Here is a 288,358-nt window from a genome sequence, read left to right on the forward strand (position 1 = left end):
AATCTGATCACATAGGCAGTGTCAGCTCTTTCCTCAAACCACATATCCAGATAATTGGCTTGTGATTGTGAATCTTTCCTGCTATCCATAATAAACCAGGAAGAGATGAGCTATGTATTATCATTTTCCTTGTGAAAGTGGTTTTCCACTTTTTTCCTGATGACTTTGCCAGGCTTTCCCTCCCTGCTTAATTTTATGAAATCAGTTTTATGGGTGCAGTGACTCAATTTACAGTGGGAGAAGCTATTAAGTGGAAAAACTGTACAAAAATGTTAAATGTTAGACTATTTAAAAAATCACAAAAATATAAATAACGGGGCTGGGGATTTAGCTCAGCGGCATAAGCGCCTGCCTTGCAAGCCGGCAGTCGTGAGTTTGATCCCTGGTACCGATAAAAACGAAAAAGACCAATATATATATATATATATATATATATATATATATATATATATATATATATATTTGTACCCCTTCATATATCAATAATTTTCTAATTTCTGTGAAGAGGCTTGAAAAGTAATTTAGTCTTTATCATAATGTATCAAAGTAATTTCAGGCTTTTTTTTCCTTCAGTACTGAGTATTGAACTCAGGCCCTGTGCAATAGTCTCAACCTGTATTTTGAGACAGGGTCTTGATAGGTTGCCTAGGCTGAACTTGAACTTGCAGTCTACCTGTCCCAGCTTCCCAGAGGGCGGAGTTGCATGTGTAGGTCATGAAGCCCAGATGATTACACCATGCCCAGCTGCTTCAGCTTTCTTGATCCTCCATCACTGTTAATATTGTTTACTTTCCTCCTAGCCTGAGGGATTCATTAGAACTGTGTTAATAATTTATCCAGTATCTTAAGTATCTCGTTAACATTCTAGCTACATTGTCATTTGGGATGCTGGAAAGAGAACCCCCCTCTTAACTCTTGAAACATCTCCAACATGCCCTTGTCCCCATCCTTTGAATCTATCATGGTCAAAATTTCCTACCTTCATTTTATTCGGAAGCACAGCATTTACATGAGCACTTCGTACTGTCAGAAAAATTCTTCTCTTGAACTGAGACACCAGACATTCCTAGTCCATCATTTATTCTTATCTTTGTGAGTCTGCCTCTAAAATTAGGCCTATTTACATCATCTTACTAGTAAGCATGGTAGAGTGAATTCCTTCGACTACAAAGCCATGTTAGAGCTGATGGGTTTCCAAAGGTGTACCATTAGGGGACAATTCTAAACTCTAATTACAACTTGTTGCAATTTTTTTATTTTATAGAAAAAAGTAAAACTTGCATAACAAAATAATAATAGATATATTGAGCATTGTTATCTTAAAGTAATCAGAGTACTAGATATGGGCATAAAAAGTTCTCCAAGGGATATTAACACAAACCTTTCTTTTCAATAAACTGAGAGAAACTAGTATAACTAGAATGTATTTTTTCTTTTTCCCTTCCTTCCTTTTCCCTTTCCCCCATTCTAGTTCCTTTTTCCTTTTGAACAATTTCTTCCCATTTCACAATATCTATTGTGCACTTTGAACGTATTTACTCTTTCAGTTTCTCACACCAGGAAGACAAGGTGACTATTTATATGGGAGTCTGACTTCTTTCACTTATGAGTATGGTCTCTAGTTTCATTTGTTGCAAATTTACATGCACACAATTATGTGAAGTCACACAAATTTAGAAACAAGTCCAGAGGACTCCCAGATGTCCCTTTCTAATCATGTCTTCTCTTCCCACCCCCAAAGCAATGCCTTACCTGTGTGGCAGTCCTTGTCTTACCTTAGTTTTGAAATTACACATCCTCACCAACATTTTCTAGTAATAAGGCTGAAGTTTTGTCAGATCTATGCTTGGTGTAACCTCCTTATACTTTTGGTTGAGGCCTTTCCTGGCTTGCCAATCATTGGGGTATTTTTTCCGCAAGTGCTCTTCAAATTCATTTTTATTGGGTTGTCAGGCATTTTTGCAAAGATCTGTGTTTACATTAATTTAAATGTGCATTTTTTTTCACTTTGTGATTTTTTTCTTTATTCTTTACACTTCCTAATCTTGCCAGGATTTCTACAGTGTCATAGTTGCCAGTAGTTTGTATTTTAAGGCTTATGAACATGCCTCAATTATGCTAACCAGGAGGTCTATGAACTCTTCAATAACTAGACTATTCACTCTTTATAAAAACAAGGACACTTCAGAAAGAACGTCACAATGGTCTTATCCAAGTTTGCTATACAAAATTGTTATTAATGCAGTCATCTTGCACAATGCAAATATTTTCATCCATTACCCTGGCTTGTGTCACATTCTTCAGGGAATTTTTTTCTATGTGCTGAACTTATCAAAACTTTCCTTCATGTTTACTATTTTTGTGGAAAGAAATTGCTATTCCAAGATCTCAAAGATACTCCCATGTATCTTTACATGATATACAGATTTCTGTGACTTAATCATGGAACGGTTAGTGTCTCAGTAATTTCCCTGTCGTAAATAACCATACAGCTAGATGAAAGTATAGGATGCAACCCTTCTGGCCAACAGATAGTGCAAGACTATAATGCTTGAGAGTAAGGAAGCAAGGAAGGTTAGACTGCTTCTGGAAGACATTTTCAAAACATGGATAAGGGAACTGCAGTCCAAAAAGGAGTTGTCTTACAGGGTGAAATTTCCAGGCCACTGCAAGGAATATGATGCTCAAAATTTACACCAATTTTATCCTTAATGCTGTCTAAATTTCTAAAAATTTATTACTGTGAAAAACGATTTCAAAATTTTCAGTGATCAATACCTTAATCCTTCTAGTACAAATTCTGATTCTATGTGTTAAGCTGGCTGTGGACAGAATAACTTTTAAGTATTTGTAAGGAGTAGTGACAGTAGTAATTAGTATTTCACATCCTTACATGGACCAGCCTTGAATTTAAGCACACAATTCTCAAATAAGAAAAAGCCAGAGAAGCAATTTTTCCACTTAAAATATACTGTTTATGATAACATAAACAGTATGTTGACATATCATTTTTAGATTTAACATTTTAATCTCTTACAATAATGAAACATTAAATATCAAGATATAGCTTTCCAAACCATACAAGTCTTTGAGGTTCTTGGTAAGTTTGCACTGTAAAAAGCTTCTGAGATTAAAAATTTTTAGAGGAAATGTTTTTTTCCTAGTAGTGTTAGATCAAATCCAGAGCCCTACATATGCGAGGGAAGAGTTCAGAAAACTTATTCTTTTGTTTTGTTTTGTTTTTGTTTTGGTCAGTACCGGGGATCAAACTCATGACTACACACTTGCAAGGCAGCTGCTTATGCCGCTGAGCTAAATCCCCAGCTCTAGAAGACTTATTCTTTAAAGGGGGAAAATTGAGCTCAGTCTCAAATGCTGCAAAAACATTAAAACACATCATTAAGGTACCTAGATTTAACTAAAGAGAAATAAACATAATTTGGAAAATTGGACATAAGACTCTAACAGAAAAACAATATTGGGAAACATATTCAGCACCATAAAAGCATGTTTCTGTATATATTTCATTCCCTATCTCTACAGTCTATATAATTACAATTAGAATGGTAGCAGAGTTTTACTTGTAGGAAGGTTAAATTGTTCTGTTTATCTGTAACGTGATATAGAAATTCTGAAAGAAAATGAGTAACAGGCATGCATGCATGTGTCGGATAGTTACATCTGCACTTTAGATAAGAAAGCAAGCCAGTTATAAGATTTAAATCAGTGTTAAAACAATATTAAGAAATAATTATTAAATCAGTGATAGCTTAACATACAAAAAGAAATGGAAGTGAACAACACTTGTAAGTCTCAAATAAAAAAGCATTGTTACAGCATGTATTTTAGATCAGTGAGAAGGAGACTATTTTATCAATGGTACTACGACAGGATAACACTGGGAGAAAATGACCAATCTTCATCACACTCTTTAAACTGATAAAATGGTAAACTTCATTAAAGACTAGCAAGATGGTACATGCCTATAGTCTCAGTATTGAGATTAGGAGGATCAAAAGTTGGAGCTCTGACTGGGCAATTCAGTGACATAGCAAGACTGTTTCAAAATTATAAAATAAAAGGGTTTAGGATGGAACTCAGTGAAAAGGCCTTGAGTTCAATCCCCAATCCCAAGTTAAAAAAATAACATAAAAAATAAAATTATAAAACTACTAAATCAAATAGTTTTAATGTTCATTAGGGAAAATTCATTTTAAACATTAGACCAAAGGCAGAAATTATAAAGAAGGTCAACTGATTTGATTACATAAAAAATTTATAAGCTTAAAGTGAGTGACTATAAAAAATATTTGTAATATCTATAAAAATGACATTGCTAAAATGAACCACTGCAAACTTACAGACCTAAACACCTAAAGGAAAAAGTATAAATAGGTACTTAACTACACAAGAAATACAGCTGATTAACATATTGAAATACACTCATTAAAAATGTAATGAAAACAAACTACACTGTCATGAAATACTTAAGTTTGAGTGTATGAAGATTCTTGATACTACTGATGTGGCTGTATAATGGAATATGGTTGGTGGCAGCAGTATGACAATGTAATTCAAAATTTTAAACATGTGGTTGTCCAGATGAAAACTATACATATAGAAACTTAGTAAGAAAAAACCTCATAAACATGTGGTAGCTTCTGTGTCTGTAAACATGACAGCATAAGTTGGACAAACATCAATCACACAGTAGGAGCCTAAGATACACATTACCAATAGGTAAGTCTAGTGGAATTGAAAGACCAAATATTAGCCCAAAGGTGAAAATAACAAAATGAAAAAGCAAAACTCAGTCTCAAACATGTGGTTCATCAGGAGCAAGTAAAGGAGACATTGAAATAGAAGACTTCAAAAGTCACACACTGGAAATCTCTGAAAGGACAGCAAATAAAATAAAAAGACAAATCCATGAGGCTAAAAGAGGAAATCAAATTAGAAGTAATCTCCCATGTAAAGACAGAAATAAGCTTAGTAAAGTAGTTGCTCAGTGAAGCTAGAAAAGAAATACATAAAAAAGTACAAGAGCATAGGAAACTGATTGAAATCTTGAGTGAACAATGTAGAAAACAAGCAGAATCCATGAAACAAACTCAAAGAGATTTCCAGCAACAAAAATTCTTTCAAAAATTGGCAAAACTGTTTAAATGAAGCTGAGGATAGAATTTTGGACCTTGAGGACAGGATTGCAATTAGTGATCATGATAGGATAGAACTTTAAAAAAAAAAAAAGCAATATGAAATGACAATCTGGCAGCTTCAAGATGATGCCAACAGAAACAATATAAGACTAACAAGCATCAGTGAAGATGCAGGAGTCAACAAAAATGGCATAGACAAACTATTCACAGAAGTAATAGCAGAAAATTCCCCAAACATGGGGAAAAATCTGATATGCAGATAAGTGAGGCATACAGAAAGCCAAAAAATCACAACCAATATAAATCTACACTCAGATATATAATAATTAAGATCCCAGCCATACAACATAAAAACAGAATACCAAAAGCTGTTACAAAAAACATACAACTCACCTATCAAGGAAAACTCATTAGAATCATAGCAGACATTTTAGCATAAACCTCAACTCAAGACAAACATGGAATGAGGTGTTCTAAGCCCTGAAAGAAAACAACTTTCAACTCAGGTTGATATACTTAGGAAAACTTCCATTCAAATTTACTGCAGAAACAAGACACTTCCACAACAAAGAACAACTGAAGAAATTTATGTCCACCAAATCAACCTAAAAAGAGTATTGAAAGACACATTAGACAGAGATAAAAATGACCACAATCTTCAAAACAACAGAAAGAAACCATCAGGCAGGACAAACATTTAAACAAGGGGAAAATCGAAAACAAACAACTGGAACATAACATGGCAAAGTTGCACCAGTATGTATCAGTGATATCCACAAATGTAAATGGCCTAAATTCACCAATCAAAAGAAACAGGTTGACAGAATAGATCAAGAAACAGGATCCCACAATATGTTGTATGAAAGAAACTCATCTGACTCAAAACGAAACTCATAGATTAAAAGTCAAAGGATGGAAAACAATACTCCATGCAACAGGAATCCAGAACAAAACAGGGGTAACTATTCTGTTTGCAGACAATGTGAACTTCAAACCTAAAATGATTAAAAGGGATAAAGAAGGTCATTGCATACTCATTAGTGGAAAATTTAAGAGGAAGAACTAACAATTATAAATATATATGCACCAAATACAGGAGCACCCAATTATATAAGACAAATACTAATGGACATGAAAAACCAAATACACAAGAACACAATTATAAGAGGGGACCTTAGTACCCCACTGTCACAAAGAGACAGATCAACTAGACAAAACGTCAGCAAAGAAATAATAGAACATACCTACGAACAATTGGACTTAGTAGATGTTTACAGTGGTCCACCCAACCACATCAGAGTACACATTGTTCTCAACTGTGCATGGGACATTCTTCAAAATAGACCATATATTATCCCATAAAACATTCTTAAGTTACTTCAAAGGTACTGAAATTATCCCATGTGTAATATCTGACCATAGCACACTGAAATTGGAAATTGGCAAAAGAAATTGCAATACCTACATAAATACATGGAAACTAAATAACAACCTTGTGAAAAACCAGTAGTTTACAGATGAAATTAAAGAAATAATACTTACACCGGAACAAAAATTCAGAAACAACATACCATAATCTGTGGGTGCAATGAAAGTGGTCTTAAAAGGGAAATATATACCAATAAATTGTCACATCAAAAAAACAGAATGAGCACAAATAAACAATCTTCTGCTATATCTCAATCTTCTAGAAAAAGAGCAAGTTAAACCCAAAGCTCTTAGAAGAGAGGAAATTGTAAAGATCAGAGCAGAAATGAATGCAATTGAAACTAAAAATAATACAAAGAATTAATGAATTGAAAGGCTGCTTTTTGAGAAAAAACAAAATTGGTAAAACTTTGACTAATCTTACCAAGAAAAAGAGAAGAAATCCAAATTCATGCAATAAGGACAGAAAAGAAGGAAATTACCACAGATAACATGCAAATTCCAAAGATCATGAATACCTACTTTGAAAACCTCTACTCACATAGGATGGAAAACACAGAGGAAATGGACAGATTTCTAGAAACGTATGAACTACCAAAGCTCAATCAAGAAGATACAGCAACTTTGAACAATCCAATATATGAGGTATTGAAATTGAAAACATGATTAAAAACTTAACAACAAACAAAAGCCCAAGTCCTAAAATGGATTCACAGCTAAATTCTACAAGAAATATAGAGAAGATCTGATGCCAATACTCTTTAAACTCTTCAATGAAATTGAAAGGGAAGCAATCCTTCCTAAGTCATTCCTGGAGGCAAGTATTACTCTGATACAAAAACCAGTGGAAGACCCAACCAAAAAGGGGAACTATAGGCCAGTCTCACTACTGAACATTGATGCAAAGATTCTCAATAAAATACTGGGGAATAGAATGCAGCAAATCATCAAGAAGATTAGACATCATGGAATGCAGGGATGGTTTAACATACACAAATCAATAAATGTAATACACCACATCAACAGAGCCAAAAACAAAAACCACATGGTCATGTCAACAGAAATAGAAAAATAACACTTGTTCGTTATAAAAACCCTTCAGAAACTCAGAATACATGGTATCTACTTCAATCTCCTAAAGGCCATCTGTGACAAACCAACAGCCAACATTAGATTAAATGGACAAAAACCTGAAAGCTTTCACTCTAAAATCAGGAACAAGACAAGGATGTCAACCCCTTTTCAATATAGTTCTGGAAATATTAGCCAGAGCAATCAGACAAGAGAAATAAAAGGAATAAAGATAGGAAAAGAAGTTAAATTACCACTATTTGTAGATGACATGACACTATATATAGAAGACCCAAACAACTCCATTAAAAGACTACTAGAGGTAATAAATTCAGCAGTGTAACTGGATACAAAGTCAACACTCAAAAATCAATAGCATTCTCGTACACAAACAAGGAGTGGGGCTAGGGATTTGGCTCAATGGCATAAGCGCCTATCTTGCAAGGACAGGGTCATGAGTTTGATCCCCGGCACTAACAAAAAAGAAAAAAAAAAAAAAACTCAGAGAGAAATTATGGAAATATTACCTTTTACAATAGCATCTAAAAAATGAGATACTTAGGAATCAACCTAACCAAGAATATAAAAGACCTATACACTAAAAATTATACTATGCTAAAAAACGGAGATTGAAGAGGATATTAGCAAATGGAAGGATATTCCTTGGTCTTGGATAGGAAAAACCAATACTGTGAAAATGGCTGTAGTCCCAAAACTGTTTTATAGATTTAATGCAATCCCAATCAAAATACCATTAGCATACCTTATACATCTAGAGAAAACACTCCTAAAATTCTTTTGGAAACACAAGAAATCTAGAATAGCAAAGGTGATTCTGGGTAACAATGGCAAGACAGGAGGCATCTCAATTCCTGAGCTAAAAATATACTACAAAGCTACTGTAATAAAATCAGCATGGTACTGGCAAAGAAATAGACCCGAGGATCAATGGAACAGATTAGAATATGCAAACACAACTGCAAAAACATTCATTCACCTGATATTTGAAAAGGGGGCCAAACATGTTCACTGGAAGGATAGCCTCTTCAATAAATGGTGTTGGTTAAATTGGGTCTCCACATGCCGAAGACTAAAACTAGACCCATGCCTATTACCATGCACTAAACTAAAACCAAAATGGATCAAAGATCTAAATATTAAAACAGAAACACTAAATCTACTGGAAGACAAGGTAGGTAGAAGTCTTGGAGACACAGAGATAAGCAGAGAATTCATGAACAAAATGCAAACTGCATGGGAAATACTTCAAAGAACCAACAACTTGGACATCATATTATTAAAAAGTTTTTGCACTTCAAAAGAAATTACCAAAAGGATGAAAAGAAACCCCACGGAATGGGGAAAAAAATGTTAACCAGCAACCCCTCAGACAAAGGACTTATATCCAAAACATATAAAGAATTAAAAAACATCAGGCCCCTCAAATTCAAAGACCCTCTCCAAAAACGGGCATCTGAGATAAACACACATTTCTCAGATGAAGACATTCAAATTGCAAATACATACATGAAGAAATGTTTACCATCACTGGTGATTCAAGAAATGCAAATTAAAACAGCACTGAGATTTCATCTCACTCCAGAAAGAATGGCTGCCATCAAGAAATCAACTGATAACAAATGTTGGTGAGACTGCGGGGGGAAAAAGGAGCATTGTTCCACTGTTGGTGGGGTGTAGACTGGTGCAGCCACTATGGAAATCAGTATGGAAATTCCTCAGAAGACTAGATTGGAAGTTCCATTCAATCCAGCTGTTCCCTTCCTGGGTATTTTCCCAGAAAAACTGAAAAGATCATGTCACAGTGATGTATGTGTCCCCATGTTTACAGCAGCACACTTTGTAATAGCTAAATCTTGGAAACCAAAATGCCCATCAACCACAAAGTGGATGAAAAAGATGTGATATTTTTATACAATAGAATATTACTCAACTATTAAAAAAAGATGATCTGAGGCCTTCATAGGTAAATGGAGGCAACTGGAAAATATCCTCGTAAGTGAAATAAATAAGAATCACATTTGTAAATATTACATTATGTCTCTAGTGTAAAAAGTAATAAAAACTGTAGGAGCAGTAAGATCTGAAATGTATAATAACTACTGTAAAAAAGAAAGTGCTCTAAAAGATATAACTGCATGTATGTTTAAGTGTGTAAGACAGATAACAATTTACTAAGTTTTATTGGATCACTGAAAAGTTTGCACTCTCATTTGTCTACTTTAAAATTTTGAGACTTGAACGACTATTTCTAAGATGACACTATGTAATTTATCAACTAGTGATTTCTTAAGTTTTTTGAAGTTCTGTATTTATGTCTTTTTTCTCTTTAAATAAACATGACAGCATATTTTCCTTATAACCAAAATACTATAGAACATTGAAAGAGATGAATCTATATGCACATTTTCTTGAAATGTCTACACACACAAACACACACACACACACAGAATGATCCCTAAAAGCATCAACACAAAAACACTACTAAATACGTATTTCTGGAAACACAGGTGAATTTGGGTGATTATTTTTACCTCAATTCTATTGTGTTTTATACACTGACAGACCACAGCACATGGTAGGCATTCAGATAAATATATGAACAAGTGGATAGCATAATTCCTGATTAAATGTATATCCCATTCAGATGCTGGTATGCATACTTGTAATTGCAGCATTCAGCAAGGTGGAGGCAGGAAAATTTATTGCCCAGACTGGACAACTTAGTGAGACCATGCATGTTTCAAAACAAACCAACCACACCCACACACACACACACACACACACACACACACACCAACCCAGTGGTGAACACAGCTGCCCTTCCAATATTAAAAACAAAAATACAAAATACAAAAACAAAAACCAGAAAAACACTGGGGATATAGCTCAGAGCCAAACAAAGTCCTGAGTTCAATTCCCAGAACGATGAAAAAAACGGGCATATCTTTCCAAAGTCAATGTAAAAAAATAAAACATTAAAGAGCATTAGCAAATAATCCATTTCATACAGAAACACATCAATCAGAACCAGTATATAATTGTGAGGCTCTGCAGACACTCTCCACATTCCTAGATATCTAGAGGATTTAGAGGTTAGGGTCTTTAATAAAAAGAAATCTTTAAAGAGAGCCAATATGTCATGGATTCTTTGCCTAATGTCTCTTAATGCTGCCAACTTCCTGCTAACAGTAAGTACAAGTGGGAATCTGGAAGGTAAAAGCAAGTATGATCTATGCGGCTTTGTAAGTGCTGATATTATACTAGTAGTTGATTAATGTCTCTAGTGACTTTTTGAACTACTGGACAATCTGTAAAGTGCATCTTTCAGAATTACTGAGAACAGGTAAGTAGTGAACCTTGGAGGTCTGAGAGGTCTGGCTCAGACCCTTAGAGGTCTGAGCCAAAATCACCTTGCAGACATGTTTTTGAAGCTTCAAGGTTGTAGTAATATCAACTTTCCCTAGTTCCCACATCTTAATACTACATACAGTACCCTGCAATCATGATCTCTGGGTTGCATTTTAATGTCTCTGTACCCTTATCCATTATGGGATTTCCTAACTGGACATATGTTGCTAGACATGATATCTGAAGAATATACATACTGAAGTGTCTAATGGCAGAATCAATATAGAGGTGTAAATGCAGATGGCCTTTTTCCATTCAGCACTTCAGAGAATGTGTGAACATTAAAAGGATGTTAGTACATAAAGAGAACTGCAACAAAGGGCCTGGGGAGCTTCATCCAATGGACTTTCTCTGATGATGTGAATGTTCTAAGACATCATTGTCTGATATAGCAGTCAGCAGTCACATACAGGCACTAAGCATTTGAAATGTGGCATGCATGAGTGAGAAATAAAGTTCTAAATGCCATTTACTTTAAATTTAAGTAACTCAATTTAGGTAACTAGTGACTATGTTAGTCCAAGTCTATGGTGACTAGAGGACTGGAGAGGCTGGAGTGCTGACTAGATTGCTGGATAGTTTTATACTGGAGCCACAAAACAAAACAATCTCTCACTTCAAAGAGCTCAGTCAAGCAGCAGATCATAGTCATCTAAAACTTTGGAAGATTATTTCACCAACAGTGAAAGATGGATTACAGGGGCAACAGCAAACACAATGTGAGTACAGATGGTCAACTCTCATAGTAAGAGACGAAATCTCTTCAGCTTTTAACAGTAAAATAGTAAATTTTGAGTAATTCTTCGTTTTTGAACTATTGCATCATTCATCAAGGAAATCAGACCTGGATAAAAGTGATATATTTAGTTTGGATGAGCAGTTTAAAGTACCTCTAAAACATCCAGGTACACAGACTGAAAAACTGGAAATATGTATCAGCCTAGATAAAAGGAGTTTTGGTTACAAACCAGACTTGTGAATTATATAGATGAACTGGGAAGACAAACTAATAGGTATGCCCACCCAGAAAACTGGTGAGAAGGGGGCCAAGTACCATGTCTTGAACAATAGTAGTATTTATGAAATAGAAAAAAAAAAAAAAAAAACAAAAAACAACAACAATGCAGGGAAGGGTTAGAAAAACCCAAATAATTTTATGTATCAGTAAGTAAAAAATCCTGAAACCAGAACAATAATCAACAACGACCCATTGTAAAAACATCCAAGTATTTAATATGTGGCAGGTATTTTAAAAATGTTTTTCACACAGAAACACATTTAAAAGACTCTTCTCTAAAGCAGGTTGTACTATGATCTGCACTTTGTAGATTAAAAAAAAAAAAAACTGAAGCATGAAAAAGTTAACTCACTCAAATTCAAAACAGCCTGGATGTGATCTGGAGAGGGGTAAAAAGAGAGGTTGGGGGTGGAGGGCGACTCTTTTTAGGAGTCATCAGGGTGGGGCTAATCCAATATAACTGGTGTCCTTATACAAAAAGGAAATATACCAGGGAGGAGGAGGGACAAATAGGGAGACAGAAGAGGGAGGGGGGGTGTGGGGTTGGGGGCACAGAAAGCAAATGCATGCCCCCAACTCTAGCTAGGCTCAAACACAGACTCTTAGGTTGGGTTACATAAAATTCTTAGATACACTAAAACTGGGTAACAACTATTTAACCTCAATGTTCTACAACAAGTTTTTTTTATTTAAGAAGCCCTTAAGGAAAGCTCTTCCTAATATGATCTAAGCACTTAAGGAAAGCCTTTCCTAATATGACTTTGATGTACAATGTGGGTTAAAAATATTGGCCCAATTCTAGACTGTTGAAAAGAGAACCATTTGTTAAAGGAAAAACAGGTTTGGGGCCACTAAAGGATGGGGAAAAAAAGTAGATTACTTTTACAGAATAAGTGTATCCTCAAAATAATAAATGTATCTTCAGTTATATTGGTAAGTTCACTATGTACATTTCATTTATAATACCCTATTACATCCTGATTACCTTAATAATTAAGTATAAATTTACAGTTAGGGAGGTGCACATGGAAGGATTATATCTAATTTCACCATTTCTCTTGCTTAAAAAAGGAAAGGTAACTCAGTACTATTGGAGCTAAGAGGTTGAGGATGGTACCAAATGTTTGATAAACTAAAAACAAAAGTATATGAAATAAACAAGGACATTAAAACTATGGAATGTGTAGTTATCAAAATCATGACTCATTGTTTTTCCTTATTACCTATACCAAAGATAATTAAGGAAAAAGGAGATGGGGAGGGGAAGGAAAAGGGAACCAAATGTTAGCAAAAGGAGATTTATAAAATAGCTGGATACTTCGTTTTTCTAAAAATAATGATCGTCAACCTGCACTCAAGAAAAAAAAGAATAGCACCGTTCATACTAAGACCGTTTTCCCATCCTCATCGCAGTCTGGGAATTTTGTATTTGTAATCCCTTGGAAAAGCAGTTGGAATCCTGGTGAATTAATTCCAATGTACTACTTACAGTGCAAACCAAAGAGAATAAACACTAAGATGTATTTATAGTCATGGGCAGCCAAGGGGTCCTGAGTTCAGTCCAGATGAGGGTCTTCGGAACAAAGGTCTCCTCGATGCAGGGCCTAACCCGGAATTTAGTAATTTGTAAAGGGAGTGACTAAAGATGAGTGACTGTGAGATGGTGGGAATGACGTAACAAGCTAAGTTAGCGAGGAGGCCAGAAAGCACAGCCGTAACATACTGAGAAGATTTGTAGAAAGACCAATCTATGTAACGTAACTTGAGGTAGCATTCAGTGTTCAGGAGGCTATTGCTTCAGTTTATGATGTGTACACTTTTGTGCTCTGGAAAGTCGCAGCCTTTGGTCTGAAGGCTCAAATCCAGTTTGACATTCCAGGAGCTTTGGCTCTGTCATACTGCTAGGCTCAACCATTTAGAGGGAGCCACTCAGATGGGGAAAAAGGACTGAGGCTTGGCTTCAAAGATTATGCATTAGTACTTTAGCTAGTCCTATTTGCATTGCTTAGAGCCAATTGAAGAAAATAGTATAGCCAGCTCTGCACATATCAGTACATGGAGATAGGGTCAGGCTTAGCTAAAGTGGAGATAACTGCTCTGTATTCAAGGAGAGTAATCCATGTGGTCTCCTATAATTTATATGAAAATGCTGCATCTATGTTAGGTTGGGTATAAAAGGAGAAATGAAAGGGAAACAGGATAAAGACCATAGCAAAAAAATATATCTACGGTACAATATTTGGTAAAATGGATCAAATAAATAAACACAACTGTCAATAAGCACTATTTTTATTCATTTATCAAAAATGCATTCAATGAGAATATTGAACAGGTTATACTATAATACTGCATTGTGAGCAATTTCTACTTTGGATTGCTGTAATTTTACTAATTTGTAAAGTGAAAGTAAAAGAAAATGCCCCAGATGTAAGTATAAAACTACACTGGGGACAACAGCATTACATATTGATGCTAAGGAGACAATGCTAACAATTCCACTGACTGATAGAAAAAGTAAAAATGTGCTATTTTTTTGTCTTTTTCCTTTTTATCAGTACCAGGGATTGAACTCACGACTGCCTGCTCGCAAGGCAGGCGCTTATGCCGCTGAGCTAAATCTCCAGCCCCTAAAATGTGCTATAACTCAATTATGACTCTCCAGAATTGATATGGTCTAGCTCTAACTCCTACGGTTTGGCCATAAGGGCTTTTAAGATTCATAAGCATGCGGCCTAATGCAGGATGACTGGTGTCCTTAAAAGAAAGACAGGCAAGGACTGCGCATACATAGAGGGCATGCCAGAGCGAAGGGAGGGGATAAGGAGAAGGTGGCCATCAGTAAACAACAAGAGATGCCTCAGGAGAAACCAAACATGCCAACCTTGATGTTGCCAATCTTCACCTTCCACAGTTCCGAGAAAATAAGTTTCTCTTATTTAAGGCACCAAGTTGTACAGCAGTTTATTGTTGTATCTTAGCATACTAATAATATATATACTTTAAATAAAATTATCACGGCCACAACAAATTGTATTTTATTTAACAAATCAAAGTGAAAGTACACAACACTACTGTCCCTCATTACCCAGCAAGCATCCAAATTTTGTATTTTGGTGGGATCAGAGTAGGACCTAGAGGTAAATTCAAGAATGAGTAATATCCGATGTACCCACAGTCCCTCATGTGTTCAAAGTCAGAGCTTGTGGAAGGTAGCTGGATTATGGGGCTCTACTGCTGGCTTGCTGTGGTGACCTGAGCCTGGCTGTAGGACTTGGGTCACTGTGGGCATAATCTCTCAGGCCCCCCAGCCCGATCCCTGCTGCTTCCTGGCTGCCATAGGGTGAGCAGCTTTCCCCTGCCATACCCTTCCACCATGCCTCTTCTGCCTGGAGCCAGCTGACCATGCAAAATCTGAAACTTCTAAAATATAAGCCAAAGTGAAGTTCTCTTCCTTTAAACCGTGGGTGTCAGACACTTTCAGCGATCAATAAAGTAACTAAGACAGTTAACAAGGTCTGACTCACAAAACAAAGACACTGAACTTCTGGAAAACCAGATAGAGGAAGAGAAAAATGCACTTTATTTTCAATTATATCCATACAAACAAATAAACAATAAAATGAGTTTTTAGTCATTCCTTTAAACTGCAAGTGAGGAAAACGGAAAAAAGCTTCCAAAAAAAGATCACAAGTAAATATAAATGAATTAAAATAGATTTAAGGTGCACAAAAAAGCTACAAATATTTTCATCTGGTACAGGGGCTCTCAAACTGTAGCAGACATCAAAACTGTGAGAAGACTAAGTTAAAAGACATATGAAGAAATTTTAAATCCACAGTTCTGAGGCAGGCTTCAAGAATTTTCAGTTGTAACGTGTTCCCAGAAAGTGCTGAAGCAGCAGGTCTGGCAATTATACATTGAAAACTATTATTTCAGTGTATACTTATTATTGTATTTCAATGAGTCTTATGAAAGTATTAGGAAAATTGGCTTACTCATGGATGTCTCCCTAAAACATACATTCATAAGATATTCCTACAGGTCTTAATTCTGTCACTTTGAATACTACTCTGAAATACTCCAAAATACAATTCAAGGGGGAATGGGAAGGGAGTCCTGAAGTAATCCAAATGAGTCTTCTGAATTAAAGTCAAACTTGCTGCGGACAAGAGTCCTCTAAGGTTCTAATTCTTAAAAGTATTTACTGTGAGTTGTATTTAACCTAATAAATTAAATATAAAGAAATTTCACTAACCTAAATCTTATAAACACTAGATTTCAAGAGAGTACAAAGATGAGCTTTTGGAAAACATCATTTCCTTAAATAAATTTTTTAGATTCATTACTAGGAAAGGGTAATCTTATTTTTTTTAAGTACAAAATAAATACAATACTATTACTTACCTTCAGCAAAACAGCCACATGATTCTTTGGATATGCCTTTTGCAAGAGTAATTTCCATATAATATTTGAGCACTTTTGTATCACAGCAGTCAATTCCACATATAAATACAAACAACTTTACCATTATAGTAGGATATCATAAAATATCAAAGATATTTTGAAACACCTGTGATGATATTTATGAAGATTCTAAATTTTTAACAAGACCTAGAAACCAAACCAGACTTCTACTTGGCAGAAAACTTAAAATCTAATACCCAAATACATTTAGATAACTCCAATATGCAAAACTTAACTTTACAAGAAAAGAATAACTTCTCAATAATATTTTAACAATACAATGATACTTTTTAAAAGCACATTATATGATAAACATTTTTTCTTCTTCCTCCACCCAGTATCTTTTGTGAGTTACTAATAAAATGCACTACAGCGTCACTTGGCTGATGCTGTAACAAACATACACATAACATAATGATATATTTTACCCTGCTAACAAAGCATTATTTATAAAGAAATTTTATAAATTCAAAAATAGGTTGCTATAACATGAGTACTTCAAAGCACTGATTTTCATTCACAATATTACTTCATTAATCATAAACAGCAGTTCTATCTATAAAATTTTTAGTTCCCTTTTGAAAAATTAATGTAAATAAAATCAGTTAATATAACTTCTAGTTAAACATTATCAACTTCATTTCACAGCATTGATTAGTAGAGAACATTTTCAATTAAAATGGTATATACAATTTACAAAAATAGAATGATATATAATGTAAAACATTGTCCTCCATTATGAAGAACTTCTGTATGTACACATATTTTAAGTGTCACAAATAGCCCTTATTCAAGTACTTATTCAGGTTTCACTTGAAATAATCACCTTGCTATATTACTTGAAAATACACAAATAAAGAAAAGAAAAAAATACCAAAGGTTAATGTAGGAAAAAAGTTAAAAGCTTCCATGTAGTTTGAGCTAAAAATCAGTTACTCACTTCAATTAAAAGCTAACTGAATACACAACACGTTTAGATGCCATACTAAGTTGAACAACTCAGTAAAAAAATATATATTTAAATGCTAAAGACTTAGTAAACGTAGAATGTTACCATTATAGCAAAAATGAATGTATTTATCTATTTATTACCCAATCTTTATCCCAAAACAAAATTCATTTGCACATTATAACTAAAGATAATATTAATATACAATATACCTGCTTACAAACACGGGTAGCCATAAATAAAACTTTATTCTTTAATTTCATTTACAAGCTACCAAATATTATAATACACAGTGCTGAACACTTAAATGGCTATAGTCATGGAAGAGTCCAGACTGAATGGAAAGCTATTGTAAGGGAAAGATAAAAGCAATTAATACTGTAACAGAGAGGTGGCAAAAGCATAATTTTGCCATAATAAAATCAGATTTATAATCATACATCAGTTTGGTTAAAACAAAGTCTGAGTGCCATGCGATTCTCAGCTTTATTGTTTGAAGTCTAGCTAAAGTCTGTATAGTCATTGTCTTTTGCAGTTATTAAAATAAAAAAGTTAAAAATTATAGCAGCAACAAGCAAACCCTGTGACAGGAAGGCAAGGGTCAAGAACTAAAAAAGTTTATACAGTGTTTAGGGAAAGTGTGTGCAGTTTATCTTCCATCAGCAGGCGTTCGACTGAGAGACAACATGATTCGGGCAAATCGCTCACAGAGTTCATGAGTAGAGTATGAAGGTAACTTCGGCGGCTCATTGAAACCTTTAACCTCTGTAGAACAGTCAAGCAGTTTTGGCAGAAAATCTGTCAGCTTTTCTTGGAGGTTTGCTGCAAATACAAACAAGAAGATGAAGCTAAAGATAGAGATAAATTATGAGGTGATTATGGGTACTATGATTTATTAGCTTACAGTGGCTAGCTGGTATTTCATTTCTAAATATTATGTAAAATAACTGACACTCTGAGGGAAGAGGTAAAATATAAATGACAACATTAATGCATAAATCTTAGTTTATATAAGGAAAAGAAACGAACGATGTAAATATCAAAATATTATATAATATTTTAAAATGCCAATATAAAGCACTTTATTCTAATTGCTTCTAATCCCTACACATTAGGAACCTACTAGCAAATGCTGAAACTCACATTCCATCTCTTGTCCTAAGTAGGAGCACCATCGATTCCTCATGTCTTCTACAGCAAGTATATCTTTCTCTTCCATTTCATCCACCAGTAACAGAGGCAAAAATGGAACAATAAACTCATTCATAATCATCAAACCATTGTTTACGTCTCTATCTTCTCCAGATTCAAAGAGTTCTGCAGCTTGTTCATTCAATTTCTTTTTGCAATGAGAAAAAAAAGAACATACGTTGTTTCCTTTTCTATTAAGTAAAAATACCTGTAAATGTTAATACTGAAGACAAAATAATAACTATGATCATAAAGACTATTAAAAAAATAGGAAAAATAATCTCAGCCTATTTTACAACAACAAAGTCTCTTAGAAAAAGCCATTCATAGAACAGGAAAACAAAAACAGAAGCAAAACAGTGCAGAAGATTTATCCAGAAATTCTCTCAGTTTGAAAATTTTACAAGCACCCAAAATAAATTTTAAAATAAATTCAACTTTCATACTAATATTGAAAAACCCATTATCTTCCTCATAAATATCAAGTGGACACACATTATATTCCTTAATATAAAACTTAAGGTGATAAAAAATAATTCACTTTTTTCAACAACAAATTTTTACTGAATATACACCATATGTTACCAAGTATTCTACAGAGATACCCAAGCCAACAGAAAACTTTCATGGAGCTTATAATTTGGTGTAAGCAGCAGCAAATTTCAGCTGGGATTATTTTAGGGTTTTTGCTCTGGATACTCAATTTTGCCATTATTGTTCAAAGGCAGTCATTTATAACCCATAAATCAACAGTGATGCCATATTTCAATAAAACTTTGTAAAAACAATGGTAGACTGGCGTACAAGACATAGAGTGCTGACCACTGATTCAGAACAGAAAAACCTATGAAATAAGAAATGCAGATATAAAAAAACTGAGTAGTAATGTAAGGGTTTAAAATTGAAATCATAATGAATCACAATGAATTGTACAGCTGAATTTTTAAAAAATTATTTCTCTTTATATTATGTAATTTTATTTGACTGATTTTTATGGAGTCCAACTCAGTATTAATTATTCACTCTTAAATTTCTTAGCTTCAGTTATTTTATACAAAAAATTAGACACTATTATCTTCTTCATATACTGGTTAAAAAGATTAAATAAAGAAAACTATAAGTTTTCTCTTCATAAAAACAATTCAATAAATTTTAATTATTGTTCTGAAGGTTAATGTTAAGTTTTAGTTCACTGAAGCAAATAATGGCTTAGAATCTTAACTATATTCAAAGCCAATCTTATTCAGCCTCTTAAAATTCCCCATGATAACCTTTAAAGTGTGGCAGCTTTGATTTTTTCATTTCCTGCTTTTACTCACTCAACAGTTAGCATGTCCCTAAATTTCACTTTCTTCATCATCTTCTATATCCTCTTCACAGCCACAGTATGTTGCCTGAGTTCAGGCCCTCCTCTGTCTTCCCCTCCCAGCAATCCTGATGTCAATCTTTATTTCTCTGCAGTGAATCATGGCCAGAATTATTTTCTACTAGGGGGCTGATTATGCTGAGCATAACTGAATTTACACTGGTGTAATATAAACATGTTGTTATCAGACATCAGGTTTCTCTTCCCCCTAATCCCACTACTTTGTACCTTACCCACAATAAATTTATCTTTATTTTCTGTTGTATGTATTATACAGTCACTGGGATTAAACCTCTGGCACATGTGCCACAGCCAGCTGTTTGTTATCACTGAAAGTTTTAAAATGTTTACCATCAATGTATATGGTGTCCTTTTGACCAGAATGTTCTCTCTTTTCTACCATGTACAAAACTCCTAATTAACAATCAAGATACAGTTCAGTGCATATCTCTTAAGACTCTTTCAACAATTCTAGCCTATCATTTTGTGTATTTCTTATACTGGTACTCTAGAATATAAAAAAGATTTTGCATGCCTTTTACCAGATGAGTTCTTTGAGCATATGAAATATCTCTTACTTGCTGTATAGCCCTTAAAACCTGATAATCTAGAAATACATAATGTGGAGAAAGACTTCCACAAAAAAACACTAAAGTAATTTATATAAATTCCTACATAAAACTACTAAGTGGAACTGGATTATTATCAAAATCTATTTTTAATTGTTTCAGCATAGTCCTGGGGTTGGGATCTACCTCAGTGGCACAGTGTGTTTCTAGCATGGATGAGGCTATGGATTTGATCCCAGAACCACAAATAAACTCATAATAAGAATATACTAACACCATCTTCAATGGATATAAAATAGTAAACAATTTATGCTTTAAAATACACTGCAGTGAGGTAAAACCAGCAGAGAAAAAAACAGAAGATCCTAACATTTTACTATACCCAATCAAAAATGTAAAGAATTTGTTGTACACTGAAACTAGTGTAAAACTGGTAATCCCTGCTGAAAGTACACTTCACTAGTGGACCTACTTTTTAAAGTATACTTTATCCATATAATAAGTCCATATAAATTCAAAAAATATACACAGTATAGTATTATGAATATTTTTGTTATCTATTTTTAAATAGGAAATAAATGTCAACTTAGGAGTTCACAACATAGAACAGATGGTCGTAGTTAACTGAAAGTGAAATCTAATAAAAGTATCTTTAAATGGAGTCTGTGAGATTAGATATGAAGGCTGCTAACACAAGGAACATCAACAATGTACTCCAGACATATAGTTACATGAACTTGTGCAAACATAGTGTTTTTAAAGTAATTTTTAAATGTCTGTAGTATTAGCAACATTTCAACATACAGTGAATATTATATGGCTGAGCAAAAAACCACCAATCACTAGGTACAAAAAGAGGACACTGTCACAGTAGATCCTTTGACTTTATGCACATCAATAATACAACACTCATAAAACTACTTCTTTGTTTTCCAGAATAATAGTATTTACTCATGATCTATGTAGCCACTCCTTACCCACTGAAATGGGGACTGTGGTGTGATGATAAACTTTAACAAAACAGTATGATTTCAATTTAAGAACATTGTTGATTTATATCCTATATATTATTTAGAAGAAATAAGAACATGGAATTCAGTATATTTTGAATCGTAAGGGAAAAAATCCAGGTATAAATATCACTGTAATTCTTACCCTATCAAAGTTAACAATCTTTAGCATAAGTCTAAAAAGCTAGCCCAAAGATAAACACCTACTTGTACATTCCACTTACTAGTAAACATTCTCTTCTATAATGTGATATCAACTCTTCATCATGTCCTCTGTATGGGCCCTTGGACAAGAGTTCTTTGTTATTCTGGTAAGCACAGATAAGGAACAGCAAGGAATCTATATAACTTAAAATTAAAAACAAACATATGATATTAGCACTTCATTTTCATTAAAAAAACTAAACTATAATTATGAAACTTTTAAAATATAAACATAAATTTTTATTATCTAAAACACTGGGATAAAAATATATCACCCAATTTCCTGTGTCCACCTAAGAACTCTGATTTAGCAATACCAGCATCTGAAAGCAGAACACAGCTGTCTAAAAAGATGGATATGAAAGCTAACTATCTGTTTACTAATGCATCATTTTTACATAAGGATCAAATTCCATTGTCTTATAATCACAAATAACATTTGATTCATTTACTGCAATGGATTATGTAGTCAGGTTTCTTCTATGTGTACACACAGTTATAGTCATTTAGAAAATGTAAAAGACAGAGGACAGAATATCCGAAGGAGATGAAGGAAGTAAAAAAAAAAGTGAATTGTAAATCTGGGACACCTACTGAGCTAAAACAAAAATTAAAAAACCCATAACTAATGTAGAAGGATGACAGGGTCAGGCCTATGTGTCTTATATTAATATAAGTCTAGATGTCCTGAAGTTGAAACCAAGTTTTAAAAAGAGAGGAGGAAAACATGTAACAGCATATTGTGTTTTTATCTAAAATAATTATCCTTCTCTGTGTTAAGAGGAAAAAATATAGTAATCTTTATGTAGCTGAGATACAAAAAGTATCTTATCAAAGGTATCTTATTAAGGTATCACCTTTGTACCATTTTTCCAATCATTACTGTAACTTCTCATAGATTAATAAAGAAAAATATGGCATCTATTAAAAAGTGATTATATACTTTAAATTCTAGTTAATGCTATCAATCGGTGTTATTGTGCTTAGATATAAAATCAATCCATTTCACTTTTCAGCTATAAAACAATTTAGGAGGAAATTAACACACAAACGCAGGAAAATCAGATTATACATCTGAAATGTTTATGAGTTTGTTTTAAACATTTTTTGGAAAATGTACTTTCTCCAGGAATTTTATTTTAAGAAACTCAAATAAAATTTTATGTTGAAATATTTTAATGAACATGTCAATTTGAAATTTATGAAAAATAAAGGTTCAAATTTTAAATGCTACTTTATACCATGAAATTGTGATAGTTGTATAATATAAAACTGACACACTTTTCTTTTCTTTTCTTTTCTTTTCTAGGTATTAACTTTTTAATCAAGAAAGATATGCTCTGAATGGCATTCATAGATAGTTTGATAGACTCAAGTTAACTCACACAATAACTCTGAAACCGTTATACTGGTGCAAGTCTCTTGTAAAGTGCACAAAATTTCATGTTTATCAATCTTTAAAGTGCTTACAAATAAAAAAAAATCAAAATAAGATTTTTCAGTCCAGTTATTACATTATTATTTCAGATGAAATAAAAACATGTAGTCTGGTAAGCACTATTTTTATTTTCCATTTATACTACTGAAAAGTTATGGATCCTAAAATGCTTACTTCACCATACACAGAATGACAAGATGCCATCAGTAAATATTTCACTGAAGGCTTTCACTTGTTATGTTTGCATTAAAAATGGTACAGCTGTATCTAGATGATTCCCCAAAGCCTCAAGTGGCCTTAGGTGGGCCTTTTTCAGATGTGTCAGGATCCAGAGTGTGTCATGCCAGGATTGATCCTTGGTTCAATGCTAGACTCAAGGGACTAGAATTAAAGGTTGAGTGCTATCCACCCTAAGCAGTCTGGATAAGATAAATGGGCTAGAAAGAAGCGTGTTACTCTGCTACAGTCTGCCCACCATGAACTGTTTTCTGCCAAACCACCCTGCCTTGGAACCAGCTGATTATGGACTGAAATCTCTACAAACTGTGCACTAAATATAAACCCTTTCTCTCTTAACTTTGGGCATCAAGTATTGGGTCTCAGCAATAAGAAAAGTAAGACAAAAATATGTTTGGCAACATCTTTTGGTATATTTGATATATACTACCTAGTTTATCTAAAAGACTAAAATGTCTTTTTATTTCATTGGATTAGATTATAAGATCAAATTAGAATTTTCCTAAGTATAAACCACAGAAATTCTGAAAGTGAATTTGAATACTTCTATTTAAAAAATAAAATAATGGGCCAGGGATTTAGCTCAGTGTCATAAGCACTTGCCTGGCAAGCACAAGGTCGTGAGTTTGATCCCCAGTACCACCAAAATACACACACACACACACACACACACACACATATATATATAATAAAAAATAAAATAGTTATTATACAACTCATTAAATGGAGCTATTCATCAAAATACTCTTCAGTTTCAATGATCAAAATGAATCATCCCCACAATGACCAGGACTTTAATAATGTAAATCTAAGTATTTAAATACAATGTAAAGTAAAATGTTTTTTTTCTTTTTGTAATTCTTAAAATTTGAATTATAAAATTTAATTATAAAATGTCCACTAGCCGGGCAAGGTGGTACATGCCTGCAATCCCATCACTCAGGAGGCTGAGGAAGGAAAACTGTGTGAGTTCAAGGTCAGCTTGAATGGCATAGTAAAACTATCTCAGAAAGATAGCAACAACAAAAACATGTATGTGTGTATACTTATATATGAAACTTAAAAATAAAAATGTACAGTACTATCTAAATAGAACTTCTTGTGATGATGGAAACATTATCTGTGCTGGTTAATATAGTAGCCACTAGCTGCATGTGTCTGCTTAACAACAGAAATAAGACCAGTTTGACTAAAAAACTAAATTTCTACTGTAACAATTTTAATCATTAACTGAAATATAAATATAGTTAGTTGCCAGGCACCATGTTCAACAGCTGTAGAAAAAAATGTCCATCTTTGTCATTAAAAAATCATCACCTCAGGGTTGGATTATGACATTTTATTAGAAGAAAAAAAATCAGTATTCTTTTTATTTCATTTGGTTGCAATAAAACACTATACTGAAATAAAGTAATTTTTGAAAAAACCCAGCTAAGTACATTAATGTTAAGGATATAAATTTAGAAATATAGTATCTTAAGAAACAAGTAAATACAAACTAGTAAATAGCAAGTAAACCAAACTTTATCCTTTTCATTAAAATAATATTATAGTCATTAAGCACAAATTCCTTTCAGACTATCTATAATTTCAATGAAAATTAAAAGGAATCATTTTATGGTTTTTGTGGCAATGCAGACTGGTACGATGACTATGGAAATCAGGGTGGGAAGTCCTCCAAAAGTAGAGAAAAACATCATTGACCTACTACTCTCCTAGGTTTTTCTCAAGAGTTACAGACATGTACAAACACCACACAAGGAATGTAAACATTATATATTACAAACATGGACTAATAAAAACAAACTGATCAATCAATCAGTCAATCAATGTTTGTTGCATATAGAAGTTTCCTAGAGATAACCTTTTTCATGGTATTTGGGACTTCAAATTGCATGCCCTGTAACAGTTTTGGAGGGAAGGAGCAGTGAGATGCAGCCACCGAGATACTGGTTTGCTCTCAACTGGCTAAAGCCATTGAGATATTGGCTTAAACATTGTAAGTAAGTTAAGATGAAACACGCAATCAACACAAAAAGCTTGGTGAGTACATTCAGATATCACGGAGTGTAAAGAGTTCCATATATTTCACTACCAGCTCTGTTGGTACCCAGAAAACTCTCTACTGGAATATTTGGCTACTGGCTTCAATCTAATTCCATGACATCCTAAACATCTACTGTCATATTTGAGGTCTTACAGAAACAAAAACAGTAATGTCAACCTCACAAATTTAAAATGAAAAGCACATTTTATGTGGGATACATGGGAACTCTCTTAATGTGTAATTTTTTTGTACTCTAAAATTATTCCAAAATAAGAAACTTATTTAAAATGTGTACTGTGAATAAAACCTAGTAGATGAGGTTACTACCCAAGAGAAATACAAAAATTTGTCCACATTTTACCTTTCTCTCTGAAAATTTTCTAGTCCAATTATGAGATACATAGTTGTTTCTCTAAACTTCTTATAATCTTGATGCCATTCCTGTAGGAGAAAAATATGAAAAATTTAAGATTTAAAATTACAATGAAATTGTTCAACAAGTGACACATTATTCAAATAACTTCAAATTAAGGGAAATGAGTAATTCAAAATTAAGATTAAACAGGATTAAATTAGGTATAAAGAAGATTACTTATAATAAAAATCAGTGTTGATGAGATTAAAGATTAAATTAGGTATAAAGAAGATTACTTATAATAAAAATCAGTGTTGATGAGGACAATAAAAATCTCAGAAGATAAAAAATACAAATAGACAATAACCAATTATTTTCCTTTCAAGAGTTTTTCAGCATAAAATAACATTACTAAAAAATCAGTACAGTAACATTTACCCAAAATGACCAGGGTGAGATGTGTCTCCAATTTCAGGGTTTTGTGGTTTTGGAATATTTGCATTGATTTTACCAGCTGAGCATCCCTAGTCTAAAAATTCACATTCTGAAATGTTCAAAAATCCAAAACATTTTGCATATCATTTTGGCACTTGAAAAATGTCAACTTTCTGAATGTTGAAATGTGGAAACACTTCAGAAAATCTATCTTTAACACTGCAGATAGGGGGTACATGATTTACTAATTTTATATTTATTAAGGTTTGAACATATCACAAGTTATGTGATAACAGAGTTTAAGGGAACAAAATAAAAAATGCCAAATTTGTGGTAAATCTACCTGAAATGTTACAGTTATGAAGTCTCTTTACCTGGCACTCAATAAATGGATGGCTGCTGTTCACTGCCCCATCCCTCCAAAACAGTAACAGACCAGCTATTACTATAGATGACTGAGCTAATACCAAAAGTAGAATTATCTCAACTTGTTTAGTAAAATTCATTCAAGAAAACAAAAATTCAATATAGTATCAATATAAAAGGGAATTATCAAAAAAGTTCAAATTTCTAAACACATAATCACTGTAAACACACAGAACTAAGAAACATGTATACAAGGTATGAGCCAACTGCCTTCTCCTTGAATATAAACTTTTTAATCTTAATTTTTCAAGGCATAATTTTCATACTATTGAACCTTAGTAAACAAGACAAAGTTAATACTGAAAATATAAATTTATCCTTTAGAGGAAAGTTACTCAAAGGAACAACAGAATGTTGTCATTAGAATAGCTTGGGAAATTCAGATTCAACCAACTTTTTGTTGCAAAGGGATAGTAGTAAATGTTTTACACTCTGCAGATCATGTAGTCTCTGATGTAGTTAACAACTCTGTAACTATTACGAAGGGAGCCATGGACAATATGTAAGTAAGTGGCTGAGTTCCAAAAGATTTTATTTACAAAATCATGTGGTAAGCTGCATTTGGTGCGAGGGGCGAATCTGTTGATTCCTGAGCTTAGAGGAAGGAAAACATCTGAGAAATGAGAAATGTGTAAAAATGGAAAAATAAACAAAACATGTCATGTAAATACTTGTACAATACAATGGCTCATCAGATAAGATATGAGGTTTCAGAATAAAAATACTTTGACCACAATTTGTTGAAACAACCTAGCAAAGAAAACTGTAGAATGATGTTAAACTAAAAAGCCTCATAAATCTTAGGAACAGGGTTACACAAGCACAGATTCAGAACAATTATCAGTAAGAGATGACTCTGTATTTGCTTCTCATAGCCACAAAAAAAAAAAAAAAAAAAAAAAAAAGTATCTATGGATCCAGATAGCATATGTTGACCAAAAGTTTAATTATGTTTCCTTAATTAATAAACATTTGTTACTCTCTCCATGTTACTTTCTAGAGAGCTTTATATGAAAGCATTTTAAAACTGAAATGTATTTAACATATGAAGTGAACCTTAATTACTTTGACTTGATTGGCTTAGGAAGCACCTAGAGGATCAGTAGAGTACATTTCTGCGTGTGCCTTGGGGGGTCCTGCAACATTGGCTTTGGGTACTATGTGGGCCCTTACCGCTCTTTGCCTGGAGCTACTTCTTTGCTGTTTCTAGGCCATCATGAACTAAGCAACTTTGCTCCACCATACCCTTCAATAATGTTTATTTTGAAGCCTGCCAACAATGAAAATCAAAAGTCAAATAAACTATATTTGGCTTCTTTAAGCTGTGAAGCATTTGGGTCTAGCAAATAGAATGATTACTAACAGAGGAAAACTGGTGCCACAAGTGGTGACATTACTGTGACCATGAGAAGCCTTTAAAACTGGTTTGTGAGAAGATTTTAGAAATGTCTGGAGATGTAGTCTAAACAAGTCTTAGTAGGCTGCAAGAGCAGCTTGGTGGGTGACATTATTCAGACTTCAAAAGATCAGAAAGTTATCAGCAATGTAGACAGTAAAGGCCAAGCTCAGAAGCATTCAGTTGGGAATAAGGGTTCCACTGGCAATTGGAACAGGAGTCACATGTAATACATTCTAACGAAAACAGTCTACTTTTATTCAGGTCCTGAGACTTTGTGTAGACTGACATTAATAGCAGTGGACTGACTGATCTAGTGGAGAAAATTTTCAGGACAGCCCAAAATACAGGCTGTCAAGGGTACCTCTATCTGCATTTGGCCAGATTAATAGCAAAATCCAGGAGGGAAAAAAAAAGCACAGCAGAAAAATGTGACAAATTCAAATTTTGGCCCCAAGGAATAATATGTAAAGTTGGGGCCAAACAAGATGTGACTGCTGAGGACATTAGCATCATTAAAAAGAAGACATGTATTTTGTAAGGAGACATGAAGGAAGATGCACTACGGCCAACTCAGAAATCACACTTCTGGTATGTCTGGGAGGGTCAAGTAGGTGGGACGTTCAGTGTATGGTCTCTGGCCACATTCACTCTTGCCACTGTTCCCTGCTATGTTTCTAGGGTACCAAGAACTAAACAGCTATATTTTACTATGCCCTGAATCTATGATGTTCTAAGAGACCCAGTTTATCATGAACTGAATCTCTAGAAACTAAGAAGCAAATAAACCTTTCCTCCCTCAAGTAGTAGGTGTCAGGCAATGGTTCCAGCAATTGGAAAGCTGACTAACATAAAATACAAAGTACAGAAGAAACCTATTTTTTTTTTTTTAACCCCCAGAACCAAAAGTATTTCCACAGTTCACTGAATTGCATCTGTGGCACATTTATGTCTATGTATGGTGAATCTTAGATTCACTGTTCTGTTCTACTGTCTCAATTTACTTATTCCTATACTAATACAAAACTCTAAAAAGACAGTATATTTGATGTCTAGTAAAATAAGGCTTTCTACCCTGTTCTTAAAGTATATGTTGGGTAGATTAATATCCTTGCACTGTCATTGAACATTTTAGTGAGATTATCAAGCTTCAAAAAACAACTTGCTAGAGTTTTCACAGGGACCATATTGAATCAATAAACAATCTAGCAAAACTTGACATCTTTATAATTTCAAATTTTTCAAATTATTATATGCACAGGCATTTATTTATATGCTCTTTAATGTTATTCATTAATTTTTCTTATCTTCTAGACAGATGTAATACACGTATATTTTGTTAAGTTGGAGGTATTCCATAGTTTTAGATGCTACTGTACATAGGGTCATTATAAGTTTATTTTTCTAATTATTAGTTACTGGCCCCCCAAAATAAAATTAATATTTTACACAGATTTATAGGATAAAATGCTTTCTTAAATTTACAAGTTATCTGTAGGTTTTGTTTTTAACTTCTGGTTATAAAATTCTAAAACAATGACATTTTTTCCCTAATCTTTTACTTTTTAAAATTTTGTTGCCTTACTGTCTTTTTTCTTACCATGAAAGTAAAGTTTTTAGTGTTCATAATACCATATATATGCAGTACTTTTGTTGTTTTGTATTTCTGTTTTTAGATATGATTTTTGATGGACTAAAGTCCTTATTTTATATTCCAGATTAGTTAAGGGTTTTCAACCAAATTTTGCTGTATTCTCCCTCTAGCTTTGCTTGTTAATGTGAATTACAATCATTATTTAAAGAACTGGGTTTTTAAATGAGGTCAAACATTAATCAAAGGCACACGGAAAAGCAATTTAAAATTTACTGCATTTATAAATAAAAAAATGAACCATACAATGTTAAATTCAAAGGTTAAAGAAAATACTTATTGGGTCCATTAAAATAAAAAACACAGCTTGCTTTCAGAGTAGCACAGTAGTTATGAATGTTATCTACTAAAACTTTAGGCAGGTTCCATCACCGCTCTATATCTCATGTTCTTGTATGTAAAACAGGAGTAAGAACACCATCTATCTCATCCTGTTACTTATATTAGCAGAGCTAATTTTACATTGTTTTTAAACTAGCATAGCTAATATTACATTGTTTTTAAACTAGAAATGTTCAAAAAATAGGTGAGAAGTAGTGTTAGAAACCAAAATACTCCAATTTTCCTTTTGGTTTTGAACTTCTTTTGTATACATGACATTGTATCAAACTAATCCTGAAATTATTTATGAAAGTGTTACCTTCATCACTTACACAGAAATTCAGTTTTCTTTATCAACTATAACAAATCTGAGCTGAGCTGGGTTGAGGTAAAAGGAGTATCAGATATCTATAGGAGAGTTTAGTATTCAGCCTCTCAAACCACATTACCTCATATTCCTCTAAGTTTACTTCTTCAGGTTTAATCATTTCCAGTTTGGCTTGAGCAACTTTCATTATGTTGTGACACCTTCAAACAAGAAAGAATATAGACTAAATGAACTGCAAAATCCATCCAAAGCGAAAAATGTGTGTTACACAAAACTAAACAATTACACACATACAAAAATGAAGTTCACTGTCACTGAATATGCTTACAGAAATAACTTAATCTTACATGAAAAATGTGTTTCTGAACCAATATTGAACAGTTGCACACAGCTTAAATAACTTAAATTTACCACGTTACATTTATAATTGGATTTTAAATTAAATTCTATTAACACAGTGTACATACATAGGGAAAAATAAAATTTGTTTTTATAGCATTTACTGTATGCTGAATATCAAACCCAGGGCCTTCAGCATATAAGGCAGGTACATACTACTGAGCAACATCCCCAGCTTTTTGTTTTCTTTTATGGTGAGACAAGGTCTCACTAAATTGTCAATGCTGGCCTCAAATTTCAGATCCTCCTGTTTCAGCCTCATGAGTAAGATTACAAATGTGCACAAATGTGCACAAGGTATAATCTAAAAATACAGTAAATGTTTAAATGTTTAAACTTTAAAATTGTATTACAATTGCTATTAACTCTTCAAAATAATCTGCCTCAATTTACACTTAACAAAATTGTTCTTGGCACTTTCTGACATGGTTTTGGAACTTCTCTTTCATCTTTTCAGTTGTGCTATTATAACTGCCTTGATATCCTGAATCTACTCAAAATGCTGATATTTTATGGTCATTTTGACTTTGAGGAAAAGCAAGGTGCCAGACATGATGAGTAAGGTAGATAAGAACACACAGTCATTTTTTTTTGCAAGCCTGCTTTTTTGATGGATGGTATTCAGCAGCACTCCTCATAGTTTTGATCATGCCTTGTAAAAACACTGATGACAGACGACTTGCAGAACTGCCTCAGAAAGTGACACAAATGATGGCATATCGTACTATATGTTCAAAACTAGGACTTTTTTTTGAGGATGAATGGGGATAACTTTTATTGTTAATAAACCTTTTAAATTTAAGACAAGTGTAAATTGTGATTGCAATTATTATTGCAATTATTAAATCATCTATTAATCAAATTCAAAAGGCATTACAGTTTCTCTTTATCTCTGAACAGCAGTATTCTTATATAGGAAAAGGAATACACAATGTGTCTATCATTTCAGGTAAGAACAGAAACATTTTAATTGACTACATGATCAGAATCACTGCCAAAGAAATCTCCATGTTATATATTTCGCTCATTTCAAAGATAAGATTAAGTTATTAAAACCTACTTGTACTGAGACGTGATTAACTGAAAGAAATGAAAACTCAGCCCAGGATGGAGACACACACCTGTAACTCCAGCACTCTGGGAGGCCGAAGCAGGAAGATCACAAAGTCAAATCAAATCTGGCCATTTTAATAACTCAGTAAGACTGTTTTGTTTCCTTTCACAGTTTCTTGTTTTACACAGTTTTTATTCAGTATTTGATATTCATTAAAAGAGAATCATTTATTTCAGAATTAAGATATAATCAGAATGAACTCTAAAACAGAAGAAGGCTACTGTAACTAAAATTAACTTTTAATACTTTGGACTTTTACCTAGGGCTAAAGTTTTCTTAATGTCATTTGTTCCAATTACATGGAATTTTAAATAGGAGTTTCATATGAGTTTCTAAAAGAAAATGGTTTTAGGTTAAACGAGTTGACTTTTCTAAGTCTTCCACATCAAAAAATGCTAATTTATTTACCAGAATACATGACTAAAACCTTTTTCCAGTGATTCTCAAAGGCAACTTTGCGCTCCATGGAGCTATCTAAAAACACTGGGGAGATGTTTTATGTAGAGGCAACTTGGGATCCTATTGACACCAACCAGGTCAAGACCAAGGATGTTGCTCAACAGCCTAGAAATCATAGGATAGCCCAGACAATAAATTATCTCAACTATAACTTCCCTAGCATGGAAGTTGAGAAAGCACATTTTTCTCTAAAATACTCAATCCCTTAAGGAGTGATTTCTTGATTCACAATTAAAATAAGATTTAAAAAATTAATTGAACTTCAAACTTTTAAAAGACCACAGTTATAGGCTTCGGAGAAATTACAAATCAACTCTGCAAATTAATTAAGGTTAAATTTTGCATTATATTTGACAAAAAGTGCTCATGCATGTATAAAAGGTACAAACACTACTTTGGGGAGCTGTAAAAAATAAGGACAATATAGCATATATATCAGTTATTTACATTTTCATATTACCTTTCATCAAAACTCAAATTTCTGTCACCAAATTGTTCTAGTAATGTCTTCTCAATGATTTTCTTTGGGGCCTGGTTTTGGATAAAATAGACCACCACATGATGCAAACGATAATCTGTCTCTGGTGGGGTGTCTTCTTGGGCCAATTTGACCAACCTTGAATATTCCAATTTAATTGCCTAGAAATGCAATAAAAAGGACAATTTTGATCAACTATAATAAAGCATTAATTATTTTTGCACTCAAGTGTATTTACTTTTTAGTACATTAAATATTTATTTCCCTTTTAGTATATAAGTCACTGCATCTAAAAGTATCTCGCTATATTTACAGAATTTTCTAAATATATAGCTCATTCCTTAACTTATCTCTATATAAACTCTCTTTTAATTCCCATACCAAAAGAGATAAAATAATATATCTAAGCTTATGTGACAAATTTTGTGAAATTTAATAAAACTGTTCAATGTCTAACTGGAGGCATCATGAGATGGACAAGCTAAGTGTTGTTACATTATTTACCTCTCTAGCATCAGTTTGTTATACCCAAATTCTAGAACTGATACATAGCTCTCTATAATACCCTATCATAAGAAAATGGCTGGTTCACAAATGCACAGTAAAACTATTATAACTAACTTAGCTAACCAGTAAACAAGGGACAAATAAGGTCTAGTTACCACAAAGTAAATTCCTCACCATAACAGTAGTACTTGAATTTTATTTGAATCACTATTAACAATGATTATATACTATTATCTTCATGCTGGTTTTTTCCTTACAAATATAAGTATCTCAGAATTTACAACATAAAATAAATAATACATTTCTAAATGAGCAAAAGCTGAAAATACTTGACTATATATGGATATATACTTTATAACAAATAGCTGAATATATAAAGTTCATGTGATAAACGTAACATTTTAAATGTGCATTTATAGTAGCTTGTATCTAAATTTTAGCACCATTAGCCACAGAACACCTGGAGTTCCACACAAGACATGCAGTATTTCAAAAAAATCCACTGTATTACAGAGTTTTACTTTTTTTAAAACAGGCTGGGGATTAAACCAAGAGTTCCAGAGATAGTTTGTTTTTGGTTTTTTTTTTTTTTTTAAGTGTATGCCTTCCTTCCATAATTACTATGGTTGTGCTTCCTTGAAGGGAAAAAAGTAACAATAAATATGAAACAAAACATTGTAGCTAAAGAGTGTCATATTTCCTTAAAGGGAAAGCTATAATCCCTTCCTATTTAGCAAAGTATCATAAACAGAATGAAGTAAATAATTTTCATCTTTAAAACAAATTACTCTTACATGCTTTTCCTGGGGGAACAGGAGAAGACTGACATCCTCCCCAAGACATACACACATGCCACTACAAAATCTTACTGTTGTAGTTAAAAAACAGTCATGAAGAGCCAGTACTGGTGGTGCAGACCAATAATCACAGTACTCTGAAAGGTTGAGGCAGGCAGATCTCAAGTTCAAGTCCTGCTCAGACAACTTACACTTAGTGAGTCTGTGCCTCAAAATTAAAAATGAAGGGCAGGAGAGCTCAGAGCACAAACACAGACTTTTGCCAGCAAAGAAGCTTTTTTAACTACTTTCAACTCTTTATTAGTTTCTTTCCACAGAATTTTTGACTTTTAAAATATTTTGGAATCACGCCTATTCAAATGTTCAACAGATATTTCATGCTGTAACATTTAGCAGATTCTACACAATCTACCATTATTGATAACATTATGTTAAACTGCTTCATCCTACTCTTGGTATCCTGTTCTAAAAATAATTTTCTCATTTTTGTTTGCCTATGATAATTATCTTGTGATAATTACTGTGGATGCTGCATATATATAATATGAAATACTGATCACTAAATAATGGAACTGATTTTATTTTATTTTTAAGCTTTTTCAATAGACTTTAATCAAGCCAAATTTACCTATTAAATCTTTTTCATTTTTATCAGTACCGGGGATCAAGTTCACAACCGCCTGCTTGCAAGGCAGGTGCTTATGCCGCTGAGCTAAATCCCCAGCCCCTTACCTATTAAATCTGATTTCCTATTAATCTTCTACCTTTCAACTAGATCAGGCTTCCTACAAATGCACACAAGTCTGTTTCATGGGCTCTTTCTTTTCATTAGGACTACTTGAAATCACTTCTATGAAAACTTTAATCGGAAGATCTTAATTATGTCCTACATTTGTTTAGTTTTCTAAATTTTACTATAAATTGTGTTATGAATTTATTTCTTCTTACACAGTAGTACAACCATTGTTGTAGTGCAACCATACCTAAACATTAGAGAGTCTCAAATATATAAACAATACTGGGAGCAGTAATACCTAATAGATGATTAACTAGATTAAGATTCAGAAACCCAGGTATGCCATTTAATAATTAATAGTGGAATAAAACAAGGCATTTTTGCTCTAAGACTTCACACTGTTACTTCTAAAATATTTCAGCACACATATATTGTACCATATCACAGATTACTTTAAAAAATTTTATAATATACTAAGAGATGGAAAAAAATCTAACTCCAAATTCCAGAGAATTAAAGTCAGAGGCCATATTCTTTGAATACAATACAATATAAACAGAAATGTAAAAGAAATATTTAAGAGATTTTAAAACACTAAATTATTTTGTGTTAAATAAATAAAAATTATATTTATACTGGGAATATGTAATAGCAAATTTTATATGAGTCAAAGTAAAACTCCAACTTAAATAGACTAATTCCAAGAATTTATAAAAAGATAATAAAGCACAATAAAGGAGAAACAATGTGATAGTTTGATAGTCAAATTATTTTTCTTTCCAAAAAGTTGGATGAAAGATGGAAAAAGAAAATTCAACACTAGAAAGAAAGGCTGTAACATAAAAAAATTAAGAAAAAAAATTTGAATGTATTGAATAATGAACTGTAATTTTGTCTGTAAACTACAGTATCATGCTGAAAAAAGAACATCAAGGAATTCACAAATTGCTAAAATTGCTCTCAAGAGGTAGAAAAACTAAACATATATAGCAAAGCTGCAGAATAAAGTTTCCTCTAGATTTGTATCCAACAAAGAAACCAGGCCCACATTGTTTTTTAGTGCACTATAATTTCAAATTCCCAAGGACTAGGTATTTCCTATGATATCTAAACTACCCTTAAGAGTTGGAGGTCAGAGGAGAGAAGGCCTTTTTAATAAATATAATTATACTAATTTAATAAGAATACTAATTTAATAAGAATATTCAATGTTGATGAAATTTTTAAAATACAGATAAATTTTGTCTATGTAGCTAGACATAGATAATAAAACCTATTTTGGTTAAAGCGACTGCATTATGTTTTTAAAAAAAGAATACACAAGATCAATAATGTTTATAGTGATGAAAGAAGAAACGAGTAGAAAATATTTAGAAAGATTAAGTTCAGCAAGGCAATAGATGCAATATATGCTCTCTACCCTACCTTTTCTTCACTGTTGGAATATAAACACTGTAAAATGTGCAAAGCTCAATATTACTCATTTTAAAAGAAAAACAGATTGCAATAAGTCACTGAATATAACATAAATACAAAAAATTAGTTTTCTTATCACCTATCCTTCCAATACTTGTTAGTACAAGGAAGACAAATGACCTTATTTGTAAAGGTAAATGAATTTAATACTTCTAGTAATAAATTTAAAAAACAGTAAACTCATTATGAAGCAAAACTGTAAAACCTTACAATTGTAACCAAAGATGATAGAAGTGAAAAAGCTTGTCATGCTCCTTTTGGAGAATAATCAAAAATTAAACAATGTAATTTTTTACTTTGACCTAAACTAATGAATAAATATAATGCAAATACAATCAAATTCTGAGAGGATTTTGAGGAGAGTAGCAACTGACTTTAAAATTCACCAAAAAAGAAAAAAACTCATTGAAGTTTTTGTTTATAAAACAGTAAAAATTTATAAGGGCTTTCCCCACAAATGTAAAAATACTATTACAAATAGTCTATGATGTACTAGATATACTGTTCAAACCTTTAAAAAACAGTCCAGTGTAATGGAGACTTAAGTAAATTCATACATGATGATTTAGTGTATGATAAAGGTATCTGAAGACTGTGCGAAAGGAATGCTTAGTCAAAATTTATGCTTGTACTATTTGGAAATTTTCCCACATAGAGAAAACTAAAATCTAACATCTAGTCATCTAAACAAAAAAAAAAGAAATCAGAAAAACATAAGAATTAAAGATCTGTATAATTTTAGAAATGCTCACATAGCTTCAAATCTATAAAAATAACTGCTATATTTCATAAGATTAAAAATTTCATGCGAGCTAGATATAGTGGCACATCCCTATGATCCCAGCCTAAAACGTAGAAATTTAGCAGGACTCTAGAGCAAACCAAAATAGTAGGGACGTAGTTTGAAAATCCCTAGTATCACAATTTAACAAAATCTGTTAAATAAGGCATGAAAAAAATCTTAAAGGTAATTACAAATCACAAAATACACTTTTCAAATTATGGATGAATCTTAGCTCATTTAATATGGACAAATAGAATAAAACTTATAATATACAAAAGTACAAAGGATACTGTTAAATACTAAATGCCAAAATATTTATGAAAGGATAGCGACTCACAAATATCAAAAAATATAGAAGAGATTACATTTTTATGCCATTTGCTTTTAACCATTAATAGCAATAAAAACCAGTATAGGCATTTAAACATAATCTGACAGTCTAGTCTTTTCACTTAAAATCTGTAAGCATTTTGTCAATTTTACTCTGCTTTATTCACACAAATGTTAATATATATATATATATATATATATATATATATATATATATATGAATATTCAGGGTAATATTACAAATGACCCACATCCCAGCAACAAAGAGAAATGGCAAATGTGTAACAATAATTACCAAGTATTATTTATGTGATAGATACCACATACAGATACTAAAGACAGATACTAAAGAGCTCAAGATCTACAGACACTTAACTGATTGTGTCAATGTCCAACTAAACTCTCCCTATCAGTACCCATCTGGGTGTGGCTGAGGTGATTTACTGAAAATAGAAGAACAAACCTGACTGTAAGTGGAACAACCAAAAGACTAGTCACCAGAATGCTACAAAAGAAAAACAAAGAAGGCCTTGTTTCTTCCCCTTGACCTTGGACAGTCTCCGGGTTTCCAGCTCACCTAGTCAGCACTTTCAACCCTTCTGTCTTTCAGTGCAGACCCTTGACCTCCTGATACAGACCCACATGGGACACTAATCTGAGCTCTGGGCATTTGACAGGATCCTTCAAATCCTCAGTGGGCAGACAGCCCTTCTGTAGTCTTCTACATCTGACTTTCCTTACATATTTGTGTATCTTGCATTTAAAACTGTTTCTCTAGTAAGCAGTGACTGAAACAAATACCTTATTGAACCGCAAGATAACTTCTCCATAAATAAAACCTCTTATTGATAATAAATGTCACAGAATTATTAAAACAACCAATATAATAGAAGCATTCTATGGAAAAAGAATTAACAAGTAAGAAAAAATAATCTATATTTTGGTAAATGTGCTATTACTTTAAATGTCATTTTCTCTAAGAAGCCCTCTTGATACCATTGGTTTTCTCATTTTATAATCTCTTCCACATGAAACTGCTTCTTCAATCATAGTAATTACAATTCTATTTAATGCTGATTTTCCCATTAATAAATACATTTCACTAAGGCAGAAGCTCAATCCATAATTATATAGATGTAGCCACTAGATTTTGGACAATGCCTATATTGTAACTCTTTATATAATGGATTATAAAACCTATTATAGAATGTAAATGGGTTATAATATAGCCCTATCATAAAAAGACCATGAGAACACATTATAACTACATTGAAATGAAGCTCCAAACATTTCAAATAACAGAGATTTCATCTGTGTAATAGAACCTTCTGTTTACCTTCTTCTTTAGTTCAACCTCATGTAGCTCGCAGACACCACAACCCTGGTATCCTGTAACTCAATGTGCCATTTAGGCTTAAATTCTTTGGTACTTCCTTTGTGTCTTGTATTTTGTGTAGGATCTCCCTTTTTTCTGCATGTTAATAAATATGGATGTTTTTCCCTGTTAATTTGCTTATTGTCAGCCTATTTTGTAGACCAAGATTCTCCAATCTTTAGAATAAAAAAGGAAAATATACACACTTCCCTCTTAGACAAATGAAACTGCTGAATTTAGGTCTGAAACGGTACTGGCAATTTGTCAAAGAATGAGTAAAATATGGCATAGTAGAAAATAAAGATCTTTGGCATAGATATGGTACACTTATTTTCTACTTCTTACTGTACTATACTAGAAACGGACATATGAGGACAATAACACTAATACCAATAATGGCTAAGTTTAGCATCAACCAGATACTACTTTAGTTGTATTAATGTACTTAAAAAGGACAACCCAAGCTGGGGATTTAGCATAGCAGCATAAGCCCCTGCCTTGCAAGCTCACAGTCATGAGTTCAATCCCCGGTACCAAAAAAAAAAGGCCCAAAATGACAACCCAATAAAATAAAGTTACTATAATCATCTCCGTTTCACATAAAGAGATACTGAAGGACTGAGTAGTTGGCCCAACATCATAGCTACAAAGCTGTAGGCCAAGTTTCTGACCCAAAGCAGTTTGATTTCTCATATGAGCTTTAAGTTACTTCCTTTCCATGTTCCAACTGTACTTATAAGTAATGCCTCAAGGGAAAGAAAGTAGGCAAGGGGAATAACAGAGTAATAGGGGAGTGGTTAGTGAAATGATTAGGAGATATTGGAATAATGATTTTAATACTATAATTAAAGGGCAAAAGTTGCTAATGCCACAGCCACAAGTAAAACTTTGAACTCTATTGAAACCTTTGCAGAGCTACCTGAAAACTGTTTACCTCAAATTCACAAGGCTTATTAACTGTGGCATTTATCTTGGATTATTCCATTGAAAGTTGTAATACAGTGACAATCTGTTTAAAGAAATCTCTCTCTAGCTGGGGATTTAGCTCAGCAGCATGAGTGCCTGCCTGGTATGTGCTAGGTCGTGAGTTTTGATCTCTGGTACCAAAAAAAGAAAAAGAAAAAGAAAATTCCTCTCACCAGTTCCTATCTCACAAACTTGCTTATTTGTTCTCTTTGTAGACAGTGTATTTTTACTGCACCATTTAAAATCAGAAACTGAACAAGAACCTATATAATATAGAAACACACAATTGAAAAACTACAAAATAAATCGTCAGGATGATGGTGAAAGAATATCTTAAGTTAGAATGTCCCAGGAATAAAGGAAAGGCAACCCAGACTGGAGTCTGTCATACAACCCTGGAAAAGGATTTTCCCAAAATAGTAAAAATAGTAAAGGTAGAAAAAGAAGAAATTTAAGTTGGGTGTGATGGCACAGGCCTGTCATCCCAGCACTTGGAAAGCTGAGGCAGGAGGACTGCCCGGAGTTAAAAGCCAGTGTGGGCTACATAGTAAGACCCTGTCATCAAAACTGAACAGACAAAAGAGAGAGGAGTGGGGGGAGAGGGAGAGAGAGAGACAAGGAAGACATACGCAACTGTTGAAAAAATGTATAAATAATATACACAGAAAACTAAGCAAAGCAAAAATGAAACAGCAAGGGAAAAATAATGTTTATGACAACATAATCTCATAAAGCATATTTAGTAATAATTGCACAAATAGAATCCTTTCTTGCTTGTTTTCTTCCACTTTTGCTTTTCCTTTTTCTCTTTTTTTCAAATGAGTAGGTTTCTGGCCTTTCTAATGTGATTGCCAAGGGTGATCAACTTATCCTGTGGCCAGTTTGCCTAAAATTTTCACCAACTTATCATTCAAGTTCTATAAATCAGAAAACTCCTCAGTCATAGGCATGTTAGGAGATGATCACCCTAATTTTAAAAATTAAAAAAATTATTTATAGATTCAAAGCTGCTACACACAACTTTTGTTTTGCACTTTATGCTAAAGAAAGCAGAAAGGCAGGTAGCTTTTTGAAGACAAGGCTGGATGACAGGGAAGAACTAAAAATTAAAGGAAATTTTAATGTTAAAAAGGGTTTATATTAATTTACTATAGTGACTTACACTTCAAAAAACTTTTTAAACACTAAAAGGGAAAAGCGATATTTTTAAGATATTTGATGTATCTAAAATGACAATACATATATGGCATTTCATCCTTCAAATATATAAAAAATAACATTATAATCAAAATATTATAAAGTTCTGATTATCAGAGGAGACAAGATATGATCACACGATGCATTTGCTTGATGGTCATGTGTCTTGAATTGAGCAGGATATTAAAAATTTGTTACAGCAAAAAATAAGAAACAAGAAATATATGAATAAGTATCAAATGACAATAAAATTGAGGAAAAATATCGTAATACTGACCAATAGTATGAACAGTGGAGAAAATATAAAGTATTACAGATTCAATTAATCTTTTTCAGTTCACATTAAAACCCTTATTACCTTCAAAAATAAAATACAATTCAGATTTCTGAATCAGAGTGACATTATCCTTATAACTCAAGAAAAAATGTTTTAGTTTTCTTGAATTGTTTAGATTGAAAGAAAACGAATTTTGGATATGTATGTTTGTATAAGACAACATTATCAGGAGGCCATGACTAAAGTAGATAAAGTTAAATTATACATGAAACCAAATTTAATTCAAAGAAAACATTTTAAGAAATTTAATTTTAAAAGAAGAGAAGAAAATAAAAATGTGAATTGTACCTTAAAGAACCCTGCTTCAGGACCACACCTGTCATACACACTCCTGGATTTACCTATCGCAATGATAATACCTTGCATATTTGGTGTCATCATCATCTGCCACAGGGATTTAAAGTAAAAATTTTTCAAGAATTAACATTAAAAGAACAAAAACAAATTATTTCTTTACATGCAAATTAAATGTCTTTGTTTTCCACAATAAGTCAAACGCTGCATTTTTAAAATTGCAAATGTGCTCTGACGTGCATCTTTCAGAATCATCTGTACAGGGGCACAGCTGGCTCACAGGTGCCTTTGTGCAAACTGCAAAAAGGCATCCTCTAAACAGAGAATTTTTAAGAAGTCACCCTCTCCCGGATAAACCAATTAGAAAGGTATGCTGCCCTTTTAGCACACTCTTTACAAAAAAGCAATACTTTTTTTTCAACAATTAAAAAAGACGCTCTTCCCCAAGAATTGTGTGGAGTTCAGGAAGAGCTCAATTTTAATTTCATTTCTGGGCCCTGGCTAAGGAACCCTGCACAGCCCTGTACAATCTGTACATCTGTATGCAGCAGCCTTGTATCTATATGATTTATTTCTAAATTTCAAGGCACATGCACTGTTAAACTGTCACTTTAATAAACAAAAACAAAACACATAACTATGCCAGTAACATAAATACTTGAACAAAGACAGTGTTAAAGAATTAATCACAATTCTTCTTTAAATAGCAAGAGATTCACTCTTGATCAATAAATTAATATGCACACTAAAAAAACATGCCAGTTTCCAGAATCATAAACAAGCCAACATGGCTATAAAAGTTAATTAAAACAATATAATGCTGTTAAGTACTAAAGCATGTATTTGTTTTCAGAATAGCTTACGATTTTTAGCTGTTTACATTTAAAAGTATCTAAAAAAGGAAGTAAGACAAGACCTGTAACGTACCTAACATTATCTGCTTTAAGAAATCTGTTCCCAGTTCCTATTTCAATAATTTATTCATTAATTATATGCCATGTATTCTTATATTGGCATAGTGACATTAATGTTTTCACAACACCTCTGATTTTAGTGATGATTACATAATAGCAATTATAAACAAGTATGGAAAAAATATTCCATACACATACATTCAATTCTCATCTATTCCAACTAATGACAGAATACAAGATTCCTGTCCAATCATCTCATTTCCCTTAATAGGTATGGCCTTTTTTACTGGTACTACTCAGAAATAGCTTTACTGGGTTTCCTCCAAATATAGAAAAGAAAAATCTTAAGAGTATAAAAAGAAAAGTGGAAAAAGTGAAAATAATCTGATGGAGCAAGACACTAGAATATTTTCATCTGGATTCTGAAGAACACTTGCCATAAGACATAAAAATGCCTCTGTACCATTAGAAAAACTAAGAGACGGTAATAAATCAGTGAACAAATAAAGAATAAACAAAATGGAGGTGTCATAGTGTGTAAAAAACAGATAGACACTCAGTAATTTTGATGAATCATTCCCATTTACTGTCAAAGAAACTGTTGGAGCAAAAATATCAATTACTCATCTTACAATTATGTTGTAGGATTTCCTGGTAGCACACAGTGGGCAAAGTATAATAAATTACTCAAGAATACAAAAGAAACTAACACTTATTTTTAAATACAAAAAATTTCTGCTACATTAAAAAAATCTTATTGTAATGTATAAATGGATACTCTAGATATAATAACTTCCAAATATAAAATTATTCTTTTGACACTTATTAAGTTTTCTATATAAGCTTTCATTTAAATTCAAAGTTGTTAGTAAGTGGTAATTTCACATCACGAGTGGCAAACCTGTGTGTTATGCAATGACAGGGGTTAAGTGTGAGGGTGTAAGCATGCCAGAGTACTTGTATTAAACAGCAAAAAAATAAGGATGGTTCAGAGCACTGTTATAAAGGTACCTCGTCATCATATCCCCCCTCCTTTGATTCAATCATAAATTTCCCTACATGAGGAATCGCCACCTCTACAACTTGCTGGTTGAAAGGTGGTTGACTTACAGTATTTTCAGGTTTCTGCAGAAAAAAATCATTGGTATGAACATTAGGAGAGAGAACAAACAGGCACATAGACTAAAATCTCTTAAAAATACCTGCATTTGCTAGGTATAAAGTAAAACCTCTACAACTGAACAATAGATACAAAAGCATTAATCAAATAGTAATAAAAAATCTATAACCTTGGCTCTTCATATCCCAAACATTTTTATTAGTATATGTTTATAGAATATAGTGATTACTTTCATTGTGGTGAGACTATACACACACACACACACACACACACAAATTATGCATCTTAATTCTTTTTATTCCCCTTCCTCCATTTCAAGACATGCTTGCAAAGCTCTCTCTCCAATACCACTTGTGTTTCTTTTCTGCTCTTTAAATTATTTATACTCATGAGCTTCTCACATAAGAGAAGTTACATGGTATTTAAGCTTGTATATCTGATTTAACTTATAGTCTCAAGGTGGATCTATTTTCCTACAAACACTTTGAACTTATCCCTTACATCACCATAGTACTCCACTGTGTACAAATATCGTATTGTAAATCCCAAACACTTTAGTTTTTTACCAACTTTCCACAAAATATTCTGGACTTTACGTATTTAAAAATAATAAATAGTGAACTATGTTTCCTATTATAGATGGTATTGCTGAATGTATTAATTAAAAAGAATTCCAAGAAATTCAAAAGGCTTTTTTTGTTGCTATTGTCTTTTGTTTTCTGTTTTTTCAGACAAGATCTCAGTATGTATCGTAATTCCAGCTGGGGTTGAACTCACTGTGTAGCCCAAGCCAGCCTAGATTCATGGCAATCTTCCAAGGGCTTGGATATAAGCATGTGCCATCACACCAAGCTCCAGGAAGGCTTTCTTGATGTATCAATAAAAATAAGGTTATGACTTCCTCCAAACCCAGCAGAGTTTTAAGGTTTTCTCATTTTATCCTTCTTAGTAGTCAACTGTGTATTCAGTTAACATCCATACATTACTGTGTTTAACTCACTCTGTATGGCCTACAGAATTCTAGTACAGCATGTATATCTTTTACGTAACCAATGAACTCTTACTGAAAATACCTAAAAGCTGTTGGCAAGTGACACCCCTTATTAACAATTCAATTAGATTTATTCCTTTTTATTTATCATTGTTAACAAAGTCTACAAATTCCATTAATGCTTACTAATAAGAGTACAGATATGAATCCAGAAAAATCCATTCAAAAACACTAATATTTTTGAAAACCTGTTCAAATTTTAGTCATTATAAATAAATAGCATATCCACTATTTATTAATCAATGTCAAAATACTGAAGGTACTTGAAAGCAGCTTGTGTACTTTCAATTTACATACTTCCTCAAGGTTAAATTTTGATTTTGATATAAAAGATGGTAATTTTAATATAGCCATTTAAAAAATAAAAATAAAATTATTTTCATTTGAAATACAAGTAAATTTTAGTAATAAAAATATTTTCTAATTTTTCAGACATACATATTCTGAAAGTTTTATTAATACAACAGAACTATCAGCCAAGATTAGTATTGCCCTGTTTTTAAAATTTATTTATTTGTTTTTGTCTTTTTGAAAAAAGGTTTCACTATGGGGTTCAGGCTGGCCTTGAACTCACTTTTCAGCCCAGGTTGGCCTCAAACTTGCAGTGAACCTCCTTCTTAGGGTTCCTGAGTGCTGGAATTACAGATATGCAACACAGCACCCAGATTTTTTTTTCTTTTTTTTTTTTTTTTAAAGAAAGAGTCTCATTAGTACTCTAGAACGTTCCTGAACTCACTATATAGTCCAGACTGGTTTTGAACTAGTAATCATCCTGCTTTAGCCTCCAGAGAGCTAAGATTACAGACAGGCATTTGCAGTCTACTTAGATTTTCTGTCAAATGTTTTAAAAAAGATTTCCTTACTTCACCCAATTTTTAAACTAATAAATATTTCCTTGGAGTAAAGTGGATGATTAAAATTAGAGCAAATATTTATGAGCCTTTCCAGTTACTCTTGACGAGTTTCACCAACATAAAGCTGATTAATTGTAAGTATGTAAGCTGAAAAAGGGAAGACACTTTAGCTGCATTTAATAACAGCATCAATCCTCAAATTTAGATATACTATGTTAACAAATATTTTTTCACAAAGTAGTTAAAAGCTTGCTGAAATAAAATATATATTTATTTAAATTTGCATTGTTTCAGGCTTCAATGAATACATTAACAAAGGTTAAACTTGAAAAGTTGAAAAATACGTTCTTTGGTTAATATGGAAAAATAAAATTCTGTATGAAGAATTTTATGAACTGCCTGAAATCCATTAAGCATATTATTTTTTTTTTAAAGTGGTGACTTAAGGGTAGTTAGAAAGCTGCAGAGTGATAATCTCTCTGGCCACATTTAACAGGCTACCTCCTAATCTAGTAATTCAATTAAGCGGAGTCCATTCTAAGAAAACAGTCTGATATTTGGCAAAATTTTACCTTTAATAGCCTTATTTATAGCAATGTATAATGGATAAATAAGAATTTACTCAGTGGAATAATACTCATCCATTACATAAGTTTTTTAAGAGTTTACAGTATATAATGGAGGAATCAGCATAAGGTTAAGTAAATACAAGAAGGCAAGGCAAAACAAAAATTTCATATTCAGTAGTAACTCAATATAAAAATCTGAAAACTATGGTTTAAAATAATAGTGCCAAAACTCAAACCAACATATTGACAATGATTAACTTTGAGTATTAAGTGGGACTAGGCATGACTCTTTCTACAAGTGTGCTTTCCTATATTGTATTATGTAAATATCCTAATACATTCGATTTAAAGTTAGGCATTCTTTTAAAAAGCACACTGCCTAAACATCTGGAGACTGTCTATGGTTTCTGTGATGCTAGGTTTTCCAGGGAACTCTTACTGTAAGGTGGGAACTTAATTTACTATGTATTTGTAAAATGGCTAGGATGGAAGTAAAAAGATGGAGAGTAGCAGCTACTACATGCCATGACTGCCACTTTATAAAACAGTAATTTTCAATAAACCTACACAATCACATCTATCTTATGGAAAAGAGAAGTGACACTTAGGAAAATTAAACAATTTATTCAAAGCTGCACTACTAGTAAGAATTAAAACCAAAATTCAAAAATACAGAAATACCTGATCTTAAAGTCTGAAGAATCTCAATTTAGCTTTTAATATATACTAAGTTTAAATATCAAAACATAGTATGATGCAGTTACTAGGATCCTCTGCAACGGACCAGGAGACAAAGAATCACAGAACACTTTTTTTTTTTTTTTTTCAGAGATAGGGTCTCACTATATTGCCCAGGCTGGAGTGCAGTGGCTATTCACAGGCGCGATCCCACTACTGATCAGCACAGGAGTTTTGACCTGCTCCGTTTCCAACCTGGGCCGGTTCACCCCTCCTTAGGCAACCTGGTGGTCCCCCGCTCCTGGGAGGTCACCATATTGATGCCGAACTTAGTGCGGACATCCGATCGGCATAGCGCACTGCAGCCCAGAACTCCTGGACTCAAGCGATCCTCCCACCTCAGCCATCCGAGTAGCTGGGACTACAGGCGCGAGCCACCACGCCCGGCCACAGAACACTTTTGATGGCAAAGATTAACAAAATTTAGACATGCTGCAGATTGCACAGACGTGGGGCTAAATGTAGATGCCACTCCAGAAAACAAGTACAGTGGAAAAAATGTATGCTGTTTTTCTATCATCTTCTCTCTCTGCACCCTCTTTTTTCAAATAGAGATGAGGTACATTGCTAGTTTGTAAGATGATATCCACTGTAAGAACCCTAAGTAATCAAAATTATGTTTTGATTTCCATGAATTTCAATCACATATAACTAACCAAACTAAAAAATATCATGACTCTAGAGTAAGCTAAGTAATGCTTTTGGTTTTCTGACACCAGCTTGAAGGATTACATTTAATAACCTTGACATTCTACCAAGCAAAAGTACAAACTAAAGCAAAGGTCCTACAAACTAAATTTTATATGGAGAAAAAATATTTCATTTGCACCTAACTCCTCTGTCCTTTCTCCTTCCCTAGGTTTTCTTTTTCCCATCTCCCAAATAAAGCAGACTTTCCAATTCCATTAAGCAAAGTATTTTCCAGGAGTAGCTTTAGAATTAGCAGATGTTCACCTTCGAGTACATTCATAATGTCCTAAGGCATTTGAAAATTCTAGAATCATAAAAAAATCTATTAAAATTCATAAATATTTTTCAAATTGGAAATGAAGGTATAATTTTTGCTTGATATTTAGTTCATTAAAACATAACAGAATATCACACTTATTGGATATTCTGGTTTACTAAGGTCTTACATTAACTGCCTCATCAGCAATTAGATTACTGCTAAGACTAAGTTCAAGTATTGGGCAGAAATTATCTGTTGTAAATAGATTAAATTGGTTATTGAATAACCTGAGAGTTATGATATAACTGGCTGACTTTAGTTTTCTAAAGAGGAATCCTCAAATATTAAAGGACTTACCTTAAAGCCTGCATTGAGCTGTATAAGCTCACCAGTTAACAAAGTACTACAAAAAATGAATGATGTTTCAGTACCAAATTCTTTAAGTGGTATCCACATCCTGTTCTTTGAGCTAATACTCTGTAATCTAGAAGACCTAGCAGTCTTATTATTAAAAATATTTCACAGAAAAATGGCAATTGTATCCTAAATTCCTAACTTCTAATGTAATATTACAGATGGAAAGAGAGAGAGAGAGATGGGGAACAGGAGAAATAGTGTTAAACTTTGTACTTCTTTTAAATTCCGAGTCTAATGATCTATTCAGCCTATAGTCATTATTCTTCAAAATTCTCTGACAAGAAGATAGAAACCTTATAGAAAAGAATCTTTAAAATTAGAAGCTTAAGGTATTACAGTCCAGGTACAAGGCAACTTGCCCCTGTTCACCCATCATATTCATGGCAGAAATGTTACTGGACCTTGTCTTTCCTGACTCACACAGAGTAGCTCTCCATTAAACTGCAGGAAAAGTTGTGAGCACGGCTATGTTCAAAGAGCCAAAAGAAAAGTTCTTACCGACTGCAAAATTGTTTCAGGACTTTTATCTTCATGCTCATGTGATGCCTTGGTAATTATTCGAATAGTTTCTTCGTTCAAGTGCTTTGAAAAATCACTTCTTGATGGTTGCTCTAGATATTCTGGTTCTTCTGCTTGTGCTTCAGAAGAAAAGAATCAATTGCATAGCTAATATAAATCACAGTCTATATGAAGATGATGTTTTTCTAATTCTCAGGTTATTCAATAACCAATTTAAGCCTTCTATTTAAAGTATAACATATCCTTCAAGATATGGCCCCCAGAATTTATAAAACAAAATAAAAACCTAAAAACAAAGATGCTCAAGTAATTATCACATAAGTACTCATTATAGTTATGGTAAAGAATTCATAATAAATTTTTCTTGTGTGAAAACCAAAATCTCATTTTGGAAAATCATCAGGATTTTACTAAGAAAAGATTTGGTTTCTGTAACTATCATGGATGGGCTTCCACAAAGAGGACAGTAACCTTTTTGACCTGACAAGCCTTAACCTTTCTGAATCTGCTCTGATAACTAAGTATTGTTAGAGGAAAAACAGTAAGTTGGTAAACTAGTACCACTATGAACAATACCATGCATGTGAAGACTTTTAAAATTTTATCTTCAATTCCTATGTTTTTAGCTCTTGACTTTTATATCAAAGAATAATCTAAATATCACTGAGTATTTCATAGCTCACAAGGTTTGATGTCAGTGGCCTTCTGCCTCTCGTCAACATTTCCTTGTACACTTTGTTCAAAAAGGTCCATACTCAGCCTATTTTTATTCCTCTAGTACCCAGAAGTTTATCTTCCAATCTTTGGATGACATGCTCTACCCGTTGCTTATATGTTTACTCTCTCTTACTTTCTCATCCTGGAACTTTAACCTCCTTTTCCTTAAATATCACTTTTATGTAGAAGTAACACTATCTAGAGCAGGACTTCTCAGTCTTGGCATCATCAAGGTTTTGATTCTGGTAAATTTGTAGTACAGAGGGGTATTCTGTAAACACCAACAACTATCCACTACATGGCAGAAATACTTCTCTCCAAGGTATGATAACCAAAACTGTCTCCAGTATAGCTGAATGTCTCCTAGAGGACAAAACCAGGTGAGAACCACTGTTCTTGAATAATTTAGACTTTCCTTTTAAACAACAAATATAAATTAATTTCTGTTGTATTTATTTAAAGCACACATTCCTTGCTAGACTATCACAATTTCATGAACAGAGATGCCATCTCTCTTTTGCACTGTTAACACTGCAATGAATAGCATAAAACAGGAACACAATTTATGAATTAATGACTAAATTAATGAACAGATATGAAGACTAAGAAAATAGTAAAGTTTCTATAATGTTTCTAGATTTGATCCAATTAGTCTTTGCTGAGCTACCTAGTAAGACACAAGAGAGCTACCCTTATCCTAACACTTTATTGAATTTAAAAATCCCCATTGTAAAATATTTTAAAAACTACTACATTTTCAACACATTTGCATATTCTTTTATTTAGCCAATAAATTTTAACTGGCATCTAACTATGTGCCAGGCATTAGACTAGGCATTAAGATTCTAGGGATGACAAAACAGCAAAGTTCATTTCCATAAAGCTTACAGTCAACTAAGGTAGAAGTCAGTAATCAAACAATCACACAGAAAAAAAAAAAAATGTGACAATATTGAAACAAAACGTTTTGGAATATAACAAGGATGCTATGATGTGAGCAACTTAGTTTGTGAGATCAGAGTAAAGTGAAAAAATTGAAGGACAAATGACTTGTTTTGCTAGAGGAAAGATTGAAGGGCCCAAGTGATGAGACTGGGCTAAATCTGAAGAATAAACAATGGCTGGAGTACAAAGTGAAGAGCAGAGACACTGCACAAGATGATACAGACAGGGTCAACACAATAATAGACTTTAAGTCACATAACTATTTTTTAGGCCAAAAAAAGTGAGTAAAATTTTAAATAATATGCCAACATGGTGCATTTAAATCCACCGCCAGAGGGGGGCACGTGGTAGATAGCTAAGTGGTACAGTATTTGCCTAGCATACACAAGACTCTGGCTTTGACCACAGGTATAGTAAGAAAAGAAACTATTCTGATTATGTTTTGAAGGATGGAATAGAGAGTCAAGTAAAACTTGCTATCAGTGAATATACTGGAAGTTACTGCAGCAATATAAAAAAAAGATGACTGTACTTTTGGATAACAGAAACAGCAATAAAGGCAGAAGTGACTAGATTCAAGGTATATTTTAATGCAAAATTTGAGAGGATGCACATGAAAATGTTTCCAACTTGCTTGTTTAAGTAACGAGGATGGTAAGGAAGGAAGTAAAATTTTCTGTAAGGAAAACTAGAGGTAGGAATACTTAAAACTTCGTATTAAGAAACAAGAAAAGTAGAAAGTTAAATGGCTCATATTGTGTAACTTTAGACTGGCTGAAATATATACTCAGTCCCCCTAAATGGCAAATAAAGTAGAGAAAATTTCAAGCTATTCTAGCTTAGCAATGTATTTGTTTGTGGAAGGTTTTGTGTAGGTGGCTTAAACCAGCTGATTCAGGGCTTAACAAAAGAAAACTTTTTGTTAATAAAGTTTTTCATTGTGTTTAACCACTCTTCATCTCTTCTGACCATAACAGAAAATGACAATCGCTGACAATATGAAGTGAATTCAATGTAAGAATCACTTCATCCATCTAATCTGCCATTGATCTAAAAAGCATCAACACCTAGAGTTCATGTAAAATAAGTTCTTAAAACTGAAAGTAATTTAAATTAATACAGTCAAATCTACCTTAGGCTACTAGGATCAAAATTTTCTTTCATCTAGAAGTCAGTCTAAAAACCTTAGTTTTTCAAATGATTTTGAATCTCTTACAAGATTTTCAAAAGGTTTTGCATAAATGTCATACAGAAGTTATTTTTTTAGAAGAAGTTTTTTCCTATGTATACAGGAAACTTATTTGAGTGGTGTTACAGTCACAGTCTGTATATTTACAAAGATTCAACACCCTTGGAAACTGAAATAAAAATCTCGAACTGCGTTACCAACATGTTCAAGTCGAAGTTGTTTTCAGTACTGTGCTAGGTGTTTATATACTTCATTCATACCAAGAAATCAGTAAAATCAGGTAAATATAACCTCTGTTGTAATACAGTGTACTAGATACAATAAACAAAATATATACTTGCGATAGCATTGCATATTAAATTAAGACTTTCTGAAAGAAATACCAAAAGGTTCTTGGATTTGTAGAGGCATTATTTTGAGTATGAGTAAGATGACTCCAAGCAGAAAAAATAACATATGCAAAAACATTGTAAAGACAGATAAAAAAAGATTAATACAATCCCTGTTTCCAATGACTATCTGCACAGAGAAGCAAATCAAAATATTAATTCAACATAAAGAGAAATTTGATAAATGTGACAATGAGAATACAATGTAATGATGTAAAACAGATTTATAGCAACTCTGGAATCAGAGGAAGATCGTAAAGAATGGGCAAAACATCATGAATACGGATCATAAAAGAGCATTTTAAGATAAAGGATACTTTACAAGGAAAGTTATGATGATAAGAAAATTGCACAGATGTAAGGAAATGGTGAATCAACCTAGTTTGGATGAAATATTAGTTACTCAAAGAGAAATAGTCTTGGAAGAGTAACAAAAACAGAAAAATCCTCTTAAAAAAAGAAAAAACAAGCTTTGTCTTCATTTTATCAAAATGAGTAAAAAGTTTACTAGACTAAATGCCTAAAGTGATGAAAATAGTTCTTCCTACTATCCAGAGGTGAATCCTGTTAATATATTTTGTATTATGTATATCCAGACTTTATCTGCCTATGTATACGTTTTAAAGATCTGCATAGTTTGTAACAAATAAAAATTTTTCATTTCAATATAATCTTTATGTTGAGTTGTCTTATATAAACAGCACAATACTATTTAACCATTTCCATTTCATTGTTAAAAATAGTAACAAAAGACTTGGTATTAAGGATATATATATATATATATATATATACACACACACACATATACTATAAATAATAAAAATATTATTTATGTATATTTATGTATCTCCAAGGAGTTTTATATTTTAACTACATAAAAATTTTACCACAGTTAGGTCTTTACAGATGGTTGAAACTTAGTATGAGGACTACACTTCTTCCTGGATTTATCCTATGTCCTAATTAGCACTTTATATACTAAATAGTCTCAGTCTAATGTACTATATTGGCTATGATGTGGAAAACCAGTGGTGATCTTCCCAATACTTGTTAACCTTATTTCCTGGAAGTCCTCCTTGATCTCGTATCATCTATATACAGCTATAAACTCACAAATGCACTAATTTCATTAGGCCCAGTTCTCCATAGAGGTACCTAATACATTTGCACCTAAATTATCTCTCAAATTATTTATTTGCTGAATGAGTAGCTCTGAGATTTTCCCAATCAGTAGCTTCTTTATAGAGATATTTTTAGACAAACTGCATATGTAATGTAGTGGCTTCAAAGACCCAGCATTCTAAAGCTATTCTGAGTTGGTTACTTTTGTATATATTTACGTTGAACTAAGGGATTGAAGAGGTTTGGGGCTGTTTTAGTTATATCTACCTACCTACCTACCTACCTATCTATCTGTCTATTTATCTTCTGGTTATGGTTTTCAACATTTTAACAAGAGGGTCAATTCAACCACCAACTGAGTCCTACTAAAATGTAAGGATCTGTTCTTAATCAAATAAAAAAAGAAGAAAAATCTTAAATTTTCACATATTTTACCTTGGTATATTAATGGGTCATACTTATTTTACCATCACACTGAAAGAGATTCAAAGAGGACTGTTTGAGAAATATGCACGCCATTCATCGTAGAAAAGCATCTGAAATCAGTAATTCTCTAAAAGTAGCTTACAGAGTCATGCCAGATCCTTGCATAAAATCATTCACTGTTGCAACTTGTAAGACTTCACAAATTCCTCGGTAAAGCTCTAACTAGTCTCTGAGATGTGAAGAACAAAGGCTTAAACAGTTAAAATTACTTCACAATAGTGCGCCACTTTCTTATCGCACACTTCAATCTCTAGCATCCCTAGTATAAATTACTCTGCTTGTACTTTAAAATCATGCATACTCTTACACTAAGGATCACCCCTAGGAAACTCATTATATCTCCATTGGCAAAGAACTCAATTTAGAAAACATTCAAGGGCAGTCACAGTGAATTTGGGGGTTGGCAAGCCCAAAGGCCTCTGCAGGAGGATGATGTCACAGAGGGGACAAGTGGAGCAAGAACAGCACCAGCTCAGAGATCTGCACCAGCTCGCAAAAGTGCCAGGGACCCCAGCTATCCACTTGTCTAGAAGAAACTAGAAACATGACAAGAAAGAAAAGGAAGTCGCCAGCCTCCAACCCAAACAGTACTGGCCCAAGAGAAGTAAACACAGAAGAGATCTGGAGTTGTACACTTGCAGTTTCTGAAGAAGCAGCATCTGACATAAAGATCTTCATGACATTATAAAAGAACTCAAAACAGAAATACTTATACAAGTAAAGGAAGATATTACAAAAATAATAAAAGAAATGCTAAGCACCTCCCAAGAAGACACAAATGGAAGAATGGAAGAGCAGAGAAGAAGGATGGAAACCTTTGATGAAAAATATTTTAAAAAATCTAAAATACATGAAATAGATTAAAAGGAATTACCAGGAAATTAAAAACTCCATTCAAAGCTGGCAAAACTACTTGAAAGAAACTAAAGATAGACTATCAAATCTTGAAGACAGGTTTACAATGTGTGATCATGAAAGGAAAAATCTCTTAAAAATAACAAGGAATCAGAAAATAACAATACAAAGACTAGAAGATAACATGAGGAACTATAACTTAAGAATAAAAAATATGAGTTAACAAAATATGAGTAAATACAAATAAAATACAAAGGCTATTTACAGAAATAATTAAAGAAATGTTACTCAGATAATGAGGCATAGAGAACTCCAGTCAGCTATACCCAAAACAGATCTATACCCAGACATATAATAATCAAGATCCCAGAAATTCAACACAGGAACAGAATATTAAAAGCTGTCAGAGAAAAGAAACAGATTACCTATAAAGGAAAATCCATCTTAATCACGACAACTTCTGAGCAAAAACCATCAAATCAAGAAGACTTGGAGTGAAATATTCCAAGCACTGAAAGAACCTCCAACCCAGACTGATGCACCCTGCAAAAACTGTCTCTCAAAATTAATGGAGAAACAACATGCTTCTATGTCAAGGAGGAAACGGGAAGTTCATGCTATGAATAGTGCAAGTAGACACTCATGACCACCAATCCAACCTTACAAAAAATACTGACGGACATTCAGGGGGGAGAATGGTTTCAGGAACAGTGGCAGAGGTGCTCACTGAATGGGGCGGTGGAATGAAGGGGAAAAATAGACAACCAATGGCAGAGATGAGGCAGAGAAAGTTGGCCATAATCGCTAACTCAGATGGCCTTAATACACTAATAAAAAGAAACACAGGCAGAGTGGATCAGGAGATAGGATCCATCAATATGCTCTATCTAAGAAATATAATTAACCTGAAAGAGGGTTTATGGACTGAAAGTCAAAGATGAGAAAATAATGCTTTATGTGAAAGGAAACCAGAAAAAAGTGAGGTAGCTTGCCCGTCAGCTAAAGATTGGTTGGAAAGACATAATACTTTTATACAATGCATTAACTGCTCAACTATAAGGAGGCTCTTGTAGGTAAATGGATACAACTTGAAATCAAGCTCAGGGGTAAAAAGATTCAGAATCACTTAGGTAAATAGCAAGTTGCCTCGCTAATCTAAAAACTAAAGGAGTTAGTGGGATACAAAATGTACAATGTACCTGTGAAAGTGAAAGGGAAGTAGTAGTCTAAAAAGGGAAAGCAGAGGACACTGTTAATCTTGCATCATTATTTGAAACCCATGTTATTTTCATCACTGTTTAGTTATATTCTGTTCCAGTTTGTCTACTTGCACTAGCTTTGAGGGCATAAACAGCTATTCCAAAGATAGCAGGATATACTACAGTAACCATTTTTAATTTCTTATTAACATAATCTGAAGCCCTGTATTGCTTTCACTGCCTTATTTTGATTGATTTTACTTGAATCTGTTCTGTTCAATCACTGTCTTGACTAATTTGAATCTGTTATGTTTGATAGTGCCAAGTCTGAGAGTATAAGCAACTACTCTGAAGACAATAAGATTCACTATGATACCCATTCTGGTTTGACTATTACCCTCTTTTGAAGTATTATAATGTCTCCAATGCTGTGTTTTTATTGATTTCGTTCTGTACTGCTATGTTCGATTTTATTGTGCCTGATGATATGGGCAATTCTATTGAAAATAACAAGAGACATCATGATAATCATCGTAAATCACCTTGTGCTGTGGTTTTAAACCATGTACTATGTCCATCCTTTTGTTCTGAATGTCCCCATTTTGGTTTTTTTCTCACTTTGTTTTATTCTTTTCAAAATAAAAAAAAAGAAAAAAAAACATTCAAGAGTATCTACCATATATCATTTTTATACTAATTGTAGGAGAGATTTATTCCAGGTTTTAAAGAATCTGAGAATAGTGAGGATATTAATTCTTTCACTAGATCTTACTCTCACAACCTAATTTTACTTTCCTAGATCTTTTTTTTTTTTTTAAACCTTGTGTGTAAGACCCAGAACCAGCTCTGCTTCCTATCCTGAAATTTAAGAAATCTTATGGAATATATATCATAATAGTCATAGTCACTTTTATCTAATTATTCCTACCCTTGTTTTTGTATGCTTCATATATATATTAATGTACCAATAGCATTATACATATAAAAATATACATGTATAAATACATACTTAATACAAATCTGGATATGTTATACATGATGTAACAAACTGAAATGCTTTTTGGATAATGAGTAAAGTAATAACTCAGAAAAGTACTCTTCTCTCCTTTAGAGTAACTTCAACCTAGAGGCTGGCTGACCAGAGGTTTACCTTCAAATTATCATAAGATCTTTTAAAAAGTATATGTGTGTGTGTATATAAATATATATATATATATATATATATATATATATATATATAGTCCTGCTAAGTCTTAGATAAGTATTTTGGTTTTACTCAAAAGAAAAAATCTCACTGGTAATTCTAATGTGTACATCCATAGTAAAGGACTAGTGGCTAGAAATCTACACAAAAATATTGAGATAAGTTTTTCTTTGAGAGAGCAGTTTGGGGAGGTAGCCTAAAACTAAGTAATACTCTCTAGTCATTTGTCACTTATTTTTGTTTCAGTAGGCAATAAATAATGGATTTTCTTGGTCATATGTAAAAAGAGAACAAATGCTATTATATATATATATATATAAATATATGAATATACATATTTGGACTATCACTCAGAAACAATTTTAGATACTCTGTTAACTGCTTTTGAGAAAATTTTACAGGGAAGAAAATCACTTTGCTTGCTTTTATGAACAAGATTACCTTGTATTACTCCCTATCATGCTTTGTGTCAGTGGTCCCCGAGACTCATGAACTATGGACTCGACCAAATCTAGCATTTGTGATTGGTTCATTATCTAGTGCTCCGATTGGTGGTGTGAGTACTACAGCCACCTGGGGATGGAGCCAGTATATGATGTAACAGAGGGAAGAAGGTGTGTCTCTCTTGCTGGTTAACACCTTGCTGTTTGCAGCCTGCCATGAATGGTGGCCTGCCATGCCAGCTTGGAGCCAACTGAGTATGGACTGAAACTGCCAAGAACTGTAAGAAATAAATCTTTCCTTCCCTAACTTTGGGCATCAGGTATTTTGTCTCAGCAACGAGTAACTAAGACATTCCAATAAGCACAATCCTAGTACATACCCCAAAGATTTAAATACAGTTTATCTCTGAGATATTGGAAGCATTAAGCCAAATTAAACAAATTACTTATTTTGAAAGCTATGAAGAGAAACAGGAAAAATATGGCATGAGCATTAAAATGAAAGTTCTCTACTAATGATGACATAAATAATTGTCACTGTTTTCTAAAACTAAGTTTGGAAGATAAGAATCGTAACAGTTCTCTGTGGATTTATCATTTCTCTTTTAGTTATTTTAGCTCCTCTCAGAAATCTATGTGTATTCTCAAGTTTATTTTATAGAAAAAGAGATGAAAAAGTATAATAATTACAAATAATTTTTTAAAAAGTCTAAACAGATGTAAAAAGTATGGTGAGAATACTAGTTATAAAAAAGGATGTAAAGTGTATGGACATGGCCTTTTCGTAAAAACAGAAAGTAAGATGATAAAGTGTAAAAAGTGGGCGAGGCTTATCAAATAGGAATAGTATCAGAAAACGTACTATTAGTTTAACTTGGTAGCAATAAAATGTGTCCTAAGAATGGAAAGCCTTATAAGAAATAGACAAGGTGAAGCAGCAACAGTTATATAAATTTTAATATTTTAGTAAGTCAAGATATTAATGAATGAAGAATAAAGGCTGGGCTTGAGTGCTTAGGTAATATTATCACTAGGGTCACTTACGCAACCAGCTCCTTCCTCCTAGTAATAAGAGCCAATCACATGTGAATAGAGTATACCTATTGCAGAAAGAATAACACAGTAGCTGCATCTGAGGCAAGTTCTAGCGAGTAATTTCCAAAGGGTGTGTATTGAACACCAAAGAAGAAATCACTAAGAAATGGAACTTGCTTAAATATCAAAGCAATTAAAGATTCCTTTGAATTATGGATCTGGACAAAATAAGTACATGTTTGAATCAAGCACAATACCACAATATGGTTCTGGTAAGCTCTGTATTGAAAGAATGATCCCACTTAACATACAAAATGATAATGCTAAAACTCACTGAAATAATACATGGAAATCTATCTGAAGATGAATTAAACAAAAACAACATGCTTCCTCAAAAAGTAAAAAAACAGGTCTTGCAAAAATAAGGGTTATTAAGAAGAAAAAAATGTTCAACCAGAGCTATAAAAGAAAAAGGTACTAAGTTTGAGGAAATTCTCTAGGTTTAATTCATATCTTCATTTCAACTACTATACAGAAATAGCATTTTTTTCAGGGTATGAAATATGATGTCTAAAATATATTTGCCACTCTAAATGTTGAAATTTAAAAAAGATAAAAATACTGTTTTCAATTTTCACAGAATATATTTTCCTCATTTTTATACAATGCTTATTAATATTTTATTGATTTCATCAGCTGTTTGAGAATGGCATTTAAAATATATTTTAATGGATTTACTTGTTTTACACTTTTTTTTACTTACTTGTACTTTGCTTTTAATTGTAAAAATTTTTAATGAAAAAATAGCCTTTATTATGCTATTTCATTATTATACAAAATATACACGAATATACCAATAGTAGTATTTTTATAAAATTTGAAATTACTAGAGCTTATTCTGTGGATACAGCAAGAGTACTGGCTGAACTGCACATAGTTCTCACAGCTTCTTTTGCTTCTTGGGAAGAAGATAACAGCCTACCCAAAGTAGCATAGATAGAGGGTCAGCAGCATGCTGAAACAGAGGTTCACATCTACCTGAAAAAGCTCCATAAAAAATACAGTGGTGTCCGGCCAATGAACAACTAAACTGCTACCAATTCTTACTGCCAAGTGACAAAATTCCAGATGATTTCCACTGGGTTCTTCATATTTTAAGATAAACTTTCTGATGTTCATTTTAATGAACATATGTTATTTTTATAATCATTAATGATAATAAATATAAAACATAACTTAATAAAAATGGACAAACCTGCAGGCACAGAACACTCAGTCTCCCTCAACTTCTGTGATGCTATAAGCTTTTCTTGCAAAGCTTTTTGGGCAAGCTGTGTGTCCCATTCTTCCAACTCTTTCTCAAATCGCTGGTTGTCTTCCTCAACAAAATCTCTCAAATCTGGTGGTAATGTTTCTATTCCAACAAGGGCCTGCCCAGTTTCCTTATTAAATTCCTCTGTAAATCGTATTTCAAAAATTAGTATAAAATTAAGAGTTAAAAGAAAACTCAAATCTCAAAACAAAATTTGAATCATATAAATTGTGCATTATTGCTATACAGCAAGTCAGTATTAAACTTTGTAATTCAACCAAATACTCAGAAGAAAAATGATACAAATATTTGAAAAGCCACTATAGGTTATTTTGTCAGATTTCTATATCTGAAGACAAAAATCTGAGATAAGGTATAAAATAAAGTTTTATTACTTTAACATTGATCTGCTACTACAAGAAAACAAGAAATGTGTTATTCATGAAGTAAAACTCTTCATATAGTGAGAAGTCATAAACTCGTAACTATTAAATTTGAAATAGAACTAAAATTATCATCAGGTGCAATAAAGTACAGTCATTAGGATAAACATACAATTATGATAATCAATACAGCAAGATAACTTACAAGCATCATATGTGTACCAGTTAAAAGAATGACTCAGCCAAGTGTTAGTGGCCTATGCCTATGATCCCATAAGTCTGGGAGGCTGAGGTGGGAGGATCTCAAATTCTAGCCTTGACTGTGCTATTTGGTAATACAGCAGCACTCTGTCTCAAAATTTAAAAACAAAAAAACAGGACTAGAGATGTAGCTCTTTGCGCCTTATGTACCACAAAAAAACAAAAAAATACCCAAGAGTGACTCAGCCTCTACTATACACTCACATATCATTTATTTTATAATGAATATAATGAAAAGTATAATGAATAATAATCATTTGAGTTATTTTTTAACTAGTTTTGGTGACTGATTAAAGACAGAGGCCTTCTATACCAGGCTAAGGAATTTAAATGTAAGGTCAATAAGAAAGAAAAAGGTCAGATTTATACTTACTAGCTTGCTTTAAGTACAAAAGATATGTCTACTATCAGTTATGATCATATTACTTTTCTATTCTAGCTTTCTCATTTACAGTAATCCTACACCACTTACTAATCGCATCTATCCTCTTCTAAATGAAGTATACTGAACTAATGATGATGCAGAAGAGTCAGATCAAAGTACTACCTATTTAAAATTATATAACACCCTATACATTCCATATTCTTACCTTGTATCAAGAATTGTGCCTTATCATTTATATACATTAAGCAATAAGCACTGGCATTTCTATAACCACCAAAGGAGTCCCTCACTAGCTCTTCCCATGACGATTTTGTCACAGCAATATCATTGTACTTCATCCACCTGCTTTCATGATGATCAAAAATGTACGCCCAGTAGTGTCCGGCATTTGCTTGGCCTTCATGAACCAAAACAGCGTGTAAACGATAAGGAACCTGAAAGCAGAAAGGGAAAACTTTTAATTTAACTCCTTTTACATACCAGTATTCCACGAAAATCTGAAAACCACCTACCTGAGGAAAAACATGGAGTACAATTGTCTGGGATTAGAACTTTGAAAAAATTAAACTATGAATCATTTTTTAAACAAGGAAAATAAACTAAGCCAAAGATATGTAAAACAGGTATGCAAATAAGGGATAATCTTCAAAACCTTCAAAATAAGTTACTGTATATATTTGTTGACCTATTTCACTTGAATAAAAAATTTACTATGAATGGTTTTATATAGAACACATTATTTGTCTAAATCATCTGAATTGCTACTCATGGCTAATGGAACATTATATAATGCACAGACAAGAGATTAAAATGTAATTTAGATTTAAGATTTTTCTCTAAATCATGTATGTTTAAACAAGTATATATTTAAATAACCATATATTTTCTCCCATAGAAATTCTTCAACTAATATGTTCTGAAAACTTGTTTATGAATTTTATTATAAAATTATGAAATGAATAAGCAGTAAGTACAAAATGAAATCTAACTGGAAAAAACTTGTTATATAATTTATCACAAAATTTGCTTATTTTCACATTATATCTATTGCTTATATTTTTGTATAATAAAATCTATGTCAATTTTATAGTAAAATATGTAACAAAAATTTGCTTACATTACTGTAACAATAAGTTAAAATATTTGTAGGGAACTCTAACAATGATTAATAGCTTAAAATTTTACTTACTTGGATCATAGATTTGTCAGAGTACATTAGTTCAATTGTTCGATGGATTCTGGATATACTTTCCTGTAAATCTAAGGATACAAGCTGTTACTTAATGATTAAATATATTTGAGAGGCATAAGATAAAAAAAAATGCAAAGTACAAATGCACAGTTAAATCCAAAACAAATATGATCCATCCAGAAAATATACATAGCCAATAAAACTGAACCTTCTTCAAATATATAAAGAAAGGTGCCATTATTAGATTTACAATCTCTCCCTAAAGACTCATACATTCAGAGGTGGAGATTTTGGAAGGTAACTGAATCACAGGTTATGATTCTCTTCAGAAGATTAACCCACTGATGAGTTTACAGCTGAATGTGCTAAGAGGTGGAAAACGGTTGGAGGAGATACATCACTGGGGATATAACCTGGAAAGGTACAATTTTTGTCTTCAGTTCTTTCCTCTATTTTCCTGGCTATAATAAGGTTGAAAACTTTCTTCCACAAAGTCCTTCTGCCTTGCCAACCATGAACTGAAACCTTTAAAACCATCAGCCAAAATAAACCTTTTCTGTTTTAAGATTCAAATGTCAAGCCCTTTGTCCCATTCATGAAAACTAATTCAGAAGACTTCAGTGAAAATTAAAGCTAAACCCCTTTACATCCTGAGGAAAGAACTTAAAAATGAAATTAAATGACTTTCTCACATTATCTTGCACATGTATGTAAGTGAATAAAAACCCACTGTAATCACTTATAGAAATAAACAGTGTGGGCAACTTAGTGACTCAGTAAATAAAGGGTTGGATATGTGGGTATATAGGTAAGAAAACACCAGGTTCAAACCCATAACCATTAAAGGAAACAGAATAAAACAAACAGCAACAAGAATAACAACAACAACAAACACTTTCGCATAAAAATTTTTATAGCTACCAAAGCTAATGTTTAGTCACTATCGTTTACTCTATTAAGATTATTCTCCAGTTACATAGAGAATGTGGAGTCAAGTTTGTATGTAGAGTTAAGTTGGTCATACAAAATCCAATGTTGTTTAGTTTAATTCTAATATTGGGAGATGAACTATTGTTTCGTCCATTATTTTTTACAGATTAGTAAAATTGGGGATGATAATAGGTTATTATATTTTGAGGTAGAGAATCTACCTTAAAGGTAAAATCTACCTTACAATGTTAATATAATTTCATGAAAAGCAAAAAGATATATTTTAACAACAGAAGTAAGAAGGAGCTAAGTTCAGAAAAAGAATTTCCTTCAAGAAAAAATAGAGAGAAACAACACAAGAAACAGAGAACATTGGTTTTACTTATGCTGCTGTAAGCCAGTTAAGTTCATATATCATATCTGGAAAATCTTTGCTAGAACAGATTTAGAAGGAAAATTCATATTTGTAACTTAAGTTTAAAAATTTAGTCACTTGAATTTCTTAATTGTGCAAACATTAAATGAAGTACAAAACTAATATGTATAAAATTCTAATGCTGTATGAAATTTCACCAATGGAAGAGCTGTGAATACCAGTTTGATATAAATTTAGAACACTAAACTACAAAATCAGACCATCTGCCTGTCATTAATCAGGTAAGTAATCTGTAGAAACTTGTTTGGTCCTTGTGAATTTGATACCAAGAACATGAAACTGAGAAGCCAGACTAGTTTATTTTGCATAAAATCTTTTCTACAAAAAAACCTTTTAGTATTAAAATATAAAATCCAAAAGTGATTTCTTCTTAATTTTACTATTACACATATCTATCTTCGGTGGCAGCAGCTACACGAGGAGACACTTCTTACCTCTTGTGTCATTTTCTATTTCTGTCCTCCAGCGATGTAAACAGCTTTCCAGGACAGAAAGTTCTTCTTCCGTTATGTGCCTTGGTGCGGGATGCATGGGCAAATCTGGAGGTATCCGAGACTGAGTGAATGGTTTGTGTACAACAGACCTCGATAAAATGGCAGCAACTGAAGCAGGTGACGTGTTGGGCGGTTCTGAAGCAGGAGCTCCCTGTTGTTCCGCTGTGCTGCATTGCCAAAGCATAGGATATCTGTTACTAACACTTCAGACTGAAGCACTGGCAAAGACTGTGCTAACACACAGAATTAAATTCAAAAGGACAAGATATTTAAAAGGAAATACACGGATTGATCTAATGCCTTAAGACTCTTTCTATATAAGAACAAAATTATTAAAAGGATGAAATTGTGGCATTACAATAAGAACAGGTTAAACATATTTATTTTCTATAGATCAGCAAATCTAATGTATGCTGAAATTATAAGGATCTTCCTCTGGTAATATTTACCTGACTTATGAACACAAATTTTAATTTATAAGTATTGTTTTCAAGAATCATAACTGAAACATCAAGATAATCTGACATATAATTCTGCATAGAAAAATATTATCAAAAGTTCTATTTAAAGCCATAAAATCTACTATAATAAAATCAAAATACTCCCAAGAAATCATAAAATCATCTAAGCTAATCTACTCTTTTTTGGAATTCACTAAATTGAAGAATGAATAAAAAATATGTGGTATTTTTATACACTGGAGTACTGCTCAGCTATAAAGAAAGTCTGCATCAAGGCTTTTATAAGTAAATGGATGCAAATTGAGACCATATTCATAAGTGAAATAAATCAAATTCACATGTGTAAATACCGTATTGTCTCCCTAATGTAAGAAACTGAAAAAGCAAGTAAGATACAAAACCTACAATAAATATTATGTAAGGGTAAAAAACTGCTCAAAGGGGAAAAGAAGCTGGGATAGAGGAAAGGAGGAAAGAAAGAAGGGGAAAGGAAAAAGACATAAATTTGTATATATACAAGTGAAACAGCTAAAATGACTATACTAATTCTATTAGTTCTTAGAAAAGAACAGTTAGTACTCATATGATTAAATCAATTTTGCATGTCTATTTCTGGTAACCTAAAAAACTTTTGAAGATAACATGTAATGTAACAACCATTATTAAATTCCTATCATCTTGTTTTGAAAGCCTATATTGTTATTCTTTTGGATTTGTTGTTGTTTGTTCTCGCTTTTTGTTTTTCATTTTTGTCTTTTTCTTTTAAACAAAAAATAAAATAAAAAGATTCACTAAATTAAATCATATCATGCATTTTATAAACTTCCTTAAAGGCATTAATTATTAGTATGCAACATAAAGAAAGGAATTGCCTCTTACATTGAGAAAACTTTACCTTGGTAATGTCTGTGATGGTATGGAACCACTAGGTTGGGAGCTAGCATCAATATCATCAACAGGAGAAGTGCAAACAGGTTTACTTGAAGCAAATTCCAATGCATACTGTAGAACATCTACCAAAGGAAATCGCTTGGGACCTGAACCATAGCTTAAATATCTGTTAACCACAAAATATATGAATGATTTTATTTGTCTATACAGCACAGGTAGGGCTCTTAAAAATAATCCAAGCAAAATACAATTCAACAACTCTTCCTTAACAAAGAAATTCAATTGCTTTCAAATAAAAAGGTAAAACTGAATATATATTCAAGAAATACACTTTCTCCAAAGGAAGGAAATCAAACCTAAACTACTCTAGTTTTAAGAGGTAGTCTAAACTGTAACACAACAGGAAGAAAGAAACTGGCAATACCATCTCCAGAAACTATGTTTATATTTAAAACTGGCATCTAATCTCAAGATCAAGGTAGTGCCTTTTATTATCCTCCTACATTTTACCCTTCACCACTTTTCAATATGAATATTGATATTTTTTGAGAATTAAAAAGTAGGGCTAGGGATTTTATTTAATGGCAAAAGCGCCTGCCTGGCAAATGCAAGGTAGTGAATTCTACCCCTGGTACCCCCCCAAAAAGAATTAAAAAGTAATTAAATAAGATATATTATTTTGGTATTAAAATTTTAGATTATTAATTTGCAGATTACAACTAAAATAAATGAATACATCTTTGGCTTCTTTCAGAAATGATGGGAAGTATAAGGAAACCACATTCAAACACAGCCCCACCCTGCCTCTATAGGGTGGCATGCATTCTGTCTACACTAGGAGACGTGGCCCAGTATCTCCCCTTTCTCCCCATCCTACTCCTGTCATAGTTCTCCCCTTCACAAGCCCTTGTAAGATATTGGTAGTTATCTGAGTTCAGATCCCCTGTGTTATGGAGAAAAACTCAGATACCATTCATTTCAATAGAAATTTCCAAGTGACATTCTAACCCTCAATATTAGATTCATCTAACTTTATTTCTATTTTTAGCAACTTAAACATTAATGACAAGATACTTAATTTTAAAAACTAAAATAATCTTCTGTAACCAAATGTAGCTTACTTGCAGATTTTAACAACTCTATTCAACTAGAAGATCAATTCAGAATGATTATTCTTATAATTATGAATCTCTCAAAGCAAATTTAAATTTTTTAAAAAAATCTAGACAGTCACCAAATACATTAATTTCTACAGTTATAATGTTGTAAAAGTTAAAATACCTTTCTAGTCTTTGTTGTAATACAGTGAGGTAATCTTTAAGTCTCTTGATCTCTTCTCTCTTAATTCTTGTTATCTCTCTGTTTCTGTGCATATACCTGTCAGGAGAAAAAAAAAAAAAAAAAGAATAAAAAAAGATCAATTTGTTTGAAAATTTACAGTAAGATATCAGAAAAGACCAAAAAGTAAAATTTAACAAAATCTTCCTTGTAACATTACTCCCAGTAATTAAAGAACCTCATTATACTTGGTAAGTGGAATTAGATACCTCATACTCAAGTATAGATTACCTTTAAGAAAAATTCTTAAAGCAAAATTCTTCTGTAAGTCAAATAATTATTCACTTGCTTATCTTTAAAAGTTGTGTTATATATTAAACCATACCTGTCCAGATATAAAACTTGAGGAAATTCTAATTTGTTGTGAATTTTTTCTGGTCTTCCTAATGCCTGATTAAATTCAAAGCGTGACAACTCAAATGTTAACACAGGTGGCAGTTCAGTAAACCAATGCTGAAAGAAAATAAAACAGCAAGAAAATCTTAGTATCACATTTTGTTTTTTCATTATAATTTTAGGCATAGGATATTGGCACTGGTATTTTTATTCACACCACCTCAAACTTAAAAACAATTGAGCACATAATTTTTTTTTCCCTGAGACAGGTTATCTCAATGCAGTTCAGGTTGGGCTTTGCACTCACTATGTCACCAGGCTGACCTTGAACCCACAGAGATTGCCCTGTCTCAATCTCCCAAGTACTGGGATCCCTGGTGTGCACCACCATGCCCAGCAACAATAACTCTTTACATTAAAATTCTAACTTAACTAGAGAGATACTGGTTAAACTCAAAGGTTTGTAGCACAAGTCTTGACTGTCTTTTTCATTATTTACTAAGGCATACTCATACATTACATAATCAATCACAGTCCCAAAATTCTGTAGCAAAACGATTTGAAATACCTAATATTCAAAGGGAGAATGTTTTATACCATAATTGAGTCTTGTTCTCATTATAAGAATAAAAAATGGCATTTTATTTGCTTTCAAATTTAACTGTTCTATTGGAACTTACACTAGCTTATGAAACAATATATCGCTAAGAAATATAAAGTTTATACCAGTGAAAGTTACATTTTAAACATTAACTTATGTTCAAAAAAGTAAATCTTTTATTGCAATGAGTCAAACAAGAGTGTGGTTATCTCTGCCTGCACACCCAATGTAGTAGTTGTTCACTAAGGCATGAAATACAACAAAATTTGAAAGACCTCATTTTCTTGTAACAGTTTCAAGTTTCACATAAATATTATTATTATTTTTTTTTAATCGGTACCAGGGATCGAACTCACGACCACCTGCTTGCAAGGCAGGTGCTTATGCCGCTGAGCTAAATCCCCAGCCCCATCAATATTATTTATAAAAAGAAAAAAACTTGTACATCAAAAAGTACATAAATACAAAATAATGTAATAAATGTTTTGAAGCACTTGTTTTGATAAGCTATGCAACATCCTACTGTATAAAGAAACTACTGCACATACTTTACTGAGAATGATAATTTCAAGTGCCACAAAATGTCTCCATACATAGAGTTCCAGAATACATTAACTTAAATTTGAACATCTTGAAACAGCAGGAATGATGTACACCTGGCAAAGTTAATTCAAATGACTAGGATCTTGGAAGTTGTTACTTTTTTCTGTACAGCTAATAAAAGAAGGGGTTATGTAAAACTGTTCCTCCTTCCAAAAATACTAATAATTAGCTGAACTGAGATTTCCTGAGTATGAGTTATTTTCTACCTAAAGTTAAGACTTAATGCATGTGTCTTATAAGAGCATTACTTCATATGAGTTAAAATCTAGTATCTACAAGATCTAATATATGAAACATATCAAGCCATTAAATTCTTTAAGATACCTTTACTAATTTTAATCTCACATGGCATTGGCAATGAGTTCTAATTAAATTATTTCATGTATCTGATAAAAATATTAGAATTACTTTCTAATATTCCAGGCTCCATTTTATGATACTAAGTACACGTACCTTTGAATAATTGTTACTTTCATTTTAATAACTTAAATGTCATAATTAAAATTAGTTACATATGTTAATTTATGGGACTCTACCACCAACGGCTGTAAGAAATGATATGACCAAAATGATGTTTCTTCTGTAGACCATAAAAAGCTTCCACACCTTATTAAAGGATGATTTATGTTCACAAAACATTATGTAATATGTCTGTTATGAATACATTTCCTTCTTCAGCAATGGCAGGAGTTTCCTACTGTAAGAATGGAAGGCTTTCACTTTCTCATTCCAAAGCCAGTGGGCACAAAATGAGATGACCAGACATACTCTAAGTTCATTTTAGAAGCATTAATAGATACTTAGCTCTGAAATATTAGGAAGGTAAGTATGACAATAGAAAACTAGAAACATGGTAAGTTTTTTTAAAAAAAATTTCTATTCAACAAAAACTGTATTTAGTCTTCTATAATCTCATGACACAGAGGTCGTTAAAGATAAGGGTGACATTATCCTTCACATCTCTGAGTACATTACTGTTGTTGTTGTTTTTGTACAAAGTGAACCAGCAGAAGGAATAAATTTGTGCAGTTAATGAATAAAAAATTTTGACATACAAGTTCCTATAAAACAACTATTTTCTATAAAAAAATGTAGTATTTTCATGAGGTATGATAGCTGTTTTTTCTCCATATACTAAAATGCTTTTGTGCAGATTACACACGTGGAAAAGAAAAAAAAAAAACAGGGGAAAAAATTTCCTCAGTCTACCATACCACGCCACTATATAAACTAACCTTTCTATTCCAACCTTAAAATAAGCTCTAGTCATTTATTTGGCTTCATTCATCTTCTATTTCACTTTAAAAGATAAATTGCCCATATAATATCACCATATATCTAATAGGGTAAGTGTCAACAGTGTCCCACCAGCCCTAGCAGAGGTGGGTATTAAACCCAGAGCCACTGTAGGCAAAAGCTGTAACATCTGTAACAATTAAATTCTTATGAAACTCACATCACTCTAACATTTGTTGTAAAAATATTTATTAACATAGCAAGATGCTTCTGATATGTTGCTGAGTAGAAAAATCCAAGTCTCAAAGCAGTGTGAACAGAAACAAATATTTGTATTTGCGTAACAGTGATCTAAAAACTACACATTTTTAGTAGTGAAGACTTCCACCACAAGTAAAGTACTACTTGAAGTTTTTCTCTTCCAATAAGCAATCAAAATATATATCCAAGTTTCTTGAAGAAACTGACTCATATTTGATTAGTACAGTTGTGTAAAACTGTTTGAGTTTCAGTCAATTACAGGCTATATGATCTGAAGATGGTTCTATAGAAACATAATAGAACTAAAAAATTATCACCTAGTAACATGCTAGTGCAAAGTATAACATATTTATGATAAAGCTCATATAAACAAACCTGTGGAGCCAGTCAAAAAAAGCAGCATATACAATTCTACAGTACATAATGCGTCACAATGATATTAAATGTATGTATTTATAATGTATCAGATTTCCATTAGACTCCTCTTCTATTTACAATAAAAGAAAACTTTACTATAAAATAATATGTCATACTGAAACAGCCACAGTCACACAAAGCTCACGCCGTGTCACTTCATTGCACCAAGTGACCAAAACAAGTGAATGATCTGTATTTACACCGTTTATGTCTGTGTAACTACATTTGATACACAATGACAAAATTGCCTAACAATGTTCTAATCAGAAGGTGTCTCTATCATTAAGTGACACATGGTGGTAGTTATAATTCACATAATCATTTGTACTTTAGTTATCAACTTCCTATGTCATTTTAGAAATTTAGACTTCCAGAGCCCACTAGAAGTTATGGTTTAACTTGAGCAATTCTGGACAATGAAAGTCATTCTAAATTACTGTAGCTACTTCAGGAAAAGAGACTGTTTTTGTGCCAAAGTGAAAATCAAAAATTTTTTTAAATAAGTAACAGCAAACAAAAAAGCTATTACTAACAGAAATTGCATTACTTTAGAAATAGCCTAGAATGTTATTCATCAGTCTTTCAAGAAGATCAACTGGTCTCAAGAAGAAATGAAACACTTATTCTGAAGCATATAATGAAATAAAACCATAAATGTTACTAGCAATTTTCAAGATGTTAAACTCTATTCAGTAACAGTTTATTAAAACAGGTTCAACGATTAACAAAATCTTGTGTATAGCAAATCTAGACAACTAGTAATACGAATTGCAGGTAATCAAATCTGCTACTGTTGAGATTATGTAGAACCTGCTAATTCAGAAAAGGTAATAAATTATTATATTCCTTAAATGACACCAAAAAGCCTAAGCAGAAAATATACACCAGACCATAGAGCATTTAGAGTATAAAGCCTCTAAACTTGGGGCTGCATAAGCACCTGCCTTGCAAGCCTGTGGTCGTGAGTTTGATCCCTGGTAACAGTAAAACTACAAAAAAAAAAAAAAAAAAAAAAAAAAAAAAGCCTCTGAACTCTTGGAGGACAAAAATATAATGAAATTGAGATTGTGTAAAAGATAATCATTCTAAAAACTAGGAATACACGATGAATTCTGTATCAACAAAGCATAGTGAGAAAGATTATTTACCAAGGTACCAGTGTGTTCCACTTAAAATGACCCTGCCAATACAAAGTAATATGTATTCTCTGCTCTCCTGTTCCACATTGTTGCCCTTTTACTTACCAGGACACAGACTAGACTTCAGATTATCTACCCTTCTGCCCAAACTTTAAGAGATGCTTTCCAATAAATAAAATAAACCAGCTGAATTTAAACACCCTTAATTGGAGGTACACATCAGAATCATTTATAAAGCTGCTGTGTCTAAGTACCATATCCCTACCGTGGACTCTTATGTCAGAGCTCTGAATTGGGAGACACCAGTGTACTGATAAATCACTAAAGTTGATGACCATTAAGCAGAAAGAAAGACTATTCCAATAGTCATATTAAACATCTCAAATAGTTAAAATATTACTTAAAATAAATATTTTTTCATGGAGCTGGAGATGGATCTCAGTGATAAAACAGCTGTCTAGTACGTATGGGCCTGGGTTCTATCCATGGCATCCCAAAAAAGTACTGTGTGTGTGTGTGTGTGTGTGTGTGTGTATGTGTGTGTGTGTGTGTGTGTTTGTCTGGGTATTTTGAGAAAGAAAAGTGAGTAAGGAGGTAACCTAGCCTAATACCTTGACCTTGACTGAACAATGTAACATAAAAATTTCAACAACAACAAAAAATGAGATAAATTGGTTAAGTGATAATTTAACATAAATTACATATAATAATCACTGTTAGGTTTCTGAAATATGCCTCAATTACCATCATTAAATCCAAACATTTTTTTAGTATCTTTTCTGTTATTTAAATCTATATAATTAGAACTCTACAGTGTATTTTATATTACTGTAATATCTAGGTATGGAGGAGAGTAACGAGAATGCTAACTTTACCTCTTGGCCTGATTTTCCTGAATTTTCTGAATGTAAAGACTCAATTTCTCCTTCAATCATTGCAGCTTCTAGGCACTCATGAAGATCTTTGAATCCATTGACCTGCAGTGGATACTGACCAAACATTTCAGTGTTTTCAAATTTTTTACCTAAAAGAAGGAGAAAGGTTAATTAATATTTCTTTACATGGTTTTTCAGCTACTGAAAGTGCAGATGCTTTCCTGAATCTGAAAATGAACACTATATTCCGTAGCCTAGTGAAGCAGTATAGCTTTTATACATGTACATCCACCTCCAGTCACAGACAATCATCACACATCTACATGTATGTAATTATACACATTTCTGTGTTAACTTGTAAGAATCATCTTGTAAAGGCAAAATGGTGCTAAACATGACATGTATACAACAATACATGACAGTAAACAAGACAGATGTGGTCCTGAGCTGAACAGATGATAATAAACTATTGTTTTTTGTTTATTTCAGAATACATCCACCCTGTCTGAGATGAATGTTTCTCAGAGAATAGAGACAAATTAGAGTTGAAATGGGGGGAAAAGATGAAATTAGCTGTCATGAGGCCACTACACAAAGCAAATATGACACCAGGTAAGGTCATAAGCCTGGGACTAGTGCATTCAGTTCTACCTCTCATTACCCAAAGTTTTACATTTTCCTTTATCATTACAAATACACAATCCATTATAGTAATTAGCCCAGCTATGTGACTTTTACACAACAATATTCAGGTACTTAGAAAACACACAGCGTGAGTAGTTTAACAAGGGTCAGAAAAGTCGGAGATGGTGTCAGAAGAGAATGGAGGAAGGAAATTTCAGTATTTATGAGAGCAATCGTAATGATAAGAAATAAACTACAGGAAAAAAAAAGATTAAGGGAAACGAATAGAGACATTAATGAACTGCAAATGTCTTTCAGCAAGGATACCTCAGCAAACAAATTGAAAATTACCCCAAAGGAGATTCACTGGTCTAAAAGAAAGTGTTAGGAAAAGCACTTTTGATAAAGTGCTTTAAAATAAGTTATTCACTGTAACAAATACATAGTTCAAGTAAAAATGTAATACATAACCTTTATTTTATACAACAGTTCTCAAGTAACTTGTTCATATGAACTACCAAGATTTCAATACTGAATTAGCAAATTAAACATTAAACATTTAAATAACAATCATTTTTAATATTCAGTATAACCATTTTGTATTCCAAACATATACTAGTAAAAATTCTGAAACTTTTAATAAAATAGTATCATACAGGAAAGAATGCACATGCAGGATATTAGAAACAGTGCCCAATCACAACCTAATTACGCCAATTACTGCTTTAGAGTGTTCTACCTATGATAAAATCATAATGCTAGTACAAATGACCCAATGTAGAACATGCAAAATCATCCACTTACGAATATTTAGCATGTGAAGCACACAAAAATACACTAATTCTTCAATATAAGTCAGGTTGAAATCTGAGTTTCTACCTTTTTCTAAACCTCAAATTATCAAATACAAGCAAATTTTAAATCTACCTCTTAAAATCATGAAGGAAAGGCAAATTTTTTAAATTTTGTATTTTGGGAGACTTGAAAAAATAACTTTCACAAATTAATGTACTAGTTTATGATTTGGAACTATTAGTATATAAAGTTATATAGATAATGAGTCTGCTTCCCGTTCCTTGTTAGGAAAAAAAAATACAAGAGAAACTGCCTACCCCAAAATTTTCAGAAACAGATACCAAAAATTTTATTAAAAAATCAATCAAGTAAGCAAATATTCTCCTAACACATACTCCCTAGCTTGCATTCAATCCAATACAGCCTTTAGCCCTTAAATGAAATGTTTACATTCACAAGTGTTTCTGATTTGGCTGTTTTCCAGATCTGGGAATATTTTCAGACATTAGGATTGATTATGTCTAATCTGACAATTCAACATGTGAAATTAGAAATCTTTTGAATATCCTGTTAGCTCTGTTGCTCCATTAATCCCTGCATTGCAACAACTAATATTATCACAGAAGTTCTCTCACTGAAAAGAACATAATAAAATGAAGTATCAATTAGCATGTGACAGTGAACTCTATCTTCCTTTTCATTTAGTCAATTGTCTTTATGTAAATGATTAGTATAAGCAATATAAAAGGAGTCAAATTAAACATTAAAACTATTCAAAAAACAATCTTTACCAACTAAGGCATAATCATATATTATTAATTATGTATTATAATTTATTATATATCTGTATAATAATATTTATTTCCTTGTAATGAAAAGAAACATACCTTCAAGCACTCCCACAGCCAAGAATCTTCCATAGAACAGTTCTACCATGGGGTTCTTTGGCTTTTCTTCATCCCTAATGTATGTTAAAAATACACAAATATGCATGTAATTTTTGGATCTATAAATAGAGAAAAATTAACAGAACTATACATTAAACATTTTGATATTTATAATAATTTACAATCATAGAAGACACAATTAGTCTGCTGGGAATAGGAGAAAATCACTTTTAATCAGAATAAATTCCTATGAAATTTTTCTGCATTTACACATAAGAGTACAGGCAATCCAGAAACACCACGCAACACTGGGGAAAGAAAACCCAAAATGCCAGCTGTGAACCAGAGGACCTAAGCAGCTACTCCATCCTTTCTCAAGTTTCATGTTGCCAAAAGAATTAGTAATCTGTGAATTTTCCAAATTGTTTAACATGGGTTTTAGTATCTTTTTTTTTTTTTTTGCTTGAAACAATAAAAAACAGTTTTTAAACGGTCCTTTTAAGGTTTTTAATGTGGTCCAACATTACAATTGTATTTAGAACATTATGATTGTAATCATGTTTATATTTAGAATTTTCTTGTTTAAATTAACAAAATTGATTTGTGAAGTACTATTCTTTCTACAAGGGGAGGCACTGTCTCTTCATGAGTGACCATTTAATAATCTTTAGCACAATGACTATATATCAAATAATCCCAGTAGGTACTTTAATACTATTCAAAAATAATTGTTAACTTTTCACTTTCAAATACATGGTAGATACACTTTCACTCTCATTTTAATTCTAATGATTTTAATCATAATAAAAAGAACGTAAAATTTACCGCATTAATCATCTTTATGTGTACATTTCAGTAGCATTAACTCACGTTGTTAAACAATCTTCATAACTTTTTTCCTCTTTCAAAATTGCAATCTATATTTAATACACAACTTCATGCTTCCATAACAATTGATATATCATGGGATAATTCTGTATCTAATCTTTTGAGGAATCACTATACTGTTTTCCATTGCAATTATACCACTTTATATTTCCATCAACAGCATACAAGGATTCATCTCTTCCACATTATCACCACTTGTTATCTTCTCAGTGGTACTGTTGTTTCCACTTTTTGTTGTTGTTGTTTTGAAAACAGCTATCCTAATTGGTGTGAGGTGTTTTCACTCACCTTGAAATTAGCAAGCTAAGTGATGTGCCTTAACCCAAAACAAGGATGAAAAGGAATTTCTCTTAAAGGCAGAAACTAATGAGGTGAAGCTTCTGTCAGTCTGGGACCCAGGTGAGCAATGCCTCTTTGTTTACACCCACTTAGCCTATCTACAGGAATTACATATGCTTCTAAAGGTTTGGAATTGTCACCCAAGCTCATCTTGACTGATAAAGGTTGTACTGTCTCTCTTTTATTGACAACAAAACTGTAGAACAGGGTAAATCATATGCTCATTTTCATGTTAGTAAGAAAAAGTAAACTTAAATCTGGCTCCAAACCCTCGGTATTCTTTCACAATATATAATTAATCCCAGGGCATCTGTGATTACTGAAAAGGACTTTATACTGATTAGGGTAGACAAAAGAAGAAAATCTTTTTTCATAGTATAATCTAAATCTTTAGACACAAATATTGGTAGGGCTTTCCATTTCCAAGGTCTCATAATTCCATGTAGAAAAGTATATACCAGACTCTCTCCCTATCCATATCACAAGTAAGCTATGGAAAAAGAAACTACTTTTTACCTGGTGACTTTTTTGTTTGTTTGTTTGTCTTTTTCCTTTTCATTGGTACCGGGGATCGAACTCACGACTGACTGCCTGCTTGCAAGGCAGGTGCTTATGCCGCTGAGCTAAATCCCCAGACCCCTACCTGGTGACTTTTTAAACTGATAACTTTGCAAAAAAGAACTGGGCTTACGTGGCTGTACTAATTACTAATTGTGGACTTGCTTTCTGCATTTCTCCAAATCATCCTTTATGAACTTCAGCATGCTCTACACTCACTTACGATGTGCAATGACCTTCCTTATAAGTCAGGCATGAATTTTTCAGGAACTGTTTACCTTGTTCTTAATGACTTTTCAGATACTCTTTACTATTTCAACTGTTATTCTCATGATACTTGACTATGGATATACTAGCAAAAATGTCAAAAACACAACTGAGAAGCATTTAACTAGACATGAAATTCTTACAGTAAAAGAGATGAAACCATCATGTGCACAAAAGAAGAATAAAACTAGATGGGCTCTAGTATCAAGAAAAGAAAGAAAAGTACACTAAAGAAAATTTGTATCAGGTACACATCAGAAATTAGGTTATCACAAAAGGTGTACAAAGATCAAGGGCAGCTGACAAGGTCATCTGGAATGCTCAGTCAGTGCTCTCCTAATTTTTAAGACCACTGGCACATAATCTACACAGAACACTCTAGTGTAAACGAATACAACTTACAAGAGGGGGAGAAAGAGGATCATGACCTTCACATACCTATAATCTGGTTTGCCATGGCACATAAACTTAAGAGTCCTGTTTTTGACAGGAAAGGCATAGTGGCTCAAAATCAGTTTAGCTCCACAAACAATAAAGAGCAAACAGGAAATTACTGAGAAATAAACAAGGAGAAAGATCTACTTCACATGAGACTTAAGATTCCATATAAAATAGAAAAGTTCTAGCTTTCTTCAAAATAGTTTCAGAAAAGGAGAAGATACTCGATGAAAAAAAGGCTGACTAGAATCCAAAGAAATTTAACAAGTAAACAGATAATAAGGATGATTTCCACAATCAGAATACATTTACCCCATTATATGGAACAAGCTTTCAGCAAAAAGTAAACAGGAAGCTACAGATAAAAAGCAACTGGGGAGCCAGGCATGGTGGCACACACCTTTAACCCCAGCAGCACTCTGGGAGGAAAATGCAGGAAGATCACATGTCTGAGCCCAACCTAAGCAGATCAGTAACAGAGAGAAGCTGCTTTTAAAAAAAAAAAAAAAAATATTACAAGAGAGCAGGGGAATTGGTAGACAGTTACATAGCTCAGTGTAAGGTCAATGATTCAATTCTCAGTAGTACCAAAAATAAAATTAAAAAATAAAAAAAGCAACTCGGGAATAATATGTTGCACATAGGATACTGCAAAATGCTTACAGAAAACATGGATAGATTTAAGCTGAAAAACTAAGAATCTCAAAGTAAAACATTCAAAGAATTCAGGAGAGAACCTCAGAGACATATAGTTAGCAATAGATGGGGATACAAATATTCTGCTTGCTCTAAGGGAACATGTTCAACAAGTCTGGGATTTAGAACTCTTAAAGAACGTACAAAAAGAAAAAAACAAAGGTAAACAACCACAAAATGATTCCACACAAGATGCGACTGTTTGTTTTACAGGTCTATAATACAAGTGGAACGTACGGACTAAAGAGATGAAAGTAAATAAAGTATATCTGAACAATCAATAATCTGGACATTCGAACTTAATTTCACTAACTGTCAATATAAGGAACCTATCAAGATAATGTCAGAGGTACAAGAAGAAGTCGAAGTATGGGCCGGAAAACTAAAGGAAAGAACAGAAAGATATTCTGATCAGCTAAGCAGGGCTTGTCCTACACCACACAGGGGTTAAAAAACAGCTTAAATTGTTAAAAATTAAACCAAGTCTTAAGAAAATCTTATACACATACATATGTGAGAATATATGTATGATACAGGTATAGGCATAATACATGTATGTGTGTACATAATTGAACCCTAAGAAGCATATCACACCTAGAAAAACATGTAGCAGAGAGAAATATACTCAAAAACTACAATGTTCAGCAATTATAAAAAGAATATATCAGAGAGATAATCTTTCAGTGGATACTGGCTATTGGGGTTCAGAAGCGTCAAAATCAGATTAAGCTCAGGCATCTCATGAGAAGATTTTCTCATCAGAAATCAAATAAGTTGAAGACAGAACCCAACCTTCAAGTACTTTCACAGGCTTAAGGATTCCATGGCAAAATGCAGTGTTGGCAGCACTGTGGCACAAAAATGAATTATTAGAAAGTGCTTCCATGTCATGTAGCCCTGACAGATGACAAATTGAAGTTTATGTGGAGCTGAACTAAAAGAGTTCAAGTAGAAGAAAAGAAAGACCTAACTTACAGACCAGAGCTGCCAACATCATCAACTTCTATACACATCAAGAAAGTAGCTCTCATATGCCACATTCTGTGACAGACACAGTTTGCAAAAAGTAGAATTTTGTCCCCTTAGATATCATAGACATGATACTAAATTAACCTCTAGAAAGATTTCTCCAGCAAGTTTTAAGTTCACAGATGGGTATCTTCAACAGTTCTCAATGACTAGCAGCTTGATCAAATTAAAAATAAGATGACTTAGTGCTCTAAATTTCTTTCACACTATTTGACAAGAACTTGGGTAGGAACTGCACTAAGTTTTTGGGATAATATTTTAGTTGGACTGACAGGAAATAGGTTAAGTTTTTGCTTTTTCGTTTCAAAATATAAAAGTTAAGAAATCAGTGTTATTCATGTATGACCTGATACTCTTTTGAAATCTAAAATTAAGGCCAAAGCAATTCAACATTTGAAGTTCTGAAGAAAGTACAAATATGAAACTTAAAGAAAACACATGCAGCAGTTGAGAACCCCACTTCTGTGCGGGCATGGAAATGACATGCTTTTAGCTGAGACTACACAAATTAAGAGGCCTGAAAATGAATTTTCTTTCTTATATGTTAGACAAAATATTTCAGCTGATAAGTATAACTTTTCTGATGCCATTGGGAAACTTTTTATTTTTTCCAAGATTTTCAGAATAAAGGGGAAGTGTATCTAAAAAGTATGGAAGCATCTTTTAGTTGTCAATATTAATACGATTAGAATACCTTAAATTTCCATTTCATTGTAGACCACGTTAAAAACAGTTATTGGACAGTGATTCTAGCCATAATTTAAAACTTAAAAAAATAGAAGACAAATTTTTGGCCTGAGATTTTAGCCTTTTTTCTGGGTATGTAGTACTGTGTACTGTGGATTCATGTCAAAGTCCTGTGGCAGACTAAACACTCTACCAGTATTTGAAGAAAGAAAATGTAACAGTTATTAAGAGAATACCTCCATGAAATGCATCAAAAAAAAAAGCCCTGAAAATGTTCGTTTTCACCTCAAAAAAAGCTAGTAATATGCTTTAAATAACTAAGGTTTTAACAAGTAAGCCCAATTAAAAGAGAATAAAGTAGGGAACATTTATGAGAAACTATATTTCTCTCCTTGTGTTTCCAATGGAAAGGATTTCATCAGAATTAAGACTTTTTTTTTTTTTTTTTTTTTTTTTTTTTGTCTTTTTCCTTTTTATCGGTACTGGGGATCGAACTGAGGACTGCCTGCTTACAAGGCAGGCGCTTATGCCGCTGAGCTAAATCCCCAGCCCCAAGAATTAAGACTTTTTTAATTGCTTGACTACTAACTCATTCCCCATCATGAAAAGTGTTTGCTATAACTAAGGGAACAAAATAATAGCCTCTTCAAGAGTCAATTTTGTAAGTTTTTCTGGTTGTATTGTGATCTAACAGTAGAAAATGAAAGCTATTCAGAATCTGTCCCTACATTCCAAACACCTTGTCAATAATATAGAAAACACTGGGATTCCTGTAAGTCTGTCCTGGGTTTCTACTTCTCAATTGACACTGAACACATAAAAAGAAAAACCTGAGTGTTATTTACTACCATCTAAAACATTATTAAACTTCAAGGTAACTTACGTCTCCTCTTCAGCTTTCATTTGGAAGGCATCTTCTAACCAATCTAATAACTTGTGTGTAAACTCACTCACATCTTGCTGTGGAAAGAAAAAAATCTTATTGATACTTGAGCCTACTGATAAAAACATCAAATGCTATAACATAAAACCTAGAGAACAGTCACTGGAATGTGTAATTACCAATTCCTTACAAAAGTATTATTCAAAATGTTTTACAAATCAAATACAACAAGCTTTCATGATTTAATCTACACATAAAATTCTAATACTTTTAAACAAACATTACAATCACAAATACTAGGGTTTCACATTAGGAAAAATGGGTATGTGTGCACAACCACGTTTGTGTGTGTGTGTAAATTAGAACATAAAAATAAGTTTGTAAGAAAAATATCAGTATACTCCAATGAAGCTCTGTAATAAATTTTTGTAAGATAGAAAATTCATTATTACCAAAGAGTTCTACATTTTGTAAGGAATCACTGACTTCTCTTTAAAGAAAGATTACTATTCTCTGACAATTCAATATCTAACATTAACTCTTACACATGACTTTTAAACCTCATTCATCTTTACCAAGATACCTGTTAACTTTGGCAAGTCTAATGGCTAACTCTCCAAAGACTACATAAATGAACCTATAAAACTCGAACTGACCCTCCACTGGGAACCAATGTCATACATCACCTTCTCTCATTCCTTTCTTTGTCCTAAAATAGAAATGGGTGGTAAAAGTAATCAAATACAGTAATTTAAATATTGTGAGATGAATGAAAGATGACTAGGTACATAAAGAACATGAAAGAAAATATAAATCAACCAAAATAAGACAATTCAAAGACAGATGAATTAGTACGAACAATCCATCTTTATTTATCAAAACAACCCCAAGGATAAAATGAGCCTCCATATATTTTTGCAGCTAGCTTTCAGAGTGCCTAGGTCAACATATTCTCCTTGAAAATAATGACGGTGGCTGAGGGGAGTGATGTGCACATGTAATCCCAGCTCTCAAGAGGCAAAGGCACAAGGATTGCCAAGAGTTGGAGGCCAGCCTGCAATATATAGTGAGCTCAAGGCTAGTCTAATACATAGCAAGACCCTCTCTTAAAATGATGATGATGATGATGAAGATGAAAGTAGGCCTAGAAAATTAATTCTTTAGAGCCATATGCTATATGGTACTAAATACAAAATTCTTAATTATAAACATTTGTAACATCTACAAATAAAGACTATATAGTCACTTAGAACCTCAGAAAATGACCTTATTTAGAATAGTTTTTGTAGATATAATTATAGTATGAATCTCAAGACGAGATCCTCTTGGATAAGTGTAGACCCCAAATCCAATGATAGATGTTCTTGTAAAAAACAGACAAAGACATGACATACAGACAGGAGAAAAGGACACCTAAGGACAGAAAGCAATTTGAGTTAATTTACGACATGCCTTACTCCCCTAATAGAAAATATTACTCCCATAATAGAAAAATAGGAATTTTTGGTAAGAGTAATCAAATACCTAGTCATCTGTCATTCATCTCACAATATTTAAGGGAGTAAGAAATACCACAAGCCAATAAAAGATGGAGGAGTAAGGAGTCTCTCTTGCCCTTGGAAGAACATGGTCTTGGTAACATCTTCATTTTGGAGCTCTGACCTCTAAAATTCTTGAAGAGTAATTTTCTACTTTTTAAAATCACCTAGTCTATGTCAATTTGCTATGAATATCCCAGCGAATTAATATAACACCTTAGAATAACTTTCCCATTCTTGAACACTGTATGTAACAATAAACACAAAAGTTGCCTGTTTATCACGAATCTCTGGAAGAGGTTAATCCATTTTCAGCAACTGATCTAGAATCTATGATTATAAAATAAAAATTGTACTAACTTTAAGATGAGGGAAAAAATGAGATCTTTAACATTTTATTTTTAGAATAAAGATATTAAAATTGACTATTACATACTAAAGGGTCTCCCATAAGAGTTTCAGATGTTTTTAAACATGACATACTTAAAATACTCAGAAGAATGCAAATAGAAGTGTAAATCCAATTTTTGAAATAATCATGATGTTCACGTTAATGCTAACACATTACTCATGTATACTTCAGAGTTAGAGAGTTTGAGGAAAAAAAGAGACTCAAACTTATATAAAGTTGTATTACTGTCCATCTACTTTAGAAGATTTCTGGAGAAAAAAAAAATCAACAATGAAGAAACTAGTCTACACTGCTAGCTCAAAACAAAGGCATCCATACTGCAGCATTCAGGAATATGCAACAGCAGAACAGCCAGTTGTCTCTATTTTGACTTTAATTCCAAATGGAAGGCCCAAACTATACACATGTACAGCATTCCAAATGAATGTACTCTTTCATCTTTTTTTTTTTTTTTGGTCTTTTTCCTTTTTATCAGTACCAGGGATCGAACTCACGACTGCCTGCTTGCAAGGCAGGCGCTTATGCCGCTGAGCTAAATCCCCAGACCCCTACTCTTTCATCTTTAAAAGTGAAAAGACCATCATAGATCACAATTGAAAACATCTACAATAAAATACAAAATAAGAAAAATCAAAAAAAAAAGCAATTTCAGAAGAAAAGATGTATCTGTGAACTCCAGCAATTTATTAAAACTTAATTGCATACTAAGTCACTGGAAAACGAGAGGACATGCACTAAAGAAAAGAATGCTACAACACAGAGGCAGCAAGCTATAGTAAATGTGTTGTTTTTCTTTTAAGACTAAAGATGTTAATGTGTGAGTTATTTTTCCTAAACTAAGCTGCAGTATTAAGGTTTAACTGCAATGTTAGCACTTTTCAATAAATAAAGGGGATTTAGGGATGCAGTTTGAGCATTTGTCTCTAAAAGGTTCGCCAAGATTCTGAAACAGAAACACAGTAAATGAATGAATGAGTAGATAAATAAATGAAATACATTTAGAACCAAAAGGAATCCTCTAACATGGTGTTCTGGGATCACTTTTGGAATACTATCTCTTTCAGCTTTTGATAGTACCTTTATGACAGAGAAAGTAAATTAGAAAGCTGACAAGATACTGTCTAAAAGAAACTGGGCTATTCAGAACGTTTAATTAAAAAAAAAAAAAAAAGCTGATGTGAGTATACTTGCTCGTTTATATTTAACATTTTAAAAAGTGGATTTTTAAAAAGAAAAAACCGTAACATAAAAACAGAATTTTTCAAAATGTTCCCTCAAATTCCCTTTCCATCAATTCATACCAGACACTTTTAAAAAAACACTACAAGAATAAGGCTTTTTGAACCTCTTTCCAAATAAAATTTTACCCTTTGCCCTTTACTTCAACACAGGATATTATTCCTTGCCATCCTTTGCTCTTTGTTTTCCAATGACTTGTGACTTCTCAAAATATGAAGTGTTGGTTTCCTTATGGACATAATCTATTTTTATATCAAAATTCTCAATATTGTTTTTAGAGAATGCATAAAAAGTTATCACAACAGCACCATTTAAAGACTGAAAAATAACAAAGGCAATATCCTTCAAAAACTTTCTATGAATAATTAAGAAAAATTACTCCCTGCTACCAAAAATCAACAATATGTATACTATACTGACACTAGGTTATTATACATTTGTTAAGGTTTTCAATTACATATCCAAGAATTCTTGATTTTATCCTATTTTGACTTCTAAATTCTAATCATAATATAAATCACAACTTTATCTTACTGTTTCTAAGATCACTTAATTTCAAAGTAAGTCTTCCAAATAAATACTGTTTTAAATAAATGGCCATTTGTAATCAAGCTAAATAATGCATCCAAACTGTCACGTATTCTTGCAAAAGTTACTGAAGAACTGGTAAGAGCAAATAAAATGCAAATGGTTTAGTAATTATGAAATAGCTACCTGTTGAGAATCATTTGATTTGAAGGCATCTTTAAGAATTTCAACTGCTCTAGATGGATCAACATATTTCCTTTTGGTACCAACAAGAAGGGCAAACAGATACCTCAGCTCACGCATAAAAGGCAAATTCCGATGTTCCTATTGAAAAAAAAAATAAACCAAAAACTCTTCAGTGAAGATTACCAAGCATTTAACTGTTAAATGGTTATTTATTTTAGTAGTAACAAAACTTAAACTAACTAATAAAGATTAGGGATCAATCCAGCACTCTGTAACATATTTAAAGAAACAAAGAGTGTTGATGTCATCTACAGTACTCAAAGATTCAAGCTCAAAAACAACAAAGGACTTAGAGTAGGGTCATAATTTCAGCATAAATGCCACACATTCGCAACAAATTATGTCATTACACAGCCAAGAATAACCTCCTCATTCAAGTCTTAAGTTTATTATAATCCTTCCCACTCTGCAAGCTGCTGCAGGCAAAAGCAACAACACAGGGCATTTAAAGAGTGCTCACTACACGCCAGGCACTGTTCTAAGTATTTTACTCCAATAAACTCATTTAAGCCAAAACCACTTTTCCTCCAAAAGCATGTCTGATCCAAGTTAACATCATCTTCAAATTCTACATCTACTGAGATAAATGCCTCTCCCTATGAATCACCAACTGCCACTGTCAAGTTATAATCTTAGTTATTAGACTAACAGGATTCTTGTAATTATTAATAAATAATTTAATAAATATTAGTGGCTATACTTGCTTATCTTATATCTAAATTTTGTATTTATTTTATAACAGTATTTATTAAATGTATTTAATAGCAATCATTTGTACATTTAATTATTCAGTAAGTATATTAATCTGTACATAATCAAACTAAATCCTAATAATATGGGGCTAATATATCACCCACTCAGTAGTCCTTGAAATCTTACTTTTATTTTCAATACGACTATATGCTTCTCAATGATAAAGATTTCAATATCTCCTCTACAACTTTTAGGTACACAAAGTAGGCATTGAATTCTTACTGGTTGATTAAACCCTTCAGAAAAAGAAAAATTGATGTTAGTAATTGCTAAAAATTTATGTTAGAACAAGAAAACTTTTAAACAGCATAAAATTAAATAGTTTAGTGAAATGCTTCATGACAAACTGAACAAGCAATTCTTATATTGTCTTCATACTATTAATTTTAATTAGCACCTTAAATGGCAAAAATTTAACAATTCATATAACTAGCTTTCTCAACATTAAAAAATTGTTAAGAGTACAAAAATACATGTATCTTTATACAATTACTGCCCAGAATAATAACTACATAAAAATAGTTTCTCCAAAATGACTTCAAAGAAATAGGCAGGGAATAAAATTGGTTTCAAATACATATCATCAAATCCAAAAACTATGCCCATCACCAATCAGAAATTATACTAATTCTGACATACAAATGTAAGTTCTAAATACAGTTTTTATTTAAATATACTGAAGTCTATCATCAGTGATAGAGGGTAAGTACTAAACTTCTGAGAAACCTAATTCCTGGCTTTTCTCTGGTACTTACTACTCCCTCATCAACTGCCTTGTTTTAAAAAAAAGTTTGTGAATAAAAAAATATTGTGAATTTGAACACACAAAATTATTTCCAAAACCACCTTTAGTTTTCCTGACATCGACTTCTTTAATAATCTTTGAACCTTAAAAAAAGGGAGACTTTTAAAGATATCATTTGTCAAGGAAAAAGGATGAAAGTAATGAGTAATCTACTGAGAAATCATTTGAAAAGAAAAATACTTTATTTAACAGAAAAAACAATTTTTGACAAAATCAGGGATTGAGTTTATGGACATGTACATGCTAGACAAGTGCTCTTCCTACATCCCAAGGATAATGAAGTTTTTTTGCCTAAGCTAATTTCTGTGATTAGAAAATACTAATTTCAAAAGGCAAAACTATAATGAAAATAGCTATTCCATTGACTAAATTACTAACATACTACCGTAGTAGAATCTTAACACATCTTAAAGAGATTTGTTGAGAAACATGACAGATATATATTACTACAAACATTACAAAATATACAACTTCATGAGCTTCAAATACAGATGCATCCACGAAAGCATTACTACAATCCAGGTAACACATGCATGTAGCATCTCCAAAATTTCACAATTCTTCAGTCCTTTGCTAACCATCCCTAAGTTACTGCAGTCACTTTATACCTTCTATAAATTTATATAAGTAGAATCACACATGATGTGTTTAGTCTGGTTTCATCAATCAGCATAATTATTCTGATCTTCATTCATAAGGCTGTGTGCGTTAAATAGTTCATTCCATTTTAGTACTGTGTGATATTCCATGGTAGATAAGCTTCTCAGCTACTGTGGATACTGTTGTGCCCATGTTTGTGTATATTTACACTTTCACTTCTCTTGTGTAAAATCCCTGAGGGGAATGCTAGGTTGTGCGGTTTACGGTCATCCCAAGGTTTTCCAATGACACTTCATATTCCCACTACAGATGTAACACTTGCAATTCCACACCTACCAATGCTTTGATATGGGATATAACCTCCATTCGTCTAGTGAGTACCAACCCAGTGACACCTCTGGTTTTAATCTGTATTTCTCTAAAGAATAATAATCAGCATTTTTCCATTAGTTACTTAGCATATGCATATCTTAATGTTCAAATGTTGTCCCAATATAATAAATTATTTGTATTACTGACTTTTACAAGTTCTATTTTCACTCAAAATACAATTCCTTTGTCTGATACATGTGTTACTGGTATTTTCTCCCAGTCTGTGGTGTATCTTTTCATTCTGTATGAAATTTTCAAAAATTATTCACTATGATGTCAATCTATCAATTTTTTCTTTTATAACCATGACTTTTCTGTCCTCCTTTAAGAAACCACTACTTCATTCAAGGATATTACATTTTTTCCTAGGTTTTCTCAAGAATTTTTATTGTTTTAACTCTTCCTCTTAGAAATATCATTCATTGTGAAATTATTTTAATGTTAAAGGAGGGTTGAAAACTATTTTCCTACTGAAGATTTAAAGATATCACTTGTCAAGGAATAAGAGACTGAAGATTTTGCTTTGCTCACTATTGCTTTAGCAACTTTGGTTAAAATCTAGTTACTTCATATAAGTGGGTCTATTTTTGAAATCTATATTCTGTTCTTTTTGCTTTTTAAAACTGTTATTCTATACTGTTTAAATTTACACAAATATTGCAAAATCCATCTGTCAATTTCTATGACAAAAATCTGCTGAAATTACGTCTCATAATATGCCTATAGACTTGGAAACAACTGACATGCTAACAATATTGAATCTCCTGATTCATTAGTATAGTATATCCTTTTATTTTTTAACTTTCTCTGTTTTCTGTAGTATGTTGATATAGTGAGTCAAACTGAGTTTTGAATGCTAAAACAATTTTGCCTTCCTGTATAAATCATACTTCCTCAAGCAGTATTTTGCAGCTTTCACTATTTAGGTCTTCCATATGTATCTTCTGGCCAACTTCTCCCTAAGTATTTCATATTTCATGTGGCACTCTATAAAAGTTGTTTTTTAAATTTAAATTCCCAATTGTGTTGTTAGTATTTAGAAATAAAAGTGATTTTTTAAAAAAGAAAGAAATGCAAGTGGTTTCTGTATGTTGATACTATATTCTTTAACTTTACACATTCCTTGGTTCTAACTTTTTGTCAACTACTTAGAATTTCCTTCATAGAACACCAAATCAATAAAAATTATTTCTTCCTTTCCAATCTTTATGCTTGTGTTTTTTCTTTTCTTGTCTTATGGCACCAGTTAAAACAATAATCTAAGCTGAATGTCATGGTGCACACTTGTACACCTAATGCTCTGGGAAGCTTAGACATAAGAACCAGAAGTTCTGGTTCAGTTGCCTGGGCAACTCAGCAACTTAGCAAAATCTTATCTCAAAATAAAAAACAGAAGTTAAAAAGGGCAAAGACATTGGGTTCAATCCCTAGTACTGCACCAATACACATGCATGCACACACACACACACAGAGAAAAAAAAAAAAAAAAGCCAGTCTGATATTCAATAAAAGTGGCAAAAATTATATTTTGATTATTCCTGATCTTTGGACAAATGTAATCAGTTTTCATCATTAAGTATTATATGAGAAATAGATTTTTTTATAAATAGGCTTTATCAAAATGAGTTTATCAAAGGTTCATTTGATCAAAATAAGAAATGTTCTTTTTGATGTGTTGTTTTTAGATTTTAGCATACAGGTTAGCTTTAGTCAACTCTTCATCTATTAAGATACAGTTTTCTGTTGTATGTTGATATAATGAGTCAAACTGAGTTTTCAATGCTAAACCAATTCTGAATTGGTTTAAATCATACTTCCTCAAGAAGTAATATCCTTTATATATATATCATACGACTCAATCTTCCAAAAATTTGCTTTGACATTTTTGTTTCCATATTGATGAGGAATATTGACCTGCATTTTATTATCTTAAAATATATTTTTCTACTTTTGGTTTCAGGATAATGTTAGGCTCAGAGAATGGGATGAATGGGAAACTTAATCTCTCAATTTTCTATAAAGAGTGTACAGAACTAGTATTACTTCTTTCTTAAATGTATAGTATCAATTATCAGTAAACTACTTAATTGTTGATTTAGTGGACACGTTCCAATTTGTTTAAAATGATATAGTTACAAGCTATCAATTTTTACTCTAGTAAACTTCCATAGCTGACAGCTTTCAAGATACTTGTCTTGTTCGGAATAGCCTGCCAGTTTCTACAGAGCAGTGCTGAGACATTCTCCAGTTTGACCCCCTGTATTTGTATTCATACATTCTCTTTTTCCGTGCTCAAAATCCCTAGAAACTCATCAATTTTACCTATCTTCTCAAGAAGCGCTTTTCATCATTAGTTTTCTCTATTATTTTTCTGATATCTAGTTCAGTGATATCTGCTTTTTCTTTATCATTCTTCTTCTTTCGCTTTGGAATTCACATACTGCTTTTTCTTTCTTTCTTTTCAGTAGTTTTTGACATGCAAACTATTATCGTTAAGTTGAAACCATTCTTTTTTAGCAAGGCATGATTAATGCTTCTGCTAAATAATTTTTCCAGTAATCACTATTTACTTACATCTCTAATTCTGGTAGGTCATATTATAATTTTCATTCTGTTCAGAATATTCTAAAATTTTCCTCTCATTTTTTTCTTTGTACCTTGAGATACTCAGAAATATTACTTCATTTTCAACTCTGTTGGGATTTTCTATGTATCTTTCTGTTGTTGTTTTCTAACTTAATCCTGTTGTAGTGTGACAAAATGCATACTCCATACTTTAACATATATTTAGACTTCTAAGTCCAGTCCCTGTTATTTCATAATGGTTAAAGTAGAAATCCAAGAATGTCTTTTTGTTTCTGTAAAATTCAAAATTCCTTCAGGTCCAGGAATACAGTATAGTATTCGGATAAACACATTTTCTTAAAAGTCTCACTTCTACATAGTTAAAAATAAGAAAAATATTCTGTATTTGCCATCAGGACTTAAACTTATAATTAACAAGGCTTTAGCCATTCATATGGTGATTTCTACTAAATATGAGCTTATGCATGTTTTTTTCAACATTTAATATGTTTTCCCTAGCAGTCTGTGACATTTTAAGCCAGAATTATATCTAAATGACTGTGCTGAATATCTAACATTTTTCTAGTAACCTCACAATTCTAGAGACTAAACTTATAAACAGTTGGTATGTATACAAATTACATTCAACTTCTAGAATAACCACATGTGTACCTAAAATATGAAGTGATTTCAAAGATATTATCTCTACCATTCAATATGTACATAGTATTTATGGTAACATTCAATTATCAACAAAAGATACCTGGTTAGTTTTAGTGCATCTAAATGACACCTCTGTGATTTGAATAAACTAATCACAAGTACATTCCTTATTTTACCACATTAGTTTTCAAGCTCAATGTAGCAGTGAACATTTCACGAATGAGACATAAACATACTATGAAATAAGAAGTGATGACACCTTTTTAAAAAGTGTCTTTTGTCACCACAAATGAATGTAACACAAATTAGTGACTGATAACTATCTGTAATTATCACATTTGTTCCAAGGTGTCAAGTTGTAATATGTCACTATACCAAAGAGTAAACTTGTGGAGCAATTTTACATAAAAATGCACAGTATTCTTCTAAGTAAGTATCTGTAAAAGTATGGAAAGTGAGTAATTACTTTTTTAACTCCCTAAGCCAAAGACACACCTAAAGACTTGTCTAGAAAGGTGCTAATTACACATTTCTCTAGGATGCACTGAACAGTCTCCTATCTTTGTAATTAGCTCTGATACATGAACGTGATAATGATTTTTTAAAATAAGATCACAAAATTAACTTGGTCTTATTCAACATTATGTAAAACAAAAGAAATTAAAGCTCTATAGAATAATACATTCTATGAAGTAAAAAGTTACTATGTACAAATATAAATACTTAATTGAAAATAGTTCCAACAATATCATACAAATTGCATATACACTTCAATGGAGACATAAGAAGAGAGAACTGTGGATATCAACAAATTGTAATAAAGGAGACAACAGTCCAAAAGTTTCACATCAAAATATAACAATACGATTCTGCTTAATATCCTAGAAGTTCCCCTTCGAAAATAAATTATTGGCCTGACATTTTACAACCTGGAGATTATAGCCTAAAAAGCTGACTGCACATCAAGTTATATTCCCTAAAGTATACATTATAACTGTTTCAGACATTTGCAAGAAAGGTGGTTTTAAAAATTAAACACTAAAATGAAAACACAGTGTAACAAAATTTACCACTACATCAATAGGGTCAGCATTTTACAGAAACCTAAACTGTCTTTGTCTTTGCAACCTGTACAATTAGGGCTAATGGCTCTTTAAAACAAGAGCATCTTGTCATTTTTTTTCTTATTAAGTATGAATATAAACATGCAAATCAGTCCTATCTTTGAAAGTCCTATTTTTTAAACTTTTATATATAAAATTATAGCTGACAACAAATATCAGTTACTTTCAAATTCTTTATATGTTTTACCTCACTTAATCCCCATAGCAATTTGAAATAATTACTGTTACATACTATACAGACAAGGAAAGAGATCAAGTTACTTGCTCTGGGTTCACAGCTAGCACCACAGCAACGAGCTCTGGTGTCTGTATTTTGCTACTTTATACTGTCCATCTAACAATACTAACTTCCAAAACAGAAGGTATGTACTTGTACTGCAAAATACCAGCACAAACACATTTTTAAAGAATTTCTTTTTAAACAATCAATTGAAAAATTTTTATTTTCACACAATTTTTCAGAAATCAATGGAGGAAAGACTTCAAATTGTAAATGTTCTCAAACTACAAAGATTAACAAACTTTGACAATCCAAAAAAGAAAAATTATTAAACTTACATAAAAAATTGGCATATTGCTGTGATACAAGAAAAATTCATATTTATAATATATTAACAAAGGACAAAAACTATTGCAATAGAGATAAGTGAGTTGACATACAAATTCTAAGATTTAGATTACATGAAATAAATATCCCCAAAGCAATCACAGATGAAAGACTGCAAATAGAGGTTCTCTGTTTAAAAGTCATTCATAATTTTTACCTTTTGGTTTCGAGGTAAATCTTGAGCATTTGAAGGAGGCTTGTAATTCAGAACTAATCTTCTAAATTCCAAAAGATTGAACAATGACTGAAAAAAAATAATAATTTATGATACCTAAGGGAAAATTTCATAAACAGAATTGTGTGAAAATGGCTGATCTCAAAGTCTACTTCTTCACAACTATGCTATTTATTCACAGAACTGTTATAACCAGCACAATAAAGCCTACTTCCCTCTCTGGAAAAAATGCTATTTTCTTGTAGTCTAACATACTATCATGACAATTAACAATGCTTATTCCACTGCAAAACACAAAATCATACTAGGAAAACTTTTCTTTAAAAAAAAACGTGTATTACTAAAAGCTGTTCCTTTATATTAGTCTTACTTGACATGCAGTTTCTGAAAATAAAAGGCACACAGTACAACATAAAGAACTTTTAGATATGTTTACTATGAATTACCTAGCAAAAACAAAAATATTCAATAGATTCTAGGTGATAGAGACACAAACAAATTTCATATTATCTCTATGCCATAACAACATAATAAGGTAGAAAGAAGACAAATACATAATAGAAATGTGACTCAATAGGACAATAACACTGATAATGGGAAAATATAATGAGAACAGAGGAAACGTGTTAAGACTTTCTGAAAGACTATTTGCAAAAGAATAGTTTGTAACCCATTAATGTCATAATAATAAATACTGATTAAAATGAGATAAATTATAACACAAAACATCTCAATGTCTCATACTCACTGAATTCACCAAGCATTTTGCAACATTTTTCTTAATATATGGTATGGTACATTAGTGAATTAGTCAGCTTTGCAGTTCCTGAGACAAGACTTAATACCCAATATCCACAACTCAGAGGAAGAAAAATTTATTTGACTGATAGCTCAAGGGATTCAGTCCATGGTTGACAGGTTCTAGGGAGGAACTTCATGGTGGAGCTAAGCTGCTCAGACAATGGCAACCAGGAAGGAGAGCGGGAGAACAGTGCTAGAGAAAGGGGTTGAGGGGGTGGGGAGGTTGGAATACCCAAGGCCATGCGTCCCTGAGCTACCAGACACTCTAAGGAAATACTCTACAAACCTGCCAGGCTCTTTTAAATCCACTGAACTTGACATATCAGCATTAACAGTGACACGTGTGTTTGTGTAAAAACATTTAGAATGGGAAATATATTTCTTTTTCACAGTTTAAACAGTTTAAAACGGCTATGCAAGAAGCAATAATGCATTAAATTTTATAAAAGATGAATTAGCCTACTTCATAGAAAAAAGATAACACCACAATCAGTGGTAAAGGTTTTTCATCAGTAGTTGAGGATTCAAGAACCCTGGTTCACAACATATAAAGCAATTAATTAAATGGGTGGCAATGTTTCAAATGAAAATAAAATGAGTTTCTGATAGTAGAGACTAACAAGTTTAGATTATCTTATAATATGGTAGGCTTTATAATGAAACATATGAGCACATGAAATCATTTATTTTTTAATTTTGTTTCCTCTTTTTTTGAGGGGATCTTGCTCTGTTGTCTAAGCTAGTCTCAAAATCCTAGGCTCAAGTGATTCTCTTGCCTCATCCTCCCAAATAACTAGGTCTCTAGGTACACACTAGCAAACCTGCTCATTTATTACACACACACACATTTTGTGACAATTATGATCTTAAGATTACAAGTTAAAAGAAGGGCAGCAGAGCCATCCCTACAATTTGATGCAAAAAAAAAAAATGTTTTCTCGGGGCTGGGGATTTAGCTCAGTGGCATAAGCAGGTGCTTAGGGTTAGGGTTGCAAGCAGGCAGTCGTGAGTTTGATCCCTGGTACCGACAAAAACGAAAAAGACAAAAAAAAAAAAAAAAATGTTTTCTCAATATTGTCCTTTGTTTGGTACTGCATACACAAGCTAGAATTTGTTGGTGTCAACTGCCTCATGACTTGCTACCCTTTCTAGGCAAAATAATATTTGGTACTAGTCATTTTTCACATGCATCACACCCTAAGAACCAATAAACAATAAGTATGTGGTTACCACTGTACATGCTATAAATCTGAGATGATATTAAACAGTTAACAAGAACAAGATGAGAACTCTTAAGGAAAAGGCAGAATTTTCAAACCACAAACAGTAAGGATATCAGAAAAAAAAAAAAAAAAAGGAATGCAGAAAAACAGGACTTTGAAAGGAGGCTGTGTATCATAGTAACGCGTGGACCTTTAAAAAATACTAACACCAGGGGCCTCTTAATAAAGATTTAAGGTACCAAAGAAGATTTTGGTGTATATCAAAGATTCACTGGCAAGATTTAAAAAGATTAAGTACTGCCACATTCCAAGAAAGAAAAAGCAGGGAAATAACCTTTGGATATGGTGTTATGGCTATTATCTTGATGTCCTCAGAAAACTTCATGAGGTCATAGGTGGGGCTTTTCAAATGTAGCTGGATTTAGGGTGTATGACGCTGGGATTAAAGGTGTGTGATACTAGGCCTAGTTTACTAGCCAGTTAACCAACTAGCTCTGGGTGTAGGTAATGGGAAGCGCCACCCTGGGTATTGCTAGAAGTCTTGTACTCTGCATAGGATAAAAGGAAAAAGGAGGCTCTGCCGCTTGCTGCTTTCTGCCTGTCACGCCATGAACTTCCTCCTCTGTGACACTCCTCGCCCTGCTATCCTGCCTTAAAACCAGCTAACTACAGAATGAAACCTCTACCGATTGTGAGCTAAAGTAAACTTTTCCTTCTTCAACTGGTGGGTATCCGGTATTCAGTAACTAAAACAGATTTTAGCTACAAAGTCACAATTCAACTGTCTTGAAAAAAAATCAGTCAATTTTCTTAAAAAGTAATAATAAAGAGCATGCTACTATTGAGAAATCGTTTTATTTAAAGTTTTGCAATCTGAATGTCAACAGAGAATAATGGCAACTGTCATTATTACACAGAAAATATTTTAAAAGAGACCAAGCTACCGTATTTTAAAAAATCATTCAATTTAATAAAATAGATATCTTCATATGCAATCAGTCATCATACAGAAAAAATTATTTCACTGTTTTCTAAATTTAAATGGAAATGTGTTACTCTTTATTTATAGCATTTTTTCTTTTGTTCTTATTTATGCCGAGAATTATTTATTTGTAAATCCATGCCAACCTCAAATAAAATGCCTTTTCATAGTAAAACATTATTTAAGTGTATATAACACTATAAATAATATTTTCCACTCTATACAAATAAATCTGACCTGACCTACAAAGAGACAGTTCTGGTTCCCTAACTCGGTGACAATGCTTCCCTGAATGTGCATGGAAATATAAAAATATCTTCTTTCTACCCCAACCACAACTACTAAAAGCAAAGGAGGAAGAAAAAAATAATTTTAAGAAATTAAGATGTGTAAGTAGTGCTCTATTATTAAAATTATATACTGGAAGTAAAGAATAGAGAGGGATACAGAGAAACTGCCATCCCCAAACTAATTTATAAGTCAAGGTGATATGAAAAACTTGTTAACACTTTTACTTAAAGCACACAATTTAAACACGAACATAACCTACTGAATTGCTATCATGCACCAAACAAAAGGCTATAAAGAGCCTTACCTGAATAACAGCACTAAACCAACAAGTATTGCCAACATTCTTCAAACCAACAGGAGCTCTGTCCTGTCTTTTTCTATCATAAGGATTTCGAGAATCCCTCCAAACTTCCGTGGGTGTTCTCTTCAAACATGCTTTATTTTCTGCTATGCTGGCTTCAAGGACTCTTGAGCAATGAAGAGAAAATGGTTGGGAGGAAAAAGTATTATATAATGCTACACGCCAAATCAACAACATACATTAGCTTTAAGCATTCTGGTTACTTAAACTTTGGATAATGTGCCTGGAGGAAGAAATACTTAACACCAATATATAGAGAGGCTATTTTTCTGTAAGAGCATAATAGTGGCAATGCCAAAAGATAAGAGACGTGCCTCTTTTTCCAAGAAAAAGAAAAGCCTCAAACCTTATAGCCTCAAACCTTAAACCTTTACAAAAATAAAATTTTATTCAATAGCAAATACATATGGTTCACCAAATTATAGGTTTAGTACCCAAACCACGCACCTATATCAATTTTTTTAGAAATCTCTGAAGCAAAACAGACATTCACAATATCATGACAATTTTATAATAATTAATTTGAATCAAGAAAACATTAAAAGCTAAACTGCACTTTTATCTTCATTAACCATTAATTTCCTTTCACTAAAAAAAAAAAAAAAATGAGGTAAATTCTAAGAGATCTACAATTCTTCAATGGCTAAAGACTATTTATATGTATAATTCACACATAATTTATATGTAATTCATTACTCAAAAATGTACCTTGGGAAAAATCTAACAAGATGTATTTCTGTGTATCAAAATAAGACATAATTAACTTTTGCAAAATCAACTCACCTATACAGTATCTTAAATACAATTAAACAAAGGTAATGCTACTTAATGCAACAATGTGTACTCAAAAAACATTGTGAAAACTTAACTTTTTAAAAAATGTATTGCACTAAAAGACATATAGCCATTCAACCGCCTTACAACACTCGCCCTAATTTCAACATTCTATTCCCATTATTGTCACAACTTTTTGAAATAGTCCTGGAAGTTGTTTTTGTTTTTGTTTTTTTTTTTTTTTTCCTCCACAATTGGCGTTAGCTGTACTGTCATGGCTGCCCAGTGTCCTAAATTGATTCCAAATGTTTATTTATCATGGTCATTTTGACTTTGAGGAAGAGACAGAAGTTAGTTGCAGGGACTCAGATGTGATAAGCAAGGTGGATGGGGACACACTATAAGGTTTTTTTTTAAAAAGTTTGCGTTTTTGTTGGGTGATATCTGGCAGTGGTATTTACTACCACTAATATAAAAGACTACTAATATAAAAGACTTTGTATATACAAAGTATATTTAAAGTATATACAAAGTATATTTAAGTTTTTTACTGACTTTTATAAATGGAGTATTTCCATCTGGAAAATGATTCCTTTTGTAATATATATTTACACATACAAGTACAGGTAAAACATTCAATAAGTGGCAAAAATGACAGGATAAGTGTGTCAAAAGCAAAGGGGAATTATTTTGAGGGTAATTAATGGCAATGTAACTTTTATTATAAAACTGATTTATTTAAATACACACCATATGTTTTGACTAGCTGTTAATTGTTGGAAAACCTTGATATAAACTATCAAGCACTACTACATCTACTCAAGTCACTGTTTACATAAACATAAATAAACTTCAGATGTCGTAAAGTCACTTTATATTAACTACAAAAGCCTTGGCAAGAAGGTGTCTTTGTAACTTTTTGGTTTCTCTAGATCTCATTCATTAAAAAAAATCTCATTTATGATAAACTATCTTTATTCTAAAGATTGTGTCCTAAAATAATGTCAAAATAATACCCTATTATCTTTGTATTAGTACTTACAACATGAAATGAGAACTAATTTAGTAAGAGTCTAAAGTTAAACATTACTTGAAATTACCTATCTAAACATAGGAGAAAGTAGGAATCAGTAAAATAACATACAACAAAACCCAGGTAAAAACATATTAAAATGTAAAGATGAAACAACAGGTTCGTAGTTCTGTCACATTAAAAATGCCACAACACAAGCAGCAGTACTCAAAAAAGAAAAAAAAAAAAAAAAAAAAAAACCCAGTTCTCACATAAAGCCCCAGGTTTAAAAAGTCCTGAAAGGGTATTAACTACATTAGATAAATGGTGGCACAAGAAAATCAGGATATATCTAGAAAACCTCTGTTACCAGAAAGTCAGTTTTCAAACATACAAGAGAGATAGCTTATGCTCAAAAGAGAAAATTTAACATACAATATAAAAAAATAGCTAAATACAAAAGACTACTGTAGCTGTATATGAACTTTTTATTGACTTGTAAATAGTAAGGTTTCCAATCGGAAATTCTATTCCATATATCCTGGTAAATAGACATGAATGAACCAAATTATGCAACAAATACTAGGAATAGCAGATCTAACATCATGATGAGGAAAAAGTAATCAGCAAATGAAATAGAACAAGCAACTGACTATCATTTGTGAAGATACAATAACCTTTTAAAGAATTCTAACACATTTCAAAAGTATAAACAGATCACAACTAAGAAAATTATACTCAATCCTGAATCTCCTGGTAGATAAACCTTTGCCATCATAAGCTATTAATTATAGTAAAACATTTTTTAAAAACAAGCTTTCACCTGCAAAACTTGGTATCTGCACAGGAATCACAAGTAGTAGTAACATGCAACTCAGCCTCAAAACACAACACTAAGTCTCATGTTCCCAAGGGTCAACACAACAAATGAAATCTATAAACTAGACCACCTGCAAAAAGTTTTTTAATTCTAGATCTAAGACTACTAACCCCCAAGAAGTTTTTGTTAAACATTTTTAGTACAAACCACTCTTCATGCTCCTCTTCCAACAAAAATATACATGTACTTCCATATGTATTTACAAATAAATAATATCATTACATTAACTTAATAATTCAACTTTCCAATTACCCAGCCTATTCTCTGCTCTACCTGACTTGGGAAAATGTATAGTCTCAAATATACTTTGTAGAACCAAGCAGTTATCCAACTGTTATACTGCACCACAAAGAAAGTGGGAAGGGAAAGGAAGTGGTGTAAGACACCACCTTCCCACACCATTCCTACATACCCTAAGGAAGGGATTCTTAGAGATGTCAGAATCGTAAAACTGCAATGTACTTGCTTGTCACTCCTCAAAGTCACATAAAATTAAAAAGATAAAATCCACATTTGTATTTAGTACATGTGTTGTTAATCTAGCTCAATTTTGTCATGTAAAGTATTATTTACAACAAAAACAAGTTATTTTATTTTAAAGAGAAAAAATAAAACCAATGATTCAGAATTTAACAGGAAATTAACAATGGTTATTGTCATGGTTTATGTCCATAGCCCCAAGCTTCATGCAATTATAGACTCGACCAAATCTAGTGTTTGTGACTGGTTTGTTGTCTACCGCTTAAATTGGTGATGTGTGAGTGTTTCACCCACCCAGAGGTGGAGCCAGGATACGATGTAATGGCAGGAAGTAGGTGTCTCTCTTGCCAGGTCACACTTGCTGTTTGCAGCTGGCCATAAATGGCGGCCTGCCATGCTACCCTGCTACTTTGAGCCTACTGAGTAGAGACTGAAACCTCCAAGAACTGTAAGAGATAAATCTTTCTTTCCCTAACTTTGGGGGTCAGGTATTTTGTCTCAGTAATGAGTAAAAAGTAACTAAGACAGTTATATATTGTGTATTGTTATCTTCAAAGTAGTTGCTCAGATTACAAAATACAGGTGTGCAAAGATCAAACAATGTAAGCACAAACTATTCTCTTCAACAAACTAAAAGCAATTAGTAGCATAACTATCTTACCTAATTTATACACACACACACACACACACACACACACACACACACACACATTTTCTTTTCATTTTCTCCTATCCTCCATCCAAGTTATTCTTTCCTTTCACATTATCTACTGTATATTTTGAATCTTACCCCTTTAGTTTCTTACATTAGGGATATAATACAGTGTTTAAAAATGTGAGTCTGATTTATTTCACTTAAAAGTATGGTCTCAAGTTGCATTTGGATTGTTTACAATATTGAGCTATTACAAACTGGACTGCTGCACACATGGGTGAGCATACATCACTGAAAACATTGGTTTTAAAGAAATAGGTTTCTTATAATACTCCTCAAGTACACCGTATGGTAAAATTGTGGCACTAAAAGTTGATACATGAAAAAAGACTGCTATAATTCTGAGACTTCCCTAAGCTTCAACAGGTTACCTCCTACTCCTCTTCTTGAACCCTAAAGGACTTTATGAACACATTATTCATATGCCAAAAATATTTGTTAACCTACCACTGTTTCTCATCAGCATCTGGTGAACAGAAATAAAGATTTGTCTTACCTGTACTCATACTTTGGTAACAGTAAAGGTAAACCAGTGTTTGAAGCAAATAAACAGGATATTAGATGCCACTTCTATGTTTTTTAAAATCACAAGCCAAATCTATAACTCAAATAGCACTCTGTTTCCAAGCCTTGTTCTTTTCTATACTCCAGTACTGGATACATAAACTTTTCATGAAGCAAAGTCCTATATGAGGGTTCCTTCCCTTGCCTCATTCCCAGCAATACGTCTCAGAATCTGAAGTATAATGGGCACAATAACTATACTCCAGGTACTAAGACTGACAACAGTGAGAAAATAAACACTGCAAATCTCAAAGAAGTCAGAAATAAGTCTATAAGAAAATGCAGCAATGATGAGAGGCAACCTCATCAATCATGGATCTAAATCCAGTCCCCACCACACATCACAGGCTTTCTAATCTTTTCCCCACTGACGATGACCTTGACAATCAGTAATAAGGAAAGAAAAACACTGCACTGTCTCCATTCCTTTCATACTAAACAGCAATGTTTAAAGCACTTACAACAAATGTTCACTTTCCTATTAAAACTATAATGCACTGGTTTGAGAGAAGGGGTTACTTTGTGTTTTTATTTAAACTGCATACAATAGCAATGCTGACAACATTCCATCTTATCTAATTTCCTTTAAAAAGCAGCAGTACACTCACTAGGAAAAAACTATGTTAACACTTAAGTTGCACAGATAAATCAGTGAAGAAAGAAGAAGAAATTACTAGTTGACTTCAAAAAAAATTAGTAATTCCTAGCATTTTGACTGGAATCACACTAAAACTGAATTTACAGAAAAAATAACTGTTTTATTATATTTAGTGTTCTAATTTGTTAAATAGTACATTTCAAAATAGTTACACATATTCTTTAATCTGTCTAAATGGTATTTTCTCTCCTTTTTTTCCCTGTAGTGTTAGAGATCAAGCCTAGGACCTCACACCTGCCAGACAAGACTTTCCCCAGTAACTGAAGCTCTTTTAGTGGGCTGCGGTACCCTGCCCAATAATTTCTTTCTTGAAAGCACCTGCACATTTCTTATGAGATTTTATTCCTGGTCCTTAACAACTTTTGAGTTATAAATGGTTTTTTAATATTTTTATTTTCTCATTTTTTCTTATATTCAGAAATACATCATTTATAAATTATCAATTAACATAAGTGGATTTTTCTCAGTACTCTGAGAAACTATAGTAAGATACATAAGTCTTAAATGTAAAGAGCTGTGAAACTTTTACATATATATATATATATATATATATATATATATATATATAAACACACGCGCACACACACACACACACACACACACATCACCATGTAATCACCACATATCTGCCTCATCCCAAAAACCCTTTTTTCCCAGCCAACAGTATTCTTTCCATCCCCCAGTTAATCACTACTCTGAGTTCTATCGCCATAAATTAGTTTTGCCTGTTCTCAAACATTGTGTGGATGAAATTATGTAGGTTATTCTTTGGTATCAGGTTTCCTACACAGCTGTTTCAAGGATTCTTTCACATTTTTGCAAGAACCAACAATGTATTTTCCACATATTGCTTAGAATATCATTGTATGGATATACCAACAATGTCTAACATTCTCCAATTGGTATCTGGTTAAAGCCACTATTCACTTTTTTTACAGGCCTATACTTAAACAGCAGAAAGACTTAGTTTTAGCATAGGATATGTTTCAAATTATTAAAACTCCCACTTTTCAAAAATGGCTGAACCATCATACCTTCTGAAAAGCAGTATATGAGGGATCTAGTTGTTTCTTAGGTGCTCTAATATTATCAGTATTTAATTTTAGATACTGGAATCGATACATAGTAGTATCACACAAAGGGAAGAAAATGTTAGCATATCAGATAGGAAAAGTTGGTGTTAGGAAATGGAAAAACAAAAAGTACATCTCCTTACTGTCAACTAGTCATATAGCAAAAACATGCCCCCCAGTCAGTCTGTAAGTTGCCCAGATAACAGTTCCTGTTACAGTTCCTGTAAATGTCTCCTAGAAACAGCTGGTCACTATGATGCATACTGTAAGAACTAAAGAAAGACAAGTACTCTGCTTCTATACTTCCTGCTTGCTTATCCCTAATTTCTTTCTTCAATTACATTTCATAGTATGCCACATAATAAAGCTTTTATCAAGACAGACTACATATACAACAGTGAGTCCGTGATATTGTAAATGGAGATGGAAAATTCCTATTGTCTAGTGACCTCTTACAGACATTCTAATGTGATGATACTGGTCTAAACTAACAGTCCTCTTAAACTGTAGTACATACAATTATGTATAGTATATCATATTTGATAGTAAAAAACAATGATAATGTTATATACATTATTTTTTCCCACTGGAACACTACTTGTATTTAAAAAAATGTTTAGTATAAAATGATATGAAATTTTATGTCAGCAACATATTTTGTTTTTATGAAGCATCAAGAGGCCACGTCAACTGGTTGATCTGTATCATTTAGATTTGTGTAACTATACTCTAAGATGCTCACAAAACAATGAAATTGCTTAATAAAGCATTTGTCAGTATGTGACTACAATAAACACACTGGTTTAATCAGAAAACATATGCTACATATAGAACTAGTGATATTAATCTAGTACATATCTTTGTGATTTTCCCATATATAAACAAACTTATACAAGCAAAAAATAAATTCACACAAATATACTTTTAAAAATAATATCTGAATCAATTTTGCAACCTCTTTTTTATAACAGATCATCTTACCCTCCTCAGATAGAGGAAAATTACTGTTTTTTTAAATCAAAAGTTAAGTACTGTAAGTTTTACTTAAAATATTTGTTCCAATCAATTTTTTTTTTAATATTAGGAATAGAACCCAGAGTTTTAAGCATGCTAAACAAGTACTCTATCACTGAGGTAGACCCCGGTAACGTTTTCTTTTTTTTTAAAATATGTTATGTAATTTGTATGATTTCTCAAATCCTTCAGGAGATAAGTCAAACTAAAATGTCCAAAGATAGTTCACAGACTTTTGGTTTTCATTTAAATTACTAACATTTAATATTAATTTCAATGAAAATGGAAGATCATGAATTTTATTGTATTTACACCTTTATATTAACGTTATACAAACTAAGTTTCAAAGTATCATTTAAAGATATTAATCAAGAACCACTAAGAAAAATACATTATGTGTCTTTGATAAACATAGCATTTTCAGACCTCTTGTACTATATAAAAATTTGGGGAGTTATTTCCAAAGAAATACATTATTGATATTCTGTTAAGGGAAAATATCTAAGAAAACTGGCACATCTCGGTACTAGTAAATGTGCTAGAGTAAAAAGAACAATAGACTTCCTAACACCCATACTAGCTATGTGATTTTGAAATATTATTTCACCTCCTCAAAGTGAAATTTCTTCTTTAGTAAAAAAGAGCTACCATTGCCTCCAAATAACTTAATTATAATTTAAAAGTGCTTTAAAAACAATACTGCTTCAGAATAAAAACAAATTTATTCCTTAGGAAAATCAAACTGTTTTAAACAAAAAAGTTTGGGTTATTAAATTGAAAAAGACAATCTATCCCAATCTTGGAACCCTGCTTATTTCTTTTGTGTGTGTGTTTGTCTGTGTGTGAGTTTATCTGTGTGTGTGTGTGTGTGTGTGTGTGTGTATGTAAATATACTATGAGACTGTAGATCAGAGGTTAGCAGTCTACAGCCCATGGGATATATCCAGCTGGCTGGCTTTTTTTGAAAACCAAGATTTATTGGAACACAGCCAAGATCATTAAATAATGTATTAGCAATGGCTGTTTTTGCACTATAATACTCAAGAAGTTGAAAAATATAATTAGAGAAATCATATGGCCAAAAAATAGAAACAAAAATATTTACTGCTGAATCTTTATAGAAAATGTCTGCTGACTTGTGCTACAAATTATTAAAGTTGAATTTGACATGTATTCAAAAGGAATTAAGAAAAATTTAAAAATTACCTAAAATCATAGAAATCTAATCTCAATAGCAAACAGAACTTTAAAAAAAATTGGTTACATAATACATAAAAACAATACAAAAGCATATTAATGGCTTATTTAGAACAAGTACATCTTATTGCCTCTAAAATTAAAGCCAGTTATTCCTATTATAAATAGTATCTATATCTGCTTTATTCAAATCATGTTTTTACCTGCTAATGGCTTGCTCCTCATCAGTTATTCCAGTCTCCCTGAATGCCCTGTTTGATTCCGCCAAACTCAAGGCAATTGCTCTCTGAAGATCATCTTTATCATCTCCAGTGAGATCAATCACATCTGAAAAGCAAAACTATCTTTTTCAAAATTAAAAGTCACACAAAATAAAAAGTAATTAAATATTATACCCAAGTAGACCCTCTGAAAGCAGTTCAGCACCAACTTAAATCTTCCTCTCATAGAAGGAACCTATCTAAAACAATGCAAATACATGTTTAATCAATTACACCTGCTTAATTTTATCCACAAACCTAAAACAGTAAGAGTAGAAATACTTTTAATTGCAAAAGGTTTTCAATATATTTGCCTCTTATTAAAAAGTAATAAGCAGAAATACTGCTAAAAAAATTTCTTTGTCAAGAAAAACTGAAATCACTAAAATCAAATTTACATTTATGCTCTATGAAGTTAATCCAATCACATATGCATTGCATCCTCTCCATACTACTGTTAGACACTATCTATAGTTACAGCTGAGTCTTCCACATTTGTGTCACAGAAATCGACTGTTGGGGGTGACGTGTATATGTATGTGTGTGCACACGTGTGCTTTAAAGTCTGGAAAAATGTCAAAATGTCAACAGTGGTTAACTCAGATGGAACAAGTTATAGAAAAAAGTGTAAAATAATTCTATAACATCTGATTTATTCATTAAATAGGAAATTCTTTTAATATGAAATGAGATTCTCATTTCACTAAAATGAAGTATATACATGAAAGATGCCAACCATTTCTCTGCTAACAAAAGACAGCTCTGATGCTAAAATACTCTTTTTCCATTGGTTAAAAGCTACAACTATTACCACCTTTTATAAAACCATCCTTAAACCCATTTTCCCAATGTTTGGTTAACTTATTTTAACAAAATATACCACAAAAATGCTCTCGTTATCATTTAAAAATGGTAAGAATCAATACGAGAAGAAAGAGAACAAGATATATCTGCTATTGTGTGGTTTTGTTTGGTAGGCTTTATATTTGCTTTGGGTATGTTTTGTGTTCAAATTGCTTATTTATATTTTAAACATGATTAAAATCTGTCTTTGCACTCAGAATTTTTTTTTTCTTTTTCCTTTTTATCGGTACCGGGGATCGAACTCACGACTGCCTGCTTGCAAGGCAGGCGCTTATGCCGCTGAGCTAAATCCCCAGCCCCCTGCACTCAGAATTTTATGAGAGAAATAAAAGAGAGAGTACTGGAGCGGCTCCCTTCATTCTAACATTGGGCAATAAGAATATGTATAGCCCATACAGATACATCTACATACATACTCTTATACGTATACACACATATATATTTATGCACGTGTACATATACACACACACCCCGAATGCTGATGCTGAGTGTCATCCAAGAAAAAAAGGCAGGCTTATAAAACATTACAGTGCATCCTTATTCACCTTATTCACTGGATCTGGCACACTGCAACTTCTGGCTCTTCCCCAAAACCAAAATGACCAATGAAAGGTAAATACAAGTAAAGAACGTTTGGGAAACCAAACAGTACAACTAAAGACATGAAAGAGAATTTCCAGAATTGTTTCAGAACACGGCATAACGAAAGAATAAGTGTGTTTGAAGTGAGGGGAAGTTTTTGAAGGGGATTAATGGCAATGCCATCGTTTAGCATTTTTTTTAACTTAAAACACTGATTTCCAATAATATCTCATAAATGCCAGAAAAAATATTACACAATGAGAAAAAAATAATGTAAGATGATGGTTTCAAAAGTCCATTTCTGTTGCTAGCTACACTTTTTTCCTCCAACTAATACCTTACAAAAGTATTAAAATACTATAAATAATTAGCCACAGGTATTTTTAAGATCGCTAAAGAAATTTAACAAAACTTCATGAAAGAACAGTAAGCAAGATTCCCAAATTCAGTTGAGTACAATGTAGGCACATCTATGAGACAAATCAACTGAAATGACAGAATACCTTAGACACATTGGTAAGCCAACATTTCATGTATCTGACCAGAAGACCCACATCCACCCAGACATAAGCAAAAATGGAAGTTTCGGTTCAATACTGATGAAGAGACTAGACAGGTATGAAATTCATCATAAAAATGACATATCTTGGTTTTTAAAGTGGCTAGAATTTGGATGCAGAGAGGAGAATAAAGGCAACAAGGAAATAAATTTGAAAATCAGAGAACAAGAGGTTTTAGATATACGGTCAACTAGCCTTTACATTTTATTCTCTCGTTGTTACAATGTGCTTTTTTTCAACTATACAAAATGGAAAGATTAAAAAAAGATAAAATTTAAATTGCATTAAATAGACACACTACCATGAGATTTGGAAGGCAGAAGCAAAGGGCCAGTCGTCACCCTTCTGCTTTTCTGACTGTTCCCTGCAGCATGACTTCAACAAGTATACAGTGTTACACAGTAGCACTCCAAGACCCAGTCCCCAGCTTGGAGTATGTCAGATGATAGAAGAGCAACCAGACGCAGCATTCCAATATCCAGGCAGAGCTCCAAGACAGTTTTCTAATCCTGGCTTGCAGTTCCCCAGGCTACAGCTACAGATGTAGCACATATCTACTGAAGGCTACCTTTCCTGACTGCAAAAGAGGGAATTGCTTCCCAGGCTGCTCAGTCCTGCAGTGATCTGGAAGGCATCTGAGAAAACTGAGCTGCTGAACCCAGCCTACAGTCCTTCCAGTGATTCTTAAAAGAACCTAGTCAACTTGTATTAAATTATTTTCCTGAAAATTCTAGAATGTTTAGCATTTCATGACTGACAAACCAAATGAGCTAGAGCAGAAACTCATTTACAAATAATAAGCTATATTCATAAATGTCTCTGATGTACCAATTGTAATTCAAGCAACAAAAAACAAGTTTTTCTAACCTGTTTCATAAATAATACAATTGAAGTCCTGAGAAATGTAGCATAACATCGTAAGGATACAGAATGGCACCTAGGCTTCAAAGTGAAGTCTTCTACCTCTTAAATCAAGGGGTCTTTCCTGCCTTACTACAGTTCTCAAAAGTATAGTCTTACTAATGTGGCGAGGGGTCTCTCATGAAACTTTTGAGAAGGGATAGGGAGTTCTATAGGTAAGAAAAATAATTAAACTCAAATATTATTCATTTCTTTGTGGATAGATTTGCACTGATAATGAAAAACAACAGTGGGTAAAACTACTACATCTTATCACATTCAAGGGAGCAGACCAAGCTGTGAGAATAATTCATCACATTACTACTTTGAAATAAGTCCCTTTTTTAAAGTCCTGTTTCTCTTAAGAATTTAAACTTGATAAAAGTATTTTACTAAATCTCTAATCTTCACACACACACACACACACACACATCACCCCTTATAAATTCTTTATGACAAAAACTATATAAAGTATTTCTGGCTTTACATGTAAAGTATACTGCTACTACAAAAAAAAAGGGTAGTGAAATGTTTGAGTTGCAAAGCTAAACTATTTTTATGGAATATTTTTAATTGAAAGAACAAATTACAAACTATTTAGATTTCATTAAGCTTATCACCTTAAGGGGGAAAAAAAGGAGAGTATTTGTGGACAATGATTAACAAAGAATTTTCCAGTTAACTCAGAACTTTAAAAAAACTTGTTTCAACCAGTATGAGCTTGATGTCTTCCTAATACTTAAAACTTTTCTGATGAGATCAGTGACTACATGGACAGATGTAATTGTTCTACATAGTAAACATTACTCCAACATTAGCTTGGAAAGAAATCTTTTCCAAGCCAACAATGAACAATGTTACAAAATCACAGGAATAGAAGATTCACTCTAAGAGGAAGACAATGTGTTTTAATGTTAAACAGTATGAAAAGGTCATTGGTATCACTTTAGAATCATTGATGTGACTTTGGATTCACCATTACAACTGCTCTTAAAGAAATTATGAGTCATCAGGGTTAACTGTGGTAACTAAACGTCAAGTTTAGCTACAGTATTCATAAGAGTATCCTTATTACATGAATGATTAGTTAAAACCTCTTCCTGTTCTAACTTTACATCTGTATTAAGACAGATTTCCTTCACATTCTCTAACCAAACAACTCATTGTAACAGAACACAAATCTTCAAAAGCGGATGAGATTCTTGCTCTTCTGTAATATGGCAGACACCAGATTTGTGAAAATGTGTAACAGGTACTCTTCTTGCTGATTTGTTTCAGAAAGTATACTTTACCAAAAAAAAAAAAAAAAAAAAAAAAAAAATACTTCAGCCAACATGTAACACTGATATTTTACATGAATATTCTTAGTTTTTTTGCAGCTTTAATTTCTAATATAGTAAAATTTTATATAAACCAAAGCTATGTATCATATCTTCAATAATTTTTATGACTGTAAAAGGGTCCCGAGATCAAGAAAATCACTTTGACATGCTTCTAAACACAATTGTTTAATAAAACAAATCATAACTCAAGATTGTGTTTGTTCTTTGGCTTATACAATGTAACAGAATTTGAACTGACAAAAGATAAAAAACTACATGCAAACATAATAGTCTCTTTTTTAAAGTCAAAATAAAAATCAGATTTAGCCACAACACATGCATAGCAATGATCACTGTGACAAAGAAAGAATATGGCAAGTAGTAACAGTAGCTCATTAGATAGAACATTCACTCTTCCTTTTGACCCACCTCCCAACATTTTCTACTATCTCACACGCAGCCAGCCAAATACAGTCATAGTACCTAGCTTGCTCTTTCATCATGGCAAATATATCAAATACTTAGTCTATACCAATATTAAAGTATAAAACTGCTTGTGCCTAGGATGATCCCACTCTAGGTACCCCAATCTATCTCACATCTGCAATATTCAAAGAATTAAACGTAACAGGCACACCTGTAACCCACTTGGAAATTTGAGACTACAATTCCTCATATAGAAAAATAATAGTATTAAATGCTAGAAAAGGTTTGGTGGAACCACAGATTGAATTATCAGTTCTTAGGACTTTTTCTGTAAACAATGGGAGAAGTCTATTCATTACTTGTAATTTCACTGTAATTATAATAATTTTCTCCACGATGTTCTCTTTACTCTATAAGGTAGCTTCTTTGCACAGTATTTTAAAATATGACAATCTTGAAAGATTATAACCTGCTGGCATGCCAAATTTAGATAATTAAGACCAGATATTAAGTAAAATCTTATTTCAAGAATGGCTCCCTTTTTCCTAGAATTAAAGGAAAAATGATTACATAAAACATGCAGTGAATTCTCAATTTCTTGGGGAAAGGAATATTGGGGAGCCAACCCAGGGCTTTGTACATGCTAAGCAATCTACCACTGGACTACATTTCCCAGTCCTCAATTCTCTTTGATTTATATAAAAGGAATGAAGAATTATTTGGCTTTAAACAATTTTAATTGGTAAAAATTATAAAAATTAAGCCGTTAGCTAGGCATAGATGCACTCTGTGGCTGAGGCACAACTTGCTTGAATGCTAGCAAGTTTGAGACCAGCCTGGGCTACAAAGTGAGCTCAAGACCAGCCTGAACTGCCTAGTGAGACCCTGCCTCAAAAAAACAAAAAAACAAAAAAAAAAAAGTAAGCCTTTGGAAAAATGCCAGTGCATTATGAAAATTCTTAGATCCATCCAAGGTAAGACTTAGTAATATACTTATTGTTTTTATAAATTCTGCCTCTAGTATTACTGGGAGGGTAATTTACTGGTACATATATGAACTGGTAGTTGGACATCACCATAAAAAAATTACAAAAGCACAGAAATGTACATTTTTAAGAGCATAAAAATTAATCTTTTAAAACAGATTTATTTACTATAAAGTCAGGAATATCACTACCAAAATATGATGTTCATCCTAATAACTCACCAAGAAATTACCAGTTAAGTAAAAACATATATCCCAACTACCAAACATGTTTCTCTCAACTCTAAAATAAATGTCGTCATGCATCTATCAATGAATTGCAATAATTCATAACCCAATTCACCTTCCCTTGAAAATACTACATAAATGACAAAATGTTTCCAAGTTAGTTCAAATTCAGCCCAAAATCTCACTGAACTACAATATAAAAAATTTTGATTAAAAAAAAAAAGTCTATCATTGTTGTCCTATATACATGAAAACAAGCCAAAGGGAAATTTAACAGGCCAAGTTTATATTTACCATGAGCGAAGATTTCCAGTCAATAAAGTGACATGAGCAGAAAGTACTTTGGGAAGTTAAAGAATGCTGAACAAGGGTTTGAAAAGGATGCAATAAAAATAAGTATCATGGCAAGAACAACTGAAAGAAAAAGTATGCATACAAAACCAGAACTGCAAACTGAACAGCTATTTGGGGAAATTAAAAATGAGTAAACCAACAAATCTGAGCCATAAGAGGATGAGGATATCCTTAAGAAGGTACATATGAACAAAAGGATGTCCAACAGATTGGGAATATGAAAACTGCCATTCTTAACCTCATACTCACCTTCAATCAGATTATGCCCTCACTATTTATCTTGAAACCATGTTTCAAAGCAAACGGAAAAATAATTCAGAAAATTGTGCTATTCAATATAGTTCACAACTAACAGAATGTACTTAGTCTGTATTACCTAATTACATCAAACCTATTATCAGTAACTTTAAGATCATGTAGCATCTCATTTTTAAGTTTAACCTTGACTACCAGTGGATCTCCAAAACAATTTTACAGATGAGAAATTTCTAAAGAAAGACATTTATCTTCTATGTTATTATTTTTCTCCCAGCTGAATTTACTTATTTAACAAACTGTGAATGAAAAAATATCAATGTTCAGTTAATAAAATCCTTAACTGTCTAATGGAACTAATTTACTCTCATTAAAGATGTGAAGACTAGAATGAAATTGGTTTATCACCTACTGCTTTAAATCATCAGTATTTGTCTGGCCAAGCAAAATAATCATAACCAGAGTTCTAGACAGAACCCAGGGTTTTCTCACTTTGAATTCAATCTTCCCAAATAATTCAAATTATTATAGAGAAAATACTGTATGACTTTAAATTTTTGAAGGGTCTACCACTTAACACTCAAATATAATAACTCCTCTAAAACTTAAGGAAAAATGTGTCATTACTTTCTGTTTCAAAATTACCTACCCAAAGCCCTCTTATCTTTTGATCCATACTTTGATTGCTCAATTGTAGCACATCTTGTTCTGGTAGACATATACTGTTTTTTTCCTGTTTTAAAAAAGTTCAAAACAATTTAATGATCATGAAATAAAAGGTAGTACTACTAGATTTCAAACTGGGCAAAAGCCTTGTGTTGTCATGCCTTTGACAGAGTATGCCAAGGCACAAACACTTCACAGGATTTTCCCTCTATTAACTACAACTATGATCATAAATACTTTGCACTGTGGCCTAGCCCCATTTTCATAAGAGTTTTTGACTATGAAACTCCAACTCAATTTTTTTTCTCAATGTAAGCTGGGAGAAGGCATTCATTTGTCAGCATTATCTAATCTGTCCTGGAGATCCAAGCAGTAAAATGTTGAATTTTAGAATTTAGAATTTTTGCTAACTTTATTGAAAATGATTTCAGCCTTCTCCCAAAATTTAACACAGTATTTTAATACAGGATGTTACCAAAATAATGTAAATACATTAGATACATTATTCTAAATTCCCTATTATGCAAAGTATAATCTTTCATTGAAACTTTTCTGTCAAAAATGAAAGGTAACTAAACAAGCACGTAATTATTCCAATTATTATTGGAAATGTAATTATTTTTCCAGAATTGAAAATATGCTCAAGTCAACTGACATAATTTACAACTACCTTTGATATATCAGGATACATACAAGTTCAATTTCCCCAAGTACAAAATTTGACTTTCAGGAAATACTAATTTAAAAACTATTTCTGGTCACCAAAAAAAAAGTCTATATTCCTTTTAAAAGACAGTCAATTGTCTATATTCCTTTTAAAAGACAGTCAATTGTTAGTAGTTCTTTTATATGTTATAGCAACAAAGACCAAACTTTGGGAAGGCTGCAGCAGGAGGATCTCAAGCCTAAAAGCAGTTTGGACAACTCAGTAACCACCTGTCTCAAAAATTTAAAAATTTAAAGGGCTGAGGGTGCAACTCAATGTGAGGGCCTAAATTCAAAAATACAAAAAGAAAACAAAGAAATACAAAAAAGCATACATATTAAAATTTTTACTTAAAAATATAAAAGTTAGGGGCTAGGGATTTAGCTCAGCGGCATAAGCACCTGCCTTGCAAGCATGTGGTCGTGAGTTCAATCCCTGGTACCAGTAAAAAAACAAACAAATAATAATAATAATAATAATAATAATAATAATAATATTTATTTATATATATTATTAAATATATATATATATATATATATATATATATATATAAAAGTTTTATCAGGACTACAGATGACATGTTTAAAGTTAAAATGACTGTTCATTTTTAGGCTTTACTTGTAAGAGATTTTATGTTTAGAAAAATAAAGAAAAAACAATTGGCCAAAAATAAAAGTATGTCATGTTTGAAAGAATTAGGTTACACCGTCATAATTTTGAAAGGACAATGTATTTCACATAACACTGAAAAAAAGTGCTCCGCAAATTTTTGTTTTGTTTTGTTTTAATCTGCAACAATCCCTTGAAAACTTCCTCACAATCTGATCATTCATTTTCCACAGCTTTGTTCAGCACTTTAGCTTTTCAGCAGAGGCCTACATTAAAATACATACTCATTAATTTTCTGTCTTTTCAAACCAGTCTTTTAAGAGTTAAAAATAAGCTAAAAAACTTCACTTCTCTAAAACAAATACACAGCTAATTCAAGAAAATATTTTTTAAAATATCTGATGAATCTATGACATCTCTACACTGTGAATTGTAAAACATTTAATACAATATATAACACTTCTAAATCTAGCTAATCAAGACTATTTCATAAAAACAACCACACGTCTTAAAACTTTTTAAAACATGCTACAAATGCATTAAAAAGGAAAATACTGTTACACTATCAGCTATTTTTCTTCTGGTCTGATTCTATAATAACACAACATTACATTAAATGGCTTCCAGCCTGCTTCGCAATCAATTAATTTTATGGACACTATCCCAGTAAACAACCTAGTAAGAAAAATAACACTTTATCACTAAACAAACCAAAACAGCAAGCAATTTACTCAATATGGTCACCAGGATAGAAATTTTGATTCTCTACTTTTTATTTCAGTAGAAAATAAAATCAGTGAATATTTAAGATACATAAAAAAATTTAATTAAGAGCAAATAAGACCCATGCCTTCTGAAATTGAGTTGCCTCTTCTTAAAGTTACCTATCCCAATTTATTTTTCCCTCTATGTTTTCACTATTCCTCAACAGAGGTCTGAAATGGTTTTAACACTCGACTTAAGCAGTATTTTCTCTGTCACACAGCAAACAAAGACACATTTTCCCTTTTATGACAGCCTTATAATTCTAATTATCCTCTCTGTCACAGACTACACCATCCCACAAAGAATACTTATTTCAAACTACACTTATAAAATCTTTTTATCTCAACTAGAACACAAAACTGTGTTAAACTGTTCACTGTATCCAGTTGGTTTTCAGTCAAATTATCTTTTTTCTTCTTTTATTACCTATTTCTTGAGATATTATTCTTAAATACTAAATCTTACACTATTTTACTAACTTTTTCCAACAAATTTTTCTATCTCATTCCTTTCATCTTCAAAGAGACTTTCTACACATATTATCAAAAATAATTCAACCAATATTTTTTGAGCACCAACAATGTTCAAGCAAGTAACTTCAAACTAATAATTTGTCTTAGAGGCACACCTCTAGAAAAATAGTTGGTCCAATCAAGAAACCAGAGAAAACAAGGAGGCAGATCCTGAACTAACTCTTCGAAGACCAGAATAAATTCTGCTAAGAAGAGAAAGGTTAGAAGGGATTCCTGACAGACCAGCAAGTATATGACAACTTCAAATCAGTCTGTACTATTATTACGGTGCAGAATGGGAAGAGAAAACAGCAGAAAATGAGGCTAGAGATATAGATGAGGTCAAGCCACAGTTTGTCTTGAACCTGGATATAAGCAACGGAGGCTGTCTCACGTATGCAAAATTTCTGTTACCTAGTACCTATGTTCTCGATTGCGGGAGGCAGAAGTGAATGGGCTTTTGGATTCTCAATTATGACAAGGTATATGAACAATATCAAAAATTCTTTTGCAATACACGTTAAAAATCAAACTGCTCAAATTCCTAATGCTTATATGCTATCTTTTCTTGAGGGAGAGGAGAACATGAGCCCTGGGCTTTGTGCTGGCAAAACACATACTTTACCACTGAGCTACGTCCTTGGCCCAACAGTATAGTTATTAAAAACTATGATAATATATGGAAGTTAACTGAGTATAGTATTAAAAACTCTTACTATATAAGGACAAAGTATTCACATTATGAAAAAAACCTACAGTCCCACATAAAATCTTCCATACATATGTATGTCCATATATATCTCTAAAATATATCTCTTCCAAGTTTTAATTTGTAGGTTTTTTTTTTTCTTTTTGGAGAAACAGGGATTTTGTTACATGGCAATAATTCTTTTACCCAAAACTTTATTTGAAAGAGGGGAAAAGAGAAATTTCACTAAATGGTAAACCACATTAACAAATAATGAGGCCTCTAGCAGCATTTAAAAGTCATAAAACAAATGATTGTGCCCACTTAAAATTCCAGACACTTTTTATATTTGTAACACCTGTTAGTTACTCTGAATTTCAAAGCAACGAATACTATTATGAAATTCTCATCAAAGGATATAAAACTTAAGAAAAATCTTTTACCTTGAATTTGGAATTAGAGCACTAACACAGTAAAAATATGCTACTTCAATCACATTAAAAAGAAAGCTAAATTTGATTGTCACTGTTTTCCATCTCTGCTTAAGCAAAATATATTATTAATAAAACTTTTTAGTACATTTCTACTAAAATGTTAAGAAAAAAAAGAAAACTTACTTGTATCTGCTTGGCTCCCCACACTGATATATCTATCATTGCCAGGAAGAGCTGTTTGGTAGTAAGTTGTCTCCTCCTGTTGAGGGCTCTTGGCATTCTTTGCAGTAAGAAAAGCCACCGCTAATTCCAAGTTTCCATTACTATCCTTCAAATATCAAGACAGGAACAGCCAATGTTTCAGAATAATTTATACATTTTCACGAAGTTTATGCAACTTTCTTCATAATAACTAATATTGTATAACAAAATCACTTTGACTTGAAGTTATTCTACACGTGACTAACTGGAGAATATAAATTCATCACATACAAAGTATTTTATCTTAATAGTAATTCATTTATTAAGTGAAACTACTAATTAATGTAACATTCAATTGTCTCAATTTCTTAGTCTTCCATCCACTTAGCAATCACAAACATACTTTTTGAAAATGAGTAAACTAAAGTTTTTTCTGGAACTTGGCATGGTAAGGGTAAAAAGTGAGTATCTAATATAGTACCTTTTCAAACAAAGATAGCAAAAATAGTTATATTTGGATGCATATCTAAGGGAAAATTAAGTAGAATGTCAAAGCCTAAAACGAAGAAAACAGCAAAAGATATTGAAGCTTACTGATAGAACAAAGACACAGAGAGCACCTAGCTAGAAATATTGTACAGAATACTATCAAAAAGAAAATCCTGGGTCGGGGTTTAGCTCAGTGGTACAAGGGCCTGCCTGGCAAGTGTGACGTCATAAGTTTGATCCCCAGTACCCATTAAAAAAAAAAAAAAGAAGAAGAAGAAGAAGAAAATCCTACAATTTATAAAAAAACTTTTACTTACTTTCTCATTAAAAGCAGTTGGACAAATTATTCCAACATTCATTATGAAGGAATGCTACTAGGGTAACTAAGAACTGTTAAAGCAGGAAAATAATGAGACTTCTCCATTTGTAAATTTACACTGTCTTCATGATTAATGACAAGTAAAATATAACACTAGCTCAAAGACAACTAGCTGAAACAACACAAGAAACCCAGATATTAATAATAATCCCTCTATAATAGAAGGCCAGCACATGAAAGGCCCTAAGAAGCTCAGCACACACACAATGTGCAAGGGTGGAGCAAAGGGTTTTGCACAGGTGTGCCACGGTATGGTTTACATTTTCAAAAATTTATTTTGGCTGTATGTTAAGAATAGACACATTTGGCTTTTGTTGTTTTTAATAGTTTGTTTGCTTCCTGATTTTTCTATTCTTTTCTCTTTAATATTAAAAACAATTTTTTTAAAGAATAGAAAACTAAAGAAAAAGGAAACAACCAGAGATTAAACTACTGCACAATATTAAATGTGGAACCTGATAGGAGGATCAGGATGTTTCAAAATTTGAAGACTAAGTAACTATAAGAATGGAGTCCCCAAAACCTATTCCAACACTAATTATAGCAACAGTGAGTAAAGGATAGTTAACAGTACAGTCTGAAAAGTATCACTGCTTTAAATTGTTACCTTCATGACCATTAGCACTCAAAACATGCATGATACTGTTTGGATCTATAATGTTCCCCACAGATCCTGTCCTACCAGCTTTACGGCCAGCCAGTAAATTTTCGGACATCAGTGGATCTTTTGGGTACTAACTTCACTGGGGTTATTAATCCTATGACAAATTTATAGTCTGATGTCATTACAAAGAAGAGATGCAAATTTAGGAGGTGGAACCTAATTAAAAGAAATAGCTAACGAGCATGTCCACCTGTCTCCATCTGTCTGTCTGTCTGTCTGCCTCTCTTCCCTATCCTGTTTCTCACTAGCTGTCATGAAGTGAACAGGTTTCCTCCATCATCTAGCTTCAGACATGGTTTTTCTACCTTGCCACAATGTCTAAAAGCAATGGGATCAGTTTACCATGGACTCCTCCAACCATAAGCCAAAATAAATTCAGCCAATAACAGTGGCACATGCCTGTGATGCCAGCACTCTGGGAGGCTAAGGCAAAAGAACAGCAACTTTGAGGCCTATCACTGTAGTGACTTTGTGAGGCTCTGTCTCGAAGTAAAAGATAAAGGTCTGGAGATGTAGCTGGGTTAATCCCCAACACCACAAATTAACCATTCCACCATTAATTTTTTTTTCTCAAGTATTTTATTCCAGCCACAGAAAGCTAACAAAATGGGCTTAAAATATTTTTAGGCAAGTAAACTAATCACAACATAAATTACAATGATGATGGATAATATTTATTGAGTATTCACTGTGTGCCAAGAATTGTGCTATTTTTCATAACTATTTCATGCAATAAAAAATACAGTAAGAACTTCACAACTTGAAAGTGGTTTACTTTGTTAAGTTAAAAAATAAATTCCCAAACTGAAAGTGTTGAAATAAATTAGAGAGACACTGTGGTTTATAAAAGTAAATATTTTTTCTGAACATTATTAAAAGAATAAACTCTTAATAATATATAATACAAATTGATAATGAGTAACACAGTTTAAGCATATTGCTTTCCCCCAAGCACAAGTGAAACAGAAGTTTGGGAAAAACACAACTATCAATGTTCACACAACTGAAATCAAAGGAAATGTGGACATGACTTAATTTCATCCATACTTCTCAAGTTTAAAAAAAAAAAAAGAGTTCTCCAAATATACCCTGGCAAAGTGACAGGCTACAACCTCATATTTTATGATATACAGGGAAACGCACTTTCTGAAAACGGACACAGAATAATTTAGTCATGATGTTTATCAGAATCAAGGGTGAACAATCATCAAAATATCATCATTATAAAAGTTGAGCTGCAATACTTCTGTTTCTTCTCCAGTGGTTTTATAATTACTACATTAATGCCCTAGATAGTACCACTTTATCATCTTCCTTATGGGAAAGTACCACTTTATCATCTTCCTTATGGGAAAGTAAAGGTAGAACAAAACTTCTCGTAGAAGAGAGGGACAGAAAGTTAGTACAGTGCCTGGACCTGGCTGTTGAGATTTCTACTCCAGCTGCAACACATACCGGCTGTGTGACCTTGGCAAAATTTAACCTGTTTCCCCATTTTCAAAAGGGGGGTTAAAAATAGTATTTATCTCACAGACTTATGATGATGATGATGTTAGTCACTTAAAACAGTCTCCAGTATTAACTGTTTTATAAATACTAGATATTATCGTTATGATGATTCTGATTATAGTCATCTAAAAGATAAATTATTTCTACAAAGAACCTTTGATTCAGAATCAGGAACTACATAATTAACTTTGTCTCATGAATTAGGTTGCAAAAGACAAAGACCACATAAGACCACAATGTCAAATATGCTACAGTGCTTTTAGCCTTTAATAGCAATATACAAATAGGTTTATAATGTAGGTCTGCTGAACATCTTGCATTCATTTGATCTTTTTCACTGTGAATTATCCATATCATTTGACTCATCTTGGCAAGTGTGTGCAAATGCAGTGTATCTAAATTAAAATCAAATTGAAGCACTTTATTTTTTACACATATCACTAAAGTTTAAAGTTGAACATTCTTAAGATGTAATTTTGCTTTTATTTCTTCTTCAAAGGAAAAGTAAGTTCATCACTCTGTAGTTTTTCTACATTTCCCTTCTCTTCCATCTCCTTCTCTAACCACTTTAGTTGTAACTTCATTTTAAAATCTAAAATCATGGCTTCTGAGTAAAAGCATTCATTAGCATTAAGATTCACATTCTATAATTTTGTGAGAAAAGTATGAGGAAGGTGTATTTTCCTAGGCATCACAGACCACTGAAAGATGACATGTTTCAAATCGTAGCATCTTAAAGGAGGTTCTCACTTGAGAGAAGTCCATTCATCTATCCCTACTAACACCAGATGATACACTTTTTAAAAAACTAAACTTTCAAATATGGCACACATGAAAAAAAGCCTATTCCACAAACTATGTCATAAAACAAAGGGCATACCTTCAAGGCTTGCTGCAATATCTGGGTGTCATTAATCCCAGTAATTTCTCTCAGTTGATTCAAAAATGTTTGCTGGTGCTAGAGGAAAGGAAAAACCAAGTCATTATACTATGAACTTTGAAAATATACAAGAATAGCTGAAATTCTACACTATCACCAAGAAGTCATTCTAAATTAACAGTGTATAATTGTTCTTCACTTTCATTTCTATCTGCAAAAGGAAAAGGAATAAAGTATATGTTCATGAACCCATAGGGGAACACTTGGGATGTTAAAAAGAGGTGGTTCAACAGCCCATGCACTAGGAAGGTAGTTACATGAGAATCCTAAAATCTAAGGGGAAAAAAAAGATCATTTTATTCTTCAATTTAACTTAGATACTTCATGACCTCCTCTTCTAAACACTTTGTGCAAGTTCTAGAAAGGGTAAGGGAAGGGCACAGAACAAACTATGTCTGCGTAATGAATCTGCCATCTGTATCAGATCCCACCTACAGCTTCCACTTAATGCTTCACTGAGCAAAACCACAGTGTATGGCACTCACAGCTGCAAAGCAGGTCAGCTAAGCAATACCCTGCCTCAAAAATGAAATCAAAGTTTTGTCAAAAACAAAAGAATGTATACTGGATAGGCACTAGCAGTATTTACCATCTCAACTAAAAACTTCATTGCCATAAAAATCTTACTGAAGACCTGAAATAGCCAAAATCATCCAATAACAATATATAACAAATACATAAACAGTCATATAAAATGCCAGAAAGTATCAAAACCATAGAATGAAGGAATAAAACTGCCAAATTTACAGAGCTAAAACAGGAAAAACAAAATTCTCTTTTAATCTATCAACTTTTCAACTTTCATTCAGAAAACTATCAAAAACAAGAGAATCAATTAAGTTAGGTAATACCAAAATTATGAATTAAACACATAAAGTACTGCAGAAATTCTTTTTATCTGATTCAATGTTTTCATTTAACCAATATGACATTCTTTAAAAAACTTCACAAAATATGTTGGCAATCTCACTGCTACCAGTAAACCAAACACCACTCTTAAAATATTACCTTTCAACTTCTAATAATACAATCATGGGTCTAAGGGAAAGAACTGCACACTCTCAGGAATGCATTCATTTGTGCAAATGTTGATAACTATAATATGTATAATGCTGTAAAACTGGACACAATGCGCCTGTTTTTTTCCAGTATGGAAGGAGTTCTCAAACTAATGTGCATAAGAATGACCAGGTAAGTTTGTTTAATAATATAGATTCTCATGTCCTACCTACAGAGACAGTGGTAAGTATAGTATCTCAGTTTAGACAGATAAAGCTAGAAAATATTTGAATTAACCAAAGGAGCTACATTTCAAATGAATATATAATCAATAAAGAATTAAACAAAATCATAGAAGTTGAACTGGTAGAATACAAAATAATGAAGGAATATATGAACACATTTACAAGACAAAATACACACATGGCTATGAAGCCAGTAAAAGTGAACAGACTGCACTGCATACATTAGACTCCAACTTCTTCTACTGCCCCATCACCATTTCCTGTGGTATTGAAAATGGGCTTTGATCAATGGCATGTGAAAGAATACCATGTAAGCAGGCATGAAATGTACTTGCAGCATGCTCAGGATTGCTCTTTTGAATTTTAGTAACATCCATGTAAAGAAGCAAGGTTTTTGAAATAATATAGTTGCATAGAATTTTATTTTTTACTATCCAGTTAGCCAGATAATCTAGGAAAAAATATAGCTATATCTCTAGCATGGGTTATTTTCACAAATTTTTCGTGAAAACGACATAGTAAGGAGAAGAGATTGGGAAAGGGGAAGAAATCTGGGTGGTACATTTTCTGAACTCTAGAGTCAGTGAAGAATGAAAACTCATTGCAAAAATCCACTGTTACATTAATATAAAATGTTTAGATAATGTTATAAGAAAACTAAAGCACCACTGACTAAAGCAGGAAAAATTTTTGTGTTAGCAAATGGTTAAGGTTAGGGTTATAGTCAAGGCATAAATCACTGATTGGCTCCAACTGAATTTCCAAATATAAATGAAATTTGGTTTTAGTGCAAAGGAAGCCAAAAGTTTCCATCCTTGGAGAAAAGTAAGAGCAACTCTTAGAATAACTTCTAAAAGGAAGTCTTCAAATTTTCTAAGAACACAGAAAAAAAAAAAAAATCCCAAACTTCTTAAACTTTAGGATTATGAGCACTAAAGCCCTGAAGCACTAACTGATAGCAATTAATTCTGTCACAGACTGGATCTGAAATGTCCTAAAAAGAAGACAGGGATCTCCACTCACACTACTGTGTAGGGCCTTGATACTCAAATCGAAGAAAAAGAATTTCAGTATGTATCAGCATGAGGAATGAGCAGATTTATTTATCAAGTAAAACAGAAAGTAAAGAGGAACAGAAAAAGTCCTCCAGGTTGAGAGTTACTACAGTTAACCCACTCTGATGCAGAGGTTTAGACTGGGCTCCTTACAAAAGAAAACAGGCCAATATTTAAGGATTTATCAAGATGAGCCAGAGTCCAGTCAATTACATAATTCTAGTTTAGAAGGTATGGAAAGAATCTTTGCAGTTTGAGGAGCAATTCAGCACCCACAAGATCACTAATCTTTCCTGGATGGGTGGGGAGGACACCAGCCAGGTTTCCAACATAGAGCAACTGCTACTGCTTGTGGGCTTTTTCTGGAATACGAGGAGACTGTAGATTTGGAGGCCTCCAGTATCGCTTGGAGAAACGGGTACAGAACTGGATTTGTAAAAGCTGGCAATTTGGTTTCACTGAAAATCCTGAAAAATCACTTTCTCTAGTGTCCTCAGTGCCCAAAGAGGGTAGGTGAATTCAGAGCCGATGAATGTTAATCATTATCACAGCTATGTGCAGTACTGAACAGGAATGTAAGAACTGTAAAGTACCAAAGGAAATAACAACAAGAAAAAAAGTATATTGTGTCCTCTCTACCCAATTTACTATTGTGCCCTTATCTACCCAACCTTAATCTACTGCCAAGACGACCAACTATACATATATTTGTTTTATACTTTGTGCACCTCCTTGAAACTGCTCTAGTTTGCATTCTTATTCTGCAAGGAAAATCCGTAAAATTCTCAGAGAATTTCAAACACATACTCCATCCTTTGTGAGGGCAAAAGCAAATTTCCCCTGTGTCCTCTGTCAGTTTCATGGAATTAACTGACAAAGTAAGATTAAACCCAGAGAAAAGATGTACTAATTCATTAACTAGTAAAAAGGAGGGAGGAAAAAACTCACAGCTCGGGGAGAAGATACAGAAATGTGATCACCCTCTACCCCAACATGATTTAGAAATGTTCTACTCTTTTTTTCTATAGGGTAGCGGGAGAATCGGGAACATCAGGTAAACAATAAATGATTTATCAGGGAATTCACTGGATTGAAAGTACATATTATAGCCTGAAACAAACTCTGGACCCCACAACACACCATGATTGATAAACGGTTCTCTATAAGTCTAAAATGGAAGACCTTGTGCCAGGCATGGTGGGGCACTCCTGTCATCCCAGCACTCATGAGGCCGAGGCAAGAGGATTGTTGCAATTCAAGACCAGCCTGGGCTACAAAGTGAGCTCAAGACCAGCCTGAACTGCATAGTGAGACCTGGTAATAATAATAATAGTAGTAGTAGTAATATAAAATGCAAGACACTCATATGTGATAAGTGGTCCCACTTAGGTCGACAAATTATCAGTCTCCTCTTATTAACAAGATTTAAAGAAAACTATCTTTAAAAGTCTCAAGAAAATTGTCCTCTTCTCATAGCTTGAGAAAGGTAAATACGGGAACTTTATAGAAAACCTCTACCTGTGTCAGGTGGAGGTGAAAAAAGGGAAGGTTAGAGGGAACTGCACTCTGAGGCAAGTAGCTTCTCAGGTGTCCCAGCATGCCAATGCACCAGTCTTAGGAGTTTCATTTTCTCAGCCCAAAAATCTTCTTTGGTACAACCGGGACTACTAGTACCACTCCCCCTCCATTCACTTGAATCCAGGCAATGTCCCAAGCAAACCCCCACACACATACTCAGCTCATGTCAAGCACGCTCTGAAAATCCCAGTGGGAGGCGCACTGGGCCCAGTGTACATTTCAAATCATCGAGTCCATTCCAAACCCACATCATTTTTTCCTTTCCATCCATGCCATTCTCCTTTCTGCTGCATGTGTGCTGCTGCTCCCAGAGTATCTTCCCCTTTAACTTCAATATACTTAGCTGCTTTTCCCTGACCCGGTACATAACATCCAATTCTTTGTTTACCCACTAGAACATGGAAACTGGTCCCTGGACTATATTACCCACTGTATCAATTATACAAAAAGAAATAATAATCATCTTTCTTCACAGTTATGAAGAAAACCCAATCTCCTGAGGTTTTTCCTAATCTGTAATGTTAAACTTTTATTTTCCTTCAAATATTAACATTCTATGATTTCTATGAGAAATTTTCCCATAGGGTAATACTCAATCCTCTCCACAATTTAAAGGACTCTCTAAATAATAAAGAGTCCTCTGCATTCTAGGATCTCTATCTTTATTTCTTGCCCTATTTTGTACTTCTTTCTCCTGTTTTTTCATTTTTTGTTTTTGTTTTCGCTTTGCTTTACTTTGTTTTGTTTCGTTTGCTGGTGGACCTAAGATAGAACCCACACCCTTTATACTCAGGTATAACATTCTTTAATTTTTTTTTTTTTTTTTTTTCTGAGATAGGGTTTTGCTGAATCACTAAGTTGCCTAGCTGGGCTTGAACTTGCAATTTTCCTGCCTTAGCCTACCAGAATGCTGATATTACAAACATGTGGCAACACTCTTAGCCCCTTGAACTTTTATTCAGGGGCCAAAAATTATCACTCTTCTTCCTAATACAAAGGTTACTCTATATATTCGTGTGCCCTATATACAGGTTAGAGGTTTCCTTGGAACTTTTCAAGTATATTGCAATAATGTAACATCATCATATAGTTAACCACCAAATAATAAAATTCAAAAAAAGGTAAGGATTATTTCATTCACTATTTGTGGCACCTCATACAGTGCCTGGCACAGAGTGAATTTAGTCAATATCAGCTGAATAAATGAATATAGCGGGTTTACAGCGAGGAACTTGAGTAAGACACATCACAAGGCTTGACCTAACTTAAAGGAAAAAGGCACTTACTAAAAGTCACTGCCCTTGAGAATAGTAAGTATAGATAAATCAGACCAACTAACTAGTAAGTAAATTGTCTCTTTTAGATTCAGAAAGCATACACAGATGAGGTATATTTACTAAGCAAATACTCTATACTTTCCCATATTTTAGCTAGAATTTCATAGAATATTTTACTTTCTAATTCTGGCACTATTGTTGAAATTCTTTATTGTAGAAGTTTAAAAAGTAAACTGAAGCACAATGAATTTTAAAACATTTACGTGAAGAAACTACAATTCACAGAATCAGAAAACCCCAACTCAGAAGTGATCTAGTAGCTCTATCCAAAGGAACATAGGGGAAAGATATTTACAGGACAAACACAGAAATAAAGCAAAGAAAGTATTATTTGGGGGGGGGGGGGAGACCAGAGATGGAATTCACGAACTCGCGCTTGCCAGACAGGTGCTTATGCCACTGAGCTAAATCCATGGCCCTCAAACGCCATGATTATGTAATAGCCTTATTTCAGTGATGGCAAACTCAACAGCAAGCATACCACAGCTGGCTGTCACTGAAGCTCTAAAAAAATTTCTCATTTCTGTACTCTGTTGGAAGGTTCCTTTTTAAATTTGTCCTTATAAAAAATAGCTTCATTCTGTTTTTAATTCAGCCACTGTAAGAAACAGATCAAGTTCCTTTCACTTCACAGGTGAAAGCTATTGAGCTTTGCCTGCTCGGGGATTCTTTAGGCCTGACTTCCAGTTTTCATTTAATACAAAAATCCATATAGAAACATCATGAATGGTTCAGGCATGCTTTATTTCCTTTTACTACAAAATGAAAATATTTGTCTTGAAATAAATTAGACACATAAATGTAAAGGCTTAGTAACGCTAGAAACTTTAAATTTAAGAATTTTCTTCCCAACCTTTTTTATTGAAAACCAGAGCTATAATGAATATTAAGCCTTTGTATAATCCAGAAAATAAAGACACTTTAAAAAGTAATGAACTCAAAAAATTAAAAGCCCCTGAAATAAAAAACCCAACAAAATAAGCAACTGAATAAATACTTCTAAGAGGAAGATTATGAATGGTCAATAAATACAAGAAAAAAAAGTTCATTAACTCTGACCATTAGAGAAATGAGAATTAAAACAACACTGAGTTTCTATTTTACTTCACAAAGACTAGCTATTATCAAGAATTCAAGTAACAACAAAGACTGACAAGACTGCTGGGGAAAAAAGGACCCATCTACATTGTCGGTAGGAATATAAACTAGTACAATCACACTGGAAATCAGGAAGGACAATCCTTAAAAAATTAAAACTGGAAATTCCATTTGACCCAGCTATTCCCTTTCCTAGTAGCTTCCTGAAAGAGCTAAAGACACAACATTACAGTGATATATGCAAAACCATGTTTACAGCAGCACAAGTCCTGATAGCCACATCATGGAAGTAGATATATGGCCATCAATCAATGAACAGATTTTAAAATTGTGGTATTTATATATAATGGAATACTATCTTGCCATAAATGAGTCATTTGTAGGAAAACTGATGTACCTGAGACCATAATGTTAACAGAAATAAGCTTAAATTTTGCATGATTTCTCTAAAACAAGAAACTCAAAATAACATATAAACAGCAAAGTTAAAGATACATATTAGGGAATAAGGAGGCATATCTTTTGCCAAGGGGAAGGGGGAAAAGATGGAGGGATGGGGGAAGGAGCAGAGGGGATGAGTATAAAATAACTAAGACTTGTTATGTACATTACTAACTCTACATAAAGAGTATAATAATATACCAAAAACACGTACCAAAAAAACTGAAAAAGAAAGAAAAGGAAAGGAGTTAATTTACAGGAAGGTGCTAGTAAAAGCAATAGATATAGTTGATCCTAGGTAAGTGTTGGTTTCCATCCTTCCTCAGGAGAGTTCTTATCCAGGTCGCCAAACTCCAACTTTCTCTGCATTGTATCTATAGCACTCAAAAAATTTTCCATCCCTTTTAACTGGCAGATAAAAGAAATGAAACATAATATAAATGTAATACTCCCCCAAAACACTGTTCATTAAATACATTTTGGGGCCAAATAAGAACCTTCACATAAAGAAACCACATTTCTACAGAATAGACATTTTCAGTTTCAAAAATCCAATTGGTAAATTCTTTTGAAGCACAACTTATATTTAAATGAGAGTATGTTCACTATGGAAAACATGTAGGCGATTAAACTTTCTGGAAATCAAATCGTATCTCTGAATTACCATATGCATAATCTGAATGAACTTTACTTCACTTGCTCTTGATGTAATTAGATTCCTGACACAGGTTTTACTTGTCCAATTAATCTTTATCTCTACTTTGTACTTAAATTCTCATAATTAATTTGCAGGCCAAAAATAAGCTTTCTTACACCAATGAAATAAAATGTTTTGCTCAGAACAGAACTCAAACTAAAATGCTGCATAAGTTTTAGCAGCTGTATGTCATGAAGAATTCCTTGAAGCAAATACTGTTCGAGGTTTGTTATGGTTGATACATTGTATCAACTTGACAAGTTCAGGAGTTTAACCAAGCAACTCAATAGGGAGCCAGAGTCCTCCTTTGTAAAATACACGGAACCACGGCACCACCAAACAGCCTGCTTCCATTACAAGAAAAACGAGGCTGGCTTCCCCTTTTGCTCTAGTTGCTTTGCTGTCTCCTGCTGCTTCAAGTGTTGCCCTAGTGCCATGCCGCTCTGCCTTGGAGCCAGCTGGTTATGATTTGAGACCTCCAAAAACAGAGCTAAATAAACCTTTCCTTCCTTAATTTTGGGTGCTGGGTATTTTGTCTCAGCAACAAGAAAAAAGTGAGACCACGTTATATTTAGTTACATACTTTACTGATACCAGAAACTCCATCTCTCTAGATATAATACAAGGTATGTAACAAAATGTTCTCATCACACCCCTTAAGAGCTGTTGGCAGTAAAATCCCAGCATGAGATACCTCAGTAAACTATTCCTATCCAGTGGGTTATATTACAGCTTCTCCAAAAAGAATGAAAACAGAGACACTTGGGGCTTCTCGACATCCTCAACTAAGTCTGTTCCTTCCTTCTTTCTATCTTAGGGGTTCTCTTTATCTTTTAGCAGCCAGTCACCTGCTACAGTCAGTATTTCTTTATATTAAGCATTACTCGTTCTAATTTTTGTGTTTTCTGTGTCCTAATTGGACTCAAAATTTCCTCAAAACCAAAGCATGTGTTCTAATAAGGCAGTAATGATATATCTAGGTTGTTTTGGGTTTTTTTTTTTGTTGTTGTTGTTGTTGTTGTTTTGGTTCTGTATTTTTTAAGAGAATAAATTTCAAAAATAACTAGGAAGTTAAATTCCAACCATGTATGCTCAGGTACATACTAGGATATTATATGTCGAGCACTCAGACCATATAAAGCACTAACAATTTCATTAAGAAATAACTGGTTAAATCACTGACTACTGGTGACTAAGCTCCTTCCCTGGAGGTTGGGCTAGGGCTAAATGTTCTCCCTAAACACTGTGTTTTGTGTTTAAGGCAAGCAGCACCTACTGAAGCTATCTTCTCCTCCCTCCATACATCTGTCCTCTCATTAGCATATAAAGCATAGCAAATCCGAGAGTTTTAGAGACTGTGCTAAAAAGGGAGAGAGGCTTCTTGTTAATTATGTCACGGCTATCCTCATAAAGCCACTTGTCATTAACAGAAGACATTAAATCATGTCATGTTCTTTGTCCTTATTCATAGACATAGCTTGAAAAAAATGCCTTCAGTTCACCTATACATTTTCAATAGTTCATTTCAAACATTACCTCCTCTTTAATACTGTGCCTAGATCCTGTGGCATCCTTGTGGCGGATTAATAACAGGTGGCCAACTTGTGACACCCAACTGAACTGAACCTGCATGGTGCTAGGTGTGGAAGGCTCACTTGAGGATTGCTTCAACACAAAAAGGAGAATTGGAGAGGAAGAAGTGTGGTGGTGGTGTTTCTCTTGTTGCCATTGGTTCCCCTGGCAAACTTAGCAGTTCTCATCACGAGAGGATCTTGTTGTTGCTGAGAATGACTGCAGTTCACTTTGGGGGAGCTCTGGTCCTTACTTTGAACATTGCTTCCTGGCTCCAGAAGGGAAGATGGTGTGCAGTACGAACTCCTGGAGAAGCTGGATTCCTGATATGAACTCGCTGGATTCTGATATGAACTCAGCTGTTCTCACCATTGGAGAAGCTCAGGATCTGGTTGTCGCTGAAGATGGCTGTGGTACTTTTTGGAGGAGCCCTCGCCCTTACTTTGAGCACAGCTTCCGGGCTCCGGTACAGAGCCCTCAAGCTACTGGCACAGATCCTTCATCCCGCTGGCATCGACTTCCTAGCTTCCATTGCGGACGTTGGGGAGTTCCCAGTGTAAATTTGTGAAACACTTGCATAGGACATTGTCACGGGCTCTAGGCCTTCGGCTGGCCTCAGGGAGGGTATTGTCACGAGCTCTAGGTCTTCAGATGGAATCATGCAAGACACTGCAATGGAATCCAGGTCCCCACCTGGATTCTTCGTGTCTTTTGTGTGTAGACAGATCCTGCACTTATTTTGTATTTGACTCTTCGGGCGATTATTATAAAATAATTTTATAAATTATGTGTCCTGTATTAAATTGTTTCCTTGTAAACCCTGACTAAAACAGTCCTCTTCTTACACAGTACTTCGCCTAATTTATAATATCATATGTACATTTCTGGCTCACACAACAACCAAACTACAAGCTTTCTTGTGTATTTACTTCTCAATCTGTTTATAACACAACAAAGGAATAGATGGGCAGATACTGACAGTTAACTGGGTATCTAAGTCTATAAAAAGCCTAACTCTATAGTTAGAGTGAAAGTACAACAAATTTATTTGAAGTATAAAAGCTTGGTAGCAATTAACATACATGTCTGGGAAAAAAACACAATCTCTCAAAGACTAACAGATTACACAGTAGAAAATGGGAAATCAGACTATAATGTTGGAAGCTGCTGAGCTGGTGACCATTCACACATGCAGAGCAAAAAGTATAAGTGCCAGAAGAGCAGTGTCCCAAGGGCACGGAGCATCTGAGAAACACCCTGAGGGCATGGAGTGCTGTCGCTGAACAGTGTTCCAGCCCTGAGAACACCTGGGAAAAGCCAGCTAGTTGAGCAAAGAGGCGTGGTGTGACAAGTGTATAAATAAATGCATTTAAGGTAATTGAGCAGTTTCTTCCTCCCATCCAGAGAAAGGGCTCCACCTGACTCCAGTTATCCGTTTCTATCTTTATTTTTTATCCTTTCATCGCCCCCCCCCCCCCCGCACGTAACTTAGCTTTCATGGACACTGACACTATAAATCTTAGGAAAACTCCTACAGTTAAGCAGACACAGTATGCTTTATTAGCAACTAAGGTATACCACACTTTATAGCCTATAAGTAAATAGTTTATGTACTTTAAATCACAATATATAATATATATAGTTTATATACTTTAAATCATTATATATTATACATATATAATATATATAAATTTAAATGTTATATAAAGTTAACACAGATTTATTGTCCAATAGCCAAGCCTGCTTATTGATGTTTTTAACTCAATAGTTCTGACTTTGTACTTGTAATAGCTTTTCAATACTTATTTTGACAACACACCTGAAAAGGTTTAAAACTTTTACCACCAAAGGTATTAAGACTGGGAGAGTGGAAAACAGGACAGCAGAACCCTGAGGTAGCTGCCTGAGAGAAAAGCAGACAGCTTCAACTCTGGGCAGCAAGCGGAGGAAAGTCAGTCAAGCAAACCGCTAGTCCTTCAGATAAGAAGGTAGAATGGATAGGCAAACTACATACAAGCAAAAACAGCAATAGATCTGAATAAAAACTGACTCTAAACTTCATTACACCTTCGTTGTTATGCATTTCACTAATAAAATCTTTTCCCAAGGGGGACATAACTACAGGCTGGACCATGGACAAACTCAAACATGTGCAGAAACTAAACTCCAAACTGTCTGGAGACCCCTGCCCCTTCTGGAAAAAACATGAATATTACTACTACTTTGGGACCTCACAAAAGTGGAATACATCTTTTGTTAGGTGCTTCTCTGTCTATGTAGGTGCTGGCTGTCTTTGGAGTAACCAACTTTTCTATCTCTTCCTGGGGCTGCATATGGGATCATCAGCTTTGTTTTTGCCTATAAATAAACAAACTTTCCATTTAAGCTTCTGCCTGCAAAGTCATGAAGTTGTTGTCTCAGTTTTAATCTCCATTATCACTGAAGCAAAAATTCATGCTAGCCAGAGACAGTGTAACAACCTCACAGAAAGCAGAATAATTACAAGACAGTTATTACTCCAGTACAACAGTACTGTCTCTTGGTGTCTGCAAAAGCAGTTACCACACCGCACAGCTTATCTCACTTGCTGTTGACTGCCCTGGCAGTTGATACATTCACAAGCAGAACACTCACAAGTTATCCTAAATATTTGGCACTAACTTAAAAGTAAGCTATAACTGTCACCTCTTATTCACAGCAAGTATGTTCCACTCTATATGAAATCACACACCGTTTCGTATAATGCTCTGAGACACTGCAGGAACTACACTTAATGAGCTACAGAAAAAGAATAAAGTTCTAAACTACCCTCAAAATATGGGGTATATCTATGAAAACTTCAAAACAAAGAGGCCAAAAACATCACTCCAAGATGATGGTTAGCAAATGAGTATGAGGCTGACTGACGTAGTATGGAAGACAACAGCAATAAAACTGACTCCCAGAACATTAATACCATATTATAAGTATACCCTTAAACATGTATTAATTTCCTCAGCTGAAGTTGCAAGCACCAACTCAGCTTCACCTGTCACAGTGCCAAGTAAGACCATCTGTCAAATTCCATTAACCTTGTTATGCTCAATTTTCCTAGTTTTTAGCTTTGATTATATCGAAGTTATCAGCTGATTTTTTACTTTTCTGCATAAAAGTAATGCCATATAACAATAAATGTATGCCTTGTTTATGCTTACGCAAAAAACAGTAAAACTTTTAAAAAATTTTTAATTCAAAGAAGAATCACTTGAAACCTGTTTTCCTTTGAAACAATCCTGACTCAAGGAAAAAAATATCATCTCAGATGGAGTCTCACTGGAGAGAGGGCAAGAATTGTTCCACCAAGGTAGGTACTGGTTCATATGGGAAGGATGAGTTTCACCTTCTCAAATAACAAACAAAATCAAATCCAAGTAGACTGAAACTAAAATGACAAAAGAAAACCAAAGAAATACTGGGGACAATAAAGGTGAATGTGCTTATGAAGCAGGCATGCAAATTCCAACAAAAAAATTCGCTAATCTCAGTACATGAGACCAAATTAAAACTAAGAATTCTTAAGCCAAGACTAATAGCAGCTACCTGGGAGCCTCTATCAGAACAATCACTTAAACTCAGGAATTAGGGCCATCCTGAGGAACACAGGACACTATGGTGAGTAAAAGGACAACAAAAAATAATAAAACGTATTTGCCAAATATATATGGAAAAACAAATGTAGGGTTATACATGTTCCCCAAAGGCCTGTTTGTTAGAAGCTTGGTCCACAGTCCATGATGCTACTGAGAAGTGGGGAACCTTTAAAGGGTGGGACCTACTGGAAAGAAGTCACTAATGTCATGACCTGGGAGGGGATGCTGGAATTCCAGTCCCTTCCTCTCTCTCCCTCTCACTAGCTAGCTAGTTATTGCTTCATAGCCACTATGCTGTGTGCCATGTGTTCCTCTCATGTTATCTAGTTTGGCCTCAAACACAAATGCAACAAAGACCACTGACCATGGACTGAAACTTACAAAATAAACTTTTCCCCTTTTCAACTTGATTAGCTCAGATATTTTATTACATTACAAAACTAGCCAAGTGTGGTGGTGCACACCTGTAACCCCAGCACTAGGGAGGCTGAGGCAGGATGATCACTGCAAATTTGAGGCGAGCCTGGGCTACAAAGGGAATTTAAGACCAGCCTGAACTGCATAGTGAAACCCTACCTCAAAAGACCAAAAAAAAAGGAGGAAAGGAAAAGAAAACAAAAACTAACTCAAGTCATACCTAGACTAAATAATTTCTTTAAATCAAACTAAATAATTTCTTTAAATCAGAAAGAAAAAAGTCTGTCGAAAAGTGGACAAACGAAACATGTAAATTTCACAGAAGAGAAAAAAATGATCTACAAACTTACAAAAAAGTCATAGTTAATAGTAGTATGGTTGTGATATATCCAAATGTATGGAGTACAAAATTGTAAAAAAATATTAGCAATGGAAACTTTCTCAACTTCATAAGGGGCATCTTCAAAAGCAACTCAGATCATACTTAATAGTGAAAGACTGAATATTTTCATTATAAAATCAGGAGCAAGGGAAGGATGGTCTGTTATCTCCACTTCAACATTTTACAGGAGGGAGACACAGAAAACAAACTGAATGAAATGAAATGAAATCAAATCAAATCAAATGGAGAAAAAAAAGGAGAAATGCATAAAATTATAAAATAAAAAAATTACTGAAACTAATAAGGAAGCTTAGCAAATTATTGGAACTAATAAAAGCAACACAAAATTAAACTACCTTCTATATTTTAACAAATAGAATATAAAATTCTACTTAACAAATAGAATATAAAATTAACAAATAGAATATAAAATCAACTCTCACAAAAAGAATATAAAGAATATAAAATTCTATTTTAACAAATAGAATATAAAATTAACAAATAGAATATAAAATCAACTCTCACAAAAGATATGTAAAGACTTATGAACTATACTGATAAGAAATTAAATAGATAGAATAAATAGATACATGTAGGATTTTTTTGGACAGAAAGAACCAAAATACTGTCAGGCTGTTGATCTACGCTAGCTATACATTGATCTATACATTTAACAAATTCCAGTTCTGGTTCTTTGTCCAACTGCACAAAGCTCTTTAGAATTACATATAGAAATGCAAAAATATCTACCCAAAGACCTGCTTCCAAATGTACATGTAACATTACACATAAAAGTGAAAAAAACGCAAACAACCCAGAGGTCCATCAATAGGTACATGCATATACCAATGTAGAAATATTTATATGGTATTACTTAATAAAGGAAACAAACTATATAAAAAAGTACACAACCTACCCAACATCACAATTTAGCAAAGCCTACCATAAATGTGCTCAGAATATTCACAATAGCCTACAGTTACAATGACCTAATACAAATTCCATCTCATAATAAAGTACTGAATATTTTATTGAATATCTTTATCCAAAAACACTGGCAACGTGGTACACTGGACATTATAGGTCGTTTACCCTTGAAGGCTGGCTGCTATCTGAAGCTGCTCAGCAGCTGAAGACAGTATCCTACAGTATATCATTAGCATGAGAAAAGATCACACATCAGAATTCCAAATACAGTTTCTACTGAATATGCATCATTTTCACACTGAAAATCTGGGAATGCCTTGTGGTAATTCAACCTCTAAAGAACTGATCGAGTTAATCTCCACAAGTACTACAGATAGGCTCATCTTCAAGAACAGTAAATTTCAATCAGTGGTCCTCATATTTCAAGGTAAAAGAATCATTTGAGATTCTTAAAATGCACCAGTCCAACTCTTAAAGTTTTGAAACAATAGTATAGGATAAAGCACAGGAAAACAAATCTGCACCTTTGGCAAGCCCTATAACTAACAAAGATAATATCAAAATAAAAAACACTACAAAAAATTTTCAAAATCTGTATTGACAACACAAAGGAAACAAGAAAACCATTGTTAGACATTTAAAACATTAACCACTAAGAGGACCAGAGACTAACAATGAAGTAGACAGTCTGTATTTCAAAAATGAAGCTACTTGAAAGGAGGAGAAAACTGAAAAATTACTTATCACATACACAAAATGAAAAAATTGCCATAATGAAGAAATTAATTTTCAGAATACAAGTGTACCAAAATACAAATGCTTTTCCCTTTATATACATTCAGCTTACACAAAGAATTCCAGAAAAAAAAAAAAAAATCAACTTTCAAATGATTTACTTGCCCACATTACATACTAATATTCCTAAACTGGCTTTCTTCACAAGCCAAACATCGTCAGTAAACCAACTGACTGTTTAGGTAGGGAAAAGGAAAGCAGATGCTGCAGGCCAGTGCTTATGGCAATTTTGGGACATTAAAGAACACCACCCTTCCGCTAAGCACACAAGGTTAAAAACCAAAGATTGTAGGTTGGCCCCAAGGGAGACAAAATAAAGACCAATTATTTTAAAAAAAGAAAAAAAGTGTCTTACCTAATTTTATAAGACACAGGATGACAAAAAAAAAAAAAAAAAAAACAGCTAGCAAATCATTCATCTCTCTCACCCTCTCCCCTATTCTAGATGACTGGAAAGAAAGCTTTTAACAGGATCACCAGGACCCAAAGAAACCATAGCAGCAGGCATCTAAACTTAGAAAAATCACTATTTCTTTTAGTTCTTTAGAAACAGAACTCACTTTAGGTCGGTACCACTCAGGTAAATATTTTAGAACTACATGTAAATATTTTAAAAGTATGGAACTTTTCTTTAAAAACAGCAATAGTAACAAGTACCATCATCACCTCTAACCAACATTTATTTTACCGTAATACGTAAATACGTAAGAGTTATGACTTGAGCCTAGATCTCTCACTGAAGCCTCATGACCTCACTGGTGGGGCTTTTCAAAGGTGGCTGGACCTAAGGCATGTGAAAAGGAATTAAGAGTGTGTGATAACTCATCAGTTCAAAACAGCCCAGCTGTGGAAACCGGGAAGGCCCACCTTGGATGTGAGCGGCACTGCCCAACAGGGGTGTAGTCTGATGGGATAAATCAGAAAGGAAGGTTTACTGCAGCTGTTCTTCCGGTTTGCAATACTACAGACTTTCTCCTCTGCTGCACAAAGAGATTTTTCAAAGCACCTGGTAAAATTACTTGAAAATTTTTAAGGAAAAATGTAAAGACCATGACACTTTTTCCAGTATTAGAAATTATTATGAAGAACCAAAAGAGTAGCCACAAAATGAATGATGGAACAAGCCCACAAAACTTCTAGCTTTTGTTTTAAGCGGATTCCCTGTGTGTTTATTAAAAGTAAGCAATGTAAAAATAAATAATAACCCACTTGCATGAACAATTGGTCATGAAACACAATTAATGCAATTTTGTATTATTTAGAACCAAATAAAAATGTACTTTAAAAAAAATCTGTCTACAGTAGTAGTATGTAGAAACAGCATTACAAAAATAATCATCCAGACCATGTAACTGAAGGTTATCCTACCACAATGAGGAAAAAGAAGAAAATTATAAAATCTGAACCAAGAAAAACAGATGAATGGTATCTAAAATTCAAAAATGTACTTTTAGAAGAAGAGGTAAATGAATAAGGTAGAAGCAGACATATTAAATACATGGCTTTTTGAAAATAAAAATTCTACACAGGACTGTTGAAAAGATACATACCAAGATATATGGTAGTTAAATTCTATATTCTAAAAACAAAGAGAAAATCTTACAACTCTACGGAGTTTATCTACAATACAAACAAAAGTGAGGAACAGTCAGCAGTCAAATGTTATACAACACCAAAAAAGTTAAAATAATTTTTAAAAAATAATTATTTGCCAAAAAGTGTATGTAACACAACTAAGAAAATTCATCACTGAGAATTATCCCAATATATTATACTATTGAGTAAAAACCATCTTTAAAAGTCTTTTGCTTGATGAAGACAGGGAGGGAGGGAACACTACTGATTTTTTTATACAATTATAGAAAATATTCATTTAAAATTTAAAAGCAGAAATAAAATATAAAGTGTAAGGGCAAAGTTGGTAATAGCATGAAAACTTGATCAATTCATCAAAACCAAACAGAAGAAATCAGACTAACAATGAAACATCAGATGAGGCTAAAATGATTATCAGGTATCACCATATGTGAATGGCTAAATTTTGAAAGACAAACAAATTGGGGTATTAGATCCACTAAAAATACCAAGAGAATGTGAAGAAAATCTCATTAAAAGTAGTGATATCAAAAATATCTCAGAATTTAAAAACCAAGAATATGAAATATTCAATACTATTCAATCTATATATATATATACATAACTATAACTTTCAGAGAACAGACATTCTTGTTATATGTTCATAAACCTGCATTTTTGATCGTAAGGAAATGTTAATAAATTCCTAAACCTATTAGAAATCAAAATCTCTAGTGCAAAAAACTTGAAAACAGGTAACTAAAATATTTCAAAATTTATGCCTTGGAAAATATCAATCTAAAATCATTAAAGTTTGCAATTTCAAAGGTCTCTCCAATATTAATATGACAGGCAATAAAGTGTTACGTTTAAGCTACAATAGATACCAAAAAATAGGATAAAACAAAGACAAAAACAAAAATAAGTTAGTAAACAAAACAGAATTGATAAAAGACTAGATCTTTAAAAATTAATAAAAACAGTACCTGGCAAACATTACTGAGAACAAAACAAACAAGAATAACAGATATATTTGCATATATACAAATTTAAAAGAAAATGGTAGAGCAATAAATATGAAAAATCAAAATAAAAAATTGTACCTGGATTTTCTAGAGTTCTAAAGCACTTTAAAAGCTTCACTCCATAAGAGGTAGAAAGTTCAAACCACAACAAAGGAAAATTTGTAAAACTTACCTAAAATTTGCTTTGCGATAGTCATTTTATCAAATCCTCTAAGTTATCAAGTACTTAAAATGAACCTCACCTTTTTTTAAAGGAAAATTATCAAATACAGTAGGCACCAAATTTGAACAGCTGAACTTATTTCTATACTAAACAACTCAAAAAGTACAGAAAAACACAAAGAAGTTTTAACAGGCTAACTTTATCTTGATAGTCCACATGAAATAAACCTTATAAACAATGACGTGAAAGAATATATAGATATATTCTTTTATGTTACTAAGAAATACATATAGATAGATAGATAGATAGATAAGATAGATAGATAAATGTACCATACAGGTAGATACATACACATATACAACCCTAAATTCTAAGCTATGTTTTGTTATTTTAAATTTGAAAATATGTTACAAAAATAAGATACCATGGCAAATTGGGTTTTACCTGAAACTGAAAGCTAAAATAATACAGTATTTCTGTATGAACAGAGGCTTGTGAAAGACATGTACCAAAGTTTAAATCTCAACCTAAACACATACTATGGGTAAGGAAGACTTTAGTTCTCTGAATTCTGGTATAATACGAAAGTTAAGGGAAAAAACTGTAACGTCAGCTACTCTGGAGGCTGAGGCAGAAGGATAAAAAGTTCAAAGCCAACCCATACAATTTAAAGAGATCTTATCTCAAACTAAAAATTTAAAAAGTGCTAGGAGCTCAGTGGCAAAGCATTTGCCTAGCATGCAGTAGAAACTGTGCTCAAATCCCGGGACCAGAAAATAGAAAGAAAGAGGAGAGGAGACGGAGGGTGAAGGAAAAAGGATTCTTCATAATGTGCAAAACTTACATGAAAAAATTGCCCAATAATCCTAGTACACAAAACATTCATATATGCTAATCTAGTAAAATTACTGTTCTTATTTTACTGACATATAATATCATTCTTTGCCAAATATACATGTCTGATACCGTAAACATCTAAATCTGATTTACAACATTTAGAAAACTTACTGAGTGAGTAAACTTCCATATCGCAATGAAATAATACATAAAAGAAATGCCAATCCTTGGAGTAGTCTGTACTCTTAGTTCAAGTGTTACAATTAAAATGTAAAAGAAGGGTATAAATAATCACAACAAAAAGTCAGAATGATAGGCTGAAGAAAATTTTAAAAACACTTATTAGAACTGATGAAAATTTATTAAGAAGGCTGGATATAATGTTACATAAAAAATCAAAATTAAGTGAGAAAAGGAGGACCAAGCAGGTGGAACTGTACTTCTCAGATTAAGTATTAACAATATAACCAAGCACTTCATAACAAAACATGTATCTTTCATGTAACTTTAAAGGTGACTGTCAAATGCTACATTATATATTTTACTCTTAGATAATATCTAAATTAGAAAACACTATGTTATTTGAACTAAGAAATTTGCTCAGTTTACATTGTTCTACAAACTTTAACACTGAAATTCATTAATCCCCAACCTATTCCAACCTAATTTCCACTATTCAGATGACAAAGTAGAAATTATACAGATCTATAAGATTTCTCTGCCTCCATTATTTACAATTTTTTATCTTTCTTATGTAGAATAAATACTTACTTAGTCCTAGCAAACATTCAAAGCCAAAGAAGCTACACTTGTCAAATTATTCTAGTTTCAAGGCTTCAAAAAATTCAGAAACATTTAATGACTTGCCCAAGGTCACGGTAAGGTGATTTAGATCAAACTCACATCTTATATTTTTGCTGCCACTTGCTTATTTTTCTAGTATGAATTCTGTTCAAATTTTATTATGTCTCAATATTAAACCATTTAATCATTATCAAATATCTGATGAGCCCTACTATATACAAAGAACAGTTAAACAATGCAGGCAAAGTAATAATGCAAAACTTTATATTTCATTCAACTCAGAAGGATGCCTTGAATGTAAGCAGTCCCCTTTTCACCAAGTTAAGTAAGGAAGGAAACCTCCCAGCACTGTCCTAAAGAATCTTCATTTGGAGTTCTACATTTTAAATTTTTGAGACCTTAGTGTCCTATACTAAAGTAAAATCAAATACAAAGGCTGATACATGTCCAAGACCAAAATTACTTTTGGATTTAAATGTACTTAAGCTGCTGCCAACTCTACCTCACCTGTAATACCTAAATCTCTGAAAAGTGGCTCTAAATTTTACTATACCTGATAGTATGGCTTGGCCAAACATTAGCAATCAAATATAAAATCCATGAAGGAGAAAAAACAGCCCTTGCTCTTAAATCTAAAGTGTTGTGTAATCTCACTTTTCTTAAATTATCAATCTTACCCTAATCTACCTTTTAAAAAAATTTTTTTTTAAATATCAGCAACTGCAGGGAAAAGAAAAAAATCATGAGAAAAAAAGGGGAAAATGGAAACCAAGCTTTTCTAAATAAGCACGGGAAGAGGGGCTAAAGGGAGTGTAGGGGAATAGGAAAAAAGAACCAAACTGTATCATGTACAGGAACAAATTCTCTGTAATGAATGTAATTATTATGTACACCAAAAATGTACCAATGAACTCAATTAACAAAAAATAAAAACGTACAAGCACACCTACACACACACAGTTTTTTAAGAGCAAAACACCAGCTAAATTTTTAGCTATGCAGCACCCATTTGACACCTCTCCTTTTACTGATAAATTTCTAAGTGAGACAGTTTCACTTTTGTTTCTTTCAAAGTGTGAAGTTCACTTCCTGGCTAGCCACTTGAAATCTACTTCCTGCTTCCTACTTGATGCATTAAAATCTGTCAACTTAGATGAGGTAGTTGCTTTCAAATATTTATAACCCTTTAAATATTAACTGTTGCCTTATGGGTAACAAAGTAATAGTTCATTAACAGAAAACTGACACATTTCAACATTTTAGAAAATGCTTTTCTTAGGAAAAAACACACAAAAAAGTCATGATGGAAATATAAAAATAATTATATACTCTAAAAATTTCCCAATAATAATCTAAGGACACACATGCACACTAAAAGAGTAACAGTAATATTTCGTATTAAAAATGCCCTTTGTGTAAGGAGGGGCCTCATTAAACTAGCAAATTAGACTTCATAACCAAGCTGTTTGGGTAAATTAACTCTTGATCCTCCTACACCTTCATGCATGCATTTCTGAACAATTCAACATAGTATTACTGAACTCTATCCTAAAAAAACAGGTAAGTCAAAATCAATCTTATAAAACTCACAAACTTCTTGTCATTTTTCAAGCTTAAGAGATGTCAATTAATGAACTACCTTTTCCACTTAAGGCTTAAGTATTCCAAAGTGAAGACAATTATAAATAAAATGCTACCAACTGCTTAGTATTCATAGCACACAATGCTTCGTAGGTCTTAATTCCATGCTGTACTCAATATCAAGCACTGAAGAGTATGGTATTTAAGCGACAATACACAGGATTAGGAAGTAAACTATTTCAAACCCCCATTACTAACTACTGAATTATTTCACTGTAGTAAATCGCAGTCTGCAAATAAACTTAAATCTACCAGTAACATCAAGGAACAAAAGTTTCAAAAACCAACTTTTCCAAAGTACCAAAAATAAAAATGTACTACCCCTGCTTTCCAAAATTCTTGACCATTTTCAATTACTTGGAGTAGTACCATAAAATTTTAAAAATGACCTCAATGCAAGAAACAATCAGGTTGTTAGTATATAGTCCATTTGAGTACGACGAGCTTTATCCTAAAGTCAAGCACAGGTATACTAAAACGATACGCCAAAAGTACAGCAGGATAGGGCTTTCATTACTCAGCCATACAAAGCATAAAACTGTAGTTCTGTGACTAGGAATAACAGATCTAATTACCCACTCCCCACCAAATTCCAGCACGAGAAAGATACTATTTCTCCTTTGCCTAAAATTCTATTTGCACAAACTGGGGGGAAAAAATTATGGCCAACTACTCTTCAGAGTGTGGTGCAAGCCATGATATGCACTTAAGATCCTGAAAACAACATCTGGACAAGGACGGTGATCTTTCAGTATTCACACCGTAAGGATGTGATGGTTCATAAATATTTTCCCCACATTTTGTCTTGCATTAAGTGAACGACCATTTACATGTACGACTGGTTAGAGTAAAGGGTGAACGACAGAACAAGGTCAAACTTAGGGGACAAAAGATTCCTGGAATAATATAGCCAGCAAGATTACCGTTCGTAAGGGTTTCTACATTCCGAAAAAAGGAAAAGAGAGAGAGCAAGCCAGCCAGCCTAATACGTGCACCCAGAAACTCCAACTGACCAATGTACCTGCCTAAAAAAGGAGGTGACTCAATTTTGGTGGAGATCTTTTCTCAGAACCTCAGGCCTGGAACACCACCCCTTGGAAACCTAAACTGTGCAAAGAGTAACAGCTGGCATTCTTTACCTAAGAAAAAGAAAAAATAACAAAAAGGCCGGATCACATAAAGTTTAATTAAGAAGCCACAGAGAGGACTGGAGGAATGCGAGGGTCGCTCTCTTTACCTGGCCTTATCTGTTACAGGAACACAAACGCAGGAGCAAGTGGACTGAGCCCCGCAAACTGCACCCCGCTCGCACGCGCAGCCGGGCGCCGAGGCCCGGGCCGCCACGGCGGCCTCACCTTCTGTGCCGCGCTCTGCTGCAGCACGTTCTGCTCCACGGTCATGGCCCCCGCGAAGGCGGCAGCGGCGGCGCCGGGCTGCTCGCGGTCCGCCGAGCTCAGGCGGGGGAGCGGGCGGCCGCGGAGGACAGCGCCCCCGCCAGCCAGGCGCGAAGGCGGCGGCGGCGGCGGCGAAGGGCGTGCGGGCGGCGAGGGCCACGGCGGCCGCCCGGGTCTCCAGGGCCACCTTCAGCGCGCCTCGCCCGCCGCGGCCCAGGCCGTGAGCGGGCGGCAGACGCCGGGGCGCGGGAGGGCGCGAGCAGCAGGGCAGCGTCACGCGTTCGCTCGTTTCTTCGCCGGCGGCTCCGGGGCCACTGCGGGGAAGGGAGCGAGGGACAGAGGGAGCGGCCGGCCGGAATGGCGCTGTCCTCCACCCTTCGCGACTCCGCCTACCCTCCCTTCCCTCCCCTCCCTTCCCCTCCCCCAACTACTGTCACCGCCCCCATCCGGCGGCTCCTCCCCCGCAGAGCCCCGCCCTCCGGCCGCCCTAACCCTACATTGTGACCCGCGGGGCGACGGGGCGGGGCAGGGCGGGAAGGGGCGGGGCTGACGTCGAGCCACGCCCAATCTCTGCCTGGCGCGCGCACGGGCCAGGCGCTCCCCGCAGGGGAGGGGGCGGGGGCGAGGACGAGGGCGCGCTGCGCGGGCGCGCGGGCGGGGCCGGGGCGTCCCCTGTGGCAGGTTGCTCCACGCCGGTCCCGGGCTTTGCGAAGCTGTGCGCCGCGGCAGCCGCCTGCCTACCTGAGCTCGGGACCTGTGGGTTCGTCCTCTTGCCGAGATAAACATATCCCTCCCTGCTCGTAAGGTCCCCAAGCCCCGCAAGTTCTCAAACTCCAGCTTCTTCGCGTGTCACCCGTCTCCTTCCCTTCCCTTTCTAGGAATTTCACTGGCAGTGAACTTGCCGGAAGAGAAAAGTCAAATTAGGGAAGGACTTTCAGAAATCCTTAGGCTGGATTGTATTTTTCACCTCTCATTCCATACATGAGTATGAACTTCTTGCGTCAATTGCCTGTACTGGAATGTATGTCGTTTGGTGATAGGTGCTCGAGAAATAAGGTTGCTTACCTAACAATCAATATAAACGCATAGACTCTACAAGGCCGACATTGCGCAAGCATCGCTGCCGAGGTGATACATAACTCCACCAGCTCACTTGCCAAATTAAGCGAACAAGTTAGCTACCAAGCATGGAGTACTGTGCTATATATGGCAAACTTAACAATGAGAAAGCAGTCTGGAGAAGCAAAAATATCTTGAGTTGCACCAGCTAATCTGGGGACTGAAGTGAGTGTGTAAGGATCGGGAAGAATAATCAGGGCATATTGTCACAAACACAATGTGCACAGGAATCTGTGTGCAATTTTCTAACGTGACAAGGAAAGCAAGCTTGCTGAAGGATACTTGGAATATTATCTGGTATTATTTGAACGTAGTGATTCATAAGGGTTTTGTCACAATTCTGTAGTTTAAAACCATCTCTGAGCAGCATCTTGGATGTCTTTAGCCATCTTTTGTGATCTTTCCCGTGAATCCTCCTGTTGTATTTGTTTACTACTGCTCAATTGATTTTGAAAAGTTTTGTTCATTGATGTCCTATACACGTGCCAAAAAAATACCCTGAAAAGCTGGGAAATGTTAAAGAAACAGAACGGTAAGGAATGCAGCTGTTAATTCAAAACATCAAGCTGTTTAGGAGAACACTGACACCTCAAAGAAGGTGACCTGTCCAATAATTTATATTAGAGGTCATTTTTCTCAGGTATAGGCCAAACTTTTTTTCTCTTCCTCATAGACTAACTTCATGTTTCTCCATGTTATAGGTTTCTTTTTTAGAAAATCAGATCTATCAGATAAAGCTACCTGTTACATGGTTTCTCTAATATGACAGATGTACAATGTAAGTAATTTAAAGAGCAAAATAAGGCAGATGTTTAGAAGCAGAGATGTAGACTGTGGAGACAGGAAAGAGGGAAAGGAAAGCAAGGGAGGAACAGCAAAATGAACGAGATGTAATATGTGGATGCACTACTTCCACAAAATAACTGCAATTTACTATGTTCTGTAAAAATATAGAATTAATAAAATAATTTTAAAGAAAATCAGGGTTTTTACTTTAATTTAGCAAAGTTAAATTTAACAAAAATCTAGCACTTTGATTTTTTAAAAAGATGGTGAAAGATTCTAAAGATTAATTTCAAGAATTTGGCAACTGGTATCAGTTACTTAGTTTTCAAAAATATCTTACTAATGCTTTCTACATAATAAAAGAAAAAAAAAACTTCTTTGCCAACTTAGAGCATTCATTTCCTGTTTACATCTGTTGGTTTCCTACTTAACATTTTTTAAAAATATCAATTGTCATAATATGGGATTTTAAGAGGAAAATTTCTGGTTTCCTCATAGGCATTCCTTTTTAGAAAGCTTGTAATTGAAATGAATAATTAGAGGGTGGAAAGTTGAGAAATTGAGATAAATTGGCACATAAAACCCATTGCCAGGGCATAGTCATTTTCAAAATTTGTTCCTATGTCATTTGCTGTTCATGAATCATCTTAAATATGTATGGCTGTTGGAAGTATATATGCTTAGATATCATCTGAATAACTCCTAAATTGCTACATTATCTTTGACTGTCGAGTAAAAACACAGTCATAGAATCCATGAGACATGAAACATTTACTTTTAATCTGCTCTGATTTGAATGTCTCCCTCCCAAAAGCATGCATATTTAAAGTCCAACGCAGCAGTGCTGGGAGGTAGGACATGAGCCTTGACTAGGCCAAGAGGGTTCTGCTCTCACGAATTAATTCCACCACTAGTACATTCATTATCCAAAAGTGGTGGGTTCCTCATAAAAGAATAAGCAAGTTTGGTGACTTTCTTTCTCTCTGTTTCCCTTCTTCCCTCCCTTCCTCCCTCTGGCTTTTCTTCTTTCCTCCCTCCCTCCTTCTGCTCTTCTGGGCTGCAAAAAGACCTTTATTAGATGCTAGCCTCTTTGTCTTAAATTTCCAGCCTCTAGGACCATGAGACAATAAATTTTTGTTCAATTTATTATCAATATATTGTCAGTTATACCAACACAAAACAGACCAAGACAAACCCAAGTCTATTTTTCTAGTTTGAGTCAAATTCGTATTTTTTTCTTGGGGGAAGCCCAGGAGAGTGGGGCATGCAGGAAAGCAAATGCAGGACCTTTTGCTTGCCAGGCAGATGCTGTATTGCTGAACTACATCGCAGGCCTCTAAATTGATCTTTATGACAATATTCAATGTTATGGTTTTTTTCTTATGTTAACAAAGAAAATTGGTGTTTTCTGTTTTGACTGTTCATATTTCTTTTTTAGAAAAGGTTCAAATAGCTTGGCATGGTGTAATCCTAGCATTCAGGAGGCTAAGGCAGAAAGATTGCTATGAGTTTGAGGCCAATCTTGATTACGTAAGGCCAACTTGGAATGTATGGCAAGACTCTGTCTCAAAAAGGGGGAGTTGGAAAATCCATTTATGAACAATGTATATGTGATATGTTGTTCAAAACATATTTGTAAAATATTAGTAAGAAAGAGCCAGGAATTTAGCTCAGCAGCATAAGTGACCTGCCTGTGAATCACAAGGTCATGAGTCCAATCCCCACTACCAAAAAAAGAAAAAAAAATTAGTAAGAGAGAAAAGTTGAATTTATATTGTAAACTTGGAGAATTTCTGTGATATATCATGGTCATCAATCTACTGCAGTGAGGACTGGAATTATTTTCGTTCTATAGGTATATAATTATTCTGTAATAATTCTGTTTCTACCAAAAAAAATAAGCAAACAGTCATAGACAAATTTTCTATGATGTAATAATGACACTATTTAGTCATTGGGGGTTCATAGGCTGGAAACTTGTGTTAGCTTTTTTTGCATTGTGACAAGAATACCTGAGATAAACAACTAAAAGGAGGAAAGATTTATTTTCGCTCATGATTTCAAAAAGTTTCAAAATTTTAACCATGGTTGTTTGGTTTAGTTGCTTGAGGGCCTAAGACAAGACAGTACATCTTAGTGGATGTGTCATGGTAGAAGAAAGCAGCTTAGCATCTTAGTAGCCAGGAAACAGAGGCAGAGGCCAGTGGCAAAATATACCCTTCAGGAGCATGCTCCCAATGACCTACTTTCCCCACAGGCCACAGGTCCTACAGTAGCCATTACTGTCACTAGCCCTTTAAGTTATGAATTTATAAGTAGATCCGTCCACAGAGATCTGAGCCCTCATGATCCAGGCACCTTCTAAAGGCTTCACTTCTGAATGATGCTGCAATGGGAACCAAGCCTTCAACACATGAGCTTTTAGGGATAATGCAAATCCAACCATAACTAAATCTGTAAGATTAGGATCTGCCTAAAATATGCATAATGAAGTACTTATTGAATTAAGTAGGCAGCGAATCCATTTATTTATGCTTCTAAAATACATTTCCAACTCCAGTAAATTTAAGTAAGATTAGTTTGTCCAAGATCTCACAATCCATAGATTGTCTTTTTTTTTTTTTCCCCTTGGTAGCAGGAATCAAACTCACGACCTTATGCTTGCCAAGCAGGTATTTATGTTGCTGAGCTAAATCGCCAGCCTCTTTGCATAGATTATCAATCATCAGCTTTTACAGCATCCCATTCCAGAATTCCAGTCAACGCCTAGAGGTCACTGCTCTAAACCTGAAGGAATTTACTCTCTTTTCTGACTTGTTCTCTCCTGAGTCATATTCTCCTGCACTTTGGATTGCAGAAAAAAACAGATCTGGTTGATAAAAATTGTATGAGTCAAAGTTACCCCCAAGCCTCACTTCAGCAGCCTTGGCTTTCTTATAGCCACAGACAAGGTAATCTTGGCATAATGGTCAAACAGATCATAGTTTGACCAAGATGGCCTGACTGTGCATACTTCTAGGCCTTCTTCCTTGAAGATAGCACACGAGAATGCTAGGAATCATTTGCCTTCTTAGTATGGCTATACTGAATAAATTTCCTTCCTGCTTTACTCCATTACTTTTTCCATCTAGTTCCTGAGACAAGTGGCTGAACTTGGTCTGTTTGGTCTCCTCAGTGTTGGCCCCACCTTGACCTAGGACCCTGGCAACAGCAGTGTCCTCAGAATAAATTAGTACAATGAGAGGCACAGGTGAAGTATTCCAGAATAGGAGAAAGAAAGTCAAACTGTGTCTTTGTCTTCTTTTGTCTTCTCTAGGAGACAGCTCACTTTGGGATATCTTTCTTTTGTGACTACAGCCTAATCAGGATGATACTATGTGGTTCCAGGTTCTGGAGACTTACAAACCTTTTCTCCATTCTTTATTCACCCAAATATATACTAGTAACCACTTGTTATTGCTACAGATTAACTCACTGTTACAGTTTAGAACTTGAATGTTCCCCCCAAAATCCATGTACCATAGACTTGGTGCCAGCCTATGGTATTATTAGGAGGTGGTAAAATCCTTATGAGGCTGGGCCTAGTAGAAGGAAATTAGTCACTGCAAGTGTGCCCTTGAAGAGAATATAGGAACTTTGACCCCTTTCTTTCTCTTTTCTTCTTGGCTGCCATGAGGTGAGTAGCTTCCTGAACTACATATTCCTGCTATAATATTGTCTTGCCACAGGCCCAAAAACCACAGGTCAGCTTATCATGTACTAAAACCTCCAAAATCTTGAGCAAAAATAAGCTTTCTTAGTTACACCTTGTGCATCTCAGGTATTGTTATGGATTAAAAACTGGTGGTCAACTTAACGCCAGCTGGATTTCATCAGCATGGTGCTGAGCGTAGATGTTCCACCTGAGGGAAGAGATGTGGAGAAGGAGAAGAGAGGCATTGAGGCATTGTGGGTTCTCTATGTGTTGCTGTTTGAGCCATTGGTTATGGAGAAGCTCTGGTCCTTACTGGTGCTCTGCTGCTTCCTGGCCTTGGAGGGGAAGACCTATGTCCCTTAATCTCCGGGATGAACTTGTCACGCTGGCTTCCTGGCATGCACTCGACTGTGCTTATCATCTGAGGAGCTTGGGTCCTCCGTGTCCTTGAGGATGGCTGTGGTGCTTTTCAGGACAGCCCTGGTCTTTGTTTTGAGTGTGCCTTCTTGGCTCCAGTGTACAACCCTCAACCTGTCAAGCAGCTCCTTCACCTTGCTGGCATAGACCTTGTAGCTTCCATCATTGACCTTTGGCCCTTCCCAGCATGGATCCATAAAAGAGACTGGCATGATTCCTTCTTGTGGGCTCTGGACCTCCAGTTGGACTCATGGGAGGCATTGTCGTGAGCTCTGAGTCGTCATCTGGACTCATGTGGGACATTGCTGTGGGATTCAGGCCCTTGGATAAATATTCTGTGGCTAAATATTTAGTGTTGTGAATAGATTTCCTGCATTTTCTTGTGATAGCTCTGGGTGACCATCATAAAAATAATATTATAAACTCCATATCCTGATTCTAATTGCTCTTCTCACAACCCTGATTACAACAAATATTTTCTCACAGTGATGGAAAACTGATTTATTGTAGGTGATTTAGCTTTTCAATTCTTCCATTACCACAAAATCCAATACTTTGCTTGTCTCCCCTATTTTTATACTTGGACAATATTGCATTCTTCTGCCACACCTTTTTCTGTCATCTATCCTCTGCATCAGTTCCTTCATCTATAAAATAAAATAATAGAGTCTTATCCTGATGCCTGATTAATTTATTACATATAAAATGGCTAGAAAACTATAGCTTGGATCCTGAATGTTCCCAAAAGGTCATACATTGAAGGCTAGTTCCCTGCTTGTGGCATTATTGGAGGTGGTAGAAATCTTTAGTATATTGAGCATTGCAGTAGATTTTAGACTATTGGAAGCATGCCCTGGAGAGAGGACTGGGACTAAACCTTTTCCTCTTCCTTTTCTCTCCCTCCCTTTTTGCCTCCTGACCTCCATGAGAGGATTAGTTTTCTCTAGCATGTGCTTGAACCATTATGTGCTGCCTTGCTAAAACTTAAATGTAACTGGGCCAAGCAACCATGGCCTGAAACCTCCAAAATTGTGAGCCAATAAGACCTTTTTAAAGTTCATTATCTCGGATATTTCCTTACAGTAATTGAAAGCTGACTAACACAGTGCTATGGCTTATATCTAAGTGTTCCCACCGCCAAAGCCACAGATACTCATAGGTTAGGCTTTTGGGAGAGAATCCTATCATGAGTGTGTGATACCGCATTAGTCCACTGTTAGGTTTAACATAGTTCTGGGTGTAGATGATGGATTTACTAAAAAAGGGAAGACCCACCATTGGTGTAGGTGCCACAAACCAGTAAGTAGCCTGAATGTGATAAAACGGGAAAGAAGGAAGTCTCATTGCTTCCTGTCTGCTCTACCATGAACTGTTGGTTCTCTGCCATGCCAATCTCCATGCAACCCTACCTTAGAGCCAGTTGACTAGGGACAAACCGCGAGCTAAAATAAATCTTTTCTCTTACTTTGGGTGTCAGGTATTTTGTTCCACTATCAAGTAATTAAGACCATAGGCACAAAGTAAGTAAGTTATAAATGTGTTGATCAATCCAAACTCAAATACTCCAAAAGTAAAATGATTTATTGGAGGTCTTTGGGATTCAAATACAGGAAGAGCAGATTCAGATAACTTTAAGGCAGTTTTATGAAGATGGCACAGAAGGCAAGAGCTTATAAAGAGTAGTGTGAGAAAATTACTGTTGAAGAGAACAGTTGTTTTGTGCCAAGGTCTATGTGACCAATAAAATATACAGAAAAGAATGGGTGTACTAAACTTGTCAATAATCAAGATTCTAATATGCTGGTGATGTGCATCTTGTGTCTCTGGGCACAATTCAGTGATCTGTTCCAGATGCATGCAGTGAGGCAAAATAACTTTTGAACCAAAGATCATATATCTGAGCAGCAGGTGGAGTTGTAAGTAGGTCTTAATTCCTAATGTCCTCCAGACTCCATTTTGAAAAGCTCTTTCTATATTTTTTAATTATGATTCTCTACTTTAATTTTTACAAAATAAGCAAGTCCTTGTTGTTTAACTGAATCCAAATGAGTGGAGTTTTATAAGACTTTCATATGTGTCAATGAAATCTGGTGTTCCTCTTTTTAAACTATCTTTCATGAATTTCATTTAAATATCACTTTAAAAAAAACCTACAAAAGTCAAAGGAAGCCACATTTTGCTCATCTACAGAAATTAAAACCTTTAGATGAACACCAAGAAGAATTAGCCAGCTTCTGTTATTTCAAATGTAGACAAGAAGCAGGGTTAAGTGAGATGACTTCTAAAATCTGCATCTAAGAAAGGAAAGTAAATGTTCTGCTGACATTTCTGTAATAGTTTATGTTAGATTACATTACAAAAATCTTATTTAGTAATTCATAGGCAGCTACTTTAGCTTCAAACCTTTATTGATTACTTGTATTAGTTATTGAATAGTAGAAAAGATAAAATTTTTGGATGCAATGTTTATACTTTTTAAAATACATATTAGGAAGATGGAAATCAGAAATTATGCTGTGAGCAAAAAGAAAAAAATCTTAAATATTAGGTAGCACTATTATTCATCTTTAAACTTTGCACTGTGACACACTGCATGAGGACTTACCATGCATAATTGAAATTAATTGGTAAACAAAAATAAAACAATTTCAACCAAAGAGGAATGAATAAGTTAGTTCTAGTTTTTGAAAACAAAAACTTTGTGCTAGTATCTATATCTTTTATAAAACTTTTTGTCTGTGTATTGTTCTCTGAGCAACTACTTTCAAGATGATACACAGTGTATTAACTATATTGTTAATAACTATTGCCGTTCTATTATTGTTATGCAACATTTTTATTTTTTTATTAAAAATTTATTTAAAGAGAAAAAGGTACAGGATTTCAAAAAACAAACACTAAGAAATCACTTGTTGATAAATTACATACTGTCATCTTAGAAATAGTTGTTCAAGTTACAAAATGAAAGCATTCAAAGTGGACATTCAAACAGTGAGACTGCAAACAGTTCTGTTCAATATCCAACAAAAACTTGGTAATATGCAGTTAAACATATTTAAACATACATGCAGTTATATACTTTAGAGCACTTTCTTTTCCTCTCTTTTTTACAATAGCAATTACACATTTTGGGTTTTATTACTCCTACAGTTCTTATTACTTTTACACTAGAGACATAATGTGCTATTTGTAAAATGATCCTTTATTTCACTTATGAGGACATTCTCAAGTTGCCTCCATTTACCTATGAAAGCCTCAAGATCATCGTTTTTTACAGCTGACTAATATTTTATTGTATAAAAATATCACATCTTTTTCATCCACTCTGCAGTTGATGGGCATTTTGGTTGTTTCCAAGACTTAGCTATTACAAATTGTGCTCTTATAACATGGGTGCACATATATCACTGTGACAAGACTTTTTCATTATTTCTAGGAAAATACCCAGGAGGGGAATAGCTGGACTGAATGGAACTCCCAATCCTAGTCTTCTGAGAAATCTCTGTACTAATTTCCATAGTGGTTGCACCAGTCTACACTCCCACCAACAGTGGAGCAGTGCTCCTTTTTCCCTGCAGCCTCTCCAACATTTGTTATCAGTTGATTTCTTGATGCAGCTATTCTTTCCAGGGTGAGATGAAATCTCAGTGCTCTTTTAATTTGCATTTCTCGAATGATCAGTAATGGTGAACATTTCTGCACATATTTATTTGCCATTTGTATGTTTTTATCTGAGAACTATGTTTTCATCTCAGATGCCCATTTTTGGAGAGGGTCTTTGAATTTGAGGGGCTTGATGTTTTTCAATTCTTTATACATTTGGATATAAGTCCTTTGTCTGAGGGATTACTGGCTAAAATTCTTTCCCATTCTATGGGCTTTCTTTCACTCTGTTGGTGATTTCTTTTGAAGTGCAGAAACTTTTCAATAACATGAGATTCCAGTTGTTGATTCCCGAGCAGTTTGCGTTTTGCTCATGAATTCTGTGCTTCCTCCTATATCTCCAAGAATTCTACCTACCTTGTCTTCCAGTAGATTTAGTGTTTCTGTTTTAATATTTAGATCTTTGATCCATTTTGATTTTTAGTTTAGTGCACGGTGATAGGCATGGGTCTAGTTTTAGTCTTTAGCATGTGGAGATCCAATTTTTCCAACACCAATTAAAGAGGCTATCCTTCCAGTGAACATGTTTAGCCCCTTTGTCAAAAATCAGGTGAATGAGTTTCTTTGTAGTTGTGTTTTCATATTCTAATTTGTTCCATTGATCCTCAGGTCTATTTCTTTGCCAGTAGCATGCTGATTTTATCACTGTGGCTTTGTAGTATAGTTTCAAGTCAGGAATTGAGGTGCCTCCTGCTTTGTCTTTGTTGCCCAGAATTGCCTTTGCTATTCTAGGTTTCTTCTGTTTCCAAATAAATTTTAGGAGTGTTTTCTCTAGATCTGTGAGATACGATAATGGTATATTGATTGGGATTGCATTAAATCTGTATAACGGTTTTCGGAGCATTGCCATTTTCACAATGTTGGTTCTTCCTATGGAAGAGCAGGGAATATCCTTCCATTTTCTAATCTGTCCTCTTCAATCTCCTTTTTTAGCATAGCATAATTTTCAGCACAAAGGTCTTTTGCATTCTTAGGTTCATTCCTAAGTATTCCAATTTTTTTAGGTGTGAGGCGATATTTCCATAATGTTTCTCTCAATGAGGTTTTTGTTTGTGTGCAGGAATGCTATTGATTTTTGAGCACTGACTTTATATCCAGCTACACTGCTGAATTTGTTTATTACCCCTAATAGTCATTTAATGGAGTTTTTTGAGTCTTCTATATAGAGTATCATGTGATCTGCAAATAGTGATCATTTAACTTTTTTTCCCCTATCTTTATTCCTTTTATTTCTCTCTCTTGTCTGATTGCTCTGGCTACTATTCCAGAACTGTATTGAATAGGAGTGGTGATAGTGGACATCCTTATCTGGTTCCTGATTTTAGAGTGAAAGATTTCAGTTTTTGTCCATTTAGTACAATGTTGGCTGTTCATTTGTCATAGATGGCCTTTATAAGACTGAGGTAGACACCATGTATCCCAAGTTTCTGGAGGTTTTTTTTTTTTTTTTTTTTTTTTTAATCATGAACATGTGTTGGACTTCACTGATGGAAGCCTGCTGAGTTCTTCTTACTAAATCTCCCCTTGATACTGCATTGTTAATCCACTGCAGTCCAAGGTTCTGGAGAGAGGTGTGGGAGCTGAAGATCAACAGCAGTACTAGGTCAAGGAGGTGGATCTCCCCTTGACCTAGGAGGTGGCAGTGGTGGAACTGCAGAGGCACGTGTCATAGGCCGGAGTTCCTAGGTCCTGAGGTGGGTGTCCAGGACTGTGGGGACACAGGAGGGGCCCGGTTCTGGCCTGGCCTGCCCGTGCTACTGGCTGGAGTTCCCAGGTCCTACGAGGTCCTCTGTGGGAATGAATGGTGGGTGCTGTGGGAGGCGCCTGGGTCTAGCATGGCCCCTTGTGTGTCACTGGCTGTAGTTCCCGGTCCCGCAAGGTCGACCAGACAGTTTTTGCAGAGCTTTTCCCTCTGCTTTCAGATTCACTTTGTGTAGCTGAGTTTGCAGAGGTTCCAATCTAGTCATCAGGCTCCAAGGCAGAACTAGCCTGATGGAAGGACCATTTCCCTCTGCCAATTTCCGAGAAGCCACAGCTGTCAATATTTTATATTTTCATAAATTTTATTTTAAAAATCTCGTTTCTATTTTCTAGTAGGAAAAGCTTTCAGAAAATGTTTTTTAGCATGTTTAGTATACCTAATATCATCTTATAAAATAAGACATAAATACAATAATATACTAGTGCTTTGGTTTATTAGCTTGGTCTGTTTTTTCATCAAGAGCAATACAAGGAATTTTTAAATGTGAAAGTTATTTTGAAAACTCTGTTCAACATTATCATAACTTTCAGTTTATGCTATTCTATTTCCCTATCATACAGAACTCAAAATGTCTAATGGATACATAAAATCATTTTATGTATATGTGTGAATATGTATGTATGTTATAGGTTAATAGTAACTAATAATAGCAAAATGGAACAATTATAATGATATCCATAATAAAAGTTATGTGAGTGTGGTTTTCTTAAAAATATTGCAATTTTACCTTTCCAATTATCTGAATTGTCACCATCATTACTCTTGATTTTTTTTGAAAATAATTTACTAAAATTAAGCTACTTGAATACAAGCACCATGAGACCACGACAGTGGACACTCATAAAAAACATAACTGCTAAGTAACTTATAGGTTCCTACAACATGGACACATTGACGAAGAGATGATTCATGTACTGAGCTGGATGGGAAAAGATGGTGAGATATTTCATCACACTAGTACACAATTTAAAATTTAGAAATTATTTATTTCCAGACATTTCCATTTATCATTTTCTGATTACACTTGATAGCAAAAAACTAAACCCACAAAAAATTTAATCATAGATGGGTGAGAAGCTATAGAATGAAAACTAATTGTACGGAAAGGGATACTGACTAAGAACAAGCCCTGCATAAATAAAGATAAAATAGTGTATTTTAAAATTAAATTCCATGAGTTTCAATTTCAGAGTCTTTCATCTGAGATTGACATTACTGCCAGGCGAATTGGTCAACTTTTCTAAGCCTTCAATTTTGAGGAAGATATGAGAAACTGCCTGTGATACATTTAGAGGCAGCTACTATTTTTTTTTTTAATTTTAGTATACTAACAAACTGTATGTCAGGACCTGTGCTAAACTGTCTACACATATTATATAACATGACAAGTCTATGAAATTGGAACTAATACTGTTTTTAAAAAGAAAAATTGTGGTTTATAGTTTAAGTAAAATGCCCAAAGTCACTTGCTAAGCCAATTTGAACCCAGATAAAATGTCTCTGTGAATTAAAATCTTCTTTATTTAACAGCCTGCAATGCAGACTACATAGCTATTTTCAAAGTGTGGTTGATTGGTTATCAGAGTTTTCAAAACCCTTTCCAGGGGTTGTCAATGTGCAATGTTTCCCAGCTACATATTTTTGTGGTAGTAAGTATTCTTCATCTATTTCAACTCAAATATAGTAACAGATTGAAAGCAGAGGCAGATGAGAGAATCCCATTGTCTTCTATTAAACCAGACACTAGAGATTTGCAAATGTGTAGAAAAATTCATTGACCACTTTTCTGTTTTGGAATTTTTTCCCATCAAACTTATATTTATATCAAGTATAATGAATAACTTGTTTTTTGAAATGCAATAATACATAAATATCTGTAAAATGTCTCAGATAAAAAGATAGCTATAACCTACTCATTGCCTCAGGCTCAATAATTTATTAAAAATGTAAAGCCATATTAAAACCAGGATAATTGATATCCACCAATAGAGATTACTATAATAAGGTATTTTGTTCTTTGCATCTGGTAGATATCATGTATCACTGTCATGAACCTTAAAGAAATAGAAATATAGATAACAAATCAAATTGTGCTCCTTTTCTTACTATCTATAGCATTCCAAAGGCAGTGATGCTCTGAGTTTAATAATGATTTTATAACTGTATAGAAAAGTAGACCCATAGATACATGTACATGGAAAAGTAAAGCAGAGAACGTTGTTGCATTTTCTCTGTTAAAAATATAAAAATGAATTATTTGAAAATAATTGTAAAATAATAAAAGACAATTGAAATATATATTATCAGTTATTATATTCTGATTAGGAATTAAATTAAGAATTAAATTATAGAATTAGGAATTAGCTCATAGATAATCATAGTGCAGTTTAATATAATTTTACCATTTTACTAATATAAGTGAATATGATAGTTGATATAACTATACATTAGTCAATATAGTAACTGATGTAACATATGTAATAACTTTATATTTATTTAAATTCTTTACATGTTTAAATCACTTGAAAATATAATTTATCTTATCTGACTCTCAGTAAAAGCCTTAATATTAACCATACTATAACAGAAGACAGACCATACTCTGTTGACATTCTACAAATGTGAAAACCTGATTTTATAATAGTTGAATGATTCTAGAACATTACAGAGCAAGTGTGTAACCGTTTTAAGACTTGTATCCCATGTAATTCTCAGCAAATTCTTATTAAATAAAAAAATTAAAAAAACCTTCTTTACTCTTGGCCCAGGGTCCTCCCTCTGGTATATGCTAACACAAAAGAAGGTGATGGATTTTGCAACAAAATCTCATTTTTAGTAACTATAAATTTTAAAAGGTATATTGTGACATGTGTTTAGCACTAAATTGTACAAATCTTTGTTAGTAGATCAATACAGATGGTAATATGCATTCTTATATTAAGGGTTTAGCTCCATCTTTAGAGAATTAATAATGAAATGCTAACAGTTTTTCATATGTCATGTCAAGATTAACTTCTCCAAACAGAAAATCATGTAAGTTTTATTAGCACTGCAAAAGTATAGTGGCTTTTTTAAACAAGTGGAAATTGTGTCTACATTTTGCACATTGTAAATATACTTAAAACCTAATAGCTGGATTACACACACTTGTAACCCCAGCACTCAGAAGGCTTAGGCAGGAGGATCTTGGTGAGTTTGAGGCCAGCCTGGGCTACACAGTGAGACTCTGTCACAATAGATAGACAGATAGACAGACAGGACAGAATAATGTTCCTCCCTTATTGGCATTTTCCTATTTCAGCACCATGGACAAAGACATAAATCTTACTTCCTCTCCCAAGAAGCCTACAATCTGCTGGGAAGACAGCTGGAATCAGTATCACAGAGATGATAATAAGGAAACCAGGAGTTAGAAATGCCTAGCTCTGCCTGAATTATAAACTGTTTGCTCTGAGCACAGTCTGACAGGAATATAGTAGCTGACAAAATACAAAACACTTATAAGTACATTTATGTACAAATTATTGGAATGCAGAAGAAAAAATTCTGTGGGAAAAAATCCAAGTGTCACAGAAAATGTGATATCTGATATAGGCAGTAGTGGAGGAAGAATGAAATAAAAGTAATTGACAGTATGTGGTAGTACAAGCTGCCGGTATGTGGACATTATGACATAAATTCTGTACCTGATTGCCCACCAGGCTGAATGCTCTTTGGAAACAGAAATAGGTTTTTCTCCTTGTCCTTGGTATTAAAAAATCCTCACCTTTCCTTCACCTATGATTTATAGGAACTTGGAGTAAATTATCATTTATGATTTGTAACGTTAGTTTGAAGTAATTATATGTATGATGAGCAAGTAGTCCTTAGTTTTTACAACAGTGGTAAAAAATAGTTTTTTTATTCCTCCCCCTTCTCCTCCTCTTCTCCCTCCTCTTCTTCTTCTGTCTTTGTCTTCTTTTTAAGAAAAAAAAAACCTTTAAAATGCCAATCACACTCTTAGCACATAACTGAATCCTCATTCCACTAAGAGGAATTACTGGAATCTGTAAAATCTCTGCATTGTCTCATTTTTTAAAGTAACCATTTCAAAAAATGACCCTAAATTTGGTCGTTACTCTGATGTTCTAAGTTTCTCTGCTTTATTTCAAATATTTCCTGAAACTCACATTTGATATGCATTTCCTTTCAACAATACAATCAAATTAAGCCTACTTCTAAAAGATGCTGAAATTGTAATAGATGTATCAAAGTAGGTTTTTGTTTGGGTAACTGCCCATTATCTAACTTGGTAAGAGCTTGTGCTACACTTGAGGCCATGGAACCCACAAATACCAGATCCTTACTCTCTCTCAGTTCCCTACAATGAACCCCACTAATCAGGTGTTACCTCATATCCACTGAGTTTTTAGTTTGAGAGGCAAAGAAACAGCTAATTTAGAATTTCTCCAGTGATGGGACCCTTGGAGACAAGGAGCATGGTGGTGATGAGGGTTTTGTGAACTATGTCCAGAGTCCAGTCAAAGATACACTGCACTGGCTGCTTATAATTACCTATTTTATGGTTGAAGGTTTCATCCTTCCCTTTTCTCTGTCAGCTGTCAAGTAAGTTTTTAGCACTTTCATAAAGGCAGAATTGATTTCTGTCATTTGTAACTACAAAGCCTGACTGGCCTACTTTTTCCTAAGTAACAGAATGTATAAAGCAATTGTACCTTGTACTACTGCTAATTGGACAATTTCTAGGGAAAATTCATTTTAAGAATGTCTTAACAATTGCCAAGTGACAGGTGATGACACTTCAAAAGAATATCATTATGAATGTCTTAACGATTGCCAAATGACTGATGATAGCACTCTGAAAGGGTATCATTATGACTGAACGTGAACGAAGTTGCATTCATTTAAGTAGCTCATGTGATCCCCCAAAGTCAAGAAGATATAATTTCACTGGACTACGCAATGCTAAAACTTCACAATTATAACCAAAACATACCTGGTTAATTTATGCACTAGCTGGGATCAGAATAATATTAAGAATTAGTGTCTTAGTTACTTTTACTCATTGCTAAGACAAAATACCTGAAGCCCAAAGTTGAGAAAGGAAAGGTTTATTTCTTACAGTTTTTGGAGGTTTCAGTCCACACTCAGTTTGCTCCAAGGCAGGTCGACATGGCTGGGCCGCAGTTTGGCGGCTACAAACAACAAACAGGAACCAGCAAAGGGCAAGACACACCTTCTTCCTGCCATTACATCACATCCTGGCTCCAGCCCTAAGTAGGTGTAGCACTGACACCATCAATCCAAGCACTAGACAATGAACCATTCACAAATGCACAACGCAAACTCATGAGGCCTGGGTGCCACAGACATAAACCATGACAATTAGGTAGAGTACTTTGTAAGCAGGACTGAATATTGATTCCACTTACAAAAAAAAAAAGGAGGACAATGGGTAGCCAGTATTATGGTTGATATATTATGTCAACTTGAGAAGTTTAGAAGTTTAACTAAGAGACTCAGCAGGAAGCCAGGATCTTACTTTGTAAATATTTTCATTCTGTGTAAGAGGAGGGCACAGAGATTTTGCAAGTGCTACATCTGCCCTGGGAAGTAGCGGTGGCCTGCATACACTATATGGGAGGAAAAGAGGTTTGTTTTCTCCTTACTTTTGCTCTGGCTGCTTTTGCTAGCTGATGCCTTGAAGTTTTGCCCCATGCCATGCCACCCTGCTTTGGAGCCAGATGATTTATCCACTAAAACCTCTACAAACAGTGATCTAAATAAACCATTCCTTCCTTCCTTTTGGGTATCAGGTATTTTGTCCCAGCAATGAGAGGAAAGTAACTAAGACAGCTGGGAATATAGCTCAGTGGCACAAGCATCTGCCTGGCAAGCATGAGATGGTGAGTTCGATCCCCAGTACCAAAACAAAACAAAACAAAAAATAAAAAAAGGATGACGTTATAAAAAGGACCTCATTCTTTAGCTTATTCACATAAAGAACATTTGAGGAATAGTAAATACTAAATGAAAGGAGACACAATATAAAGGGGGATATAAACAGAACCAAAAGCACTTAGCCTTCAAGTTAGAAGTTATGATTGGAATTTGCTGTGAAAGTTTAAATTAAAAAAATTATTACAGTTAAAGACATACTGTTATTAAACTCTCCCACAAAATTCCCCCTTGCATCAAGTACACTCACTTATTCTCTTATTCTTGGCATTTTCTTAAAGCTGACCTTGAAGATCTCCTTAATGAGTAGCTGTAGCTGCACTGTTAATAGTACCTTGACATCCTAAATTTAATAACTATCTATTATGGACATTTTGACTTTGGAGAAGAACCCGAAGTTTTATGGTTTCAGATCCAATAAGGTGGATGAGGACACACAGTAATGGTCCTTTCCATTGGATGGCACTTGGTGACAGCACTCACTGTATTTTGGTCACACCTCATAAAGATACTCATAATAGGAGATGTCCAGAACTGCTGCAGAAAGTGGCAAGCATGACGGGATAGGTGAGTTCAAGGCAAGGGGAAGTATTCTGAGAGGAATTAATGGCAATTAATCTTATTGTAATAAACTATTTTAAACTTAAACATTCACTGTATACTTTGATCAGCCCTTGTATGCAGAACATAAGGTGATCTTCAGGCTGCAAGGGGTTTGTATTGCAGCAACATGTCCCAAAGAAGATATGGTTACACCCAGATCCTCATGGATGCTTTGCAAATTCAGAACAAGTGCATCCTGGTAAGGACACTGAGGAGAGAGGAGGTAAAGAACCATGGGACTGGCCCATGTCTATCGCTTTAGCATAGCATTTATCACCATAACATACTAAGTTCCCTGTGCCTATCAACCACACACAGCAAGGCCTAAACTCTTAGATTCCACCATTTGCATTACAGGTGTCTAGAGTTCATGTATTATTTTTGCCTTCAAAAAATGAATGTTGGGGCTGGGGATTTAGCTCAGCGGCATAAGCACCTGCCTTCCAAGCAGGCAATCGTGAGTTCTATCCCTGGTACCGATAAAAACGAAAAAGACAAGAAAAAAAATGAATGTTGATGAGACTGTAATACTGTTGGCACTTACTCTTATTTGGTCTGACAAAACTGAAAGTAAAAAAATTTGATTTAACTAATAATCTTTTTATGCTGGAATTACCTCCCAAAACGCTCCTTACTATAATGTAGATACCAGGAAATACACAGTTGTAATTCTGTGTTCCTCAGTCAACAAGGAGCATAAGATGTGCTCACTGAGTGCTTTTCTAGTAGGTGGGATAAAAGTTGCATATCCATCTCTTAAGAAGGCTCTGATTGCCAAATGTGATTTATAACTTTCAGCCAAATTCCAAGTGCTTCAGCCCAAACCCAGAGATTCTGATTTAGTAGAGATAGGCTCTAAGCATGTGAATGAGGTTTTAGTTTTGAATAAATAATACATGCACAAGAACACAAATTTTAAAATTTCAAAATGATATATTGATAAAAATATTTTTTCCAGCAATGTCCTCCCCCCCCAAAGAGCAATTATTTATTTCTACAACTTTCTTTTCTAATTCCTTACTTAGGTTTTTTTTCATTTAATAGCATATTTTGGAAATAGTTTCTTGCCCTTAAAAATGTTTCAAAACATTTTGGCAATTGAAGACATCAGTAAAATTCTTTACAAGTCCTAGACTCTTTCAATATTGTATGAGTAGTTTTGTTAGAAACAGAATGCTTTTAGAAGATCCCATCTAATCCACATTTTCTTTATCTTTACCTGCCATCCCAAGTTACCTGTAATCTAAATTAGCATTCTGATGTAGTTCTTAAAAGTAAAGAGATTTCATGGGACAACCTAGTCCATAGGGAAATTTTATCCTAATCAACCAACCATAGGCATCTAGGAAGTAATCATCTCTTATAAAAGTTTAGCCTTCTGGGGCTGGGGATTTAGCTCAGTGGCTCAAGTGCTTGCCTGGTAAGTGTGAGGTAATGAGTTTGATCCCCAGTACAAGTTTAGCCTTCTTACTATTTTGACTTTTGATATTTATCATGTATATAGTAACAAAATCCTAAATGGTTTTGTTTGTGACTATTTGTGCTCCAAAGACTATGTATGCTTTTATTAGTATGTTATTTATTTTCTATGCTACCTGCAAAAGGAAAACGCAAGCTTACACCCAGAACTAAGAATTTGAATTTGAAAAAGATGTTATTTTGTTCTTGAAAATCTAATTATTTTAAGGGTATAAAATTAAGCAGTTGGGCTGGGGATTTAGCTCAATGGCACAAGTGCCTGCCTGGCAAGTGCAAGGTCGTGAGTTTGATCCCTGATACTGGAAAAAAAAAAAAACTAAACAATTGTTTAAGTGTCATTTTAATATGATAACTAGTTTTACTACCTTTTCATCTTGGACCAAAATTAACCTGAAACTACTTTACATTGAACAGTCTGAAAGCAATGATTTAAACACACACACATGTGTACACACTCCTATACACAAGCACATATCAAAAGCTTCATGTCTGAGAATTCCCAACTTTTGGTTACATATATGGAAAAAGTAAGCTACTTTCCATCTACCTGTAGTTAGAATTTACCCAGCACAAGTACTTTGCTGTTTAAATATTGATTAATGTGTTTAAAAATTACACAGAAAATCTCTCTGATACTAGACATGTGCTAAAACAAATTGGAATTGGTTTTTGAGATTCAATATTGCAATTTTTATCAGAAACAACTAATGAAAAGAAGATAAATTACAAGAAACTACACTTAGTTATATCCTCAAAGCCAGAAATTAGATAGATAGATAGATAGATAAATACATACATACATACATACATACATACATATGTGCATACAGGAATTCTACATTTTCTTATTCATGAACTCAATTAACTAAAATTTCACTTAATAGTGAAATTCCTCAGTTTGAGGCTAAGAGGTTATAAAATGCAAGTAAAATGTACATGGATGGGAAAATACTACCTTCTTTTAAAAAGGCAAAGGTTTTTCAGACTATTTTGTTTTCTTCTCATGGAAAGTGTACATTTTTAACAAGTAGAGTCATTGTATTTTCTTTTTTTTTTTTTTTTTTTTTTTTTGGTGGTACCAGGGATCAAACTCTCGACCTCGCACTTGCCAGGCAGGTGCTTATGCCTCTGAGCTAAATCCCCAGCCCGAGTCATTGTATTTTCAAAATTGAGCAGTTGCTTTGAACATTTTGAGTAAACTAACATGCTAATAGTTGGCCATTTTTCTACATTTTAAGTTTTTACTAATTCTTTCTTATGGTGGGTGACAAATACATTTTTCTCTTTTCTGTACATAATATATACCCAGTCACTTACTTAAATGTAATCATAAAGTGATCATGTAATGGATATGAATAAATCACAAGATTTGAAATAGAATTTTAATTTTTCAGTACAATTAAAAAATTAATTTAATAATCTCAAAATTTAATTCAAATTTATGCTAATTTCAGAGTGTAAATGATCTGTCTTCACTATTTATTGCTCTAACACTTAGACTTGTTTTCATTTTTTAAAGATAGCAATACTTTTTACAATATTCCTTATGCTATGAGGCATTCCACTTTATTGACATACATTCAAATATAAACTGAGCTAATTTATAAATCAGTTTTATTATTTATCACATTTTCAGGCATGTTAACCATATAAATTTAAATTGATTTTTATAACATGGAGGAAATATTGTTCTTGTATTTGATACTGCATTAGGAAATGATTAATGATACTTTTAGAAGAACAGCTAAAAATCATTTTTTATTCATACAGCAACATTATAAACACTCCGAGCACGGAGAGAATTCATAAACAGAAAGTATAGCTGGGAGATATGGATTTTTCCCTTTCCTCTTTTTTTTTTCCTTTCCTTTCCTTTCTTCCTTGAATGTGGTACTGGGGATTGAGCCCAGGACCAATTGCATGTTAGGTAAGTGTTCTACTGCTGAGCTACATTTCTAGCCATCAATTATTTTTAAGTAAATTTGATTCTATTTGTCAAATGGAAAGAGGTTTTGGGAGATGGACTGTTTAAAAATTGAGGTTCACTTCTAGAGTTTACAAAGACTTTAGAGAACTATCTCAGATTTTATAGCATAGCTCAAAAATCTTTTTTTATTGCCATATGTAGTTCATACTAGATCTGATCAACCTATTAATGCTTTATCCTTACCTAAGACACTTTAGAAATAAACTACAAGAGTTTTTAAGAAGACCTATAATATACTAACTCTTCTGGAACTGAATAATGCCTTGCACTTACATGATTATTCTTCGATCAAAGTTGCTTATCATCAAGTTTTGAATTGACCAGTCAAATGATTATCTGTTCAAAGATTCAAAGTATATTTTTTGTTGGGCACTAAAATAGTGAATTTTCAAAAATAGTAAGTAAAAATATTCTTTACAGTCAAAAAACATAATGTCTATGAGAAATGAAGACGTGTAAACCCTAACAATGTGACATGAGTATGCTCAGCTTAACAAATACAGGTATGATTAACTGCACCGCAGATGACTGAGAAAGTCTGTAGTGGCAATAAAACAAATGCAACTATATGTTAGTGCTCCTAAAGTGAAACAAGAGAATAACACAAGCAAAGGCACAAAATCTTGAAGCATCACATATATTCTGAGAATCTCAAAGAGTGCTGCATGGCATCATATGGGCCTGGTGGGAGTAAGAAGCGGTAGTAGGAGCTAAGGCCAGGAGGGTTGGCAGAGATCAGGTAATGAACAGCCTTGTGCCATGCAAAGAAGGTTGAGTATGAAAATCTTTAGGTTGTTTATCATTTGCTTTTGATATTTTTAAAAGTAGAAATACTTTTCCTAAGAAATATTGCATGGAAATCTAATATATAAAAACGTAAGGGCTGTGATGTAGCTCAGTGGTAGAGTGCATTCTCAACATAGTGGGACCCCAAGTTCAACGTCCAGTATCACGAACTATATCTAGAGCCAAATACAGTTATACAGAGCTCCCTTCTAAAGTCAGGATTAGATGTCTTGGGTCACTAAGTGGTGCAAACACCTGTTTAAAATAATGATCACATGAATACTTAGAAACACTCAAAGGGCAGATACTCTTGCCTTTTGAATGTTGCTGCTATAATTTGGATGTCAAATGTCCCCCAGATGTCCACACATTAACTTAATCCCCAGAAGAAACTCTTCATGACACATTATAATCAAAAAGTGAGCAGTCCAACATGGAACAGAATTTTAAAAACTATCAGACAAAAGCAATGAATCACTTATAAAAGTAAATCCATTATCATTACAGTAGACTTTTCAACACAAAGCATGTAGGCCAGGAGAGTTGAAGTAAAGCATTACCAGCACTAAAATAATATAACTTTCAATGCAGACTGATACATCCTGCAAAACTATCTTTGAAAATTTATGGAAAAATAGTCTTTCCATGACAAAGAGAATCTTAAGAAAGTCATGACCACCAAACCTACACTACAAAAAATTCTCAAAGTTATCCTAAAAATAGACAACAAAGCCAGTGATGCCAAAAGGTCTGATGAATACATCAGATGACCAGTAAAGCAAAAGGGTGGAAAAAAGACAATAACATAATGACATGAGTAAGTCTATAGGTTTCAGTAATAAATCTCAATGTGAATGACCTAAATGCTTCAATCAAAAGTTGCAGATTAATATAATTCACCAAGAAACAAATGCAAACAATATGCCAAATTCAAGAAATGTATTTAATCCAAAAATTTTGCATATTTGATTAGAATGGACTATTCCACATTTAAGTATGCTTTGAAACTTTAAAAATCATGTTTAAAAGCTGTTGGCACTTAATGTTGAATCGTAATGTTTAAGTTGGTGGCAATTTTTTTATTGTTGACAGCTAATGATTTTAGTTATTTAAGTTATATAACAATTGCTTCTCAGTTCATAAATTCAGCAATTGCAATCTATCGTTTTATAAAAATTTCTCATTAGTGACATCATTTATTCTATTAATCAAGAGAAATGTTATTCTATTATTTTATTCCATTGCAATTTATTTTGCTAGTATTTTACTCCATTATTTTGCATATTAATATATCCCTTTAAATAATGATATCTGATAACTTTGATGCAGTTCAGCATTTCATCTTTGTTTTTGTTTTTTGTCTTAAAATAGTCTTAAGTCACATTTGATATTTCAATATCAGAGTTATTCTGATTATTGAATCATTGTTAGGGGTTAAAGGGAAAGAAGTGTTGTAGATAAAGACCATTTAAAAATAACATTTATCTAAGTATAAACAATCATTAATTTGGGTAGTGTAACGAGGGTTTTCCTTATTTGAGCTTCATTAGGATAGCCCTGTTCTGACAGTCTCAGCTGACAGTGAGCCAGAGACCAGACCTATTGTGTGAAACTCCAGTTTTAATCAGCAAGCTGGGAAAAGCAAGCTTCTTCTGTATGACTCCATGTTGATGGTCCTTAGAATTGCTCTGAAAGTGTAGTTTAAACAACAATAAACAGAAATTTGGCTTTATTCCTAATAGGCAAACTTTGAAATTATGCCAGCTAATAAAAGATAATTTTTTTCTAGTTTGGTACTTCTAGATACAGTTTATAAAGATGCAAACTAATTACTGTTCATGTGTTCTTCAAATGAAATGAAACTGTTGAGAGACCTAAATTATTCGAGAAGCCCTGGATAGACATCTGAATTATCTAAGAGGAGATATTTGGAATTTCACTCTCTCATGACTATTTTGAACATTCTCTTCTTTGCAAGGGTATCCAATACCCTTTCCTGCTCTTCATTCTTAACTAATGGCCATGGTTATTATTCTATGGGGAAAAATGTACAAATCTGCCAACTTGCATCTCTACTCAAACACCTCAAGTTTCTTTCTGGGGTTAAAATCACTGCCTTGTCCTTGTTACTAAGGCAAAACATTCCTCTTAGGCACTACCTGTCTTGCCTTTTACCTGCTCAGTGACATAACTGAGCTGCAACTATGCCCTTTCTTCCATATTAAATATACAATGGCAACAAACATCTTGATTTCACATATCCTTTGAGTTCTATTTTCCACATCTTTGCTTCTTTTTAACTAAGAGTCATACAAAAAATTCAGTCTACTCATTGTCCACAATTGCTGTTTTCCATATATTCAAATTTACTGCACAAAACTTGCTTCTTTCTCTCCACAAGAAGTGTTTGTTTAAGGTAACCAATGACCTTCATGCGACCAAATCTAATAGTGTATTCGTACTCTTGATACTGCCTAACTTATTGACAGCATTCAAAACTATGAATAGCCTTTGACACTAATGATCATCTCTTTTCTCTTCATGTCAGAAACTTCTTGGCTCTTGATTCTCCTTCTCCCTGGAGATTCCTTAAAAGTCTTCCTTATAGCAGAATGCTTTGCCTTAACTCCATAACCTTTAAGTTTGCTTTAAGTTAGACTCCCCTCATTTTGTGTGTTTTGTAGTCAGACGTTGTGCAGAGAACAATTAGAATCAGGACACAAAAGTTATAATATTATTTTATGATGGTCATCCAGAGTTTAACACAAGACTGTGCAGGAAGTCTATCCACCACAACACTAAAGACATAGAATATTCAGCCAAGGGCCTGAATCCCACAGTAATGTCCTACATGAGTCCAGATGAAGACCTAGAGCCCATGACAGTGCCTCCCGTGAGTCCACCTGGAAGTCTAGAGCCCAGGAGAAGGCCTCATGCCAGACTCTTTTATGGATCTGTGCTGGGAAAGCCCAAAGATCAGTGGTAGAAGCTAGAAAGTCTATGCTAGCGGGGTGAAGGAGCTGTGCTGATAGGTTGAGGGTTCTATGCTGAAGCCAAGAAGTCACACTCAAAAGAAAGACCAGGGCTGTCCTGAAAAGCACCACAGCCATCTTCAGTGACATGGAGGCCCAGACTCCTCCAACAATAAGAACAGTTGAGTACATGCCAGAAAGTCAGCGTGAAAAGCTTCTGCTAGGGATTAAGCAACACATATCTTCCTCTCTGAAACCAGGAAGTGATGCTTAATGTAAGGACCAGAGCTCCCCCAAAGTGAACCACAACCACTCTCACCAACAAGGTCCTGAGCTCCTCTCATGACAATGGGTGAACTCACACTGGGGAAGCTAGCCAGGATTAGCTCCTCCAGGAGAACCAAAGGCTCAAACAGCAACACTTAGAGTAATCCACAATGCCTTGCTTCTCCTTCTCCATGTCTCTATTTATGCTGGCAGCTTTCTTCAGGTGGAACATCTACATGCAGCACCATGTTGATTTAATTCAGCTGGCGTTAAGTTGATCACCAGGTTTTTTTAAAATTTTATTTTATTTTTTTATTTTGAAAGTATACAACAGAACAAATCAGAATAAAGCCTACTAAGATCGTACAGTGAAATTGGTACAGAACTTCACAGCAGGTTACCAGGATAACAGTAATAGGTATCACAGTATACTTTGGTATCTTTATAATAGTTGTTCTTTCAATCACGTAAGTACCATTAATCAGAAAAGAGCAAAACAGTAATAAAAATATTTGCCTTCAAAGAGATGGTAGAAGGAAGTCCCCCTTATTTGCTATGGCCAACCTCCCAGGAGATGCTCAGATTTCTGGTTCCTATTTGCTAATGGGCGGGGGGGGGGATCACCAGTTTTTAACCCATAACAGTGTCTATTCACTTTCTACATAATCTCACTAGTCTAATGACTTTTGTGGCATCACTACACAAATTCCAAAATAAATACCTGCCTAGTCAAACAACTCCATATGGATATCTTCAAATCTTTGCATATAAATTATCCAGAACTGAACTTCAGTAATCCTGTACCTCCTCAAGACTGTTATATAAATTTAGGTGTCATTATATGCCAGGTACTAGATAATTAATGTTGAAAACTGAAAGATGTTAAAATTTTTAATGATTATTAAAATAAGTTTTATTTTCAACTAACACATATATCAATGTTTTTTGGTTTAATATGAAAGAGGAAAAAAAGAACTTCTGGTAATATGACAGTTTTTATCACCCTAAAATAATACAACTTTTAGGTAAAAGTGACCCACTTCACACTGGGAAAATTGTACCATATTTAAAAAAACACATTTAAATTACTAAAATTATTAAACATATTTAAACTATTAAAATTAATTTGTATTAAAATTATGAAATAAATCATTCAGAAATATATTATTCAAATAAAATTTTAAGTTAAAATTTAAAAATATACACAATTGCTGTTATTTTTGGGTACTTACAATGATTATACTAGTGGAAGAGTTTTTTTCTTTTGTATTCTTTTTTTCCTGATTTTTGTTTTAAAGAGAAAAAAAAAACAAATATCAAGAAGCAAACAGAAAGCAATAAAGGCAAAGTGACAACAACAACAAAAAAAACAATAGCTATACAAGAGTTCAAAACAAGATGATAGGAATTTAACAATGGTTGTTTTATTGCATATTGTTATCTTCAAAATAGTTGCTAGGTTGCCAGATACAGGCATACAAGACTGATAAAAACCAGGCATGGTGGCACACTCCTGTAATCCCAGCACTAGGGAGTTTGAGGCAGGTGGATTGTGGCAAATTTGAGACCAGCCTAGGCTACAAAGTGAGCCGAAGGCCAGCCTGAGCTGCATAGCAAGACCCTCAAAAAGACCAAAAAAAAAAAAAAAAAAAAAAATTGACTAAACAATACGATTTCCCTTTGACCAGCTTCTTTCCATTTTACTATATCTGTTGTACATTTTGGATCTCATTTATCCTTTCATTATCTTACACTCTTCAGACAATACAGTGTTTACACATGCAAGTCCCATTTATTTTGCTTACCAGTATGGTTTCTAGTTGCATCCATTTATCTGTAAAAGCCTCATATTTATCGTTCTTATGGCTGAGTAGTATTCCACTGTATAAAAATACCATATATTTTTTATCCGTTCCTCAGTTGATGGGCCTTTGGGTTGTTTCCAAGATCTGGTGATTGTAAATTGTGCATCTATAAACATGGGTGCACATATATTGTTGTGGTATGCTGTTTTCAATTCTTCTGGGAAAATACCTGGAAGGGCAGTAGCTGGGCGAAAAGGAACCTCTAATTCTAGGTTTTTGAGGAATCTCCACACTGATTTCCACAGTGGCTGTACCATTCTACACTCTGACAAAAAATGGAGAAGGGTTCCTTTCTCTCCACAACCCACGAGCTAATCTGATTAATTTCTTGATGTTGGCCATTCTTTCTGGAGTGAGATGATATCTCAGTGTTGTTTTAATTTGCACTTTTCGAAAGACCAATGATGTCGAACATTTTATCATATATTTACTTACCATTGTATTTGAGAATGATGTGTTCATCCCAAATGCCCATTTTTGGACTGGGTCTTTAAGTTTTGGGGACCTGATATTTTAAAATTCTTTATAAATTCTAAATAAAAGTCCTTTTTATGAGGGCCAGTTGGCAAAAATCTTTTCTCAATCTGTGGGCTTTCTTTTTATTCTTTTGGTGATTTCTTTCGATGTGCAAAAACTTTTTTTTAAAGATGAGATCCCAGTTGTTGATTCTTTGAAATACTTCTCACGCAGTTTATTTTTTGTTCATGAACTAAACATCTATCCCTATGTCTTCAAGGTTTCTACCTACTTTGTCTTCCAGTTAGTATAGCGTTTCTGTCTTAATATTTAGATCTTTGATCCATTCTGACCCTTAGGTAAGTCTTCAACATGTAGAAAGCCAGTGTTTCCAACAATTTATTAAAAAGGCTGTCTTTCTTCAAGTTAACATGTTTGCCCCTTTGTCAAAGTTAAAGTGGCTGAATTTGTAATTATGTCTGTATCTTCTATTCTGTCCCACTGATCCTTAGGTCCATTTTTTTCAGTATCATGCTGATTTTATTATAGCAGCTTTGTAGTATAATTTCAAGTCTGGGATTGTGAGGCCTCCTGCTTTGCCTTTATTGCCCAGGGCTGCCTTTTCTATTCTAGATCTCTTCTGGCTCCATATGAATTATAGGAATGTTCTCTCTAGATCTGTGAAGTATACTAGTGGCATTAAATTTATATAACAGTTTTGGGAGTATGGCTATTTTCACAATGTTGATTGTTCCTACTCATGAGCAAGGAATATCTTTCTATTCTCTGAATTCCTCTTCAATTTTTTTCAGAGTACTATAATTTTGAATGTATAAATCTTTTACTTCCTTTATTAGATTGATTCCTAAGTATTTCATTTTTATTTTTGATGCTATAGTGAAAGGTGTGATTTCTCTAATTTCTCTCTTAGTGATATTGTGTAGAGGAATATTATTGACTTTTGAGTATTGATTTTGTCCCAGCTATATTGGTAAATTTGCTCATTAAGTCTAGAAGTCTGTTGGTGGGTTTTTTGGGATCTTCTATGTAGAGCATCATGTCATCTGTGAATAATGATAAGTTAAAATCATCCTTTCATATCTTTCTTTCTTTTATTTCTGTCTCTTTTCTAATTGTTCTGGCTAATATTTCCAGAACAATATTGAGTAGGAGTGGTGATAGTGCAGAGCCTTGTCTTGTTCTTGATTTTAAAGTAAAAGTTTTGCTTTTGGATCATTAATAAGATGTTGGCTGTTGATTTGTCATAGATGACTTTTGTCAGACTGAGGTAAAGGCCAACTACTTTGATTTTCTCTAGGGTTTCTTTTCTTTCTTTTTTTTTTTTTTTTTTTTTTTTTGCAGTGAACCAGTGTTGAACTTTGTCGAAAACTTTTTTGCATCTATGAGATGATCATGTGATTTTTGTCTTTTGCTCTGTTGATATGGTGCATTAACATTTATATATTTGTGTATGTTGAACCATCCCTGCATTGTTGGGATGAATCCCACTTAGTCATGGTGTATAATCTTCTTGATGATTTGCTGCATTCTGTTTGATAATATTTTATTAAGGATTTTGGCATCTATGTTCACTAGAGATACTGGACTGTAGTTCTCTTTTTTGGTTGGGTCTTTCTCTGGTTTTGGTATCAAGATAATACTTGCCTCTAGGAATGAGTTAGGGAGAATTGCCTCCCTTTCAATTTCATTACAGTTTGAGGAGTATTGGTATTAAATCTCTAAATTTCTTGTAGGATTCAGCAGTAAATCCATTCGGACATGAGATTTTCTTTGTTGAAAATTTTAAATTATGTTTTTAATTTTAGTATCTGCTATTGTATTATTTAGGATTCTTATATCTTCTTTGTGTAGTTTTGGTAATTCATGTGTTTCCAGGAATCTGTTTACTTCTTCTGTATTTTCCATACTGTGAGAGTACAGATTTTCAAAGTAAGTATGGATGATCTTCTGAATTTCCACAGTATCTGTCTGACTTTACCCTTTTTGTTTCTTATTGCATAAATTTGAGTATTTTCTTTCCTCTTTTGAGGAAAGAAAGGTTGGCTAAGGGTTTATCAATTTTATTTATTCTTTCAAAGAGCAAGATTTTCTATTTATTAATTCTTTATATTGTTCTCTTAGTCTCAATTGTGTTAATTTTTGCTCTGATCTTTATCATTTCTTCCCTTCTTTTGGCTTTGGACTTGACTTACTCTTTTTTTTTTTTTAGAAACTCCAGGTGTAGGTTTATGTTGTTTATTTGTGCTCTTTCTGTTTTCCTGACATGAAAATTCACTGCTACAAATTTCCCTCTTTGGACTGCTTTCATTGCATCCCACAGCATTCTGAAGGTGTAGTTGCCTTTTCATTTAATTGTAGATATTGTTTACTTTCTTCTTTAATTTTGTCTGTGACTCATTGATTGTTTTAAGAGAGTGTAATTTAATTTTCACTTGTTTATTGGGTCTTTACAGTTTTTATTGTCATTAATTTCCAATTTTATTGTATGATGTCAGATAATAGGCATGGGGTAATATCAATATTTTTGTATTTTCTTAAGCATGTTCTGTGGCCTACTATATGGTCTCCTTTAGAGAATGTCCCATGTTCAGCTAAGAAGTATATGTATTCTGAAATTGTTGGGTGGAACACTCTGCAAATGTCTATTAAGTCTTTTTGTTCACAGGTTTCATTCATACCTGTTATTTCTTTGCTGATTTTTTGTTTTTTTGATCTGTCTCTTTGTTACAATGGGGTATTAAGATCCCCCATTATATCTATGTTATTGCTTATATGTTTTGTTCATGTCCATTGCTTTTTGCCTTATGTAGTTGGGTTCTCCTGTATTTGCATATATATATTTATGCATATATATTTTATTGTTATTGTATATATATTTATGTATATATATTGCATATATATTTATGATTGCTATTTCTTCCTCTTGAATTTTTCATCTAATGAGTTTGTAGTGACCTTCTTTATCTCTTTTAAACATTATTGGTTGGAGATCCATATTGTCTGCAAATAGTATATCTACTCCTGCCTTTTTCTGGCTTTCTGTTGCATGAAGTATTATTTTCCATCCTTTTCCCTTGTGAATTTCTTCTTGAGTTAAATGGACTTCTTGTATACAGCATATTGTTGGATCTTGTTTTTTGATCCATTCTGTCCGTGTATTTCTTTTAATTGGTGAATTGAGACCATTTAAATTTATGGTAACAATTGATAGGTATTGATTTGTCTTTGTCATGATATTTTTCTGCTTTTGGGTTCCTGCATTTACTCTCTATTTAACTGTTTGCCTTGCTTAGTGGCTTCTTTCTGTTGTCATTCTTGGAATTGTGGTCATACATTCTATTTGTTTCTTATATTGGTCATTCATGATTTCCATCATCCTTTCATCATCTCTTTTCTTATCTATCTCTGCTTAGATGTGCCACGTATTTAGTTTATAAATGTTGACATTTCTTTTTTAACTTGAGAGATTATTTCTGATCTGATTTCCCTCAAACCTCATGGATCTATATCTTTATTTCAGTTGCTATCATTTCAGAAATTTCAAATGTGTGTTTCCCATTTTCTTCTCCATCATTGACTCCTGGACTTGTTCTGGGTGGGCCATAGGTCTAAGATTGCATCTTGATTCTTCTTCTTCTTTTTTTTTTTTCCATTTTTTTCGGTTTCTGGCAATGAAAGATAGGTGATGGGAATGCTTTCTCTTCTTTTAAAACCAAGAAATGATGATTCTATTCAATCATTTCAAAGATAACTCGGGGAGCACAGAACTTCCTACAGGCCTGGATAATGCGCCGTAACTGACCAAGTTACCAGTTGAGCAACTCTGGCTGGCCTCTTCTATACTGTAGTTTCCTTGCATACTTTGATTTAAAAAAAATAATAAAACTATTAAAGTGGTATATAAAATGTTAAGGCCAACACCAGTATAGTTGGCACCAGAAATGTGCTGAATGGCTTTGACATTATTTTGATACAAACTAATTACCTCTTCCCCTAAATGCTGCCTGAATTCTGACTAATGTAAACCTCCTTTCTCTGATCTAAGAACCCAGCCAGTTCTTTTACACCAGATTTTCCCAGAACTTGGGGAAATGCAGAGCAGGAGTGTGGCTCTGAATATGTGATGCGTACCGTGGACTCTAGGCTCAGTCGGAGTGTGGGTTCTAGAATTTAGTTTAGACCAGAGGACCAGATGCTCTGCTGTTGGCTGCAGTTTTGCAGTAAAAATACTGAACGTGAATCATACATTTTTGAGAGTGGGATAAACGTTAATTTCTGCACACAAAATTCTAATGATGATTTTGCCTTCAAAGAATATAATTTTACTGAGGAAAATTTCTTGATCGTTATGTTGGCAACATCAGTCCCCTCTTCAATTTACAATTCAAATTTTGCTGAAAATGCTGCAGTTGGTTTGTTTGCATGTACAATAACAGCTGACACTTAAGTCCCGCCCTCTGTTCCTGCTTTCTGAATCTCTCTTGAACAACATACTTCTCATTATGCACCAGGATGGCCACTTCTGAACCTGTGCAGCAATTAACTATTGCACTTGGCTCCACTAGAGAAATCTACAGAAAAGCCAGTGAATGCTACCCCAGCATCAACTGACAGCATGTTATGAGATTTTTCTCAGCAAAACCTTTTTAAAGACACAACAAGAGCATTTATGACAGATTGACCTTATAAAATATGGTAATGAGATCATTTCAGTGCTCTATGAACAGGGCAATCATTGCAGCTGTCAGAGATGTTTGCTTTTTTTTCTTTACAACATACTTAAAAAGTTTTTTTCTAATGGACTTCATTTCTTAAAGAAATTTTAGATTTTCATAATTAGTGAGAGGACAAAGTGTCCATACATGTTTTCTCTGTACCCCCCACAACTTTCCTCTATAATTAACATCTTGTATCGGGGTGATGCATTTGTCACAATTTATGAACCAATTTTAATATTAATAATTTATTAATAGTAATAGTACTTTGTTTTTATGTACTTTTTGGGCAGTGTACATTTCCACTGCTAGTAAAGAAGTGCAACCATTGCTGTCCCTGTCACTCACCTGCTCCTCAGAAGGAATGTGTTCATCAGCAAGTTGCGATGCTTTTTACAAAGGCCAAATAGATTACAAATTAATAGAAATCTTTCAAAAACAGGTTTCTGACACTTATAAACTTTTTCTCTTTGGAGGATGAAGGCATATGACAATTAAAGTGATTAATATTATAATGCTTCCCCAAAAGAAATGAAAGACAGAAGTATTTTCAATGTCTTTTATAACATCAAGAAGATCTGAAGTCTTTAGAAAGGGTTGAGGGATGTGGCTGGAAATGTACTTTGAAGAAGATAGAAATCAAGGTTTTCATAACATACAAAAGTAAAACCTTAATAGAAAAAAATCATTCGCATGCTCTTTCAGTTTTAAAAATATGGATACAATAAATAATGTAGTTTGGGTGTGTGTATTATACAGGCACCTTATATCTATCATTCCCTGAATAAAAGCTTTCAGTTTTCCTTTCAAATCTTTCTCCAAAGCCTTTATATATCAGTAAATCATAGTACTATTCATCTTTCTCTTACAGACATAATTATGAAAACACTTCATTAACAGCAGCAAACAATCCCCTATGTTTTTAATCAGTGTGTCAATTTTATTTGTGCCATTTCTTACATGCCAAGGACGTTTTATGTTTTGAAATCTATCAGCGGTCTTCTTTTATGATTTCTGCTATTGACCATATGTTTAGAAAAACAATCTCTGAACTGAGAAAGCATAAATATTTGTCTGCACTACTCTAGGATTCAATTTATCATCTGCTTGTCTATTGTATTTCATAGATATTTTTTCTTGACCAACAATCGATTCAGACTGCTAGCTGGGGTTCTTTTGAATTGAAGTGTGTTCAAATCCAGAGTAATTGTTTCCGAGCATGGATGTGCTGGTGGTGGTGGTAATAATGAGACTAGTGAAGGTAGTGACCATGGGATGGGGAGGTGATGAGGGAAGGCGATGGTGTTGTGGTGACAGTTGTGTTTTTGGTAGGGATTGTGGAAATCATGATAGGTATGGTGACAGATAAAAACATTCTGGAGTCCTCAACTCGCTCAACAGGAAATGCCTGACAGCTTCCAAAATCTCATGTAGAAAGACCTGTAATATTTTATTAAATATTTAGTACACATGCTTAGCAATATAAAATGGAGTCTTACGAATTAATTTTAAGTGAGATGAAGTGTTGGAATATGTTGATATGGTTGTTTGACTTTTTGTGTTGCTTCATATTATCATTTTTCCTTTTGTCTCAACAAATCTATCAATGTTAAATATGATTTCATTAGTTATCATGAGTCTTAAAAATGTGATCTTTAAAATGAATTTCGTCACTATTAAAGTTTAAACAATCTTTAAAATTTCAAAGATGTGTTTTTATCATCTTAGTGTTGGCTTTTAGTACTCCACTTTTAATGATGCTTAAATTGCTGAAAGTGCTTCTTAGATATCTTCTAAGTATAATTATGTGTCAAGGGTCATGATTTTAGAACATTCTAGTTTTGTTGTCTCTCTAAATGTACCTACTTTTGTAAGAATCAAAACATTTCTCTCTGAGGAAAATAATTTTAGCAGCATAACATTATTATTTTCCTCATATTAATGACCATTTAAAATAAAATGTGTAACAGAGCATGGTGGCTCATGCCTTGGGAGCACTCGGGGGACTGAGGCAGGAGGATCCTTGTGAGTTCAAGACCAGCCTAGGCTACAAAGTAAGCTCAAAGCCAGCTTAAACTGCTTAGAGAGATCCTGCCTCAAAAAGACAAAAAAAAATGGAAAATATAGGATACAGTTCTTTACTAAATAGTTATAATTTAGAGAAAGGAAAGATGCTAATAAGACATGAAATATATACAAATCTCTATTTTCGGTTTGTAGGTGTCTTTCTCATCTCTTATGAATGGGCACGTGATCTTCATTAAAGGAAGACCTGGTCTCTTAATGTTGATCAGATCCTCTGGCAGTTGTACCCTTAAACAAGTTGGAACCCTGAGACAATTCATAGGACTCACCCTGAAATAGGCAAGAAGTAGATAACATGATGATAATAACTTGTGTCTCTTCCACAGTTAACTAGTACAAGAGCTCATGGTGTCTCTGGCTTGCTAAATAATGGTTTCTCAATGTCAGCACTCAGGATATGTTGTACAGGGCAGTCCTGTGCTATGGCGTTTGTCCTTTATTATAGAATGTCTAGTCATCTGACCCTCCACCCACTGATAACAGTAATGCTCCCTCTCATAATTATCAAAAATGACTCTAGAAAAAAACTTCCTGGGAGGCAATGTGGAATTACTCTTACCTCACATTAAAAACTGTATCTCTACAATAAGACATGAGAATAGCCTTTTAAGACAGTTTACAGAAACTGAGTTTGGATGCCCAGGATACTTGATTTTTAAGTGCTTGAAAACATGCATCTAACATCATGGAATGCAATGTAATTAAGTTTTTGGGGTATGGGCTGAATTACGTCCCTCCACAGTTCTTCTATTTAAAATCCTAACTCCTTGTACATTACAATGTTATTGTATTTAGAGACAGAACCATTACAGAGGTATCAAGGTTTAATGAGGTCAAGAAGGTGAGTTTTAATCCAATATAGTCGATATTCTTTGTTGTTGTTGTTCTTATTGTTTTTAATACTCTTCTAATACGAGGGAATTAGGACATAAACACACAGAAGAAAGGTCATATGGTGACACAGGTAAGAGGTGGCCATCTCTAAATTAGGGAGAGAAGCCTTAGAAAATAAAATTCTCTAAACAATAAGTTTATTTAAGCTACACAGTCTACGGTACTTTCTTATGGCAAATATAGAATAATAACATATACTGTAAAATATATGTGAAAAGAAAGAAAATAAAGATGGAAGGAAGAAAGAAAGGAAGGAAGAAAAATAAAAATTTTGTGCTGTTTCTTCAGTGACTTTTATGGGCCTTTCATGATATACAGTCGGTATTTTTCTGTTGAATATGATTCTGACGTTCAATATGTTTTTCTTTCAATATAATCCAAAGTAGAGCATAGAAATTATGCATTTAAATGTGGCTTAGAAATATTATGGACACATTTTAAAAGTAACATAAGAGATTTGCAAACTACAAAGTGACTCTATGCAATTTTTCACATTGAAGTTGACTCTAAAATCAACCTCATCTAAAGTAAATTACAAGAAAGCAGTCTTAGTTTGAGGTGATTATAAAAATAACTGATACATATAAAATATGTTGGGATTAATTGTACTAACACAGAGAATTGATGCTTTTATAAGATGCCGTGTTTATCTGAAACATTTTAAAAATACGAGTTTTACAAAATAGATGCAACTAAATGATGTAACACTTTGGGGCATACATCATACTAATACACTTTTTGACTTTTAAGGACGTAACTACAAAGTTCAGGTTGCAGTGGTACCGGTAGAGTTGTTCCATCACCTGTGGGACATTGTTGCCCTGCCAGTTCCAGCAGCTTCCATTGATTACACAGAATTCCCCATGCAAGACTCTGAACTTCTTGTGGTCTTAGGCCCATTTAATATATTCAATCTGGAGATACTTGTTCTGGCTGGTTCTTAAGAAAATGAACTTATTATTTCAAAACCACTTTTTGCGTGGGCACAGGGATGTGTTGGGGCCTTGTCAGTAATAAAATGTTTCACAACAGCAGGGAAATATTTCTGACTTTTTAAAAGAATTTGTGACTTACCTGTGGCTCTCACAAAATAAAAAAAATTTTTTTAAATGTTTTCTATTTAAAAAAATCAACTTTAGACATTTGAGAGGAAATAGAGATCACTGTGTATTTGATATTAGTAAGTTAATTTTGCTACTAACTGCAAAAACTCATAAAATGGAAGTTATAATTAAAAATTGTTAATTACTTCTGGTTATTCTTTTTTTTTTTTACTTCTGATTATTCTTATGTCACTCATGAAGTACTTTAAAGTTCAAAACCGTGCTTACTTCCCACCCTCCCTCCTCCACTGCATTGTCTTGTTTTCATGCTTCTGTTGACGACACTTTTCAAATTAAATTGAACACTTTTACTTTCAGAGAATACTAGTCACACAAATGTTTGGAAGACACTTGTTAGAGATAAGTACAACCTGTCAACTTTTCATATGCAATTCCTTATAACAAAGCTGTTTATAATCTCCTCAGGCTTATTTTTCTAATGAAAGTGACAGCTTTTTGAAGCAATATTTGCATATTTGGAGCAAACTTACATAGGCTGAATCTTATTAAAGTGAATTGTAGGATATGTATATATATGAGGATTGAATCCAGGGAATCATGCCTGCTAAGCACATGCTCTATCACTGAACTACACCCCAAGCCCTCACATATTATTTAAGATATAGTATTTATTACTGAATAGCTTTTAAAAAATTATCTTAGTCTGATTAATCTGCTATAAAAAATACCGTAAAGTAGGAACTTTATAAACAGAAATGTGCTGCTCATAGTTGAAGGCACCAGCAGGTTTGATGCTAGTGATAACAGTCTATTTGCTTTATGAATCATAACCTCCTGCTGCATCCTTACAAAGCAGAAGGATGACTAAGCCTCTTCTGGGTACTGTTATAAGAGGACTAACCACATCAACAAGATCAACAAGGGTGGGGCCTTCATGACTGAGTCACCTTGCAAATTCTCCACCATTGTGTTGGAGAGTTAAGCTCCATGAATGAGTTTTGGGAGGACATCAACATTCAGATCATAACAAGAATATGTAAGTATACATTAGAAAAGTGATTCTTATTGGAGAGATGAAAGAGAAGAAAACTAAAAATAAGATGCAGATTCAGTCAAAGAGGTAGAAGATCAGAACTGTGTCAGCCCAGAAGTAGAGAGTATTCCCAGAAGGCAGTTAGCAGCCCTGACAGCTGTGTCTGAAAACATCCATTTGTTTTCAATGAAGCGGTTTTGGTAAAAACAGTCTTTATAGGTTTGCAGGTGGCATTTGAAATGCAGATAGTTAAAGGTTGGATACATGCAGTATATTAGAAAGTAAAAAAAAAAAAGCATAGAATTCCTTTCCAGAAGTTTGTCCAGGGAAGGAAAAAAAGAGGAGGCAGCAGTGGTGTAGAGATGTGAGCCTACGAGAGGAATGATGATATGATTATGAGAAACATAAGGGAGCTTGTTTACACACAGAAAAGAAGGAACTAGAAGAGAAGAAAAGATTAAGTACTCAAGTGAAAAGCAGAATCATTAGTGCAGCTGAAAGACCCTCAAGTGGCAGCAGTGGGTGGGATTAGATAGGATCCGCTTTTACAAGAAATCCTTTATCATTGTCAAAGAAGTGAGAAGGTCTTAAGGGAGACAAAAATGAAGTTGGAATGTGTCTCTAGTATCCACATTAGTACTGCCCATTTGTACATATTGCTATTTGCTGTTCTGAAATGTGTGACTTTTATATACCTAAATGATGTAGCTAAAACATCATTTCTGGAAAGACTTCCTTAGCATGTGCAATCCGCTTGGAAGATTCTGTTTGTGCTTCCATATGTTCCCTTGTGCACTGTTCCATGCAAACTTTGTACTATGATTTATTTCTCAGTTCCTCCTGTAGATTGAAAGTGTTCTGTAGATTGGAGCCCTGCCTTTGCATCTGAGAGCCTAATCCATATGAGAAATTCCATCTGAATTTATTAAATCAAAGATAATTGTTTTGTACTTAACTGAGATGAATTATTCTATGCACATTCCTTTTAATTCCTATAAATGACTAGGTGCAGAGATGGAGTTATTTCCCCACATTTTTGTCGCTGTGAGATTCTGATCCTGGCTATGACAAAGGGAATTAAGGCTGCTGATGCACTTAAGGGTACTAATCAGCTGATCTTAAATTAGGAAGCTTATCCTGAATTGTCCAGTTGGACCTGATATACTAACAAGGGTCTTCGTAAAACCTATAAACAGTTTATGAGAACTGATCTGACGACATATGACGAAATGAACAAAAACTTTGAAGGAAAGAAAGTGGCACTGCACTACACAATCCTGATTCCGGAGTGTTATGATGTGAAATCCAGCAATATTATTAATCCTTGGTGAGAAGGATTTTAATCTAATAAGCTGTGTTGTCTCAACATAAATGAAGATATGGATAAATGCGTACATGTCCAAGTGTATAGGATTGATAGCCATATTACTTAGTTTTTGTTAGATAGTTGAACAGAACTGTTTGCAGTCTCCCTGGTTGAAATCCCATTTGTATGTTCAACTTGTGTACCTTGAACAACTATTTTATAGGGGGACAATATGTATACATCAGCTAGTGATTTGTTACTGTCTATTTCTTTTCTTTGAAAGTATGTACTATTTCTGCCCGTTTTCTATTTTGTTTTGTCTTTCTTTAAATAAAATTCAAAAAAATTTTAAAAAATTAAAAAAAAAAAGTGAAGCAATGAGTGTCAGAGTAACATAAGGCGAGAAAGATTTGACCAACCTTTACTAAATTTGAAAACAGGCCATGTACCACAGGTGGCCTCTAGGAGTTAGCAAAGGTTAGAAACACATTTGTTCCCTAGTTCTGCCACAAAGCAACTAGGCTCTCCTGACATCTTGATTTTAGTCTAGTGAGACCCATGTGTCTGTGGGTCTCTGTGTGTGTCTTTGTCTCTGTCTGATTGTCTCTTTCTGTCCCTCTTTTTCTCTCCGTTTCTCTTTTTGAGATATGGTCACACAATAGAGTTCAGAATGGCCTTGAACTCACTGTGCAACCTACGCTGGCCTTGACCTGAAGTGATCCCCTGCCTCAGCTTCCCAAGTGCTGGGATTATAGGTGTGTGTCACCACACTCAGTGATTCTGTCTTAAAGATGATAAGGTTTAAATTTGTGTTGTTTTACATCAGTACATTTTTAGCAATGATTTGCTATAGCACTGATACAGATCTAACTCAAGGACCAAGACACAAACCCAAATATCTTTATTTTATGATGTAGAACATCTTAATTCCATTGACCAAAAATCTGTCCTTGTATAAATTCTGGGACTTTTAAGTCCTTTTGTCATATTTATGACCATATATTTTTTTCATTTCTTCCATAAATATACTGTGTAATAAATAATTGTAGAAAAACACATTATTTAGCAGGTTTGGATGTGGACTGAAAGTTTGACTATTCACTGTGCTTTTAGATGATGCTGACTCCACTAGCTGTTTCAAGCCATAAAGTCCTAAGGGACTTTAAGAGTCATAGTACCATCAAATGACCTAAGGCAGGCGTGCTCTGTTTTGTGTGCGTCTAATCTATGATTACAATGGAGAGTATGCAGTCAGGGCATGGTTAGAATCCAACTTATGTCATTTCCTGGAAGAAGACCTGGGTGGACTGTCTGCTCAGTGTTTTAAACAATAGGATAGATAAATATGATTCCACTGCCGTAAAGCAAGACATAGTTTCTGCCACCTCCTCTCTCAACTATGTGTTGTTTGCAAATTCGACAATGAGCAGATTTCATGTTATGTGTTTAAATAAAAATAACACCGACACACTTCATAACACTAGAACAATAAAATTTTCATTGTAATTGGATTTGAACACAAAGCAGACATTCTGATGTCTGCTCTATGTGGACTGCCTGCTCAGTGTTTTAAACAATAGGCTAGATAAATATTTCCTAGTAAGAAGAGACAAATGATAATGTCAATTCTTAAGATTCATTAATCAGACACATTTTATTGAGTTTACTTTTTTGGTCAGGCGTCTTCCTATGGATGAATATCCTTGTAATCACAAAGTTTATGTTTTCATCAGGGGAGAAGACATACAATCAGATGAGATAATGACAGATAAATATTAGGTGGACAATTTATGGGAGTGATTTGCTTAGAAAGAAGACACGTAGGTTGAATCATAAGTGGTAGGAAGGAACATGCCTTGCAGTGAAGTAGGAGAACTACAGAAGAGGCAGGAGTGTGGAGGACCCAAGGTAGACTGGTGTTGATGAATCAGAAAGATGAAAAGAGAGCCAGGTGTCCAAAGTTGTAGACAGAGGTTATGGTCAGGTCATGCAGATTTCAACTCTACGTGCAACCTAAAGTCACAAGAAAGTATGAGTAGGATCAAGATAATGTTTGACCAAATACTCTTTTGATATGTGGAAAATGAGTTAAATTGAGCAAGAGAAGATTAATTAGGACATAGCATTAGTCCAAGGAAGAGACGGCAGTAGCTTGAATCAGATCAGGAACCATGGCAACAGAGTGAAGTTCTTGAATGTAAAATGCAATTCTACACAAAAGTACTGAGAATAAATTCTTTTTAAGCAGTCAAATTACACATGGATGCCCCTCAGTCAACTGCCATTCTCCATAGGCCATCTGAGGAAAGCATATTATGATTCTGGCTAGTTAAATCATTTCATGCATTGCACAGTTTTGGTTAACAGACAGCACTTTAGACTCATCTGGTACTTTGGATTCAGTCAAGCGTATTTCTGATACGTGCCTTTACTAATACAAAGGCATTAACAAGAAACTGAAATTATTTTAATCCTATCTTTCTGGTGCACAGATGAATCATAAACCCTACTGTTAATGAAGAAATGCAATGAAAATGTTGCCTCAAGTCACAGATTTTGTTAAAGAAATAGCACCTTCCTACAGAAATGAAACTACTAGTTTCTAATGAGAGAATGGAAAGGGACCTGAACACTATTTAATCCCTTAAACATTTTAAAGTTTAGAATATATTCTCTGAGTATGTACTATTAACTGATGCTTAAATACAATATTACCTTCTATTATTTCACTCCATTATCCAAATAGCTGTCCAAAATAATTCTGGATAACTGTATTTATTTTGTCTACACTAAAGAACATGATGCTTCAGTATACAACACTCGTATGATGATTAACCTTTCATGCCAGGTTTTGATTGGAACTTGTCTTTCTTTAGTGGTCAAAAATATAAGATTGTTAATCACATAAGACATCAATGCTTTGTTGATTTCTTAAGTTAGAATTAATTTAATAGATGAAATATTTACCACTAAGGTTTTAAACAGATTGAATTAATAAGATTATTACAAATTTAAAATGACCTTCAGGAGCAGAAAATAGCTTTTATAATTTTAATCTAATCATATTTTCTTCTGAAATATAATTCTTATTGAAATAATTATTTTTAATTCATGTTGGAACCATAAGCATAAACTTTTAAACAGTATGAACCACTCATCTCCAAAAATAGGTCAAAATTTCTGCTTATCCTTCCGAAATAATAAACTCTACGTTCCTGAAAATACATTTTCTATATCCATTGTTATTTTGGCCTCTGAAAGTGTTAACCACAGGCTTGGAATGTTTTAATTAACAATACAAAGAAAATAATATTTCTGGCTTGCATTGTTCCTAGTTGAACCAGGAATAAAAATTTATTCTAATATTTTAAGGAAAGAATTATTTTTCCTGAATTGCTTTCTGAGTTTTATGCTGTATTAAAATAATTTTCAATGAAAAAATAGTAGATGGAGTAATAATAATCTCACTTTAAGCACTTAAGTTATAGCTAAATATAACTATATTCTAATTACCTTATTTAGGAGTATTAGTCTCTGTTCCATATTGAAATCATATGCATGTGACGATAACTTTAGTTTAAAGGAGTAAATGTTATTATAAATGTGAGTAAAGTGGGAATTTCTTTCCTTATTATTCTTATATAAGAACAAAACTCATGTCTCTAGATTATTAGCCTAGTCTTCTGATTTTGAACAATTTTTAATTGATTTTATGCTGTTTTGTGGTTTACAGCACTGTGAAACATACAAATAATAGACTTCAAAGTAATAATAGTGTCAAATGAAAATTTAACTGAGGGAAAGAGTTCCCAAGTTCCTCAAAGAATTAAAAAAAAAGGGTTTTTGAAATTAGTACCTAAGAGACAGAGTCCTTGAGAAAAAATCTTGTTTTCAAAGAACATACTGTATATTATCAATATTATGAAAAACACAACCCAAATATTATTCTTTTGCATAAATTATATTTTGATATTTTTTCAAATGGAAAACTGTAATAATTATATAAATTATATATATATATATATATAATATATATTTGACCCAGAGTAGCCATTGTTTATAACTTTGTCTATCTACTCTTTCTACCTTTTTACCTATTTGCTTTTTCAGAAAAATTTGAGAATAAGGTGCAGAGATCTTGCTGCTTGACTCCTAAGTACCAGTATATATTTCCTAGAAAAAAAGGGTATGTTCTTAAATAAGCAGTACAATTATTAAAATTAGGAAAATAAATATGAATACAATACTATTACCTACCACAGGTTTAAAACCTGTCATTAATTGTCCCAACAATGAATATCTTTTAAAATTTTCTCCTCTATCTTTTGACATCCCATACCCTGTCTAGGATTCAATCCAGAATTATGGGTTATATTTAGTGACAGTATCTTTTTAGTCTCATTAAGTCTTATTTATGTCTTGTAGTCTTAATATTTTCTTAGAGCATGAGTAAGTTATTTTACAGAACGTTCCTTAACTTAAGATTTATCTGGTTTCCCTGATAGATAATGTGAACGTTTTTTGATAGAAATCCCTGATAGATAATGTATTTTTGATAGAAATACCTCAGAATTGTAGGAGTATTTGGTTCTTTATTGATAATGTTAACTTTGACTGAATGCATAGGTTGGAATCCACAAAGGAATTATTTATCCCTTTATAACTAATACGTTAGTGATGACTTAGAAATTATATATCTCTGTAGTGTTAATCATATGTGTCACGTTGGCTAGGCTACAGTGCTGAGCTTGGTCAAACACAGTTCTACACGTTACCATGAAGATATTTTGTATGTGTGACTAACATTTATATTTAATACTATAATACAATCAAATTCATGTGCTTCCCATTTCCTCTCCATTAATTATCTGTGAATGCATACTAAATTCCTCAGCATAGCAGCTAGTAGTTTTAAAACAATCCTTATTATTAGTGCACAGCTTCTGTGGATCAGATCACAGCATAGTTGCGTGCTTGGATCAAGTTTTTCACTGGTTTTTGCAAGCTGTTGATGGACTGCAGGTTATCCAGAGGCTTAACCAGAGGGCTGAAATCTGCTTCTGAGCTCCCAATCCCACAGATCTCTTCACAGGGATATCCCAGAGACACTGAGGAACAAAGATCTTCAGAAACTTCATCTCAGAAGCGACACTGTACCACTTTTGCATGTTTTCTTCATTAGTAGTAAATCAAGAGTTCAGCCTATGCTCCAGGAGGGAATCATTCACAGTGATTTCCATGAATTCCAGGAGGCAGGTGATCATCCTGGAAGCTGCCCACCACCCTTGTGTTGCTCAGAAACGAAGCATTTCTAAATGTAAACTTCTTTTCAGAGATTTCAAGAAGCATAGGCTACTTCTTTTTACTCTTGGTACTTCTAAAACAGTAGCAAGTTAATGAAAATGTAGTTTACCTTATCTATTGACATTAAACAAATTAACCCTTCCAAAGTGAAAAAATGATTTTGAAATTTTCAGGTTAATTTTAGAATTTATAAAAACTCTTAATTGATATTTTACTATGTAAGGTATGATCTGATAATAGTATATAAATTTAAAGTTATGAAACATACTTTCTTTCACTCCTATAAGATCTTACATTACTCCTTTTGGAGACTATGAACAGTCAGTACTTAAGGTCCTTCATGAAATTAGATATTTAAGCAAAGTTCCTGCCTAGTAGCCCTTTTTTGAAATAAGCTCTAGGGTACTCAGTATAAAACAGATTTAACCATTCTGCTTCATGGTTCTGAAAGCATTTCTATTACAGCACATATTGGCCAGAGTCTCACTATGCAGTTCAGGTTGCTCCTGAGCTCACTATGTAGTCCACGCTGGCCTCAAACTCAGAGACCCTCCTGCCTCAGCCTTTAAAATGCTGGGATTTTAGGCATGTGATACCTTGCCAAGTCAAGCACAATTTTAGTTTGAACTTAGATTCAAATTCTGTAGCTTCCTTCTTGGTATTAGAACACAGTACAATGCTTTTAGAATACAAATATTAATAAAAGATCTTTAAAATCAAACTTCAGAATATATATTCTGAGTTTAACATGGTTTTAATGCTACACAATAGAATCATTAAACTTTAATAATGAATACTAGTTAATTAGCATTCATATTACCGATTATATATATGATTTTTACCGTGGGGAAAATTATTGCCTAATTTTGAGGTTTGTTTTATGCAGTGTTGTTCTACTAACATGATACTCTTGAATCTCTTTCCAGACTGATGCAAGAAAGAACAGTTTGTTCTGCTCTTTCAGGAACAAAATGATCACATGAAAAGAACTGGGACAATCCAGAGCCGCAGAATAAATCAGTAAGTAAATGTAATTTTGGTATCTCGGATTAGAAAGTTCTTCTGCTTTCAGATATACTAGATTCTCCTAAATTGAGCTTTATCATCAATAAAGGTAATATTTTATTCATCTTTTTCTCTTCAGGTTTATTTCTCAATTGGTTTAAAGTTCATATAGAAAAAAAGGCACTATTTGTAGTTTCATACTTTAAGTCCAAACCCTTAGTACTTCAGAATGTGAACTTTTTTGGAAATAGGGTCATATCACATGAAATTAGTTAGGATGAGGTCATAATTGGGTAGGGTGGGACCTTGATCCCTTATGCCATGGTGTCTTTATAAAAGGAGACACACAGGGTTGATACCGAGTAAAAACAGTGGCAGAGTTTGAAATTATGCTAACATAAGCAAAGGAATACCAGGCTTTCAGAGTTTAGAAAAGACAGAGTCCTCTCTGAAAGTCTTCTGAGGGAGCATCTCTTTGCCAACACCTTGCTCTTGGGTGTCTATCTGAAGCCCTTGAGAGAATAAATTTCTGTTGTTTTATGCTACCTAATTGGTAGGACTTAGTTATAGCAGCCTTGAAACACAACTTATTTTAGTGTCGATTGCTATAATAGAATGCTAAAAGGTTAACTTATTTCTAACAGAAATGGATTTTTCACAGTTTTGAATACTGGGAAAGCAAGGTATTTATGGATTTGTTTCTAGTGAGGGTACCACTCCCTGGTTCACAGAGTGGAAAGCACAAAGAGTTAGGAGCCTCTCTGAGCCTTTTCTTTTCTTTTCTTTTTTTCTGTTGATGCTAAGACATGAGCCTGAGGTCTCACGTGCTAAGCATTGGTTACTGATAGCTCTGGCCCTCTGTTAGAAGGGCACTATTATGGTTTGAATATGAAGTGTCACACAAAGGCTCAGGTGTAGAAGGACTGGTCTCCAATTTGTAAGGAGACAGAGGTGAGACTCTTGGAAAGTGCTTGGATAATTTCATCTATGGATTAGTCCATTGATGAATTCATAATTCTTTACAGGTACATGTTTGTTATACACTATGGTTACACTCATCGTGGAGATTCGGTGGCATTACTGAAGAGTGACGAGATTTTAGGAGGTGGAGTGTAGTGGAAGAGACTCAGTCATGGGGGATTTGCTCTTGGGGGCTGTTGTTGCTGGTCCCTTCCTCATACCCTTTGGCTTTCTTTTTCTGTTCCCAAGCTGCTAAGAGATGAACAGTTACACTCCACAGCAGCTGTCTGTACCATGTTCTGCTTCGCCACAGGCTTTTGGGAGCAATAGAGGCAGAAAACTATGGTTTGAAACCTCTGAATTCATGAGCCAAAATAAACTTTTGCTCCTTGAAGTTGTTAAGGTGCCCATTTTTGTTACAGTGACAGAAAGCTAACACAGGTACTCATTAGTATATAAGGCTTACGCCTAATGACCAAATCAGGCCTCAAAGACCTCACCTCCAAATATCACGTTTCATGTTAAGTTTCAACATTTGAATTTGAGGGCAGGCATAAACATTCAGTCTATAGCACCCCCTTAAGATATCAAGTATAGGGCTTGAATTCATTTATATTTGAAATTTTCTTTCTTTCTTCATGTCAAGGTAGAAAAGTTTTGAAAATCTTCATTCAGCATTGGTGTTAATGAAACCAGTTAAATCTTAAATTTTTAACTCTTTGTTGGAATATAGCAATATCATTTCAAATGACACTCATAAAATCTCAATTAGCTGCAAAAAATGGATTTAGGCTCTGACCATTTAGATCAAATGACTTTTCCTTTTTTTGAATGCATAACATACACTATGGATTATGGACTTTGAATATAAATTGTATTTCCAGCAAGGTTTTTTTGTTATAATATACTATTTCTGCACATTAAGATACTACATAATTTGCATCTTAATTTATAATGTGGCACTCATAAATGTTTCTTGCTAAAAAGCTTTTATTGTCCTCTTAAGCACACTGAACAGCAAATAACTACAAAATAACTAGTTGGTTTATGAAAGAATTCTATTCAATGCATTTAATACAGTTTTACGTCTGTGGTTAAATCTAATTACAGACCTATACAAAAGGAAAAATGGCTCCCATATTTCATAAACATATCAGTGTGTGTGCCAGACAGAACTTTTTAAAAATTTGTTTTCTGAAATAATATCTTTGAATCAAAAGCAGAATGAGTATGAATAAAACACAACACAGTTTGATTCACTAAAAGCAGAAATGGACACAGTGTTTATTCCTTTCTGCTGGACTTTGCAAAGAGACATGAGTGACATGTAACTATTCTCCTATGATTTTGTAAATGCTTTGTAGGTACAGAATGAATTGGGTGATGGGGAAAGGCGTCAGTGAATACTGCAAAGGGGGAAAATATTTTTATTCAGATATAGTTAAAATGTAATTATATTTTCAAATAGTTTGTTACATATATGATTTAATATACTCTAGAAGAAATAAGTATTACTGCTCAGATTTTATTAGGTAAAATACTGACATGGCAAACAAACAAGATCTAAGTTCAATTAACTTCTCAGTGTTTAATGTTGCTAAGCATAATGAGACACTACTAAATGTATCTCTTACAACTGTATACTGATATAAGTACTTATCAGTATATTAGCAATGTTTCAGAAGTGAATTTGTAAGTTGATGATTTGAAACAGGAAATGTGTTGCTTTATTACAAACATTCCAGTGCTACTCTAAAAGCCTATTTAACATCTACCACAACCAAAATATTATATTTGTGGTAAACATACAGGTGAAAACACCATTATAATTATATTCTGACTATTGTACAAAACAATAATTGAAACATATTTTTCTCTCTTTTATTTCTGGAATCCTAGTACTTGGCATTTGCATTTAAATTACAGAAACTAGAAAGTTTTTCTAAACTCCACAGGACACTAATTTCAAAGATTTAGGATTTAAGACAGTTCCTTTTTTCCTTTCTGTTTCTGATTTCCCTCAAAAAAATCTTCAGTATCTTTAATAGTCATCCTTCATGGTTCTTATCTCCCTTGTACTTATCAGTTATGATTAAGGTTAAATTTGTCTCACAAAAGGAAAGAGAAAAAGAGAATTTTTCTTGAGGCAAATTGAATACTCGGCATATCAGGACAAAAAAAGAAAAGAACAGAAGAAATATTTTTAAAATACTGACAGAATTTCTGCTTATTAATGTCAAATACCAAGCCACAGATCCAATAAGATCAGAGAACCCCACAAAGCAAAAATGTAAAAAGAGAATTTAACGTGTAGTTTCTAAACTACAGAAAATCAGATACTAACAAATGTACCACTTTGGTGGGGGATATTGGTAATTGGGAGAGGTAATTGGGGACAGAGGATTTATAAGAAATTGTGACACTTGATTTCCAATTTCAGTATGAACATAAACTGCTCTAACAATCTAAATAAAAGCTATACAATATGAAAAATTTGGCTAGTATGACTAAAATTTTATGATTTACCATTATGATTTTATGAGTTACCATTAGGTCCTTAATTTTACACCAGTTTGGTCACAAATTTGGTTAATCCAAAACAAGGAGTCCTCCTTGACAGAATGGAGTCCTTCTTTACCATGAAAAGTATTTGAAAGCTATGAATGAAAAAGATATACACAACCTTGAGTGTTCTTAATGATGGTGCTATGTAAGTCATTAGACTATTTTCTCCTTGTGTGACATAGTGTAGCCACACAAACTTAAATGCTATAGGTCAGTCACGTGGTATAGCCTCTTGATGCAATCAAGGACCCAGTCAACATGGCGTATACAAGGACACTGCTGGTGTAACATGGTGTCCTGGTTTATGGTAAATATTTTAATATGCAGAAGGAATGTTATTCAAATAATGATGAAAATGTAAAATTGTTGTGTTCAAGACCAGCCTGGGCTAAATAGTGAGTTCAAAGTCAGTGTGAACTACATAGTGAGATCCTGTCTCTAAAAACAAAAATAAAATAAAATAAACAAAATAAAGTATATAAAAATTTTTAAAATGTAAAATAGTAAATGCATAAATTGCTAATCAGTCATGTATCATTATCAAGTATTATGTATTGTACATAATTGTTCATGTTATACTTTTAAATGACTGGTAGCATAATAGATTTGTTTACATTAACATAACCACAAATATACTGCATTATGGCATTTTGATGGTTACAGTGCCCCTAGATGATGGGAAATTTTCGTTTCTGTTTTCATTGTATGAGACTGGTCATATATACAATCCATTGTTAAGTGAAATGTCATTGTGTGGTACATGACTGTATTTTATTAAAATTTTATATACAAATGTAAATTTATATTTACCTTAAATATGAATGTGAATCAAACAACCCTTGAAAATAAACACTAATTTTATAATATTCTTCTGAGGAATAGTGCACTGAATTATTACAGCCTTTCTTTTAGCCCTAGATTTTTTTTTCTCAATTTTAAGAGTTTTAAACTAAGAATTACTTTGAGATTCCTTTTTGACTTAATTACCCAGCTCCATCTCAAACAGGTTTTAAATGTCCATCAATTCTCTTCAATGATATGGACATTTGTCTTTTCAAAAAAAAATCTGTACAGCATTTCCTGTTGTGCCCATCATAGACATGCTGACTCAACTTTTGCTTGTTTTCTTATCAAGCTTGTCACACAGTTTTAGGGATGTTAAAAGTTATATTCTGATTGGCTACTACAAGGAAAAATTTTCCACCGTTCTTTTCCATGAATGCAGCCTGCAGCCGGGGAGAGTGGGTACAGATAAGATGTAAAACGCAGCAGTCGTTCTCCCCTTGCCTACCTTTCCATCACCAGTACCCCTACGAAAGGCATGACTGAATGACCCAGTGTTCACCAGTGGTGTGTGTTGGATGTGGACGTTGAATTCTCCTAAGGATTTACAGAGAGTGGAGTGTTAGCAATCAGAGGCTATTATGGTTTAAACTTAAGATGTTTTCCAGAAGTTTCCTGTGTTTGGATATGGGACCTGCGGGAGAAGAGTGGATCCAAGGAGTGCTGCACTCCGCAGTGAATTAATACTGATAAGCACTTAGCTAAAAGTGTTGTTAAGAGGTTGAGTCTGGTGGAAAGAGATAGGCCACTGGGAGTGTGACCTGGAAGCGTATGTCTCCCTCCCAGGATTTTCCCTTCACTGTCTCTGCTTCTTGGGTTCCATGATGTGAGGGACTGTTTTTTTTCTACCTGCTGCTTCCATCATGCAGTTTCTGCCTTGGAGATCATAGACAAAAACTTCGAATAAATGAGCCAGAATAAATGCAGAATGACTAAGACAGAGGCTAAGATAAATTTGAATGGTGTAGCACTTGTGCAAGCATCTATGAGAGAAGAGTTATTTTTTAAATGTATACATTTAGGTATAATTTAGATTTTAAATCAGCAAGTATTATTTTAGAACAATTTGATACCACATGTTTGAAACATCCCAGAATCTCTCCAATCATGATTAATAAAGCACAGCAATATACAGAATACTCATTTTGAATGACAGAAGTGCTTACTATTTTTAAATGGTTACTTAAAATGATTTTGGAGCTGGGCGTGGTGGTGCATTGCTGTAATCCCACTTGGAAGAGTGAGGCAGGAGACTCCCTGCTAGTTCAAGGCCATTTTGGACTACAAAGTGAATTCAAGACTACCCTGAACTACAGGGTAGTCAGGGTAGATTTGTCTCAAAAAAATGATTAGTCAGGGGTTTAGGTCAGCGGCACAAGTCTGCTTGGCAAGCACAAGGTCGTGAGTTTCATCCCTCGTGCCAAAACAAAAATGATTTTGATAGCTATTAATCTTGTTGGAGACACATGCATTCACTCCCATGTCTTCCACAGACAGAATGGCAACTTAAAATTTTTAATTTATTAATTTTAATTTCCCATTACTAACCCGTTTAAGATTTAGTGTTGGTTTAGGAAAGTTATATTTTTTCTTATAAAACTTAGTCATTTCAACATAGCTAAATCTCAGAATTTTATTTTTTCTTAGAATTAAAAAAAAACTTTTTTGTTTGTATTTTAACAAATTTATACCTTTTTCATATCAAGTATTTCATTGCTATGTAAACTGAGAGGCTATGGTTATGACTCAAAAGTTTAATTTTCATTATTTCATTTTTAATTTGTACTAAAAATGAAGAAATGAAAATATTTTGTACTCATCTTTTACTCTAAGTCATTTAGAGGTAGAACTATCTAAAGTTTTCTTGTTATTAGAAGATGAATCTCACAACCCTCTTCCAAACCAAAGATATACTTTTCACCAATGGATTTAAGATGCTCTCTGTGGTCTTTAATTTGTTTAAAATGTGCTAAGAATTTTTTACAGTTTTGTGACAAATTCCTATTTCTTGCAAAACTCTACTTTGAAATATATTCCAAATAAAAGTCTTCAGGATTTCCAAAAATTATTGCGAGCCAAGTAGAAGTCCTTACCTGCCATCTCTCCCCGTACAAGTCTTTGTTGGCAAAGCTATGTGTACAGGAAGTTGTTACTTAAAATATGCTGCTCTGAAAGAGTAGTTATTAATTAAATATAAATTTTTGTATTTATTATCATATTTTCTTACATGTCCAATTAGTACATGCATCTCATTCAAATTTAATATTTAATATTCAGTAATCAAACATGTATAATTTGTCTACAACTAAAAAACAAGCAGTGATATATTTTGTGTTAGCACTACACAACATGAGTGCCATTGCTGAATTTCATGTTTACATGTTCTCATTTTTGTTTTCTGTATATCCCTTATACAGGCTTTCACAGTAACTTAAGAATCTGGAAGACACGGATGATTGGAGAAAACTTTTCATTGTGGTATCAACTATTCTATTAATGTGCTTATTTTGCTCCCAACATTTTTGTATCTGCTTGAAATTTTTGGTGTCTTCCTAGCACTCATTCCCTGTTTCTAATACTATCAGGTTCTTTTTTTCTCCTTTGGGTGGTGGTTTCAGCAGCGGAACCCTCTGGTTTCAGGAAAAGCTTTTGTAAGTATGGCTCTTGCTGTCTACTATGATCAATTGATTCACCTAGTTAGATACAATGTGTGAGCAAGGAAGTGGACACACGCCATCAACAAAAGAAAAAAAGCATTCATCCTGAGACGTTTTGGGGCAATGTTAAGATAAACACACTCTAAGACAAATGTGTTTCATTTTTTGTAAAAGAAGACTTTAGAATGAAACCAGCTTTGCAGAAAGCAGACTAAAAAGATAAAAGAAATTATAGTTTTGTTGAAACACAGGTAGCTTAAGTCCTGAATGTCAGCAAAAGCGAGCTTACTTTTTCTATTTATAAGCTAATATATTCTCTGATTTTTAAATCACACAATTATTTGGATTTTCTATTATTTGCAAATTATGGCAGCTAGTGTTAGCAATCAGATTTGCAGTACCGTTTCTATGCTATGTTTTTCCAGATTGAGGAGCCCCATAGCAACTAGAGCTTCATATTTCTAATTGTGCTTTTCTCCCTTCAGAGAAATATTTCCACTTGAAACATTAAAGAGTGTTGCCATAACTTTCAGTTGATTTATTTTTATTAAGCTATTTAGATTTCTTCTTAAAGTTCTCCATTATAGTACAGCATTATTGCTACTTTAACTTTTTAAAATTTAAATTATGTAAACTAATGAGCAGAGCATACAAAGCTTAGGAACACTTCTATGCATTTTATGTAAAATATGTTTAATTCATTGGTGTGTAAAATTTTAAACTTCATTTCAAAAGGTTCAGTAAATATTGAAAAAATACACATAATTATAGTTATTTACTTGTTACTAAACACTAGTGGTTTCATAAATAAGTAGCTGTATTTTATAGTAAATTGGCCATATTTAACAATAAATTGTACTAGTCACACAAAAATCATATATTAGAAATATAATAATTTAAAGTTTTAACACTAACATTCTTTAAAAGTTTAAAGTTTTTGATGTGTTATCTTCATTGGAAAGTTTTGGTACAGATTTCTAGCACAAAATTTGGTTATTATCTTATTTATAGTGATACAGATGTAATTTACTACACATTTGATAAAATATTCCATTATTCATACATTTGTATCCTTAGCAAATATGGCAGCCAGAATCAGAATTTTCGTGAAAAGCAACTGAGTATGTTTTGACATTTTTATATGAATTAAGGTCTGTGGTAAAGAAACTGAACAGCTCATTAAATATTTTTATGCCACTCCTGGATTAAGATATTAATAGCATTTTTGGGTTAGTAGATTACATGCCACAGAGTATACGCCAATTTTTTCAGTGAAATTTTCACAGAATTAATAAACAAATACTATTACAACTTAGGCTCATCCTTGACTTAGCTGATTTGGCAATTCTCTTACCTTATTGATATAAAAATTGTTTGATACTCTCTGAAGGGTATAGGAAGTGGATGCCTAGCTTCTTTCTTCAAACTATCCCTAACACTTAAAAAAATCTAACTTAATTCTGTATCATCAAGAATAGTGGAAGCCTTCCCCAAGGGCTTGACTCCCCGTCTCGGGTAAAGAAACTCCCTTGAGACTACAGTTGAACAGTTTTGCCCTTGATGTAAACAGGTCTTGGTTCCCACATTGGAAACAGCTCTTTACACACTGCTGGAGCTTTTCTACTCCTTCTGCCTGACTTCAGCAACAGTAAAATAATCCAGTCCTTTCGCCTGGCATTCCACATAATCTTAAATACCTCACACCTTCTCCAACCTTCTCCTATCTCATCACACCCTAGGCATACCTTTCAGCTTTTAATACAGAAGAAGTTAAAATGAATGGAAACAAAAGCACCAGTAAGGGGTATATGTTTAGTGAGAGCTTTGAAAGAGTACCTAGCTGTGTTCACATTTTACTGAAATTCAGTTCTTTAGCGTACATTTACTCATACCCTCATTTGATTCAAATCTGCAAGACATCCATATATCCCTCCCCCTTTAATGCTAACATTTCTTAATTATTGCCACATGAAAAGCAAATGTTTCCCAGTTTGAAGAATTTCATTATTCTAAACAAATACAGGTTTTCTGGAAAATAAAGATAAATGAATCTTCATAGTTTTTAGATTGGTCATGATTTTATAGTGGATTAACAGTATAATATTTTGTTTGAGCACATAGTCAAATCCAATTGCATTTTCTAAATATACAAGGACTGCTTGCAAATACAGATCATTCATAACTTGGACACGGCAGAGTGGGTAGGGAAAGATGATGGAAATATGTGAGCTTGAATAGTTAAGTAAAATGAATAAAATAGTTAAGTAACCTGAACCACATGAATGTTAGTGCTGTGCTGACTACTGGATGATAATCACAGAAATACCTTCTGTAGCCATCTAGGTTTTCAGTTTGGTCACTAACTGTAGCACTGGAGACTACAAATCATCTACTAAGAATTTCTGGGCCAATGTCCATTACTTTATGGAGAACTCAAAGAGGAGACTGCTGAGCTTGGGAGAACACAGAATTATTTCTGAAAGGGCTCAGAATATATTTATGAAAGAAGAGTGAGCAAAGATGAAGATGGCACTAACAGGAGGCTATTCGGCATAATAAAAATAAGTTATTGAGGTGAGTGCCACAGATAACAGTGAAAGTTGTTGACCTAGGATGTCTAGTGGAACGATCTAGCAGTCTGGCTTTCTGTAGGCCCAGGATTCCAAAACAGTAGCAGCTAATCCCTGCTCAATGCACTTGAAATTTCATCCCTGCTTAATTCACAATCTATTCTCAAGTGCTCAATCTATTCTCAACATTTGACGTAGGAAGCTATAAATTATCTATGGTTATTTGAATTTATATTTATGTACAGGATTTGCTGACTTCTTCAGAATAATTGACTCCTTAAATTGGAGTCAATTTGGTGTCAGGATATGAATAACGCAATGCAGGGCACAGTGTGTTATAGTCCAGAGGTGATATCTGAAAGGTCATTTAAAGAATAATGTTACTCATTTTTAGTATACTCAGGAAGGAAATAAATGATTGGCTAATTATATCTTACTGGTGTCATAATTTGTAGTCAACTTGATATGATTTTATAAATTACATTATCTGAACCACCGTTATTTGTGTGTGTGAGTAGATATTCATGATGCCAGAAGGAAATACACTCTTGTAGTTCTATTATTTTAAAGTATTTAAGATAAACTTATGTAGTGAAATATACAGACACATTAGTTTCATTTAATAATAAACATCAGATTTTAGGTTTATTTCAAGATTATTGTTTGAAGTTAGAAGGAAAAAGATAAGATAATAAAAATACATTGCAGCTTTGTAACTAGACTACACATAAATCAGAATTACTGACATTTTATAGGCATATTAATTTAATATTTTTAGATTCCTCTTGGGAAAATTACATGATCATTTATTTTCTTAGAAATTGAAACATAGGCATAAGCAACAAAATCTTTGTCAATAATTCATGCTTAAATATATTATATCATCAAATAAGAATTAAACTAAAGTTTCTCAGTTCCATGAAGAGAGCTTAACAATTGTGAAGATTTCCAAGTCATATTTGCCTTACTACATAATCTCACCCAGCAAACATCAAATTGAACAAAAATAAAAACAAAAATACCTCACCTAGGAAGTAATCATGTCAGTCATTTTTCAGTTAAAGTTACTGAGTCAGATTTTCCACAGATTTCAGAGACCAATTTCAATAGATTTTGGATAAAAAGAAGTTGAATTCCATTTTTCCAATATATGCAGAATTTTTTCTAAAATACTTGTCTGCCTCTTGATGCTTGGTCAAAATACCCACACCCAAAATTAAGGAAGAAAAGGTTTATTTAGCTCACGGTTTGTGGAGGTTTTAATCCATACTCAGCTGGCACCAAAGCAGAGTGTCATGGCACAGGGGCAACATTTCAAGGCGGCAGAAGACAGCAAAAGCAGCAAGAGCAAACAAACAAACAAACAAAAAAAAACCCCAACAACAACAACAACAAAAAAACAAGCCTCTTTTCTTCCCTTATATTGTAAGCAGGCTGCCACCCTCTAGGGGCAGTGTAGCATTCACATCTCAGTGCCCTCTTGCACAGAATGAGGATGTTTACAAAAAAAGGCTTGGCTCTCCCATGAGTCAGTTAAACTTCTAAATTTCTCAAGTTGACACAATGTACAACCATTACAGCATCTCAGGAGAATATTTAAGAAAAAATACTTTTCAATTTGTCTTTCTATTTCATTAGTAGAAGTATAGATATAGTTTATGGTTTGCAGTAAAATCTTATTAGGAATATTTTTTTTTCTAATTTGAAAAGTTTCTAAACATACCACTTTGTACATTAATAGGATTTTATAGTTTAAGAACTTACATTGCCTTTTAAGACTAGCTAAAACATTGTGAGCATATCCTGAAAATATTCTATTTTTATTTTCTTCTAATTAGATTATTTATTTTACTTCAATTAGATTTTTTAAAGATTAGAATAAACTCAGTCATTTATTTTCAAAGTTGCTATGATACTTGCATAGTATTCATTAGCTTATTAAAGTAGCAATTTGTGGAAAAAAACAAACTTCTTGTAAACAATGCAGTATTGAATGATGCAAATTAGTGTAGTGAATAAGACTAAAAAATTGTTTGAGTGATTAAGTACCCAAGGAATTAAGGAAATAAAAATAAACAAATCCAGATAAGAAACAATTGTAGCGAGAATGAATACTGTATAGCTTTAGTTTTACTATTAATTATCAGAGGATTTTGGTTTCTCAAAATGAATTTTGAAAATTATATGAGTAATGCTTTAATATATCAAAGAATCCATTTAAAACCCAAATTGAGTCTCTTCTATGTATACTAGGTCTTTAATATGCCTACGAATCCAGCAGTGAGCTGGACAACCATCTCCTGGCTGCTTTTTGCTGTGTTCTGCTAGCAAATATAGTTGAGGAGAAGTGGAATTTCTCTCCAGCAGAACTCTTTCTTGAGCCTGATAAATGTCAAAATGAAATTGCCTGGAGAAGGCAGCTGGTCCCAGAAGCCAGTGCTCTTTTCCTGAGTTTGCTGAGGGAGTTAATCTGATGGTTCTTTTTATTCTTGGAATAGAGCAGTATCTCCAGAAAGTTTCATCCTGATTGCCTGTGTCTCTGATTCTGCTTCTGTAAGAAGTTGGAGTTTGAGACTTAAGGCTTGAATCCACATCTTCAATTCTTCCAAGGATTTTTATGTTACTCATTGATTTGATTCCTTTCCTGCTAAAATCATTTAGAATGTTTTCCAATTCCAGATTTTGAGTGCTTTCACTAGTAGTAGCAATATCAACTACCAACTACATTGTCAACTAAGAGACAATACTAAAATGCTAATGATACAGTGATTGAAAGTGTCAATTGTAGGGGACTGGGGATTTAGCTCAGTGGCATAAGCGCCTGCCTTGGAAGCAGGCAGTCGTGAGTTCGATCCCTGGTACTGGTAAAAAGGAAAAAGACAAAAAAAAAAAAGAAAGTGTCAATTGTTGTAATCTCTCAGCTTATGTATCTATCTGTAAAATAAATTCTGGAATAGAGATTCTGAAGTATTCCATGACCTTCTTTCACATGATATATGAGTATCCCCTTTCATTATTTTTAAATTATTTATTAATTTTATTAGCTTTCTTTCCTTATTACTCATATTTGAATTTATAATTTTCCCACTTAAAGAAATTATATTTAATTTTCCTCTTGTTTGGAAGTCATTTAAGATTTCAATCTCAATAATACATAGAATAATTCTCATTTCTTTATCATAGTTGTAATTCTCTCACATTCATATTTGTCAATTCACGGAATAAAGCAGTAAGAATAATTTTCAAATTATCTGTGACTGGCTACCAGACTGATTTCTTTTCAGCTTACCTGGACTGGACAAAGACTATTTAGATGATAACCCACAGGGGCAGTGAGGATAAGAAAGACTGTTAACCTTGTTTGTGAGTTGTATCAAAAGACACATGTAAGTGATGCCCAGCACAAACCAAAATAAAATATTTAGAGAACCAGTCACTCCAAAAATGCAGAAGACACTCAGTTAATTTAAGTTATATGCATTTCAAGTTGGCTTGGCACAGTTCTGACCATTAAAAATAGTAGTTGTGTCAGCATGTGTCATTTATTAAAGGAGGATGTGTCAACATCGTCATTCTGTATGTTCAGTGAACCACCAGATGGTGTAGCACGATTTCTTCAAGGTGGAATCAAAAGCATTCCATGCGATTTCCTGCTTCCTTTTTTTGTGTGTGTGCTTTTAATTTTTTTTTAATTTTTAAAGAAATAAATCAAAACAGATCAGAACAAATCAATGCAATCAACACAGAATTTCAAAACAAGACCACAGGAATTCAATAGTGGTTACCGTAATGTCTCTTATTTTCTTCGAAATAGTTGTCCATATCATCACACACAATGAATAAGACAAAATAGTATAAAACCATTCAAAACAAAGAATGAAAGCATTACAGGCTTTCAAAAGCAGACAATAGGAAAATCAACAATGGCTACCATAATGTCTCTTGTTCTCTTCAAAATAGCTGTCCATGTCCTCATACATATTAAAATTAAATAAAACAGACTAAGACAAATCAAAACAAAGAATAAAAGCATTAATGGTCTTCACACAAGATAAGGAATCAGCAATGGCTACGATAATGTCTCTTTTTTTCTTCAATGCAGCTGTTCATACCATCACAAATAATAAAATCAATTCTTGTAAACTCTTTAGGAGAAGTTCTAGGCATGAATAAGCCTGTACATCTATCCTTTCAGCATTAGAGGGAAAAACAAAACAAATTACAAGAAAAACAAGAAATGAAAGAGACAAATATATAACAATAACCAAGAACCCATAATAATGATAGTATAGGCTTTCAAAACAAAGTGGTAGGAAGGTAACTGAAGGTTGTTATTATTTTTTATTAAAAAATTAAAAGAAAGAAGGAGATCAAGGTCAAAGAGGACATAACAACATAGTAACACAGGTCAGAACAGAACACTTTAAGCAACATAGTGTTTCACCACAAGATAACCCGACATAACAGTAGCTACTATAGTGTCTCTTTCCTTGAAATATTTGAGTATATCTTCGTATATTATAGCATCAAATATAACAAGACAGTGTAAAACAATTCAAGAGAATGAAAGTATTACAAGGTATTTAGAACCAACTAACAGAAAATAAGCAATGGTTTCTATATTATCTCCTTGTCTATAAAAAATTTTGTTTATTCTATCACATATAATAAAGTCCAATAAGATACAACATGATAAACTGATGGAGACAGAAGAACAAAAGCTTCATGGGACTTTAAAACAAAATGATATATAGCTATTATATTGTCTTGTTTTCTTCAAAATAACTGTTCATATCATCACAGACAGTAAAATCAAACAACCCAGTATAAAACCATCCAAATAATGGATGAAAACATTATAAGGCTTCAAAGCAATATAATGGAGAATCATGTTTGCCACATTCTTTTATGTACTCTTACCATTTCTTACACACTAGGGAAACTATTTGGTATTTACACATGTGAGTTGGACTTATTTCGCTTATGAGTATGGTCTCAAGCTGAGCCCATTTATTTATAAATATCTCAATGTGATCATTCTTTATAGCTGAGTAGTACTCCATTGTATAAAAATACCACAGCTTTTTTATCCATTCCTCAGTTGATAGACACTTAGTTTCCTGCTTCCTTTAATGACTATTAAAACTTTTCATTTGCAGAATAAAAAAATTTGTAGGCATTTATTTGAGTTTTGCGTGCAGATATAAGTGAATGCTAAGGTCATGTTTAAATTTGTCTACTTGTTCCTGTCTGAAATGTACTGAAAAAGCAGAAAAATGCTAAAGTGGAAGAGAACATTGCTGATTACCGTACTTTAATTTGGCATGTTTTCTTTTTTAACCACATTGAATGAGATCAGTTGAGTTTGAAGATGAACTGATAATGGATTTTAAAAACTGTTTCTTTTTTTCAGAGTAAGCTAGGAAAAAATGCAGTGTGTAGTACCTATTATTTTGAGTGCCAGTTAGAGAAGAGTGAAGTACTGTTATGAATACTACATTTTTATTAAGAACTGTTAGAGTAAATTAACCCTGGCCAGTAGAGGCTTAATTCATATTGTGTATACATTTATTAAAATATTGATACTTCAGTATGTACTTTTATAAAATATTCATGAAGTTATTATAAAACAAAAGTTAAATTACAATAGCAATAGAATCAATATATATATACAAAGAATTAACCATATAATTAATAAAAGTAAATTTTTAATTAAAACAGTCTACCAATATCTTATAAAATGAGGAAAACTCCATGGTGATATATTAAATATTAAATGTTACTGACTTTGCAATAAAAATGAATCACTTATTTCATAAATGAACCATAAGCATACTTGAGTGAAAAATTTTTCATTTGCTAACAAATATTTTCCTGACTTAAAGTTGGAGGGAATATAGTCTGTTCTGAATGATGGAAACGGATTTCTCTATTATGATCTAACAACCCAATAACTCATTTGATAACTTTGCAAATAGCTTTTTGGGCAACTATTTGTTTTTGGAAAGGAAGGGTTATATCCATTTATTGTTATTGTCCAACCCCTTACCCCAATAAATCAGTTTGAACGTTAGATGTTTAACTGCTTTAGATAGCAGTTTTGCAATCCATTGATAGAGATTTTGGTGCAATTAAAAATTAAAATCTGTATTCCAGTGTCCTGAAAGATTTTGGTCTAGAAAAACCATTTGTGTAGCTTGCATTGTATAACCAGAATATGGTTAGTTACTGAGATTTTTTTACTGGAAGTTCCTCATGGTTTGTTTTTCTTTTTGTGAGAGATAGGGTTGAATCTTTGTCTTGAAATAATTTTACAAAACTTAAGTGACTCAGTCATCAGATTTTAAAAATCTGGAAATAGGAACATTTCATTTGCAAAATATTTGATGCTTTATGATATAAAACTGTAAACCAGAACATCAAACATAATGTGTATAAGCCACACCACACAAAATACTGTCAGTTTGCATTAAAGAAGGAAGGTGCAAAAGAATAAATTAAGAGGATTTTTAAAAACTAATAGAGCAAGGAATGCAAAACACAAAACGAAACAAAACAAAACAAAACAAAATGCAACACAAAACTGACCACTGGAGTCTTCGTGTGATGGTAGCAATGTTCAATTAGAGAAAATAGGAAGAGGTGATGGGGATAGAGCATTAAAATCTACTTTTATGTGATTTATCTATTTTCAATAATTTTAATAATGGCAGTAGTTAACAATTCTAGGTGCTTCATTATTCAGTATCCCAGATCCTGAAAGGCTCACTCTGTGAATTATCTAACAACTTAATGATTAAAAAGTACTATGTAAAAACATTTTACTGAGGCTTACAGTTATTCATAAATTTGCCTGAGGTCACACTGCTTATAACTCAGTAATTATGAGTTATTGTAATTCAGAGAAAGAAGCAACATGTGACTGAGGAGCTAAGGTGTTAATTTCCCAGGGAGCTACATTCTTAATCTGTCACTGGACTGCTGTTATAGCAAGTGAAACCTGTGAAGGCTTTTCTTTATCATGTTAACAACTAAGAACTTGTAAGCATGTAAGTATCAAAACAAAAACAAAAACAAAACTAGTACCATTGAAAAGGAGTTTAAATTTATTTGTAATAACAGACAAGACCAAAAAATTTTCTTAATTTTATTTGCCAAACAAAATAATCTTAATTTGATGTGGTTCAAAAAGTAGATTGTACTTTGCAAAGAAACTTCCAATGAGTAATGATCATGACTGTGATCACCACCCATTTGCTGAGGGCTGGATCTTTCCATGTCTAAATCTCAGTTAAGGATAGTAGGTATCAGGATGTGGAAAGAGAGACACTGTGATCAAGTACCCACCACAGAGATATTTCAAAACACAATGGAAAAGCCAACTAAATCCAGTCCATTTTTATTATTACCAGTCTTCAGCATCTCTAAACATTAGCAAACTAATTTTACTTATATTTCCAAGTAACAAATAGAAAGAGTGGAAAATGTGAACTGCAAAATGTAATGCATTTATTTGGTAAGTTCTACTTTGGCTTTTATGAAGTATTTTACTATATCAATGTAATGTTATATAAAGTTAACATTTATTATTTTAATGGTTTATTTTAAAACTAAAGAATAAACTAAGGAAGCAAGGTCTACAGTGATATTATTCAGTATAATTCAGTTTTCAAAAATACAGTGCATTAATATATGAGTAGAAATTTAGTGCCTTCTCATCTAACACTGTAATTTTTATATTTTCTTAAGAAACTGTTATGTTCACTGAAATCCAATAAAAAGAAAAAATTTCATTCTTTTTTGTGACTATTTTTATGGGCCAAAGAGTCTATTTGAACAATAACAACAACAAAAGCCTCCCCAGATTTTACAGATAGGTATGTTGTTTCATGGAAATTTAAGTATCTAGACTTCCTGATTTCTTGACAGCTGAGATCCTGTCTTAACTATTCTCACATAACATTTCTTAAGTAAAATACAGTTAAGGTACATAACACTTTTTTGGGTGGAGGGCTTACAGTGTCATCAGAGATGTTAACTATGTAGCAATACTTAGGACAAAATGAAGTACTGTTTCTGAATATTGGAAATGCAAATTTTTAAGAGCGAAAGACAGAAGTCTTGTAAATTAGGATAATCACAACATCTGTCATGAAGGACTATTGAAAAGGTACCTTGAGAACCTTATAAAGAACCCACAAGAGAGGAAAAGGCTTCTAGGGGCAACGAGACAGCTGAATACAGATTTTGTGAGTGAAAGGTATTCTTCAGACAGGTATCTATGAATTTTCTCAGTCAAGAACCAGTAAATTGAATATTTAGCTAAAATCTGAAAATATATTTTAACACAACTAAACCAATGGATGATTTATTCAGTATGGCTTATTTAGAAAGTATAGAGCATCATACAATTTTACATCAAATGAAGAACAATAAGGCCTACAGTTGGTTTTTATTTTTAAAGTGGGCTCAATTTATTCTATTATTCTCTATATAAAAGTAAACAGAACTTCTTATCTTGGGGATGGTACTATATAGAGAAGATCAGAGATTTGGAAGAGAACTGTCAGTCACAGGACAGTGGACATTGTAAACTGCTTACAGCAGTATGAAGTCTCCAGTATGAAGAGACAGTAACAATCAGCTAAAGGTAACTGAGGGTATAAGACAGCAAACATGAAGTCTTATTTCTAATTCATATTTCTTTTGACATCAAGAACTGGATTTGTGTTGTTAGATATGAATAGGAGTGCTTTTAAACTTGAAATTTTGTTAGGAAGACTTTTACCTTTCTTCCCTAGCTTTTTTAAAATTGGTGTTTTCTTTCCAATCAATTCTGAAAACTATAGATATAGATATAAAGATATAATATTCTTTATTGTTATAAATGTAATGATTAACAGGATTCTATAATCCTCTTTCTATTACATTTTTGTGGATATTGTAATTATTGAAAATTACTTGTTTTAGGAAAGCAGCACAGACACTGATGCCAGGACCACAGGCCCAGCCTTGCACATTGATTTCTGTGGTTCTTAAGATTTTAAATATTTTTGAAATTGCTTTGCTCTTATAAGAACACATGCCCTGAGGCTATGAATTTCAGCAGATTTATTACCAACCATTCCTAGAATTGCAAGAATTTGAAGTCATTTAAACTTCTAAAATTTATGCTGTTTGTTTTACTCATATGTCACTTTTCTAAGAATAATCAAGGAATATAATAAAGTCTTAGTCAAGTTACCATGGATATCTGATGTTTTGTGAACCCAAAGACTTTGATAGAACAAAGCATTGAGTAATTTGCTCACAATAAGTAATGCAATTTCTCTAGTTTATCTTGGACAGTTAAAAAACAAAATGGCAATGGTTTAGTCTATTTTCTGTTACTACCAAGCCACAGGCCAAGTGATTTGTAAATGACAGAAATTAATTTGGTTCTTGATTCTGGAGATTGGGACATCAAAGTGTATGACACTGTTATTGGGGAGGGGAGTGCTTCTTGCTATTTTGTAACATTGCAGAGGGCATCACATGGTAAACAAGTGTTGCAGAAATCAAGAGATGCTAGAGACCACAGGAGGTTCAGGAGAATTTATTTGGTTTTAGGTGAACACCAGCTCAGTGGACTTATGTCCCAAAGGCTGAGTGTGGAACAAAGGAAGGGCTCCAATTTTATACATGTTGTCAAGGGCTTTGGACTTTGGTGTGGAGCTTATAGGTGGGCCAGGAAGTTTACAGGAGCAGTTTTGTAATTTAGCGTATTTTGGTGGACTTGCTTGGGCAAAACAGGATGTTAAGAGAACAGGAGATTATGAATCTTTACTAACGGGGACAAGTTTCTGATTTGGAAGGCATTAGAACAAAGACAACAGCTGTAGAGAGGATGAAGGTTGGGAAATATGACTTTTTCTTTTTAAGCCCTACTTCAGAAGTATGTTAGAGACAGAGAGAGGAAGGATGGGCTCAGAGATTTATTATCCCCTCAAGAGTGCACCCCTTTGATAACTAACTCTCTCCATCAGTAACAACATGTATTCAGTAAGAAAGAGAAGGCCAAAGTACCTCTCAAATACCTAACCTTCCAATCAGTCACCTCTCAAAGTTACCACCTCTTAATATTGTTACAATCACAAATTTCCCCATGACTTTTGGAAGAAAGAATTTGAACTACAATATGAATTTAAAACAACTAACCCTCAATACCTGAGGTCAAAGTATCTTTAGGTAACCACAGTTCAACTGACATTCAAAACTCAGTTTAGAACTATTTCTTTTTTAAACATGATTGGATTGGTTCTATTAGATTTGTGGGACTTTAGATCTTGCATGGCTATCCATGTGTATGTCTTTGCCTACCTGTATCCAGTTTTGTCTGTAAAATTCCTGTCTCATATGAATATTTTTGTGGGTCCTAAATGAACAAACATGTGAAGAATTGCCTCATTCTTTAGCCCTTAAAACATAGAAAATAGTATATCCTTATAACATAAAATAAATGTTACAAAATGTAACATTTGTAACATTATTTGACATACTTTGTGTCTTAGTTACTTTTCACTGGTTGCTGAGACAAAATACCTGAAGCCCAAGTTGGGAAAAGAAGATTTATTTCTTACAGTTTTTGGAGGTTTCAGTCCACACTCACTTGGATCCAAGACAGGTGGGCATGGGTGTGCCACAGTTCATGGTGGCTGCAAACAGCAAGCAGGAACCAGCAAAGAGCAAGCCACACCTTCTTCCTGCCATTACATTACATCCTAGCTCGACACCTACGTGGGTATAGCACTGACACCATCAGTCCAAGCACTAGACAATGCAAATGCACAATGCAAACTCATGAGGCCCGGGACACAGACATAAACCATGACACTCCAGCCCTGGCCCCCAGGACTCGTGTAAATCCTTTATACAAAAGACATTTAGTCCACCTCCAAAAGTTGCCAAAGTCCTAACAGTTTCAGCATTTCTAAAAAGTCCAAGACCGATGTCTCCTCCATGATCTATCGCAAACTATTAACTGTAACCCCTGTACAAATGCAACAAGGTTAAACATTTCTCAAATGCAAAGGCACAAAATAAACATTACTATTTCAAAAGTTACAAGCAGGGGAATATAAAGCATTGGAAACAAAGCAAATCCAATATCCAGCAGGAGGAACATTAAGTCCTTAGAGTTCCATGCTCACCATCTGAAGCAGTCTGGTTACAAGCTCCAAAAGGCTTGGGTGATTCGACCCCCATAGCACTTCTAGGGATTTCAGCTCCCAAAGCCTTTCTCTTAAATCCTCCTTACTTGCTTTTTGCTGCTTTCCTTGGATCATCCACATTCCTGGCTTTTCCAGATTTCTGGGGTCTCCACTGCACCTTTGGCTTCACCTTTACATCTTCACAAATTGCCCTCTCAGGGGCACACTGCTTGGCCTCCCAGGTCCTTTGCAATCAAGGTGGAAGCTGTCTTACCTTCAGAATTCATGCATTTTCCTTGCACCTAAAATCAGGACCTTGTGGATGCCACCAAAGTCTGCTGCCAGCTGAAGTAGTAGCTAGGCTTTTCTCTCTTGGCTGTAGGGGTCAGTTGCCTGGATTGCAGGGCTTCATTTACCTGATTGTGAGGAAAAGCTTCTGTATGTTGCCACCATTCTGGAACCTCATGTGGCCTCTGTCACCATTCTGGAGCATGGTGCTCTGCAGCCTTCTCCTCTGAGCAAATTCTTTCACCTTTGCAGTGAGGCTGCAAAGGGTGGGGACCCATTTCCTGGGATGCCCCAGGCCATTTTTCTTATCTCTCTGTTTCCCCTCAAGAATCAAAATCTCAACTCTGTCTTTACAATCCACAGCCTTCCTGGAATTTTCCTTTTGGCCAAACTCACACCATTGTAAATTATCCTGTTGGACTCTTTGCTCTTGATTTGCAAAGTAAAGCTGGCTAAAAGCCCCCAACAATAGCCATGCCACAGCCTCAAGTTTTGATTGCTTTTTAATTTCTTTTTTAAGATTAATCAGGCCATTGCCCTTTGTCTCCAACTCAGGCAAAGTCTCTGGGCAGGAGCAAAATGCAGACAAACTTTCTGCCAAGCCATAAGATACATCATGTGATGTCCAACAACCAATGCAGTTCTTCTTCCCAGCAAAAACCTCCCAAGCCTGGTCTTTAACATCAGGCTTTCTCTCAGCCTTCTGGTCTCCTGAGCTGTGACCAGAATCTCCTCTACAGAACAGCCTAAGCTGCTCCAGCTCTATGCATCCAGGCGACGTGTCCGAACCTTTCCAAACTCTGCCTACAAGCCATTTCCAAAGCCTCTTGAAAAACATGGTCAGATATAGTCATAGTAAACGACCCCACTCTCAGTACCAAATTTTGTCCTAGTTACTTTTTACTCTTGCTGAGACGAAATACCTGAAGCCCAAGTTGGGAAAGGAAAGGTTTATTTCTTACAGTTTTTGGAGGTTTCAGTCCACACTCAGTTGGCTCCAAGGCAGGCGGGCATGGCTGGACCGCAGTTCATGACAGCTGCAAACAGGAAGCAGGAACCAGCAAAGAGCAAGACACACCTTCTTCCTGCCATTACATTACATCCTGGCTCGGCTCCTAGGTGGGTGTAGCACTGAAACCTCAATTCAAGTACTAGACAATGCAAATGCACAATGCAAATGCACAATGCAAACTCGTGAGGCCTGGGGGACAACAGACATAAACCATGACACTTTGGAGCCCAAAATTGATGTAATACTTCTATTTATATAATTTTATTTAAATAAAGTGATATGTAGTTCTTTAAACATTATTTTAGATTCTCATAAAACAATCTAGTTTTTCTTTCCTTCCCTTTTGATACTAGTTTTAATTTAGCTCACATTAAATATTTTTAAAAAATCAAGATGTAGTAAATTTTCCACTTAGATTTGATTTTATTAAAAATCAAATCTAGATTAGATTAAAATTTTTGTATTAAAAAGTCTTCAAAGTACTAATTGCCAAAATTTCCTTTGGAAAAAAAATTTTTCAGTTGTAATTTCCCTTTTTATTGTTGTTATTCATAGTTTATTTTCTTAAATCACTTTGTGGTGAGTTTGCTTTGAATGTATTTCAGACACTTCACAATTTATGTTTGGAAAACTGTGGTTTTTCTAAGTCTAAATGATATCTGATTTCTAGAATGCCTAATAATGCAGTGGAATGCTGTTTAACATCTTGGTAAATTTAAACATAGCTGTTGAAATAGGCCATGAAGTAATTATCCAAATAACTTCATTTTTTCCATATCTTTCAGACATATTAAAATACATTTTACCTAAATTTTGAATATTAAAGCAAAATGCTTTGTGGTCTCAGTCCTTAGGTAATTGCATCAATTTAGTGTAGAATGGAATCTGAGGCAGAAGAAAAGCAAAGAACATGTAGATACACTCTGAAAATAACTTGAAATTTTTTAGCACATGATTTTAATACACAGCTTTTGGGAATATAAATGCTGATAACAGCTTACAGAGAATATTTTGACAATATTTATCAAAGTGTAAAATGTACACATACTTCTACTAAAATGCTCTACTTTCAAATATTTATTTTGTGGATAAACACCTGGTGTAGCAAGATGTATGTACAAGAATATTCATTATAATACTGTTCATAAAAGCAAAAGATTAGAATCAGTGTAACCATCCATCAGTGCATTTTTGGCTCAGAAATTACTGGTTGTATAGGTTTTATTATGAGAAGCAGTTAAACTTGAGTTAAGAGTACAGACTTTGTTGCTGCACTGTTGAGTTCTCATACCAATTTGTCTGCTTAGTAACAAGTTATTTAGCTTCTCTTTGCTCACATCACATGCAAAATGAAGAAAGATAACACTCATAACTGACTTTTTAAAAGGGTTAAATAATTCAGAATGTATTAAAATGTACAATATTTATCACAGTGCAATCACAAAAGTATTTCTTCACTGCTACAAACATTTGTTATAAGTAAACACAAAGAAATCATCAGCTATCAGTAGTAAATGTCACCACTGAGGAGCACAGAGAAGGGAGCAGCAATATTATTTGCAATGAAAAGACATGCATATTAATGTAGATGATCCTACAATACAGCTTATTTTCCTGTTATTACAGAAGGTTAACTTTATCCAATGGCAAGGTGCAAAATCCTCAGTAAATACAGTGAAAGCATCTGCTCAAAGGGGAAAAAATAATATCTCAGGGAAAAGGAGGAAAAAAAAAGGAAGGGAAAAGAAAAAAATTCTTAAATTTGTATAAACACTTATGATAGCTAAGATGGTTGTGCTACAAGTTTTATAAATTCTTGAAACAAAACAGTTAACATTCAGAGGATTGGAACAGTTTTCCATGCTTGTGTCTGGTGATGAGAGGAACGCTTAAAGATCATTATGTAAATTAACAACCTTAATTATGTTCCTACCACCTTGTTTTGAAGGCTATATCGTCATTGTTTGGGGCTCTTTGCAATTGTTATTTATTTGTCTTTTTTGTTTCTTGTTTTTCTAGTAATCTGTTTTGTTTAGTTTTGTTTTTTCCTCTAGTACAGAAAGGATAGATATACACGTAGAGGCTTATACATGCGTAAAACTTCTCTTAAACAGTTTACAAGAATCGATTATATTACATGTGATGAAATGAACAGCTACTTTAAAGAAAAAGAGACATTATGTTCTTCATTTGCTGATTCCTATTGTCATGCTGTGAAATCCAGTAATGCTTTTATTCTTTGTTCAGAGTGGTTTTAGTCTGTTTTGTATTGTTTAATTTCAACATACATGAAGGTATGGACAGCTATTTTGAAGAGAACAAGAGACATTACGGCAGCCATTGTTGATTTCCCTATTGTCTGGTTTTGAAGGCCTGTACTGCCTTCATTACTCTGTTCTGATCAGTTTTATACCATTTTGTTTTGTATAAATTCATTGTGTGTGACGATATAAACAACTATTTAGAAGAAAACAAGAAATACTATGGTAGCCACTGTAGATCTCCTGTTGTCTTGCTTTGAAACCTGTGTCACTTACATTGTTTTCTTCTGATCTGCTTTGTTCTGTTTTGCTATGTTTAGTTTTTACCTTCTTAAAAAAACAAAACAACAACAACAAAAAAAAAAAAAAAAAAAAAAAAAAAAAAAAAAAAACCTACCCAATGGCATCTTTTAGGAAAGAAACAATACAAATGTTTATTTCTGTAACTGGTACATGCCAGTGTGATAGTATTCAGTTTTACCTGGGAGGTGTTCTTTGGACTGTTCCCTAAGTCTTTAGGAGCTGAACGGGGACAAGTTAAGGCAGCTGCATAACCCAACAGAAGGGTGTAATGATGATGAAGAAAGAATAGTTTACTAAAGTGATTAGCAATGGTCTATCATTTGGAGCAGAGAAAACTATTTCAAAGGCAGAGAAGTTCTCAAATGGTGATAACAAGAACGTTATGAGCATTCCCAAGGAAATGCAAGGTCATTGAGTAATGTAAAAAAGTACTTGTAGAGGACTAACAAGGTGATCTGTAGTGAGAAAGCCTAGAGAATCATGGGAAAGAAAAAAATGTATACACTCTAGAATCCTTTTAAACCAGACATTTGAGGAGTGTAATGTAGTGGGAAAAGATAATGTCAAATGCATTGTAAAAACATATAGAAATCATCAATTTCAACTTCTGAAACTTCATGAAAAGGTAGGATTGTGCCACTCCAGGGAGGTCTTGTTTGTATACCCTGAAATTTTCACTGCAGAATCACAGCATATTTTATTTCTGTACCATTTTACATTTGGATTTTTGGAATTGATTTTGGCAATAGTTATTTTGCTTGGCAGGAGATGTGAAATGCTGATTATGATAAAGAAGAAAAGGACAACGATTTTTAGTTTTAACAACTGACAGAATCAATTGCTTTTCCTTTACCTGACACCTGTAAAATTATACTGTCAAATGCCTTTAAGGGTAATGACTTTCAGACACAGTTCCTTGATTGAAGACAAATTAAAAAATTATGACTAGTAGCTATGAGTAAATGAAACATTTTTGGTAGAGAATCTTGAAGTTTTTGTGTAGTGAAGTTCCCAAAGAAATAGGCACCCCAAATTTTAAAATAGAAGACATTGCTCCTTTCTCTCTTCTCCTCTATTATACCAATCATTTACTTAATGCAAATAATTTTTAACAAACCAGGAAAGACAATTTCAACTTCAAGGAAAGTATGCAGTCATTTAGCTCTAAATGTAAAACATTTGCAGCAAAGTAAAAGAAGACATCACAAGTAGATAATGCTTCAGAGAATTATTAGTTGGTTTAAGAGAAAACAAAGAGGTAAGGTTTGCTATTTTAGAACTGAAAGATTTCTATTTAACTTGAGAAGCTCCTCCCGCACCAAAAGTTCATGATTGATAATCATTATTTGTATTTATTTCCATTATATGTTACTGTTTTTATTTTGTAGTGGAGTCAAGTGAATCTAAGTCCCCCAAATCAAAAGTCTCTTTTTCATAACAGCAGATCTAGTATGGTCAGGCTGCTATGGCTTTTTACAAATCCTCAGTGAAGGCATACTGCATTTGTAGCACCTTTGTGGTGGCTGTAATGCTTATAGCATGATTTTTTAGCAAATGGCAGTCTAGTATAAAGAGATATTATACCACTCATGTATAGTATGAAAACTGTAAGTAATACATTTCTTCTTCTTCCACTTAACCTTTGTAATATTGTTGGCATAAGAAGTGTAAATAAGAAAAAGAAGAGAAAGAGAAGCAGGTATGGGACATTGGAGAGTGAGTTTGATTTTGTGCAAATTAGATTTTAAAAATCAGAGATGGAAATTCAGAGAGTAAATTTGAAAGGTATGGAGATAAATACTGTATTTCTAAATCACTTGTACATAGACATTAATTGAAATATGACAATGAAGAAGTTTGCCTCAACTGAATACGTAGTGAGGAAAGTAGGAAATGATGGGATGATGTGGTGGGTAGTATGGGAGGCTATATGAGAAAGAAATCACAGTCCGCAAAGAATCCAAACAGGCAGTGATGTAAAAGGATATAAACAGAATGTGAAATAGTAAGAGACCTAAAAATAGAAGAAAATTCAGGGATTTGAGATAGTACAAGTAGTTAGCAGCAGAGAATTTTTTTTTCAGTGTTGAGGATTGAACTCTGAGCCTTTATACTATGCTATATCCCTGGACGTTTTGTTATATGCATGTTGCTTTTGTTGGTTTGTCTTGCCAAGTCACAAAGCTGCCAATGATGGACTCAAACTGTCGATCCTGCTACCTCATCCTTCCTTAATAGTGGTATTACAAGCATGTGTTACCCATTCAGTTTGAGATTTTTGAATCTCGTCTCCTATCTTCAGACACAAAGATTTGATAACTTCTCTCTCCCTCTCCTCTCTGTCTCTCTCTCTCCCTCCTTCTCTCTCTATCCATACATATATATTTCAAACTTTTTTATATATCACATTTTTCTCTATATCTTTTCATGCTTTCTGTGTAAGAAAAGGATCTCATAAAAAATAAACTATTTTTTAAAAGAAAAAAATTGTGAGGTTATTAGCTAGAGACATAACCACAAATGTCATGCAGTTTAGAAGAAAAATGACAAATTACCAAGCAAGTAAAAATTTCTGAGGTCAGCCTCCATGATGGGAGTAATTTGAAATTTAAAAATATGTACAGGTTTGTTATTTGGGTCCACTAGAACTGTTTGCTAAAGATTTGTTATACCTTGAGAATTCAGCATAATATCTTCCACACAATATTATCACCATTCTCACCTTTAAAAAATGGTCTTTAGCCTGTGATATAATCTTACCTTTTTCACAAAAATGAGAAGAAATAGAAGAGAACATTAAGGCTGGGGATTTAGCTCAGAGGTATAAGTGCCTGCTGGCAAGCATGAGGTTGTGAGTTTGATCCCCAGGACCAAAACACAACAACAAAACCCCCAACCCCCACCAACCCCCCCAAAAAACAACAAGAAGAGAACATTAATAAGCTACTTATGACAACTGAGGTTGGTGGTTTTTCATGTGAATGGATTTGGATGGTGCTTTATAGGTAACCAAAATGGAGGGTGCAAAGGCCAAAGGAACATGCATTTGCTCAATGCTTACAAATAAATTTTGATTTCAATATGAAATTTTAAAAATCTTTACAAAACATTATTTAACAAGGAAAACAAGGTGGATAAAACAAATGATTGTGCAGTTTGTAAATTTCCTTATAGACTAATTTTTTCAGAAATAAGAAAGTTGCCTAGCCTATTTTTAAAAAGCCAAATCACATTTCTGTACTTTTAAGTTTAGTGTATCTTAGCAACCCACAGAACAGAATATGCATATCTGAGAACAAGAGGAGATTTCTACTCTTATATGCTGTGTTTTTTGGAAATGTTAAAATTAATGATTTTCCATTATGTTATTTGGATAAGCAAATCCCTCTCCAAAATATAAGAAGTGCTTTAATTGTATTGTATTTCATGGAAGAAGAGCATGCTGAATTTTCCTTTGGCTTATAGAATTCAGATAGCGTTTTAGAGCGATGAATCAGTTTTCACTATAGTATTCATAGAAAATTATAAATCTAGGCTGGCGTTTTTAAAGATGAGAATATTTACATTATTTACCTACCTTCATAAAGTCAATGATTTTTAAGGAAATTAAGTGTCTTGAGATCAACCATTGTATACATGTAAATGAATTCCTTATAAATTTGGGAATACCTAGTTACGCATCTACTGTTACCACGCACTGCAAAGAATTAAATGAATCTAATGAAAATGGATGTTTGAATCTTCGGTGCACTAAGATTTTAAGGGAAGTAAAAAGCTAAAACACTTATATAATATAGTGAGAGCAATATTAAATGATATATGTCAGGATATTGTATCAGTTGCAGTACAAGTAAAAGATACACAGATATATAAGAAATAACTTTTTTTCAGGGAATATAAATTTTGAGCTAATCTATCTTGAATGCATATAATACAATCACTTTCACATGTAAAGAAAAAAGAAATTCCATACTTAGTTGGGATTCTACTTCCAAAAGATACTGGAATAATTTTTTCCCACCTACATTGCTTATAGAGCTATAACTAGTAATATAATATTAAAAAGTATTTTGCCTTGGCTGCAATGTGTGTCAAATTTTGTTGCAAAAATACATTTATCCCTGAAGAAAGTAAAATGTATGCCTAAAATTTAAGAGCTCTTTTGATTATTCTGAATTCCAAGTTATAAAATAAATTTACTTGATATATTTCTTCTATGGTTTAAATATTAACTTGGTTTCCTTGGTAAATAACATGTGGCAGAATTATTATTTATTTTGTTTGTTTAAAAACTGTGAACAGTTAGTTGTTTTCTAATGGAGAATACTTTCCTTTCTCCAAGGTTTTTAGCTTCATTTATATCTTAATATTTTAAAAAGCTTTTTCATATTTTTCTCAGAAAGCTCTTTTCAACATCTTTAAAAGAATAAATTACCCAGTCAAAAGAATATTATGAATCATATTCATATTTTCTAGTGCATTATTTGTTTTTCTTTGGTAAGGAACAAGAAGATAAATGTGAAGAGTTGAAAATTGTCAAAAAGGTTCTATCCATGTAGGATACTAAAAATTAGTCTAACTCATTTTAATTCTGATAATTACAGCAAGTCATAAGCAAAATTAGCCATTATTTTTAAGGTTTCATTAGATTACAAGTAAAAATGTTGTCTGTGCTTTGGCAAACGAGTAGCAGAGCTTGGTACTCAATTAACAATTTGCTTGAATTATCTGAAGCTTTCATACACACTCAGTTTTTTGCTTGCTTCATCGTAGACAATACATTTAAGGTTTAAAGTTTGAAATCTGTCCACCCACTGTGGTTTCCTAGAGATGAAGGCTTACTCTTATGTAATTTTTTCCATGTAGCTTTTTGTTTAGTAATAAACAAGGCTCCTGACAAATCTTCCTCAAATTTGTCCAATTTAACTTCTGTTTCTACTTCTGCTATGTTTAATGCCTTTGTTCCACACATCTTCCTTCATGTGGACTAGACTAATGTCTCCCTATCTCTATAACTGCTCAAACAGTTACTTCTTGCACCTCAAGTGATAGGACATTCCCAAATCTATTGAGAGATTTTTGTTTAATAAAGAATTTTTTCTTCTGTCACCCTTTTGACCTGAATGTTTCCTTGAGTACGGAAAGAGAGAATAGGTGTTTTGATAACGATCAGCCAGATTTATATTGGAAATTCTCCCAGGAACACTGTGCTAAGGGTCTTGAACCAAGTGAAGCGGGAGGGAGCCCTTAGAAAAGGAGGGAGAAGGAGTAGTGCAGGCTCAGGAAAGAGGGCTCAGTATAACCCTAAGGCTCAGGCATGCAGACACAGACACACAGAATTTCCACTCATCAGTGGATTAATCCATTTACGAGCTCAAAGCTGAATGTACTGCTAGGAGATGGGGTTTGGTTGGAGGAGGTGGGTTACTGGCTGCATGACTCAGAAGACGACCCTTGCCGTGGCTCCTCCTTTATTCTCTGGCTGCTATGGGTTGAGCAATTTTTCTCCCATGTGGCCTTCTGCCGTGCTGCTTCTGACTTGAAGTCAGCCAGCTGTAAACTGAACCTTTACAGTGTGAGCCAAATTGAACTGCTTCTTCTTTAAGTTCTGGTTGGGTACTGTGCCCCAACAACAGGGAAACTGAACACTATGCAACTGCTACACTTGAAGCCCTCAGAACACTGGGCTCTCCACGCTGCCTGCATCGGTGTGACTTGCTATCTGAAATGACGAGCCACGTCTCTTCTTCCTCTTTTCTAATTTTCATCCTGCCTTTCCTTTCTACATCTCTTACTCTTCATTTATTTTTATTAGTCAAGTAGCTATTAAATAATTCTTACACTATATATAATGTATAAACACTCATAAACCCTCCAATGAGCTAAAAGTTACTAGAATATGGCATTATTTTTAACGCTCCCTGTGTACTTCTCCCTAAAACTCTCGAGAAGTAACTGCTGTAAGAATTGTGTTCATTCTTGTATTTTACTTAAAATAAAACGCTAGATTTGTTAGTCCATTAAAGTTATCAAACCAAAATAGCTTAGACTGAGTAATTAATAAACTGCAAACATTTGTTGCTCACAACTTTTGAGCCAGGAAGGTTCGAGATCAAGGTAGCAAGTGATTCATTGTCTCTTGAGGACTTCCTTCTTTGAAGATGGCATTTTCTTGATGCCTCCTCATGTGGAGAAGACAAGAAGTGTTAAACTGCCTCCTTCAGACCTCTTTTAAAAAGCTTTTCATTCTCGAAAACTGTACCTTCATAATGGTATCGCTTCCCAAAGGTTCTGTCTCTTTGTACTAACACAGTGGGAATTAGATTTCAACATGAATATTGGAGGTATATAAGCATTCAGACCATAGCACTTTGAACAAGTCTATAATTTCAAACCCAAAATTAGCCAGTTATGCATTTAAAAAATTCTACATAAAGGAATCATTCTTTAGACATTCTTTTGAAGCTTCTATTTTGCTTCCAAATTCTTGAAATTAATTCTTGTTTTCCTTTTGTTTTACTTTCATGGCTGAATGATATTGCGTTATAATAGTTTTCTTTTCCCTAGTACAATTAGAGCCCATGACAACATTTTGGTACATGCTTGCTAGACCATGTACACAAGAGTTCTCTAAGGTATGTACTTCAGAATTAAAATGCTTTGCCCTGCTTAGGAGAGGCGTGTCTTCATCTCTAGGTACTACCAAATAGTTTCCAAACTGTTAATAAATTTTTACACTGCCAATTGCAGTGTTGAATTATTTTGGTATTCTATGTCCTTTTTGACATTTAATATTTTTAGTCTGTAAAACTTCTAATTGAGCAAGTATAAAATACCCCACTGTAGATTCTTCCTGAATAGTAACGAAATCCATCAACCTCTAACACACTCACTGATTTTTGGAATCTCATTTTCCCAATGGGTTCTGTTTAAAGCTTTTTCTCATTTTTTCCACAGAATTTCTTGTCTTTTTAGTATGCTTTGTAAGAGATATCTGCCTTAGGAATGTGTTTGTTCCAAATGTCTTCTCCAAATTTGTGATTTATTGTTTTACTTTCTTTGCAGCATCTTATCTGTACTTTTTTCTTTATTGAGAAATTCATATCCATCATAAGAATACAAAGATATTTTATACTATTTCTGTGCCTAAAATTTAACATTTTTAACCTACAAGGCATTAAGAATTGTTTTCAATACATATTAATTAAAATATTTTAACAATATTTTAGTATTACTAAACACAGCACATATTATAAAAAACTAAAAGTACAAGTTTCAAGAAAAAATACACAGTACTGCTTTAATTCTTATTATTGGCTCAGTGCTAAATACTTATCTACAGTCTCTATTAAACACATAGTATATATTATAAAAAAAGTAAAAGTAGAAATTTCAAGGAAAGACACAGTACTTATTTGATTCCTATTATTGGCCCATTGTGAAAACTACCCACAATGCTTTGCAAATGCTCTCTACTTGGAACAGTATTTAGATGACAGTATTGATGTGTATGTGTATGTGTATAATTGTGCATAATGCACAACTATAACCCACAGAGATGCTCAAGTTTTATTTCTGAGACTTTTGAAAATTAAATGGCCAAAGAAATTGATCAAATAAAGACTTTAAGGTTGGAGATTTTTCTAGATAATCATAATGAGTCCAAGGTAATCACAAGGGTCCTTACTAAAAACCCTGAAGAGTGGACAGGAGAATTAGTCAGTGGTATGACCTTCAAAATGAAGGCCAAAATACTATACCATTGACTTTGAAGATGCAGGAAAGAGTCATAACCCAAAAAATCCAAAGTGGCATTTACAAGTTGCAAAAGGCAAAAAATAAATCTCTTTTTAGAAGAATGTAGGCCTTGATTCAGCACAATTACATTTGTGTCAGATATCTACAGACTGTAAGCTAATAAAATAATAATTTTGGTATAAAAACACTGCATTTGCAGTAATTTGTAACAGCAATAATGCATTTAATTGAGATAAGTAATTCCTGTTTTCCACAGAACCTTGAGATATGGGGAATAAGAGCGATAATGATTTCTAGGAAAAAAGGGCTATAATTACAGTTCTTTTCAAACCAGAGCAGCAGAGAACACTTTTACTCTTTGGTTCTACAAGTTCTCATATCAATTACAAATGCTTACATAATGCTCTGTTTCAGATTCTGCAAATGTTTTAAGTACCATTTGGGTCTATTTTACAGTGAAATTCATTCTAGCAGAAATACAGAATCAATTCATATTTATTTCTTGAACATTTAAATGTATTTTTAAAACCAATGATAGCAGTTTAATTAAGAAGGCATCCCTTTGATGCACACAATCTAAAATAATGTTTTCTGCTGACCACGATTCACAATAGAAAATATATTTTACATTGGAAATATATATATAAATATTTGATATATATATATGACTGAACAACTTGAAACTGAATAAACTGAATGACTGACTAAACAATTTGAAACTCTGATATTTTCTATTCTTTTAATTGACATCATTGAAAAATGCTTTGTCAAAATGATTGACTTGAATTTATAGCTCATTAAGGATTTTTTAAAGCACTGATTGAGTAAGCTAGATATGTGGGATAAGTCAGACATTTGGAGAAGTAGTGGGCCATGTCAGAGATGGATGACAAGCATGGCAATTACAAGAAAGAGTAATAGCTATGGGTCACATCTGAGTGCTTATCATGTTCTAAGGAAGCATTCAACATGTGAAGTATTCTAATCAAGTATTCATATTTTAGAAGTAGCTGAATAGAAACTTCAAATATTATTATGAGAATCTATACCTGAGAATTTTAATTAGTATAAGAAGCATCAGAAGTGACTGTCCAATAGTGAAGTCCGTTGTGCTTCAGACACATGATTGAGTAGATTGTACAGGCATTAACACTGGTGCATAGTAGGAGGACATGAGAAGTCATACAGCAGCTGACATCTCTAAGCAGCATAGCAGGTTTACAGCTCCGTTTGGCCAGAAATCTTCACTTCAGAAAAAATAGTGCTGTTTGATCCAAATTAGATGGTTGTTCAGAGTCTTAATAGCTTTGCTATCAAAAGTTGACTATTTGTGTGTTATGTCAATAAACTGTGAGATGTTTCAATCTAAAGATTTTTTTTTTTTTCATTAACACACCGTAAGGTAACGTGATTATGAGCTAGACAGTCATCACCTATCTCTCATGCTGGGATCTGTTAATATTTGACAAAATAACAGGAGGACTATTAAATGGTCCATGTGGCTTCTTCCATTCCCCCAAGAGACTTTACATTCTTGGGTCCAAGAAACCTGAAGTTCTTCTCTTTGCTGGTATGCTTACCACAGATCTGTCTTCAAAACACTTCAGTGGAGCTCAGGACTCTGCATTTTGAGCCAGCACCCTCCCATTAGCACATAATTGAGAGTGGGTGGAGCTCCTGCTTAAACTCAGAAGGCACAGGATGAGATCTCCTCCATTTTACTCCTTGTTCCCTTCCCACTCCAAACCAGGAAAACTGTCCTGACTGCTTTGAAGACGATGGCATTTTCCCTTCTCACTATACCTAAACTTCTGCCAGACCATTCTTTTCCTTTCCATCTATGGCCTAAAACTTCTCCTTACTCTATTTGTCTTCTAAGGACACAGTTAGTGGAGAATGGAACTGAAAGAGATGAACAGGAGCTGGCGACATAGCTCAGTGACACAGTGCCTGCCTGGCAAGGTTGAGGTCCTGTGTTTGATTCCTGGTACCAAAAAGTAAAAATAAAAATAAAAAATAAAAGAGCAGAGTGGTATTACTAATAATCAATTGTTATTCATTATTTTAAGCCCTGCATTCTATTAAGCAGCATCAACAGTGCTGAAAACATGATGTATCTCCTCCCCCCACCCCTCTTGTTGCTTGGTTCACACAGGTGCTAAACTACAAGTGATTTCCTGCATGTTAGCTGGTATTTCCAAACCTCCTCAATCACCATGGAATGCCGAGGTAACTTGTGCTGTCTTTGCAATGTCATGGAATTCACGGAGTAGTTACAAAAGTGTGACTGCTGGTAACTGTGTCCATTGATCTTTCTCACAGGCTCTGTGGTTGAAAAATAGGAAAAGAGACTGACAGAGAAAAGGGACAGAAGGGGGGCAGAAAACCCAAGAAGGGGAAGGGAAGGAAAGAAAGAAGAAAGGGAGGAGAGAAGAAGGATGGAAAGAAGGAAAGAAGGCATTCTTAGGTGATAAGAAAAATCCTTCTCACAATTTTGATGATTAAACATTTAAAACCAGAAAATCTTGTTTGTTGAAGTAAATGCTTCAAGACTGCATGCCTCAGGTACTCCCAGAAAAATTCAGATCTAGTATTAATAAGAGGATTAGTAATTATGTTTAATGGAGAATGGATTATGAGAAACACATTTAAATATGACCTCCTCCCATCAATCATTGAGCTGTTTTTTCTTGTATGAGTTATTTATGCATGATATATTATTGATAAATAGTTAATGTTTAAATATTTTTTAAAAATTATGAGAGTAAAATACATGTTGCCTCTGATTTCCTTCACATAACTCTCCAAAAGTACTTACCTCATCATTCTGGACACTTTCTGAAGCAGTTCTGGATGTCCACTTTTGTGAGTGTCTTTAGTTACACTGCCATGGCTGCCTCAGTGTTCAAAGTCAACTTGAAACGCTTACCTCTCTTGATCATTCTAAGTTTGGGGACGAGTCATGGTGCCAGGCCCATGAATAAGTGTCATGAAGACACTCTGTATTATAGAGTGTACTTCAGAGTGGGGAAGGGGGTGTTTTGAGAGGCAATGTATTTAATGACATTGTGTTTTTTCCCCAGCTATATAGATTTCTAAAAATGTAAGCACTATAAATTTTAGCACTCTTTGAATGCTGAGGACACAGATATTTCAACAATAAGAGTAAATAAATTTACATAAACTTTTTTTACACTATTTTAGAATATTTCAAATTTCAATTCATTGCTTTTCTTTCCTTTTTTTTTTGGTGATGGCAATGACCATTGAACCCACAACCTTGGGCATGGCAATCACTTCACTACTGAGCTATACTCCCACTCTGTCAAATTTCAATTTTTAACACCTCTATATTATGTATTTATATAGATTCATCTTTTATGAGAAACCCTTGTTCACTTTTCTTTGTTTGGAGATGTGCCTTGTTAGAGATTTTCAGAATACCCTGAGGTTTACTCTTTCAGGATGTTCATGATTTTTGTCTCTATCTTGCTTTACTTAAACCAAAATACGGCACACAATAGCCTTTCATAAATGCTGGATGGAGGAATAAATGAATTATTCTCTCTACTAGAGATTCATTTTACTACTAGTGTGACTAAGAACTCTTTCTTTTTGACATTAAGGCATTTTTTAAACAGGAATGGAAAAACATTATTTAACATGAAAAGCCACTATTATGATCTATTATAATTTTATCCCAAAATAGAAAGGAACAATTTGTCTTTTCTATCAGGGTCTAAATTGTGGGTAACAAGTTTCAGTTTCTAAATGTAATTGCAGTGCGGATCCTGTTCATTTTGTTCCTCTTGGATCTCCCTGAAGCATTCCTCAAGTCTTTCACCTCTGAGTTTTGAGAACACACTTGTCAGTTATGATTAAGACAACATTTCTACCTGAACACAAAGGTGGGAAAGAATTCCAGTCACGCTGCCAGGGAACCAGCTGTGCTGTTTATCTGCTCTAGGCAGAGGGAGGCTGTGCTCCAAACAATTACAGGACTCAAGAGATACATTGCTGGGTAAAGCACTGTACTGCATTTTCTCAAATCAACAAACAAGTTAAATATCAGAATAAAGGCCGAGTTCTTATTCCTCTATAAAATGTCTAAAAAATAATTTTTACAAAATAAATATTTGATGGTATTGGCTAATCTTCTACAGGCTCCTTAATCTGTTTTCTTTTGGGTTAGAGAACTTTCAGAACGATAAATTGAATAAGATGAATTAAAAACTGATTTTTAAAAAATAAGTGTTTGATGGTATTGGTTAATCTTCTAAGTATTTCTTAATCTGTATTTAGTGAAATTCTCCAAATTCCCCAAAGATGAATAAGACTGAACTTTTCATCAAAATATATAGACTTTTCTTGATGTTAATATATCTGGTGGTGGGATATTATGAGAGAACAGAAGAAATGGGGAAGGGGAGGTTAGTGGGGGAGACTAGATCAGCACAGGTGTAAGAAAATGTCACAATGAAGCCCCTTTTTCAGAACAATTAATATATGCTAATAAAAAAACCTGTGCACAGACAATAACTGGTGGTCTTTATTACAAATCACAAAGTATCTACTTTTTCTGGATTATTTTGTTCATACGCCTACTTTATTTTAAAGTGACTTTCAAGTTGAAGCTTACATCACCAAGAAAAGATTCTTTCATAGTACATTATTTGCATGCCTTCAGGGTGGTAGTGAGTGCCAAGAAAATGTTGGTGCAGAGGCAAGGAACAGAACATCTCCCTCTGGATGCCTTCATTCCAGTGTGGGTTAGGGTTAGGGTTAGGGTTAGGGTTAGAGGTCCTTTTGCACTGTATTTTTCCAAGCATTGTCTCTCAGAAAGTATAAAATATGTTCCTAAAGAATTACCTGGAATGTTCATTAAAATTTGTACTCTCACTCTAGAAAGCCCAAGAGAGTCTGTTTCCGTGGGCAGGACTGACTTAAGAATTTCTGTTTCTGAAAGCATTTCCTAAATGTTATCTGAGGGACAAGCATTCTAAAATCAGAAAAATTCTGTAATAGAATATTTGAGTGACAAAATAATTGAAAAGAATTCATATCATCATGTTAGTAAGCAGGTTAAGTCACATTTGGGAGAATATTTTTAAAGATACCTTAAATTAGTGCAGCAATGACCACGATAAGGAATAATGACTAATCCTCTTACATAACTTCATCATTAAGCTTTCCTCCGACTCAGTCAGTACAAATTATAAGAAATAACTCTCACAAGTTAAGAAAAATTAATACTTGTGAATATAAAGGAAAGACACAATTTTTATTCACATAGGTGCTATGTAATATAGCATCTAATTTGTTTTCTAAGAATTTGCATAGGACTGCAAAGAACATTTTCTATATGAACAGGTAGTATGAAAACACTCTAGTTCTGTGTAATCACATGATTGTGAATTCACGAAGCCAAATGCTAAGATTAAACCTAAGTAATTTTGTTTTCTTTTTGATATAGTCCAAATTGTTCAAAGGAGATCTCCAAATCCAAAGCCTAATTTTAGACTTTGTATCCCAAATATATGTTGTTGTGGCTTTAAAAATTTTTAATGATGACATCGCTATTTGGTGTATTTTATTCTTTCAGACATTTATTTACTGAAAATTCATTTTCAAGGATTCTTCTAGAAACGTTTACAATTCAACAGACAACAAATAAAATGATTACTTATCTCTTTTTACCAGTTATCTAAATTTACACTTGCTTTTTTTCACTTTAAATTTGACACAGCCATTGCCAAATTAATAAAATACCATGTTCATCTAGAAATGAAAAGAAAAATTATTTATAATGGAGGGATGAAACTGTTCCAATACAGTATTGATAGATGCACAACTTTGTGAACATATTAAGCTACTGAAATATAGTCTTTCAGAGAGTGAATTTCATAGTGTGAAACTATGCAATGGTACCTTTAGTTTTGAATACTTTCGTGTGTGAACAATTTGGTTCAAAGACAAAAATGCTTGATCAAATTATGTTTTTGTTAGGAATCTCAGCATTGGGTTTCAAACACAATTGCAGCCATCCTTCCTCACAAACAAAAACGTGGCCATATTTTCCAGTGTTGTGGAACAAATTAAGTTTGTGAACCAAAGCATCACTATAGTATATCAATACAGATGTTAGAACAATTTCATTAGATTATTTTTAACATAAAATGCTAAACAATATTTGGTAAACTTTTGGTGACATTTCTAAGGAGAGGAACTAGGCAATTAGAGAAGGCAATTTTTCCATTTTTCACCCTTATTTCCCTTGTTATTTTCTTAGGTACAGTCAAATAGTAACCTTCCACAAACATGGAGAACTTATAAACTTGAGGATTTTAGTGACAGTACATATGGTGAGAAATTAAAGCAAGAAAACATGTTGAATAATAATGGTTGTTCATTTTGTTTATCTGCTGTGTGTTTTCTTGGAAAGCAACATGTTCTACCTTTGTTTGTATCCAAGCTGAGGTTCTATGCCATTTGTACTCTTTAGAAGGCATATCCATATTAAATGTGAAATTGGGCTTAAATTCTTCAAAGGTCATTGTAATTCTGAATTAAGTATGATTTCCAATGCATGCAGTCTAATGTAATAATTTTCACTGTGGTAGCTTTGGGTATGTACTTTAAAATATTTTATAAAAATTTGACACTAAAAGCATACTAAAATGAGTACATTTCTAAAGCAACTCTCTTACTCATATATAATTTAATATATCATGCAGAGAAATAAGGAAAGTAGCATCCAAAAAATTATTTAGTATAAATTTGAATTATTCACTCTTTTATTTGACTTCTTATCTTGAAACTGTAATATAGATTTCCAGGACTTTTTGGCTTTCCTCATAATGAAGCATTTTCTTTAATTTGCTGTTTATGCTATAACAGTTCTCAATAGAGAAATCAACAGAATTTTACTTGGGGGGGGATGATGTGACAATCTTTCTAGGACCAGAAACATCAGATCCATATTGAATAATAATTTGATCTTTTTATTTGGTTGCTTGGCCATAAGGGATAGTTTAAAATATGAAATTTGCTTCAAAGCATGTGAACATGTGAACCTTATTACAAAATGAAGTTCAACAAATGAGATACTCATAATCTGACTTGAAAAACTTGTATATAGGAAAAAATATCAAATAATGTAGTTTTGCGTGTATTTGAATAAGACAGTGCTCAAAAAATGGCAGAAATTCTTACTATCAGTATAAAATGGACAAAGATAACCATGTTCTAATTTTGTTTTCAATTATACAGTGGTGCCTGGGTTAAAAAACTTAAGTCATTCCATGATTTTGAGGAAGATGGTCTCATTTGTGTTGGTGTGGGAAGATGATTGTGGTTGTGTTCATTGCCTGATGCAGAGTTCAAAAATGGAAGTAAAATTTTGCCAAATGGTTCAGTTCACAAACTGAATTGCTCACGAACAGAACACCTAGATATTTGGAGAGAGGGGTCACTTTTTGTTGTTTGTTTGATTTCATGTTTTTCTACCAACCATCAGGAGATGGTTGGTAATCAGTAGCTTAGGGCAAAAGACCTAAGTAAACTGAGTAACCAGAAGGCTAGGACCCAGATGAACTGAGATAATCCATGAGGGAAATTGGAGCAACAAAAGACAAAGGACCAAAAAACTCCGTTGAGGACAAGAAGGTTGTAAAAAAAATGGTTATTGAGGTTTTTGGATATAGCCAAATTCACTGAAAACATTACAATATGAAGGCCAGTGGCTTTGAGGTTTACATGAGACTTACAAATAAAAGCCTTAAGATTTTATAACACAAGGAATGTATATGATTTAGTTTAAGTGTATGTCTATATGTGCCAGCTTTCAAAAATATGTTGATAAGTAGAAATTCATGATTTTAGCGTAAATCTTTTTGGTTTGCATAGCTTAATAGTGGACTAATTTAAATCAGTTGATAAGAGTAAAAATGTCCTTAAAGCTGATGACAGTTTTCCACTCAGGTTGTTAGCTCATCAAAATACTTAAAAAATTGGTTTGATTAATACAATGTCTATTGTTGTCTGTGTATTATGAGATTTTCCTTGTTCAAAGTTGATATATAACTTATAAAAGGTGTTAACTGTTATGATTTATTTCTCATAAGTCACCTAAAATAATTGCTAAGGTAACAAGTGGGGACCTCTTGAGCTTGAAAAACTGCTGGACAAGACTCCCCTCTATTAATACAAAAGCAACTGCTGAAAGCAATTTCTTCAATTTTACCCACTGCCTTTATCAAGCAGCTGCTTGAACCAATTTCTTCAATTAAACCAACTAAGATACATAAAAGTTAATAGTAATTCATGCTACATGAAACTCTCTGGTTTGTTTCAGAGTCTCATGGTGACACATTCCAAGTGTTATTAAATACATCATAATATATTTAAGTTAATTATAATAAAAGATTAAGCTTTTTATGTCTAAAATAATGAGATTTTCTTAAGATATTAAGATGTCCTTGGTTACACTTAGAAAACCAAATTTAAAAAGAACAACAAAGGTACATATTATGCTGAAATGGTTTTTTATAGTTAGCATATTATGCTAGGATAGTTTCTATGTGTCTTCTATGGTTGGAGTTTTGGTTACTAAAACTGAATTTTAAGAGTTAAATTAAGTATTGGTTTATAAACTGTTTTCAAAATCAGTTATGTTTGGGTAAATAAACAACTATTATCTTAGTTTATGAATATATATACAAATACATATATTAAATTTACAGAATTAAGACTACCTAAATTTAATATGTGCAAATGATAAATGAGTGATCTCTTTTTAAAAATACACCTACTCCTTAAATATATAAATGATCAAAATTTGGCATCTCCCTCTAAGTTTGAAATTTGATCTATAGCTACTGGCTTTGATTAAATAAACATTTTGTTATTATACGAATGAGACACACTTATATATTGGGTAGTAAATCTGTTTGTGGCCAGCTAAACTGTTTCCTAAACTTTAAGACTTATGAAAATGTTCCTTAATTCTTGCCAGTATAGTTACATCCTGTAAAAGTTTTTAAAAACCTAAATTTTTCCCAAGGGTAAAAACTAAATAAGAACCTACAAGGATTTCTGTACAGTTATGATGCTAATTATTACTAACCTCATGATGTATTAAATGTATTTGTGTTTCCAAAGTGTATAGGCCTTCAAAGATAGAAAACTGAAAAATATTTTGTTATAGTGGTGAAGATGTTTGTGGAGGTCAAGTTTTTAGATTGTTATATGATTGTGTTTTGTCATATGTGATTTATAGTTGCTAGGTGACACGCCCAAATTTTTAAAACCATCTATGAGTTCTTTGTGTACGTTGTAGGTACATAGACATGAAGATCATTAGGTTAAATTTTTGAGTAAGAGTCTAGCTGTTGTAAACAACTCCTTTTCCTGCTTTGTGGAGCTGTTGATGAGGATTAAAGTAGCTATGCTTCAGGACAAGGATGCTTATTTTGGATATAAACAAGAGATCTCTACATGACTGAAAGAGGTACCTAGACTAGTCATGACAGAGAAGAGGCAGACTGCAGTGTATCCTCGGTTTGGGGTTGGGCTGCACGTGCAGAGTGACCCCGAGATAAGGTAGGCAGCTCCTGCAGCCTAATGTTGAGGGCACACACCAAATCCTGTCTTTTCTCTTTTTTTCTCCTTTTGTCTTTTTCCAAAAAATTACACAAGGGAAATCTCAAAGACATATGGTACATCTTGAGTAAGAATGAATACTTCAATATTTGTCCCTAAAAGGACAAATATTAGGTTTCACTTTATAAATTTGGGGCCAATTTAAAATAAAGTTGAGTTTTTCCCAAATTTAAGTTAAAAAATAGAGACTATGCCTTGAACTTGGTTTTGTAATAAGAGAAGGTAAACAAATAAATATCCGATCTAATAACCTACAACTCTACTCTCTAATAAAGTATTTTATACTATAGTGAGAACTTACATATACTTTTAGGGATAAAAAAAAAACCCAATGATTCTAACATAATAATGTCAGCATAACAATACCATTTTTCATGCTAAAATGTTATGTTTGCTGTTGATTTCAGATTTTCCCCATAAAACTTTGTAACTGTTATCTGTTATTAGTCTATAAAAATTTGACATCTAAGACTATCATGGTTGGGAAAAGTAGCAATTCTCTGGTCATACTTCATATTTCAAGGTGCTTGATAGACAGATAAGTTTGTGATAATTAAACCTACTGCTCTTCTTTCAATATTGACCTCATGGATGTTCAACAACTTTAGCTTGGAGATTAAAGCTAAAAAAAAAAAAAAAAAAAAAAAAAAGATACCTGGGCTAATAGGACAACCGATATTTTGACCCTGACCCTCTGAGTTCAACAATGAACATGAGAAGGTCTCTTTACAAACAATCTACAAGATCAAGAAGATTGTTAGACCCCAGAGGACAGGAATTAACCAATGTGCATTGTACAATCAGGAAGATCTCACACACATGCACACAGACACATAGACACAGACACAGACACCCCCCCCCACACACACACATCCTTCCCATGTTCTAGGGAAGCCATATGCTAAAGCAAAACCATGTCATCCTGGCAGATGACCCTGACAGAAGAGCTAAGGGGCTCTGTACGTGGTCCTAAAAGTAACCCTTGCTAAAACCTTAGCTGACCTTGATGTATACAGCAAGAGGTTAATTTTGATTAGCACAGGTCTCACTTAAACTTGGTCTTAAATACCGAGAAGAAAAGTATAACCTATAAGTTTCATAAAAGTTAATAGTAATTCATGGTAGGTGTACAGAGGGGACTCCAATTACTACACTGGGCCCATGCTGACGGCCTCCAGGTACACCTGTGTCTTGCCAGGTTGAGGCTCAATAAGCCTAGAGAACCACAATAACAGCTATAAAACCTCAACAAATTTTTTAATTCCTTAGCTAAAATTGTGTTTTGAAAGCACTGAGCCCTCAATTTTCTTACAGCTAAACCTAGCAAACCTTGCACGCACAAAAATAAATGATATAGTCTTCAGATAAATAATTCACATCAGATAAAAAGTTCTTAGAACAAAAAGTCAGACTTATAGATAACCTCTTACCTGCCAAAAAAGGAGAGGCTATGACTATTCCTAAAAGAAAAATGGTGCTTTTATGCCACATGGTCTAAAATACTGAGAGATTTGCAACATAAAAATAACTGATCGTGCCTCCAAGATCTGCCAACAATTATCTGAGTCATAGAGATCCTGGTCAGGGATCTGAAATTAGACATCCTGGTTACTTCCCCTAACAGATCTACTGCAGATGCTTCTTATAACCCTATTATTCCCACAGTGCATATTCAACCTTGTGGTCATATTTGCTTCTTCTCACTTATCAGCTTTAAAACTACAAATGGTGGTACAGACAGATTCAATGACAAGCACTCCTGGTTTCTATACAGGGCCCTGAGATAGACCTCATAGTGGTAGACCCTGACTGCTGCCATGCCAGTGCTCCTCTCAGCAAAGAAAAGAAGTAACCAGAGCAGCCGATTCCCTTAGATCCCTGACAGTGGTTGAATGGGAAACTGAGACCAAGAGATAGAGGGGGAATAGGCAGATTAGGTTCTGAATAAACTGAGGAGACTGAATGAACTGGAGGCCAGGATCTAGATAAATTAAGATAAACCTCAGGGTTATTGGAGCTATAAATTACAAAGGACTTGTAAAATCTGCTGACAAGAAGAAGCTTGGGTCATGCCCACTTGCCCACCTGTATGGCCGCACCCTAATCTCCTGCCTCACATGTATAATTGGGTTATTCACTTAGCATAATGTCTTCAAAGTCCATCCAGGTTGTAACGTGTCAGAATTTCCTTCTTTTTTAAGATAGAATAATATTTTATCATATGTATATAGCACCTTTTGTTTATTCATTCATCTGTTAATGGGCATTTGGATTGTTTTCACATTTTGACTACTATCAGTGTTACCAAATAAACATGGGTGTACAGTATCCATTCAAATCTGCTATGAATATTTTTGAACATATACCTGAACGAAGTTGTGGCATCATATGGTGACTGTCATGGTTTATGTCAGTGGCCTCCAGGCCTCATGTGTTTGCATTATGCATTTGTGATTGGTTTGCATTAGGCATTGTGTAGAGCTTGGATTGATGGTGTCAGTGCTACACCCGCCTAGGGGTGGAGCCAGCACACAATGTAATGGCAGGAAGAAGGCGTGTCTCTCTATCTTGCCCATTTCCATCTTGCTGCTTGCAGCTACCATGAACTTGGCCCTGCCATGCCACCATGAGCCAACTGAATATTGACTGAAACCTCCAAAAACTGTAAGAAATAAACCTTTCCTTTCCTAATTTTGGGCATCAGGTATTTTGTCTCAGCGATGAGTAAAAAGTAGCTACGACAGTGACTCTATCTTTACTTTTTTTCAGGGACCATAATTTTGTTTTAGACAATGACTATTTTTACATTCCCATCAGCAATGTACAAGAGTTCTAATACTTTCACATTCTAACACTTTATTTTTTATAATAAGTATTTTAATAAGTATGGCACTGATTTGTATTTCTCTAGTGATTAATAATACTAACATTTTTCATGTGCTATTATACATTTATATACGATCTATGAGAAAATACTGGTTTAAATACAGTGGTGGATTAACTAGTGGTCAACATGGAATGCCCAGCTGGACTGAGTCAGCATGGTTCTGGGTACTGAAGATCCACCTGAAGATTTTTGCCAAAATTACATAAAAGGAGAATGGGAGAGGAAGATTGCATGCTGTTGATTTTGCTGGAGAAGTTTGCTACAGTTGGTTTTTCTGACGTGAGCTCATCTGTTTTCTTTGGAAGAGCTCAGGTCCTTGCTTTCATTGGGGATAGCTACTGTTCTCTTTGGAAGAGCTTTAACCTTTACCTCCTTGGCCTTCTAGCAACTCCAACCCTGCCTGCAGACTTTCTAGCTTCCTCACTGGCCCTCAACTGGGTGACTAGCAGATAGACAAATCTCTTGCTCTCCTCTGCATTTGACATTTTTGGGTGAATATTATAAAAGAATCCTATAAATTATGTATTGTGCATTAAATCTATTCCCTGGCAAACTCTGACTACAACAAATGCTTTGCCAACTTTTAATCAGTTGTTTAGTTTCCTTATATATCCTGAGTATTAACTTTTTAATATTCTGAATATTAATTTCTTAATATGACTTGCAGATATTTTTCCCCATTTGACATGGTGTCTTTTACTGTTTCCTTTAATTAACAATAACTTTTAAAATTGATGCAATCTCACTTATTAATATTTTATTTTGCTGCCCTAATATTTTTTTAAAATGGCATTTGTTTGGATTCCCATGGCTTTGGTAATAGTTGTTTATAAATTGGCCACAGCTTTTCACATAAAGTAAATGAACACTGTTGTAAGAACCGGCGTCACAGGGAAGAAGACCCCAAGGACTCAGCTCGTAGTGAGGAGTAAAAAGTTTATTTCCATGCGCATGGGGTCCCCCAGGCAAACAAGTGCGGAGGGCCCCGAGGGGGAATTGTGCAGGGTTTTTAAGGGCGCAAACGGGAGGCAAGCGAGTTTACAGAAGCAGATTGCATTGGTTAATTTTGAGCAGCATAGGATTTGGCAGAAATTGATTGGAGGGGTTTGGGGTTGAGTAACCATGGAGACTGGGGGTCCTAGCCCAGTCACTATGTGCCCAGAACAGAACAGTTACTTGTCTTATCTCGTTGAGACAGAACAACCTTGCAGGTGCATTCTTTCTTTTTTTTTTCTCTGCTCTGATAGCTCTGGGGAGTTAGGCATTTCTTTCTGCTCTGCTCTGATAGCTCTGGGGAGTTAGGGAGTTAACCCTTTTATTCCCCCGCTCTGGGGAGTTAGGGAGTTAACCCTTTCATTCCCCAGCTCTGCGGAGTTAGGGAGTTAACCCTTTTATTCCCCGCTCTGGGGAGTTAGGGAGTGAAACATTCTTTGCTGCTTTTTATAACTCGGGGAGGGGGTTATAGCAGGGGGGTCAACTCTCACACTGTGACTATGGACACTGTCACCCATACATACCGCAAAATAAATACAATTTCAACTGAGTATGGGAAGTTTGATTTTTGTAATATTTTTCACTTACTTTCTATTTGTATTTTCAGATAAAATAACTATATTGTCTGAAATCTTAATTTATATAAAATGATAAACAAAGTCCTATGACCACAGGAAGCTTTGGCGGGACCTCTGGACAAGAAAAATAACAGGAAGTGATTGGTTCCACGGAGGTGCTGTACTTACCGGTGGATCGAACCTAGAGCATGCGATTGATTCACAGTACAATGCTAGTATTAGGTGCTGGGATTAAGGGAGGGTGATTGCTGGATCATCCCACTGACTCGATTGGCACTGCTCTAATCCCTGTGGACTGCATAAAGTCTCACTTTGTCCCCTCTCTTGTTGCTTTTGCTGGCTTCCATGGCCATGAATTGTGGCCCATCTGCCATGCACCATTCCACCTTAGAGCCACCTGATTATGAACTGAAAATCTCTAAAGACTAGGAGCTAAATAACCTTTCCTCCCTTTACTTGAGAGTATTGGGTATTTTTTCTTAGCAAGAAGAAATGTAACCAAGACATTTTTCAAAAACCCTATATCTGAACACATGAGATTTTGGGGGAAATATTTTAGATCTAAATCAAGACCGTTTGTAAGATTTTTAGGATGTTTCTAGGTAGCAACTCTATTCCAAACATATGACGATACTTAATTATCTTTTATAATTTAAATAATTCTGTTTAGATACTCAGTCCTTTGGATTTAAAATGATTTTGGTCTATTAAAAAGTAAAGCTCAAAAAGTAAATATCATTTTCAGCTGATATAAGCCCTAAATTCCTTTGAGGTTTTGTGGAAGCAGTGCATTAGAAAAAAGGATTTAGAGGTTATGAAATTCCAAGCTGGAAAAGTTGTTAAAATAAGTTGCAGATCAATATCTCACACAACTAAAAATTTAGATCAATCAGACCTAAAGTTAAAGAAAAAATGCCTTTGAATAAGAAAGTCTCAGGATTTTTTCGTTAGGTGACCAAATAAAATTATTTTCTAATACAAAAAGGTTAGTATTACAGTGGTAACATTGTATTCATCATTAATTGTTTTGGGGAGGTTCAGCAAGGACCAAAAAAAAGAAGAGAGAAACAACCCCCCCAAACCAAAGAACAAAAACAAAAAATTTCCAAGAATAAAAGTAAAAAAAACAAAACAAAGCAAAAACCAAAAACAAAGCCAGGAAAGGGTAAGAAGTCACAAGATAATCAACATAGACAAGTTGTAGCTTGCTTGTCAAGTAACAAACAAACCACAATATAGGGAAAAATATTTTTGTGTGTCACAATGCGTGTAGTACCAATATTGAGGAGTTTCAAAGCAGCTGAGAATGAAGGTATGCTGGTACTGCAATGACAAGCAGAATGCTGAAATGATTTGGAAGCAGATTTATACTGACAAGCACTCATGGGATCGTTCCCAAAAGATCAGGCTGTGATCTCTGGTGGCCTAGGGCTTATATGGGATAAGCAAGCAGGAAGTACAGACACAGAATAGCTTGTCAACTGGGATTGGTTTATACACTGAGCATCACAGTGACTAGCTGTTTCTAAGAGACAGAAGCAACTGGAACTAGAACAGGAACTATTACCTGGGCAACTAAAGTATAATGGCTGGAGAGGAGAGGCTTTTTGTGTTACAGTACTACAAAAATCAGTATTAAAAAACAGTAAAATAAGAGACAACCTGTAAGAACAAGTATCTTACACATAAGAACTGTTATTTTTTGCATTGATTTTAAAAATGCAAGACATGACACCTTAAAAATAACAAATTTACAAACCAAATGTTAAGTACCTAGTAATAAAGCTATTGAAGGAAAGAATGTTAAGTATTTTGGATCTTGACTGAGTAACTTAATTGTGAGTATTGGGTGACTGAGTAACTTAAACCTCAAACTTAATTATTTTATTCTAAAATAATAATCTTATATTAATAATATATGATTTAAAAACAACATGTGATATAAAGGGGCCTAGTTCACTCACAAGGTGATAGTGTTTTCCCAATCAGTATAAACACTTGGATCAGAGATGATCCTAAAACACAGGATCTGCTCATAACTGAGCCATTTCTTAAGGCTCACTGGGACTGAACTGGTAGCAAAAGGTGATTAGTATGACAAAGCTATTGTCACTTTTGTGGTAGTATAAACACATAGCTTTCCAAAAGATGTCACATATTAAAAGGGACATGTTGGGTCCAGGATTTAGCTCAGTGAATGTCATGGTTTAAGTCTGTGTCCCCCAGGCCTCATAAGTTTGCATCGTGTATTTGTGATTGGTTCATTGTCTAGTGCTTGGATTGATGGTGTCAGTGCTCCACCCACCTAGGGGTGGAGCTAGGATGTGATGTAATGGCAGGAAGAAGGTATGTCTTGCTCTTTGGTGGTTCCCACTTGCTGTTTGCAGCCACCATGAACTGTGGCCCAGCCATGCCCGCCTGCCTTGGAGCCAACTGAGTGTGGACTGAAACCTCCAAAAACTGTAAGAAAGAAACCTTTCCTTTCGCATCTTGGACTTCAGGTATCTTGTTTCAGTAATGAATAAGAAGTAACTAAGACAAAATTTGGTACCGAGAGTGGGGTTGTTTGCTGTGACTGTACCTGGCCATGTTTTTCAAGAGGCTTTGGAAATGGCTTGTGGGCAGAGTTTAGAAAGGTTGGGACATGTCACCTGGATGCATAGAGCTGGAGCAGCTTAGGCTGTTCAGTAGAAGAGATTCTGGTCAAAGATCAGGAGGCCAGAAGGCTGAGAGAAAGCCTCATGGTACAGACCAGGCTTGGGAGGTTTTTGCTAGGAAGAAGGATTGCATTGGTTGTTGGATGCCACATGATATATGTTATGGCTTTGCAGAAAGTTTGTCTGCATTTTGCTCCTGCCCAGAGACTTTGCCTGAGACGGAGACAAAGGACAATGGACTGATTAATCTTGAAAAAGAAATTAAAAAGCAATTGAACATTGAGGCTGTGGCATGGCTATTGTTGGGGGCTTTTAGCCAGCTTTATGTTTCAAATCAAGAGCAAAGAGCCCAGCAGGATAATTTACAATGCTGTGAGTTTGGCCAGAAGGAAAATTCCAGGAAGGCTGTGTATCTTAAAGACAGAGTTGCAATTTTGATTGTTTTGATTGTTGATGGGAAACAGAGAGATAAAAAAGATGGCCCCAGGGCATCCCAAGAATCGGGTCCCCACCCTTTGCAGCCTCACTGCAAAGGTGAAAGAATTTGTTCACAGTAGAAGGCTGTAGATTACCATACTCCAGAATGGTGACAGAGGCCACATGAGGTTCCAGAATGGTGGCAATGTAGAGAAGCTTTTTCTCACAATCAGGCAAACAGAGCCCTCTGATCCAGGCAACTGACCCCTACAGCCAAGAGAGAGAAAAGCCTGGCTACTGCTTCAGCTAGCAGCAGACCTTGGCGGAATCTACAAGGTGCTGATTTTAGATGCAAGGAAAATGCATGATTTCTGAGGGTAAGACGGCTTCCACCTTGATTGCAAAGGGCCTGGGAGGCCAACCAGTGTGCCCCTGGGAGGGCAATTTGTGAAGATGTAAAGGTGAAGCCAAAGGTGCAGTGGAGACCCCAAAAGTTTGGAAAAGCCAGGAACATGGATGATCCAAGAAAAGCTGCAAAAAACGAGCAGAGAGGATTTAAGTGAAAAACTGCGGGAGTTAAAATTGCCAGAAGTGCTGTGGGGGTGGAATCACCCAAGCCTTTTGGAGCTTGCAACCAGATTGCTTCAGATGCTGAGCATGGAACTCTAGGACTTAATGTTTGTCCTGCTGGATGTTGGACTTGCTTTGTTTCCAATGCTTTCTTTTCCCCTGTTTGTAACTTTTGGAATGGTAATGTTTATCTTGTGCCTTTTCATTTCAGAAATGTTTAACCTTGTACAGGGGCTTACAGTTAAGAGTTTGCCATAGATCTTGGAGGAGACTTGGGACTTGCAATGCTGAAACTGTTAGGACTTTGGCAACTCCTGAAGGTGGACTAAATGTGTTTTGTATAAAGGATGTACATGAGTCCTGGGGGCCAGGGGTGGAATGTCATGGTTTATGTCTGTGTCCCCCAGGCCTCATGAGTTTGCATTGTGTATTTGTGATTGGTTCATCGTCTAGTGCTTGGATTGATGGTGTCAGTGCTCCACCCACCTAGGGGTGGAGCTAGGATGTGATGTAATGGCAGGAAGAAGGTGTGTCTTGCTCTTTGGTGGTTCCTGCTTGCTGTTTGCAGCCACCATGAACTGTGGTCCAGCCATGCCCGCCTGCCTTGGAGCCAACTGAGTGTGGACTGAAACCTCCAAAAACTGTAAGAAAGAAACTTTCCTTTCCCAACTTGGACTTCAGGTATCTTGTCTCAGCAACAAATAAAAAGTACTTAAGACAGTGATGTAATCACCTGCCTGGCAAGTGCAAGGTCATGAGTTTGATCCTTGGGACCAATAAATAAATAAATAAATAAGTAAAATACATAAATAAATGGGACATGTTTCCATATTCCTTCATTTTCTGGTAAATTGTAAGACAATTCTCAGGAAGTGATTTCTTTCCTGGTGGAGGTGAGTGATTTTTTTTTTTTTTCTTTCCTTTTTCTGTGTTCTTCTGAACAGTCTGTTAAACTCTGAACAAACAAAAGGAGTTAACAAAATGAATGTGTGTGTGTGTGTGTGTGTGTGTGTGTGTGTGTGTTTTGGCCTCTACATTAATTTCACTACAGCTGTTTCCCTGTCCAGACCAGAGGTGATTGTCTTATTGACAGACAAACATGTCAGTTTTCTCTATTACATCTAAATTGGATATTGTCTGCTTACCAGCTATTACTTTTATTCTAGCTAAGTCTAGGTAAATTAATTCAGCTGCTTTCTCTAAGGAAATAAATCTCAATCATCCTGTTTTTCTGTAATCTTATTATTTTCAATCACATACTTTCCTTAATAGGGAATTACAATTTGGAATGATTTTCTCAAAAATAAAAGCAAATCAATTACTTCAGATGATGGAGATTTGCATATTGAGGTTTGCAAGTGGTGTGTTGGAGTTCAGAACCTCTTACCACAAATTTTGCATCATCTAAATACCTGTCTTTTAAAGGGACACCCAGTCACACCAATGCCCAAGCCTGCGCTGGAGATGGTAGTGTTCGTGCAAAGTGAATGACAAGTGATTGCACAGTAGAAGTTTTACAATAGTTCAGAGAGAGATACGGAGTCAACCAGTACATATGTACCACATTCATATGTGTAAAAATGTGATTATTTCTTTTCGTGATACAGGGGTACAGCGTGCATTTGTGATACAGAGGTGCATGCTCTAGCACTGAGCAACAGCATCTCCAGTACAGGTGCTCATAGACCTCTAATTCCTACCTACAATAATTCAGTGAAGGCAAATAGGCACTACCCCTGCAATGAAGAAATACACTGCTTCCCAATTATAGCAAACTGTAAAGTAGAAAAAGTATTTAATTTTTAACAGAGCCACAATATTAACCTAAACTTTGGGTAAATAAAATACTTTATTCATTTTTCATATTTTAGATTAGCATTTAAAGATTTGTTATGATTGTGTCTAGCTGTCCCCTCAAAGCCTCCTGTGGTCATAGTTAGGACTTTTTCAGAGATGACTCGGTCTAGAATGTGTGCCCCTGAGATGGATTCATGGTGCAATGCTAGAATCAAAAGCACTAAGATTAAGGGTGTGAGTGTTACCTACCCTGAGTAGCCTGGATAAGATATAAAGGGTAGAAAGAATTTTGATCATATACTTGCTTGCTTGATTTTACTGTCTTCTGTTTTCCATAGACTGGTTCTACTGTGCAATGCTTATCTGTCAGGCCACCTTTCCTGGAAGCCAGCTCATTATGGATTGAACTTTCTACAAACTGTGAGCTAAATAAACTTTTCCTTCTTTTACTTTGGATGTCTGGTATTTTGTTTCAGCAATGAGAGAAAGGTAAGACAAGATTCCTTATTGGGTAAATTGTGATTATTCTAAACTAAGCAGTCTTGAAGTTACTCTTCTTCATTTGTGAACAGTGTGAACAGATAATACAGAAATGATCAAACATACCAGACTTAAGACTGAATAGTTAAATGTTTTGGTTGTACTTGAAAGTTTTTTGCTTTTACAGCTATAATGATATAAATTAATTTTTTTGATTTTTTCATGGTTTTGGAGATTCAACCCAGAGGCTCATGCATGCTAACCTAGTGTTCCATCAGCTTTTATGTGACATTTCCTTGTTCAGTGTATTTTTACTTAGTTTTTATGCTTCTAATATTATAGCTAAAAGATTTTAGTCAAATAAATTTTTCTTTCAATGTGATCCAACTACTACTAAATAACAAAATATTTTTAAAGAATTATCTTTTTTATTCTAAGGATTATTAAGAAGAAATTCAACTCAAAACAATAAAAATCGCCACAAAAAATAGGAAAAGATACAAATATTTCACACAATCACTTATTCAAACTGTATTAACACTAGTTTTAGAAAAATATATAATTTTGAAAATAAACATTTTATTTAACTTACCACTGTCATAAAAGTCAATAATTCATTTATTTATTTGGACATTTTCAAATAAAAAGCTCTTTATCTTCATAACTGGTTTCATATTTGAAATTTTTCAGTATAACTACTATACCATATTTGTGTCTTAGAAATTGTATTATTATAAGTGGAAATTCTCATCTGTTTTTCATGTCTGTCTTTAGCTATGTTTTCAAAATACGTGCTCATTAGAATGGTAAAATACTAATATTTTTACTGAGAATAGCAATAACAAAATAGAACTACCAATACTTCATAGGTTTATAGAGTTTAGAACCTTATAGTTTCTTATATGTTAAGAAACACAGTAGCATTTTAAAAAAGGCCAATGACTCTCAACTTACAGGTAAAAAGATAGAGATAGATAAACTAATCTAAAGTCATAGAGTTAGGAATCTAACTGCAGGAACTTTGAATGCTTGTTTTCTCTGTTACTCCCTTTCATATCTTATCTTGTTGCCCTGGAACAATTCTAACACCTCTCCTTCTGGATTTCTTGCCCTAGGTTCTCTCCATCCTAGCCATGCTTCACATTGCTACAAAAATCATCTTTTTACAGAAATAAATCTGGTCCTGTCACTCCTTTTCCATAAAAAAAAAATTAATTGACAGGACACAGTATCAGATTATCACAAGGCTCTATCTTCCTCTCTTTAACTCATCTTGTCCCTTCCTTTGCTATAATCACGTTATAGGGCCAGGAATCCTATAATACCCCAAGTAGGAGATCAGAAGCAAGTGTAGCAATAGAAATGTAAAAGTACAGTACTAGCAAAATTACTTGAAGTCAGCCTCATAAATTATATTGTCTTAATCAGTTCCTTTTGCTCTTACCTAAATTCTTATTTGCTCATTTAAGTTTCATACTAGGGAAGACTTGCTATGATTTTGACTTAATAATGCTTCAGATGTTTCAGTCATGATACATGTGATAACTTGGACCCCGGTATAAAATCCAAGGAAGCAAGAAATTAAAATTTGGGGAGCAAAGGCTTTATTTTAAGCGAGGCCTGGTGACACAGCCTCCAGGAGCCAATTTGGAGACTGCGCACCTGACAGCTAAAAGTCAGGGCTTTTATCTTGTAAATCCACAAACAGCTGCTGGTCACACAATGTAAGGAGGGGGATGGGGGTGTGGGGCACTGCAAAACAGAAACACTGGCAATTACATTTCATGGGAAGAGCAAGATCAGGTAAGGGTTGTGCTAACATGCAAGTCTCCCTGCATACAAGCAAGTTTAGATAAGAAGAATTCTTGTTTTTCTTAGCAAAGAATAGAGAAGTCTAACAGCAGTTAACAACCCTAGTTACCTTACTTTAGCACCACAACTGTTATTTGTAGAGGGCAACAATGGTTAACATATCAATTAGGTAAGATTTTATAATTCTTTACAGAGGAGAGCATTGATTAACATATCAATTAGGTCATCCAAAGGGAAAAGAAAAACACATACAGTAAGCTCGTGTTACAGGTTTTGTTATAATACACATATAACAGAAGCTATTTTTTTCCTAGAGTACAACAATACACATACACAAAATAGAGGGCATGCTACCGTTGCTCCAGGAAACATCAGTTACTTTTACTATTCTATGTCTGGAACATAATTCTGTCCTTCACTCCTTCCCCAGAACCTTTATTGACTAATTTCTCCTTAGATATCAGCCCATCGTACTTCTGTAATGTCTCACTGATTTCCTTCTGCGGTGCCAGTGTCTCTACCCCATGCCACAGGCAGGCTCTCTGAGATCCGTCATTCCTTATTTCTAATATTTTCAAAAAGTTGATACTTTAAATAGAAAAGAAACAAAAGAAAGAGAAACAAAATCAACTATGATTTCATCCTTATAAACTATTCTTTTCATTTATCATATTGCATGTTTTTGCAGTGTCTAACAGTTTTGTTTTTTATTTTGTATGTTTTATTTTGTTTTTAGTAATTACACTGTACATATAAGTGCCATCTATTTCCTCCCATGTATTTGAACCCATCAGTTTTGATGCTTGTATTTTATTCTGTCAAATAAATATATCATCATTATTCCCCAAATATTATAAAGTATATTAGTTTTAATCATATGTATTTGAAACTTCAATTCTATCATTGTACTTGAACATGTTTAAAAGATGAGTGTTAAATCTAGCTATCAAGGACACTTGTGTTACTTTTCTGTTATCTTACTGTTTTGATGAACTATAATTCCTAATACTTAATGTTTGTTGTAATTTTGTCAAGGAATAGTAGATGAAGTAAGAAAGATGAAAAAACTATCTGAATATTTTAGTGTTCAGCTTTACCTATGGAAAGTTGCGAGATTACAGTTCTAGTGGTTATCATGGCTACTCCAGATACACTATTATTGCTTATAAATGTATATTTCTTCCTGAAGTATTTTATTTGCTTTTACCAATAGCAAAAACTACTTATCTAAGCCACCAACAAACTACAGAGGGAAGAAATTCATGTATCTTTTGTAAAATACCTAATGGTTTATGCTTGAATAGACATCAAGCTCATGGTTCACTAACATTAAAAATATGAAATTAATAGTAAACTTCATAAAGGTCAAACTTTTGTGGCTCAAAACAAGTCACAAAATGAATAAAAAGGAGCTGATTATAGAAATTATAGTTTTGGGTTTATATTTTTAAAAATTTACTAGCGCCAGGGTTTACTTGTCATGTCAGTAAAAGGTAGGAGTGGAGATTTGGATAAAAGGTGAGCAGGAGAAACACTTCCCATTTAAACACATATATGCAAAAGGCCTCATAAACGCTAATTTACGTTACCATGGATATATTCTCACAGATGCTTTCAGTCAATCCATCATTGTCAAGGAGACAATAGTGATAAGCATGAGACAGACAGAGCCTAATAAATAGTCTGGACTGGGAGGTAAGTGGTTCAATACGAACCCCCACAGCAAAGATGCTTTATGATCTAAACTTAACTACATAGAGGTACCCTAAATGAAGGTAGTGAGTTTGAGAACATCAGATGCAGAATGTAGAAACAAGGTGATTGTGTTATCTAGGCATGTGGGAAAGATCACATGGAACAAGAAATTCACAAACAATATAGAAATCCCTCTTTGATAACACGTTACTTTGATGTCGACCAGCATATAATGGGACAGGAAGATTGCTGTGTTCTACATGTCTCCACCCACCCAAAGTCAAATGTTGAAATCTCACTCTGAAAGCTGATAGTATTAAAAAAGGGTCCTTTGGGGAGGTGACTGGATTGTGGACTGGAGCCGTCATTAATGGGATGAGTGGCCTTATAAAATGGGTTCAAGACCTTTTGATACCATGTGGGACACAGAGTGAAGAAACTATCATAAATCAGAAAGAGGATCCTTACTAGCCACCAAACCTGCCATAGTCTTCATATTGGAATTCTAAACCTCCATGGAAAATAAATTTCCATTGTTTATAAACTCTAAATCTGGTATTTTGTTATAGTGACCTAAATAGACTAAGAGAAATACATCAATTTTCTAATGTGCATAAATGTCAAATAGAGTTTTAGTAATTAAGAATTTGACTATTCTTTACATATGTAGACGTAGTTATCTTTTAGTTTTGCTGAGACAGGAATTTGATTGCACAATACGAATGGAGACATTCTTTGACTTGGTGAGGGACTGTAAGTCACCTTCCAGAACTCAGTTTCTAATTTCTCTATTTGTATTTTATGCTCTTGCTGATAACTTTTAAAGAGGATCAAATATTAGTGGTGTTTGTAAGGCATGATCCTCAAGAGAGATTTAAAACTTAAGTAGAATGTAAAAATGGCAATAAACAGGCATGATGTGATTCTCTAGAAAAACAAGATGTCTCAGAAAGCTTTGAGATTGTGTCAATATGTGTCCACTAGGGCTTTAGGGATTATTCGGAAGTGTTGGGACATAGCCCTTGTTAAGGTCAAGTTTACCATGTAATTGTCTGGAATGTACACCAGGTTCTTTGGATTTGACTAATTTATATATAACGTCAGAGAGTCCAGGATCTGCAGCAAAAGACAGAAATGAGCTTCAAGGCTCTATCTATGGCAAAGTCAGACACAGACTTCAGTTAATTTCGGTCACCAAGCAGGGACGATGATCAACACATGATCAGGAGCTTCTACCTTTATTCCGAATGACCTACTGTAGATGACTTACTATATATTAATGTGAAAAGTACTTCTATTTCCAACATCAGCTGCTGTGATTTAGAGAATGATAAGAGTTTTGCTCTCAGTCACAAGGTATACAGAGTCACCACGAGAAAACTTTCCAGTCCACTTTTGATGGGCAGATGAGCTGCTGCCTCATAACTGGTTCCCTGAGGTCAGATGGATACCTCTTCATATTGACCTTAAGGTGTCAATGAAGGCTTATATGTTTAGAAAAACAGCATGACAAAATTTTATTCAGAATTTTTATAGATCTCTAGTAAAATGGAGAAAAGTGAGGCACAAGGAAGGGAACACTTCTGAGTTCTTGGATCACAAAGATGGGAAAAGACTTTCCTGATATCCTTGAACTCAGGGGCACTCTTGTTGATGAAGTGCTCCCTGAGAAGAAGTTCAAACTGATGATGATATTTAGGAAACAATACTTCAATATATGACACATCCTTGGCTTATTGAATCTTTTGAGCTAAAGGAATTTGAGAAAGGGGAGTCACAGGAAGGACTCTGAACTTCTGCCTATAAGTAAGTCACAAGTGTAAGGAATCAGGTTGTAAACACAATTTAAAACACTTTTTTTTTTGCTATCAAATATATTGCCTTTCTGGAAAGCTCTCCTTTGTTCATTTTATGCATTGTATGCTTATTTTGAACTCTGGGTTTCTGAGGTAATTATTGGAGCAAAACATACTCTTTAATTAGAGGTAATATCTCCACCCAGTTTTATTTCTAATGACTTTTCTGTTATGTGATGGTCAGCATAAGTTAAATGAAATCATAAAACATTCCTCTGCTATATTTCCTTGGATTCCAAGATCCAAAATCACACATTCCTTCTTCTAATCCTGGACATGAGTCAAATTCCTTACCCTGGCCAAGGAGATAACAGAATGAGTTATCTCACTTATCTCACTCATTGAGAACATTTGGAATGGGTTCTCTGCATCTCCGGACTGCTAACCTTAACAACCTGGAAGACAAGTTATGAGCCAAGCTAAATCATGTAAGTGTGTGCTCTCAGCAGTGCTAAACTCTCATATTCATCAGTTTCGAAGGAAAGGACCTCACCCTTCAGCTCTTAAATAGTATTACTTGGTTACTGTAAGATTAACGGATGATAATTCATCATTATCCACAATAAAGTAAAATGAGTATCTGAAACTTGTTAGAAGTCACTGACAGGCTGTCGTAAAATTTGTTGAAAGGCTATTTTATACATTCAAGTTTGTGCTCACCAGTGAACTAAATTTACACTTTGTTTTCCTTAATGATGTGTATGAACTAGAATTAAAGTGCTCTCATAAGGTCCTCAAACATCTCAGGAATGCAGCTTGATCCTCCCTAAAGATAGATGGCCAGCAGGGACCATTACTATGTGGGAAAAAAATTCTCTAGGGTTTAGGAAATAAAAGGTTCATGTGATTCTATTTTCAAGGGTGTTTATTTTGGCTCACTTCTGGAAACTCCCTTGTATAATGATTATGGGCTTCTTTCCAAAAAGTGTTGATGCTAAGATAAATTGACAATAATTTGGAACAAGAAGATATTTACATACATTTCCTATATTGTAAAAACTGCCTGTTCAGCTTAACTGTTCCTATGTTATCCACATTTGGAGAAAATTTTGGAAAAACTAGGAAAAAAATTATATATCTTTTGGAATTGAAGCTTAAAAATTCACAAAAAGTCTGAGTGTGACTTCTGTCTTCATAATCAGCTACTTACAAAATCCTTGACAAATCATAACTTTCCTCCTTTTCATGTATAATATTGAGATGAAAATAATGAAATATACTTAATGGTCACTATAAGGACTTATAATAAAGGTTTACAAAAAGACCTATAGTTTTGGGTCACGATATGTTCAATAAGTCACAGCTCCTAACTTTCCTATACCCTTAGTATTTGTAAATTCATATTGTATTTAATCTAAGTATATTTTAATCTTTGAGTAGTACTTTTGACATCTTGAGGCATTTTAGATTCCTAATAAACAAGAACATAAAGAGCCACTGAAAATAATTTTGCTATCATTAAACATTATGATTTTTCTCCCAAAGGATAATGCTGAAACCTCATATTGCACATTTCTGAATACTTCTAGAGTTATTGATAAAAATTTGTGAGAACTTTAAAATTTAGATTCCTTCCATTTTAAAGAATATCTGAGCTCAGAATGTAATGCAACTTCTGTGCATTAATCCACTGCACACTCCCACAGACCTCCCATTATTCCTTGACAACAGCTTGTCATCCATTTGGCAGAAATTTACCCTTTGAGAACAACGAAATTCCAAATTGTGGAGGTGTTTGTTAAAATGGAAATTTTGGTTTAACTCCCCCCATTCCATATGCATAAGAGTAGAAAGAAACTCAATTTGTTAAAGGTAAATGATTTAACGAGGACAAATTTTAAATTTAGATCTCAGCTATATCTTGAAAATTTCACAGAATACATTGATTTAAACTTGTTTACAACAAGAGATACTACACACTGAGTTCAATGTGGAAAATTGTTTTTCATGGGCATGGTAATGCATTCCTTCTTTGGGAATGGTTTAAAAATCAATGCTTTATTTTTTAACTTTATTTTTTATTAGTACAATATTTGTCATACATGTGTTCACATTCATCATGGGGAATTTGTACCTGTACATAACATGTTTTAATGTTTTTTTCCTTATTCCCCTCCCTTGCAATCCATCCTCCCTTCTTCATTTACAAAAGCTTTGTTTGCATTTTTCCCTTCCATTCTTTTTTTCCTTTTCCCTTCTTTTCTTTTCCCCTCCCTTTTGTTCCCCTTCCCATTTGAACATATTTTTCTATTTCCCAATATCTATCCTCCATTATATATCTCAATTACCCTTTGAGTTTCTCACACAAGAGATATTTAAACTTATGTGTCTGATTTATTTCACTTAAGATGTGGTCTCAAGGTGCATTCATTTTCCTATAAATGATTCAGGTTTACTCTTCATTATGGAAGAATAGTTCTGCATTGTATATAAACATCACATATTCTTTATCCATTCATCTTTTTATGGGCATTTGGGCTGTTGCCAAGATGTAGCTATTGTAAATTGTGCTACTATAGACACATCCACATGTCACTGTAGTATGATGCTTTTAACTCTTTCAGGATGACACCTAGAAGAGGAATAATAGAGCCTCTTATTTGAGTTTTGAGGACTTCCCATGCTGATTGTCACAGTGGTTATACAACAAGCAATTGAGAAGGACTCTTTTTCTCCCATATCCTCACCAGCATAGGGTATTGGTTGATTTCTTGATGATAACCATTCTTTCTAAAAACAGAAATACTTAATCTGCTGAATGATAGAATAGGTAAAACTGTAAAAGATATAGCTGTAAGCAGAGGCTTTATGTAGAAAATCCTGAACATACAGGAAATGTTACAAAGAGCCAACAACTGGGATCATGTCAAATTAAAAAGCTTCAACATAGCAAAAAATACACCAACAGAGGAAAGAGACAGCCCACTGAATAGGAAATTTTTTTTACCAGTTATTCCTCAGACAAAGGAATAACAGAATATATAAGGAACTCAGAAGAAAGCACACTCTCCCAAATTTAAAGACTCAATCCAAAAATGTACATCTGAAATGAGTACACATTTCTTAGATGAAGAAATACAAATAATAAGTAAATAAATGAAAAAATTGTTAACATCACTGGTTTTCATGACCAGTACAAGGATTGTTATACAATTCTTAGTTTTAAATCTTTGACTATAAAAGCTCACTGATCTTAGGTGTCTTTCCAATTCTTTTCACTTTGCAAGTAAGAAGCAAAAAAATTTATCAGAATGCCTTGAAACAAATACAAATTATTAGAAACTAAATGAAACTTTAATCCTATTTTTCCACAAGGTTTGGGCAACAAGTTTGGTTAACACAAGTCCACAATTGTGAACTGTAGATGGCTCTATATTTTGGCTCTGATTGGCCTGATTCATATTACTATCTCAGTGTATTTATTTTGATGGTACAATACCATCATGATTACTATGAAACAAAATTACTGATTTTAAAATCCACATTAGATTAAAGGCTAAATCAGCTGATAAAAAGAAAATATTAAAATGTCAGTTATTTTAGGGGAAACTAAAAGTATATTACATGAATCTCAGTGTGCTTTTATAGAGAATCATAAGTAACTTCAAAAGTCTATGATTTCAGCATATTTTGACAATGAAGCACTTATTACACATTTTGAATGAGATTAAGCTTTGAAAATAAAATCTGAAAATAATTAAGTATTAAAATAATCATTTGTGGCTGGGGATTTAGCTCAGCGCATAAGCACTTGCTTTGCAAGCAGGCGGTCGTGAGTTCGATCCCCAGTACTGATTAAAAAAAAATGTAATTTGGGGCTGGGGATTTAGCTCAGCGGCATAAATGCCTGCCTTGCAAATGTGTGGTTGTGAGTTCGATCCCTGGTACCGATAAAAATGAAAAAGACCAAAAAAAAAAAAAAAAAATCATTTGTAAATATAGCAATTATACACACATTTATTTATAATTTGATTTTCTCTCACATCATTTTATTCAGTAATAAACACTTTATGAGCCAAAGTAACATTTATTGAATTTTTGAAGGATAAAACTGAAACTAGCTAATTTTACTAAGGTCACAGCTTGGATGCAGAAAGGCAAAACTCTAATCTATATTAGCCTGGTACTGCTACTTTTATATATCCAGGAGTTCCATTTCTTGATATAGACAAACTTAGAGCTTAATCCTCATAAGATACTGTCCTAGAGGAAAGTCAAGTATGTAAACAAATCATTTATCATACACTTGAAAAGCAGGATAAGTATAATTGTTTTATGGAAGCTTTACAATAGGATCAACTCCAATTGGCTGGAGATTGTATGAGAAGGCTTCATTGAGGAACGTGTCTGAGAAGGAAGAGAAGCATTCAAGACATTATAGGATGAAGTGACAGCAAGGAGGAATAGATCATGTTAACCCTTTGAAACACAAAAGAACACCTCACAAGAATCCCAAGAGGGACAGAAGAGTAGAACCTAGAAAAAAAGGTACATCTAATATTGAAGTTTTAGAGATCTTTTTAGGGAACTTAGACTCTGAAATATAGACAATTAGAAGTCATAAAGAGAATTCTAATCATGGGAGTTAACTTCATTTACTCAAGAATTATTTGAGTACTTGGGGGACAACCTGCTCAGAGAAATTAGCTCATTTGCTTCCCTGGATCCAGTGTGGATAGAGCTTATTGTCTGGTTCTCAGATCCTCATTGAACTGTCTAAATTGTCCATTGGATCCTTTAGCATATTACTCTTGTTTTAAATTCCCAATGTGATAATTTCAACAATCCTGATGTATCTAGTTTTGATGTTTGTCTTATCTTTTCCAATTGTATTTTTTACTTTTTTGTACGTGCTTAAATTTTTTCTTGATAGTCATATATGATATAAAGGGTAGAGAGAACTACTGTAAATAAGACTTTAGTAATGTGGTAGAAAAGTTTTTGGGGAGAACTATCCCATAGTACTGTGATCAGAGCTCAGTCTACTCTGAGCCTTGGTTTCCGGCCTGTGACTTCCACACATGCTTTACAGTTCGATTTCTTTTGTCCCAGGTGAGACAGTATGGCTAGAGTCAGTTGAAAATGAGTATTTCTCTTCTTTTAGGTGGAAGGTAGAAGGGTTGGATTGGGTATTTCCCTTCAACCGGGTCAGTTAGGCAACCATAGAACTGTAAGTTAGGCTTTCCTTAAACAGTTTTTCTTGAGTGTAGACAGCAGAATGTTCTGACATATTTTAAGATAGTTCTTTCCTCCTCCTCAGCTGGAACAAAGGGATTTTATTTCTCTCTTTTCCCTGAGAAGATCCAGTAAATCTCCAGAAGGTGAAAGTGGAGATCTTCCAATTGCCTGTGATCTCTCTGGGGTTTTTATCTCTCAAATTTGTCCTCATTGAGCCTCCAGCAATTTGTCAGTTTTTGCTTTGGTACCTGTAATTCTTTATATTTGCCTGTCTACAATTTTAGGAGCATGGGTTTACTCTGTGACCTTACTTTGCTTACAAATCTGAGGGAGTAGTTGTTCTGTTTATTTAGGATGAAGTGGTAAGTTAAAAGTTCTTTATATAACTGTGGACCAGAACCAGAAGTATATAAGAGCTTTTATTCCCAATTAATTTTATTAAGCAATGCCTTTTGAGTAAGGAATGAGAAATATCAGTACAGTTTAGTATTATTTGAGATTCTCAAGCCTTTTAAACTCCTAATTACTTGAGAAGAACAAGATCACACCACAAATTCTCCCTTCATCCTTTTTACTAACTCTCCTTTATATATTGTTTCAAAAGATCACTCCAGCCACTGGGTGGTCCTTACCATGACAATCACAGACAAAGGAAATACAGAGAAGGCTTCTCTATCTGTCATTCCATCAAAGAATAATACCAAAAATTCTAGAGAATTCTGTTTTCTCCAGTTTGTCATTCACTCGACATTTTATATTTAAAGGCAAGACTAATACATCTTGTTACACTGTAAGTTTTCAAGAAAAAAAAATAAGTGCTAATATATTATGCAATTCCAAAATCCTTTTGTGATTCAAGAAAACTGTGCCTAGTCCCATTAAGGGCATTTGAAGAGGCATCTTGCTTTTCATACCCATACAACCATAATTTGTTTAACACGATGCTTGACAATTGCAGATGGTCAAATGTTAATGCATATCGAACAACATTTAAGGGACTATGGAATGAATGAGAACTAGTCTTTATTCCTAAGCTTTTACAATCAACCTAAAAAGGCTCTCAACAGTGAGGGTAACTTGGAATTCATAATGGAAAAATCTGTAGCACCAGTATATTAAAAAGATGTCTTCTTTCTCCATTTGTGACACTCTATAGTTCTGCTTAAACTGGGAGCATAAGCAGTCTTTAAAATTATTCATTTTATGAGGAATATTAACTTCCAGATGGCGGTATGATCTGACAACAGATGCAGCTCCCTCAGGCTTTGAGTAAAAAGATATGATGCTTCTTGTCACCTTCTTAGACATTTTCCATTGCATAGAGCAATTCAGGGCCATAACCTGGGATACAATGCAAATTTTATGTACAAGTACTTGAGGCTAGCAACCAGAGATCACTTGGAACAAATTCAGGTTTAGGGGCTAAATTTCCACTCAAAAACTGATTTGAATAGATATTTCTTATAAAAAAAAATAAATTTACAGGTAAAGATCTTCTCCCAGGCACACATTTTAGAGCTTTCAATAACAAACAGCTGTGGCACAAGTGTCATAGATTCCTCAGTACTGTCCTAGGGTAATGAATGTAGGAGCACTGATTTAATAGTAATAGAAGTAAACCAAATTTTTGTTTGATTTATATTTAATTATAAGAAGGAAAAAAAGAGAAACTTGTTCTGTTTGAAGCAGTACTTGGAGGAGTGGTAAGCCACCATGACTACCTGCATTGCTGCCTTTCCCTTTTCATATCTTTTTGTGGCAAATCCTACTCACTTGGTACCTACCATCTGGTAGTTTATTGTCCCCTAATGTCTCAGTCATGTTTCTTCAACTTTACTGAGCACAAGTGATGAACAAGATCTACTTGATGTTCCTTTTCTGGTGTGACAAACCTCAAATCAAGGAACAAATACAGTATGGTCATTTACATATTTAACAAATATAAAGCATAAACTGGAGGCCAGAGCTCAAAATTTTCCCATCTTTTATAAGTACTATGTAAAACTTCATCAAACAATTTCTGGAATTGTAAGACGTAGGTGGTTTGCCACATCCCACATGTGGAATGCAGACAATCAGGAATTCTGGGTGTCAGGCTCCAAGCAAATTAAAGATGATGCATACCATTGCATTACATGGTGAGGAGCTCTTTCCTTCTCCCACACAAAATGCCTGGGAAACAGGAAAAGCAAGTTCAAGCGGGATGGCCTTTCTTTGGTAGAAAAGTAATCCTCTCATGCTGGAATTCAGTGAATGAATATTGTTGGTAAATCTCTGATTGCAGGAGACTTAGATTTTGCTAGTCCAACAACCATTTGACTGCAGTCTTACAAATCAAGGCAAAATTCATGATGATTGAAAGTTATAGCAAGAAAAAATCCTTGCTTCTGATCCTTGCTGGGGGAAAATGCCAAGATGTATTTAGAGTGGAAATTTTCAGAATTACCTCAGAGGTCTATACAAAGTAGCTAACATTAGATGGCATTTTGGTTAATGACTATGTTGAGTGTAAGAATTACAAAAGCCTCAATATTGATGTATGCTTTGAGGCGGTCTGATATTCTAGTTGATGGTAAACTCCTACTTTGTGCAGTCTTAGAGAGGCATTGTCTTATATTTCAATTAAAGGGCACAGAATATAGAGCATACCCTGGGCACCAAGCAGTGGCAATGGTTTAGTCCCTTCAACAGGATTTTCCACATCTAACAAGGCCTTACTCAGTGAACCATACAAGAATGGTAGTAATTCATTTTCAGCATCAGTGCCCAAATTGGGGCTGCATGAAATGCTCAAAGATGCCACTTCAGATGAGACTTCTATATATAGTGAGCTCTTGATATCCTTACAGCATTGTATATGCATAAGCTATACACAATAATTTTTATTATTTGTAGCAAAATGATGTCCTAATTGATATAGAAAACAGACCAATATGAACAAAATATCCCTGGGAAAATATGGACAAAATATATTTGGTGAGCTGGTATAGATACATCCCAAATCCTGTAATAGTTGCCTACGAGATTTTAGTAATCAGGAGTTGGGAAACTTGTAATTAAATCACCCCGTGTTCACTTGGGAATGAAGTCTGGAAGTTAACATTGCTACTACCAAAATATTTTAGCAGGAACTCATGGTTCTATGTTTCCTCCCATTAGAATTATGCGTTTAAAGAAAGGGAATTATATACTCAAATACCTAAATTCAAAGAACTGTAAATTAAGATATACAAGTATTTTTCACTTACCTGCTACTAGGCATCACTTGTCACCAGATGCAGATTCTTCCTCTTATCTGATATTTTTTTGTCATTTGTTTGGGAGTTATTCTGTTACCACCTCATGATAGTGATTTTGTCAGTGGAATGCCATTACCTATGCCTGCTTATTCACATGTTATCCACACCCATCATCTGACTTAGCTATCATTATAGCAAAGGAGATAAACTACAGATAACAGCTTGGAAGTTGGATTGATGTCCTATACATGAAAAGAATCAAAGAGTGATTTATATCAGAAGATTTTGGATATTATGTAGAACAACAGATTTTTACTCATATGAGAGTAAAACAGTTTTGGATCACTGGTACAGTTGCTAAGATAAATTCTTGCTGTACTGTGAACGTTGATACTTATATAACTTTGTTAAATCCTTCCCAAGTGTGTTTTGAAGAAACCAATACAGTTAATCATTATCTCCAAGTGACTATATAAAGAATCAGGATTAATAGATTATGCAATTTTGGACATTTTGTCAACTGTTCTCTTTTCATTCCCTCTGTCTCCTCCCCTTAGCTGCCTACATTTAGCTTATTTTCCATTGTAACTATTAGGGATATATTCAGTCTGATTCAACTGTGAGAAAAATTAAGGAACAACCTAAATATATCTTTTAAAATTCTTCCACCTTATTGTCTGAAGCCATCTTTTGTCCTCCCACTTGGCTATACTAGGAAAAGAGCTGAGATGAAAATGTGAAGTCTTCTTATATTCTTCACAAAGTTGTTTTCTAACCTTCTCAATTCGAAACTCACTTTTCCCTTATAACAAATTATTTTTGTCCCCTGACCACTAGATGTTGCCCTTGGCAATGTCCCTAACATTTATGACTTTGAAAAATCGGCCTTAATAAAAACAATTCTCTGGGAATTGTTTTTGGAGAATAGGCAGTATTTTTATATAGAGTTAAACATGTTGAAATGGAATTTTCCCAAAATTAAAAAAAAATGGCATAGTTGTGTTCATGAAAGAAATTAAACAAAACAAACTATTATCCTGATGTCCAAAGAGTCATGAGATTACATAACTGTGTTGCATTCAGAAAAGAAATAATATTTAATGCTTTGTAAGAATTAATATGAAAGCAATATTAGAATAAAACTGAGGAAAGAAATCTTTGAGTTAAAAATTATATCTTCCTGGAAAGTCCAAAACAGTTGTTGTGATAAATGGTACAGGGCTACAGCTATTTCTTTTGCTTTAAATATAATATGAAGACAATATTAAAATTTCACTTTTAGAGAATATGTTAGATGCATCCTATAAATTTGTATAAAATGCTCCAAATAATTGTTGAGAGTTTACTATACCTATATCTTTATTCAATAATTTAGAAGTTGTATTAGTCAGAAATCTCTTGAGAAATAAGACAAAATGAAACTGACTCACACATTATGGGGGCTGAGAAGTCCAAAATTAATGGGAAATACAGGTGACCTTCAGTTAAGAGTCCTTGTTGCAGTCTTGAGAGTGAAGACTCTGGAAAAAGAGGTGGAATTTCTTTATTTTATAGATTGGAGACAGACTTCCTCCTGCTTTGGGAATCCTCTACCTCAGCTCACAATGCTCACTCACAATTGCTGAGCAATCCATTTTGCTTCAAGTCTACTGACTATAAACGTAGATCTCATCTATGAAACACCTTTACAGTGACATCTAGATTAGTAGGTTTTTTTTTTTTTTTTTTTTTTTTTTTTTGAGACAGGGTCATGCTTTGTATCTCAGCCAGTTGATCTCAAATTCACCTCCAACTGCCTCAGCTTCGCAGATGGTATGATTACCAGCATTCACTGCCATATTGACTCAAACTAGTGTTTGACCAAACAACTGTGTACTCTGATGTAGCCAAATTGACCAATTAAAATCAACTATGATGGAAGATTTGGAGAGAAGGACTATTTTATATCTAATCTGGTTAAAAGTGTTTCAATTTTTTTTTCTTCTATGGTCATTGCTCTCAGTTAATTTTCCTAAGAAATTGACATGATCTTGAATTTCCTAGATGTATATTACTGTTTAGTGTGTTGTACTATAAGAAACAGCCACAGAAAATTACACTGCAGAATATACATGAGGATGTTAGATCTCTTCTTTCTTGCAAGTAAGCATCTGGTAGCTTATCCATGGTTACTTAATGCAGTAGATCATATAAATGGAACACAGTAGAAAAGTTGTAATTAAAATTATACAACTTAGAATCATATTCTCCAAAATAAAAGAACGAGGAAATTTTGTTCTGACATTGAGAATCAGGAAAATGAACAAAATAAGAAGGTATATGGGGGTTACACTGCTTTGAAGCCTTATAATGTTCATTCATTAGTTGGAATGGTTTTATTCTGTTTTGTTTGATTTTATTGGGTGATGGCATGAACAGCTATTTTGAAGAAAACAAGACATTATGGCAGCCATTGCTGATTTAATATCATCTTGCTTTGAAGTCCTACCATGCTTTTGTTCTTCTATTTCCATTGGTTCTGTCATGTTGTGTCTTATTGGATTTTAATATGTGTGATAGTATAAATAAATTTTATATGGAAAATGAGATAATATAGTAGCCATTGTTCATTTTCTGTTATTTGGTTCTGAATGCTCTGGAATACTTTCATTCTTTTGAATGATTTTATAATATTTTGTTATGTTTGATATTATTGTATGTGAAAGTATGTTCAACTATTTCAAAGAAAGAGACATTATGGTAGCTACTGTTAATATCCAACTAAGTTGTCTTGTTGTGAAGTGCTGTGTTGCTTACATTGCTCTGCTCTGATCTGCTTTGTTCTGTCCTCTTTTGTCTTAATCTCTTTAAGATAAAATTTTTAAAAAGAGAGTATATGTGGGTATTTTAAATTGAGTATCAGATTATGAATCTCAAAATTAATTATCTCATGTTACTTCTGTTGCTTAACAGATCATACTCTTAGTTATATTTGGAGACTATCTATAAATAACTGGAAAACATCAGTATCTCACAAAAATAAAATTCTGTCAGAGATGATACAAGACCGACACGGGCTAACAAGACATATTGCTGTTGATCATTCTCAATTTCTCTCCTCATTTTGAACATACTTATCCCATCATTCTTTATTTTTGTTTTCTTTTTCTAAAATAAAACAGTTTGTTTGAAGGTGGGGGGAGCGAGAAGAAAGAAAAAGAAAGAGGTGGCATTCTGCTGTTTTGAATGAATAGGGAGTATTCAAAAAGGAAATATTCTTATCCCATCATTCTTGACACACTCTGAAGGAGTTCTAGAATCTTCTTTTGTATATTTGTTGCCATGTTGTAACTGTCTCAATCCTGAATCAATTAAAATATTATCTTTTGTTGTTATTTTCACACTGGAGAAGAGCCAAAGGTCACATTTTTCCACATTCAGTGAATTATGTGGATAAAGACTGACAATTGCATTTTTTTGGGCTCACATTGCATAAAGATACTAACAAAAGAGCACTTCCAGAGCTGCTTCAGGAAGAGGTAAGAATGATGGATATTTATGTTCAAGGTGAAGGAGAGTGTTTTGAAGAGAATTAAGGGCAATGTGTCTTGACCTCAATGCTAATTTTTAAAAAAAATTTAAACTTTCACTATATCTTCTGATTGTACCCATATTACCCAAGAAATTGGATCTATTTCTCTGTGCTATGACTTGATAATTTGATATTAATCTGAATTATTTTTGTTCTGCATTATGTAACCAGTCTCTACACAGAGCTCATTAGTAAAGTTATGTAAATACATTGTCAGTTAATGAAGAACTCAAAAGAAAACCAAATACACAAGAGGTCCTTATTTGGTATCTGGTAGAAAAGTTTATTATTTGTTTATTTTTTAAGTGAACAAAAGTATGATATTTTTCTCTGATTTTTTTTAGCATGATCAATTGGTGGAATTTCCTTTTGCAACATGTATGGTATATCATTTTCCATAGCTTTAGTAGTTTCTTGAGTATCTTTTTTATTTTTTAAATTGGGGTTCTGTGTCCACAAAAAAGAAGGCTACCCTGAAAAATAAATGAAATAGATCTAAAAACAAAATTTATAAATTTCTAGCAGTTCTTTGACCCCTTAACTTCAGAGACTGAGTTGCTCTGAAACTTGATTTAGGGATTAGTCTAGGTAAGGTGAGTTTGTCTTGAATTTGATTCATGATGTGGGTCTCAAATATAGTTCTTTAGTTCTTATGGCTCTGTCAAAAGTGCTGGTTGGGTTCTCAAGTCACTGATATCTTCAGGGGAAACTAACCTAGAAGTTAGGTTCACTCATGGGCTTATACCTGGATTTTGCACTAAGTATCATCATTATTTTGTGAACTTCCAGCATCTCAAGATAATGGATTTGACATCCAATGTTTTACTTTCTTTCATGGCAATAATGTTTCAAAACATGCAGCACAACCTCACCAGGAGTAAAGTAGAATCTATGTCCATTTCACAATCCTGTATCTGTCTTCCTTTCATTTAATTCAGATGTGCATGATAACTACCACCAAAGATAGGCCTTATATAATTGTATTAGTTACTGTTCTCTTGTTGCTGAGATAAAATATCAAACACCCAGTGTTAGGGGGAGAGGTTTATTTAGCTCACAGCTTATAGAGATTTCAGTCCATAATCAGCTGGCTCCAAGGCAGGTTGGCACATGGCAGATGGGCTACAGTTCATGGGGATGGAAGACAGCAAAAGCAACAATGGAGAGTGAGAAAGAGACAAATGTCTTTCTGAGCAGTCATACTCATAATTCCAGCATTGGATCATTAATCAGTAACAAACTCTAGAAGCCCACCCCCACAACTGAACAAGTCTTTGAGGGGACATCTGGACATAAACCGTAACACCCTGCCCTTTCACCCCAAAGACTCCTACACATTTCTTTATGCAAAAGGCATTCAGTGCATCTCTAAGAATTGCCTAAGTCCTAACAGTTTCAGCATTGCTGAAGAGTCCAAGTTCCAAGTCTCTGAGGTCTAAGGGAAACTCTTAGTCATGAGCCCCTGCACAAATGAAAAGAAGGTTAACCATTTCCAACATTCAAAGGCACAAAACAGACATTTTCATTCCAAAAGTTACAAGTGGAGATACAAAGGAATGGGACCAGAGCAAGTCTAAAATCCAGCAGGGCAAACATTAAATTCTGTATTTTTATGTGCAGCACGTGAGGCAATCTCTGGAAAGATGTGAACTCCAAAGAGCTTGGGTGGATCTGCTTCTATTGCACTTCTGGTGGTTGTAGCTCCCATGACTTCTGTCTTGGGCCCACTCTGCTCTCTTGTTGTAATTTTTCTCAGACTTTCATGTTTGTGGATTTTCCAAAATTTAGGTGTCTCCACTGCACCTTTGGCTATATACTCACTATACTGCCCTCTCAGAGGTATACTGCCTGACCTCTTTGGAAATCAGGTGGAAGTCTTCCTGACCTCATGATTCTTGCACTTTGCATGTACCTAAAATCAGCACCATATGGATGATGTCAAGGTCTGCTGCCAATTAGAGTGTTAGCCAGGCTCCCTCTTTCTGTACCAGCAGGAATAGCCAACTAAGCTGTAAGTATTGAGTGCCTGGATCACTGAGTACTCTGAATCCAGTTCTGAGGAAAAAATGTTCTCTATGTTGCTGTTATTCTATAACATGATGCTCTGTGGCTTTCTTCTCAAACTAAAGATTTTCACTTTTGCAATTTTGAAGCTGTAAAGGGTGGAGTCCTGCTACTTCTTATGATGCCCTTGGATCATCTTTTCTATTCTTTTGTTCTTTCTCAGCAATCAAGATCTACTCTGCTATGTTTTGGCAGTATGCAGGTTTACTGGAGTTCTTTTTCTAGCCAACCTGACAATGTTTTAAATCACTGTTATGTGTCTTTGCTTTTGATTTTCAACATAGATTTGGCTAAAAGGCTCCCAAAAGTAGTCTTGCCACCACCTCAACATTTGACTGCTTTAAAAGTTTTTCTTTAAAATTGCTGCCCTTAATTCCAGTCTCAGGCAAAGTCTCTGGATATGAGAAAATTGCAGATAAACTTTCTGCCAAGCCATAGCACATATCATCTGGAGTCCAACAACCAATGCAGTCCTTTTGCCAGCATAAACCTCCTGAGCCTGGTCTTTACCAGCTTTCTGGTCTTTTGAGCTCTAGGCAGAGTCTCCCATACAGCACAGCCTAAAGTGTTTCAGCTCTACATTTTCAGCTGGCATCTCCAAATCATTTTGAACTCTTCACTGTCCAACAAGCCAGTTCCAAAGCCTTGAGAGCCATATGGCCAGGTAATGTCACAGCAACAACTCTACTTTTCTGCTAGCAAATTCTGTATTAGTTATTTTTTTTCTCATTACTGAGACAAAATACTTGACACTGGAGGCTGAAAGGAGAAAAGTTTATTTAGCTCACAATTTGTAGAGGTTGACTCCAAGGCAGGGTGGCAGATGGTAGAAGCAACAGTTCAGAGGGGTGGAAGACCACAAAAGCAACAATGGAAAATGAGAAAAAGACAAGTCTCTTTATGTACCTTATGTTGTACCTTTATGTACCTGTTGTACCTTATGTTATGTACCTTTATGTACCTTATGTACCTTATGTTGTATGCAGGCTATCTACCATAGAGTACAGTGTAACACTCATACTCTTAATGGCAGCATTAGACCATCAATCAATTGAAAAGTCTAGAAGCCCACCCCCATTGCTGAATGAGATTCTAGGGATAAACCTAGAGAGAAACCATAACAATAATCTAATTTACTGTTACATGAATAATGTTGAATTTGGCACTATATATCACATTTTTCTGACTGCTAATTGTGGTTAGTTATTGCTTTTAAAGCATTACCTATGATTTTCTTCCAATTTAAAAATCTCTACTTTAAAGCTATTCTATTCTAAGGTCTGTCTAAAAGCTGGTTTCAACCATGTCTCCATCTACCTTACTTTTCATTTGATTACTTCTTTTTGAATACTATTCTATATATTTTCTCTATGATGTACATAGTATTTATAGTTTCTAGTTATAGGTTAGCTACCATGGGGAGCAATGTGATCTTGTTTACCACCTGGATTGCAAACTCTCCCAATATATGGTTTGTGACTGCTGATTGTAATAGTCATATTGACTGTATTAAAAGACATTTACTAGGTTAGTAAAGTACATCTCTGATTGTGCTCATGGGTGTGTCTCCGGAGGGTACAACTCTTTCTGTTGTTCCCTCCTTGTGCTCTGCTTCCCAGCAGCACTAAAGTGAGCAGTTTTTCTCCACTATGACATGACTAACCATGGACTAGAACTAAAAACTAGCCAGAAATTAAACTTCTCCCCTTAAAAGATGTGGTGTTTGGGTAGATTGTCACAGTGATGAGACAGCTGACCAATACAGGGTTTAAGCTGGTAGACTCTTTTTGTACATTTTGTTTAGTATTATATATAAAATAAGGAATCTAGCATTTCTTACATAACTTGACTGTTTCATAACTTGCTAATGAATTCTGTCACTATTTGGGTTCCATTCATGCTTTTGATCATTACTTATTTCAATATGTCTCACTGAAAGAATTTTAAGTGGTATGGAGTAATATTTTTCCCTTCAATTTTTAAAGGTAATGACTTTTAATACATATAAAAATAAAGTTTTAAGCTTATGATTCATAAATATAATTATGCAGCATAGACCTCATATAATAATAAATCATATAAATAATGAACACACAGCAGGATATTGTAAAAATCATGAAGATGGTATAGATAAAAGTGGTAGGCTGATTACAAAAGTCATTCATATTTACTTATACTGTGAAATCCTTCCAAGCAAGACATATTGTCCAGTTTTCCTGTCCTATAAGTTGGGACTGGATTTGGCATGCATTTTATCCAACAGAATGTTTCAGAAGTGACAAGATGCTAGGCTTTGAAAGCCTTGAACATTTGCATGCATGCCCTTGTAGCCTTGCCAAACAATTAGAAGAGCAAAGGCTAGTGGGCCGATGATGAGAGATGACATGGAGCAGAGCTGGATCATCACAGGTCAGCCAGCTGCTAGGCAACCCACCACAAATGTATAAGTGAGCTCAGCCAAGATCATCTGACAGGTACCCAAATCAGTGAAATCATACAGTTGAACCACAGACTGAGATACACAAATAAAATTTTCCTGTGTCACTGAGTAATTTTATTAAGTAGTATTATTGTGGCATAGAATAATCAAAATTTGAGGGACATTGATGTAGATATTTTATTCATTATTATTTTTGACCTTTTGATGTGTATTCCACAATAAGGTGCATTTCAGAATCAATTTCAAATTAGGATTTGGGTGTAAAAAGAAAGGCTTTTATTCATTGTGATTCAAATGTGGAAACTCCAAAGTTTATTTCCACCTTTCTTCTTCATTGAATTCTCTTCTAAACATCTTACCTTACTTTTATTCTGAGGTCCTAAAACAGTGAATAGGAAAAAGGTAGTGAAGGGAATGTGACAGACATTATCAAAAAGAGGGAATAGTATAGTCGTGATTTCTTTAGTAAGTATTCATTAATCTTTTTAGTTATTTTAAATGTGGACCTATAATTGAGGTTTGAATACCTTCTCTTAAAGGAGAGCTGAAATATTACTTCTCTTTTTAATTAGAGTCATCTCCTTGTAGAAACTTCTCATCTGTTTTTTAAGCATGCCTTATAAGAAGAGAAGAAGATTGCTTTTGTATCTGGTAGGGTAAGAAGTCTGTGTCCTGGCTTCATTACTACCTTTGTAAACTTGAAGAAGTGGCTTTATTTCTGTTTTCTCCTCTATAAAATGAGGGTAATATTTTAAGAAACATAAGATGCTATACTATTAGTACTTGGTACTAATACTTATACCAAATATGTTAGTTACTTCTGTCATGAAGCTTATTTCTTCTTAGAAACAGACTCTGCAGGTACTCTTATTTTTAACCATCTGTCACATTACACTACTTATTGCAGAGTATGTCTTTTCCAAGCCATTTTGGGTTTCTCCTAACTGAATGTGTATCAGACATACACTGAATTCTTGAATGTCAATATAAAATAGAATGCCATGACCAAAAGGACTTGAAGACACAATTTGTGCATTCTTACCTGGTCAGCATTTTTCAGAACCACGTATTTCAAAGATTTTGGATCACCTAGTGTGGAAGACCAGATAATGAGAATTGAGGCCTAACTGACTTCCTCTGTGAGCATAAAGGTGAAGAGCAGTGTGCGGGAACAATGGCACACTGCAGAAAAAATCAACACAGCTGAGACCTAGTTTTTTTACACAAACATGGATGACAGATAATTGGAGGCAGATGCATCTTCTGCTACTCTAATTGCTTGTACCTGTGTCTCAGTGAATAAAAGCAGGATGAGCCAGATGCTCAGGCTGTCTTCCTACTAGAGGGAAGAGCCCCCAGACCCTGCATTTTAAACTAATTCTGTGCCTTTTAGTCATTCATTCTTGTTTGCCCTTGGGTTAGGGAACAAACTATCACTGGGTTCCTATGAGTGGTGCCCAAAGACCTGACCAGAGTAGGCTGGTTCCCTCCAAATAGTGCTTGAGCAGGGTCCTGACTAAGGCAGACTGTTTTCCTGCAACCTAAACTCAAATTCCTTGTATTGGTCAAGGTTCTCTAGAGATACAGAACCATCGGGGTGTGCTTATGTACCAACATCTATATTTATATATATATATCCATGTCATCTCTATCTGTGAGAAGCCCTGCAATTGGCTGCCACCTTATATCTGCAGGCCGCACAACCTTAAGATCTGTAGGCCGCACCACCTTAACTCCCTCTAGGAGTTAAGTTTGGTAGTTAGGTAGCACCTTGCCTACCTAGCTTGTTTGGTTCATTCAGGAATTACTGGAATCAGCCCGCCTTTTGAGCCTGCCCATGGGAAATTTGAATTCAACTATAATACTTGGTCTTGCCACTGTTACTGAGTTACCTGCTGATGTCTCAGAACCCAAATCCCTCCTCCCCAATAACCCTATATATTTGATATCCATTCCTTGAATAAACAAGACTTGATCAGAGTACTTCATCTTGTCTCCATCCTTTGTGTCTCTTGTTTCCTTTTCATCCCCACCCCCTCTCTAGGGTCTCCCTGGACTTACCCGCCGGCCAGGACAAGTGGTGCCTCAACATGGGATTCAAGAATGGGGACTTAGTGAGGGACACTGTTTGTGGGCCCAGAGTAGAAAAAGGAAAACAAAATAGAGGACTGACTTGGGAGACTGCCACACCGCTGAACCTTGGTAAGTGAACAGCGATTATGCGACAAGAAATTAGCCAGCATGAGATTTTTGTTGAAAGTTTAGAAACGCTTTAAAGATGCAAAGGGTAAAGGAAAAAAAATTTAGCAATTGTGTCCACTAGGACAAGAAATGAGCCAACATGAGATTTTTGTTAAAAGTTTAAGAAAGGCTTTAAAGACACCAAGGGTAAAGGGAAAAAAAATAAGCAATTGTCCATTAGGGCTTAATAAACTTTAACTCAGGAGCAAAGTGACCTGGTAGCCACGCGCCCTCCCCCATACTGTAAGGACCATATACCGGCTTCAGTGTGTTTAACTTTCAATACTAGAAAGGAATTAAGAGACCAAATTGAACTTTTAAAACAACAGATTGAACTGGAAAAAGAACGTCAGGATTTGATAGCTCAGTTAGAAAGGCTAAAAATAGCAAAATTTAAAATGAAAAGTAAAACAAACCCTAGAGTTTTCTCTGGGATTTCTCCCACTCAGTGACCCCCGCTGAGAGGCATGATTTGTAAATTTACATACCCGCCCCCCCCCATCCAATATTAAAGCTAGATGATATGGAGGCTTGAAGGAAATGATGGATGCAGAGGGCGGAGTTTTTCACCACCACTCTGGTTTCAGTTTCAAGCTGAATAGAGAATTAAAAACAGTGGTTGCACAGTAGGGAGACACAGCGGTGTATACTCTTGTTGTTTTGGATTCTTTGATTGACGGCTAGGTCACACCTACAGATTGGCAAGGATTGGCCCGAGCAACTTTATCGGGTGGGGATTATCTTTTGTGGAAATCAGAATATATAGAAAATTGCAAAGAGACCACCAGGCACAATAGCAAACTGGCAATGGGACCTTGATATGTTAATAGCGGAGGATGCCTGTGCTGACAGAGAGGCCCAAAAGCAATTTAATCCAGCACTTTTTTGCTCAAATTCAAACAGCAGCTACTCTAGCATGGAGAAAACTGGCTCCTAAGGGTGATAGGAGTTCCTCTCTCAGGAGCATTAAGCAAGGGCTGAGGCTTTGGCTTAGTGGTCTAAACAGCTGCCAGCCAAGCACAAGGTTGTGAGTTCAGTCCCTAGAAGCTGGAGATTTAGCTCAGTGGCATAAGTGCCTGCCTGGCAAATGAAAGACTGTGAGTTCAATCCCTGGTACCAGTGACATTGAAACTGCTTATCAACAAGTCCTTGCTATGGCTGCCACCTTGCAAAGGTCTACAGTTAAATAGTTCTTATCTCAAAAGCATAAACAAAAATGTTTTACCTGTGGAGAGACTGGTCATTTTGCAAAGAACTGCAAAAAAGACTCCAGAGATAGAGATCCCAATGTCAATGCAAAAGCCAAAGCCTGAGGATTATGCCCTAGATGTTTTGGGATACCATTTGGCTAATGAATGCAAATCTAAAAGGGATATTAACGGAAAAGAATTGCTTCCACTGCAGGGAAACAGGAATCAGGGCCAGCCCCAGGCCCACAAACCCAGACAAATCTTTGGGGTGTTAAGCTTTGTTCCAAAAAACAATCCATTTCAGAACTCTTTAGAGTCACAACAGGGAGTGCAGGATTGGACATCACTTCCACCATCCACACAGTATTAACCACTGAAATGGGAATTCAGGCCCTCTCTACAGGAGCTTTTGGGCCCCTACCAAAAAAATACATTCGGCCTTATAATACGACGCAGCAGCAAAACACTTAGTGGACTACAGGTTTTTACAGGCATGGGTGATAATGATTATTCTGGAGAAATAAAGGTCGTGGCATCCTCACCTAAATACATTACTACTATCATTACTACTAACTTATGGGCAAAGGTTTCGCTCAGTTACTAGTCTTGTCTCTAATTCAAACCCCTAATAAAGTAATCTCCCACCAGTGAAGTGATAAAGGATCTGGATCTTCAGATGTCTATTGGGCAAAAGTATTTTCCACTCAGAAACCCCTTATGTTATTATGGCTGGAGGGTAAAAAATTCTCTGGTCTTATAGATACAGATGTGGATGTTACTATTATAAGAAAGGAAGACTGGCCTCCGGCCTGGCCCTTAGATATTACTTTGACTCATTTAAAAGGCATAGGTCAAAGCCAAAACCCAGAAAGAAGTTCAAAACTTCTGACCTGGAAGCACAGAGAGGGCAATCAAGGCACAGCACAGCCATATGTCATAGCTGGATTACCAATAAATCTTTGGGGTAGAGATCTACTGGCACAAATGTGGTTAATTATGGGTAGCCCAAAAACCATTGTCACTGCTCAAATGTTAAATAGTGGATATTCACCTGGTATGGGCCTTGGAAAAAATAATATAGGAGTGACAGAGCCCATAGAGACTGTACCAAAAACAGATTGATTGGCTCATGCAAAGAACTGAATTCTGGCCCATTACCCTTGCCTCCTACACAGGGCTTATAGACAAACATTATCCCCCAGACAAGCTTATTGAATTTGCCAATCGGCATCATTTATCTTCCCTATGGTCACATCATTCAAACCTTTAAAAAATGCTTTGTTAGTATTTACTGATGGCTCCTCAACTGGCTTAGCAGCCTATGTTTTTCAAAACCAAACTGTATCTTTCCAAACAAACAGTATATCAGCCCAGATAAGAATTGCATGCTGTCGCTGCAGCCCTTTCAGCATTTCCCAATCAGCCCGTGAATTTATATACTGACAGCATGTATATTGCACACTCTGTGCCCCTGCTAGAAACAGCTGGCCAAATCAAAAGTGCCTCCAGCACTGGAGAACTATTTAGGCAAATACAGGTGCTTATTATAAAAAGAACTTGCCCTTTTTTTATCGGACATCTATGTGCTCACTCTGGGTTACCAGGACCTCTGGCCAATGGTAATCATGCAGCAAACCCGGGCCACTCAACCGCAAGCTCTCCTTTGTACTTTAGCTAATGTTAGCTCCAGTGATCACGATGACAATGTTACTTCAGCACAAAAGAGTCATCAATTACACCATCTCAATGCCCAAACCTTCCATCTTATGCATAAGATCACTAGAGAACAAGTCAGACAGATAGTAAAACATTGCCCCTCTTGTGCCATGCACCTCCCAGTTCCATACTTTGGAATTGGGAATCCCCAATGCATTATGGCAAATCGTTGTCACCCACATTCGCAAGTTTGGCAATCTTAAATATGTTCATGTAACTATAGATACCTTTAGTGGTTTCATTTATGCCTCTCCCCAAACTGGCGAAGCTCCCAAACATGTTATTAGCCATATGTTAACTACCTTATCAGTTTTGGGATGCCCACAACAATTAAAGACTGATCATGGTCCAGGCTATGCTAGTTCTGCCTTTGCCCGTTTCTGTCAACATCTTAATATTCATCATATAAAACACATACCTTATAACCCTCAAGGTCAAGGCATAGTTGAAAGGGCACATCTTTCCCTAAAATTCACTGTTGATAAAATAAAAAAGGGGGAATGGTATCCCACGAGGGGACACCTAAAAGTATTCTATCTCATGCCTTATTCATCCTTAATTTTTTAAATCTGGATGCTGCTGGGCAATCAGCAGCCACCCGTTTTTGGCATACTGAAACACAAAAGCAATTTGCTTCTGTACTATGGAGAGACTCCCTGACTAACTCATGGCATGGTCCAGACCCAGTCCTCATCTGGGGATGAGGATCAGTACCCATTTACTCTAAAGAGATGAAATCTGCGAGATGGCTGCCAGAAGGATTGGTTAAACAAATAGATCAAATGCAACAAATAGAGGATAATGTTACAGACGACTCCAGGGACGAAAATGACCCCTGAGAGAATTTTTCGCAGCTTTTGTTTTTCAGATGATGGAACCAACAGCCTGGATCCTGTCTCTTAGGATTATGAGAATAAGTTGATGGCTTTTGTCAAACAACAGGTGGATGCCATGAAAATGTAACCTATACAGGTCCATTACCACAGGTGTAGAATAGAGAAAATTACGTGGAACATGCAAAACTGTATTATGATAATGCTTTATGAAAGCATGCTGCCTGCTCCATTTCTGTTGCCTTGGTGTGATAGACTGGATAGCCTGAGATGGGCAACTGGGCCTCACATGGGACGCCAACCTCCACCTAAGACAGGAACTGGGCCTCTTGCTGCCCTGCATTCCAATGACAGGTAAGGCTAGATTGGCCCCCCTGTGGAAGCACTCTGACTCAAAACAGGCATAGTCTCCTCAAGGATGCAGCCTCTTATATGCCTCTTATATTTTAAAGTAAAGGGGGACCTGTGGAAAGCCCAGTAATTGGCTGCCACCGTAACATCTGCAGGCTGCACCATCTTAACTCCCTCTAGGAGTTAAGTTTGGTAGTTAAGCAGCACCTTGCCTACCTAGCTTGCTTGGCTCATTCAGAAAATATGCTAATCAGCCCACCTTATGAGCCTGCCCGTGGGAAATTTGAATTGACCTATAACTCTCAGTCTTGCCACTATTGCTAAGTTACCTGCTGAACCCAAATCCCTCCTCCCCAATATCCTATATATTTGATAATCCTTCCTTGAATAAAGGAGACTTGACCAGACTACTTCGTCTTGTCTCTGTCCTTTGTGTCTCTTGTTTCCTTTTCATCCCCACTCCCCCTCTAGGGTCTCTGTGGACTTACCCGCAGGCCGGGACATCTATCTATACAGATTGATTAAAAGGAGTTGGCTCACATTTATACAGGTTGGACTCATATTTACATCATCCAAAATCTGTAGAACTATTGTCCTAGTTCTAGTAATAAGGACAGAAAATTCTAGAATTGGGAATAATTGCTGTTTGTGCTTGAGATATCATACAGGTAGGAATAGCTAATGTTCCAATTAGAAGAAAAATTTTCCTTTGCTAAGGAGAGGTTCACCCTTCTGTTTCATTCAAGCTTTCAGTCCATTGGATATGGTGTTCACTCCAATGATGGAGGGTAATCTGTTTGATTTAGTCAACTGACTTAAATGTTAATTTCATCCAAATGTATCATCATATGAACAGCAAAAATAATGTTTGACTAAATATCTACATACCCTGTATCCCTTTTAAATTAATATGAAATTAGTCACCATATTCTTCATAGTTAAAGATGAAGATTTAAGGCCTACAAAGTTCCAGACATGGTCTCAGGATATAAGAAATGACATTTAGAACTAGAACCATTGAAGTGTAAATAAGTGCTTTAGTTAAAAGACCTTCAAAAGGAAGAAAAATATTGGTTAAAAGTCCCTAATTGCTAGTATTTGCTAATTTTAATGGTGTAAATTAGACTGGTAATATGAAAGAAGAAAGAATTAAAGCCCAAGCAATTTTCAAAGAATGAAATGGGTTAAGATATAATCAAAGTAGTTAACTTTCTGCTGCTATAAGCCAAAAAGAAAAAAAAAAAAAAACTGTATCTGAAAGTTTTACCCAACCTCTATTAAATTATCAATTACATCACGTCAAAGATCCTTGAGGATAAGATGCCTGATAAGACCTCAATTCTGAGACAGGGATCTACTGGGGCAGTTTTTACTATGAGAAAAATTGAGATCAGTTTAACTTGTAGAATATGTTGAAAGCCAGAGAGAGAGAAAGAGAGAGAGAGAGAGAGAGAGAGAGAGAGAGAGAGAGAGAGAGAGAGAGATTCTTATGATGTCCCAAATGCTTGGGCTCAAGTGAATCTCCTCAGACTCCCAAGATGCTGGAGCTGAGGTAGGAGTTCAGGGCATGGCAAAACATCTGGGTAACTGAGTACGCCACGTTAACTGTGGAAACCGTTAATCACAGAGAATGCTGTCTTCAGTTCTTCTGGCTTGAGAAGTTCAGAATATCAAGTGAAGCCCTACACCTGATAGGAATCTTCTGTCATGAGCTCAGCCAAGCTCTACACTTCATACCAATCTTGTGGCACAAGGCGAAGTTGGTTTTTGATGGGGTAGCTTAGATCGGACATCAGAAAAAGGATACAAAGTCGGTGGCCATTGAGCGCCTTAGAGCTTGTGGGTGCTGTGAGCCTTCTCACCAGCCCTCCTTTTCCTGCTTTAACTGACCCACACCTACTCTGCAGAGTACATCTCAGAGCACATTTGCTCTCTGAGTCCTTCTTTTGCACTTGTTTTTTTTTTTTTTCTTCTTTCTTTTTTTGCTACTGGTGATCAAACTCATGATCATGCACTGTGCTAATAAGATATATCCACAACCAATTTTTTTTTTTTTTTTTTACCTTAAAGAAATTTTCATTTTCCACCCAGTTGTTTGAACTTGAATGGCCCAGTAAGAGACTGGAAAGGACCAGCTGTCTCCACAATACCCTAACAGCAGTATAGGTGTACGCCATCACACACACTTTGGAAAGTCCCTCGAGAAACAAACGCAGGCTACCGCTGAATTTATCAGCCTGAATTTAGTCAGCACGAGGTTTGGCCCCAGGCCTGAGTAAATGGGACTTAGCAGTTTCTTTAAGGTAGAAAAGCAAATTTCGTGCTCTCCCAAGCTGGTTGATAGGAAAAAGACGCAACGTAAAGTTGGCTTTCAATAATTTACAACCAATATTTTAAGCAAAATGAACTCAATTTTAAGTTTTCCACAAGTTTGTGCTGGAGAGGGTTTCGTGTTAGTGAAGCCTCAGATTGCAGATCTCAAATTTTAACATGGTCTTTGCCTCTTCATACCAAACAAATCATTCTTTCTTAGATCTTTGGATTTGAAGGGTCTCAAACTACTATAATGTCTTTCTTGGTGGCACTGGGGCCCCAAATACCACCCCAGGCTCAATGATTTTCTAGGAGAACTCATGGGACAGAGCACATGGTTGTTCTTACAGTTATAATTTATTACAGCGCAAGGACACAAAGCATTCTGAGCAGGAAAAAAAGGCACCTGGGGGCAAAGTCTAGGGGTACACGATTGCAGCCTCCCATGGGTCCTCTTTCTATAAGCCACTGAGATGTTCTGAACTCCTGGGAAGCACAGACAGCTACCTGGGGTTTTTACTGGTGGTTAAGCTTGTGGGCACCTTCTACCCAGCATATACCAAACTTCCAGATTTTTAGCAGCAAAGCAGATTTTGTCATAAATCAAACTGTTTATATAAGCAGTTTAGACATAATGAGCTACTCTTAAGAGTCCTGGGAATAGGGGCAACCTTCTTGAAGTTCAAGTTTCTATATACCAAAGGCCAAAAATATAGCAGACCTCTCAAAAGAAAGCAGCAGGCCTGCCATGTTAACTCTTCTACATATTTCCTTCCTAAATTTCCTTTATCTGTAAAACACAGTGAGATCCTGTTTCATATGGTTGTTGTAAAGATTTGGTGGGATATATAAAACATTTGCATGTGTAAATGTTTATAACATATGAATATATTTTATGCCTAACAACACATTTATATGTGAATATGTAAAATTTTGATAATCCATGTGAGGTCTGTAGAAGCCCTTAATAAATGTCAGCTAAAAGTTGGTATTTCAGTTAAAGAACATGCTCAGTAATCATAATCAGAAATTGACAGTCAAGGATTAATGTGTTAATCTTTATCTCTTTCTGATAGCCACTACATTGTCCACCAAAGCAGATGCTTCTTATATATTTGATACTGATGGTAGTGATTTCTACTCTTCTATCTAATCCCTCTATGTTACCTTTCAAATCTTTCCATGTATACTTCCTTGCAGCTATCCTTACAGCTACTGTAGTCTGCAGTCAGTCTCTAGCATGCCTCAATATGTAGAAGACTGATTTCCCAAGGTCACTGTTATGGTTTTTATCTAGATGTCCCCCTAAAGCTCTCATGTACTGGTAGATGAGGCATTATGGAGGTGAGTGGAAACACACTCACCAGAGGATTAGTTCACTGGTAGTTTAGAGCTAAATGTGATTTGGGAGGTAAAGCCTGATTAAAGGAAATGGATCACTGAGGATGAGGCCTAGGAGAACCTCCTATTGATCCCTGTCTTTCTGCTTCCCACTGCCATGCGTGAGCTGGCTTTCCTCTCCTGTTCCCCTCTCCCGTCCCTCCCTGCCTCGGTGCCACCCGACCATGGGCTGAAACTTCTACAAGCTGTGAGTCAAAGTAAGTCTTTCCTTTTTCTAAAGTTGTGGGTGTCAGGCCTTGTGTCTCAAGAATGAGAAATTAAGTAACACCTATCTTCTCTCCAAAATTATGCGCAAGAATGTGTGTATAGGTATGCCTTGTTCCTTCAAACTCTTGCTAGATTTGACACACAAAACCTTTCTGACTTCATACTCCAGGGAAAGATGTTGTCTCTCTTGCACTGGAGACTTTCTAATTCTAAAGCTGATACAGTTGCCATTGTTTCTAAAAGAGCCCTCTTGTTACTTTGGTTATACCACCCATCATTAAGGGGTTTCCAGGCCCATAATCTTGCAGTTACTTGGATGTTTTCGTATCTCCATAAATCACCAAATCTTACTTATCACTTACTGTATGAGGCCCTTTGAATTTTAAATTGTATGAATGTTATAGTGTAAAAATTTTAAGAATAAAAACTTCTAAACTGCTTGTTTTGTTGTGTAGCATTTTGAAATGTTCCTATATCATTTTAAATGAGGGTTTTTTGCCCATATCATTTTAAATAAGAATGTTTTGGCTTTCATATCCTAAAAATGTCTAATAGGGTTTAAAACTACATTAAATAAAGTTTAACACCTTGGACTATATCGAAGGCCTTTTGGTTCTTAAAGTTCCACACAGTCATCCAAGAAGGCCTTCTTGTACCATCTGTGGGAAAGCTTTTCCTTCAAAGCCTCAGTCTTGCAAGCAGGCGGTCGTGAGTTCGATTCCCGATACCGATTAAAAAAAAAAAAAAAAAAAAAAAAAAAAGCCTCTCAGTCAGAAGCTTCTTCATGGCCAAACTCCACTCACTTCCTTGCCTTCAACTTTCCAAGAAAGACAGTGTTTTCATAGTAAATCTTCCTTAGGAGTAACAGGCCAGCAATGTGAGAGGAAAAATGTGCAAAAAAGTCACAAATTAGGATACAGATAGATGCCTACTATTTTGTCTCTCAGTGAGAGCAGGCCATAAAGGTAGAGAAACCATTTCTATACTTTTCGGAAGAACTCAAAGTAGAGGCTGGCTTGCCGATGTCAACATAACTGAATAATTTCCTATGTGTGATTGGAGCAGCATTCCAAAGACCCACATTTAGCCATTTTGGTGGTGGAAGCCTTCACTAAAAAATAAAGCAGATTGATCTTTTTCTGTATCTTACCTTCTCTCAATAGCCAACTAAAAGATACTGATTCACAATGATGAATTAAGTGGGATGGAATCCAACAGGGATCATTGGAAGACCGACTCACTCATTTCAGAGGCAAAGAACATGAAGGACAGACAGATCAGGGGATGCCAGCCCTCTAGGGTACCAAACTGTCTACTTGTGAGAATTTTTAAAGAGCCTCTCTTCCTCAAGATACTTGATTCCACTCACTGGAAATTTGCAAAATAACACAAGTGTATGATGACAGTAACATACACCCGGCACAAGCAGCGTGGGCCCAGCAGTACCTGGATCCACACTGCTAGCAGCTCATCTGGGAAGGGAACATGGGCTTCTTTACACTAAAACCAGAGCTCTTATATCAGGATGTCGTCCCTCTGCTAATGCTGGCCCAGGGGATGCTCTTAGCCCATATCTGCATGTATCCTTTTAAATTCTCAAGCTGACCATGAGCTACTTGGAAGAAGAAATCATTTCTTCCACTTTTTTCTATTCTCCTATCATGGCATTTTGTCATAGGACCTCAGTAAATGGGCCCTGGGTCACTACTGACTTAATCATGCCTCAGAGGCATTTCTTCAACTATTGGGTGTTATATCTTTTCTGCATGGCTCTTATGCTTAATAGTAGCATAGTAGCATGAATGTGCTGCTGTATAACTAACAGACAGACAGAGTGCTCTTTAGTTTCAGCTGAGGGTCTGATTTTGCTTCTTTTCTATGCTTTGCCCCATTGCCCATAAGATAAACATCATCAACATCCATCGGCATCCAGCCACTTGCTGAACACGGCAGACCTGCCTTTTAACATGTCTTTCTCAATAGCTTTTTTCCCCCACATTGTTACAAATTAAACTCCTCTCTATTTTCCTTTTCTTCAGAACAAAAAATTCACAATTTCAGGGTATAAACCAGAGAAGATCAGATAGCAAGTTGGAAAACCTAAATTAAACTTGTTTGTACCAGTGCTGTTAAAATAAAAATTGAGGTTAGTTAAATTTAAAAAGTTTACTTAAGCAAGAGACAAGTTTCCACAACAAGACAGCATTCTGACCAAATATGATTCAGAATTCCTACACATGAAAGTAAAATGTAGAAACAACATAATTGGTTACAATTGATGGCTGCCTTGGTGGATGTAGTCTGATCAGTTGGTAGCCTGTGATTGGCTGACACTCAATTGCTTGATTATAATTTGTTTAAAGATTGAGCCAGATAATTACTTGCTTTGTATGGAATCTGCTTTACATCAGTCTTATTTTGGTTTAATTCTACCTAAAATGTACCTTTTGGCAGGCCACCTAATCTGTATTTTCCTTATTTTTCAAGTGACGTGAATTTAAATAATTCTAGGGGGTCCTTTCTAGCTCTTTGCACCACTGGTATCTGTCTGAACCGTTGCTTCACCTCCTCTCATAACTGCTCATGCTGAATCACACTTTAGCCCAGTTTCCTCCACCTGAAAGCCTTTTGCAACCTCTCAAATTGTTGGTGTCTAGTGACATTTTGTTCTTACCTCAATCATGCTACTTCATTCATTCCTCCAACAAGAGCTGGTTATTTGATCTCATGAGAAGTGGTCGCTAGCCCCTGGAGACACGTATGTTCAAGGAGCTGCTGTTTTTCATTCATTCTTTTCAAGGCCATGTAGGGGAAAAGAAAGATGTTTGTATTTCCTTATGTTCTTGGCTGAGGACTATATACCCAAAAAAAGGCAAGGGGAAATTCTACGACTTTACATAAAGTAGTTTCATGTAATATGGGAGATTTCGGAAATGAAAACACAAAGCAACAGGTAAACCTGCATATTTTTACGCTTAGGTTTGATGAAGACTGGTCAGCGTGCAAAAACTGATGGACAAAGGAAAGTTGTGATGTAATGATAACGTGGGGAACAGCAAAGTCTGCCTCTTCACGTCTTACTCCATGTCTCTGTGTCTTCCGAGATAAAGGTGTTCCTTTCTCTGGGCTTAAACAGAGCATCCCTCACATGAGAATTATATAAATGCTCCGTGCAAAGGACTTGTCATCAGGCTCTGCACTACATTTAAAAGGCGATTTCAAAATGTTTTCAAAACAGGCAAGGCAATGCAAAATTGTGTTGAATCAAAAGCTTGTGGAACTGAAAGAGAAACGTCCATTGCATATGATGTGCTCACTTTTATTCATGTTTTAAATTTGTTCAAAGGCTTCTGGCAATAACTTTTTATTCATGACATACACAGGGATAAGTAAAAATCTTTTGATTCACTCCCGAGATAGTTCAGGTTGATGGTAAATGATAAAAATCAAACTTTCCCCTTGAAACTCAGCATTACATCTTCAAGTTTGAATAAAGTGGTTTTTCAGTCTCGAAGAGTTTAGTGTGTGTTTGTTTATGTCCACTAGGTGGCAGTGATATACCATAATATCAGTCATTCTTCCTAGGCGAAGGTTTTTGAAGAGCAAAAATGTTGAGTCCTTTTAGAATGTGAAAATTTAGTATTTTTATAAAAAGTTATAAATTGAATATAACTAAGCTCACTTTATTAAAAACAAAACATTTATGTGTATTTCTTGGACTAGCTTAGATTTCTTCATAGCGGTTAAGAACAAAATATATAAAAAGACTTGGAATTGACTTTTCTCCAGCGTGCATCAACAAATTTACCTTAGGCAGACTGCTAAATCTCTGTAACTTTTGTTTTCCAACTCATATATATTAAGTGCCTATCCATATAATTCATTAAATAAGTGAATGTTTGCAAATGATTTACACTGCTCAGTACTCGATAAATGCTAATACTAATAATAACAAATTGCTGTTAAATTCAAAACCTCTGCAGATGAAAAAGGGTCTAAATAAAATGGAGCTACTTTGATCTTAAAGACAGGCCAAAAAAAGTGTGAATGATAGAAAAGAGGGAGAATTTACAACAGTTATTTTCCAAAGGAGTCAGAGATACAGAGTGGAAAAATTCAGAAAAGTCCACTTTTCTGAAAGACCAGAATGAGAGACTCTGTTTTGATCAGTCAGGTTGAAAATGACTTTTTATTTTTCATTTTTGAGGGAATCAAAGGAAAAATCATCACTGTGTGTTACTTAGCTTTCTTATTTGTGAATTAGAACCCTTAACACTTTCGGAGCCAGTATGTGTTTAAGCAACAGCTGTGAAGATAGTGAGATTGATTATAACGCCCATTCTCATTGACTATTATCTACTTTTGAAGACCTATAATGTCTCCAAGGTTTTGGTTTTGTTCTTTACTGCTTTGTTCAATTTTATTATAACTGATGATATAGGCAATTCTATTAGAGATAGCGGGAGGCATTATGGTAACCATTGTTGATCACTTTGTATTATGCTTTTACATTATCTATTATGTCCACCCTTTTGATTTGATTGACTCTGTTCTGTTATGTCACATTTGGTTCTACTCCCTTCCAAAAAAGTAATAAGAACTGTGGGAGCAACAAAACCCAAAATGGGTAATTGTCATTGTACAAAAGAGAGGAAAAGAAAGTGCTCTGAACGATATAACTGCATGTATATATAAGTGTATAAGATGGATAATGATATCACTGAGTTTTGTTGGATCATTGAACAGAACTGTTTGAAGTCTCACTGTTGGAATGTCCACTTTACAAGCTTTAATTTTGTGACTTGAACAATTATTTCTAAGATGACAATATGTAATCCATTAACTAGTGATTTCCTACTGTTTATTTTTTTTCTGTAAATCTGTATAACTTGTACCCTTTCTCTGCTTTTTTTTTTCTCCTTAAATAAAATTAAAAAAAATACTTTTGGAGCCAGTATGTGTTAAACACATTAACACATCAGATATAATTGTCAAATAATAGGCATTTAACCTTGGTATTTCTCTTCGCAGACTTTTATGAAAGTCTGAAAAGAACCTCTGACAGGGAAGTTTAACAGTTTTCTCAGAAATCTTAGAATTTACAGATGTAGCCAAACTCACTGTATTTCTCCACATAAACTCTAGTGTTGTAGCTCTTGAAACTTTAAAAACTTTTATCCTAACCTATAAATTGCCTTCAGTCTTCAATTCACCCCATGGGTAAGATGTTAACTGAGATGTTAACAGCAGCCTGAGGAATTAGCAGACACCACAGAGAGGATTACGCCATGAAGTAGGAAGCAGTTACCAGTTACCTGCAAGACCTAGTCTAATAAGGATTACAAGAAGGGTATGCTTTCACAGTGGTGTCTGAGTTTTTTTTTTTTTTAACAGAAGTTTCAAAGAATAAAGTTCTAGAATTAAAACAAAAGTGGTATCAAGACTGGTTATCAGTATTAATGTTGACCAAGCAGGTGATATTACAAGTCATGATAATGAATATTAACCATAGCAGTGTGGAAAACATTGTGCATGGTCTGCTGTCTAGTACATTAACAGAATGCCCAGGGTTAGAACTAGGGTGTTTCATAATAGAGTACTAGCTGGAATAGAACACTCTTCCTATGTGTACATGCATACATACATACATAGCTCTCTCTCTCTCTCTCTCTCTCTCTCTCTCTCTCTGTGTGTGCTCAAATAAAGAGCAAAGTAAAAGACAGATAAGTTGGAAATACTGTAGGGAGAAGTTAAAATAATTCCCCAAATTCCCAATGGAAGTAAATCTTGGAATATTTTTCAGTTACCTCTTTATTTCCTGTAGCTATCTTTTCTAAAATACTTAAAAATACTTAAAAACTTAGCTTATAGAACGTCCAACTGATTCTTTTACATGGAGAGACAGACCTTGAATTGTTCTAATCTGCACAGGTTGTTCATGGCTCAATATGACTAATTCCTAAAGTAATATTATTTTGATTTTGATACTCTGACTCCAGAAAAACCCACAATTACATTTCAGTTTTTAAATTTTAATCCTGTTAATTGCTCTCTTTTTATATAAACCAAGGAATCACTGATTATAAAAATCAAGCAGACCATAAAACGAAAATCCTATTTATGAATCCAAATTAAGAGGATACTGCTACCAGAAATTTTAGAGATCTAGAGGGACTCTTGGTCTTTTCCAATGTGTAGGAAAAAAAAAAAAAAAAAACAAAACAGAGTAAATAGCCTAAAATTCTTTTAAAGAAAACTCTCTTTAGTTGCTGTTGATTCTGAAAGCCAAGCTGAGAGAAGAAGAGAAAAACAACCCGACCTAGGGGATGAGTGAGTGGAGAGCCAAACACTGGCCTGAATTGAGCACACTTCACCCTGGTGTTTCTTTCCCAGGGTACAAGAAAGTGTTTGGAGGCCCCCTTCTGTGGCTCATTTCTGCCGGCCAAAAAGGTCAAAGTTTCTCATTAATCTAATGGGAAGCTGCAAAGACTTTACCATGCTTTCCATGAAATGTGACGTGGTCAGCACTGCCTGTCATGTCGATTTATTATTGTCGGGTGGCTAAATTGTTCTGCACTTGAAACATGTTAAGCAATTTTATTTTGTACACTTTGGATAGTGGCAGCTCTGTACGACAGCCACACATTTTTAATGTCAAATAATAGAACCATGGTAATGATTTTACAACTTGTTTTCTTTAAAAATCTTGCTTTTGGAATGTAATCCTGGGGCATTAAAGTGTAGGAGCGAGACTAAGCTCTCTTTTGAAAGGCTGTGAGCTATGCCTCTACCTTGCCACTTACCGATTAAATGTTAAAGGACTTTTATGAAATACACCTATTCTCTAAGAGATGTTATAATTCAAAGTAAAATATTTTCTGTCACTGGATGGTTAACTTCATTTAAAGATAAGAGATGTAAGACTGATCACAGGTAAGCCGCTGAGCATAGGTAACAGGCTATTGTATCACTAGCTGCGTGGGGCTGAGATCTTATATTGCTCAACTGTTGTGTTTTCCATGATAGCTGATTTTCCAGTTGGAACCATTTTGATATTGGTTCACCTGGGAGACTGAACAGTTAAGGCAAATTACTCACAAAACTTAGAGTTCTTCTGGGGCTTAAGTGTGTGTGTGTGTTTATATAACACCCAGTTGGACCCCATTTGACTAAAAGAATGCTATTTGAAACTGTGGGGTTAGATCAGCATAGAAGAAGGTAGTTATGATGCAATGAGGAAAGTGTAACATTTTCCATGATGGTTATTTCAGCACTTGAATATTAATTTCTTCCAGCATATATACAAATAAAAACATAAATACAATCCTCTAAGAAATTGTGAAAGGGTGAAATGTGGTGTGATGTATAAAGTGCCCATCAGAGTGACTGACTCATATTTGGTGTTTAGTAAATACTTAAACCAATTTACCAACCCTTTAAAACAATTAATATGGTTGATAATTTAATGTACATCTGAAATTAAAGGCAGGCATGGGTAAGAAAATAAGAAATGAGAGAGACTTGAAGTCTAGTATGTGCTAAGTTCAATTCGACAAATGGACCTTGCAGGGGAGTAAAAGTCGCATCTTTTCCTCATCTCTTGCAAAGTTCACGACTAGGGAATCTATGGCAATAGACAGATTGACAAGAGGAAAACATACAAATTTGTGTCATACGAGTTTTACATGATATAGGCGCCTCAGAAATGGAGTCCCGGAGAAATGGGAATGTTGTGTGTTTATATTGGGTGTTGTGTGTTTGTAGGGATGACGAAGAGCGGATGGCTATGTGAGTTACAAGGAAGAGGATGCGATCTCAGGGCAATACACTGAGGCAGCTCAGCAAGACCACTGTTCAGATTCTTCTTTGTGCCCCTGGAACTTCACAGATAAGGACCAACTTTTCCTCCAGGTAGAGGGAGGGCACTGGAGAATGAGAGTGTTATGACCTCCTTCAGGAGAAGTTCAGCTAGGTTTTATGGCTTGCTCCAGGGGAGAAGGTCAGAGAATTCTTTGTACCTTTATGACCTACATCAGGAGAGCAGGGATGGGAAGCTGAAAATGGCCTTCCTGGATCTACTTTCTGAAATGTCAAAGTGTCCTATGTGAGGGTAGTATGTCTAGGACCCACCAGCTACAAAACCTTAAAAAATATTATTAACACGTCAGTGTCTTGTTTTTCCAGGAAACACAGTGCCTTTTAATAAAATTGACAAATCATAAGGCCATTTAAGTATATGATTTCTAAACATCTGTCTTACTTTAGAAAATCTTAATCGTAGGAATTACTTGCACGTAAAAGAAGCAACTACAGAAGGCACCGAAAAAGCAATGCATCTTTAATGGAAAGTGCTCTTTTGACAAAATTTGGATCAGCTTTTTCCTTTTGTGCTGTGGTTGGAGGCAAGATGGTTTGCAATTGTCTTGTAATCACATTTTCTGCATATTATTGATCTGAGGCAAATAACATTCCGAGGAGAGAATGTTTTCTCAGGCTTTTGTTCTTTTCATTCACTAGGATAAAACATCAAATGAACAATTTTGAGATCTATCTGATCATTATTCTTCACACAGTTTTGTGTGTGGGTGGACATTAAGAGAACACGTATTCCATTGGTCTTTAGAGAATTAACAAAAATATATTTGCCAGCAAATGTAGGCAGCCTTGCTTGCCTGCCATTAGCGAGGCTCTAGGGAAACATTAATGAATACGACACATTGTCTTTAGGGAGCTCACAGCTTAGCGCTTGTTTATTGAGCTACTACAACAATTTATAAAGCTCTTTAGTCAAGACAATGAAAGAAAATCTATGATCAAGCATGTTTCCTGCTTTTTAAGAATTTATAAAGCAAAATTCTGCAATGCAATAAACAAAGCTACTTTAAGAGAAAAGAATTTATGTTTTTCATGGATGTTTGATTATGTATTTCCACCTTTGCAGGAATTTGAGGTTCCATTTTTCCTCTTCAATCTTTCATTCTCTCAACTTGAAATTTACATGGACCGATTCTTACTGGTGCATGCTGGATGGAACACAGTATTTTCTTTGTCCTGCTTCCTTTCCTTCTTTTTTTCTCCTTCTTGCACTGATCAATAGTTCTTAGTGATTGTTAACCAGAGCCTGAAAAGTCACAACTGAATGAACACATATTTACTGTCCTACATGGTAAGAGATAAGCACTGCATTAAATCACTGCACAGCATACATAGGGAAACAGGTATGAAGAACAGAGAGCAAACCCAAATTTGAGTAACTTAGAAGCTGGGAAGAAAGTGGACTACCTAACCACACAACTTTTATTGCTAGAGGTTGATATGAGTAAATCTTCAGTTTTGAGCTGCTGCCACTCTTAATAATGAAGAAAAAAGTAAACTCAACTTTCTACTAATGTATGAAATGATGTTCCCAGTACATACAAGGTGTTTGAAGAGAGATTAAAACTAGGGGTGGACCATGAATATGCTGAAAAATTTGCTTAGGTGGAAAAAAATTACAAAGTTTTAAAGCAGAGATAATAGCACAAATAAAAAGAGAAAAATGTAGATCACTGAGTGAAAATGGAGGGCTCCTTGACTTAATACGGTGCAGCACTTACAAAATGTAATCTTACTGAAACTACTAAGTAAATTTCTGTTTAAAAGGAAAAGAATATCTCATGAGATTACACCTACACAAGTTAAAGTGATGGCACAGGTTTGTAATCCCAGCAATCTGGGAGACTGAGGCAGGAAGATGAAAGGTTCAAAACTATCCTGGACAAATTAGTGAGATGCTGCCTCAAATTAAAAAGGGCAGGGTTGTACCTCAGTGGAAAACCTTTGGTTCAATCTCCACAAAACACAATTAAAAAAATATGTTGGAAAAATTTTTGCTATATCTAGAAAGCAGAAACCCTTTGGAGAAAAGCAAATGATTGAATAACACAGTGTCCTTGTAAATTCTGCAGTGGTTTTAAACAACAGTTAACAAAACATCTGTGATGTTTAAGCTCTCTTTCATGAGAAATGCTTCCTCAGAAGGTCTGTGCCTTCGGAGATGGGTGGTTTGTGTGCATTCTAGGGGTGAAAAACTAAGACGGGTCAGCAAATTTAGGTGGACTCAAAACCGAGAGGGTTCTCAGGAGTAAGCAAAAAGACGACAAAATTTATCTGGCAGGCTTGCTCAGAGCTCTGGGCTGAGGTTCAGGCTGGGTAGTGGGGGAGACTGCTAGGAAGGAGGGCCGCTTTGCACTCAGGACCTCGCTCTTGCTAGGCAGGTTGCTTAGGCCCCTGCGCTAAACCCCCCCGACCCTGCTAGTGTGTCTTGAAATTAGCAGAGAAGCTCAATGAAGGGAGGAGCACAGCCTCGGCGTTTCAAAGATGAGCACTACCCTCTGCGTACATTTCAGGGTTGTCGCTGGTTCCTGGTCTGCACAGGGGTTTTGAGGCAGAGAAGCCAGTCAAAAGAGCCTTCTGGCTGTCGGTGCCAGCAGTGACAAAGGTGCAGATGGAGGCGACGCAATGTACTAGGATCCCAATAAGAAACGAGTTTCAGAATGCTTCTCTGAATTTTTCCACATAGAGTAGAAGAAACTGGGAAAAACAAGAAAAGCTAAATGAGATGTGGTGAAAGATTCCCAGACTACCAAGCAGAAGAAGAAGGGAGAAAAGTGACAGAAAAACACAGACATTTGACTGAAATAGGAGATGTGATCAAAATATACAGGGAAGGCTTAAATTTTTAAAAAATCCAGTAAAAGATAATATTGCCATTAATCTTCAAATCGTTCCTCGTCGCTTCAAACATACTTGTCCTATTGTTTTGCCATTTTCCGAAGCAGGCCTGGAGTGCTTTTTCACATCCTTAGCTGCAATGTCGTGACTGCCTTGGTGTCCTGAATACATTTCAAAAGCTCACTTCCTACGGTCATTTTCACTTTGTGGAACAGCCCGCATCACACAGGCCAATTCAGTGAAGAAGGTGGCAGGCGGCACATTGTATTTACAATCCTGCTTTCCAGCTGGATGCCACGTGGCAGCAGAATTCACCATATTTTTTTTTTAATTTTATTTAAGGAGAAAAAGAAAAAAAGAACAGAAAAAGGGTACAAGTTATACATAATTTTTGAAACAATAAACAGTAGGAAATCACTAGTTAATAGATTACATATTGTTATCTTAGAAATAGTTGCTCAAGTTACAAAATTAAAGCATATAAAGTGAACTTTCAAACAGTGAGACTGCAAACAGTTCTGTTCAATGATCCAACAAAACTCAGTAATATGGTTATCTATCTCATACTCTTAAATATATATGCAGTTATATCCTTTAGAGCACTTTCTTTTCCTTTCTTTTATACAATGACAATTACACTTTTTGGCTTTTATTACTCCCACAGTTCTTATTACTGTTTTTTTTTTTTTAAGAGAGTAAAACCAAATATGACATAACAGAACAGAGTCAGTCAAATCCAAAGGATGGACATAATACATAATGTAAAAACAAAATACCAGGTGATCAACAATGGTTACCATACTGCCTCTTGCTATCTTAAAAAGAATTGCCTATATCATCAGGTATAATAAAATTGAGCAAAACAGTAAAGAATAAAACCAAAACATTGGAGACATTACAGGACTTTAAAAGAAGATAATAGTCAAATCAGAATGGGCATCATAGTGAATCTTATTGTCTTCAAAGTAGTTGCCTCTACCCTCAAACTTGATACTATCAAGCAAAACAGAATAGAATAAAATCAGTCAAAACAAGATGGTGAGAGCAATACAGGGTTTCAAATCAAGTTAATAGGAAAATCAAAGTGGGTTACTATAATGTATCCTGCTATTTTTTATTTATTTTTCCCTTCATTAAAATGATAAAAATAAAAAAACTAAATAATTTAAAAAAGGAGATTCAGATAAAAGAGGGCATAACAACAAAACACCCCAGGTCAAAGCATAACCATTTATGCAAAATAGTGTTTCACCACAAGATATCCTGACATAAAAGTAGTTACCATAGTGTCTCTTTCCTTGAAATCTTTGAGTATAACTTCGTATACTGTAGCACCAAACATATCAAGACAATGTAAAACTATTCCAGAGAATAACAGTATTACAGGGTATTTAGAACAAACTATCAGAAAATGAACAATGGTTTCTGTATAATCTCCTTGTCTATAAAAGTTTTTGCTTTATTATCACATATAATACAATCCAATAAGATACAACCTGTTAAGACCAATGGAGACAGAAGAATAAAAGCTTGATGGGACTTCAAAACAAGATGATATTAAATCAGCACTAGCTATTATGATGTCTTGTTTTCTCCAAAATAGCTGTTCCTACCATCCAATCTTCTCTGCCTCATTTCTGTTGAGATCTTTTTCTGTCATTTGTTGTCAGTTTGTCTTCTTCATTTTGCTTTCTGCTCCATTCATTGTGGCCTCTCTGTCACTATTTCTGGATTCTTGGTATTTTCCTTTTTTAGAATATCCTGCAGTATTCTCTGTAGGGTTGAATTGGTGGTTGCAAATTCTCCTAGTTCCTCTTTATCCTGGAAGCACCTTGTTTTTCCATCAATTTCTAGGGACAGTTGTGCAGGATATATCAATCTTGGCTGGAGGTTATCATCTTTCAAAGCTTGAATTATTTCCCCGCACACTCTTCATGATTTGATGGTGTGTGCTGAGAAGTCTGCTGTAATTCTGATGGGTATTCTCTTGTAAGTGATGTTTCTTGTCTCTGATGGCTTTTAATATTCTGTTCTTATATTGAATTTTTGGAATTTTGATTATTATATGCCTGAGTGTAGCTCTGTTTGGGTTGTAGGTGGCTGGGGTCCTGTATACCTCATACATCTGAGTATTTTTATCTTTTGCTAAATTAGGGAAATTCTCTTGGATTATTTCTGTGTATAGCTTTTGTAGTCCATTTGTTTGTGTCCCTACTTCTTCTTTTATGTTCTTAATTCTTGAAGTTATAGATCCTCTTATCTTCTAGCCTTTGTATTATTGCTGTTTGTTTTCTTATTATTTTTAAGAAGTTTTTCATTTCATGCTCCCACATTACAAATCTGCCCTCCAGTTCAGATAATCTATCCTTAGTTTCTTTCAAGCTGTTATGCCAGCTTGTGATAGAGCTTTTAGTTTCCTGGTAATCTCTTTGAATCTGCTTCACGTATTCTATGTTTTCTCTATTTTCTCCATCAAACAATTCTCCCCTTTTTTTCTGTTCTTCCATTCCACCATCTTTTTTTTCTTGGGCGGTGCTTAGCATTTCTCTAACTATTCTACTTATATCTTGCTTTATTTCATTAAATACTTCTCTTTTGAATTCGTCTATGAGGCTCCAGAGATATCGCTTTATGTCTATTGGTGCCGTGTCTGATATTACATGTTTTCTTTCCTCATTCTCCTTTGCATTCACCTTTACTGGATCAGTGTTCTCAGGATTAGGGACTGAGGACTCTTTCTTGTTGCTTCCTCTTCCCATACTTTTTGTTCCTTCCAGACAAGTGAGTATAGGAGGTCCAGTTTTTTTTCTCTTTGTCTGTTACAGTTTGTTTGAATCTGCCGGCTAGGTGTTCCCGCCTACTGCAGTGTACTAGGGATACACAGACCTTGGCAGTCTCTGCTGGGCCCGCCCCTCCAGATCAACCTACCGAAGGCTTCATTGCTGGGGTGCATTTCCAGGTGCTGGGACTTGGTTTGGGCTAGCTTACTGGTTCTTAGTCAATGGCATCACCCAGGCCAGGCACTCCCCACCAATCCCGCCTGAGAGGGGAATATTTGACTAAAGTTACTGCAGCGTCCTGTTTCAGCAAGTCTGCGCCATCCCAGTATGTCCTTTGCTGAAGCCTCCTACTCTATGGAAGGGTCCCCCTTCTGCTCAGTCACCGCAGGTTGATGCAGGGCTCCCTGCCAGTCCCGCTCTCAACTCTGTTTGCCATTCCCTCTCTCAGAGTTTTCACGCATCTCTCTCCCTGCTGTGCCAATTTGGACGCAGCAGCAGCAGCAGCAGGAAATTCAAATTGCGGCTTCCAGCAGCGCGGCCTCCAGCTTCCGCGCTGAGACCTTATCTCTTCCTGTTATAGCACCAGGATTGCGTTTCCACTTGGTTTCTCTTAGCTTAGTTTGTTCCTGGGTCGGCAGGGTACATCTTCACCTGCTTAGGACTCCTCACACTGCACCATTCCTAGACTCTAAGCGGGGTATCTCAGAGAGCCTCTGTAGCTGCTGCTATCTGTCGGCCATGTTCTCCCGGAAGTCTCCCACCATAATTTTTTTTTTATCACACCATAAAATTACATTCACAAAGAAGACTTCAGAACTTCTCTGGGAAGTGGCAAGACTGGATAAATGTGTTCGAATTGAAAGTGTTTTGAGGGGGTTTCGTGGCAGTGCATCTTTTACTATATTTTTAAAATGTAGACATTTATTTAAATTTTGTTACAATTCCTAGTTGGTTAAGTCAAACTATTGAATTTGTTATATTTTGGCAATTTGGCAATGTAGTGAGAGGTTACCAAAAGTAACACAAAGAAATCCTTCCGATGTGAACACCAAGGAGAATGTAAAAGCAGAACCTCAGGTTACTTTTTTGGTAAACTTTCAGTGTCAGTGCCACATGACACAGGTTTTGATAGATTATTGTACAACAAAATTTAAAATGACTCAATATTATTTAATTTGCCTAAATGTATTACAATTATTTACAAACTCCTTTGTTTTAGACACTTTACTTATTTCAATATTTCACATATGAATTATATTTAGTAAACATTATTATTTCTAAATTGTCAAAGTGTTATTTGAAACATTATTGAGGAGTCTGCTGTAATTGAAAAGTAAGTTTCTTGTATATGAAGTTCCTATCACGTTCCTTCTGGATATGACCTGGATTCATTGTGTGTTTTTGTTTATCCTTTTCTGATCTATTTTAATTATTTTTTTCTTGCTTATTTTAATGCCTAATTGAGTGAAACACAACTTGTTTTCAAAAACTCTTGCCATTTGTCTCATTTCTTTTTTATAGGTAATATTGTTAATAATTTTGACACAAGGTATTGGTCAATAAATTTGGAAAAAACTGCTGTGTAAAGTAACTTTTTTTTTTTTTGGTAGTGCTGGGGATTGAACTCAGGGCCTTGTGTATGCAAGGCAAGAACTCTCCCACAAAAGTTATTCTTTGCTTAGATCAATCTTGACTTCATTGAAAATGACACTTGTATTTTATTTTTATCTTGGTTGTCAGCCTCCCAATTAAAATATTAATATATTATATTAATATATTATATACATCAATATATAATATAATATATTAAGAAGTTACCTAACAAGAATGTTTTTTCTTTTAGAATCAGGAATATAAATTAAATTTCATGACCAAATACATTATAGTGTCATATGGTTCATTTCTCCTTTTATATAGTACAACATAAATAATAGTAATGGAATCCAGGTATGAATTATGTCTCACATGTCTGGAGTAACTACTTATTCATGAAGGACATACTATCCTTTTATGTTAGTGATTATTGTTTTGCTAATATTTTGCTTGGTATTTTTTCCCTCTAAATTTTTACTTGTGTTCATTTATTTTTTCTGGGAGGGTTCTCTTAAAGGTTATATTTCCATTATCTTGTGAAAATGAGTAAATGAATCTGGGAAATTCTCTATAAGTACACTCTGTAGTTATGCTACCAAACACACATGCAGTTATTTAGCACTAGAATTTTCCCTAGTTTGAATTAACATGTTCTGTAAATGTCTTCTGTCTCTTTTTACACACACAAACACAAACACTTCAAAGACTTAGTATACAAAAATGAAAATATATTTATACTGATTATGTGTTGTAGTAATATTTTGAACACATTGGCTTTTATAGAATCCAATTATTATAATTAATGTACTATTAATTTATTTATCTATTATGAAACCCAATTTCCCAATGATTATTCCTTATATAGGGTTTTAATTTGTGTCTGTACTGTATAGCTCCTCTCTATAACATGCCAAATAGGACATGAACAATCTAGTTCTTAGAAGTTTGGCATAAATTGTTACATTAAAATGGTTTGATACGGGGCTGGGGGTTTAGCTCAGCGGCATAAGCACCTGCCTTGCAAGCAGGCAGTCGTGAGTTCAATCCCCGGTACCGATAAAAAGGAAAAAGACAAAAAAAAAAAAAATGGTTTGATACAAGGCCATGAAAAGAAAGTCTGCTGTGTAGTGGCATGGAAAATATAGGATTTTTCCTGTTTAGGTAATTGGTCTTTAGTAAAAATTTTCATTTTTTTGTTTGTGATTTATTGAGATTTACTATCACATTTTTAGTCATTTTTGGTTGTGCATATTTTCCTTGAAAAATGATTTTATCCAAATGTTACAAATATTAGTCTATTCTTTGAACAATGGAATTCATTGCTTGGGAGAGTATTTGAAATTCTATTTCCTATTTATCTCTGTTCTGTTTTGTTCTTCATTTGTGTTTCTCTTATAGGAGAAACCATGTGATACTTTACTCGAATGTCTGAGTTATTTCACGTAACACTTACTTTACTTACACTACCATTTATCTTACTTATTGAAAAGGAAGATTTGTACTCTGCTGCTTTTTTGTAAGAATATTTTTGGTTTCTTGTAGAATGAGTAACTACTTTGAATATAATGGTAAATAATGTAATAGCTATTTTTATTCTTTTATTATTCAGTTATAAAATTTTATTTTTTCATGAAATAAAAAAGAAAGTATTAGTATAACGCTACACTTTCTATAACATTGCTGTATATGGTGCTGTTTTATTTTAAGTATTTATTTTAGGTACATGTATTTATTACATTCATTATAAAGGCTTTTTACCTGTATATAATATAAATTGATTTTTCCTTTTCTCCATCTCCTTACCCTCCCTTCAACCCCCA

The 288,358-nt window shown here is 34.3% G+C and overlaps 1 protein-coding gene across 5 annotated transcripts; it reads right to left on the minus strand.

The window, feature by feature from the left end:
- Positions 1 to 15,662: 15,662 nt before the first annotated feature.
- Positions 15,663 to 141,805, minus strand: Usp25 (ubiquitin specific peptidase 25). 5 transcript variants are annotated; one of them, XM_063224724.1, is made up of 27 exons: positions 141,621 to 141,805; positions 118,989 to 119,066; positions 115,050 to 115,194; positions 111,136 to 111,219; positions 103,954 to 104,077; positions 95,327 to 95,489; positions 91,708 to 91,794; positions 84,002 to 84,139; positions 80,099 to 80,175; positions 74,314 to 74,387; positions 72,008 to 72,156; positions 66,865 to 66,992; positions 66,483 to 66,578; positions 65,206 to 65,367; positions 63,790 to 64,016; positions 61,987 to 62,057; positions 61,003 to 61,231; positions 59,712 to 59,912; positions 48,852 to 48,991; positions 43,667 to 43,780; positions 41,736 to 41,831; positions 32,925 to 33,103; positions 30,614 to 30,692; positions 25,942 to 26,021; positions 21,879 to 22,002; positions 18,662 to 18,857; positions 15,663 to 18,340 (listed from the first exon to the last, which is right to left on the minus strand). In XM_063224724.1, the coding sequence occupies exons 1-27, from the start codon at positions 141,663 to 141,665 to the stop codon at positions 18,168 to 18,170; spliced, it is 3,459 nt and encodes a 1,152-aa protein (XP_063080794.1). In that variant the 5' UTR covers positions 141,666 to 141,805; the 3' UTR covers positions 15,663 to 18,167. The 5 variants fall into 5 exon arrangements, with proteins under 5 accessions (XP_063080794.1, XP_063080795.1, XP_063080797.1 ...); XM_063224725.1 differs by lacking the exon at positions 111,136 to 111,219; XM_063224729.1 differs by lacking the exon at positions 15,663 to 18,340 and having other exon boundaries at positions 18,674 to 18,857; positions 21,862 to 22,002.
- Between the last annotated feature and the right edge of the window lie 146,553 nt (positions 141,806 to 288,358).

Source organism: Cavia porcellus, unplaced genomic scaffold (genome assembly GCF_034190915.1).
Source record: "Cavia porcellus strain 051 isolate PalLab524CR breed Dunkin Hartley unplaced genomic scaffold, mCavPor4.1 scaffold_15, whole genome shotgun sequence".
Taxonomy (NCBI): Eukaryota; Metazoa; Chordata; class Mammalia; order Rodentia; family Caviidae; genus Cavia; species Cavia porcellus.

Bases quoted from the DNA above. Each gene is read 5' to 3' on its own strand.
- Usp25 (XM_063224724.1), bottom strand. From the start codon at position 141,665: ATGACCGTGGAGCAGAACGTGCTGCAGCAGAGCGCGGCACAGAAG. The intron at 66,579-66,864 runs GTATGGTTTAAT...TTCTCCTGACAG, and splicing joins CAAGTTTTATATCTGGACAG to GTATATGCACAGAAACAGAG. The intron at 65,368-66,482 runs GTATTTTAACTT...TGTGGTTAACAG, and splicing joins TTACAACAAAGACTAGAAAG to ATATTTAAGCTATGGTTCAG.